The sequence below is a fragment of the Argopecten irradians genome, chromosome 1 (genome assembly GCF_041381155.1).
Source record: "Argopecten irradians isolate NY chromosome 1, Ai_NY, whole genome shotgun sequence".
In the NCBI taxonomy this organism is placed as follows: domain Eukaryota; kingdom Metazoa; phylum Mollusca; class Bivalvia; order Pectinida; family Pectinidae; genus Argopecten; species Argopecten irradians.
The window spans coordinates 46,868,099-47,132,042 of NC_091134.1; the positions used below are offsets into that span (position 1 = coordinate 46,868,099).

General features: G+C 35.0%; 11 protein-coding genes and 1 long non-coding RNA gene across 18 annotated transcripts; 5 read left to right on the top strand and 7 right to left on the bottom strand.

Moving 5' to 3' along the window:
• Positions 1 to 34,770: 34,770 nt before the first annotated feature.
• On the bottom strand, positions 34,771 to 38,812 carry LOC138330190 (E3 ubiquitin-protein ligase TRIM71-like). The gene is made up of 2 exons (XM_069277640.1): positions 38,711 to 38,812; positions 34,771 to 37,438 (listed from the first exon to the last, which is right to left on the bottom strand). The coding sequence occupies exon 2, from the start codon at positions 37,289 to 37,291 to the stop codon at positions 35,765 to 35,767; it is 1,527 nt and encodes a 508-aa protein (XP_069133741.1). The 5' UTR covers positions 37,292 to 37,438; positions 38,711 to 38,812; the 3' UTR covers positions 34,771 to 35,764.
• A 16,580-nt stretch (positions 38,813 to 55,392) lies between these two features.
• LOC138328866 (uncharacterized) lies at positions 55,393 to 56,935 on the top strand. Its single transcript, XM_069275612.1, has 2 exons — positions 55,393 to 56,031; positions 56,324 to 56,935. Exons 1-2 carry the CDS (start codon positions 55,393 to 55,395, stop codon positions 56,933 to 56,935), a joined length of 1,251 nt encoding a protein of 416 aa, XP_069131713.1.
• A 2,775-nt stretch (positions 56,936 to 59,710) lies between these two features.
• Positions 59,711 to 60,580, top strand: LOC138328966 (secreted effector protein PipB2-like). Its single transcript, XM_069275698.1, has one exon. The coding sequence runs from the start codon at positions 59,711 to 59,713 to the stop codon at positions 60,578 to 60,580; it is 870 nt and encodes a 289-aa protein (XP_069131799.1).
• On the bottom strand, positions 60,454 to 108,019 carry LOC138330201 (inositol polyphosphate 5-phosphatase OCRL-like). Of its 2 annotated transcripts, XM_069277650.1 has the most exons (26): positions 107,307 to 108,019; positions 106,929 to 107,014; positions 105,964 to 106,064; positions 105,668 to 105,691; positions 104,140 to 104,247; positions 101,782 to 101,961; positions 96,560 to 96,746; positions 95,910 to 96,074; positions 94,319 to 94,426; positions 94,043 to 94,157; positions 93,230 to 93,346; positions 92,914 to 93,021; positions 92,357 to 92,427; positions 91,921 to 92,032; positions 91,451 to 91,560; positions 91,007 to 91,142; positions 90,592 to 90,702; positions 90,193 to 90,261; positions 89,823 to 89,919; positions 89,353 to 89,482; positions 87,932 to 88,037; positions 87,353 to 87,469; positions 86,801 to 86,885; positions 86,080 to 86,207; positions 79,373 to 79,484; positions 60,455 to 62,427 (listed from the first exon to the last, which is right to left on the bottom strand). In XM_069277650.1, exons 1-26 carry the CDS (start codon positions 107,370 to 107,372, stop codon positions 62,267 to 62,269), a joined length of 2,910 nt encoding a protein of 969 aa, XP_069133751.1. In that variant the 5' UTR covers positions 107,373 to 108,019; the 3' UTR covers positions 60,455 to 62,266. The 2 variants fall into 2 exon arrangements, with proteins under 2 accessions (XP_069133759.1, XP_069133751.1); XM_069277658.1 differs by lacking the exon at positions 101,782 to 101,961 and having other exon boundaries at positions 60,454 to 62,427.
• Positions 108,020 to 108,233: 214 nt separating this feature from the next.
• LOC138330213 (uncharacterized) lies at positions 108,234 to 113,195 on the top strand. The gene is made up of 2 exons (XR_011209540.1): positions 108,234 to 108,332; positions 109,665 to 113,195. It is a non-coding gene; the product is annotated as an uncharacterized lncRNA (long non-coding RNA).
• Positions 113,196 to 118,870: 5,675 nt separating this feature from the next.
• Positions 118,871 to 144,529, bottom strand: LOC138330241 (EF-hand calcium-binding domain-containing protein 6-like). 2 transcript variants are annotated; one of them, XM_069277713.1, is made up of 30 exons: positions 144,400 to 144,518; positions 142,654 to 142,782; positions 141,970 to 142,088; positions 139,714 to 139,833; positions 136,935 to 137,044; positions 136,624 to 136,690; positions 136,366 to 136,502; positions 135,855 to 135,976; positions 134,075 to 134,202; positions 133,489 to 133,637; positions 132,998 to 133,108; positions 132,532 to 132,652; positions 131,988 to 132,158; positions 131,663 to 131,740; positions 131,304 to 131,464; positions 130,798 to 130,965; positions 130,430 to 130,601; positions 129,308 to 129,562; positions 128,837 to 129,072; positions 128,267 to 128,363; positions 127,724 to 127,842; positions 126,990 to 127,223; positions 125,908 to 126,063; positions 125,479 to 125,671; positions 124,855 to 125,043; positions 124,035 to 124,262; positions 123,480 to 123,677; positions 122,837 to 123,026; positions 122,186 to 122,376; positions 118,871 to 121,930 (listed from the first exon to the last, which is right to left on the bottom strand). In XM_069277713.1, the coding sequence occupies exons 2-30, from the start codon at positions 142,772 to 142,774 to the stop codon at positions 121,652 to 121,654; spliced, it is 4,620 nt and encodes a 1,539-aa protein (XP_069133814.1). In that variant the 5' UTR covers positions 142,775 to 142,782; positions 144,400 to 144,518; the 3' UTR covers positions 118,871 to 121,651. The 2 variants fall into 2 exon arrangements, with proteins under 2 accessions (XP_069133814.1, XP_069133822.1); XM_069277721.1 differs by lacking the exon at positions 139,714 to 139,833 and having other exon boundaries at positions 142,654 to 142,780; positions 144,400 to 144,529.
• A 27-nt stretch (positions 144,530 to 144,556) lies between these two features.
• On the top strand, positions 144,557 to 156,822 carry LOC138330251 (5'-nucleotidase domain-containing protein 1-like). The gene is made up of 12 exons (XM_069277735.1): positions 144,557 to 144,708; positions 147,713 to 147,804; positions 148,084 to 148,155; positions 148,689 to 148,801; positions 149,495 to 149,583; positions 150,006 to 150,090; positions 150,466 to 150,640; positions 151,157 to 151,245; positions 151,493 to 151,611; positions 152,077 to 152,247; positions 152,660 to 152,834; positions 153,448 to 156,822. Exons 1-12 carry the CDS (start codon positions 144,616 to 144,618, stop codon positions 153,564 to 153,566), a joined length of 1,392 nt encoding a protein of 463 aa, XP_069133836.1. The 5' UTR covers positions 144,557 to 144,615; the 3' UTR covers positions 153,567 to 156,822.
• A 618-nt stretch (positions 156,823 to 157,440) lies between these two features.
• LOC138330218 (golgin subfamily B member 1-like) lies at positions 157,441 to 202,407 on the bottom strand. 4 transcript variants are annotated; one of them, XM_069277701.1, is made up of 18 exons: positions 202,332 to 202,407; positions 201,096 to 201,346; positions 200,155 to 200,268; positions 199,763 to 200,026; positions 198,820 to 198,972; positions 197,200 to 198,312; positions 196,746 to 196,812; positions 195,662 to 195,813; positions 194,855 to 195,121; positions 191,472 to 192,935; positions 173,128 to 177,777; positions 165,167 to 170,977; positions 164,782 to 164,928; positions 164,016 to 164,197; positions 163,370 to 163,523; positions 163,031 to 163,097; positions 162,731 to 162,785; positions 157,441 to 161,160 (listed from the first exon to the last, which is right to left on the bottom strand). In XM_069277701.1, exons 2-18 carry the CDS (start codon positions 201,210 to 201,212, stop codon positions 161,028 to 161,030), a joined length of 14,910 nt encoding a protein of 4,969 aa, XP_069133802.1. In that variant the 5' UTR covers positions 201,213 to 201,346; positions 202,332 to 202,407; the 3' UTR covers positions 157,441 to 161,027. The 4 variants fall into 4 exon arrangements, with proteins under 4 accessions (XP_069133802.1, XP_069133787.1, XP_069133778.1 ...); XM_069277686.1 differs by lacking the exons at positions 191,472 to 192,935; positions 194,855 to 195,121; positions 195,662 to 195,813; ... (5 more) ...; positions 201,096 to 201,346; positions 202,332 to 202,407 and adding an exon at positions 179,418 to 191,442 and having other exon boundaries at positions 157,441 to 161,139; XM_069277677.1 differs by lacking the exons at positions 191,472 to 192,935; positions 194,855 to 195,121; positions 195,662 to 195,813; ... (5 more) ...; positions 201,096 to 201,346; positions 202,332 to 202,407 and adding an exon at positions 179,418 to 191,442.
• Positions 202,408 to 204,342: 1,935 nt separating this feature from the next.
• LOC138330261 (cholinesterase-like) lies at positions 204,343 to 211,888 on the top strand. Of its 2 annotated transcripts, none has more exons than XM_069277753.1 (5): positions 204,343 to 204,491; positions 207,954 to 209,282; positions 209,670 to 209,943; positions 210,258 to 210,436; positions 210,681 to 211,888. In XM_069277753.1, exons 2-5 carry the CDS (start codon positions 207,959 to 207,961, stop codon positions 210,707 to 210,709), a joined length of 1,806 nt encoding a protein of 601 aa, XP_069133854.1. In that variant the 5' UTR covers positions 204,343 to 204,491; positions 207,954 to 207,958; the 3' UTR covers positions 210,710 to 211,888. The 2 variants fall into 2 exon arrangements, with proteins under 2 accessions (XP_069133854.1, XP_069133846.1); XM_069277745.1 differs by lacking the exon at positions 204,343 to 204,491 and adding an exon at positions 205,712 to 206,017.
• A 1,193-nt stretch (positions 211,889 to 213,081) lies between these two features.
• On the bottom strand, positions 213,082 to 221,727 carry LOC138329051 (uncharacterized). The gene is made up of 4 exons (XM_069275805.1): positions 220,709 to 221,727; positions 218,351 to 218,614; positions 216,884 to 216,997; positions 213,082 to 214,057 (listed from the first exon to the last, which is right to left on the bottom strand). Exons 1-4 carry the CDS (start codon positions 221,433 to 221,435, stop codon positions 213,192 to 213,194), a joined length of 1,971 nt encoding a protein of 656 aa, XP_069131906.1. The 5' UTR covers positions 221,436 to 221,727; the 3' UTR covers positions 213,082 to 213,191.
• A 17,872-nt stretch (positions 221,728 to 239,599) lies between these two features.
• Positions 239,600 to 251,808, bottom strand: LOC138330275 (uncharacterized). Its single transcript, XM_069277766.1, has 9 exons — positions 251,629 to 251,808; positions 251,094 to 251,146; positions 248,964 to 249,081; positions 248,378 to 248,546; positions 244,555 to 244,743; positions 243,430 to 243,677; positions 242,615 to 242,851; positions 242,056 to 242,314; positions 239,600 to 241,128 (listed from the first exon to the last, which is right to left on the bottom strand). The coding sequence occupies exons 2-9, from the start codon at positions 251,103 to 251,105 to the stop codon at positions 240,990 to 240,992; spliced, it is 1,371 nt and encodes a 456-aa protein (XP_069133867.1). The 5' UTR covers positions 251,106 to 251,146; positions 251,629 to 251,808; the 3' UTR covers positions 239,600 to 240,989.
• Positions 251,809 to 252,476: 668 nt separating this feature from the next.
• On the bottom strand, positions 252,477 to 260,837 carry LOC138330281 (uncharacterized). Its single transcript, XM_069277777.1, has 6 exons — positions 260,530 to 260,837; positions 259,745 to 259,792; positions 258,565 to 258,936; positions 257,802 to 257,981; positions 257,430 to 257,508; positions 252,477 to 255,325 (listed from the first exon to the last, which is right to left on the bottom strand). Exons 1-6 carry the CDS (start codon positions 260,609 to 260,611, stop codon positions 255,022 to 255,024), a joined length of 1,065 nt encoding a protein of 354 aa, XP_069133878.1. The 5' UTR covers positions 260,612 to 260,837; the 3' UTR covers positions 252,477 to 255,021.
• Positions 260,838 to 263,944: the final 3,107 nt, after the last annotated feature.

The window sequence follows — 263,944 nt, forward strand, 5'->3', positions numbered from 1 at the left end:
AGGTGTAGGGAGATGAAGACTATGAGGAGTAGGTGTAGGGAGATAAGACTATGAGAGTAGGTGTAGGAGATGAAGACTATGAGGAGTAGGTGTAGGGAGATGAAGACTATGAGGAGTAGGTGTAAGGAGATGAAGACTATGAGAGTAGGTGTAGGGAGATGAAGACTATAAGGAGTAGGTGGGTGTAGGGAGATGAAGACTATAAGGAGTAGGTGGGTGTAGGGAGATGAAGACTATGAGGAGTAGGTGTAGGGAGATGAAGACTATGAGGAGTAGGTGTAGGGAGATGAAGACTATGAGGAGTAGGTGTAGGGAGATGAAGACTATGGGAGTAGGTGTAGGGAGATGAAGACTATGAGGAGTAGGTGTAGGGAGATGAAGACTATGAGGAGTAGGTGTAGGGAGATGAAGACTATGAGGAGTAGGTGTAGGGAGATGAAGACTATGAGGAGTAGGTGTAGGGAGATGAAGACTATGGGAGTAGGTGTAGGGAGATGAAGACTATGAGGAGTAGGTGTAGGGAGATGAAGACTATGGGAGTAGGTGTAGGGAGATGAAGACTATGGAGGAGTAGGTGTAGGGAGATGAAGACTATGAGGAGTAGGTGTAGGGAGATGAAGACTATGGGAGTAGGTGTAGGGAGATGAAGACTATGAGGAGAGTAGGGAGATAAGACTATGAGGGTGTGTAGGGAGATGAAGACTATGGGAGTAGGTGTAGGTGTAGGGAGATGAAGACTATGAGGAGTAGGTGTAGGGAGATGAAGACTATGAGGAGTAGGTGTAGGGAGATGAAGACTATGAGGAGTAGGTGTAGGGAGATGAAGACTATGAGGAGTAGGTGTAGGGAGATGAAGACTATGGGAGTAGGTGTAGGGAGATGAAGACTATGGAGTAGGTGTAGGGAGATGAAGACTATGAGGAGTAGGTGTAGGGAGATGAAGACTATGGGAGTAGGTGTAGGGAGTGAGATGAAGATATGAGGGTAGGTGTAGGGAGATGAAGACTATGAGGAGAAGTAGTGTAGGGAGATGAAGACTATAGGAGTAGGTGTAGGGAGATGAAGACTATGGGAGTAGGTGTAGGGAGATGAAGACTATGAGGAGTAGGTGTAGGGAGATGAAGACTATTAGGAGTAGGTGTAGGGAGATGAAGACTATGAGGAGTAGGTGTAGGGAGATGAAGACTATGAGAGTATGGGGTAGGTGTAGGGAGATGAAGACTATGAGGAGTAGGTGTAGGGAGATGAAGACTATGAGGAGTAGGTGTAGGGAGATGAAGACTATGAGGAGTAGGTGTAGGGAGATGAAGACTATGAGGAGTAGGTGTAGGGAGATGAAGACTATGGGAGTAGGTGTAGGAGAGGTGTAGGGAGATGAAGACTATGAGGAGTAGGTGTAGGGAGATGAAGACTATGAGGAGTAGGTGTAGGGAGATGAAGACTATGGGAGTAGGTGTAGGGAGATGAAGACTATGGGAGTAGGTGTAGGGAGATGAAGACTATGAGAGTAGGTGTAGGGAGATGAAGACTATGAGGAGTAGGTGTAGGGAGATGAAGACTATGGGTAGTAGGTGTAGTGGGAGATGAAGACTATGAGGAGTAGGTGTAGGGAGATGAAGACTATGAGGAGTAGTAGGGAGATGAAGACTATGAGGAGTAGGTGTAGGGAGATGAAGACTATGAGGAGTAGGTGTAGGGAGATGAAGACTATGAGGAGTAGGTGTAGGGAGATGAAGACTATGAGGAGGTGTAGGTGTAGGGAGATGAAGACTATGAGGAGTAGGTGTAGGGAGATGAAGACTATAGGAGTAGGTGTGTAGGGAGATGAAGACTATGAGGAGTAGGTGTAGGGAGATGAAGACTATGAGGAGTAGGTGTGAGGGAGATGAAGACTAGAGATGAAGGAGTAGGTGTAGGGAGATGAAGACTATGAGGAGTAGGTGTAGGGAGATGAAGACTATGAGGGAGTAGGTGTAGGGAGATGAAGACTATGGGAGTAGGTGTAGGGAGATGAAGACTATGGGAGTAGGTGTAGGAGATAGACTATGGAGTAGGTGTAGGGAGATGAAGACTATGAGGAGTAGGTGTAGGGAGATGAAGACTATGAGGAGTAGGTGTAGGGAGATGAAGACTATGAGGAGTAGGTGTAGGGAGATGAAGAGTAGGTGTAGGGAGATGAAGACTATGAGGAGTAGGTGTAGGGAGATGAAGACTATGGGAGTAGGTGTAGGGAGATGAAGACTATGAGGAGTAGGTGTAGGGAGATGAAGACTATGAGGAGTAGGTGTAGGGAGATGAGACTATGGGAGTAGGTGTAGGGAGATTGAAGACTATGAGGAGTAGGTGTAGGGAGATGAAGACTATGAGGAGTAGGTGTAGGGAGATGAAGACTATGAGGAGTAGGTGTAGGGAGATGAAGACTATGAGGAGTAGGTGTAGGGAGATGAAGACTATGAGGAGTAGGTGTAGGGAGATGAAGACTATGAGGAGTAGGTGTAGGGAGATGAAGACTATGAGGAGTAGGTGTAGGGAGATGAAGACTATGAGGAGTAGGTGTAGGGAGATGAAGACTATGGGAGTAGGTGTAGGGAGATGAAGACTATGAGGAGTAGGTGTAGGGAGATGAAGACTATGAGGAGTAGGTGTAGGGAGATGAAGACTATGAGGAGTAGGTGTAGGGAGATGAAGACTATGAGGAGTAGGTGTAGGGAGATGAAGACTATAAGGAGTAGGTGTAGGGAGATGAAGACTATAAGGAGTAGGTGGGTGTAGGGAGATGAAGACTATGAGGAGTAGGTGTAGGGAGATGAAGACTAATGGGAGTAGGTGTAGGGAGATGAAGACTATGGGAGTAGGTGTAGGGAGATGAAGACTATGAGGAGTAGGTGTAGGGAGATGAAGACTATGGGAGTAGGTGTAGGGAGATGAAGACTATGAGGAGTAGGTGTAGGGAGATGAAGACTATGAGGAGTAGGTGTAGGGAGATGAAGACTATGGGAGTAGGTGTAGGGAGATGAAGACTATGAGGGGTAGGTGTAGGGAGATGAAGACTATGAGAGTAGGTGTAGGGAGATGAAGACTATGAGGAGTAGGTGTAGGGAGATGAAGACTATGAGGAGTAGGTGTAGGGAGATGAAGACTATGGGAGTAGGTGTAGGGAGATGAAGACTATGGGAGTAGGTGTAGGGAGATGAAGACTATGAGGAGTAGGTGTAGGGAGATGAAGACTATGAGAGTAGGTGTAGGGAGATGAAGACTATAAGGAGTAGGTGTAGGGAGATGAAGACTATGAGGAGTAGGTGTAGGGAGATGAAGACTATGAGGAGTAGGTGTAGGGAGATGAAGACTATGGGAGTAGGTGTAGGGAGATGAAGACTATGGGAGTAGGTGTAGGGAGATGAAGACTATGAGGAGTAGGTGTAGGGAGATGAAGACTATGGGAGTAGGTGTAGGGAGATGAAGACTATGAGGAGTAGGTGTAGGGAGATGAAGACTATGGGAGTAGGTGTAGGGAGATGAAGACTATGAGGAGTAGGTGTAGGGAGATGAAGACTATGGGAGTAGGTGTAGGGAGATGAAGACTATGGGAGTAGGTGTAGGGAGATGAAGACTATGGGAGTAGGTGTAGGGAGATGAAGACTATGAGGAGTAGGTGTAGGGAGATGAAGACTATGAGGGAGTAGGTGTAGGGAGATGAAGACTATGAGGAGTAGGTGTAGGGAGATGAAGACTATGGGAGTAGGTGTAGGGAGATGAAGACTATGAGGAGTAGGTGTAGGGAGATGAAGACTATGGGAGTAGGTGTAGGGAGATGAAGACTATGAGGAGTAGGTGTAGGAGAGATTAGACTATGGGAGTAGAGGTGTAGGGAGATGAAGACTATGAGGAGTAGGTGTAGGGAGATGAAGACTATGGGAGTAGGTGTAGGGAGATGAAGACTATGGGAGTAGGTGTAGGGAGATGAAGACTATGGGAGTAGGTGTAGGGAGATGAAGACTATGAGGAGTAGGTGTAGGGAGATGAAGACTATGAGGAGTAGGTGTAGGGAGATGAAGACTATGAGGAGTAGGTGTAGGGAGATGAAGACTATGAGGAGTAGGTGTAGGGAGATGAAGATAAGGAGTAGGTGTAGGAGATGAAGACTATGAGGAGTAGGTGTAGGGAGATGAAGACTATGAGGAGTAGGTGTAGGGAGATGAAGACTATGAGGAGTAGTGTAGAGATGAAGACTATGAAGTAGGGTAGGGAGATGAAGACTATGAGGAGTAGGTGTAGGGAGATGAAGACTATGAGGAGTAGGTGTAGGGAGATGAAGACTATGAGGAGTAGGTGTAGGGAGATGAAGACTATAGGAGTAGGTGTAGGGAGATGAAGACTATGAGGAGTAGGTGTAGGGAGATGAAGACTATGAGGAGTAGGTGTAGGGAGATGAAGACTATGAGGAGTAGGTGTAGGGAGATGAAGACTATGAGGAGTAGGTGTAGGGAGATGAAGACTATGGGAGTAGGTGTAGGGAGATGAAGACTATGGGAGTAGGTGTAGGGAGATGAAGACTATGAGGAGTAGGTGTAGGGAGATGAAGACTATGAGGAGTAGGTGTAGGGAGATGAAGACTATGAGGAGTAGGTGTAGGGAGATGAAGACTATGAGGAGTAGGTGTAGGGAGATGAAGACTATGAGGAGTAGGTGTAGGGAGATGAAGACTATGAGGAGTAGGTGTAGGGAGATGAAGACTATGAGGAGTAGGTGTAGGGAGATGAAGACTATGAGGAGTAGGTGTAGGGAGATGAAGACTATGAGGAGTAGGTGTAGGGAGATGAAGACTATGAGGAGAGTAGGTGTGAGTGGTTGTGGAGATGAAGACTATGAGGAGTAGGTGTAGGGAGATGAAGACTATGAGGAGTAGGTGTAGGGAGTGAGATGAAGACTATGAGGAGTAGGTGTAGGGAGATGAAGACTATGAGGAGTAGGTGTAGGGAGATGAAGACTATGGGAGTAGGTGTAGGGAGATGAAGACTATGAGGAGTAGGTGTAGGGAGATGAAGACTATGAGGAGTAGGTGTAGGGAGATGAAGACTATGAGGAGTAGGTGTAGGGAGATGAAGACTATGGAGTAGGTGTAGGGAGATGAAGACTATGAGGAGTAGGTGTAGGGAGATGAAGACTATGAGGAGTAGGTGTAGGGAGATGAAGACTATGAGGAGTAGGTGTGGAGAGTAGTGTAGGAGATGAAGACTATGAGGAGTAGGTGTAGGGAGATGAAGACTATGAGGAGTAGGTGTAGGGAGATGAAGACTATGAGAGTAGGTGTAGGAGATGAAGACTGTGGAGTAGGTGTAGGGAGATGAAGACTATGGGAGTAGGTGTAGGGAGATGAAGACTATGGGAGTAGGTGTAGGGAGATGAAGACTATGAGGAGTAGGTGTAGGGAGATGAAGACTATGAGGAGTAGGTGTAGGGAGATGAAGACTATGGGAGTAGGTGTAGGGAGATGAAGACTATGAGGAGAGTAGGTGTAGGGAGATGAAGACTATGAGGAGTAGGTATAGGGAGATGAAGACTATGAGGAGTAGGTGTAGGGAGATGAAGACTATGGGAGTAGGTGTAGGGAGATGAAGACTATGAGGAGTAGGTGTAGGGAGATGAAGACTATGATGGGAGTAGGTGTAGGGAGATGAAGACTATGAGGAGTAGGTGTAGGGAGATGAAGACTATGAGGAGTAGGTGTAGGGAGATGAAGACTATGGGAGTAGGTGTAGGGAGATGAAGACTATGAGGAGTAGGTGTAGGGAGATGAAGACTATGAGGAGTAGGTGTAGGGAGATGAAGACTATGGGAGTAGGTGTAGGGAGATGAAGACTATGGGAGTAGGTGTAGGGAGATGAAGACTATGGGAGTAGGAGTAGGGAGATGAAGGCTATGATACAAAGGCTTGTTTTGTTCAGCGTTTCCGTCATGACATGTTCCGAACTTGTCAATTAAACGCTACACATTTATTACATGGTCTGGTAAACAGCAAACCCAAGAGGTCACTTCATACTTCTGGGACCATCACATCAAATATGATTTACTCCTAACCAAGAAAGCAAATATCCGTCACACCTGCAAAACCAGACAAATTTGGATCTGACAACTCCCAATTGTCACACGGCGACTGATTTTTATCCCCATTTAGTATATTGAATGATCTTAACACCACGTTTTCGGCGGACCAAATGTTGATTGATTCAGAATGAAATAATACCGTGAAATGTTGTGTTTGGAATTTCAATTGCAATGTTGTTTGCAATTGTAATGGTATAGTGATCACTGTCTCTGGGTATCAATGTTATCATACATCTGTGGCGATGATATGGTAACTGGTACCGTGGAGTACATTACACTTTACAGACAGGCAAATCAGTAAAATATATAACGACATGCAATTTGTGTATGTGAAGGGAAGCTGGGGTAACCCAGAAATAAAATCGCCGCTGGTAAATGTCCCATGAGCTTGACCCTGATCTTGAGACCCGAAAGAGGAAATAATTAATACTTTTCTGGACACTTTTACAAGTAAGCTTCCGAGGCCACTGATCACCGACAAAGCATGACAACTCAATCAGAAGCCTTTCACCACTAGTTTACAAGGAAAGGATAACATCACTATCAAAGATAATCTTTTAGTGATATGTGATTTTAAAGGCCCACTACCTTTCCGAAACGGCTTTTAATTTTTAAAATGGGAAAGTAAAACGAGATCGATATTTTTGTAAAGTGATTAACTTACCGTTAATACTACACGTGTCATGACACTCTGAACAATTTGATTAAAATAAATAAAATGTTAATTTTCATAACGCGGGTCGTCTTATGTTTCCCGCCGTCGTTCTAAATACCGCGCGGTAGTTGACTATCACTGCGCCAGACGGCAAAACAGCGAAATAACTCTCCACTGTTATCAAACATTACGCAGGAAATCTAGCATATGTTTGGTGTTGTAACCTCATCTTAGGCCGTTGGTATATATTTTCTGATGTTATTAATGTTTTTAAGAAACCTTTTTTCTCCGGAAAGGTAGTGGGCCTTTAAAACACTTATAAAGGAAATATCTAATGCAGAGTTATATTGATGAGTGTACTCGTCACAAATAAAATCTAAAAAAAATATTTGAACATTACTATGGCTAAACTATATCATATTTGAGAAATTGTGTATGTGTTGTGTATGTGACATTTATAGATGATGTTCATTTGTTCATTTCACAACGACTAATCATTGAAATCGGTAAATTTCAAAACCAGAACTCCAAACTATTTGCCATTTCTTCACGTAATATTCTGCATCGGGCTAAAATTCTTTCCAAATAGTTAACAGTTCTTTCACAAGTCCTATCAAAGGTATCATGCTGTCTGCCCATAAGGAAGAATTGTACTCGATCTGAGAATTGGAGTCAAACAGAATTGCACATACACGTAATATCGTCGTTAAAGTGACTTTCGTTTGGTATTAGAACTTCATGAATCTTGCATCACCGTTTTTATTGAACTTTTGCCATCGCTTATATTATTTAGGAATAAAAAGAATTATGTTCACAGTTGAAATCCGCGCTTAAAGAATTAATGAAAACAGGACCGCCTGGAAGCAAATCTAACGAGAGTACCTGTACTTGATTCCAATTTGTGACCAATTAAACTGGAAACGATAGTCATTAAAATCTGATAGCAGTGGCCCAATTATGGCCTTCAGTCAGTCCTCGTATTTTCTTCATACGTCGTGAATTTTTAAAGCGACACCTGGTGGTTATGCACTGAAATGTTGAGACATCAAAGGGCATGCACTCTATCCTTTAGTGAACTCTTAATAATTGGTGCTAGTTTGTGCAATTGAAATGGATTTGCTGAATAATTTTGTTCAGATTAGAGTGCATAGGCGATATTAATTTATAACTCAAAAAATAATCCAACTGATCACTGGTTATACAAAATGAACAAAGTATTAAAGAGAATAAACCAATGACTTACAAATAAAGGTCAACCATGGCCGAGTCGAATGCGAATCGGAAGGTGATAGGATCAACTTCAATCTCAAATTAGATTCGAGACAACCGAAAACACTACACTTCTAAGTAAAACATTGCATACAAAGATTGGAGGCGTCTGAATATACCAAATTCTAGGCATGAAGTTAGATTTAACCACCATCTCATGTGCAATTGAAAGCCCCAACACTACAATCACAGACTAAAGCCGGAAGAACTGCAATCTGACATACTAATCGAATAGGCTTAAACATGACTACTAAGATCATATAAGAAAACGGAGTTTCTACCGACAATCACATGTATTCAATTATAATACTTTCTTGTAGTCTTCACCATCATAAAGTTGATTTGTGGTTTAGCTATATATAAGGCATTAGCAGTGTATACCTAGGCGATTAAAACTAAAGGTATTTCAGCGAACTAAAGTGATTCAGATTCAGAGTGTAATCGGTAACTATCATACCGAAAAAAAATATGAGAGATGCCTGCAGCATCTACATCAAACGAATTAAGGGATTGAACCCTGTCAAATGTTTTGAAGACGATCCATCGTGGAAAGCTTTGATATATGACAGTGTTATGATCAAGTCACCTATACTAAATCTTGTTTGATACTGTAAAACATTTACCATAAAATGAAGGTAAAGTGAAAAAAACATCTTACTGAATAATTGTCAAAAAAGACAGTAAGAGATAGCGGATTTTGCTTTTATCATTGATAACCATTGATTCCCTATGTGTATAGAACAAAAAAACGAAAATGTCCAAATTAATATCAACTTTTAGTGATATATCAACGAGAACGCAATCGCAGGGATTCATAAAATAATTTCATTTCTCCGTCTTTATTATGACGGATTCTTCATACTGTCACAAATGAAGAAAAAATATATATATCTAAGCTTACAAATACAATATATCCATTGTCTTTATCAATCGTCTCCTTCATATTTTACTACTAACCCCAAAAATCCAAATCTAATAATATTCTTATTTGTCTTTTGTAATCGATAAAATGATCTGACATCTGCGTGGATAAGAAATAAGGACATGGTGCGTGATGGTATGGATGACAAAGCGGAAGTCATCATGTCGTAAATGTGGATGTTTGAAGCCAGACAATATTTGTCAAACATCATCGTCAGAATGATAATATCAGTTGAGTTGCCGTCCCATTTTTACACACATGCCATATTTTGTCACCAACTTTCCATATAAATCAATCGCCAATCAAAACCAAGAGCACACAATTGCGTATGCAGTATTCAAATATATCCATGACAATGCTGTCTTTTTAATGGATTTTGTAAATATCACTCATAGGATATGATATCTCTTGTGCTTTTCCGGTTTTATTGAATTGGATTGTCATTGTTGATTTGATGTTATGTGATGTGGTCGAATAGATATTCAGACCATCTGTTGGACACAATAACCTTGATTCAGATATCCATGCCTTCTTTGTAATTGGAAAACAGCATTTCAGTTACACCAGAAAATATAAAGATATATCGTAATACTTTGTTTTGCTAGCAAAGTACATTCTAATTGACATCATGATATACCACCTACATTGTTATATTTACATGCGAGACACAAAGTTAACCTAATCAATCTTCTACAGTCTCTAATAAACATTTCATACAGTCAACAACTAACAGTCAAGTGTTGGTTTATACTTTATTTCATAATAATTAAATTTTATTTTATTTTCATACTAAATCCAACTCTCTGTTTGGCAGATGTTTTTCTTAATATACTATGAAGAAAAAATTCAAGAATGGCGCGAAAATCCCACGTAATCATGACGTAACAATAGAGACGTCAACGTTGCGTATTGATTTAGAAAAAAATTTCAGCTGGAAAATCAATGGAATCGTACGTTTAAACGTATTTTATGTTATCAAGTAGTCTGGAAAATTAATTATAAGCATTGATGTAACTATTTAAAAAAGGCAAGTTCGAGGGAAACCGGAAACTTACGGAAGCGTATTAGGCTCACGTACGACAATATTTTTCAGGATAACGAAAATGTTTTATTTGGCGGCCGCCAAATAATTATCTGGCGGCCGCCACTTAATTCATCTGGCGGCCGCCAGTTAATTTATCTGGCGGCCGCCAGTTAATTTATCTGGCGGCCGCCACTTAATTTATCTGGCGGCCGCCAGATAATTATTTGGCGGCCGCCAGATAATTATTTAGCGGCCGCCAGATAATTAAGTGGCGGCCGCCATATAATTATATGGCGACCATATAATTATATGGCGACCGCCAGAAAAGTATATGCCAGAAATTTAAGTGGCGGCCGCCATATAATTATCTGGCGGCCGCCATATAATTATCTGGCGGCCGCCACTTAATTTATCTGGCGGCCGCCAGATGAATTAAGTGGCGGCCGCCAGATAATTAAGTGGCGGCCGCCAGATCAATTAAGTGGCGGCCGCCAGATAATTATTTGGCGGCCGCCAAATAAAACATTTTCGCTATCCTAAAAAATATTTTCGTACGTGAGCCTAATACGCTTCCGTAGAAACTTGATATATAACTCAATCCAATACTTTAACTGTTTTAATATACAGATACACACAAAAGCTATTATTAGACTAAAAATATATTTCTCTCTGTTTGAATACGCTATTTTCCTGTCGCGTACGGCAATGGTCATTAGATATTGATAGAATTTTACATGATAATCTATCTACGTTATCTTATCTTCAAACATACAAATTATTCCGAGATAATAATTGTGATTCCATGTCCGTTTTGTTTTGCTTCTATTTACACCGCAGGTTAAAAATTTGGATTCCGCTATGATTTCTCAATATTTCAACATTTATACCACTAGGCATAATACTAAATTTATATAAAAGTATTGTTCAAATTCCGAGACGTTAACCACTTACAGGTACATGTAGCCTACATATATACATAACAACTGTACGTACATGTACATATTAAAGGTATTGTCCTCTGACTCCATTGCATTTTTCACAAGCCTCTCACTTACAAGATAAACATGACGACGTGTTCGGTAACGGTTTCCGTTCGATACTAACGTCGTCTGAGTACGTCAACGGAGATGGCGTGATCGGAAACTAGCTCCTCCAAATTATTAGTCACCTAGCAACTGATGGCGTGATCGGAAACAAGTCCCGCCCACCTCGAATCTGATTGGTTAAACGGAAATAGCCGAGTCCAGGTGTGTGCTAGCTTCCAGGGGTGTGCTAGTTCGAAAGACTAACAAACAGCTGAGCGAGTGTTTTGAGAAAAAGTAGGGAGCTAGTCAATTTAACCAAGTAACTTGTATATAGCGTAAATAAAGTAGAGGTATATTAATTTTTTTAAACGTCACAGCAAAATATACAATATATATACACAGCCTGTACCGATCCGGTCAAGTTTATTAACCAAGTGAGACCCTAAACATTTGATTAACTTTCTGAAGGCAAAGTAGGTATTGTTCTAACGTACAAAATATTGTAAAACGTCCCAACAAAATCATTTGTCATTTCATGACGATCTTAATATTCGTGACATGCATGAGATTTTTGTGGCACGTTACTATCAACTACTTTATAGGGCTAATTAACTGAAGCATGCGGACAAAGACAACAGCAACCTACATCAAGCTGTCATATTGCACAGCCCTTAGTAGATGTCAAAAGCCAGAATAAGAACAATGCCATATTACATACATGAAGTACCCATTGTTAAAGTATCTGATATGCCTTCGTCAACGGAAAGAACCAAAATTCTTCTGTGATGCAATGAACTCTCCTGATAGCGTGGTTAAACTAAATGTCCATCAGGCGTCATGACAACCGATTTTCTATCCCCTTAGAAGGTTGACGACCCCAACATCAGCAGACTCTGGACATCGCTGACAGACACGTTTACATGGTGTACGGTGGATAGTTCATTGGACCAACGTAACACGGTATACACAACCGTTTTGACTGGTCGGAAGACGGAGCTTCGTTAAGGTCCCAACTGGTCGATTGGAACTCCCGGAAATTTCATTATCCTACTTTCTAATGGCAGACTAGTCCATCGGAAGTCCACAAAATGGTGTAGATTACGTTGTGTTTCCGGGGAATTTCGACAAGCGTGTACGCGGACGTTTATCGGAATCAATGAAACCTCGAAACAGTTTCAATATGTCTACAAATACAAACGGACTTCAAGATTGTAAATTAGTGGCTGTTGAAAAAAGACACTCTCGGTGTCGTTTGTTTTACTTTAAAAAGTGATACAACAAAATATTAAATGAAACAGAAGTACCGCTCAAGCTGAAACCTGATTCTGAAACACTTCATCTGTTGCTAAGCACAATAATTCGAAGTTTCTCCATCAAACCTTGATTGAGCAATGCCTCAATCTTGGTCAAAAGACAAAATATCCATCGCTTAATAAAACAAGATTACTCATTTTATTGCTCTATGTAAACTTTAACAAACCAACATATCCAATTGTCAGATTGTGAATATTTCCTCTGTTTCTTATCAAATATCAAAGTTTATTTAGTTAGTTTGATATCGTTAAAGAAAAAAATGGTCATATTTCCCTTTTGACAATGAAGGGACAGACTGATGTAAATATGAACTTTCAGAATGAAATCTTGCATTAGAAAAATGTAATGATGATGTTAGAGCTAATTAAAAAATGATCACATAATGTTTAATTAAGCAGTGTTTGTATGTAGATTGCAGCTTCTGATTAACTGATTTTATACCTCTACGTAAACACGTTAATGGCGCTGAAATGAGTCGATTGAGAGTCCGTATCAACATGGTAAGGTGTTTTATTTTACAAATAAAGCTCAGAATAATGTGTTTTCCATAGACTAGGGAGCTTTAAATTGAATGAAAAGCAAAAAGGTGTTAATGCTGGCCTAGTTAAGTTTTAATTATTCCCCAACTCATTATGAATATAACATTTTGCTCTTCTAGATAAGTATGACAAGAACACTTATTTATCATTACGTATGGACCTCATGTGTGGTTGATATCATGTTATACTAACCTAGTGCAAAATGTTGAAATTTAGATGCTTTAACAACTCCATATATACTTTTTAAAATACAGACATCGAGGTTAGTTTAATTCTTATTCTATAAGGCTAGTATGATACTAACTTAACGCATCCAAAGATTCACAATTTTAATAAAATATCTGGATTATCACAAACGCATCAATATTTGTCCATGTGCATTTACCTATCTGAAGCATCATGTGTTAAGATTTATTTATTAACCATATTCGCTGAATTAACGTCAGAAAAAAAATAATAACAAATATATCGTCCGTTCGTGAATTCAAAAATAATTATCCAAAAATCATTAAAACCATCCTTCTGTATAATCCTTCATATTTCTTTTACCTTTGTACATAGTTACAGCCCTGTAACCAATCCCCAATAGATGCCAATAGTAGTTACGTAACCAGCTAATGTATTTCAAAGACACATTACAGCTAGACTTAATGATCACGAATTGTTTGTGCAATAAACTGTTTCCTGAGCGCATTTACTTCATGGACATATTTTCATAGAAATTTCACAAACATTATCATCGTAATATGTAAACAAAAATTCCATCGATCACGTCACCTTTTTATGCGTAGTTCGAAATATTTTTTTCAACGTGGAGGAGCTACCTATCACGTAAGCTGGGCAGTACGTAATAAAATAAACGTAAATACATCAATAAAAAAAATTTTGTCCAAATGATGAAAAACAGATTCTGAATATAAATATAGAAGTCCATCGTGACCATCACCTTGTGATCGGCCGCGCTAAGAAATAACAATCGTTTATTCTTAAATTTGAAAACAAAGAGGATGGAGACATGTAATTTATGCTCACGTATAATGTAGATTACATTGTATAATTCAATTTAGTCTAGAAAAAAGGAAACATTTAATTGTTTTCGTCGCAAAAATTTAAGATAGACCCGTTTTGTAAAATAACGTCGTTACAAAATGTCTTAACCGAAATCTTGTCAAACGACTGTTGCCTCTAAATAAATAGACTTACGACGAATCACTTTCCTCATTTTACTTAATATCAGCACCCATACTATTAGCGAGTCGTTACCCGAATTTCAGAAAGGTAAATTTTTTTTATCTTCTTGCGAGAGCGTAAACATCTTTCATTAATGAAATTTCGACTTTGACTCGACGTCTTTGCACCATAACATAACATATATTCTCCTGATTTTGAACAAACAGCTATTTTAAAGCCGAGTTTACGTCAGCAAGTGTCGCATACTTCGTATTTAAGACTCGAAGATGGATATAATTCGACACAATCTCAGGTTCTGCAAGATATAAAACTGGATTAGTGAGGTATAGCTGTTTCTTCTTCCTCTTCCAATATACAGTGTTCTTTACGTAAAATACACAACATGATTTTACATCATTAAATTTTATTTTCTTGTAATCCGCTTTGAATATCTCTTTAGGAAACTAAGTATTGGTATTCCATGTCTCTGAGTAAGAAGTTTGTTTTATTGTTTAACGACCTCGCAGTTGCATCATTAACTACACTTAGCCGTTTATATGGAAGGTAAAGTTCAGCGTAACAGATTTACATTAGCAGGATGATGCACTTAAAAAACTGTTATTTTGCTAAAATATCAGCAGTTTGTATATAAACTAGAAATAAAACGGCATACTATAAAAAACGGGAAGTAAACATTTACAGGAGCGTAATTTTATTTTAATCGGTAATAAAGATTCATGCCCGTGTATTCTTTTTTATTATACAGTATATCTGACGTTTTGACGGTATGTTACATCTGCGTTGTCCGACTAATGAAACGTAATATTTTCTGGATGACATGATCTTTTTTCTGTAGTGTCGAATATTATGTCTTAAGCTAATTACCATCCTAATTAGCGTCATTTGAGAACAATGTATTGATCCGACGAAATTGTGTTATCATACTCTAAGTCTTACATCGTCTCGGCCCATCTCCAAACTTATGTAGAATCCATGCTTTATGAATAGAATACTTGCCTTTGTCACTGTCGCCTTCATCAGACAACAGACAGACAAAAATGATTGACAATGTAATCAAGGATAATGGATTAATGCTTTTAGTAGTTACCGAATAAAACGACGCGAGATGTCCCGATTAACGTGACAACAGCACAAAGTCAAATATCTCTAAATCCCTTTGGAATGGGGATTAAATTCGGACAAGACTAATATTTTCCCTGATATTCTTGCAACCCGTCGTAAGATCCTGACACTGACCGCCGTTGTTGACGACCTCAGGAATAAGATAATCATTTTCTGGATGATGTTTTGAATGACAAAGACAACACCTCCGTGACGTCATTTCCTGCCAAGCAGGGGTTGTTGCAATCCCGCTCCGGACGGCTCAAACCATAACCTGTCGGACCCATCAGTGCATTTTAAGGCGTACAAGAATACGCATATACTCCCTAACGTCAATAAAGTCGGATAAAGTCGACGTGTAACGCTGTAAATACACGGGCATTGTTCACATGTAAGCGATAATGGATTCGCTAAGCCTACTCATCGCCAGCACAAACAGTGTACCCCAAGGGTACACTAAGAAAAATGTTCCAACTTGGCGAATGTTGGCTTGATCAATTGCGAATAGTTACCTGATATACATAGTATTTCTTTGTAAAATACAATTTCAGAACACGACCTTTTCTCGAATGAGAACAGACGTACTCATGTAATTACTTTTATTGTGAATAACCAAATGTATTAATTAAATATTGGTGATGCATTTGGGCATTTGTCATTACATGAATAATTATCAGTAATAGAGGTTTTAGATACATGTATATAAGCTACCGTAGATCAACGAAAATATCCACTTAATTTAGATTTAATACCAAGGTCCATATGTTCCATAGGAATAAGCTGAATGTAGGCTGGGTGTTCGTTTACATACGCCTACAAAAGTTACTTACCAGTTGGGTTGTTCTGAACCTTTTCTATTGCCTTTATGTAAATATTGCCAATACAATTCTAATGATAAAAGGTATGCTACAATTAATGGCACTTTCATTTATTTAATACATCTGCATACGGATTGAAATGGTGGATAAGTTAATTACAGTACTAGGTGAGGAATTGGTCAATGAAGAATGTTTGGCCATAATTTGTTAGTTTGCTTTAAACAAGCTAAAAATAACTTCTGTTTCCTAAAGTACTTCAATGCCATTATTCCCCGTGGAATTGCAAACGAGACAACTGACAAAATACCAGACCGTAAAAACTGCCAGCATTTCGCCCTTATTACATGTACTCTAAAAGTTCTTTACGTTTAAATGACACTCACATTGATTTGCGTTTACAAATATTGAAACAGCAATATCGATACTGGAACAAACACGTGAGTTTACGACACCCCAACCTCCACTTAAATCGGGATTTGTAAACCGTTAATCCTAACATTGGAAGACCTAGATGTCCCCGTGCTGAGAGAAAGAAACAAACACGCACACTTAAGTTGATTTTTCAAACTTCAAAACGAACAAAATCGAGATGACAACAAAAACTAGTATATTTGAGACATGACGTGGTATTTGAGACATCAAAACATGATTCTCCATTTTTCCTTTCTGTATTTTTATTAATCAATTTATTTTTTTTTTTTGAATTAATTTTTAAGTTGTCAGGTCCCCTTTCCAATAATCGACCGTGACATCCAGTAAAATGAAGAAAACTCAAATGTACAATTTCATTCTATAGTGACTAGCAAAGGTCTAGACCTAAATCAATCTAAATGAAATCAAGTCCTTGGGAATAAAACTATCAGCTTCCGATAAGGACATTTTTAGGAGTCCCATGCAATATCGCCAATTAGAAAAGTTTGCATGGAAAATTCAATTAGTTGGGCGTTCTGGTTCTTTTAATATTTATTGTCTTTTTAAATATTTTTTTTTTAAATTCTATTACACATCCGTTGTTAGTCATTAGATGGCCTTCTGTATTCATTCTAGTTATATTGTCTGTCTACGATAATTCCAACGTTTAAATATTTTGTGAAAAGTACATAAGTAGTAATAAGTAATACATCTACGTAAATGATAAGTACCTGCAGGTCTTTCTGAATTTACTGTTTTAGCGAATAATAATAAACCTTATGACAAGCATTGTGTTTGATATCGCTGTCCAGCAATGATAACATTTATATTGAAACAAAACCTTTTTGAGACGCACGTTATATGATATAATTATAGCTTCGAGGTTTCTCTAGAAATTCCATTACAATATTCAGCGTACCTACTTTTCCCTTTCTTTTTCATTGCTCAATGTTAGTTATTTATTTCACCTTTTGAATCCATAGTTGTGGTGGTGTGACTGTTGTAGATTTTTCAGTGGTTTGGTATCTCATTCATACTTTTGTTCCTGTTGTTTTGCCGTTTGTTGGTGTAATCATACATTTCACTTTTTTCATTTGATAGTGCTGTAGTTCCTACTTTCACCATTCTACTAAACTTAGGCTTTATAGACAAATACTTCCCTCTATTACAAGTCACAACATGAGGATACCACAGTCTCCCAAAATCAACACATGTTCACAACACATATGCCCAGCGGACGCAAGAGAGCGCGCCGTGAAAGGACCTCTGCTGTTCAAAAGACGTTACATGTAATTTACCTAAAGAGAGCTTTTGCTCCTATAGCAAAAGTGTTTTCTCGGTTTTGTTTTTTCTTTAAATTTATCAAATTTCATTTCAACAATCTAAATCAGTTTTTTTCGGATTCGTTACGGGAGTTCAATAATATGATCATATGATAAGGCTATGTGACTGGTAACATTATAAACGCTACTGATGTCTCCGAGCGAGCTCTTCTACTAAACAGCACATTTTATTAACTTAATCAGTCTTAATTAATTCTCTCTTAGGATTAATATTCCAGAACAACACGATGGCGCTTTTTATACGTCACTTAATTGATGTGATTAATCGGTTTTTAAATCAATTTTAGAAATCATGTCATCAATGTTTATCCATTTTTCAGTAGAATGTCCTGTGGGACATGTTTAATCACACGAGGCTATGTTCTACAACAGATAACAATATGATTGATTTACTGAATGGTTTTACTGTGTCAGATTGCAGGTTTCTGAATATAAAAACACAAACAAATTGCTGCATATAACCAATATGTTATAAAAGACAAAATAGCAAATGTAATTGGTATCATAATTAGACGTAAAATTTGTATTTCAAGTGATGGCCAGCTGCGTTCCCTGTGTGACAATAACCGTCCGCTAGTCCGTAGGCACAATTGACTATCACTTCTATGTCTGTAATGATACTAGACTCGTTCTCGCGTGCTACCGTAATTCATATATGCACATTTTAACAATGGCTCAACAACATACAGATAACAAAAACTCTCCTTTTCTACAAAGATTCGCTCGGTGATCGCCATCGATACACTAGGCAACGGTCACTCCGCCTGGTGGCAACCAAACAGTGGTCAAATTTATGCACTTTAAGCAATCCCCTAGAATTGTACAACAGAGAAAATGATGGTTCTGCTTTAGAACTGGAGGGAGGGGGGAAGGGACGGAGGAAGGGACGGAGGAAGGAAGGAAGGTACGGAGGAAGGAAGGAAGGAAGGAACAAAACGATTGTCCTATTTGTGTCCTATTTGTCAACGCTTTACACAGGCAAAAAGATTTCTGATCAGAATAATCATGTTAATCTACTGCTCTAATGTTCCAGGAGGGTGGACACTTGGCCACAGATCAGCGGAGTTACGTACAGATTAAGGACCCACTTGTTGTAATTGTACAGGCAATTTGTCATTGAGGCGCACTGTTAGCAATGTTTCTCTCTATAGATGGTTAACATGAACACGACTGCTGCTGCTACTGCCAATGATGATCACACTAGCAGACAAACAGATGATTTTCAACAGGTATATATAGTCGATAACATTTCCTAGTTTTTGTTTACCAGCTATTGTGTTGTTCTTTTATGCCTTCGTAACTTCCGGTACCCGCATGTGATTTTATATCAACAGCAACAAATTTTGAAGGCCATTAAAATATGGAAATATAGCGATAATAGTGGTTCTGCGTGTTTTTTGATATGCAGAACATCAGACATAAAGTCAGAATCACATCAGACATTTGCATACTTTACAATGGCTTTTTGAGGGCATAAAACGACACTTTCCCTCGTGATCCTTAGTGCAGTGACACTAATATTACATTGTCAAGTATATTCACGTCACTTGGTGCAAGATTCAAGGTTCAGCAGGCATCAAATATAACTGCACAGGGGAAATGCACAGCCGAACCAGGGTACGAACACAAGCCGGACTTTTCATCAATTGCGCAATATTGAATAAGATATCCCGTTATATTACCTTAGCACGATCTGAGACTTCTTGACGCATATCTGTCAAAAACCTTATTCTCCATACCTTTAAGAACTTTTGGTTTCGGCGTCCATATCATACACCATTAACCTCGTATGATCTGGGACTTACCGGGCAAAACGCACTCCCTTACATATGTGACATGGACAATGCGAAGCACATCCTACCCGTTATTCTTGTGATGCGGGACTCCCTCCGCTATCGTATGGTGTTGGACTTTGTGAGCCTAAGCAATACCACATTCTATGGTAGACGTTTGAAGAAGTGGATGTTAACGGTAACATTATTTTTGCCCCGAAAAAAGATTCCATTGGAAAGCGAAGATAAAAACCAAATTTACATTACATTTATTCCAAGGCAATGCTATTGCAATCTGTTGGTTTTTACGGTATAGCTTGTTGTGCTTGTTATATTTCAATTACCTTTTGTGCAAAAATAGAACTCCGAAAACCGGACAATGTTAGGATTAAGTATCGTGTATCCGGAGTTGAGTGAGATTTTTTGTTATCGAGGCATCAGTTTGATTGAGTTATAAGCAGGAATTCACAAAGTTGCTATAACACCATCGCCCAGTATAGGACGCTCAGCATTATCTGTTCACGTGTATTAGTATGGGAAGGCTTCAGGGAAGCAGCGAGGCTCCTCAGTCGAATATCCATATGCACTTGGACAATTTTATATGTAAAATTTATTAACATTGATTCCCGGCTTTCAATTACAAGCCATTATCATGTGAGGTACATCAATAATTCTGGAGACAAAATAAAATACCGCCGCTTCGTGTTCACATAATTCCATCAGGGCTTGGGCAAAACCCCAAAAATAGATTTTAGCACGTGTACTTTTGTACATTTGTGAGTGTAGAATATACTTTTGATAGTTACCTTCTTTATCATTTTGTTCTTTATGCATGGCGCAGAAACGGACATGGAAGAAGTTACAAATGAGGGGGAGGTGAAGATAAGTTTTATTCTCAGAAGAATCGACAATAATCAAAACTATAATCAAAGATATTTCATGTCGTTAAAGGAATAGAAGTCTAAGTAGACTAAAACCTCATCCGTGTTTTTAAACCAAAGGATAATAGATAGTTTTAAATGCTTCCATGCAGAATTGTTGTTAACCAGGCATATACTACTGGACAGAAATAGAATAAATACTGGTAATAATTAGTAGAAAACTTCTCGCACGATCTTAATTAACTTTTATTTATTTGTTTCTTTTTGTCAAATGATATTGTCATGGGATATTTGACGGAATACAAGAGTCCGACCGGGTGACAGTCCTAAATATATTACTCTTGATATACACTGTACTAAGCTAATTATTGGTGAGTAATTTCCACTAATTATCAATTAATCGTTTATTACGGACGTCTATACCCCAGAGAGCATGTTAATCCAAGACCTTCAAACCCACGAACAAGCATTAGCGACACACTGGTGCAGAAAGTGCTCAAGGACGAAGGCTGTTAAATGACGAATCCACATCAATGTGTGCGAAATTATATTAGTGACAAACATGCAACCGATGTTGATCCAAGCTTTTCAGTCACGGTGATCCATACCAACTGCAAATTGATACATTTATGATTACGAACCGCTTTACACAAACGCTTGATAGATCAAGATTATTAGATCTAACTCTCGACAGAAAATTTGTAAGGTCGCAGTAATTCAATCGTAAACAATAAAATTTCCACTCTCTGCCCCATTATGATTTTCCCGATTGTATGGGAATGAGAAATAATTTCAAGTAAATACCGTGAAAACATTCACACGGTTCACATATAAGTCATGTTAAAATGTTATATAACCGCAGTAAATATGAATTGAACCCCGCAAGTGTAACAGATTATTTAAAACTCCCTCAATTATTACCCAGTTGAGAAGATACAAATCTAGTTTTCTGCGTGAGAAGAAAGTTAAGTGCTTTCTTTAATATAAGTCCGGCACGAGACTTGGATACGTGTATGCCAGAAAACTCTGCCACGGAAAACAAAGCAGTATTTCTTGAACTCACTCCAGGGACCTGTAGTTTCAATTTCTAAAAGACATTTGTGCGTTTAGCGCTAATTAAATCACAGCTCCGGCGCCAATGGAAATCTTAAACTAGACAATTATAAGAAATTTTAACAAAATCGATAATAAATGTGTGTGACTTACCTTTTGTTTGGTAGGAACAAATTAATCCCATAAACTGTCTAGAATTACAACAAAATACTGTCGAATACAGAATTCCCAACAGAATCCAAAGCACTCAATGTAGATTCCTTATTTAGAATCAAAGCGAAAGTAGACTGTCACACATATACAATCTGATGCGTTCCTTTCAATGATAAACAAAACTCGTATTTCCTAAGACACCCCGCGAACACGTGGACAGACGTGCTCTATATTAAAGACCTGTTTTCCTTTAAATGACTCCTGTATGCATTCCAACGAAATAACAAACGCGACGAGGAAATGTTACGCTCATAACACGGTACAGTATTATGAATTGACCCGATCGAGCCAACCATTCGATATAGGGAAGATCTTAACCAATGATACTAAAGCTACAGTTTCAGCAGCCAACGGCGGGAAAACGCTCGTGATAGCAAGTTAGTGAGCACAGCAGACGTAGAGCATGGGAAGCCTTTCACTGCCATGCAACAGGGATGGAGAGAAGGTTAAGCAGACGACACTGTCGTCACAGAAACTCTCGTGGTTAGTCTTAGGAATCAATGGAGTGAGTTATCCTATTGGTATGTTTCATTGGAGCTAAAATACTCTTGGATTGTCCACCAAATTTACCAACAATTCTTATAGACACAGCAGACGACGCCACACATCTCGCCATATACATCAAAAGTTGATGAGAGATAGCCAATGTAAGTAAAACAAAAACGTTCCATGGGATTTGGACGATTTTGAAGAAAGGCATTCTTTTCTAGAACGTTATAAGGTTCAACAATTCTTGAGATTGTTGTGGGACTTTTGGATATGGAACATAATATGGGTAAATACTCCCTAAGGACATATTGAATATGCCTACGAAGCAATGAACCCCGCTTCGTCTGACAGTTGTAAATCACACGGTAGCAAGCCTTCATATCCAACTTCCATATACGCAGCATCTAAATAACTACTATTCAGAACAAATCTATAAGCAGAAAGAAATAAAGAATGCGTATTATGACTGTTTCAGTCTCTTCTTTTTGTTTTTACTAGCTCTATTTTTATGTTTTTACTGCACTTTAAAAAAGATTGGACTGTGCTCATGAGTAAACTTTGACTAAACTGGAAGTTTCACCTGCGTGACATGCTTTTATCCATAAATTAGGAAGTTTTCTGCGTCTCAGTCCGCCAGGCCGTCCATACGGTGTAGCGTTTATGTCTGGATAATAATTTCCCTTTCACACGCCACAAACGCTCGGCAATTTGAAGGTCAATGGAAACTCACATTTGACTGTATTTTTCAAACTAGGTATGTATTGAATTAGATATGATATATTGATGAATAAATTTCATAAGATTGTTCAATTATTGGAGAGTTCAATATTTTCATACAATATGTATTATAGTAATATTGATTTAAAATCGTATGACTTCAGGAGTCCAGTCTCCAACACAACAAATGTAAATACAAAATGTTTCTTTTTATTTCTATTTAATTGAATAAACATGATTTTCTGCAATATCGATTTGATGCACTCCATGGTGAACAGGATGTAAACACAAAAATGTATTATGATTTCATACACTTTACATGTGGTCGAAGTTATTACATTTTTATTTTGAATTTACGTTCTCAATTGGCCATTTGTGTTTAATAGTCTGTACCTTTACTTGTCTATAGGTCTAGAACAAAATGTATCGAACCATAGTTCATAGTTAGAGAAAGCAGGTCTATGTTTATGTTGATTTGTGTTAGAGAGTCGCTTAAGTGCATGAAAATACCGGTGAATCATGTTAAACACAGACATTCACAGCAACGAGAAACTACCGAATTGGAAAATGACTAAATCCTAACGAGCGACAATGAAATTCGCCTAGACACGCAGAGAGACCATGCTTTTTTATTTACTTTTATCGACAACTTTCTTAAAACCCATCAGTTATCTTTTCTGTAATTTCTGTAACGTCTGTTTGAAGTTAAAAGTAAAAGTACTCCCTTCTTTAATGAATTTCTTTTTAACGTTACATGTGCCATACTTTGCACACTGACTAATCAAAAAGAGCTCTTGATATGCTATTCAGCACCAAAGCACCAAAAGCTACCAGTCTTTTGATGATTACAATAATTTCAATGCATACGGTCAGACGTCAAGAATTTCATTTCACATTTTTACTGTGTTATTTGTAATATACAGGTATGTTTCCATCTAAAGGTATATAAGACATAAAAAGTGGATAATGTCTGTTTTGTAACTAACGTTTATAAGGCATCACATATGTTTGTTTGTATATTTGAATGATTTTCAAAACTTAATCAATTAGATATGACGTTTTTTTCAATAGACTACTGACGAAACAATAACATGTCAGAAATTTATTTTACAGTTACGGCACATAAAACTTAAAAAGAACAACAAAAACAAACTTTCTCATAAGCATAATGTGAAAACTTAAAGAACTCTATTAACAATTGATACAATTATTTTGAAAGATATAAGATATCTTATTAATTTTGCTTAACCATGCCATAAATGATTTTACAGATTTAAAAGAAAATTGCGGAAAATAAGGCTCATGTTTACAATTTATTTCACATAAGAACCGTTTTGGTACGAGTATATGTAATGCATATGTGGTGATCATGAGGGTATCTTTGTTTTGGAGGGATGCGGTATGTTTGTCTTTCTATTAACTACTTTGCAGAGCTAACTCACTGAGACATACGGGTAAAGACAGTGGATTCCTCATCCCAACCGGTCACATTATACTAAAACAGGTAAATCGACCGCAATCTATGGTATTAATGATCATTTAGAAAGGGTAGATTTTTTTTTGTGGAATTGGGTATGACTTTATCATGGCACAACTGACAAGGACGAAAAAACTGTCGCCGTTAATAATCATGCAAAAGATGCAGCAGGTAAACTTTTCGCTACTTTCTACAGCGTCGAAACCGAGATTAGGTAAGAGCGCGCATTACAGTCGTAGTTTATTAGAAGGAAATGTCGTTAGAAAAGATAAAGTCTTGCCACACAGTAATACGCGCTCCCATATCAGTCCTGAAGTGGCGGAAAGACGTGATTTAATTTCTTTAAACGCATTCCCTTTTTATAGTTTATATAGCTTATGTTCCGAAGAAAGCCGTTCGGGGTAACCTTGAAAGTATTATGTCGTAAGTGAAGAAGTTAACTGTAGATGCATACCGTGAGACAGTACGTGGAAAGCTGACAGACATTTCCTAATGCTTTATGGTACATATAGGACGGTATGGAAGGGATAAGCCTTTACCACAGAGACTGATTCTACATAACGAAGGAGTGGCATTTTTGTTGCAGTGTTTTACATGTACCTTAGAACCAAAGGGTTGCGTGACAAAGAAATAGAAAAATAAGCACGAACAAAACTCCGCAGAAAAATATCATGAACTGTTCTTTATAGAGAACATGAAAGTTATGAATTATCTCTATTTATCCGTACTACAAATCACTCTACTTTTCACGCACACAATGTTTCGCGTCAATGTTATTTTCAACATGTTCGCAAATAAGTAAATTAGCGATCAATGGATCTTAATGACAAACGTGCTCTTATACCATAGATCTTACTGACAAACGTGCACTCTTATACAACGGATCTTACTGACAAACGTGCTCTTATACAATAGATCTTACTGACAAACATGCACTTTTATACAATGGATCTTACTGACAAACGTGCACTCTTATACAATTAATTTTACTAACAAATGTTCACTCTTATACAATGGATCTTACTGACAAATGTTCACTCTTATACAATTGATGTTACTGACAAACGTGCACGCTTATACAACGGATCTTACTGACAAACGTGCTCTTATACAATAGATCTTACTGACAAACGTGCTCTCTTATACAATGGATCTTACTGACAAACGTGCACTCTTATACAATAGATCTTACTGACAAACGTGCACTCTTATACAATAGATCTTACTGACAAACGTGCTCTCTTATACAACGGATCTTACTGACAAACGTGCACTCTTATACAATTGATCTTACTGACAAACGTGCACTCTTATACAATGAATCTTACTGATAAATGTGCACTCTTATACAATGGATCTTACTGACAAACGTGCTTTCTTATACAATGGATCTTACTGATAAACGTGCACTCGTATACAATTGGTCTTATTGACAAACGTGCACTCTTATACAATATATCTTACCGACAAACGTGCACCCTTATACAATTGATCTTATTGACAAACGTGCACTCTTATACAATTGATCTTATTGACAAACGTGCACTTTTATACAATATATCTTACCGACAAACGTGCACCCTTATACAATTGATCTTATTGACAAACGTGCACCCTTATACAATTGATCTTATTGACAAACGTGCACTCTTATACAATTGATCTTATTGACAAATGTGCACTCTTATACAAGGGATCTTACTGACAAACGTGCACTCTTATACAATGGATCTTACTGACAAACGTGCGCTTCTATATACGATTTAATAGTTATTCTAAAATATTTGAATTCACGTTCGAGCTCGCTCACAAAAGGACGCGAAAATTTAATTCTCGCGAAAGTTCAGTAGTGTGCAGCTTTGAGAAAAGAATCCATCAGATAAATTCTAAGATGAATTCTAAGATCATTCTCAAATATGTTTAAGACTAATTAGCCCAGATAATCCAATGACTGTATGTTTCATTAATAGATTTAGCATGAAACTAGGACGGCTTGATCCCAATTCCATTTCAAATTTGGGATTTGTTTGGAGATTTTGTTCAGTACTGATTATGAGGGTATGCATATTAAACAACACACGGTACCTTTTTCCTTTGACCGAACTAGAAAGTCGGAACCAATGTAGTTCCTCGATGCATCAGATAACAGTGTACAAGCTTTCAATATGACAATAAAAATGCAATAACGAGTTAATGACCCATGCTTCTAGCATTTTAAAAACGAAAACAAAAGAAAATTAAATCAATTATTGTGTCATTATCCTCATATCTAGGGACGATCGATGAGTAGGATATTGGGTTTGAAAGAAACATTCTTTCTGAATTCACGAGAAGCAAGTAAAAAAAATCAAAATGGACACTGATTGATAACTTTGATATTAATATTATCTCAGAAACTTGTGATCAAATCTTAGATTGTACGACTGTTTTCATACATTGACAGTGTTTTAATGTCAAATACATGATGGTCGACGACCTAGTATTCCTTGTAGTTCAGTTTACCCTGAACTTGAGTCGTAAGCTGAATATGTTGAAACAAGGACTTAGAGATAACTTTCTTGCTTATGATTTTTGTCCTTCATTTATATTTCAAATTTTAAAGATAGACAACGAATCAAAAGAGAATGACAATGTTCAAAGAGCAAATGTGTGATTATAAAGGAAAGAAAGTCAATGATATATAAGATAGGGGAGATATATTGCAAGTTAAGTTTTATCATTTGGAAATATTTCAGCTATGTGCCAGTGTTAAATTTGTCCATTTCTTTTAAAAATAGCACAAAAAGTGTGAAGGATATCTCCGAGTCCCCGTGCAGTTGCAGTGTCTGTCTGTGACTGGACTTTGGGACCGTGCCAGACGAGGAACAGGAACCGGCGGTCGATCATTCTACGCTGATAATGAGCAGACGACATATCGGCGAGCTGTTTTGTCGAGTTTGTAATGTTCCAATTTACCATTCTAACATGTGTCCGTCCGTCCATTAGTCCGTCTATAATGCCGACAGTCACTACATCTACACAATTTTTATTTACAGGTTTATCAACAATTTATTATCAAAGCACCTAGTGTAAGTCTTAACGCGGGGTAACCTCCCAAAAATTAAACGGGCTTAAAAATCAATTTTACTGCTGATTAAATTTTTTACTGACACCTTGTAAAATGAATACCAAGGTTATAACATATATTTGATAAAATCGAGTTATGCTTTCACAATGACAGAAATACTCTTGTAAATCAAAACTAGATTTTAATAATAACACCAGGTCCTCCGGAAGAGCAAGTGTTTTCTACACCAATTAAATGAATGCAATGAAATTCACTGTATTACGGAGGTAGAGTGAGTATGGTATTTAGTATTAAATATGAAATATCTTTTGTCGATACAGTAATTATGGGAAATAGAGAGTCTGTCTAGCATTTGCCCAAAAATGTATAAAAACTTAAAATAATTGTCTATCGTTACTCCTACATTCTGGTTTGATTTGTGATATGATGTTTGGAGGGCTAGTCTTTTGATCGATAGGCTTCATAAACATATATATAATCGAATTATTTGATAACGGATATATTGTTGACCATACATTATACGGCCGATTATCAAGTAAAAGAAATCATACGACTGGCCAATGGCATATACATGTCTCAAGGACCCATAGTGGATCGTATTCCTTTGTCAACTAATTACAGAAACCCTGGGATTCTTTACGGACAAATTTGGTTAGCATTGCTGTTGAGAAAACGTCCAACAGACCTTCGTCTATCCCTCTTTCCGCTAGACCTTATCCTTCATCACTACACTGTGCTGGGCCCTTTGTGTTTCTCGTCGATACAAAGGGAATAATATGTCGATATCTAGGCATGTTGTTGAGCTTAATTTAGTTTCTGGATTTTTTCTGTCTTAAAATATAATCTGTGTAGTCTGCCACACGTCCGATGAGAGATAGCGGGTTTCTGGTACTCTTGTAATGGCTGTACTACTGTGATAGCGTTAGGCTTTATTCCGAGCATCCGCTATCTGGATTTTGATGGTCATACACAAGTTCGGACAAACCCAGGGATGACTATCGTAGAGCTGGCACCAACATTTTTATCAGAACTTTGAATAAGAGCCAGAATTTTAAAATTACAATAGAATTATTAACATACTTTACAACTATGTTTTATCTTTCTTAGGAGTGGCCAAGTTATCCACGTGCTGGGGTTGGAATTTAGTCATTGAATTAAAATTAACTACAAACATCAGTTCATTTTATCACTTATAATTTCTTTGTCCAGGAGTGGTCCAACCATCCCATTGTCAAATGATTTGTCAGGGTAATTATGAGGGTTACATGATGTGATGTCGTTCTGTCAAAGTGTGTATATAGATTATTCGTCTCCTGTTATCTTATCTCTCTGTTTGTAATGTTCGACAGACACGAACAATCTTTCTTAGCTTTGGTCACAAGAACATAACACGTACGGGACTTGCAGATACACGTGTAGTTTCGAACACGTCGCATGCTAACTAACAAAATGGCAAACACAAATGTCAACAAAACAAGAAGAAAACAGTAGCAGGAGTAAGGACAGACTAATGATTATCATTTGGTAAGAAAAAAGATGCTGATTGAATCACTCAATGTATCCCTGTCAATCTCATTAGCCAAATTTGTATTTAGATTGAAATGGCCGTGGTCAAGATAAACAAGCAATAGCAGTTACAATTGAATATTCGTTGAGCTGATGAACAACACATTCTAGGAATGGTACACAGTTCCTATAGAGAAACAGACCACGAAGTATTGCTGGTATAAAACATCACTTTATGATCATTCCATTCAATACTAAGATTAACGATTGTTTATGGCCTAATTTTTACCCCGGCATTATGATCTTTCTGATATTTCATATCACAAATAATTGTTTACGAGGGTATTAGTACTGCAGCAAGCTATCGAACATCCTAAAGAATCGCTTCGACAACAGCCAATGAACAACACAGCAACAGTTGCAAAGAGAACTCTGAATCTACCGGAAGTATTGATGGATATTCTAACGACTTCTCCGGGCCCGAACACGGAACCGTCATCTGATATTACATTGTAATCTTATGCTAACTATTCCCTTTATTTTTTTGGCGGAAAGGCGACTACGAATTGCTTAATTAGAACTTGGGCCTATTTCGGTTTTCCGAGTTTTTAACGAACTCGGATACCATTAATTATGATAACAAATAGCATGATTCAAGATAATAAATTATTAGAAAGCTAAGGTTCTTCAGCTGAAACGTCATACACAAACTATTGATCATTCTATAGCACGCGAGTTAACATATAGCTTATGTTTATGTTATAGTACATACAATGCAAACTCTAGGTGTTAAAATTCATGAGACTAGACTTTATAAATAATTGACAAGTATAACGGAATGAAATTGCATTTATAGTCAGTGTCAAAAGAGAAAGAAAAAGGAAGTGCATTATGTATTACAGGTTAGTAAATAGTACAAATAACGCGTCTATAACACAATCTCTAAAATTTGCGCTCGCCAATTTCTGAAAGTATTTCAGTATTATCAAGAATCTTTTACGTATTAATGAATCAATGAACCGATCCCTTACAGACTAAACTCACCGAAGTAAATTTAGAATCATCGATAATTTCAAGACGCACCATACCCGATCAATTTATCAACTCCTATTGTTAACCTCGCTAAAAGGAGTAGGGATGAAGAAGTTCCTCTTTCATGATTATTAAAGAACAATGTCTTGACAGACAAAATTATAGATGCACAACTACGTCATTAGGAAATTTTGACGTCACCAAAAGGGATTCTGGTGCGAACATGTGGGAAATGTTTGAATATATAGATTGCTTTGTACGTTTATAGATCTGTATTTGACAGATAAAAACTTTTTATTTCCGGGTCAATAACCAACAATATATATATATTTATATAAAGTCATTGGATGTATGTATACTGCTGCCTTTGATAAACGGGTCACAATCGCTTAAATACATTTATGGGAAATTAAAAAAACAGCCGCTGATATTTGTCAGGGCACACAGGGGAGGCACGCCATACATAAAGCTCATAAAAATATTACCCCAGCCTCACCAGTGGAAATGTAAAAAGTTTTTATTTCCGATCATCAAACGATGAATGGCTGGAAGAAACATATATTTCTTAATGTAGATAGCACTAAGTTTTGTTTCCCGCGAGCTCCTTGGCTAATGTCTATAGGGACGCGGCTGTGAAGGCCATTAACACGTTTTATCTACCATATATGTACTGTTTATAATGTCAAAAGGACTTCACATTTTGGAAATATCATAAATTACGGTAAAGCACGACATGTATGACGATTTCTGATATGGCCAGGGAGCAGGACTTGGTTTGAAATGTCTGTCTTTTTATGTCCCATTAATAGCTATGGGTCTATCGGGTTTTGAGACGCGTCAGGGTTTTTCTTTCAGAGGGCTAGTCGGAGTTCTCGCTGAAAACTAAGTTCGACCCCATTTACCGGTATTTCACGATGTATAGATGGATTGGAGGACCGACTTGTTGTGAAGTCTTCACACAATTAGTCTCTGAAAACAGAGGCATACACATCATCTATAACATAAAATGACAAGAGTAACAAAAGAATGTAAGAATTACATACCAGGAATACAGCGAGGTGAGTATTGATAGGCTAAAATCACCAATACACCACTAGAGAGACTACTTAGGGGTATTTAGAGGATATGGGAAGGTTTATGATGGTGGAGAAAAAAAAGAAAATGAGAAGTTTGTAGGTAAGTAAATGTCTTGTCCAACACTATTATGGGATATAAAATAATATTCCGTTCCCCTCGTTGGTTCCGTATGTGAATTGATCTCTAAGCACATGGATTATCTTAATAGCCCGCAGACATAGGCATGTTTTAATGCAAACTGTATTCACAATCAATGTGTAAGACAATTTGTTTACGACATTATAAAATAATGTTTGACATTATCTAAGTCGCTGGAAGGAGTCCCAATACAGAGTCTGACTACAATGGTACATATGTTACACAATGCTATGTACCTTGTGTTCAGGTTCAGTGCCCTCTTTGTTAAAAGATACTTTAATGGAAAATGTCACGAGACATATTTACAAAATACTTTGATCCAACTATCGGGAACAGCTACCTTTTCAAAAAGGTCAATCCCTGCTTTCAACAAAGTCTGCAATGGCCAACGATTTTGGTATTCTGTCGATAGCTCTGTAAATTGTAAATTCGAAACCAACATGGGGCAGTCGTCATGTACTGGGCAGTCGTCATGTGCTGACCAAAGAACATCAGGGTACGCCAGTTGTCAACCACCAAGGATTGTGTAAACCCTACATACCTATGATTGACTGACTGATAAGGATACAAATCTAAACAAACACTAAACAAATTCTTATCAATGAACCACCGTCGTAGACAGAATATAACATAGAACTTAAAAAACGTGCGAACGACTGAAAATAAGGAGCGATAATGCGTTTTGATTTGTTGACCAGCTTTGTATAGCAGTCTTTTCCTTGACATTCTTGCATACTTGGTCTCTTTACAAATCCGTAGAGTGTTCTGTACTCACCTCCATATATAGTATGACAGTTCTACGCACACGTGGGTTGCCAGTACCATTTAAAGTTTGGTTTACTTTTGTCTAAGGCAACCGGGTTGTCTTAACCAACCAAAAAAACTTATCATTAGAAGATAATGACTATTTAAAAAAAGAAAATACCAACCAAATTCTACTTTGAACATAAGATATTAATATTCAAAAAAAAAATTTAAAAATAAATAATTTGAAAATGGTGATAAAAAAGTGAGGTCACTAAGATCGACGTATTACGCAAAAGTTACTGTTTATGTAGAACTAATGCTCACTACTACTTGAAAACATACTCTCAATACGCAAAAATCGAGCATTTATTTCACGACACATTAAATGTTATTCAACATATTTATGTTTTGAATATGGAGAGCAATAAAGTGTGTCAAAAATAAAATTTCTATCAAAACAGTCTCAGATTTTTATTACGTTAACAAAAACCATTCGTAGTTTACGTTTAATCTAATATGGATTTTTTGTGGTATCATCTGACTACAGTAGTACCACTGTAGTATCTTGTGATCTTTGTTGTGTATTACACGTGCTTGGCTTTGTATGTTCGTCAAGCTATAAACACGGAACTGGACAAGGGAGGTCGTAATATGGCAGCATTACAACCCAGCCTTCAACTGTCAGTCAAAAGAACATTCTAGACGCGTCAGTTCAAGGGCATGGGGCCGTAAAATAGACAAAGTTTACAAAAATGAAGTCTTGATATACATGTATTTTCCTATTTGAAGGTATGCCAATTTAACAAAAAATGTGGTCGATTTTTTTCTTCAAAAGTGACCTTCACCATTACAGTATTCTTTCATACATACCGATGGTACATCTTGAAACTCTCCGACAAAAAAGGCGCGAGTTTAAGATCCTTTTTACCAGATATGGTAAAAAAGAAGGCTTGAAAGTATTGGTGACTGACAAGAGCCGGAACCCACAAAGGTCAAACTAGCTGAACGTGAAATTGGAAGGTTTGGCGAAGGACAGATGGAAATAAAGAATGACCTGATTCAAGGGGGGAATGTTAGGTTTCAAAAAGTAAGTAGTCATTGAATAGAATTCCAGGATTTGATGACGGAGAATATTTCCTGTGGTCTCTTCATAGTAAATGTTATACCTATTATATCGCCTTAAACAAACAATGCATGCTTTCATTGATATTGGTACTTTTGATTTAATCAACTGTACAAATAAAATGTAGATCTTTCTACATGAATATAATATATTACAAACTTCCAATTTTTATACTGTTCAAATGTATGTGTTTCCATGGAACCATCGGTCTTATGATAATTGTTGTTTTCATTATGTTGGTTGTATTGATCTAATTGTCCATAACAATGATCTTCTTCGTAATGAGACTTTCACATAATTAACGCATTATATTGATTAAACAACTAGTTAATCAGTATGTATGACACTCAATTTGCGAGTAAAATTCAGCAAGTAACATCAACTATGTAATAAATCATTACATAAATGACCTGCATTTATTTAGTTTTGGTTGTTGCTATTTTTAGATTTTTTTTTCAATTGTTCATTCGATAAAGGAATTTTAAACAAAACAGCAAATTGATCAATGTTAAATATGACCACAGGGGTTTGTAATTATAAGAAGGATGATGGCAATTATCAAAAATGAGTCAAGATCATTTTTTTACATTGGTCTTATTACCAGATATTTGTTATTTTCATCCTTATTCGTTACAAACCCATGTGATATGACAGTTGCAATGTCAGCCTGGTGAAAAGGAAATTATGTTACATTTTGGTTTGACTATATGGATGTATCCCTAATGATATAATAAACTCTATTTTACGTTAAAATTATGAAGATAAACGAGTCTGGCAATATAATTTAGCTGTATAAATCATATAATATACACTGTAATCAATTAAATACTAGATCATCACAGATGCTATTCTCCACGACGAACGAAGAAGCTATGGGGTGAGGCTGAAAGTAAGGCTTTGGGTATGGACAAGACGCAAACAATGGATACCTTGGCCCTTGTCCCCTGGGCCCAAAATTGACCTAGATTTGGTATCGTTTGAAAGAACTCTTACTGCACTACTGGCACGTAGGTCTATTATATAGTATGTATTGTCCTTCTTTGGGGTCCTGTAAAATGTGTTCTTGCTTTTTAAACAAATTTTACTTCGGATCATGTTTTACTTGACATTTTGTGTCTCTATCACATGGTGATAACGACTGTTCGGAGTCTCATCGACAGTCGCGCCTTGAAGAGTTCCCGAGGTGTCCCGAATAACACGATATCTGAAGTAGAGCAAGACTACTACAAAGCGCCATGTTATTGCATTCTAATGACGCCTTTTGTGGCATCCCATTTACAACCATGAACCCGTATGGGACTGGAACGTTCTTTAAACATTTAAATTTCATTCTGATGTATTTTAATCGTGGCCAACACGATAACTTCCCGATGCGGACTCTCAACGGGCCTAGCTGCTGGACCCTTGGTATCTCGAGATCAACATTCCTGAAAAATCTTTCTAAGATACCTCAGTCATGCGTGTCTATTGAAGTAATAAATCGTTTAGAAGTTCTCTTTTTGTCACTCACCTGATAACACAACCAATCTTTCAAGTACACGAGGACTCTTATCCACCAATGCAGTTAATCACTGAATGAATTCTTTCGAGAAAGGACCGCATTAATTGTTGATTATAGCAAATTAGCATTTAGTCCAATAAAAATAGTTTGAGTAATGAAATGGGTCATTGGACGTAAGACAACTTGTTAGAAAATAGGATTTTCTAAAGAGAAAAGGGGCGTAAAGTGGAATGACGGGAAAAGTAATGAACCAAGACAGGTTTAATTTGAAACATATTGTTTTATTGTCATACACTATTGACAACAGGGATCAGCTGTTGGGTACCATTGAATCGACCAACTTCTTCAGTCAGGTACAAAATTGATACAATAAATATAAATATTTAACAACAAAATAAACTCAATCAACATTGATCCTACCGCCAGAACATCTCTATTATGAAATCATGTTACAGCACCGAAAAACGTTTTCATGTGTAAAAACTATGTAAACCTACTGCGTACAATTTGTCAGAAACTACGGGAATTAGTATTTTAAAAATATACATATTTTTTTAATATTTAAGATTATCAGGGCGGTATTACAGTAAGAATATGACTTTTTGGACTCATTCAAAATTTTGCACATTTAACAAAGAAAACATGCTATCACGTACAAAAACGTTAAATCGTGAAATGCTATAAACACACAGAGAATACACATTCTGACCATTTTAATACTAAGCTTTTTGACATTTTCGATAAGTTTGTAAACTTTTTTGTTTTTAAAGTGTTACCAAAGAGACAAGTCATTCAACACTAGATCCACTAAAGATGTCTCTACCACACAGACAAACCATTGTGAGTGTGAATAATTCCCTTTCTTTACTCCCATTTTTCAGTAGATCTTGTTTATTTTGTGAATTCCTCAATATATTGTCTCGTCTCTGTAAATGAACCAGCAGAAATGCTCCCTGCACTGATACTGGTAGTAAATCTAATAACGCTCTACATCTACGCGACAATGTCACAGTCTGTGCGTCAGCAAAAAAAAACCGAGCTGCTAGATTTTATTTGAATCAAATGACAGTAACATGTCCCCAGTCTGTACAAGTTCAATGCATTACGACTCCTATGAGACCGGTAAACAGGTAGGGATTAGTACATGCTTTCAAGAGCATTTGACTTATCCATACCAGCACTTAACTATTTTAACACGATCGCCGAATACCGCCCACAGTTCCTCCTCTCGTCGACCTACCCCCACAGCCCAGGCTATAGAGCTGTGTCAGTATGTAACACACGAAGGTACGCTCCGTTGCCACCCAAAAGATGTAGACAGCAATTTCCGCCATCCGCAACCACTAGGTTCCCCATCCGGTCGTAAGCTACATCCCACGGATTGAAATGTTTCGAAGTACGCGCACCTTTGTACTGAGATTGTCCATACCTGAAGAGTTCTTCGAGGTCAACGTTCAAGACTACAATCTTCGGCTTGTCCTGTCCGCCTTCGCCTGATCTATCCCTATCGACCACTGCGATATTCTCCGTGACTGGACACTGCGAGATCTTTTGTGGAGAATAAACAGTTGATTTCTTTAACAATGGCGCTTTAGAAGACGAAACCCACTTTCCTTTGGTCGTGTATTTAGTGATTCTGTGCTTCGTGCCGATCAGTACCAAGTCTTCCACGGTAATACACAAGGCTTTTGGCTCATCTTTTGTTCGGAATCTGTGTGTCAGTGTAGTGGAGGTAAGCTCCAGCACCGAGTTGTCTTTGTCTGAGCAAACCCACAGGTTGTTGGTACAAGGCGACACAGAGATGTCCTTCACAACTACTGGAATCTGCATACTCTGAACTACCTCCCCTTGACTGGTCAGTCGTGTCAGGTTGTCACTTTTCCAGTAACTCGTCCACGCGTCACCAGTTTTGGTAGGAGAGATGGACGAAATATTCACCATTGATCTAAGTTCTGGTAAGACGTTTGTATGTTGGAAGTCTTCGTAACGTGGTGGTGACGACTGGTAGGGTACCGTTGGATAATCTTGTGGCGCTGTGGAACCTGTATCCGGTAAAGACCTTTGTTGTGGTTCACTACTTCCTGACAAAGGAGGATATACAATTCCCCTGTTGGTCTGTTGTGGCAGAGAATTCTGACCATCAGAACTTACTTCTAACCATGTGGGTCGAGTCAGCGTTACTTTGCCGAATATCTGTCCAAGGCTTCCTCCAACGGGGCTGAATATGGCCGTACCAAGAACGGGTTTCCTTGGTAATATGATGGCTTTGTCGACCCCATTCATAGTAAAGAAAACCTGCAAATCAGTTCCGGTCTGTATAGTTTCTTTACATTGCTCTACATTTTCCTTTAATTGGTCGAGTTTTCTTTCAAGCTCCATTTTGTAGCCTCGACGAATTTTACCATTTTCATCTTTTAATTGTTTCAATTCAGAAATAATTTGCTGTATGTAAGTATCCAGTCCACGTCTGAGCTCTTGACCTCTGTTTTCTACTTCTTGGATAACATTCTCGAACTGCTCTCCACTGATACTATCTTCGGACGAATTGAGTTCATTTTGAATTCGAGTAAGACTATTTTCTTCCACTTCGTTGATAAATGCTTTAATCTTGACTTTGTTTAGAGGGGTCCTCTCACTCAGCCGAGTAGTGTTATGGCCTCTGTGATTATACGAAGAACATTTGAGACAAATCAAGACCGAACACGTGTCACAGAACCAGTCCAACTGATTCTCTTCGTGGCGGAAGCAGGTAGTATTGAGAGGGTTACTGACAGCGGCCATGTTGATCACGATACTGTCTTTTCTTCTGAGTTGATGCTGTGGTTGTTTAGTTGTGACCTGCCTTTTCCGAATGCACCCTTCTCGCTAGTCTGGCAATTTCCAAAGAATATTAGCAGCAGGACACCTTCGCACGTAATGGCAATCTGTCTGGAAATCAAAACACACAAATTCCAATCACAAAGAACGGTAGTAAAAAGTAAATACTAATTGAATAAAACCAATTTTTAGCATAACATTCATATCAATGACCTTTCGATAAAATCATGATTTCTTCAAAGGTTATAGATATTAGGAATGGTTTCGGTAAAACCATATTACATAATACTGTTCTGTTGGGTTTTATTAGTGTAACGTCCTATAAACAGCCAGGGTCATTTAAGGACATGTCAGGTTTGTTGGTGGCGGAAAGCCGGACCCAGAGGTGGAGGGCTTGTGGTAATATGTCGAGACATCATAACCACTCGACCACCGCGGCCGCCGTATCATACTTTCTATAGATTAAATAAATATATCGATGTATTAAGAGTGTAAGCAATGATAAGCAATTTGTATTTACTTGTTTTGATGGTATTTATTCTATTTTAGTACAGTATGTTATCAAGTAGTCTGAAACATTAATGATAAGCATTGATTTCACAATTTTTTTAACTTCATTGGGTTATGAAATGAAACTTTGTTTGCAAACTTTTCTGAGAATCCGCGTAGCAGTTTGCAAACAAAATTTCTTTCATACCCCGAGGAAGTTACAGAAAAATACGGAGTGTAGTGACATCAATGTTTTAATGTAAGATAAAGCCGAACTTATCGTAGACAACTGGTATGTATTAAGATGCAATATCATTATGTGTACTACGCGGTTCTAGGCTATGCTTGATTACGTACAGTTTGTTATAGAAGATAAAATAAGCTATATTTTATCGAAGTGTAACACATTTTATATGTATACATACAACACAAAAATTGACGACTTCTATTCCAATGTTATCATTATTGCAGTATGACATTATCATTGTTGTCATGGACTTCAGTAATTACATAGGTCATAGGTCATCATTATCGTCTTACCATAACAAACAGGTATTAGATGATCATGGCTGTATTAATGTATTAATTGTAATTATCAATTACTTAAATAGGTAATTGACAAGAGCATCAAATTATCTAAATATCATTATTTTGATATTTGTATTGATGTAAACAGACAGTCTACTTTATATAAATGGGATTTTAGGTTAAAACCAAATAGTACCCGTATATACAGTCTCGGGAAGGTTCAGTGACGTGACATTCCATTCAAATCAAGATGCACCATTCACTAGTCCCAGAGGATTTTTTTTTATAAGAGTGAAATGCAAATATAGGAGCGACAAATCTAAGGAACTTGAAGCATAAATATTTGAAGAAAAAAAAATACCTTACCTTTCTGTTCTTGGTGGGCCGTTGGGAGTTCAGGAATAAATTCTAACTAATATGATAACATGGTATATATATACACAACATATTGACACTATGACACATCATTGACTGATGTTGACTACAATGATAACGGGCCCCGTGCCTGTTGTCGCCTTACCGACCGCGTAACTGTTATCATAGATAAATAAAACGATTACAGCAATACATTTCACCGTATACCCAGCTATATAAGTAGATTACTTAATTAAAAAATACCAAGGTAAAAAGATGTTTTATTTTTCTTTTTATTTCACTTTTTTTCTGTACCCACATCGCGAGCATTTATGCTAATGTTTTGAACTGTTTTGCGAGATAATGTTTCTTTATAGTCAAATAGCGATCCAAAAAGCATGAAATATGTATGAATAGCTCTATTCTAATTCTTATCAATTCTAATCAATTCTAACATTCATAAATATTATGTTTTACTTATTTCTACACATTCTGTACACATTTTTATATATTCAATATTAGCACTTTAAAAATTATATTTCAGATCAACCTTACAGATACTTCTGGGAAAGAAATTAACCTTCACTACTGGATACTGATCAGGCGGTTAAGAATACATATATTTTGATCGAGAAACGGTCGCAATAAAAGAGATATTGACAATATTGAGGGTTTCTTTATTATACCGAAGTTTGGGGTTTAGCAAATGAGCTGGTGGGTATTGAAACACGAAATATATATTCGAATCTTAAAATTTATTTCAATGAACTTGTCCCTAGTTTGTTAAATCCTTTCAAATTTCCACTTGTTTTGTTGAGCTAATTGTCTTTCAATTTTGTTGTGTCGTCTGCTACAATGTCCCCATTTATTCGAGTGTGATCAGTAGTGATTTTCCTTCTATTTTGTTTTTGTCATCTGCTGCTTTAAGATATTATTTTCTCTCTGATGACGTTGTTCCTATTTTAATTCAATGAACACATCATACATGTACCTTTCACTAGTTTCCCAACTTTTAGGGTTCTTTCAAGTTGTCCCTCCTTTCGAATTGTCTGATTTTTTTTTTACTTTTCTATATTGCATGTACTTAGTTAAGTTATCGTTAGTACTCCTTTGAAATTGTCTGTGATTGGATGCCGAGGTTACCTCTCACTTTATTGTCAGACCATGTTTACATCTGGTGATTTTCTTCCAATTCCGTTGTGTCATCTGCTCAGACCACTCTAGATTAATCGCCGATCTAGCTCACAGTTGTATTTCCCTTGTTTGCTATGTACTATCGTCCTTTACTTCTTTATACATGTACTCACTTTGCATCCATGGATTGCCTTTTTCAGCGAATAACGATTTTGTCGTGCATGCATGCATTAACGTAACTATTTCCGTGATAAACATAACTGACATTTTCAAACAAGTGAAGATATCTTCCGCTCTAAAAGAGCCTTGGAAATCAATAAATGAACTTGTCATTACTTTGCCCGTTCTTTTCAGTAAATCAAATATACAACTGACATTTATAAGTACCGGGACATTGGGATCATTGGAAGACGAACAAATTACGTGTACTTTTACAAATTGCTATCGATTCCTGGTGTTGATGTTTACGAAACACTCATTATGAGGTTAACGTTATTTACAATCCAAACAAAAACTGCACACGTTTTTTTCATTCAGTTCAAAATAACGAAACTGTGCAGCATTTGAGTCAGTGCTGGTGATTCGATGATCTTTCGATTCCCTTTTTACTGGATACGTAAAAGTCACACTAAGTATTTCACAAGCATTCAGAGAAATCGAAGTATTTTCGTATTAGTGTTGTAATTGTTTCGCTACGTGACTATCATTGCAAAGACGGACACACTCACTTAACCGGTATGGCATAACAACATACTTGCTTTTCGCACTATTGTACAAATACATAACGTTACCCACGTAATCAGTCTATATACGTAACGTAACGAGGTTAAGATGTCCCGACATATTACCTTAAATCTTCATCTATGATTTCCGAGGTTGAATCGATTGTAACTGACCGCAGTTTTTTTTCTTTTTCCTGCCACGACGTTTATTGTCATGACTGTCAAAAGGACATTTAATTAAACGAACAAACTTTATGAACAATAATCGCAGTAAGGCCCCAGTCAAATGGCATCGATCATTGAACCAATGTCCTGTGAACGTCTATTCGTTGAATGTAGGATTAATTCGCAGACGCTTAAAACAATACTTTTATTTCTCGCATGTATTGCCATTTAAGATTAAACAAATGTTGGTAAAAACAACGAAAAATAAATACCGAATCTTATAGTTGAATGTGTACCATTTATGATCCATTCGTTCGTGTCGGAGTAATTGATTGGCGCGTGCAGTGCACGCGACACGAAGCTATGGAGTCCTTAGAGGGCGCTACATAATCTACTCACATGAAAATGAAATAAAATTCAAGTGATTTGTGAACTCATCTTGATTTCTCAAATTGTTTGTAGGTCTGTAGGAATAGTTAGCTTTTCTTCTGAAATATGTTCATGGTGAAAAACAGAGATACATATCAATTTGTACGACAAAAAGTAGTGAAACGACGACAATTTAAAATAATTTCATTTTTCACCCACAACAACTGAAAATGTCATATTTTCTATGTACCAGTAGTATTTGAAAAGCATGATAAATCCTTAATAAGCTATTTAAGCTTTTTCACAGTGTTAGAACATTGACGAAATATTGTAACAAGGAGAACTAGTGGTGTTCTCGCGAGAGTTGAAACTTCATGTCGCTCAATTTAAACGAGAGCGTCTACTTCAGGCAATTATAATTTGTATTGTAATCGATACATTGCTCATTAGGCCACGATTGTGATACGTTATCGAACATTTAATTTTATGGCTATCCATTTAAGTGTTAAAAAATAATTTGTATATAGTAACGTTTACCGATTGCGCAAGGTATCGGGCAAACAGATCTTCGTAGATCGATTATTCTTTTCTTCGATGACTCTGATTTTTATATGAATCATCCCCTGTCATAACTTTGTAAACTCTAAAATAATAAAAAGACATAAAATACTGACAAAATCCAAACTTTATATCATACGTAAGTGTGCACATTTTACAGTATATTTAGTGAGATTGTCTTGCATTGGAGTCAAAAGTTTCCTGCTCAGGCTTTTGAAAATTTGGACGTTGTACAGGCTTTGAAAAATCCATATCACAAGTACTAAATATTATTTATGGCCTTGTCTTTTAAAAGTTAATTTATTATGTTACCAACACTGAACGAATTGTTTCACCCATTCAAAGTATATACATATATATTCGCTCTGTAACAGAAGGAGACTTACATTTTACTACTCAAATAGATCAATCAAGGAAATCGAAACTTTAAAATGTTCGCCGAAACAAATTAAAAAGAAAGCGTTAAAATTGACAAAAAACAACAGGAAGTTTGTCGCAGATTCAGTGATTAATTGAAACCTAGGTTGAGATGGGGGGAAGATTTTCCTGACATTATTTAATTACATGTTACTTATGTAGTAACTAGCAGTCAGGGACCTTGGATATTCAATCTCAAACACATGAACAGTAGATACATGTTGTTTTAATTGAAAATTGAAAAAAAAATAGTTCAAACCGTTTCTTCGTATTTCAGTCACAAATGGAATTACACTGTTCCTTGTGCAATGGCATGATTTGCCCATGGAGCTATTTATCAACATTAGGGAGAAATTAAGAGATACTTTTAAAATTTCCAAATGGTCCTAGGGGTCTGAACTATCAATAGTCAAGTGCTGACTTGTGTTTAAACGTTCTAATATTTCTAACATAACAGCAAACTGGCCTACATTAAATGCGTACATACAGTGCATAGTTTTAGCGCTCTTGAATACAAAGTGATATTCATTAGTGAACCAACTTTACTGAGATCTGACCAAATTTCGATTTGGTGGACTTTATCGACCTGGTATGATTGGCTTGATTTGATTTCTTTAATGTCCTATTAGCAGCAAGGGTAATTTAAGGACATGCAAGGAAGTGTAGGAAAGCTGGGGTATCCAGATAAAAACCACAGCCGACTATCAATGCCAGAATGAACATTATAAAAGAGTTTTGATTGACCTTTTACCTGTTCTCAAGTTCGGTACATAATGTAATTATTTTGACATCAATGACTATAATGAGTATGAATTACTCTACGTTGTCGCCATTGAAATACTAGTCCGGTAGCAGCTCGGACAATTCGGATGATCTCCGAACTTTTGACTGATTAACAAGATTTCGCAGACATTTATATGACCATGGAGGAATTTGAGGGGCTTGTTACTACCCAATAGAAACATTGAGAGTGTCCAACAATTTATTCTCGTATCTTGTTTGTAAGAACATACCCCGTATGGCCGTGCACTCTTGTGTGTATCCATGGTGCCGGTTACGTTATAAAGTTCAGACTATCTGTACATCATAAAACAACTGTAAAAACTAACAAATGGAGGTCATAAAACAGATATATGATATATCAAACTTGTAAATACATAAAAACGAGAGTTAATTTTCCTTTATTTTCCTTTTTGTTTTAGTTTTTTCCCCACTTTTTCATAATAAGGCCATAATTTCAAAGCCGTCCGCCGATCTTCCAATCACTTCAATTCTGGACATTAAATTTAATTAGGTACTCCAAGCCTGAGGTCGATGGTCTTCTCCAAAATCATCGTCACCATCGTCAGGTTATTGAGGACAATTCGGCTCAGTATTGCTGTACCTTCTTCGAAAGGGAATGATAACTTCATATGGCAAATGAAACATTTGATTATTTATTTAATTCATATCATTTATTTCTCTTCTAAAAAGAGGATTGAACAACAATGATTAAGACATTATGAGCAATTAAACTGAACTCATTATAGACTATGTACAGATGTAGGAGACCTTCAGACGAAATCTATCAAACGTAAATTATTAATGTGCTTATGACACGGCATCTTTAAAACTTCCCTATCTAACCTTACAATGAAAGATAAAAGGCTGTCGTCTTTCAATTTGATTTCTTTATTTCATAACAAACTTGTAAAGCTTATTTCAGTAGATGTTTGGTTGTGTCAAGGAGGTGAACCTACATCAGCCGTATGGACCACCTACAGAAGGACAAATAATGCTTCAGACTGAGGCGTCGACCGTCCGTGTCCGATGAGGAGACCGACAGTGTATTTTGTATTGTATGAACTCCTGATGAGCGAATGGCCCAAAGTTGGAATGAAACTTAAAACAATGGCACACCAACCATCATGATCGGATAAAGAGGGCGTTATATGAAAACGAAGATTGGACAGGGACGAATGACAGACATGAAAGGGAGACAAAAATATATAAATGTTATATGAATAGTAAGAGCTAGGCTAGGGTCAAGAGGATGGGAATTGGGAAAACGCCAAAAGCTTTCGACAGAGGTCAAAGAGACAAGAATAGTCATTGGAATCATACAAACAACACAAACTTATCCTATCGAAATCTTTCCATCAGAAAACATGTCCCGATTAAAAACTTTTATAGCTTCTTCATGAAAAATTATAATTTCGTGAAATAAGACATTACGGAAAGCCAACAATACCGCCATTTGTTGTAATATTCATTAATGACATAAAAAAAAAACCCAACAAAAACACAATTTTTTGATATACTGGTTTTTACCATGGTAAATTCGATCACATTTGTATAGTAAAATTCCTTTTTTCGACGATGAAACTGCATTAAAGGTGGGTTTTTTAGAAGATAAAGGTAAATATTACATCTATTACAAATCGTCGATATTTACAGTTTGAACCTTTTGTGATTTCCGAAAATTTTGAAATTATAGAAGTTTGTTATATGAAGCATTTGAACTGAATGTGTTAATCTGTTCCTATACATTTGTAGATACATACCAATCGAATTGTATGGATATCTAAGTCTGACTTGCATACAATTTAGGCCTTTCTGGGTTTGGGTTTTATTAACCACTAAAGTAAGGTTGTGTACACCCTGTATTACTTCAGCATTTTCTAACAAAAACAGCTTACACCTGAAAGGTTGTTGGGTGTTTTTGCCGTATGGTTAAACCTTTACATGATTTACAGCAACAATAAAAGGAGTCCTACTTCTATGAAAACGGGTTTTGTGATATAATTAGCAATACACTGTTGGAAACTTTGTACTTGTGTTGCATTAATGGACAAAAAACTTCTAAAAACCAGATTATACTGCTGTTTTGTCGACAGTAAAACTCGAGTTAGAACTACTTTATATAGATAAAACAGTTAGGCCTACCTCAACGAGAAATTCAATAAACAATGCACAGTAATGGTACCTCTAATAACGTAGAGACATCTGGTAGACAGAGCGTTATAATTTTAACAGCAGCCCAATTGCATCTTTTCTCTTTTTCATTATTGACTTTCCCTATCCTAACGTCTTCTTTGACATCGCCTCATTTTGGCTTTAGACTTAGAGTTGACCGTTTGCTCCTATGAGGAAGGCACTGGTTCTGTAGTCTGGTCGTGACCAACCGTGGTTATCTCGGTCAGCTCATGCTTTGCGTTCAGCAAAGGGAGTGGAACGACTGACTTGGCTGTTCTCAATATGTTGTGGTTGGGTTCAACGTGTTCTTATGTGGTTTTGTTAAATTATTTCAATGAAATAACACCAAAACAAATATGCCTCCATGTATAAGTCTTCAACACATCACTTCGGCATTGACTTTCGAGAGCCCTCGCACATGTGAGAAAGGCTGTCTGTTCTGTTCCCTTGCCTAGCCACATATATAAGAGTAGCTTCTACTCCTGCTTGGCGCTCGTCATAAAGGGAATGGAGCGACTTGTTTTGACCGCTGTCAGTACGTATGATATATTATTCAGTGTTTAGACGGCTTGTGTTAGTGAGATGTCACTATAAAAAGAGCAAGAGTCCCACTATCACAAGGAGATACAACACGAATATACCATAGCCTTCCAAAGCACAGACATTCAACGTGCAATGCATTGCATACAGGGCAGATCGTCCTTAAATTACCTTATCTGTTAAATAGACAAAAGTGATTGACAGAAGGGCCCATAGCTCTCTTCAGATAACGAGACATTATTTCTGTACGTGGTGGATCTTTTGTCTATGACTATCAAAAAGATCGACTACGAATAAAGCAACCACCTTTTTGATAAGAGCCATTTCTTTAGGTTGTATTATAGCAAAGTTCAATACAATTTAATCTGTGTATATATACCTCTGTTTGCTTGACATGGTCTTTATAGACAGGTTGGCAGAAAAATAATCAACCAAGAAATGAACAGCATTAAATTGAAAGAATTTGAGGTGTGAGCATTTTACTGTAGCATGTCCAGCGTAACTTTAGATTTCCTTACTCCTTAAACTTTAAACTTGTCTCCTTAAACTTTAAACTTGTAGTAACCACATACCATAGATCGCGTCATCCAATGTATCTCCGTCTCCGACCACATCTATCCTTTGATTCTCTTGTTCGTGGATCTGAACAGAAAGCTATGGGTATTACTTCATTTTGAATTAAAAAAACAAACAAGTGTCCCGTTTACTTCTTCAGCGCAAATGAACAATGTTCCGATATGAGAATCATAATCAAACAAGAAAGATTAATACTAAACTGAAACATATTATGTAATTAAGACAGACCATCGTTCTAATTAGATAATCATTACCATACACATTCTTGTCAAACATAATGGAACATCGTTCAGATTGTACAATACTTACCAACCACTGTCCTTGTTGGCAGATCGTTTCTTTGACTAGACAATTAGTTATTACGAAAAATATGGAGCTTCATGTGCAACCGTGAAGAATGTTATGATAGGACGATCTGACCAGCACAATGGAGAATTGCTGTGCTTGACCAGCACAATGGAGAATTGCTGTGCTTGACCAGCACAATGGAGAATCGCTGTGATCTGATCAGCACAATTGAAAATTGCTGTGCTTGACCAGCACAATGGAGAATTGCTGTGCTTGACCAGCACAATGGAGAATCGCTGTGATCTGATCAGCACAATTGAAAATTGCTGTGACCTGTCAATTAGTTTTTGAACACACATGAGATTTGCGTCTTGTTCTGATATTCATTTGTAGGTAACGCACACCATCATTAAACATGATGACGATATGTTCGCATGCTACTAGGTGCGTGTGGGGCTGTTGTACTCCCATTACCATTGTTCAGCATAAATGACATTGGACATGACAGATTTCTGCAGGTCTAGCCAAAGTATCAGAGAAACTGGGACCGGCCCTGGCGCCGAGTATCGCCAAAACTGAAACTCTCCAACGTAAACACAGCGACAAACAATAAATTATCAAAAGGGTTACGTAGGTACGCCTAATAAGTATCGTAGATAGTGAGATAAATACCCCGGTACAGGCATCCTTAAGGGACGCGTTCATACAAAACAATCTCTTAAAGATTCTTTGTTATTTCACGGAGAATTTAATCAATGGATTTGGTCGCCGTGTCCTTGTCACTTCACGATACAAAAACTGTTTTGGGAGTTTATCGCCAGAGAGCAAGTGTAGATCTGGCTGGCAAAGAGACTGGTGTAGAGTTCTGGTCAACATAATCTCAAATCGATCAGACTTGTTTCACAGAGGTGCTGTGAAAATGTATCTAGACTGTATTAAATTTTAGATTTGTTCGACGTGCTTTTGTCTAAACGCAATAACAAAATGAATACATGTTCTATGTAGGTTGAGAACAAACATACAATTATATGTCAACACTGAGTGGAATCTAGTAAAAGGAAAGCACTTGTTTATAAATACTGACCGTAAACGCCAATACACGTGGCATCAGTAACTCTAACACTTACCTAACAATATCATAATATAACTTTGAGTTTTCTCATTCCTTTTATCTGAATTCCTATCAAAATATTCACTCATTGAACCCAGCAGCATTACTAGGAACCCATTAACTCTTTCACGACTCAGTCTTATTTCTCTTTCGCTACTTAAGTGAATGCGCGGTTAGCCCTTTGTGTATTTGAGCTATATGATTTATGTCGCTGAGATACTTGTAACATTGATTTTTTTTATCCTATGTAAACTGAAATTACCATGTATAATGTTTAGAAACGATTTGGTAGAATATTTACTTGATTATATAGTGACCAACTAGATGTTATCTCCTTTTTGCGGAAGACATTCAAAACGACTAATCATTTCGGTCAACCAACCAAGACTTTTGAAAGTATAAATAAACTTGTTTGTGGCGTTTTGAAAAATATTTATTTGCATTAATTCTTGTACCGTGGCGGTTTGTTTTCGAAATAAATGGTAGCTTGCCAACATACTTCACTTACCGATATGTGTCAACTGTTAAATGACATGTCTTCAATTTGATTCCAAGTCTTTGATATGTTGGGTAAATTGACACAATGACTTACCAGCATGGTGGCCTGATGACGACTGAGTACGTGTTGCGTGGTGTCAGGAAAGCTTCACGGGTGACATATTTTACGATGTGTAAACTAAAGAATAAGTTGACATATATAAGGCGAATAGCAAAAAGATAGAGTAGAGACAACAGCTTTGTTAAGACGAATGGTATTGCGTGAAGCCAGCCAAGGTTAACGACCGACTTTAACCTTTAATGGTTAGCTTTAACCTTTGTGTACTGGAAATATAGGGTAGTTGGCACGTGTGGATGGCGTGTGAGTAATTTTTGACGGCTCGGACACTCAAGGGTCGGACTGACTTAAGTCACATATCACAGCTAGATACATCCACTAGATATCTAGCTATCTGGATAGTGGTCAGTGGTCACTCTACTAATCCTCTTCGACTACAGTAGCAAACATTACAAAGAGAACTGACCAGAACCTATGACGTCACACTGCTGCTCGTCGAAATATATATGTATCTAATAAATGAAAGTACCTAAAATATCAAAATGCTACAGTTATTGGTGATATGTCATTTGTTACTTTACCAGTTTCAACGTATTGTCGAAAAGATGCCCAGTTCAGATAACAATCTTGAGATATACATTGTATTTGAAGAAACCATAGCATTTTAAGACATATATATGGCTGCATATGTTGTTCCTCTTTCTAAGCGTTTAATAACAAAACTGCCGGTCTTATTTCAATATCATTATGCTAAATTATCTGAGGACACACCCCTACTTATGAAACTTTGTAAAACAAAACCATCCATGCTTTCGACTCAAGGCAATGCTTGCAACATTAAACATAGAGCTCAGCAGGTCTTTCCAACAAGCTCGACATTACCCTTGACATTTTCTATACCATGGGGATTGTTGGCAAGGACTCCTAATTGAAGAATCGCCATTCCGATTAAGATTAGAGCTCTCCTGGGAATGGAGAGGGACAAGGGTGTATCAAGAGTGTTCTGTCTCCTGTCACTTCGTTACCATAGTGACCAGTGCTACCATGGGTTATACTCAAGTGACTATGCTGATCGAGAATGCATTATGATATGTCCTGTACATTTTATAATAGAAGAATGCAGCGCAAATTACAGCCAATGTCAGGCGTGATCAAACCAGATAATAAAATCAATAACAATATCAATTTGTATTGGATAACAAGCAAAGTAGAAATTAAGGAAATGTTCAGCGTCATTTTTGTAAAGAAGCTATCTTGCATGAGTATTCACGAATCTGTTCTACTAACCTACAAATTAGTATCCAATCCTCTGAAGCTTTTACTTTCTACCTTTTTATTTACGTAGTCCTCTTCATCTTTCTCAAGATGACAAGGCTTATGTACGTGCTCCGTACTGATTACCCCATCGTGTTTTAGGTGCATCTGGTCACTTTCATTTCTGTACCACTCTCCTCCAAGTGCCCACTTCGCAGATATTCCCCTTATCCAAATTTCTTCATTCTCAGATCAGCCAGATTCATCTCCACGTTTTGAGCTTTATCTCCATGTTGATATCACTTCTTACCAGTTCTCTACGAAACTCTCCTTCTATTTAGAATCGTCGTTCGAAACCTTTCAGTATGTTCTCTCCATTTTCTTGTTTGTACTCCATTATGTTCTGCTGAGCATAGATAGGACTGACCTCACGTTAAACTTGTATGGCTTCATCTTGGTCTTTGCTTGATGCTGTTGTTTTTTATCCTGATGTTCGCTTTATTCATCACCTTGGTTTTCATTGATATTTCTACTTTCATTGTGTAGTTTGTATGTTGTATTTGTTGTTTCGCCACGTATGGTTCAGAATACTGGTGAGTGTACGTTTTACACATTCGAGAAAGAGTCTAACGGCACAGTCACCTCTACCATCCCGCTGTCGGGCTCGGATCTGCTATCATCTACCATGGCACAACTAGCTATGTTTTACGATGTGCTGCTATTTCCATAAAGGCTAGCTTCTTTCTTGTATTTGTTCAATTTAAGATTAATCAACAATAAGGTAGTTTTCTAAAACGACTTTCGTAATTGGCCAAGTACGAATCTAAGACAGTTTCATCATCTTGTAAATGAGTTTTTGGACTTTTCCCCAGGTACGCTGTCAAATTCAAATCTAAAATATTTTGATATCACAGCTGATGGCTGGAAAGATGTCTTCCCACTGTACCTTCAAATTGAAATGTTTGTAGAGACTTTTCGCATACTTGTACAAGAGATCCCAGAGGGAACTTGGCACCCACCAAAGAATGATCTATATATGAAGGTGGATCTTTTCTCTACTTTCTAAACTTTTTCAAACATACTACATATAAAATTTGAGACAGATCGCCTGGCAACAATTTTGTTGGCCGATCGGTCCCAAATCACAATATGCACAACTAGGGCCCTAGGGGAACCTACATATGAATTTTGAGACAATACCTTCAGCACTTTCTGAGAAATAGCGATAACAAACTTTGAATAACAAAATCCAAGATGGCTGCCTGGCGGACATCTTGTTGACCGATCGGTCCCAAAATGCAATATGCACAACTAGGATCCTAGGGGAACCTACATATGAAATTTGAGACAGATCCCTTCAGTACTATCTGAGAAATAGCCATAACAAACTTTAACTATCAAAATCCAAGATGGCGGCCTGGCGGCCATCTTGTTCACCGATTGGTCCAAAAATGCAATATTCACAACAAGGATCCTGGCGGCCATCTTGTTTTTCCTATCAGCCTCAAAATCTGTATGGCACAAATAGGGACCAAGGGTAACCTCCATGTGAAGTTTGAACAAAATTTCTTCAGTAGTTCTCAAGAAATATCGATAACAAACTTCAACTGCCAAAATCAAAGATGGCTGCCTGGCGGCCATCTTTTTTCCCGATCAGCTTAAAAATCTGTATGGCACAAATAGGGACCAAGGGTAACCTCCATGTGAAGTTTGAACAAAATCCCTTCAGTAGTTCTCAAGAAATATCGATAACAAACTTCAACTGCCAAAATCAAAGATGGCTGCCTGGCGGCCATCTTGTTTTTCCGATCAGCCTCAAAATCTGTATGTCACAAATAGGGACCAAGGGTAACCTTCATGTGAAGTGTGAACAAAATCCCTTCAGTAGTTCTCAAGAAATATCGATAACAAACTTCAACTGCCAAAATCAAAGATGGCTGCCTGGCGGCCATCTTGTTTTTCCGATCAGCCTCAAAATCTGTATGTCACATCTTGTTTTTCCGATCAGCCTCAAAATCTGTATGGCACAAATATGGACCAAGGGGACCCTCCATGTGAAGTTTGAACAAAATCCCTGCAGCAGTTCTTAAGAAATAGTGATAACAAGCATTGTTTAAGGACGGACGACGGACGACGGACCACGGACGCAGGGCGATTTGAATAGCCCACCATCTGATTATGGTGGGCTAAAAATGTACTTGATCAATCACTTTTTGAACAAACAATTTGAGACTTTATTTTTGTGCCCTTCTTTGTTGACATGAAATAATTGAAGGATTATTTCAGCCTTCTCAGTACCTGCACAATCAAGGCAATTTACACAGGTGCGTTGATTATATGAGTTTTTAGGTCAAAGGTCGTATACATGTAAATATAATCAATTATTAACTTTTAGAACCAGCATTTTGAGACTTGAATAGCAACAGTTTATGCCCTTTTTGTTGACATAAAATGATTAAAGAATTCTTTCAGCATTTTCGGAACCTGCACTCTTTCCTCTAGTGCGTAAATTACATGAGTTTTTATGTTTTGCATCAAAAGTCCTAAAAGAATGAACAATATGAAAAACAGAAAAGCAATTTAATTTCTCATCATTTAATAACTAATAGCATTAATTGATTCACACATAATAAATCATAATAAATTCATAAATAAATCATATTTAGATTATTACTAAAGTTTAAATTATTACTATAAATACAAAAAAAGATAATAAAAAAAAAGAAAAGAAAAGATAGCACTGTTACTTCTAATGTATAACACCTTGGTGAATACAGTAGTTTATAATCAATTTCCCATTTTTAATTGTACATAAGAATGTGTACTAATCCTACACATGGATATGGAATAGAACATTTCTGACAGTATGTCAAAGACAAAAATATCTGTTGTATTAAGCTCTGAGAAATCCTATTGCACTGACAGGAAATTTCAAGAATTCCAAAATGTATTTAATTGGATTTAACTTAAGATTGTCATATTCACAACTTGCTCAAAATCTTAGTATACTGTGTAAAGTATGGTAATCAGATTTCAATATGACAGATTATTTGTCTATATAGCATACTAATTACATACAACTGCTGAAAGGTTTTTTGTTTTGTTATACCGACATATAAAAATCAGTTTTTTCCATTGGTCAATCACATGCCATTTAGTATGACTATAACTAGTACAATATGCTGATATGACTAATGCTTGAATTACTTTTTACCTAATGAGCTGTACTAAGTGATTTCTGTGTACATTATGAAGGTTTTACTACCTGAAGTCTTGCAAATGCTTTATTCCTATATATTTTGTGTTCTATAGGTTCACAAATGTTACAATCAGTGGTGATGAGGACCAAAAATATTTACAGTCGTACCATTTTACTCTGAGGTGCTGATACATTTGTTGAATAAATAAATGTATGGAGCTGATATATAGATATTGATAACTTAATATAATTGTAAATAATGATTACTTTACAATGCTAATAAATATGTACCATCAATCGGTAATTAATATAAAGGCTTATAATTACATTATGACTTATGTGTTTTAACAATGCAATCAGAATTGAAAAAAGATAGCTATTAAAACCAAACAAACAACTAAATGAAATGAAGAACGCATTTGTATAAGCACCTTTAACTTTTACCCTTCACCATACCAAAATATTAAGTGGACGTAATTGAATGAGTCTGTATCTTCACAATCCTGTTATAACAGACTACCAAATTGCAACCTATCACCAGCGAGGGTATAAGAAAAGTAAAATCATTGTACATAGAGAGTAAAATGTCATTTGCCAGTTATCATAATTTCATTTTTTATTTGTCAAATGACATTTTATTGCAACAGGGTTTTATAGTCTTTATTTCATCTAATTTTTATCATCATAATGATAAATGTAGAGAAAATTCATTTTTTGGTGATTAAATGAATAAACATTTTGCAATACAAAAATGTTAAATACCAGCAATGATTACAATTTTAATTTGTGACGACAACATGACAACAATAAATGGTTCAAGCGTTTTAGTATGGAGACCACATACATGTATTAAGCCTGTATATACTTGAAAGCTGTTAAAAGACTTACATGGTAACATGAATTTACTCACAAAATTGAAAGCCCCAGGTGTACGTTTTACATCATTAAACAACAGATACATCTGTACATTTATTAAAATTGATAAAAAAAAACCAAGTATGAAAAATAAAATGGCTTTCAAGCTGAAATTTGTGAATTTTTTCCCTAAAAAGCTTGGCTTATTCAACAAGAGGCCCAAGGGCCTTAACGGTCATCTGACTTCCTTGGCAATAGTCTATAGGAAATTAATTAGATATGGTGTCATGGTAGCCATCTTGGATTTATATGGGACCAACCAGAGATGTAACAACACTTTGTCAAGATCATATTAAGATCATTCCAGGCAAGTTTCAGGCAAATCATACCATTAGTAACATCGTCAGAGAAGTTCAAAATGTGTCATCCAACGATGAAGGAGTAGGATTTTAAAGCTAAAATTAACCCTTTTGGGGCCCCACCCCTCAGCCCCTAGGGGTCGGACCAGGCTCAGCCCCTAGGGGTCGGACCAGGCTCATTTATATAAAATATGACTGTCCTTCCCCAATGATGTTTCACACCAAATATGGATGAAATCAACCCAAGGATGAAGGAGGAGTAGGATTTTAAAGCTTAAAATAAGAAAATTTGCCCTTTTGGGGCCCCACCCCTCAGCCCCTAGGGGTCGGACCAGGCTCATTTATATAAAATATGATTGTCCTTCCCCAATGATGTTTCAAACCAAATATGGATGAAATCAACCCAAGGATGAAGGAGGAGTAGGATTTTAAAGCTTAAAATAAGAAAATTTGCCCTTTTGGGGCCCCACCCCTCAGCCCCTAGGGGTCGGACCAAGCTCATTTATATAAAATATGATTGTCCTTCCCCAATGATGTTTCAAACCAAATATGGATGAAATCAACCCAAGGATGAAGGAGGAGTAGGATTTTAAAGCTTAAAATAAGAAAATTTGCCCTTTTGGGGCCCCACCCCTCAGCCCCTAGGGGTCGGACCAAGCTCATTTATATAAAATATGATTGTCCTTCCCCAATGATGTTTCACACCAAATATGAATGAAATCCGCGTAGTGGTTAAGGGGGAGTAGCGTTTTAAAGGAAAAAGTTTACGCACGACGGACGGCGGACGGCGGACGACGACGGACGAATCACGATGACTATAGGTCATCCTGACCCTTTGGGTCAGATGACCTAAAAAACGTTCATAAACTACTGTTCTTACATATATTTATAAAGCATCAGGAATGTTTTTGAACAATTTCTGTCCAAAGTTAGAGTCTAGTTTTAAATAGCATTTGTCAAGTTTTTCTGATTTTAAATTGTATGTATACAATATCCTCACTCTGGGATTGAAAAGGATTGTCAACAGTCAGAAGAAAGGAAATATTGAATTTAATCAAGACATCTTTCATATACCAGTATCTGCCTTAAATTGACTTAATATAAGTCGTTTAGTTTGAAGCGATCACAGTATACCTTAACAAATTCTTTTTGTGGAGATTATATTTTTCATGATTTTCCATGGCATTGATCATAATAATACCTTGAAAGTTTGAATGATGAAATAAACAGAAATAGGTAATCAGACATTTTGCACTGATATGTGATTACACAAATTGCAATTTCTGCATGCCATCAATATAAAAATTATTGTGACATTATGCAAATTCATCATTGTACTTATCTGATTAAAATCCATTGGTATTAAATTCCATTGAGCTTAAATATGTATAGATACAATGTACATACATGTATTATATCATTGCTCCAGTGTGAATTTTCCATTCATCAAAATCAGTTTTTCTTGTCTGACATAAAAATTGATTTTATTGTTACATATCCTATCAATAAGTGCTTTGGACTTATCAGGTTTTGGTGGTGACACCAAGTACGAGACACTGGGAAAAACCTTTGGTTACTGGTCAGCACTCTTTAACTGGACCATGTAGACCTCAGGCTTACATGTATGACCCAGTGGATGAATACAGTAAGACATATTAACCACTCTGCCATCACTTCTAGTGCAAGACCCAGTACTTACCACTCTGCCATCACTTCTAGTGCAAGACCCAGTACTTACCACTCTGCCATCACTTCTAGTGCAAGACCCAGTACTTACCACTCTGCTTTCACTTCTAGTGCAAGACCCAGTACTTACCACTCTGCCATCACTTCTAGTGCAAGACCCAGTACTTACCACTCTGCCTTCACTTCTAGTGCAAGACCCAGTAGTTACCACTCTGCCTTCACTTCTAGTGCAAGACCCAGTAGTTACCACTCTGCCTTCACTTCTAGTGCAAGACCCAGTAGTTACCACTCTGCCTTCACTTCTAGTGCAAGACCCAGTACTTACCACTCTGCCTTCACTTCTAGTGCAAGACCCAGTAGTTACCACTCTGCCTTCACTTCTAGTGCAAGACCCAGTACTTACCACTCTGCCTTCACTTCTAGTGCAAGACCCAGTACTTACCACTCTGCCTTCACTTCTAGTGCAAGACCCAGTACTTACCACTCTGCCTCACTTCTAGTGCAAGACCCAGTACTTACCACTCTGCCTTCACTTCTAGTGCAAGACCCAGTACTTACCACTCTGCCTTCACTTCTAGTGCAAGACCCAGTACTTACAACTCTGCCTTCACTTCTAGTGCAAGACCAGTAGATCTGCTTCACTTCTAGTGCAAGACCAGTACTTACCACTCTGCCTTCACTTCTAGTGCAAGACCCAGTACTTACCACTCTGCCTTCACTTCTAGTGCAAGACCCAGTACTTACCACTCTGCCTTCACTTCTAGTGCAAGACCCAGTACTTACCACTCTGCCTTCACTTCTAGTGCAAGACCCAGTACTTACCACTCTGCCATCACTTCTAGTGCAAGACCCAGTACCTACCACTCTGCTTTCACTTCTAGTGTGCAAGACCCAGAACTTACACTTGCTTCACTTCTGCTCACCTTACTACTCTGCCACTTCTAGTGCAAGACCCAGTACTTACCACTCTGCTTTCACTTCTAGTGCAAGACCCAGTATTACACTCTGCTTCACTTCTAGTGCAAGACCCAGACTTACCACTCTGCTTCACTTCTAGTGCAAGACCCAGTGCTTCACTTCTAGTGCAAGACCCAGAACTTACCACTCTGCTTTCACTTCTAGTGCAAGACCGTACTTACCACTCTGCTTTCACTTCTAGTGCATCACCCAGTACTTACAACTCTGCTTTCACTTCTAGTGCAAGACCCAGTACTTACCACTCTGCTTTCACTTCTAGTGCAAGACCCAGTACTTACCACTCTGCTTTCACTTCTAGTGCAAGACCCAGTACTTACCACTCTGCCTTCACTTCTAGTGCAAGACCCAGTAGTTACCACTCTGCCTTCACTTCTAGTGCAAGACCCAGTACTTACAACTCTGCCTTCACTTCTAGTGCAAGACCCAGTAGTTACCACTCTGCCTTCACTTCTAGTGTAAGACCCAGTACTAACCACTCTGCCATCACTTCTAGTGTAAGACCCAATACTATGTAACCACTCTGCCATCACTTATACATTAACACCACACTCTTTATCTAAAATTTAAAGGAATATATAGACACTTCTCACTTTATATTTCATAAAATTATGATCACATCATGGCTCAAAGAAAATAACTGTCTTGAAAAAACACTTAACTATATGACATACAGACAGGAAATACTAATATGTAAGATTGTAAAACACAAAGTAGAAAGATAATCCTGAGAATGTAACCTTGAGAACACAGTAAGTTCTGACTTGGTAAGAAGTGTATATATACAGGTATGGAATTCATTAGCATGCATTTAACAATGTTGTGTGTACTTCATATTTGAATGACTGGGTTGGATATCTCATTGAGAAACTCATGCATATTCATGATCATTCTTCTAGTAATACAGTGTATATCATTGACGACTACAGCGAGTGTGCATTGATGGTGTTATAAACAGATTATAGAGTTGGTGTGGTGCCTCATAGTTAACTAGTGATAACATGGTAACTTTGAGGAAATCTCTTTCATGATTGTCTTCATCAAATTCATAACTCATATTTATTTGTACTCAACACGATTCTGGATAGAGTAGCAGATGTCTAATCACTACAATAAATGTTCACTTATGTGGGAAAAATCGTCGGGAATCATCTTTTGAGATCTATCCATGTTCTATCAAAAAACACCTGAAGAAATAAAATATATCATTATTTTTCTAACTTAGGAATATAAAAGTCAGGCTTAATATCTTTTTATATACATATACCCTTCAGTGAGAATCACCAGATAATCATCTTGTGCATTAATTAAATGTGATACATGTATATGTACAATAAAAAATAATCATAATTAGAATTTCATCATCAAACCCCGATTTCTCAAAGAAAACTGAAGTCAAGTGTAGACCTAGAAGATGAACCACAACACATGTATGAACTTATAGCATGACATTGGCTTGTTTGAATTTCTCCTTCTGAAGATTTTTTTTGTTTTGTAAACTGAAATCAAAGTTTTGACATCAGTTACAAATTTAAAGTAAGTGGTAACTTAACTTCAGTAGTTGTTTTTAGTTTTTAGAAATCGGGGCCAAATCATTTAAGGTAAAACAAATGCCCCAGTCTCAGAAACTCTAAAATCAAATAATTGTATGCTTTATGAGTGTGAGTTTATCACAAGAAAACAAAGTGAAAGCTATCCTGGCACCATCCCTAGTATGCACTGATATGTACATGCTACCAATTTTTCTCTTAAAGTAAAAATTAATAAAGAATACACCATCAATACACAAATTAAATAGTATTAAATGTCATGTTTTATCGCCGAGACATTTGAATACAAAATTGAAGCAGTAAGTGCCATTTAATGATTCCCTCAAGCATGTTCCTTATTGTGGCATTCATAATCTGATAACAGCAATTTGTCCTGATATTCATACATCCATATATAATCTTTACAAGGATCATACAATGAAAACAGTATTTTATTTACAGCGAATATAAAAAGTTTGGAAGAGAGAGCAACTGCACTTATATTTCATTTGCCATTGTGTGCTCCTTGTTCGGGGATGAATTTCAGAACTTCAGAAGCAGCTATTAATGGTTGTTTGGAAGACAGAAATTACCTTATAGGAGAGATATATAGAGCAGTCACAGGTAATATTATTGCTGTTCATGTATACTATGTAGGTATTCCATGAAAATATTCATTACTCCAAAATTAAAAAGTTATTTAGAAATTCATCAAAAAAAAAAAAAAGTCTGCTAAAGTAAATATGAAATATCATAGGTATGTGATCAGATTATGGTCAATAAAAACTGAACAAAACTTTTAAGAGTAATTTACTATACACAGAAAAACAAGTCTTTCAATTCTTACATTATCTTAAGACTTGTTCAAAATCCATCTGGCAATTACCAATATATGTTAATAAATTAAAGGTAATGTCATTCTGCATTATAAACAAACTGCTTTGCAACAAACTGCAAGTATAATGAATTGGCCCCAGTATTTTAAGGATAATTACTACATTTTCTATTCAGTATTATCTGGAAAATAAATATACATATGTCAACACTTGGACATTTCTTGATAATAATGAACAATTTAACACACAAATCACATAACATATACTCATAAAATTATTTGCCTTAGTTATTTTTCTCTCTTTTTTCAATAATTTTACTTAATAAGGTAAACTTTGTTTAAAATATAAGGAATATTATGCTTTTTTTTATTGTGGAAGAGCACTTAATACAAAAGTACTATAAACAAAAGACTATATATAATGGGCCTGAATTGGCAATAATACCATCAAGGAGTTTTATCGATTTTTCAAAATTAATCGAGTATTCAATTAATATCATTTCTATTTTAATTTAATTCGAAAGCTAATGAAATCTTGAATTTTCAATGTACAACATTTGTGAAATTTTAAATTGAATAAAATTTACATGATTTTTTTCTGTTAGATAGAATTGGCAATGGAAATCAATTGTTACATCAAGTGAGATTTTGAGCATTCATATCCTCTACGTGTATTAATCTCTTTAACATATACTTCAGGTTAATTAAAGAGCCAGGAAAGAGTCTATAGATCAAGGTATTCTTGTTTTATGTACATCTTGGTACAGAGTTATTCACCATAAGGAGTCAATCAGGGTAGGGGAAGAAAGCTTAAATCTAAAGAAATAAACTACAACCAGACTTAAATCTGGCAAATGTCACTAGTGGGTTTCAAATTGGTCAACCAAAGATAGTGGTCTAGAGGTCATATATCTGGACATCTTACAGCCATGACCATCACAGGTATGACCATTAAAGGTGTGACCATCACAGGTATGACCATTAAAGGTGTGACCATCACAGGTATGACCATTAAAGGTGTGACCATCACAGGTATGACCATTAAAGGTGTGACCATCACAGGTATGACCATTAAAGGTGTGACCATCACAGGTATGACCATTAAAGGTGTGACCATCACAGGTATGACCATTAAAGGTGTGACCATCACAGGTATGACCATTAAAGGTGTGACCATCACAGGTATGACCATTAAAGGTGTGACCATCACAGGTATGACCATTAAAGGTGTGACCATCACAGGTATGACCATTAAAGGTGTGACCATCACAGGTATGACCATTAAAGGTGTGACCATCACAGGTATGACCATTAAAGGTGTGACCATCACAGGTATGACCATTAAAGGTGTGACCATCACAGGTATGACCATTAAAGGTGTGACCATCACAGGTATGACCATTAAAGGTGTGACCATCACAGGTATGACCATTAAAGGTGTGACCATCACAGGTATGACCATTAAAGGTGTGACCATCACAGGTATGACCATTAAAGGTGTGACCATCACAGGTATGACCATTAAAGGTGTGACCATCACAGGTATGACCATTAAAGGTGTGACCATCACAGGTATGACCATTAAAGGTGTGACCATCACAGGTATGACCATTAAAGGTGTGACCATCACAGGTATGACCATTAAAGGTGTGACCATCACAGGTATGACCATTAAAGGTGTGACCATCACAGGTATGACCATTGAAGGTGTGACCATCACAGGTATGACCATTAAAGGTGTGACCATCACAGGTATGACCATTAAAGGTGTGACCATCATAGGCGTAACAGCACTTTGATGACCGATATAGTCGACATCATTTTTATAGATATGATTCAGGTTGACTATGTTATCATGCAGTGTTTGATAGTGTGGACGGACACTAGAGTATTTAACCCTTATTATAGTTGGCTACTGTACTACTTAATTCAGTTTAGTGTTTAATATGACTAGATAAAAATTTGATCTCTAAACACATTTCATTTCATCATTAGCAAGGCTCTGACTCAATACAATAGGCAGTTTCTAGAAAAAAATATAAGAACAGTTTAAAAATTAAAAAACTAAATATTTTTCAATCTAAATCCCCCTATATATCTACCAATCTATGTGTCTAGTATGTTTTTCCCAGCACACCACAGTGTTTTTTAGATATTGTAAAATTGGACATATCTTGACATTACAGATATAAGCATAAATTAATCATATTACCCTACATCCTAATTCACTGAAAGTCACCTTACAATCAAGAAAGAAGCAAATTTCAGCTACCTGAAAACACCAAAAGCAGAAAAAAAGTCATTTTGAATGTTTAATTCACTAACTATCTAATTGTATATGCATCTTAATTTCCTGAAAAAAAAAGAATGAAGATATTATTTTACTACAACATCACACTGTTATTCTAATGTTTATCTATCACAGACAAACTATTATCACACAGAAAGGAATGATATTCTACTGATCGTTCCCCTTAATTATTCTACGAGTGACCATCCACCTTGATTAGGTCATTTATCTTCTGAAAAAACACCCCCTCAATCTTCCTGAATATGGACCAGACTGACTCCTGAGTATTAGAATCTGTCCAAATTCAAAATATTAACATATATTTCATGTGTATCATGTGACCAATCCCATTGCCCATAAGGAATTTTGAAAAAAGTGAACTTCAATTTGTTTATCAACTTAATTAGGACTAATTAATTTTAGCCTTGATTAAAATAGGTGATATAGATGTTGACTTTATAACACATCAGGCAGGACTGTAGATGGTCATAAACTTTTCCTTTACATCTTGTATGCCTATATAACAAAGCCAAATTAGTGAAAGTCTAAATGTAAGGTTTTTTTTTGTAATATGTGAACTGTGCCAGTTGATCACTAAAACATTAATGATTGAAGAACTTCCTAAATCTATGGATTGGTCATCTAAACATAAGATGATCCAAATTTATAATCACATCAACATTTGACCTTTATTTCCCTTGTAATATATTGAAGGTCGTTTCTGGTATTCACTTATGGTAGCTGGTTATGTTATAAAAAGGATAGTGACAAATCATCATGAAATGATATGGTAAGTTCAGACGGTCATCTAAAGATAGGATCTGAAAACCAGCAACTGATGCCCAGTTAGAGCATCCTTTTGATACAATATTAGAAGTTTGACCTACATATCAGGTCACCCAATGAGATCAGACTATACTATATGGGTCTGTATTAGCTGACAACTTGTAGTAAATTCCTCAGTATAAACTGAGATCAACTCACACAAGTACCACTTGTTGAGATTGGTATTACAGTGGTCACTTCTTATGGTCAGTCTTGGGTAATTTATTGTATTTACTTTCACCATATTCGCTGGAAAGGAAGAGGTAGTGGTCACTTCCTTTATAAAGTCAGCCTAAGATCACATATCACATTTGTTGGATTAGAAGTAGTAGTGGTCACTCAGTGGCCACTTCCTATGGTCAGTCTTGAATCACTCATCATACTCGTTGGTGAGGAAGTGGTAGACGAAAGCTGCTCTCATCATATCTTCTTCTCCTTTACCAACAGGGGACTCTTCTCTAACAGACCGCAGTCTCTTTGACGGCACAGGTGAAGGGGGTGGTCGCAGGAATATCTTCCCAAATGTTGTCGCTACAAAACATGAAAATGAAATAAGATCAAAATTGATTGAAATAAGCAATATTGATAAACATTCTGAAAGTGAAACAATTATGTGTTTCACTGATGCATAAAACAAAGGAAAATGTCATCTTCTGACCAAGTTTTCATACAATTAGATGTGATTAACTTTGTGAAAAGTAAAAGCAAATGTTGACCTAATTACTGCAGCCACTACATAAAAGTCTCACTTTCCTGGATGGTGAGACAATTAAATAACTTCACAAGTGCCTCAATTTTATGCTTTGCTGGATTTCTATAAGAAATTCAGGTCAATCAGACCAGTGTTAATCACCCATGAGGTTTACCAAATTTTCATTTTGAAATTGATTTTCATTCTTTTGACAAAAAACAATAAGACTTGAAAAGACTATAAAAACCTATCCTGAGTTTCTTGAAAAAATTATCTTTTAATAATAAGAACAACCGTAGAAAAAAAAAGTACATGCATCAATTTTCAATAAAATATTCAACTTGAAGGAGAGTTTAATATAAGATTTCAGACATCTTATTCTCACTAATCCTTATGGAATGTATACAATAATGGTTCTTATGAGTGTAAATTAGCTTTCATTAAAAAAAAAACAAAAAAAAAACATCATTGTTATACAAGAGAATTTGAGTACATGTGTCTCCAGGTAAGAATTTTCTGAACATACAGCTTATACGACAACTTATTCTTTATATCTCAAAGCAACAATTACATGATCAAAAATCAAAACAAAGAATCATGCCTAGTTTTACAGTTAATTTGCCTGTATAATAAACATTCTTTTCTATTTACACCATCAAAACCTTCAAAAGCTGAAAGGGTTTGCTGCTCACAGGGGTGTAATTAACATTTATTACACAATTGTGATTCAACGTTAAATTTCCTTCTCTTTGTAAATAAGGTAAACTGCACTCACACTCTGCTGTGGTGCAAATGATGTAATTATCATTCCTGAAATACGGCTCGATCTGTCTCAGAGAGTACAGAAAAATTAACACCATATAATGCGTTAATACCAGAGAAACCCAAGACCCATTTGCTCAATTGTCAGCAGGTAAGAAGGTATTATCAGCACAAGTTGGGGAAATATAAAAAAGAAATCCGGACAATTATCATGGATCCTAGGGAATAATGCTAACAGTATATGGGCTAATATAATCCTGTACTTTCTTCTAGCTTTTACACAATTCAGATATTCTTTGTATGGTGATAATTTTCATCCTGACTGCATGCACCAACATTTATCTAGTACATGAACAGTATGAATATTGGATTAGGCGAGGCTGAAGTCTTTTCACGAGCATTCTACAGGTACAAATGCCATAGATCTATGGAAAGTCTAGTGTGAGAAGGTTATATATACACATGTACTCTAAGATACACAGCTGTGTACATAACCCAATTACATCTTTTAAAAATTCTCATTTTTAAAGATTAAGGTAATGACTCCGAGTTGAAGACTTTATGGAGCAAGGTTTGACACTCATACACAGCACTCATTCAGTTTAGTCGAACTCATAGACTTTATACAACAAGTGTGTAAAGGAGTAGAGATCTGATAGAATCAGGGAGTCCTGTGGAAACCTGTGTAGTTAGTCACACAATGAGATGACCTTATGATTTATTTAATATTGTCTGCAGACTAGATCTTTTGCAAAGGAATGGATATATATATATAATTATATATTATTCATTAATACTATGTGCGATATACCTATAAACTGATTGCGTACAATGTACATGTACATAGAAATGATTTAATGGTAGCTCGAGGACAATGTGATCACAACAGTTTATTATGCTAATGAGTCTTTGTGCGAAGTCTTTGAATTTATTTCATCATAATCTCAAAAATCAAGTATTCTACCATGGTTTCAAACAATTTAGTGTCATTAGTTTCAACAATTTGAGTCTCATTGCTACACAGCTTACATGTTGTCATTGCCATGATACAGTAATGTGATTATAAAGTCACATAATTGGATCAGTTTCAAGGTTGAAAGTTTTTTAACATTTAAATCTTATTAGATAACAAGGGTTCTGTTTGTAGGGCATGCTAGCTATCCGTTTCCCTTAAAAACAAACCAGAATCACAATCGTAAAAATCAAACTGAACTTCGAACAACTTTGACATCCTTGCTATTCTCTCAAGTGGCCCATTAGACCATAAATGACAACTGAACAAGATTTTAAGCAGATGACAAATACTAAAAGATTGATGATGAATATATCAAACAAAGCATTATGCATTGCCTAAATGAACATTATTTTTTATCCCCCCCCCTCCCCCCACTCTCTCTTCACAAAACATTTTTTTCCAAGATCAGATCACGTTTAAAAATAAGATGACAATTCAGGTAGGTTTTCCTTTTTTTTTACCCACCAAAGTTCTGTTTTGTGATGTCCACTTTAATATACAACTTGCTAGGAAGACAGAGATTAACAGACACCAATACTTATCCCTTCATCACCCACTGTTGTGACCATGCAATGCCCAGACATTTGCCATGGTAACACAGACAGTTACCATGGTGATAGAGTCACGCACTAGCTGTGCCATGGTGAAATTTCCTTCATCACTAAAACTTTAATCATACTTATATGACACTGGCTAATAGCAGGAAGTGAAACATAAGTACAAAACATGAAATAAAAGGCTATGTGTAACAAGTGTTTCCATATTGATATACAACATGATGATGGTCGAGATATTGGGATTGGAGTTATGTCCCCTGATACACACAATAATGTTAGTTTTTCACCTTGATTCATTAATGTTGTTAATTGTTATTAGGATCACTTTGATGACTAATTTTCTATACCATGTGGTCAAAGATATGAATCACCCTGGACGTGTAATCTCTAAAAAAGAATAATTGAATTTAATTCATTTTAGGTCTTCTTGAAAACTGAACATTTTCCAAATATGGTAGGTCTGTTGACAAGTTTGAGCTCCATCTAAGATAATATGAACAATATATGTCCCTGGAGACAGAGCTGAGCAGCTCCTCAGCAATGGAAGTATTCCATATGTCTGAGAGCATTTACCATCACCGACTTTTAAAACCTAGTGATGCATGTGGATTGATCACCAAACAGAGACGACTGTGTCAACTATGATCTACATCAAATACTTTTATATATGGTATGACGTTTTGTAAGATGGCTGTGTATAGGCTCAAGGTATATACTTACAATGGTGACGTCCGTGGGCATATATAGTCTACAATCACACAAATACCCTTATTTCAAGCAAAACAAAGTGTGTGGACTCAAACTAGCACACATCATGTCTGCAACAATATGACAGCTAGATACTTTAATCAGCAGAACACAAACTCACCCCATGTGACTACTACAGCAACACTCCAAATGCTTTTATATTTATCTATAGTCAGAAATTTTCATTGAAGGAAAGTTGCTGTGTGTAAGACCTAAATGTGCCTGCCTCCATATAAAAACAGCACTATATGTGATGGGATAAAAAGGACAATAGGTAGTATGCCTCCTCATTTAATTTCATGGAGGGCCTTATTCATTGATTCATTGAGATATATCAGTTAAAAATCTTTCAGAGTTAAAATAAATATCATTTTAAATGTAAAATATAATGCCAGATTGAACATCTTTCTATTAGGATATCTCACCATTAAATTTCCTACTGGCTAGCCAGAAGGAGATTGATATCAAACTTCTACTGTGTCTTAGTGATTTCACTAAACTTACCTGGTATTCCTTTTAATGAGGAAATCTATTTCAATGTCAAAACGTAAACTTGTTGAAAATCCTCACACAAGTAACTTTATGTTTTGCAGTTAAAACATTGGGAGCAAATTTTCTATTGTGAAGTCCACCCAAGTATCCCTGAAGAACAATTTAATTTAACTTGAGATTCAGCCCTATCAATCACAATATTACTACTACATTTGATCTTTCAATAGAAGCAAATTGATCATTTCATTTGGGGATTTGATGCGTGTAGCATTTACCAAATCCTCTTGGCCGCCATTAAATCTACAATGCCTTGATTAAACCACTGCCTCCGACACTGATTGCAATTCACGTTTTAGAGACATTTCAGAGTCAAATTTAACAAGAAATATCTGTGAAAGAGAAAAAAAATCTTGCAAATTAGATTCTTAAAAAGTTTTTTTCCCACCAAGACGGCATTTCTTCATCAGAATGTGATCCATTTGGTTCTATTTTTACAGCAAAATTCTGCAATAAAATTGAACAAAACTGAAGGCAACAATAAATTACAACCCTGTGATGAATAAATTCTTTTGGCAGAGGAAAAACAAAACAAAAGGTGAATATATAACAATGCATTACGAAAACTTTTGCATTTCGGGCACAAATAGAAAATTTGGAAGACTTTGGTGGCTGATTTAACAGTAAATCAATGTGATAACCTGTTTATAGGAGAAACAGCTACCTGACAACAACTCAACAAATTTGGTTAAATCAATTTAGTGGGGAGGAAATTACACTGAAGATATTTGTGCTTCCGATCATGCGATGCATTCAGAATTATTTTAAGAAACTTGCTGATGGTTTAAATTGCTCCTAGTCCATATTTATCATTCATTTATGCCATCTTGACGTTGATTATACTTCTGATTTTTTTCTTTCAAGATTTTTTTCTCTGATTCCCAGATTCCCCATATTGTCATTCTGTCTGTCCGAGTGTCATAAAGCAGCGTCGCTGGTTGATGCAGATTGTCAATATACCCTTTTCCTTAGAATTGCCCTATTGTTTGTTGTTCTCAGTATTCAGTCCCAATTTGTTCATGTCTTTTTTATACCAATTGAAGCCCAAAGGTCAAAAGTATTTCAGGATAAAAGTTTTTATTACCTCAAATATATATAGCAGATATCATACTTGTAAATATGTAATAGTAGCGGGATTGGAATGGGTCGATCATCGGTGATCAGGTAACTCAGTCAGTAGAGCACTTGGCTAGTGTTCGGAGGGCCCTGGGTTTGAATCTCGGTCTGGCCTCTACATTTTCTCCATTCCTATTACAGAATTGGCGCCCAACTAAATAACTCACAGTGGTGGTGTTTGGAAGGGTCTCGTATATCTTGGAGGACAAAGACTTAAAGAAAGGACGAAGGAGTGTAGTGGGATTGGACTGGGTCGAGCATCGGTGACCAGGTAGTTAGTCAGTAGAGCGCTTGCTAGTGTTCGGAGGGTCCAGGGTTCGAATCCCGGTCTGGCCGCTACATTTTCTTCTCTCCTATTACAGAATTAACAAATTTTACAAAAATATTAACTCCTTTAACCAATAGTACTCCAAGTGGAAATAACACAACTGACAAATGCCTGAAAAGTTTTACCTTGGAAATAACATTCCATCACTGTTAAACTTTGTTGATTTATGATTATTAACAACTGGCACAAATGTTCTGTACTAGACTACGGTTCAGGTAGCTCCTTTCTAACATGGTGTCATCATCATGGTGAATATTATAAATGGAAAAGTTTGAGATTTCTCCATGCTTTACCAAGTCATTTTTCAATGAAGGTCAAGGTCCTTCATTTGAAAAAAACTTGGAGTCCCTTCATTCCAGCATGCCACAGGCCCAATATCACCTCTTAGTTACTGACAAGAAACCATCCACTGCATTCTTGAATGAAAGTCAAGGTAATTCATTTGAACATAAAAATACTTGTACTTGGTAGCCCTTCATCTCATGCTAAACCTGAAACAGGCCCAATATCAGTTCTCTAGACCTCTTTGTTATTTACAAAAATTTGTTCAAAGATTTTAGCATACTGGTATATGACCCATGGGATCTTGAATGACGGTAAAGGTAATTCATTTCAGCAAACAGTAATTAGAAGTTCTCTACCTCAGTATACCACAGGCCTTTTATCAAGTCTCCTTTTGTTATTGATAAGAAACCATTGAACGATTTTAGCCTATTTTGACCAATGTGACCTTGAATGAAGATCAAGGTCTTCATTTGAACAAACTGGTAGTCCTTCATCCAAGTAGCCTAGGCCTTCCAGTTATTTAGAAGAAGTCATTTGAATGAAAAAATTATAGGCAGCAGATGACCTATGCAGACATCTTGACCCTTCAGAGGTCAGATGACCTAAAAAATAATGTAAAACTGTCAGTACCTGGTAACTGCTATTTTGTCTTTGCATATTACAGAGTTAGCTCCCTTGCATGTAGGTATGGATAGTTATGTCATTATTGTGTAAGTGCAATATGTGGTTTTTGAGATCTAAAAACAATGTAAGTAATGTACTATTTACCATCGATTAGTCCCACCTTCCGATGATTATGACGTCACAAAAATCACGTAAAATGACAATGTCATAATCACCGGAAGGTGGGACTAATCGATGGTAAATTGTACTTTACCCACTTCATTTTGAGATCTCGAAACCCCTGTATTCACATTGTTTTTCTCTGAAACGAATGACGTAATATGCTCGCAAACACATGACATCGCAATCAATACCTACCTGCTAGGGCAGATAAATCTGTAATATGCAAATATGGAATACAATAGTTTCAAACTCCCTAACCAGAGTAGAGAGCTGATGACAATGTGTCGGGCCACCACAACCTATAGAAATTCATGTTAACAAGGATCAAATATATTTACATGTATCTGTGCAGTGGAGGGATGATTACTGTGTCCTGTTAGAAACAAAAATTATATAAAATGTGTGGCTGTAGGACATCTGTACCTATAAATCTCTGTGATACTGATCATATCACTGGTGTCTGTGTACATTGTAAGCAATGAAATGAGCTCCAATGTAAAAATATGAAAGTGAACTATCACCCCTTTTTAATTGGGAGCCTTTTCCGGAAAATCTAATGCATCTTGGTAATATTTTGTGATTTGTGGAGACTTTAGCGCTGATTTATAACGGGTAATTTCGACACGGCATGACAGAGAATTGCTTCTCAAATTCAATTTGTTTCATGTTCTGTTGATGCATAAATCAATGATTCCGCTGGATATGTTTAGTGATGTGTGTATGGACGGTCCAGACTCGACACTATATATACTGGCAAGTAAATTAATGGCCACCTACCAACTACCTAACACAACCACCACCATCCCACACAGTTATATATATATATACACTGGCCAGCAGAAATTGGAGAAAATTCCAATTAGCATATACATTGTCACATTTAGCTTGACGTCTGTGGTCAAATTGTGGACGGCTTTGGATGACAAGTGTGACAGCAAATATTACTTCACAAAGCGTGAACATTAGATGTTTCTGTAGTCTTATGTTAAGTAGTAATGAAAAGAAAAAATCTTTCCTATAACTTTGCTAGATAGGCTATTCCTCCTTTTTAAGACTGACCTTTGATCATTGCGTTTAGCCATTGAGTCATGCAGACCATGTAATGAATCAAATGACCAACCACAATTGAGTTTTGGTGCTGACTTTGCAAATCCACTGGGTAAGAGAGAAAGATTCTCATTTTTTAGTTCTGGTTTCTGCACAGCAATCAACTTAAATTAAGTGTAACCATGCAGGAACTTACATAATGCAAGACAATGGAGAAAAAAGTCATGGTTATTTTCCCCCCAAATTAGAAGTGGTTTTATATATAGTTGTACTATCAGTGGTTAACATTTGATAACAAGATTCAAAGCCTAGTTACTGTTAGGTTTCAAATCTCAGTCTACACATTCAATACAAAATGAAAATATCATAGCTCAGTTTGCCCACAACACCTTTTAGTAAATTGTGATGGTTAATGAGAATTTGAGTTATCTTCCCTGATTTTTGCACACCTGTAATTTGACATATACCCTGATGATTTTTTTTAAACATTGAATAATAATGTACATTTATGATGTGTAACTTCAAAAGCTAATCACAAATTCAAAACTATGAATTACTTTTCAGAAAATCATTGTGAAGATTTCCTAGTCAGCAATTTTTTCATCAATGATTGTTTTAATAAATGTAAGATATTTTTAATGCCATACAGAACAGCTGAAAATGATAATTCAGGTTTATAATCCACCTTCTTTCTACTCCCAAGCGAGACAAATTGAAGCTACAATGGACAAATGGTTGCCATAAAGATGTTATGTGGAATCAGAAACAGAACTCCCTGGAGTGGTAGTATCTAGACATTTATTAATAAGCAAAGAAAGAACTTAACAAACTGCAGCTTTATGTATTTTCATAATTTACATTCATGCCAACTCCATAAGAAATCAATCTCTGTTGGAACTTGCTAAAAACTGAAGAAATTATGAAAACTTTTAACTCAGTTGATTTTGAATGTAAAAGATTAAATTGAATCCAATGAAAACAAAATCTTTAAATTCTAATCTGTATACTCCAAATATATGATTCAAGAATATAGCTAGATAAGCAGAATTCCCCCCTTCATTTTGATTTAAGGACTTGTGACAGGTTTAGATGATAAAGAAAAGTCAAAGTACCCAGAGAAAATCCACCTACCAGCTGTCAGTACCTTTGGCAACTAGCTACCCCCATGGAATTCAAACTAACCACCTACATGAGCAGATACGCTACTATGCATTATGCAAAGAGACAATATGTTCTCTTGATCATAATTATTAAATCTATTATTTTCATTTACCAGAATAAGCTTCTTTTAACAGCCACAGTCACTACTGATATTTCAGTAATGGAGGAAAGCCATAGTACTTGGAGAAAACCCACCAGCATACAGTAAATACACGGTAACTGCTCAATGAAGGCTTCAAACTCATAACTCAAAGGTGGAGGGCCAGTGGTAATATGGTCATGGTGAAATATCTAAACTACTTTACAATCACAGCTTCCAAAATATTTCAATGAAATATTTAATGATTTCAAAGAAACATATTTGTCATTAAAAGTAATATTAAGAAGTAAAATATCTTTTACTGTATCAGTTTATTTCATAATAATTGTTCAAAGTTTATCTAATGCTTCCATTAATAAACCATTTCGCTAATATGTGTCTTTCTTTTATCAAAATAGACAATAAACTATTTATTTTATATTGATTAAAAACAAGTGATATAACTTAAGTACAAATCACTTATGATGGCCTTGCTAGATGCTAGTGATTGCGCAAGGGATACCATCTTAGAATTTCTTTAAATTAACATTACGTGTCTTTTCTAATGTATGCCAAACATGATTAAATGGCCATCTAATTTCATAGAACTTTTAAAATTTGACAAAAAAGGTAAAAACTAATTATAATGAGTGTGTATTGAAAAATTTACAAATCCTGAATGGATTTCTTGTAAATCAGAGATCCAACCAAATCTGGAGACACAGTTTGTGTCTGGAGGCAGAGTAAAGTCAACATGACACCTTGTGTGTTAACATATTGATCTCTGGCGAGCTGTTAAGACAGAAGTGACTGCTGTAGTGACCAGTGGTCAGTTGATGGTCACCAGTGGGAGGCCTGACGATGCCTCCCTTGATTGATCAGCAGGATTAAGTGAGATCGTATGGAAATTCTAATGGACAGTCCAGCATGGCGTCTCTCAGCGTCATTATGATGGGAGCAAATACACACAACACTTGATTAGTTCTTAATCAACAAAAATTCACCCCTTATTCTCTGGCATGCATGTCCGTCAAAATGGCATCACCGCTACAAATACCATCGGGTCATAACAATCATTGTCTATTGGGGGAAACAATAATTACTCCGTATAATTTAGCATCAATTTCCGCTTCACCAACAGAACAATATAGTATGAACACTATATATTCTGTTCTATCTGATGTCAAATATTTATCATATGGTACAAAGAAGACATAAGGAGGTCATGCAATGAAACAAAAATTTGTACTTTGTTTAACCTCTGAAAACCTCATCCTGGGACATCACTAGATTTAAGCTGCATTATCTTGTACTAGAATTTCTAGAGTATCACATTTCTTCAGCTGGAAAAAATGCAATTAAAAGAGAGAGATTAGCAAGATCTATAAATGTGGATGGAAGGATGAACAAAGGGAAGGACAAAGAGATGGATGGACAACAAATGACCATTTTATATAGCCTGCCATCAGATATGATATAAGAATTCAAATTGTGAACCACTGGCTACCTGTACATTTTGGCTCCAATAATACACTCCAGAAGTTCAACACAAAAACGTTTTGTTTTTAACATAAGACTTAGCTTAACAACATAAGAAACAAAACAGAACCCACATGACTGCACATTCATATCATAAAAAGAAATAAAATGAGAGAAAGTTAGCCTCCCATGGCGGCCGTACGAGGCGATCAATTGGATATCGCCACAACTACTTTCATAACATCAACAAGTTTATGAACACAGTCGACAGCTACTAATAAACTGCCTTAGTGCTGTCTATGATTAAGTAAACCAAAACGGATGTACGTCAGTATTAATTGTGGGTAGGGTGATGGCTGTCAACACCTCAGGTATTTACCCACAACCTTGGTTGTTAGAGGGCGTGAGTAACCAGAGGGGTGTATGTCAGTATTAATTGTGAGAAGGGTAATGGCTGACAACACCTCAGGTATTTACCCACAACCTCTGTTGTTAGAGGGCATGGGTAACCAGAGGGGTATATGTCAGTATTAATTTGTAGGTATTTACCCACAACCTTAGTTGTTAGAGGGTGTGGGTAACCAGAGGGGTGTATGTCAGTGTATTAATTGTGGGTAGGGTGATGGCTGTCAACTTCTCAGGTATTTACCCACAACCTTGGTTGTTAGAGGGTGTGGGTAACCAGAGGGGTGTATGTCAGTATTAATTGTGGGTAGGGTGATGGCTGACAACACCTCAGGTATTTACCCACAACCTTGGTTGTTAGAGGGCGTGAGTAACCAGAGGGGTGTATGTCTGTATTAATTGTGGGTAGGGTGATGGCTGACAACACCTCAGGCATTTACCCACAACCACGATTGTTAGAGGGCGTGAGTAACCAGAGGGGTGTATGTCTGTATTAATTGTGAGTAGGGTGATGGCTGTCAACACCTCAGGTATTTACCCACAACCTTGGTTGTAAGAGGGTGTGGATGACCAGAGTTGTATGTCTGTTTTAATTGTGGGTAGGGTGATGGCTGACAACACCTCAGGTATTTACCCACAACCTTGGTTGTTAGAGGGCGTGAATAACCAGAGGGGTGTATGTCAGTATTAATTGTGAGTAGGGTGATGGCTGACAAAACCTCAGGTATTTACCCACAACCTTGGTTGTTAGATGGCGTGAATAACCAGAGGGATATATATCAGTATTAATTGTGGGTAGGGTGATGGCTGTCGACAAATTCGAGTATTTACCCACAACCTCGGTTTTTAGAGGGCATGGGTAACCAGAGGGGTGTGTGTCAGTATTAATTGTGAGAAGGGTAATGGCTGACAACACCTCAGGTATTTACCTACAACCTTGGTTGTTAGAGGGAGTGGGTAACCAGAGGGGTGTATATCACTATTAATTGTGGGTAGAATAATGGCTATCAACACCTCAGGATTTAACTATAACCTCAGTTGTTAGAGGGCGTGGGTAACCAGAGGGTTGTATATCAGTATTAATTGTGAGAAGGGTAATGGCTGACAACACCTCAGGTATTTACCCACAACCTTGGTTGTTAGAGGGTGTGGATAACCAGAGGGGTGTATGTCAGTATTAATTGTGGGTAGGGTGATGGCTGACAACACCTCAGGTATTTACCCACAACCTTGGTTGTTAGAGGGCGTGGGTAACCAGAGGGGTGTATGTCAGTATTAATTGTGGGTAGGGTGATGGCTGACAACACCTCAGGTATTTACCCACAACCTCTGTTGTTAGAGGGCATGGGTAACCAGAGGGGTATATGTCATAGGTATTTACCCACAACCTCTGTTGTTAGAGGGCTGGGTAACCAGTATTAATTGTGGATGGCTTCAACACTCGGTATTTATCAGTATTAATTTGAGGGTAATAAATAAATCAACACCTCAGGTATTTACTACAACCTTGGTTGTAAGAGGGTGTGGATGACCAGAGGTGTATGTCTGTTTTAATTGTGGGTAGGGTGATGGCTGACAACACCTCAGGTATTTACCCACAACCTTGGTTGTTAGAGGGCGTGAGTAACCAGAGGGATGTATATCAGTATTAATTGTGAGTAGGGTGATGGCTGTCAACACCTCAGGTATTTACCCACAACCTTGGTTGTTAGAGGGCGTGAGTAACCAGAGGGGTGTATATCAGTATTAATTGTGGGTAGGGTGATGGCTGACAACACCTCAGGTATTTACCCACAACCTTGGTTGTAAGAGGGTGTGGATGACCAGAGTTGTATGTCTGTTTTAATTGTGGGTAGGGTGACGGCTGTCAACACCTCAGGTATTTACTACAACCTTGGTTGTTAGATGGCGTGAATAACCAGAGGGATGTATATCAGTATTAATTGTGAGTATGCAGATGGCTGTCAACACCTCAGGTATTTACCCACAACCTTGGTTGTTAGAGGGCGTGGGTAACCAGAGGGGTGTATGTCAGTATTAATTGTGAGTAGGGTGATGGCTGACAACACCTCAGGTATTTACCCACAACCTTGGTTGTTAGATGGCGTGAATAACCAGAGGGATGTATATCAGTATTAATTGTGAGTATGCAGATGGCTGTCGACAAATCAAGTATTTACCCACAACCTCGGTTTTTAGAGGGCATGGGTAACCAGAGGGGTGTATGTCAGTATTAATTGTGAGAAGGGTAATGGCTGACAACACCTCAGGTATTTACCCATAACCTTGGTTGTTAGAGGGCATGGGTAACCAGAGGGGTGTATGTCAGTATTAATTGTCGGTAGGGTGATGGCTGACAACACCTCAGGTATTTACCCACAACCTCTGTTGTTAGAGGGCATGGGTAACCAGAGGGGTATATGTCATAGGTATTTACCCACAACCTCTGTTGTTAGAGGGCATGGGTAACCAGAGGGGTGTATATCAGTATTAATTGTGGGTAGAATAATGGCTATCAACACCTCAGGATTTAACTATAACCTCAGTTGTTAGAGGGCATGGGTAACCAGAGGGGTGGATATCAGTATTAATTGTGAGAAGGGTAATGGCTGACAACACCTCAGGTATTTACTCACAACCTTGGTTGTTAGAGGGTGTACGCAACCAGTGGGGTGTATGTCAGTATTAATTGCGGGTAGGGTGATGGCTGTCAACTTCTCAGGTATTTACCCACAACCTTGGTTGTTAGAGGGCGTGGGTAACCAGAGGGATGAATATCAGTATTAATTGTGAGAAGGGTGATGGCTGACAACACCTCAGGTATTTACCCACAACCTTGGTTATTAGAGGGCGTGGGTAACCAGAGGGATATATATCAGTATTAATTGTGGGTAGGGTGATGGCTGTCAACTTCTCAGGTATTTACCCACAACCTTGGTTGTTAGAGGGCGTGGGTAACCAGAGGGGTGTATATCAGTATTAATTGTGAGTAGGGTGATGGCTGACAACACCTCAGGTATTTACCCACAACCTTGGTTGTTAGAGGGAGTGGGTAACCAGAGGGGTGTATATCACTATTAATTGTGGGTAGAATAATGGCTACCAACACCTCAGGATTTAATTATAACCTCAGATGTTAGAGGGCGTGGGTAACCAGAGGGTTGTATATCAGTATTAATTGTGAGAAGGGTAATGGCTGACAACACTTCAGGTATTAACTCACAACCTTCGTTGTTAGAGGGCGTTGGCAACCAGTGCGGTGTACGTCAGTATTAATTGTGAGAAGGGTAATGGCTGACAACACCTCAGGTATTTACCCACAACCACGGTTGTTAGAGGGCGTGAGTAACCAGAGGGGTGTATGTCAGTATTAATTGTGAGTAGGATGATGGCTGTCAACACCTCAGGTATTTACCCACAACCATGGTTGTTAGAGGGCGTGAGTAACCAGAGGGGTGTATATCAGTATTAATTGTGGGTAGGGTGATGGCTGACAACACCTCAGGTATTTACCCACAACCACGGTTGTTAGAGAGTATTAGTAACCAGAGGGATGTATGTCAGTATTAATTGTGGGAAGGGTGATGGCTGACAACACCTCAGGTATTTACCCACAACCTCTGTTGTTAGAGGGCATGGGTAACCAGAGGGGTGTATATCAGTATTCATGGTTCGTACAGATTTTCAAACCAAAATTCCAGCACTTTTTCTAGATTTCCAAGCACTACTTTTTTCTTCTACATTGGAATCGAAATCAGAATTTTCAGAAAACATGCCTACAATTTTGCAAGCAATTTGTTAGTACAATTTTGTCAGAGTAATTAGATTCAATTACACATTCTTATCAAACAACAAAGTCATCCTAAGTAATGTCTGATTACTGAAATTATGATAAATTGATTGACAACAGAGCTTTTGTCAGTGTTCTGGGAGCATGAAGTTTCAATTCCAGCACTTTTCAATGATTTAAAGAAAAATTCCAGCACTTTTCCAGCACTGACCCAAAATTCAAGCACTTTTCCAGCACTGACCCCAAATTCCAGCACTTTTCATCTTCTGTACGAACCATGGTATTAATTGTGAGTAGGGTGATGGCTGTCAACTTCTCAGGTATTTACCCACAACCTTGGTTGTTAGAGGGCGTGGGTAACCAGAGGGGTATATGTCAGTATTAATTGTGGGTATGGTGATGGCTGTCGACTTCTCAGGTATTTACCCACAACCTTGGTTGTTAGAGGGCATGGGTAACCAGCGGGATGAATATCAGTATTAATTTTGAGTAGGGTGATGGCTGACAACACCTCAGGTATTTACCCACAACCTTGGTTGTTAGAGGGCGTGAGTAACCAGAGGGGTGTATGTCAGTATTGATTGTGAGTAGGGTGATGGCTGTCAACACCTCAGGTATTTACCCACAACATCTGTTTTTAGAGGGCATGAGTAACCAGAGGGGTGTATATCAGTATTAATTGTGGGTAGGGTGATGGCTGTCAACACCTCAGGTATTTACCCATAACCTTGGTTGTTAGAGGGCATGGGTAACCAGAGGGGTGCATATCAGTATTAATTGTGAGTAGGGTGATGGCTGTCAACCCCTCAGGTATTTACCCACAACCTTGGTTGTTAGAGGGCGTGGGTAACCAGAGGGATATATATCAGTATTAATTGTGAGTATGATGATGGCTGTCGACAAATCAAGTATTTATCCACAACCTCGGTTGTTAGAGGGCATGGGTAACCAGAGGGATATATATCAGTATTAATTGTGAGTATGATGATGGCTGTCGACAAATCAAGTATTTACCCACAACCTTGGTTGTTAGAGGGCATGGGTAACCAGAGAGGTGTATGTCAGTATTAATTGTGGGTAGGGTGATGGCTGACAACACCTCAGGTATTTACTACAACCTTGGTTGTTAAAAAGCGTTGGTAACCAGAAAAGTGGCTATACACAGCTGATCTTGAACTAAAGTCAATGTCATTTATTTGAACAAAATTATATTTTTCACTCAAGGTAGCCCTCTATCAATTTACATGCTACATGACTATAACTACAGGTTACATGAACAAAGCATTTTAAGAAAGTTCTCTTATGATGATGTTTATATGCTTATAATGACAAGCATATTGGTATGTATTTCTTTGTACAGCTTCCTTAAATGTTCTCATTTCTAGAGTACGCATGTTCTCACATTTTGGTGTATCACTGAATCCATATACATTAAGTACAGTGTTAACACACAAACAATGTTTGCAAGCTGCAATTATCACAGCCATAATTCTTACATAGAGCCAGATCAGCTGATGTAAGGTTTATATTGATCACATAAACAAACTGCACTTCCGACAGTCATCTGACACTTCAGTAGGATTACAGATGATATCAAACATACTGCAAACCAACTTTCTATCGTGTCTACTAAATTTTGTGATTTCCGTTTCAAAGCATTTCCGCGGAATTAAATTTAGCTGATTGAAAATTGAATAGAAATATTCTTGAATATAATCGTGCAAGAATGGTGAAAGATATTAATTCGTGGAGATAAACTTTTGCGAATATATCTGGACAGCGGAATTTGTGAAAATAAATCTTGTGCGAAAGAAAGCAGTTAATCAATTCCTGTTATACGTTATTGTTCTTTTAAGTATTGTTCTTAGGTACGTCAATGAATTTCTGAATATTTTGTGGATATTTAGAATTTCAGTGACAATGTGAAGATAAACGACTTGGGAAAGTTAAATGCTATACATTAAATAAACATTTCAAAGTATCCAAAATCAATGAAGTCAAAAGAGTGTAAAATCAATGTCCTAGACACCATGCACATAAGATGTAAAAGAAAGTAAATAAAAACAATCTTTTACTATGAAAACATCTATAAAGTTGGGGCATATACGTCACAGATTTATCAGAGATTTCCTGTGGAACTCTAATATCCAAATCTTCAAGACCAACTCTAATATCCAAATCTTCAAGACCAATTGATGTATTTCACATATGTTTCAAAGAACTGTCAACTGATCATCAACATCTTTGAGTTAAAGTGTTCTGGAATCACCCTAAAATCCTACAAAACTACTGAATATATATAGTAGCATATATGTAAAGGTGATAATATATCTGTTTACTTGTTTTCCAAGGGTAGCAAAATCTCATTCACGTAATAGATTGAGATTTGAATTGGTTTCAAAATCAATTGTTTTACATATTTTACACCTCCCAAATGTCTTAGTATTTTTACTTTCCAAATCTGGTAATATATAGATCTTACTTTATACACACCACAATAAATAAATCTGAATACCAAAATTGGAAATTCTTTGTATAAATTTATCTCCCGTCGGAATTCTGTGCAATACATTCTGGTCTCTCTTGACGATTTCCTCGTCAAATTCTGTCCCATTTTTCCTGACTATGAAATGGAAGCTACATCTATAAGCCAGTTGGGAATAAATCATGTATACCAACCTAGGAGCTTCACGTCCAAGTTGTTATCACTTGTGTGGGTAAGCAGTTCTCGTAGAAACGCACATAAATACCGGAACACGTTTCTGTGGCACTCTGGGATTTGTGCTATCACCTACAACATGAAAGAAGAGATAGGGACATTTTAACATATCAGATATGATAATCCTCATTTGTAATTGACATGGACGTGTGTGTTTAAGGGTCGCAGCCAAATGGCACCACCAGTACTATAGGTGTTTAATAAAACATTCCCATGTCTCCAACATCTTCACCAAGCATTTGACCATTGGTTAACTGTGAATATATATTTTATAATGTTAGAAGGATTATTCACAAGTATTATCACTGATAAACAAAAACACTTGTCCGAAATGACCATATGTTTTTGAAGACAATTAAAACCTGTCTGTGAATTAAACTCCTCTGTTCAATACACATGTATAGATATTGCCGTAGACACATCTTAAATAATGTTGGCAAAATTTAAAACATTTACAAAATAAAACAATTTAGCAAATTAGTTTCCTACTAGTAGCAGTCTAGAAAGTGTAGGTCAAATGTTGGAAGAAATTTGACACAATCTGTTGCAATGCCTAGAATTAACCTATGAATTGAAGTGACAAGAAGAGTTTCAGATATTGTTTAAACAAACCTAATGCGTGGAAGGATGGGGCTAAAGCACAGAAAATGTTTTCCTCTAGGTCAAATTAAAGATCAGAATGTAGGGTACAGCAAACTTATCTTTATACACAATACATAGTCTTGTTTATGTTAACTTGTCTACCTCAAGTAAGAAATTCCTGCCAAAATAGTGTAATAGATAAAGTGTGGACAAAGAATGTGTGAAGATGGACTGATATTTCAATAAAATGTAAACCATAGGCCTTCCGAACAACTTCTCTTGTTAGCTAGAGGACTTACTAGTCTGTACTGTATACATTAAGATACATATACATGATCTGTATCTATAAACATGCATGTTAAAATGTCTCAAGATGAGCCAACAACAGTGCATTTCTACATATAAGTAAGCATTGAAGGTTTAAAACTTGAATAACAAAATCAATAGATTTAGATGTAACTATGCTCATGCTCTAAAATTAGCTCAATTTTTCCCTGCTTAATATGAAAAATGTGTTTTCCACACTTCCAATACTTCTAGATATTTTCCAGACTAATTTTTCTTGATCAATACATGGTGATGTATTTCTCATAAATCATTCAGCCAAAGCTCACAAGCACCAAATATGCAGCGAGAGAAACATAAGGATCAAGTTTGTACACAGCTGTGTTTCTGTTTGTAATTTTTCACTGTCAAGACTTCCTCCTCCCAATAACTTAGGTTAAAAGGTCAATACATAATTACATGAATGATACTTTTTACACTTCTCTTTATTTCCAAAAAAAAACCCAACCTATTCATCAAATACTTATTCATCTTTTTGAAAAGTAACTCAAGAATGTTTCAAGATGAAGGTGATTATCTTTACAACATCAATTGTAAAATTAGGACATATATATTTTTTACTAACGGTACTCAGATGTCATTTCTGTATCATAATATATACTTTGTTAATTAAGATTTTTTTTCTTCATTTTTTATGATCGGATTTAAATGTGATTTTTATGAGAAATTGAGAAAAAATAAGAGATTGGTTTTTGATCAGTCAATGTTATTTTAAAATTATAAAGAAATTCCTTGACTTTGGCCGTCATTTTGTCTTCAATTTTGCAGGCAAGATGTGGAAGTCTAAGAGTCTATCAAGATACCTTATCCACTCAGTTATATCAGTCCAATAGTGAATTAGTACAGATAACTTATCCTTTTTGCCAATGAAACTGGGAGGGGTACAAGGGGTTACTAATGAAATTTCTGACAGTCACATGGCCACTGTGCAGTGACTATATAAGTAGAGGAAGCCTCTGGTACCTAGTTGCACACATTTACTAGATCACTGCATCCCAAAAAGCAAAATTGGCAAACCAGGTCACATTTGAAAGATAAAATATCAAGACACCTTTTCCACTTGACTACTGCATTGCAGAGGCTATTGGTAAAACATATCATGGACTTGTAAATTCACTTAGTCACTGCAGCACAGGGGTGGGTTACCAATCATTGGTAAAACATATCATGGACTTGTAAATTCACTTTGTCACTGCAGCACAGGGGTGGGTTACCAATCATTGGTAAAACATATCATGGACTTGTAAATTCACTTAGTCACTGCAGCACAGGGTGGGTTACCAATCAATGGTAAAACATATCATGGACTTGTAAATTCACTTAGTCACTGCAGCACAGGGGTGGGTTACCAATCATTGGTAAAACATATCATGGACTTGTAAATTCACTTAGTCACTGCAGCACAGGGGTGGGTTACCAATCATTGGTAAAACATATCATGGACTTGTAAATTCACTTAGTCACTGCAGCACAGGGGTGGGTTACCAATCATTGGTAAAACATATCATGGACTTGTAAATTCACTTAGTCACTGCAGCACAGGGGTGGGTTACCAATCAATGCAATGGTTCTATTTATTCATTATTAAGAAAAAATCATTTAAAAATGAAATATTTTGGTAGTAAGTGTACCTTACCTTTATTTCCTAAAAAAAAAACCCACCCAAGCAAAATTGAAAGAACTTATAGCCTTCACTTCGCCTCACTAAGTAAAGGTAAACAAATATAGCCTCTACTATCCCTTAACATATCCATCGACCATATCTCATTGAAATTGGTGATCATTCACAGGTTTTAGGGAGTGGAAACAAATTGGCCAATCAAAATGGACTGTTCCTATTTAATATGCACAATGAAACAAGGATGACAGTAGTAAGTGTACTTGGTCTCAGAGGTCCTTTAACAACATCTACTGACAGCATTTCATTGGATTTGGTTGACATTTACAGTCTTTTGAGAGTTGAACCAAAAGTGTAACAGACGTACACAGACTTGTAAATTCCCACAGGGGTCACAGCAGCACAGGGTGTGGTACCAATCAATTGGTAAAACATATCATGGACTTGTAAATTCACTTAGTCACTGCACACAGGGGTGGGTTACCCCAAAACATTGGTAACCAATCATGGGACTGGGTAAATTCACTTATCACGTGCAGCAACAGGGGTGTTAATTAAAACAATATCATGGACTTGTAAATTCAGTCACTGCAGCACAGGGGTGGGTTACCAATCATTGGTAAAACATATCATGGACTTGTAAATTCACTTAGTCACTGCAGCACAGGGGTGGGTTACAATCATTGGTAAAAACATATCATGGACTTATAAATTCACTTTAGTCACTGCAGCACAGGGGTGGGTATACACTGTAAAACATATCATGGACTTGTAAATTCACTTAGTCACTGCAGCACAGGGTGGGTTACCAATCATTGGTAAAACATATCATGGACTTGTAAATTCACTTTGTCAACTGCAGCACAGGGGTAGTTACCATTTTGTAATCAAATATCACTTTAATGGAAGTAAATCGATCGATTTTAAAAATAAGAACGCACAGCTTATCCAAAGTTTGGTTTTATATCGAAAATATACAAGAAATCTTAGGTAAAAACGGTTTGAAATGCAAATTAACCCAAATTGGTATATCCCCTGTTTCAATAGAAGAAAAACGCAGGGAAATAAAAAGTTTCATTGTTTTTTTATTGTATATGATGACCTATATGACTCTTTCATATGTACATATGTAGGATAGAACTATTCCACCCGAGGGTACAGAATTTTGGGTCAGAACCGAGGCTTGCCAAGGTTTTTGACCCAAAATTCTGCACCCGAGGGTGAAATAGTTCTATTCTACATAATTTACATATGAAATAGTTATTTTCTCACATTGCTTGTCGAATTACTTGCACGAAAGGTTAGGCAACCATTTTGTAATAAAACCTTAACTTCTTAAATAATCGATCGATTTTAAAAATAAGAACGCCATTCGAAAGAGCTTATCAAAGTTTGGTTTATATTGAAAATATAAACAAGAAATCTTAGGTAAAACGGTTTGAAATGCAAATTAAACAAATGAAATGGTAAATAAATCCGGCAAATCAATCGAAATAGAAGAAAAATGACGTCAACTGTGGCTGATATGACGTCATCTGATTGTTCGGCAATTGTGACGTCACAGCTATGTAAGATAGATTTATCTTACATAGCTGTCTTTCATGGGACAACTCTATCTTACATGGCTAGCAATGTAAGATAGATTTATCTTAAATAGCTGTCTTTCATGGGACAACTCTATCTTACATGGCTAGCTATGTGAGAAAATAAAGTACTTCTTCCCCCACGGACATTTCAGAAGAAAAAATCACAAGGTTTAGGAAGACTTATAAGTGAAATTAGTGTGCAAGATTATCCGTATTTTATGTGGTTTGATAGTGTGAGATTAGGATAAGCCCCACACCGTTAAGGAATGTGTGGCGAATTAGCATAATAATTTGTCTGCCCACAGTATTTAGAGGTCAACAGAGTTAGCAATGAGGCAACAGATTTGATACTTCACTTTTAATTTTATGTATACAGAGTACTGATATCCTTAAAGAACTCGTATAAGTTCTCCAACATCCTCCTTCAGACAGTTAGAAAGTATGATATAAACAATTATTAAGGGTTATCTTTCTTACATCTAGGATCTTTCTTAACAAACAACTAAGAAAATTTAATTTCACTTTACCTATTCATGTTTAAGCTTTTATAAGGAACATAACTGACTTGGACTGTTTGTGTGTTTTTTACAGTTTATATAATCAACATTTATTTGCCAATGCGGAGGGGGCATTTTCAATTTCAACAAAATTTTATTGATATTTTATTCCTCAAACAGAGAGGACATCAGGTTACATCTATTTAAGTCCTTTATTGTAGATAGCTGTATATCATTGTGTGCGTCAAGATTACTAGTCTAAAATTAACCAACTGAACTAAAAAGTTCTCTGTAGCCATGATGTATATTGTGGCTAGTATTTGCTATATTACATTTTCACCCTCTAATTAGAAAGAATTTGAGTTTCCAAGGGTAACAACAACAACAGTCCCTATATGGGAGCCAATGTAACGGAGTTCATGATTTTCACTTAAACATATTCACTCCAATATAGGGGATCAAACTTAGGCCCTCTGGATTACTAGTCTGAAGCTCAACCTACCTGGGTATCAACGTAAAGAGAAGTTCTCTAGCTGAAAGAAGTATTCCCCCAGGTTACAAAGTAGATATTAGTGTATTTGAGTATCAAGTACATTGTATACAAAGCACAGACATGTGTTGTAAATATCTGTCAATCTCAAATTAATGGTACCTAGATCATACTAATGATACAAATTACCAGGTACCTGTTGTGCTAACTGTGTAATAATCCAAATACCTAATTTACATAGCCGAGTATGGCATTACTGTATAATCAGAGATGCTAGTGCTCTATATGGATACCTATATACTTTGTGGATACCTCTATTGTGGAATATTGGCCTGCATGTTGTAAACACATGATATTATGGTATTTGTGCACTAAAGACCCCCCTTGTATAGTGTTACCTGTGTATTGTAAACATTTGTATATAATGGTACCTATTGAATGAGGGTACCTGCACATTATAGACCCTTGTATCTTGTATGTCATACAATAATCGACCTATTTTCAGGTGTATAGGGTTGGTTATCAACCCGAGTAAGTGGTATATCCCGAGACCGGAGGCCAAGGGTTATATCATCTTCGAGGGTTGATAACTCGTCACATACACCTGAAACTGGATAACTGTTTCATTATATGACATTTACATGATATTACCCTGGCTGTTCAAAAGGACTTCACTACAATAAACAGGATGATATTTGCAAATTTTTGTTCTTACAAAGGTAGTTTATCCATTACATGTAGTATATGGTAATTTACGTGTATATTGTATAGACCTGTATATTGTACATACCTGTATATTGTCGATACCTTTACACTTTTTAGATATCTGTATATTGTATATACGTGTATATTATAGATACCTGTATATTGTATATACCTGTATATTGTAGATACCTTTACAATTTTTGTATATCTGTATATGGTATATACGTGTATATTGTATATACGTGTATAGTATAGATACCTGTATATTGTAGATACCTGTATATTGTAGATATACCTTTACAATTTTTATATATCTGTATATTGTATATACGTGTATATTGTAGATACCTGTATATTGTATATACCTGTATATTGTAGATACCTTTACAATTTTTATATATCTGTATATGGTATATACATGTATATTGTAAATACCTGTATATTGTATACATGTATACCGGTACATTGTAGATACCTTTACAATTTTTTTATATCTGTATATGGTATATACGTGTATATTGTAGATACCTGTATATTGTATATATCTGTATATTGTAGATACCTGTATATTGTAGATACCTGTATATTGTATATACCTGTATATTGTAGATACCTTTACAATTTTTATATATCTGTATATGGTATATACGTGTATATTGTAGATACCTGTATATTGTAGATACCTGTATATTGTAGATATCTTTACAATTTTTATATATTAGTATATGGTATATACATGTATGTGTATATTATAGATACCTGTATATTGTAGATACCTGTATATTGTAGATATACCTTTACTATTTTTAGATATCTGTATATTTTAACACCTGTAGGTACCTACCTGTTTACATAACATGTAGTTGCGTGAACACTCCAGACATCGCTGATATACACTACAAGGAATTACTGGATCAGGCAGGCACTTTAAGAACAGTAATAAGGTCGCTGCAACGGAATGGATACTTCCCGCTGATATATAGGTCAGGGTCACAATGACAAAGCTATATCCAGGTCCAGATTATTGTTACATGATTAACCAAAGATACATTGACAAAAGCAAAATCAATGCTACTAATATAATAACAGAATCTTAACCTTCCTTTGGGACCTGACAAAGAAATCACAACTGGAAGAGAAATTCATGAATGTCAAAAACAACTGTTGTTGTCATGGTCAAGAATGTATTGTTTTCACTTGCTGAATTCAAAGCTATGTGTTGAAGGGTTTCTTCTTGTAGATAAGTAGCTACCTTATAAAAAGTTTGTTACATGATGTTAACGCAATGAGGATAAAGCATCCACAACAATGTGGTATCCATTGTCAAATATTGTTGTGTAAGAAAGACAACCTCTAAGAAATTGAATGCAGAACTTCACACTTTTCTGGTATATCGCCACCTCTCATTACAAAGCCATTAACCTAACCAACTACACTATATTGATAGTCACAAATAATGAGAGGCATAGACATTTATTGAAAAATCATGGCTCAGTCTAAAATATGCGAGTTAAAAAGGAAATATCAGACTACACAAAGTACTATTACTCAGAGTGAAAGGATACGTATGGTGTCAGGAACTCCTGTGTCTAGACAATCTCGGATCTTGGCAACATCGGTCTGTAGTCCAGATCTCTCAAACAATCCAGGCTGTTACAAACAGAAGTTAACAGACTTTATAGGTGTAAATATTGATAACATATCAATATAATACAAAGGATTTTTATTGAATTGATAGAAGATGAATTCAACTAAATCAAAAAATATTTAGAGAATATTAAGCTACTGTATTCACAGAGTCCATATTTTACAGTCCCCTAAACCAAACCTATTCAGGAGGGCTTAATTTCGCAGAACAGCAATTCATGTACATGCAATATTCATAGATCAATAAAAAATTTATTTTGTCAATGTTTTTAAAATATTTTTAATGCAATAAATTTTGAGTTGAGAGTGGTGCAATTTTGGATAGGGTACACAGTAAACAATTATGTTGGTACGATAATGTAACAATTATTTCTTGTTTTGAATGTTTTGATTTCGAAAAAACCGGAAATATTTGTTTGCTATACAGTATAAAAGAAGTATGATTACCATACATTATACAGGATACCAACCTCTTGTTTACCGGCTTTCCATATATGATCTACCAGTCTCCAGATTTCTTTAGGAATGGCATACAATCTCCCTCCTGATGCTGTTAGGTCCCGCTTCTCTAGACTTCCTGGCTGCTCCTAAGGAAACAAAGAAAGAGAAAAAAATAATCTTTACCTAAACATTTCCATCTTTTTATAAACAGTATATTTTATAATTTATTGTTGAAAGTGTTTTATCAGTAAGGCAGATAATTGGACAGAATGGTTTGTTCTGACCTTCAAATGCCTTTTATATAGAAGATTCTTTGGTTGGTTTTCCTTTAATCTTCCATAAACAGTCAAGGTCAACTGTGGATGTACATGATTGTGTATATGATTGTGTATATAAATGAAAAACAAACTAAATTGTGGTTAAGAATATGTTCTTATGTATATATGGACATCATAACCATTCTACCACTGTGACTCAATGTTGGAGAGCTAATTGTAGAACATCATGTCTGACACTTTAACCAGCTAGGCAAACAGTAAACATCACAACATAATCATGTCCAGACCAACATCAATTCATATTTTGATTCTCCAATAATAATCACTTACAATTTCAATCAGTTGAGCGACAGGAACTTCCTTGATAGGCCCATGCATCTGTATAAGTGCCTGTATGGACGAGCCAAAGGAACTAGGAATGTAGCCTCCTCCAACGGTTATGTAATCAGTGTTAAGGATAGTTTTTGCATATTAATTATTCTATTGAAACACAAGAGCTGTTGGAGAACAGCAAAGCTCGCCTATTCAGAAGGAGTTGATGTTCAAGTATTTACTATTTACAAATATCAAGCAGTGCCCTCAGTCTATATTATTTTGCCTCTAACAGAAGTTGAAATGTCTTCTTTTGCAGTATAAATTTTTTTATGGTAAACACAGACAATGTTATGAGTCTATGTGAAAAATAATGGCATCTTTTTTGCAATCAAGTGAAGATGAAATACATGAAATAGCACTTAAAAATAAACTACCACAAGTTTAAATAGGAATTGCCAGACACTTTATGCAACTAATTTACTGAAAAATTATACTGTGGAAAATGTTCACTTATTTCCCAATTATGAAAATTGAAATTGTACAGAAAGAAATGTAAATCTACTAAGTTTTGCTAATGAATTTTTCAGGTATCTTATTAGAGAGTTCAAAATTAGAAATACACTACATGTACTGGTGTGAGAGAATGAAGGCCTGTGTTAAAATATTTGTATTGACTTAAGCTTAAACAATATTAATTGACAAAATAGAAACTTGCTCAAAAACTTAAACATGGAAATATGAGAAATTAACAGACTCAAAAACACCCTAAAGGGCCACAAATTGGTTGTATTATCACGTTCAGCATCCATACACATTAGCAAAATAAAATCATAAACATTTATGATGACTTATGCTTAAACAATTGACAAAATAGAAACTTGCTCAAAAACTTTAACATGGAAATATGAGAAATTAACAGACTCAAAAACACCCTAAAGGGCCACAAATTGGTTGTATTATCACGTTCAGCATCCACACACATTAGGAAAATAAAATCATAAATATTTATGATGACTTAAGCTTGAACAATTGACGAAACAGAAACTTGCTCAAAAACTTTAACGTGAAATGGGACGCCAACGCTGACGCCGACGCCGGGGTGACAACATTAGCTCCCCCTATTCTTCCAATAGGCGAGCTAATAAATTTAAACTTCCTTTTGTTTGCCAATCTGAACAAGCTTTACCATTTGGAAAAATGTTGTTGAAGTATTAGTTACATTGATCAGTAAAAACAAAAGGAAAGGAAAGAAAACAGCCATTGCAAAAATGATTGCCTTTAAATGTATAGACTAGCTACTACCCAGAACAATTACTGACATGATTTCTGTTTTTCTGTTTCCAATAGGCACATCATGTAATAGGAAATATAGTAAGAAATTCTCAGAATGTATCCTTCTTAAGAAATATGAAGGACAATTTGTTTAGCCAGTAAAGGATATGAAGAAGTCCTTGCCCCCGTGGAGATGTAGGACTAAGATGTCCTCGATTTTGTCCTCACCACTACTCAGCTTTCCTACAGAGTTTTCATCTACATAGGCCTTTAACTGGATCTCACAGCCCTCACCTGTAGAAAAGTCAGAGGATGGTGGTCAAACAACAATTCCTCTAATATCTTCAAAAGCTAATCTTACACTTCAGATATTTAGGCAAAATATTTCTAGTGTCTTCAAAATGTTATAGTCATAGTTTATCTTACAGTTCAAATATTTAGGAGTGTGTGTGTGATTCAATTAACATCCCATTAACAGCTAGGGTCATGTAATATTAAGTTAAAATCATATTTAAATGGAAGGTATCAAAATTGCTCAAAGACTCTGAAGCAGAGTTCATAATATGATTTTCTTATAACATATAGGCAATAAGTTTAATATTGATCTGGTATACTTATTAAATCTCATATTTACCTGGAACTACAACAGACTGTGTGGGCGTGACTTCCATCCATGGTCGACAGTGACTTGTCTCGTCAAGTTTCTTAATGAACTCGAAAGTCACAGGTACCTACAAAAGTTCAAATTATTAAATCAATCAGCTGTGAAGTAAACAAATGCCACCTTCCTGAAAAAAGTACAGCACCATCATATACCACTGAAATATAGTTGAATCGTGTAAACCACAGCTTGTACAGTAGTTCAAAGTTTCCTACTTTTACATCAAAACTTGACACTTCATCTGAAAGTAAACTGATTTAACTCAAACACTTTGATAACTTTGATCACAATCCCTCTTGGCCTTGATATAATGAGGTTTCTGCATTTAATGTAACACCCATACCTGTCCTGTGTTCTCCACTATCAAACTCTGTACTTGAGCTTCCATAAACTTCAAATCTTGAAAAACAAACTGAAAAGTAGAAGTTCAGCCATTAATCTCAACAAAAGCTATGACAATAAATCACTTCTGAATCATATAAATACAAAATATTAAGAAAACTGTAATAGCAAAAATTTGAATTTTTTACACATCAAAAAAAGGATAAAAAGTAGTAAATTAAACCATATCAGCAATTTAAAATCAATGAAGTACTTTAGAAATTAAATTTCAACAGATATTTTCCCTATACACATATTTGATTAATCAAATAGGAAAATACGTTCAATTGTATTTCCCACTGCATGTGATTTTTGGAACATTTCAATTGATTGTTTTAATACATCATTACACTAGACTTACATCTGTTTTACTGAGTTTTACTTGGGGCAGGTATTCATTTTCCAGTCGGTCTAACTGTTTCATAATGTCCTCATACACCCTTTTGGATTTCTCTTCATCAATAACTTTAATCTGCAACAGAGAAAATAATGAAGCATCTTGCTGATCACATTTACCCTGCCTCCTTCAAGCATGTGGTTTTAGAAGGAAAAATCTGTCAGTCCTAAATTTTATGAAAAAAGTCTTCCTTTGATTTTACCAGATTAAAGATAATTTAGGTATCTAAAAAGTTATGTCTTCATACAACAGTCTAGCTTATTTCCCCTTGTGTTGGAACTAGTTTGACCAACTGTTTACCTCAACCTGTGGTCTCTGGATATATTACATATACAATATTACACCAATATACTTATCATTAAATTATGATTGTACTTACATCTACATCAAAGAGAGCCGACACAGGTTTGTGGTCGCTGACTTTCAAGTCCTGGTGACTACGGTAGGCCTTCAGTCTGATGTCTGGGCCTTTGAACAGTACTCTATCACACCAGGCTGGAGCTCGACATTTCTCACTGATAACCAAATCAAAAGATCAGCCACTAGGCCATATTTCAATATCAATTTTATAACTACGTATAAATACATGTACAGCTATGCATAACATGTTATCGCTTAAGAAAAATGTCCTAACCCCTGTGCATCACTTCTTTAATGGTGTACTGTTCAACAAATCATGAATTTTTGGAGTACAATAGACATCTTGGTAAAATATCCGAAACAAGTTTAGAAAAGGCACTGCTGATAGATAGTTCTGAACATTTAAGGTTTCCTTAAATACTTTTTTTAATCAAGACGTCACGCTTCCTTTGACCAAGCATACCTGGTGTCCCAGTTGTCTGTACCGGTATCATATTTATAGGTCGGTTGGAATTCTAATTCTCCTTCTTGGTACCCCTCAAAAACATCTGTCCTCCCTAGCTGTCGGTGAAGCTACAGCAAGAATCAAAACAAGTGATAAATGATCTCGTTAATCTTTTACCTTTTTATTATCTTTAACTTGTGAACATAGACTGTGGGAAACATTACGCTTTGTGATGTTGCTACCCAATTCTTACATGAGTCAGTCAAGTAGAAAGGGACATCTCAAATTGAAATCTTGAGATAACCATATCAACCTCATTATTTTTCTCCTATTCTTTAAAGAAAAGGATAAGATTTCAGTTATCAGAAGCATTTACTAGAAAGATCCCATCTACAATGTGAACAGAAGAATCATTAAGTACTGTAAAAGGTAGATCCAAACTTCCTGTTACGCATATCGGTACTATTTAAGTTTTATATTGTTTTTACCTGGTCATAGCTGCGAAGGTCCTTATAGTGTTTCCTCTCAATGAGTTCCTTTACTGTAGTGATGTCCAGATCTGTTATTCTGTAGTTTAAATCTCCAATCCAAAACAGGACACTAAAAGGATAAATACATCCAGATTACACAATGCTAGGATAAGGTAGACTCTTTTCAAAAAGACATTTCTATAAGGATATAATTTTTCAGACATTGTGTATAAAAATCAGTTTTAGTAAAAAAAAAAGATTATTGAATACTAAGTTGAAATGTGACTAGCAAAAATGTAGGAGTCATTATTCTAAACAAAAATACTGACAAATGCAAGGTCTTATATAAGTACTAATGACAACTCCCCCATTAATAAGAATGTAAATTGTTTATCTACTTAAGTGTCATTCAACTTTATTCATTGTATGATGATTACAGCATGTATGTACTTACTCATGTTCTCGTAACTGAAGGGGTGGAACAAACTGTTTGAATCTCATCTTGGAATTTATGTCACGGTAGTCCTTTGAAAAAACACAAGGTGAAATGAAAACTGAAACAATACATTTTCAGTAACAGGTACAAAGTAATGTCTTTAGAGATACTCATTATGCTTGGTACTGTACTGTCTAGTAAAAATACATAAAGGTATGGATAAGCGGATCAGAAACACATAAAGACAGATACACGAACAGTAATATAGGCAGAAGAGCACTGGTCTTTGTTCATATAATTGCTTAAATTAAATTCTGCAAAACATTTGCATCAGAAACAATCTAAAACTCTGGTTTGCTTTGTTTTACATTCTACCCATATCCATGGTAACTAATAAATAAGAATGAGTATATTTAGGTGGCAAAGGCAAAATCTTCAACCAAAAACCAGCACATGGTAACCGTTCAATCCATGTTTCAAACTTGCAGAAAAGGAAAGTGTTAGTGTAGAGCCCTCTGAGTCACTCAGTAACTACAGCTCTGTACATTTCATTTGTCTTTTTATATATCATTTACCTGGTTTCTCCTCTCAAACTCCTCTTGATGCGCTGCTAAATGTGAATTGATGAAACATATAGATGTACCTTGGATGGAGAACCTTACGCCCACTCCTCCTTTGTTTCCCTGGAACAATCCAGACAATGAAAGAAAACACTTCTTACTATGTTTGTATAATTGGTCCTCATTCACCCAAAGATACTGCTGTATTCGTATATACATAATGTATAGCTAAACCATGTCATTCTTATAGGATTAGGATTAGTATATACATATATCAGACCCATGGTTCGTCAATGGAGGCTTTTAACAAAATAAAAGAGTTTGTACTCACCATGATACCCATAATCCCTGTTGCCACGTAGTCCGAGTCTACAAAGTGAACCTTGTGGGCATATTTTTCTTTAATGTACACGATCATCATTACACCAACTAAACGAATCAATTTCACCTGGAAGCAGAAAGCATTTTATTTATAGCAAGACACTATTTCAAATCACTAAAGCAAGCAATCACTAAAGCAAGATATAATTTCAAACAGCAGTGATCATGAGTTTTGGTTTGTGTTTAAAGATACTCCGTCGCCGAAAGAGTATAAACGATATTCATCATTTGAGCAATAATTATAAAATATCAAATAATTTATTTTTTTTGGCGCATGCGCTATCAGAACTTCATTCCATATAGGACATAGTGGCATGGAATTTTTGTAGGATGCAAGTTTTTGTTGTTGATATTTTTGTCTTGAAGTAAAATTAGAAGCTCAAACTTTTCAACGGTGGTAATGGTGTGAAGTAAGTAGCTTTTGTAACTGAAGAAAAATACTTAATCATCGGCTACTGTTTTTGATTCGAGAATAAATACTATTTGTCAGCGGTGGAGCATCTTTAATTGAGAATGTGCGAGGTTTAAGCAATGGAAAAAAGGCAAAAATTCCTGGATAAAAGCCATTGACCTAGACATAAGTTGACTTGAACAAGTAGAAATATTAAAAGTAAATGATCATGATTAAGCACACAACACCTGGCAAATGATGTGGTGCAAAGTAGAGACGCCTTGATCATTAGTCACTACAATGGTTTGAAACAAGGTTTCCAAAGAATAAATTCTCCAAAGACTTCTCTAATCTTCCAGAAGGTGAACTTACCTTTTTATAAAGTGATTTTGCAGGCAAACTTTTCCGTACCGCAGTTAACCATTCCGTCTCCTTTGCTGAATCACTAAAGATGTACGCTTGATTACTCAGATCTAGTTCTTGAAACCTATAGAAGCAAAAATATTTCATTAGTTTGAATTTTTATACAACATACACTATGGCAACTGTAAAAGTGATTTCACTTTCATTAAATGAACATTGGAAAAAGTTATAATAGTCTCATGAATTCTAAAATATTTTTTTTTTTTTTTTACAAGTATATATTACCCAATAGCAAATATATCTGGACAGTCCTGGTCGACATCCAGCCATTTCTTCAGTGATGACCCTGGTAGAGGTGACTGACCATTCACGTTCCACGTCCCACAAAACACCCTGTAGACACACCACATCTCATAAAATAGTAGACTGAGTCAATAATCTTCAACTTTTGAAAATTCTTGTACCGGTAAGTTTTTTATTTTCAATCTTACTTCAGCTGGAAAATGTCAAATTTCCCATATTCAAGTGATATTCTATAACTTAAAATCAATCTAAGATCACAAAATAATTAAATGATCCTTAATTCAATGATACATTGAAACATTTGTAACGCTGGTGAATACTAGCCGCAATATACTGCTCTGCTAGGAAGGAATTCTCTTAAGCGCGATAGGTTGAGCCTCAGACTAGTAACCCAGAGGTCCCGAAATCGATCCCTGGCAGAGGAAGTGATTATGTTTATCTCAGATCATGCACTCTGTTACAAATTCATCACTAAAATTTTATAACAAACTGTTCCTAAAAATATTTAGACAAGACGGCTAGAGAGCCTGAATCGCTTACCTGGTTTGTAATGCTGAGTCAATGAAGTCATGTTCTTAATACAGCTTCATTGTTTCTTTTCTGAAGGAATTGGAATAATTACTTCTAATTCCCCTATTGGACCCCACTCTTTCTGCTCCAGAGGGGTCAAAGCGAAAAATCACAAATTCTGTTACCCTTCCCCAGAGGATGTTTCTGGCCAAATTTGGTGACAGTCAATGCAGAAATCTATGACTAGTAGCGATTTAAAGAATTTACCTCTAATTCCCCTATTGGGCCCCGCCCCTCCTGCCCCCTGGGGGTCAGAACAAAAAGTTATACAAACTCTGTTCCTCTTCCCCCAAGGATCTTTCTGGCCAAATATGGTTACATTCCATGCAGAACTCTAGGACAAGTAGCGATTTAAAGGATTTACCTCTATCTCCTCTATTAGGCCCAGCCCATCCTGCCCCTGGGGGATCAAAGCCAATATTTATTTAAACTCTGTTCCCCTTCCCCCAATTATATTTCTGGCCAAATTTGGTTACAATCCACACAGAACTCCATGACTAGTAGCGATTTAAAGAATTTGCCTCTATTTCCCCTATTGGGCCCTGCCCCTCCTGCTACTGAGAGGTTACAGCCAAAGTTAATACAAACTCAATTCCCCCCCCCCCCCCCCCAAGGATATTTTTGTCCAAATTTGTTGTCAATCCATGCAGAACTCTAGGATTAGTAGCGATTTATTGGATTTACCACCATTTCCCCTTTTGGGAACAGCCCCTACTGCTCCCATGAGATTAAATCCAATATTTAATGAAACTCTGTTCCCCTTCTCCTAAGGATGTTTCTGGCCAAATTTGGTTACAATCCATGCAGAACTCTATGACTAGTAGTGATTTTTAAAAAATGTTGACGGACGCTGAGCCATGACATAAGCTCACCGGCCCTTTGGGCCAGGTCAGCTAAATATCTTAAAATGTGTTGGATCAATAATTGAGTAATAATCTCATTAATCACAAAATATGCCTGAAATTTTTGTTTAAATTCTTGGAAAAATAGTTGCTGTTCATACTTGAGAGTTTCTTTGTGTGTGAATTCTTCTTCCCTCTGATTCATTAAATGCCGTACAATATTCTCTCGTCCCGTGGCTGGTTTAATTCCCTCCACCAGCTCCACGCCCGACCCCCCCAGACCAAGCTGGTTGGTGATCCGTGATAAAGAGTCAGTCATGTCGGATCTGTAACACAGACATAGTAACTCACACAACCAAAGTCCTATATTAGCATTTCCTGCTGAAGTGAGGATTATAAATAACAGCTAATTTTAATCCTTGTAATATGCAAGTCTGAATATAACTTGGAGATATTTTTAAAGGTAACATATTGATATGTTGACTACAAACTATCATCTTTAGATCATAAGCTTATTGTTTGATACATTTATGTACATGGAGTGCATACATTACTTTTAATATTCATTGTGAACAGCTATCGAAATGAGGACTTTAACATTTTGGTAACATTATAATGTAATCCTTGTTATGTTAAACTAGAGTAGATCAGCTAGTAACCATTTCTTACATTCCTTACAGAAGGACTTTGGCTATAAAGCCATTGTATTTGACTATGACAAAACTTTTGTGCTATATATAAGCAAATGTTACCAAAGTCAAGTGTAGCAATAACTCTTGAATTATAAGTGAAACATTAAAAGTTTACTTACCCATCCAAATTGTCCAGAGAATCCTTGCTAAGACTCTTCCTAAGATTGCCTGGTGTATCATCCACTATAAGAGAATCTGTGAAATTATTTTCAAACCCAAAAGGAGTTGTCTCCCCTGAAGTAGTACCCTCGCCTGAACTGCCAGAATCTCTGTCTGCACAAAAAGCAGGGGCCTCAATTTTCTTAGCTGTAATATAAAAGTGAAAGTATTTCTAACAGGAAAACAGAAATAAAAGAAAATATCGTTTTAACATTAACTGTAACATTAATCATATAGCACCCTCTCTATAATGTATCTAGAAAATTTCCCATGCCATGATAAACATAAAATAGGGTAATGTTTAATTCATCATGCTTACATAAAATAAAACTTTTTTTCTGTTCTGATATACATGTTCTATCTATTTCAGAAAAGTTTCCTTGTACAAACACATTTTCCTGTTTGATTGGTGTTATTTTTTGAAGATATGAAGATTAACAAAGATAAACTGATATAAGGAAATAATTAACAAGTCCTATTTTGTTTGTCTTTTATTGTCTCCTTACTAGTAATACTGTATAGACTGGTGATCTATTGTCAGACTCAACACCTGTTGTTGTTTTACTTAAATCTCTTCTGAAATAAAATTCTTTCAGCAACATGCCGAAACAGGGAAACAAACTAAAAACAAGAGGCCCAGAGGGCCTGTATCGCTCACCTGGTTTGTAATGCCAAGTAATGTTCTAAATACAGGTTCATTGCTTCTTTTCTGAAGGAATTCGAATATTAACCTCTAAATCCCCTATTGGGCCCCACCCCTCCTGCCCCCTGGGGGTCAGAGCCAAAATTTATACAAGTTCTGTTCCCCTTCCACAAAGGATGTTTCTGGCCAAATTTGGTTACAATCCATGCAGAACTCTATGAGAAGTAGCGATTTAAAGGATTGACCTCTATTTCCCCTATTGGGGCCCACCTCTCCTACCCCCAGGGGATCAGAGCCAAAATTTATACAAGTTCTGTTCCCCTTCCACAAAGGATGTTTCTGGCCAAATTTGGTTACAATCCATGCAGAACTCTATGAGAAGTAGCGATTTAAAGGATTGACCTCTATTTCCCCTATTGGGGCCCACCTCTCCTACCCCCAGGGGATCAGAGCCAAAATTTATACAAGTTCTGTTCCTCTTTCCCCAAGGATGTTTGTGGCCAAATTTGGTTACAATCCATGCAGAACTCTAGGACAAGTAGCGATTGATAGAATTTACCTCTATTTCCCCTATTGGGCCCCGCCCCTCCTGCCCCCTGAGGGTCAGAGCCAAAATTTATACAAGTTCTGTTCTCCTACCCCCAAGGATGTTTGTGGCCAAATTTAGTTACAATCCATACAAAACTCTAGGACAATTAAGTAGCAATTTATAGAATTTACCTATAATTCCCCTATTGGGCCCCGCCCCTCCTGCCCCGGGGACCAGAGCCAAAATTTATACAAACTCAGTTCTTATTCTCCCAAGGATATTTCTGGCCAAATTTGGTTACATTCCATGCAGAACTCTATGACTAGTAGCGAATTAAAGGATTTACCTCTATTTCCCCTATTGGGCCCCACCCCTCCAGCCCCGAGGGGGGCCAGAGCCAAAATTTATACAAGTTCTGTTCCCCTTCCCCCAAGGATGTTTCTGGCCAAATTTGGTTACAATCCATGCAGAACTCTACGACTAGTAGCAATTTATAGGATTTACCTCTATTTCCCCTATTGGGCCCCGCCCCTCCTGCCGGGGGGGTGGGGGGGGGGGGGGGGGGGGGGGGGGGGGGGTCAGAGCCAAAATTTATACAAGTTCTGTTCCCCTTCCCCCAAGGATGTTTGTGGCCAAATTTAGTTACAATCCATGTAGAACTCTATGACTAGTAGCGATTTAAAGGATTTACCTCTATTTCCACTATTGGGCCCCGCCCCTCCTGCCCCCGGGGGGTCAGAGCCAAAATTTATACAAGTTCTGTTCCCCTTCCCCCAAGGATGTTTGTGGCCAAATTTTGTTACATTCCATTCAGAACTCTATGACTAGTAGCGATTTAAAGGATTTACCTATATTTCCCCTATTGGGCCCCGCCCCTCCTGCCCCCGGGGGGTCAGAGCAAATATTTATACAAGTTCTGTTCCCCTTCCCCCAAGGATGTTTGTGGCCAAATTTGGTTACAATCCATGTAGAACTCTATGACAAGTAGCGATTTAAAGAATTTACCTCTATTTCCCCTATTGGGCCCCGCCCCTCCTGCCCCCGGGGGGTCTGAGCCAAAATTTATGCAAGTTCTGTTCCCCTTCCCCCAAGGGTGTTTGTTGCAAAATTTAGTTATAATCCATGTAGAACTCTATGACTAGTAGCGATTTAAAGGATTTACCTCTATTTCCCCTATTGGGCCCCGCCCCTCCTGCCCCCGGGGGGTCAGAGCCAAAATTTATACAAGTTCTGTTCCCCTTCCCCCAAGGATGTTTGTGGCCAAATTTGGTTACAATCAATGTAGAACTCTATGACTAGTAGCGATTTAAAGGATTTACCTCTATTTCCCCTATTGGGCCCCGCCCCTCCTGCCCCCGGGGGGTCAGAGCCAAAATTTATACAAGTTCTGTTCCCCTTCCCCCAAGGATGTTTGTGGCCAAATTTTGTTACATTCCATTCAGAACTCTATGACAAGTAGCGATTTAAAGGATTTACCTATATTTCCCCTATTGGGCCCCGCCCCTCCTGCCCCCGGGGTGTCAGAGCCAAAATTTATACAAGTTCTGTTCCCCTTCCCCCAAGGATGTTTGTGGCCAAATTTGGTTACAATCCATGCAGAACTCTATGACAAGTAGCGATTTAAAGGATTTACCTCTATTTCCCCTATTGGGCCCCGCCCCTCCTGCCCCCGGGGGGTCAGAGCCAAAATTTATACAAGTTCTGTTCCCCTTCCCCCAAGGATGTTTGTGGCCAAATTTGGTTACAATCCATGCAGAACTCTATGACTAGTAGCGATTTAAAGGAAATGTTGACGGACAGACGGACGGACGGACGACGGACGGACGACGGACGGACGACGGACGACGGACGCCGCGCCATGACATAAGCTCACCGGCCCTTCAGGCCAGGTGAGCTAAAAATATGACAAAACAGAAAGCTGAATTCAATGAATGCATTGTACTAAATAATCCTGCAATAAAAAGGGCAACAAAATTATGATGATTATCTATTAATACTGCTTAAATAGCAATATTATGATAAGTGCTTGTTATCCCTGATTATATAATGTCTGTTTATATTCTGTTCTGTTAATACCAGTATATAATCATACATTAACTAGCAGTCAATCTGTGTAAATAGGCTAAATGTTTATATCACGCTAATAAATCTTGTTAACATCAACATATATGGGTTTTTATTATTTTAAGGCATGCACAAACGAAAGAGGACAAATTTATAAAAGTTTAAGATGCATGTTCTTCATATCAATGAAATGCATATTCTAAATATGGTGAACTTTAAACTGACTAGCCAAACTCTTTAAACAAAACAGATTAATAGAATTTCTTTTCAATATATAACTCCAGCAGATTCTTTCTACATCATTTCGAGATGAAAATTAAAAAGATTATGAAAAAAGTTTCCAGGTGTTAATTAATGTATATCTGGTACATTCCAAATATTTTCACTAAGAAACGGGTTTATATTCTGCCCCTAATAACCCCTTGAAAAAAAACCCTGAGATTGGTAAGACAGTCATTCTCTTAGCCTCCACCTGTTAGGATATCTTAATTAATCTATTACTTTATATTATCATTTGCTTTTTCATTCTGAAACCAAACCACCATCTCTTTTTCCACATTGGTCTGTAATCTATACACAATGTACCACTGGACAGTGCATGGACACTCAATCAGCACATCAGGCAAAATTCCTCGACTACACTAAAAAGAACCTGCTTACATCTGCCTACATTGGAAGGCAATAAAGTGTGTATGCAAGATATACAAAATACCACGCAAGAACTCAAACTACTGAAACATTTTGATCACCTTTCCAAATCCTTTCAAATAGATTCCTATATTGTACGTGCTTCCTTAATGGCAAATTATAAAAATTACTTGATAATACTACAAAAGCATCATTATATTGTACAATGAGATCATGTAAAATTTGCACTTTTATTACTTATTTATAGTCTGTGGTCATACTGTATATATGCATATAGATTTTGCAAGTAAATAATAGTTTGAACTTTTCTTATTAACGCTTATTTGAATTTTAATTTTAGTTTTCTCATTAGTTTTTGTCCAAAACATTTACAAGCAGCTTCCATAATGTTACAATAATCTTACATCAGAATTGTTTTAATACTGGTAAATCAATTAATCGTACCTACGTTTGTTTAATTGGAACATGAATTAATGAATAGATCATTAGACTTATTATACTTGATTTTGCATGGTATAGTACAAGGTTTTTCTAAAAGTGTGCTTAAATCAAACTAGCTTTGTGTCTAAATCTATAATATGCTGTTATGGAATAAGTAAGCCTGGGTTGCTTATGAAAAGGAAAATTGTCCCCACTTCAAGCTACATACATTTATATGTTATCAATACAGCATATTATGGAAAGTAAAGTAATTCACCTAAAAACATAGTTGGAGTTAGAACGTTCTCTAAATGTAATAAAACAGCAATACAAAACCGATATATTTCAAACTGGAAAACAAAGACATGCATAACACAAATTATATCAAAAAGAAAAACTCACAATATAAATAATATTAAAAACAAAAAGGAGCATAGTTTTTATTTGATTCAAATATGAAGATAAATAAAATTACAGTGAAACTTGCCATAACAAAGGGACTTGATACATTTCAGTCAACAATATATCATGTATTACTATTCATATTTGGTCTTAATGTCAAGTCAAAACCCAGTGAATCAGGCTTGACAAGATATCAGTATGTAGTTTACATCAAACAGAAATGAATTAGTTTGATTTGTTTTATTGTGTGTTTTCTTCATTTCCCTAGAAGTGTAGATTTTAAACCACATTCACATGGTATTGTTTAGCACTTATTAATATTTATGAGCTTATTATGGTCATTTACACACAGGAAATAAAGAAATCGGTGAAGAAAGGATGATTACAAAAAGGGTAGAAATAGAAAGAGTTATACATGCAGCACTACAGGAATATATAAACAAAGCCACGCCATGACAGTCTGTGTGTCCACCAACCTGGCACGGCTTCAGGGGGAGCCGGGTCTACATTCATGTATCTTAGGGGGTCAAACACATCATTAGCAAAGGGGTTATCATTTGGTTGTGGGGATGGAGAAGACCCTGGTATAAGGGCCTGGTATTTCTCTAGCCAGCTGAAGGAAGATGGTAGTCCCATAGATGATGTCACGGAATATGCTGAAAGTAAGTTTTATACCACATATATATATGTCAATCTACACAACCATCTTTACATTGTGTTATAAGAACCTTTAACTTACTGTATATACTGTATATAACATAATTCATTGTCTATATTTTTGTTGTTTTTGTGTTAGAATATAGTGCCAAATATGCCCACAATTATCAAATACATGTATAAGAAATATTGTGGTATCTTATTCTTTTCATGCAAAGAAATAAGCATTGTTTCCTTTACTAACCACTAATTTTAATACACAGAAATAATTGGAAAGCTCAAAACCACAAGAAACTACACAGGTAGATTGTTTTATGTTGTATACAGTACATGCCACAGGGACCTGTCACGACTTTTTTTAAACTAACAGTATACATATATATATATTATAGTATCAAGGGTATGAACTCGGCGGTCGAGAAAAACGGACCTATTTTTTTTAAAACCGTGATTATTTTAATAAATGGGTTCTATACAGCATTGACGGATATATTACCTTAAAGAGAAATAATTTATCTTTCCATTGAGTGCTTGATGAACAAAATTGGCCAAGTATTGACGAAGTTATGGCTTGATGAATAGGGAAATTTACGAAAAATATGCTAGGTAGACATTTCCCTGTCCGGTCGAAATGTCGTCTCAGCTCTAATGGGCACCTCAAAAACCAAGCCAAAAGTTTCTACAAAGTACGTGTCATGACACCTCCAAAGGAGATTGTGGATGAACACGGTTAGGGGTACTGTTTACTACCACAAGTGTAGATTTTGTGATTTTGGCTTGGTTTTTGAGGTGCCCATTAGAGCCGAGACGACATTTCGACCGGACAGGGAAATGTCTACCTAGCATATTTTTCGTAAAATTTCCAATTCATCAAGCCATAACTTCGTCAATACTTGGCCAATTTTGTTCATCAAGCACTCAATGGAAAGATAAATTATTTCTCCTTAAGGTAAGATCTGTCAATGCTGTATAGAACCCATTTATTAAAATAATCACGGTTTTAAAAAAAATAGGTCCGTTTTTCTTGACCGCCGAGTTCATACCCTTAATACTATAATATATATATGTATACTATTGGTTAAAAATTTTCGTGCCAGGTCCCTGTGGTACATGCCATATTCAATGTGGTATACAAATGTAGATTGCAGCCCATTCGATATAATGCTTTATCATTTCTTGTACAATGTAGAATTTGTGACTTAACACTTGAACAAGATTCATATAGAAAGAATTCTATCTACTGTGGAGGATATATATATATACCATGTTTATGAAGCAAAAAAGATGGTTTACACCAAAAGCAATTTACAGCAGGTCTAGTCTGTCTTTATCTAAAAACAATATGTCAAGAACACTTCATGTAAAATGAAACTAAAAATTCTTTTAAATAAATACCAGTGTATGCATTAATCGAGACACATTTGTAATTAATTCAAATTGCTAAGATATTGTGAAATCCATTTTTTGCTCCAATATTCTTAAAACCTTATAAATACCAGCATGCAAATTGGGGTATAGAGAAATTCCTAGGAGTGGGATATAGACACAGGTCTGCTCATATCTCTTAAGCATAATTTTATCATCGTTACAGCAAAAGTAGTTTGCCATCATTCAAATTAATATCCCTGGAATCACTTCATTGTACTTCTGAATCATAACTATCTCAAAATGGAGCATGTACAGCTCATGTACTTCCAATATAATAAGAATGTCAAGCCAATGCTTCTCTACATTTCCTATGTCAGAAATACACAGTTCACAGTTATCTCCCTTACCATGTTTCTTACAGTGATCATGACACGATAAAGAAAGTGATCACAGACAGCCACGACATATTCACTGATTTATCTCCCTTCCAATATTCCAGCTCATACTAAATTTTAATTCAGCTAAGGATCTGGCCCTGATTTTTCGAAACAAAAGTGCAAACTTAAGTCAAAACTTAAGTTTTTCTCCTTATGTAACTTATATGAAGATTTATGACTTAAGTCAGTTTTTGACTTAAGTTTGCTTCGAGAAATCGGGTCCAGGGGTATAAAACCTCCCTTTCAATAATATGTAATGATAAACTACTGTTACTTTCCTATATGTTGTATCAGACTCAACTGTTCAGTTGTTTTATTGATTGCAGATAAACTGGACTTTTAAATAATTGTTTACTATATATCCATTCTTACCACTTGATGTTCTTTTGATCTCCAAGAAAAATTTCTGGCTTGATCCATCATTATTCAATTCTATATTGACGTTTTTGTCCATAGTACGCAAACCCAGTAAACATTTAACTGAAAATATACAATAAACATAAATAGACTACATGTACATATTATTGAATGTATTTATTTTCGTTTAATCATCAACTGTGGTTAAGGTGATTGTGACGTAACAATCATGATCACCAGAACATGGAACTATAATCGGCAGTAAATTGAAAATTATACTTTATCCACACTGTTTTGTTATCTCGGAACCCTTGTATTGGAATAGTTTTGTATTTTGATAGCTATGACGTTAACTTATTCTTGTGCACAGGGACCTGGCACGAAAAATTTTATCCAATAGTATACATATATATATTATAGTATCAAGGATATGAACTCCGCGGTCGAGAAAAACGGACCTATTTTTTTTTAAAACCGTGATTATTTTAATAAATGGGTTCTATACAACATTGATGGATATCTTATCTTAAAGAGAAATAGTTTATCTTTCCATTGAGTGCTTGATGAACAAAATTGGCCAAGTATTGACGAAGTTGTGGTTTGATGAATCGGGAAATTTATGAAAAATATGCCAGGTAGACATTTCCCTGTCCGGTCGAAATGTCGTCTCGGCTCTAACGGGCACCTCAAAAACCAAGCCAAAATCACAAAATCTACGCTTGTGGTGGTAAACAGTACCCATAACTGTGTTCATCCACAATCTCCTTTGGAGGTGTCATGACACGTACTTTGTAGAAACTCAATTAAACATCGTGTAGCTCACTTACTTTAACCGTCACCGCCATGTTCATTTGTTCTTCGGAACGCTTCTAGAGTTTACCCACAAGCACAACATTACATAATTTGCATAATGTAGTCACGATATGTAAAGTCGAGAAGCGTTCCGAGAGAAAAATGAACATTGCAGTGACGGTTAAAGTAAGTGAGCTACACGATGTTTAAATGGAGTTTCTACAAAGTACGGGTCATGACACCTCCAAAGGAGATTGTGGATGAACACAGTTATGGGTACTGTTTACCGCCACAAGCGTAGATTTTGTGATTTTGGCTTTATTTTTGAGGTACCCATTAGAGCTGAAACGACATTTCGACCGGACAGGGAAATGTCTACCTAGCATATTTTTTGTAAATTTCTCGATTCATCAAGTCATAACTTCGTCAATACTTGGCCAATTTTGTTCATCAAGCACTCAATGGAAAGATAAATTATTTCTCTTTAAGGTAATATATCCGTCAATGTGTTGATGAACCCATTTATTAAAATAATCACGGTTTTAAAAAAATAGGTCCGTTTTTCTTGACCACTGAGTTCATACCCTTGATACTATAATATATATAAGCTTATATGTATACTCTTAGTTTAAAAAAATCGTGCCAGGTCCCTGTGTTCTTGTGTGGTTTGTGAAGTTCATAAAATCTACAGTAATCAAGTGTATATACAAGTATAGGTATTCGCTTTAAAAAGTTACACAAAACCACTTACCACCTGGACCTTTCTTCGGAACATCTGTAAGTGAAAAAAAAATCACGGAATAATGGAAATGATGAGAAAAAGATGTGCATTTTCTTCAGATTAATTACCTATATAATTGCACATTTGAAATTTTCATTACATTTTCTATTTGTTCTTCTGAAATTAATCCAACCATATATTTCGTTATAAAATTCTGGTGATCACTACAACACAAAGTGCAGTACAATTAGTACCTTTCCAATTCTGCTTTACATATTCATATGTATTGGGTATTTATTAATTAAATAAAATCATTTGGATTTTACCTGTTGTATACTGTAAGTTACTGTCAACTGGGAACATAACCTCCAAGCATAGATCATCTGCTATTACACAAGGAACTCGTGTTGAAGAATATAAAAAGATACTGAAATTTAGACAAATTTCATTTTGTTAAAGATACTTTCATTTAAATTTCTCACATGCAACAGCCAATTGCACACTTTAATTGTAGGATAAGTTGGAAGCCTGCAGCTAGAGGAAAGACAATATGACCAATTTAAAATTTGTTTTGATTTATGTTGTAAAACAAGATTAGAATACTCTAAAATGCATTTATGATTACTTATGTATTTACCGTACAATGTATTAATATATTGTAAACAGACATTACATATGATAAATATGACTGAAGGCAAGGCCTTAAAGGGCCCAGCCAGATGTTTCAGTAGCCATTTAATATGCACTGTTAAAAAGTAAAACTTATGGAAATAACGGAGCAGAATTTTCTGTTTATTTCTTTATTATTATATTTACATTCTATCCTTGTCCCAAAACCCCCATTTGAGAAGGAAACCCTCCTTAGAGAAGGAAGAAATTTCATTTCCGTAGCAGATGTTCTGTTTATGGTCAGCTTATTATATTGGAAGTTGGTCTAAATCACTTAAACGCTTGCATATAAAGAGCTATAGCACTGAGCTTCTGCTGGATGAATATTACATTTGTTAGGTCATAAGAGCGTTTGAAACGCTCGACAATATAATGCGCTTACTTCGAAGCATCATATCCATAGTGATTATCCATGATTCCCCTCCCCATATGTATATAAATATGGTGGCCGCAAACTGAAGTTGTCAATGTGTAGGATTGGATTTTGAAAATTGTGGTTTTTCTTCAATGTATTTTCATTTATGTGTTACCTTAAAGTGCTTCGCACATAACATAAGGGCTGTGCCCTTATTATGTTATTTAGTATAGTCTGACACTATACATGTGCATCGTAAATACTCACGCATGATCTCCTTTTCGTGAAATCAAACAAATATAACGGTCCAATTTGCCTTCTGAATTCCCCAATAGCATCTTTCCTCTTAGACAGTGAGCTTGTTAAGGAATTCTTTGGATGTTTAAGCTTTATCAGAAAACACAACACATGTACATGTCAATTATATAATTATATTAGAATCACCAGGTGTTTTCTAATTAAACTAATGAAGAGCTAAATGCTAATTTTCCATTTGCCAAGTGCAAAAACGTACAAACAACTAAATTTTCACATTGACTATATTTAGTTCATAAGCATTCAAAATATAACAATACATTAGATGGTATTGTATGCTCAGAGCAATTTAAATAATCAAAATAATATTGTAAATGTTCAAAAGGATATAATAACACATTTTTCATTTGGTTCTAGCTTCTTCTGAACTAGAGATATTGCTGCATCTGATGACATGGTTGCTGATGTTGTAAAATCCTACGCTTCCTAAGTATCTCAATATGTTAAACGGGATACAGCATGGTACATTTAAGCAGTCAACTGCAAAATTATTTCTTCTCTGTTCAACATACACCTGTTTATGTATCTCCACAATGCATATATGCTAATTCAACATTAGAGAGAGTCTACATGTTTAAAGAGTCAAATTGTGTCCAAGAAACGAAAGTTTTGAAAATTCCATATATGACATTACAGGTACATATATATATTAGACATGTCAAATAGAATCTATTTGCATTGGTGACTAACACACACAGATTATGAGTCACTGTGTTATAGTGAGAAACATTCCCTTTAAATATATTTTATTACTCGTGAATAAAAACACAGATAGGTATATATCGATCCCTATCGATCGTAAGATTTAAGACGTGTTGATTTTTACATTACAAACTTCATCACTTTAGAACTGTCCTTGGCTATGTGATGGCTATTAAGAGTTTGCAGACACAAAAACTATTACAGATAGCATAAATGTGGTTTATACTTCTACAATAGCAAGGTCGAAATAAATTATTTAGTGCCAAACCCGTGGATTGTCACTAATTCGCTTTGAAAAACAGCTTTTTTCCCTCCTCTGCAACTATGAAAACCGTCTGCACCAAAACGGAAACAGGAAGTGGATTTTCATTTTACATCATTCAGCAGTTGTTTTCGAATTAATTTTTATTTATTTTGTCAATTCTAATAAATCATTCTTCAAATTGGTTTTAGTATAATACAAATATTCAAAACATGAACAAAAAACTACTAAAATATTTTTTTTATCTATATTAATCTGGTGAAATATTAAAAGATGCGAAACTAAAAAAATAGCTCTGTCGTTATTGTCTAACGCGTCCAAGGCGACGAGTTTGGCGGATTTTGACATGTGCCGGGATTTGTGTTCTCCTACATGACAATATAAATAAGACGGTAAGAAAAAAATGGTTTGGTGATGGTTCAACGATTTATCAACTTATGTCCGTATGATTTGATATGAAAGTACGAAAGCTGTAAAAAAAAGTTCTTGCTTCATTGGACAGAAGGACAAAGGCCTGTGTCCCATGTTCTAGTTATTGGCTACTATCCAAACGTTATGTTATCCTAAGCCCACTTAGCATAGCGATACAATACTTCGCTTGGGTACAAGAGGGGACAAAGGAAAATGCTAATATCTTTATACTAATCAGGAAACATGGACCTCTTTAGTTTAGTAAATGATATATTGTACTTAACTCCATGCCAATGGTCTGATTGTGGTAATGGCAGGACCCAGCTGATTACCATTGTCATACAATGTACAGTTACTAGTACTGACAGTGACAATCTCTGCATTACAAGTTGTTCAGAATCAGTTCAGAGAGGTATTAACCAGATGATGAGTTCAGTATTATACTTTAAACTTCATTAATTTTACAACAATTGCGAAACAATTTAAGATAAATACAACTTGTGTATTATTAGTTATAGTTTTACAAATCACTTTCAATGGCCCAAAGAGCACAATGGATATTAGAGTAGGAGGAAACCAGAGAACACAGAGAAAATCCTTCTCAGAAAACGTTGTTGGCTTATTGAGTTAAAAACCATATATTATCTTGCTTTATTTTTTTTAGATTTTTTAATGATTCACACTCCTGACATGTCATTATAATTACTGTGATATGGACATTAATAGGCAGAAAAAAAATAACCCACATGATAGAACAGGTGATCCCTGAGCTTATCACATCCGTGTCATGAATCAAACCGTGGCCAGCTATTTGAAAGATGAATGACTAATTTACCTCTACACCAACCGATCACCCATTTAAATATTATATACAAAGTCTATTGTTAATGTCCTATCGGTCAAGATGAAGCAATTTATGGTAGAGTTGGGAGTGTCACATGTAGTAAAATACAGTCTAAATGCCTTAGTTGACTTTAAGAAGACTGGGTTTGGCCAATAATTGTCTGATCAAACATGAATATGATATAGGTAAGGGGTTACATATCCCAGATCTTGTGGTTTTTCTTCGGCTACCAGATCCAAACCCCAAACATCTGAAAATTTGATGTCACCACAAGGCCCAAGGATATGACAAATAACTTGACAAATTCAAACCATAATATTTTCCTTGATGAGAAAAATGTCCAACTATAAATACATGCAAAAGAAAACATTACCAAGATATTAATGATTTAGAAAGTAGAAATGATGTCATTTCCAAAATAAGTTGGCTAGGCTAAAAATGATAATTGTTATGTCATCTTATTTTTCAGAAAGAAATCAACCCAAAATTTCCGGCTGATCCCCAGCACAAGTGGTGCCTGCTTCCTGGCTGTGTTTATGTGCCATTAATTAGTAAAAAAAATCAACTTAAAAATGGCTACAGAAACAGCAAGCTCCCGAGAACAGGCTAAACATTATTTGTCTGCACATAAAATCCCACAAATGTTTGAAAGTCTTCTGAGCTGTTTAATGTTAGAAAGGCCTGATGATCCGGTCATGTATATTGAGAAAAAGATGGCTGAGATTAAGGAAGTAGGACTAGACAACGTCAATTGGGAAACTTTTGTATACCATCTCCATCCCTACAGGGACATTGTCCGGAGAAAACATGTCCATGATGGAAGTAAATTTGATAAAGAGCGTGAGCTTGAAGAGGAATCAAAACTGGAATTGGAAAGATCAAAAGCTGTTAGTCGAGGAAGTGATTACAAACCAGAGGTTTTCCAATTAACAGAAGCTGCTCAATAACAAAATGCAAACTTAATGTGCTTTTAACTGTGTATCAATGAGAACATGAATTGATCTTTTATGTTAAAGATGTCCATTTGAGTTAGTTTTCATCCAGGCTTCAGGTTATTCTTCCAGTTAAAGGTAAATAACTGTAAATTAAATACTGTGTATGATTTACAGATTTAACATTTGTGATCTAATGCATTTACCGGGTAGTACAAATTCAGGATACGGTAAAGGTTGGAATCAGGAGATGATCTGTTATCTTTACTTGTCTATATTAGATATGATTTATTTATAGATCTGAACTTCTTTTGTTAACCACTGGTCGGAAACTTATTTTCACATATTTTTTCTTGTGTTTCTAACATTATAATTCCCAGATTTTAGAAGCTGGCTAGTGACTGGCAATTGTGATGCTTAAAATTACTTATATATTTCATTTTAATATTTTATATACATGTTAAAGATGGTAAATTCTTCTTGTTAAAGAGTGTGCATATTTCTGTCATGCTTTTAATTTAAATGTGAAAATATAGAAGAGTCAAAATTGGTTTTTTGCAGTGTGTGTTGTCAATTTCAATATAAGCATATGGTTTGTAATACTTTATGAATGAACTGGCTTATGCAATATATTCACACTTTTTCTCAATCAGTGCAGACTTCTGTTTAAAAAAAGGATGACTCATCTTTGTGCTACACATTTTTCCTTTTATTTTGTATGCATAATGTAACAGTGAAGTTTAAGAGTACTATGTCAATATACATTGCACTTGCAAATTTTTGCTCTAAATTCTCTGTAACACATTGCAATATAAGCAACAAAACTGGCAGTTGATAAAATTGTCTCTGCCTGTTACATTTTTTTAGAGCATTCCAATAATATTTTTGAAATTTAATTAGTATTTTTACTATTTGTGGGATTGATTAATTGTGGATGCATGTATTGTAGCATAGTTATATAGATTAGAAATTTGAAACAAAACTATTGGTGTTCAGTCTCAAGAGGAAGGCTTTTTTTATATAATTTATATACACTGTATATACATTAGTATCTAATCAGTTTTCAGATAAACAAAATATTAGTATCAGTCATCTGTTTCTGTAAAATATGTATTATCTATGGATAACTATCAAATCAATTTTTGAACAGGTCAATAATTATATCTAACAGTTTATTAAAAATAGTTACTTTATTAATTTATACCGATTTCAAGCCAAAAGTCTAATGTTGTTTTCAGGATTCCTATTTTTTTAACAGTTATGAAGAGCAACTAAAATTGAATGTGATGATTTTTAAATGAAGGATACTATAATGAAATAGCATAAGGTACTATTGTAAGTGTTAGCGTAGTGTAGTTTGGTAGAATACATATAGTTTTTAGGTACATATTAAATTTTTAAAGTTAAGTATATGAATGAAAGAGCTGAACATTAAATGATCAGGAAAATATAATATGAATTTGATGATGAAGAGAGATGAAGGCTATATATAATGTCAAACATTTTTTGACAATCTTAATATGTGCATGTACATGTTATTCTAAAGAAACAAACTAGTCTTTCATGATTGATTTATTTTTTAATGATATCAATTTAAAGTAAATATACAGTGTTGTTTCTTGCCAAGATTACATGAGCGTGTTTTTGATGAGGATTTGAGGGTAACTGATTTAAAGGTCACAGGGGTCACCTCTTTGTCAGGATATTTAGTAACTAACTTTGGGTCTATATAAATTGACAAATAAATGAGTGAATATTTGATTACCATAATTAAAAGCATTGTGGATCTTGAAATTTGAATTAGGATTTGTTGAACTACAATAGTTTGATAGATATATCTGACTTCACTTTTTATTATTGAGGCATAATTTAAACTAGAAAAAATCTTTTATTACCAAACATGAACATGTCAAAGTCATTAAATCATGATCACTTTTTTACTGAGTTAATAACTAGGTCTCTGTGTATTTAAATGCAGACATCTTTGAGTGGATTAGTTGAGAGATAGAATGACATATCGAGTATACTGAAATTCTGAATTATCATAATCTAAAAGCAGTTGCTAGTCAAATGAAATATGATAATAAGAAAATGATAGATAATGCCAAAACTTGATACTGGCTGAAAAATGTACTGTGATATTCATGTGTTTAAGAAACTTTTGAGGGAGTTTATGCATTTAAATATGTAAATAGGTATTTTATATACTGCTGAAAGCTGAGATATGAAGTACACCAATAAAACTGTATCATGCTTTCTCTTGTACACTGTACAATCCTTTGTATTATGTTAAATGTCAGAAAGAATTAAAAAAAACACAAATTAGATTTGTAGATGATTTGTTTGGCCAATTTTGTAAGACTTGAAAATAATATCAAGTGCATAGTGCATTCAATATATCTTCATTTTGAAGACAATTGAACAGTTTGATTACCTATATATGCAGGTACATTGTAGATTGACAGATTTTATCATCCCTAATAATATGACCACTGTTTATTGATATGTTTAGAGTGGCCATCGCTTGTTGCTTTTATTAATATATTTTATCTGTTTGTTATTGTAAATTTTGATAAAATTGTGATGATTTAATCAAACAAGGGGAGATAATTTTGTGAAGGGGAAATTACTTTATATAGCCATAAATCAACTGACAAGAATTTATAACAAATCAGGGGAGATAAATCACTATTTCTTTATTTTTGAGATCATTGAAATAAGTTTCTTGCTTTTTACACATTGCCACTAAGTTTGAATAATACAAAGTGTGCAATAAATTACATGAGTCATGCACTTCATAAAACATACTTCTTTTCACTTTTAAGAAGATTTTTGAAATTTTCATTTGATTCTTTTACTTCTTTTATCAGTAACTTTTCTAGAGCAGTCATAATGAAGAGATGTCTTTATAACTTTATTTTTCATATGTTTCTTTTCTTCTGCAATAATTATGTCAATTATGTTTAAGTCTGTATACTGTGATTATATATAAATGTATGTTTACTTCATATATTTTCTTAAACCAGTGATCATGTTTTGTGATTTATAAAATAAATATGAAAAAGGGATTATTGTTTGGTTGTTTCTCTATTGATGTAACAATTTAGCTTTATAAATTAACAATTGTTTTAATAGAAATGTAATGCTGATACAATTTGGTTTGACCTGTACATGTACGGGTATTTATTTTCGTGGAGGAGAATTTTGGAACACTCACCACCATCCAAACAAAATACCAAATAAACATGTATGCTGTTTGGCTTCAAACTTATAAGTAAATAGGAAAACCAGCAATTGAATACCAAAATGGTGTGGGTTAAGTATATTATACCGTTGATAAGTCAAACTTTTTGGTGATTATATTATCACAAAAATCATGTCAAAATATGATGTTTTGGCCACCATGAAAGACACATTGGGAAAGAATGTCTGATACAGATGCATGAACCTTAACCATTTATTCATGATGACTCAGAAGTGGTAGAATGTTTTATTTTGGCTACTGAATCACTCGGATATCATGACTAAAAGATGGAGAGCTACATAAAAGTGGTAGAATATTTGACACCACTCAGCCACCATGACTGAAAGGTGGAGAGCTACATATTTAGTGGTAGAATTCTTGACACCACTCAGCCACCATGACTTAAGGTAGAGAGCTACATAATAATGGTAGAATATTTGACACCACTCAGCCACCATGACTAAAAGGTGGAGAGCTACATAATAATGGTAGAACATTTGACACCACTCAGCCACCACGACTAAAAGGTGGAGAGCTACATAATAATGGTAGAATATTTGACACCACTCAGCCACCATGACTAAAAGGTGGAGAGCTACCATAATAGTGGTAGAATATTTGACACCACTCAGCCACCATGACTTAAGGTAGAGAGCTACATAATAATGGTAGAATATTTGACACCACTCAGCCACCATGACTAAAAGGTGGAGAGCTACCATAATAGTGGTAGAATATTTGACACCACTCAGCCACCATGACTTAAGGTGGAGAGCTACCATAATAGTGGTAGAACATTTGACACCACTCAGCCACCACGACTAAAAGGTGGAGAGCTACATAATAATGGTAGAATATTTGACACCACTCAGCCACCATGACTTAAGGTAGAGAGCTACCATAATAGTGGTAGAATATTTGACACCACTCAGCCACCATGACTTAAGGTGGAGAGCTACATATTATTGGTAGAACATTTGACACCACTCAGCCACCACGACTAAAAGGTGGAGAGCTACATAATAGTGGTAGAATATTTGACACCACTCAGCCACCATGACTAAAAGGTGGAAGGCTACATAATAATGGTAGAATATTTGACACCACTTAGCCACCATGACTAAAAGGTGGAGAGCTACCATAATAGTGGTAGAATATTTGACACCACTCAGCCACCATGACTTAAGGTGGAGAGCTACCATAATAGTGGTAGAACATTTGACACCACTCAGCCACCACGACTAAAAGGTGGAGAGCTACATAATAATGGTAGAATATTTGACACCACTCAGCCACCATGACTAAAAGGTGGAGAGCTACATAATAATGGTAGAATATTTGACACCACTCAGCCACCACGACTAAAAGGTAGAGAGCTACCATAATAGTGGTAGAATATTTGATACCACTCAGCCACCATGACTTAAGGTAGAGAGCTACATAATAGTTGTAGAATATTTGACACCACTCAGCCACCATGACTAAAAGGTGGAGAGCTACCATAATAGTGGTAGAATATTTGACACCACTCAGCCACCATGACTTAAGGTAGAGAGCTACATAATAGTGGTAGAATATTTGACACCACTCAGCCACCATGACTTAAGGTAGAGAGCTACATAATAGTTGTAGAATATTTGACACCACTCAGCCACCATGACTAAAAGGTGGAGAGCTACATATTAGTGGTAGAATATTTGACACCACTCAGCCACCATGACTAAAAGGTAGAGAGCTACATAATAGTGGTAGAATATTTGACACCACTCAGCCACCATGACTAAAAGGTGGAGAGCTACCATAATAGTGGTAGAATATTTGACACCACTCAGCCACCATGACTTAAGGTAGAGAGCTACATAATAATTGTAGAATATTTGACACCACTCAGCCACCACGACTAAAAGGTGGAGAGCTACCATAATAGTGGTAGAATATTTGACACCACTCAGCCACCATGACTTAAGGTGGAGAGCTACCATAATAGTGGTAGAACATTTGACACCACTCAGCCACCACGACTAAAAGGTGGAGAGCTACATAATAATGGTAGAATATTTGACACCACTCAGCCACCATGACTTAAGGTAGAGAGCTACATAATAATGGTAGAATATTTGACACCACTCAGCCACCATGACTAAAAGGTGGAGAGCTACATAATAATGGTAGAATATTTGACACCACTCAGCCACCATGACTAAAAGGTGGAGAGCTACATAATAATGGTAGAATATTTGACACCACTCAGCCACCATGACTAAAAGGTGGAGAGCTACATATTAGTGGTAGAATATTTGACACCACTCAGCCACCATGACTAAAAGGTGGAGAGCTACATAATAGTGGTAGAATATTTGACACCACTCAGCCACCATGACTAAAAGGTGGAGAGCTACATAATAGTGGTAGAATATTTGACACTACTCAGCCACCACGACTAAAAGGTGGAGAGCTACATAATAATGGTAGAATATTTGACACCACTCAGCCACCATAACTAAAAGGTGGAGAGCTACATATTAGTGGTAGAATATTTGACACCACTCAGCCACCATGACTAAAAGGTGGAGAGCTACCATAATAGTGGTAGAATATTTGACACTACTCAGCCACCACGACTAAAAGGTAGAGAGCTACATAATAATGGTAGAATATTTGACACTACTCAGCCACCACGACTAAAAGGTGGAGAGCTACATAATAATGGTAGAATATTTGACACCACTCAGCCACCATAACTAAAAGGTGGAGAGCTACATATTAGTGGTAGAATATTTGACACCACTCAGCCACCATAACTAAAAGGTGGAGAGCTACATATTAGTGGTAGAATATTTGACACCACTCAGCCACCATGACTTAAGGTGGAGAGCTACATATTAGTGGTAGAATATTTGACACCACTCAGCCACCATGACTAAAAGGTGGAGAGCTACATATTAGTTGTAGAATATTTGACACCACTCAGCCACCATGACTAAAAGATAACTGAATTATTTGATCTTCATGGCTCAGATGTAGGCGGCTACTAGTAGAATGTTTGATGTACTTAAAGCTCAGTTTCCATATGACCTAGAGATTGAGGGCAAGTAGTATAATGATTCAAACCTTAACCACTGTCCTATATTTAAAGATCTAATGGTAGAATATGTTAAACCTTTTACCCACTCAGCCACTATGAATTGGTAGGGCTAGTGGTAAAATGTTTGACACCTTAACTGGTGGAGGGCTAGTGGTAGAATGTTTGACACCTTAACCACTCACTCACCATTACCCACAGGTGGAGAGCTAGTGCTAGAATGTTTGTAATCTTGGCCACTCAACCACCATGACTCTGGAGATGGAGGGCTAGTGGAAGAATATTTAATGCGGATATGATGAAATGACTCAAAAGAGAAGGGCTAAAGTTAAACTATTTGAAACCCTACCCAATCACTCATATAACCCAGAGGTAAAGGGCTAATAATAGAATGTTTGAAACCTTAACCATTCAGTCACCATGGCCTAGAGGTGGAGGGCTAGTGGTAGAATGTTTGAAACCTTAACCATTCAGTCACCATGGCCAAGAGGTGGAGAGCTAGTGGTATAATGTTTGAAACCTTAACCATTTAGTCACCATGGCCAAGAGGTGGAGGGCTAGTGGTAGAATGTTTGAAACCTTAACCATTCAGTCACCATGGCCTAGAGGTGGAGGGCTAGTGGTAGAATGTCTGAAACCTTAACCATTCAGTCACCATGGCCTAGAGGTGGAGGGCTAGTGGTAGAATATTTGAAACCTTAACCATTCAGTCACCATGGCCAAGAGGTGGAGAGCTAGTGGTAGAATGTCTGAAACCTTAACCATTTAGTCACCATGGCCAAGAGGTGGAGGGCTAGTGGTAGAATGTTTGAAACATTAACTAGTAACTCGGTCACAATGGCCTAGAGGTGGAGAGCTAGTGGTAGAATGTTTGAAACATTAACTAGTAACTCGGTCACAATGGCCTAGAGGTGGAGGGCTAGTGGTAGAATGTCTGAAACCTTAACCATTCAGTCACCATGGCCTAGAGGTGGAGGGCTAGTGGTAGAATATTTGAAACCTTATTCATTTAGTCACCATGGCCAAGAGGTGGAGGGCTAAGTGCTAGTGGTATAATGTTTGAAACCTTAACCATTTAGTCACCATGGCCAAGAGGTGGAGGGCTAGTGGTAGAATGTTTGAAACCTTAACCATTCAGTCACCATGGCATAGAGGTGGAGGGCTAGTGGTATAATGTTTGAAACCTTAACCATTTAGTCACCATGGCCAAGAGGTGGAGGGCTAGTGGTAGAATGTTTGAAACCTTAACCATTTAGTCACCATGGCCAAGAGGTGGAGGGCTAGTGGTAGAATGTTTGAAACCTTAACCATTCAGTCACCATGGCCTAGAGGTGGAGGGCTAGTGGTAGAATATTTGAAACCTTAACCATTCAGTCACCATAGCCTAGAGGTGGAGAGCTAGTGGTAGAATGTTTGAAACCTTAATCATTCAGTCACCATAGCTTAGAGGTGGAGAGCTAGTGGTAGAATGTTTGAAACCTTAATCATTCAGTCACCATAGCTTAGAGGTGGAGAGCTAGTGGTAGAATGTTTGAAACCTAAACCATTCAGTCACCATGGCCTAGAGGCTGAGGGCTAGTAATAGAATGTTTGAAACCTTAACCATTCAGTCACCATAGCCTAGAGGCGGAGGCTAGTAATAGAATGTTTGAAACCTTAACCATTTAGTCACCATGGCCTAGGGATGGAGAGCTAGTGGTAAAATGTTTGAAACCTTAACTATTCAGCCACTATGGCCTAGAGGTGGAGGGCTAGTGGTAGAATGTTTGAAACCTTAACCACTCAGCCACCATGACCTAGAGGTGGAGGGCTAGTGGTAGAATGTTTGAAACATTAACTAGTAACTCGGTCACAATGGCCTAGAGGTGGAGGGCTAGTGGTAGAATGTTTGAAACCTTAACCATTCAGTCACCATGGCCTACAGGTTGAGAGCTAGTGGTAGAATGTTTGAAACCTTAATCATTCAGTCACCATGGCCTAGAGGTGGAGGGCTAGTGGTAGAATGTTTGAAACCTTAACCACTCAGCCACCATGGCCTAGAGGTGGAGGGCTAGTGGTAGAATGTTTGAAACCTTAACCATTCAGTCACCATGGCCTACAGGTGGAGGGCTAGTAATAGAATGTTTGTAACCTTAACCATTCAGTCACCATGGCCTTGAGGAGGAGGGCTACTGGTAGAATGTTTGAAACCTTAACCACTCATGCAGTCACCATGACTCAAAGAAGGAGAGCAAGTCGTAGCCATTATCTATGCCATCCTGGCTGAAATATACCAAATATAAGAATTATTTTCAATATGCTCTTCCCATGAATTTACATACCAACACCTTTAATGTATTAAAATTTATCACTTTGGTATTTTTCACTCTGTATGTAAATCTTTATAGACTCGTATAGAAAAAACAATAGAAATGTGGTTTAGATTTTTCAAAAATTTATTATCATCATCATCTCCATACTGTTACATCTGTAATAATTCTGTACATGTTCAGCAGTAAATTCCGACTAAAACATAATCTGACGATTCTTTCAAAATTACTATACATGTATTGGCAAATAAATTCCCAAATTCTAAAGCTAGCTTAAGCTTAGAGAACTTTAACTAGTTGTCTTTATAAATAGCATATATACAAAATTCAAAAGACTGGTAATTTGGTGTATAATACATATGCTCAAAGCAATTACTCTCGCCATAGAAATTAAAGAATTTCTTTGATAACCAGTTTTTAATCATCAGCTCAGATCATTTTAAATTAATGAAATGTCAACAAAATGAATATATATTTTTTGTCAAAAAATCCTGTTGAAATTATGATAATTCAATTAAACAAAGGTATATGAAAATATGTACTCATGATTTCCTTTGTCTGTATGTCCCTAGTCTTATTAAGAATCGATCATCATCAGTAGGTCGCTGTGTCAATTTCCAAATCTGACATCAGGACATTTTAATTGGTATACAATGTATATATATCTTAAAGCTTCGCAAATATGCAAGATCAGTTAAATATATTTACACATCTAAAATTACATAACTGCTAGAAAATCTTAAAACATGAAGTACATGTCAGACATATGGATCATATTGCTGAATTGTAATATCACAAGTCAAATTTATTTTTCAATGAAATTGATATCTCCTCACTTTTTCAATTGAGTTTGTGTCTGATATTACTGAACAATACCTTATGATAGAAAATGAAAACAAATCACTCCAAACAATTAAAGCAAATCCTATTAAAACAATTATCACACATATCATGTCATTGCTTTTAAATTATCAAATGCTTGAGTGACGAGATTTTAAAACATGATTATGAATCTATCAATTTCAGATTTCAGCTTTAGTCTCATGATTTTTATTTTAAAAAACACAACAGACGTGTCTTTTACTCATTTCTCTTCTCCATAAAATTGCATGTGAACTACATTTTTTCTCAAAAATGAAAAAAAGTAATTATTAAAAAAATGCAATATTGGAAAATGTCTAATATAAAAATAAACCATCCCTGTTTTTAAGCACTCCATTTACAATTATACCTTGGTGGTAATCATCATTATATTGCAAAACTTTGTATAAAAAACTTTATTGCTTGTTTACCTGTGGGAGTCATTAGTTGTGTACATGTCTCAAAATATGAGTTGGTGATTTCATGCTTGATAATTTTCAAAACTGCATGTACTTATTGTAATGAATTTAGTATAAATCATTATTCTGGTATGGTAGTTAAGTAAACTAAACATATTCATCAATTTCATGCAGGATTGAGAAAAAATTACATTTATTCAACTTCAACTTTGAAATTGAAAGGCCACACAGATTTTGATTTCTTTTTTAAATCACTACAGAATTTATTTTCACAGACTTATAAACAAATCATATTACATGAACTTTGATTCAAAAAGTAATGTTTAATGATATTAAGATTTTCTCATATCATATAAAGATCATTTAACATTCTTATACAGAAACCAATTTTCAGAACAGACAACATGTGAGGACTTAGACAGACCATTTTGTAAGAAAGCAGTCAGTGAAAAACAGAGACAGAAGTGTGAATAGATAATAACAGCACTAAAACAAATACATTAGAATGTTTGTATTCGTAACATTACTGGAGTTGTGGAAAAAATAAAATTCAGCAAAAATATCACAGTATAAAATCTTGTTTGCCTTGTATATATACTTATAAAGCATGCAGGACAAAATATATCACAGATATCATAACATCTTTAGAGATTGACATTTTTCACAACGTAAATACAATAAAGTACAAATTTTGTATTTGTAAAATTAAAACTCTGAAAACATTTAACTTCTTGTAAAATAACATCACTACATATATATATTTTAAACATTATCAACATTTTTGACAATAACAATCACACAAATTTAATATGAAATAAAAAAGATAATGTATATAGGTGATAAAAGATGCAGATAACAAAGAAAAAATTGCTGTTAATTTCACAATCAGACCTACAACAAAAGAAACACAAAAGGCAATGTTTCTTAAAAAAACTCTCTTCATAGAGAAAAAACTGATCTCTATTTTCAGATATGCCAAATATTTCACAATCAATGTCAACGATTTTTTTTTTTTTGTGAAATTATAGATTGGAATAATTACATTACAATGTATATGTCATTAACATATATTTTTCCATATTTCTTCAACCAAAATTTGACACAATATTCTTCAACGATGCATTTGGTTGAATAAGATACACTAGAAATAATTACAGCACAATTTTTTTTTGCCAACAAGTATTTTTTCACTGATAATTAGTAAGTGAATGCTACATCTCCTTTGGTGTAATAAAATAATTTAAACTATATAATTGTCTATACAAATTATAATGAAAAAAATAATTTCACAAATGATTTTGCCTTTGATTCAAAATTTCCCTTTGATTCATATCATTTTCTTTTGAAAATAAATTACAACTTGAAAATACAGAAAAGAGCACAATTGTAGACTACATCTCCTTATTGTGAAAAAAAGAGAATCCTGTCATTGACATAACATTTTCTTTTGATGTTTATGACTAGCAGGTGTATAGCAAAAGTCCTACATAATCTCAGGAGTCAGAGACAAGAAATTCATAGAACACTCATTAACAAGCAAATGAAGAATGCCACTTTCAAGCAAATTATTCTAAATTTGTCTTCCTATCAAACATTTCAGTGAACTTGATCAGGAGTATTTTAGATAAGCTCTGATGAAGTCATTGTAATTGATCATTCCTTCCATATTCTTGTCGTAATATGACACCAGATGATAGAATTCTTCCTCTGAGAGATTCATGTTAAATTGTCGTAAGACTCTGCGGAATTCCAAAGCTTCTACATTTCCTGAATTTGCAGGATCTAGAGAACGGAAATTCCTTCGCATTTCTTTCCAATTCTGCATCACACAATCCCGAACTCTGACCATTGCTTCGTAAAACTGATTTGTTGTTGGACCATTATCAGTCTGGAATTACACAATACAAATATATAATGATTATTTTTGAAGCAATATTTTTTTATGTTAATAATAAAATGCAAATAAATTTTTATAGTGTCATGATGCATGCTGTTCAATGATTTCTAGGCTGCAGTAAAATGCTTTAGAATTATAATCAGTAAAGCAATACTATTCTGGACTTATATTTGTATGAAACTTCACACAGAATTTTAATTCCTACTGTTACTTTACTTTGTGGTTATACAGATTTTTAGTTCCTACCGTTACTTTGGTTTGTGGTATCTGTTTCCGTGACAATGAAGGTCCAGGTGTGTCACCAGGTTTGAGGTTAATGATAAAATGTCGTAGGAAGTCAACATAGGAGAATGTCCCATCTTCCTGGAGATCATACTTGGTCAACAAATCATTGAGGTCATGTTGAGGAATCTGGACTCCAAACTTATCAAAGATTTCTGAAAGATAAAAAAAAAACGACATGATAATTACAATGTATCAACTACAACTCAGAATGGATGACTAATATCCCCGCTGCACAAATTTAGTTATAACTCCATTGCAGAACCATGTATAATCTACTCAACTCCCCTTCATGTCAGGGTTCTGTGTACCAAATTTTATCAAAATCTGTCAAGAAGTTTAGGAGGTGTTTTTGCAGAACAAAATTGTGTCTGCAGACAGACAGACAGATGGACAGGCAGACGGACAACCCAATTCCAGAATACTCTCCCTTAACTTTGTTGCAAGCATATTTATTTGAATAATTTTATAACAGTTTGTATTTTTGTTTTTAATTTAAAAGATAGCAATAAATTTTCTGAATGCGACATAGAATCTTTGCTATAAAATTTCTTCAGGAGATAAATTTTAGTAAAATTCACACCAACTATAGAATATATAAATATCGCTGTTTACCTAAGATATCATTGACGGCGATGGTTCCTGTGTTGTTACGATCTTGGTTTCGACACAAACGCTGGACATCCTTCCAGTGACGGAAGATGACGTCTTTGAGCTGCTGTTCAGCTGACTCAGCATTAATCATGGGTGTGGCCATACGGGACGGACCTCTCGACATCCTGGAGCCTGTCTTCCTCATATCCAACTATCAAAAACATGTTCAATTTTTATAGGTTATATCTTTTTATGATATTGCCTACAACATTTTGTCATGTTTAACAAAGCCATGAAATTCTTCCTGTGACTACATTTTTTTTTTAAAAGATACAAACACAGAACTGAATGAATCTAATAATCTCTGCTAGGTATTTTAGCCACTATTTGTGAGAATTAAGTCATTTTATAGTTAAATATCAATAAAATATTATTCTGGATTTGATAACCACTTAATAAATAAATGGATAATACAACAGAAGATGTATACTGTTTTTAAGACATTTTGGACAGATTTCAGTCATTTTATTTTCGAGAAAAATAGTAAACTTATGCTGCCGTGTTGGCTGAGCCATGCAGAATCATACATGAACTGAAAAACTTTTAACATCCATGTAACAACCATTAAACAATACGAAATAGCAACATTTAAATAATTCCTCACCTGAGTCATGGAGCGCGACATTGCCCTTGACACAGCTCTGGATTGTGGGCGTCGTCCCATCATGGTAGAGGCTGGGCGCTGAGGAAGGGGTTCTAGTTTATCCAGTTCCTCCGGACCAGTAGAAAATTGCTTCATGAATAGTTTGTAATCAACATTTCCAAACTCATTGGTGGGAATATAGGCCATGAGGTTGTCAAACTGCAATTAAAAGAGAATTTATGCATATCTATTGACAGTTGAGAAGTAAATTGTTCATCTTAAAATCTATTAGTTATTAAAAGTTATTATTAAAACTGAATTATGAAAAAAGCTATTATTATTTCATAATGATATTTATCTAGATGTATTGGCTTTTGCATTAATGGTTTAACACTGAATTGCATGGTCAAGGTAATTTCTTTGAAGTAAATGTGTGTAACACATCATCCAAGGATGTTACTGGTCAAATGCCAAGAATACCCTATATCTAGCTAGGTTATTGAGAATATTTGAGTTAGAAACCAGGCTGGCTGCTACTAGATATTCATTTTTCATTTCCTGACATTCATTAGGTACCTGTTCCTCTGTAATCCTGAATGCTGTCTTATTGATGACCTCCCTGAAGTCCTCCTTGGAGACGACCCCTATTCCAGCATAGTCAAGGTCATTGAAGGCTCGAGCTAAAGTGTAAAAGTGGGCAACCACTGTTTCCCTCAGGCGACTTTGAATATCCTCCATAGAGTTTAGACTAGGTGTCTGAGCGTTGATATTCCTTGTCAGATTCGCCAACCATCTCTCAGCATCCTGGGGACATAGCATTTTAATTTTTTTTATCAAGTCAGTCAGGGCAACCATGGCAAAACTGAGGATTCAAGTTCAGTAAACTTAGAAAAATAACAAAAGTCTATTAAGTTTGGTTGGGACCAAGAAAATATTTGGAATTATATAAAAATTTTGAGTTCATTAAAACAACCAGTAAATGAGGTAAAATTATATGATCACCTAATTGTATATTTCCTTTTCAATTATTATGACACAGTGTAAATTATGTAGATAATTAAATGCATGTGACTGTCTTAAAGCGATCTTTGAATCATTTAGTTGCTGCTTGAAGTTTACCATTTCATATTTCAAGGTTCTATACGGTATACCATTTAACCTGAGTAAACACTTACAAAGGTGCACTTCCTATAGATTCAAGTTTTTTGAAATTATATCTTTTAAGTAACTTAAAAGTATTAATGTATAAACTAGAAGGACTGTATACAAAAAAGGAATCAGACTGTAAAATATATACTGGTACGTTAAGTCATTTCAACCATGTTGATCATATTATGTTCTGTTTAATTTTATTAACTTAGGATGGTAAATAAAGAGAAGGGAGACAACTCTGTACCTCTGATCCACTGAGAGTGTTATTATCCAGGAACATTAGGTAGTTGACCTGGTTTTCTGTGATCTGTAGACGACTCTTTAGATATTTCCACTGAGGTTCCGTCAGTTTAAACATGAAGATGTCCAGTGTTCTCCGGAAATCAGCAAGTGGCATCAAATTTGTTCTATCTTTATCAAACGCTGCAAATGCCTGAAAATTTGAGTGACAAAATTTAATGTTAATGTAAGATTCACAATAATTGTCAACAATTGATGTAGGTGCATTTGCATTTAAAATGTTCAACTTTCAAAAAACTTGAAAAAGAATTAAATATTCAATGAAATATACAGTGCTTGTCTGAATTTTTTCAACAGAGCTTTGATTGATACAATTGATTGAGATTATTTATATCCATGTTTCAGATATAACTGATTCTAGGATATTTACCTTGACATTTGAACTGTAAAACTTCTATCTAAAGAGATAAGATTCCTAAATGCATATAGAATAATGTTGGATAAGACAGATAAGAATTAACTTATGAGAAAATCATTCTGCAGGTAACCTCTTACATTATATTTAAAGAATATCAAAATATCCTGCATCAGAATTTCTTTAACAACAGGAAAATCTATATGTTTATACCTTGCTTAAAAGGTCGTAACTCTTGGCAACCATTTCGCGAAGACGTCCTTCAGCCTCCTGTGGTGTTAGCCCTACGTACTGAGAGATCTGTAGTTCTGGTGTTCTATGACCGTAGGCTGATTTCCTCCCATCCTCAAACGCCATCAGGAACGCTTCATAGTTCAGACGACTTTTGTTTGTGGGTAGACCAATTCTTTACAAAAACAAAAAATACAAAATGAACTCTGCTAAAAATTGTAATTTTTTATCACTATCAATATTGCTTTATGATTAATGTTGGCAAAATTTGTTTGGAATGAAGATTTTATTTCTCAAACAAACATATGAACCATAATTTGGATACATGTACACAATATTATCCCTACCCCTATTTGATGGCAATTAGGAAATTAATTAAGATCTACATCATGAATTAATATTGTTTTTTACCTGTCCAGGAGGAGGAAGAATTCATCATCGTTCATAAACAGACTGAAATCTGTGAGAACTTTCTGGATATCTCTGACAGACAGTGAACCCTTCTTTTCTGTGTCATACTTTCTAAATGCGCCATAGAAATCCTTGTAATTATCTCGGATCTTGTCTCTGTGGAAACCCAATCACCAATTAGTCACAAAACATAGATCTGTTAGAAAATTCTCTTTAAAAATTTAAAAATTTGTCCATTTTAAAATGTTTTTATTTCAAATACATTAGTTGCAATTTATTTTACTGCTAAAAGTGTAGAGAATTAGTCAATGTTATATCATTAACTTGAAAGTTAACCCTCTATTTAGTATTTAACAGATCCACTTTCTTTCTGAGAGCCAGTTTCAAAAACATTTGTTCTTTCTTTTTTTTATCAAAGGGGAAATAACTCATACAGCTATAGGTTTTCTAACCAATAACTATAATTTAAAGTTGTATTTCTCTTAATTTTCACCATCACAAACTGTCATAAAACATACAATTTGTGAGTATTGATGCTTATATAAGATGGTTCTGATCCATAAAAGCACCAATATTATTGACATAGTGGTAAATTTCACATAAAACATCACATGGTTTGAAAGAACGTACTACTACAGTCAACACCATGTTTCAAGCTTTCGGGTAATATCGAAAAACCGAGTTGCATCATGTGACCGACATCGGTGATACCCGTATAGATTGGAACCTCCCGAGTCATCTCACATGGCCAACATCGGCAATACCCGTACAGATCAGAGTAGATCGGAACAGGTCGGAGACTTCCGAGCAGCTTAACAAAAGTCAATAAATATGGAAAGTTTAAAACTTAAAGAGTCAGAGAAACACTTTAAAAACTTTTTCTATGTCAAAAATACAGCAAGTTACAGACCATACAACTTTAACACACATTATTTCAAATCCTTTAATATGTCAAACCATCATGATTCCATTAACTCTTTCCAACGCAATGTACAACAGAAAGCATGTTCTAGGTACAAAACTTATCACTGAATAATTTTAAAACATTTTTCATGGTGTATGATGTACTATAAATTCTGTACCTGAGTTGTCGTTCGACCTCCTCTGCCGACATAAACAACACACGCTCTGCCTGATGCTGTGTGATTTTCTGGTGTTTTCCTAGCTGTTGTTTGTTATGGTCTATGACATATTGTTTACTGTCGTTGATGATCTTACTACTTGTACCGATGATATCCGTAGGGGTGAACTCGGACGTACCCAACTTGGCAAGGAAGTCCTTGTGTGATATGAAACCTTTCCCAGTAGTGTCATACCTGATGGAAGACGAGTCACAAAATGTTCATCATTTGTTCACAAAATTGGTGTGATTTCAGCTTTAAATTCAATTTCTGTAAAAATATCTGTTTTGGGTTTAACTACATCAAACTGAGAGCTTCAACAGAATATTAACATGTTGAATAAAGTTGTAATAAATTTGATTAAATTAAGATGTCACACTAAATAATCTACCCTTTAATTCATGAATATAATTATGTAAGTTTTGTCTCTTCAGATTCAGGTATTTCCAATTCAGCAGCAGTTTGCACCTTATTTTTCCTGATTAAATGTTCCATAGTTGACTCATCAAAGAACTGATCAAATAACAAGAAAAATTATAGTTATCTTTAAAAACAAGATTGTGAAACTGGTTTTATTAGAACTGAAGAAAGATAAATGTAAAGAAGAAAGCATTTCCAAATCAATGAATTTGGTATCCTTATTTTGCTGCTTCAAGTTTACATAAATGTCTTAACCTAGAGGTATTGATACCTACATTTGCCACAAAGCTTTGAATTCCTCAGGAGACATGGGCAGGACAAACCTAAACAATAAATCTCTCAAGTCTCGCTTTGTGACAATTCCCTTCCCTCGAGAGTCAATACTGATGAATGCCTGGACAAAAGTAAAAACATTGTCAGGAAATAACTTAATTAGATAATTATTGCTTCTCATCAATATTTAGCTGGGAAAGTGTGATTTTATCAAGGTTTCAATTAAAGCACTATTTCTTGATAAAAGAGGTAATAAAACATAAAAATTTAAATTATTCAAACAGTTATTAATGTCTCATATTCGTTGTCCTCAATTGCCTAAAAGTATAATCCAAGGATGAAAAATTTGAAATGTGGCTAAAAGTTTAATGGAATATTTCATTCTTTACTGCAATTAATATTGGAAATTAAGTTTAAAATGTAAGTTAAGCAAAGAGAAGTTCTCTGATTTTTTTTTAATCACTGCACCCTCTCATTACCAGTATCTACCGTACTCAACATTTGAATTAGCACTATAACATGTAAGAGGAGACAATCATACTGACCCCTGCTATATCCTTCCATTGTTGATGGACCTTCCGTTTCAGTTCTCCGTGGACTTCCATCGCCGTTAACTCTGCTGCCGGCTGTGTATCATTATACCTGTAATAAGGGTCATATTTTTCATCAATAACATTGAGATTCAATAAGAGGTGCATATGTTCGCCCCAAATATATAATATCTTACAAATTGAATCCAATATATGATTCAAGGCTATTTCTTCACTCAGACACAGATACTTTCAAAGTTTAAACACATTTTTAATTGACAACTATAAAATAATTAAACACAAAAAAAATGAATAAAAAAAGTTAATTAATTTATTAATTGCACTTATTATTTTGATAAACGAAAATTCAGAAAATGTTGATACATCCAAAATAATTTTGAACAACATATTTTGTTACTTTCAATTTAAATGAAATAGATTACTTTGGATAATTCACTATATTTTGAATATCAAATTCATTATATTTTCAAATTCTTAATTTTATAAACTATATTTGTTGAAAAGCACTTTATCAAAAAAAATATTTCAGAAGTTAATATTTTGTTCAAATTTCCATATACTAACCGATGAACTGAGTTGAGCCATTTGTGACCATCTGCAGTGTCCCTGATTTCGAATCTCCGTAAGAAGTCTTCATATGTTATCCGAGACTTTGAGTCTATACCCATTCGTTTACACAAAACTTCATATTCATCGTCTGACATTATACACATGAACGAATCCAAAAGTCTTCGGAAATTACTTTTTGTTAGAATTCCATTGTGGTCATCATCAAATTTATAAAAAGCAGCACGTAAATTCTGAAAATTGAAAAAAAAAAATTGTGATGCCAACTAATATACTGATATGAAATGAATTTTGAATACAAATAATGCTGGTTTTTTCCCTATTTAGCACTTTCGTATGAAAAACTGTAGATCAAACCAAGATTACTTATAAGATATCAAGTTTTGAGTGGCTAACTTCTTTTTTGATGATTTGAAAAAGAAAAAGGAAGCGTTTTTTGTTTTAATTTTTTTCTAAATCAAAACTTACAGCAAAATTTTCTCTAAGCTTGCTAAGTAGTTTTCTTTCCACTTCATCAGCGCTCATTCCAAACTCATCTCCCCTGATTGGATTGACATGGTGATTTCCAGATCGCTGTACATCATCCCCAGGACCAAAGATCCGGGGGTCCTCAAATGCCAGCACAAAGTCGCTGTACAACATGGAGCCATTATGGAACCCGATCTTTGAAACCAGATCCTGGAAATGCTCATCAGCCATTGGCATTCCCATACTGACTAGTACCTACAGCAGAATAGCATTAAAATAAGCTTTTAGATTATAAAACAATTTTGGTAAATCTGTAAATCATTGAGGATAAAAAGTATAAATATCTTCTACTGTAAAAAGTATAAATATCTTCTACTGTAAAAAGTATAAATATCTTCTACTGTAAAAAGTATAAATATCTTCTACTGTAAAAAGTATAAATATCTTCTACTGTAAAAAGTATAAATATCTTCTACTGTAAAAAGTATAAATATCTTCTACTGAAGAGATGGCACTGGTTTTTTTTTTATACCTAGAGACAACCTTCATCATTAAAAGCTATGTCAACTATTCAATATTTACTATCAGACACTTAGTTTTGGTAGAAAATATCTATATTTGTATCCTGTATTAAGTAAAAGACCATTTAAGATGATAGGATGTACCCCCTGTGTTAATAAACCTACTCTTCTGACATTTATAACCCGGGGCCCCTATTGGCCCCTCCCCTTTTTATCAAGCCTTTTTAAGTAAGGCCATATTCAGCAATACACTCACCTCTCCCTCCTTAAAAGTCCATCATTTCTTTCAAGGGTAGGGGATTATTGCTTGACAAATACCCAATCAGTAAGAAAACACATGTATTAAAAGACCGTTTGCAATGATAGACCATCAGTAATTATGATTACCTATACGCTTAAAAACACCATCTACGTCAAAAGACTGTCTATGTCTATATTTCTAAGTTGAGAGACCACTTGTAACTAGTAGTAAGAAACCAAAATAGCTTGTTGCGATTAAATATTAACTTTTAGTAAGAGACCAGTAATAATATTGTAGCACTTTCCGAAGATAATTAATTCATTAATTTCCTTAAAACTACTAAAGGATCAAGCAACTTACCTCTCTGAAATTGCGTTTGTTCACTTTTCCTTTGCCACTCTTATCAAAGGAGAGGAAGGCTTGCCGTATCTGCATTTTGTGTTGTGACATGCGATCCTTCAGGCGAGCGATTACCTCATCTGCTGTCATGTTGTCTGTTTTATGCTTTGCTCTCCGAACATTTCGAATTTGTCTATGTGAAAAAAATCAAATGATTAAAATCTAATCAGAAATTTATTTCAAAATCAAAGATTTTTTTTTTTTTTTCAAACATAAAAAACAAGCTGTTTTCATAAATTGGTATCTATTTCATACTCAGTGATGCTGTCTTCAAAATTTAACCATGGTTAACCTGACTAAGGGACCATATACACGTGTGGACAACTCACCTTTCAATTTGATCTCGACATCGGAAGTCTTCACGGACGTGACTCTCTTCATGAATTTGTGTGCTGAGTCCAAGGAGATCCCCTGGTGTTACGTCCACGTTAAGTTTCTCCAGGAACTCTACATAGTTCACCCTGCCGTTCCCACAGTCGGAACACCTCTGTAGCATGCTGGAAATTATTCATGTCATAAGATTTCAGGACAAAATTAAGGTCATTTTGTTCGATGTACTCCATTATTAAACAAGTATCATAGCAAACTTTTTATTGTTTTCTCAGCCAAGGAAAACAAATTTTAAATTAGATGGAGTATTTTGATTATAGAGTGTATGCTGTTTGATGTGGTGAATATCCCTAATAATTCATCACTATCCATCATTCTTCTAGATTTTGTAATTGTTTTGAAACAATTTGGATCGGTTGCAAAGTTGAGTCAATGAACGGATTGGAAATGTTACACGCTATACATGTTCTCTCAGTTTCTCAATAAGCAACTCTCTGTTACTTACTGGCTGAAGTGTTCATCAGAGATAGTTAATACATAATTATCGATGACCCTTTTCATCTGTTCCTGTGTAATATATCCCTGATCTTTATGGTCACAGTCCACAATAGCGCCCGACACGGATTTCCAGTTCTCTGTGATTTTCTCCCGTAGGATGTCCTCAATCTGGAAAGGAACACCAAATCATATACACTGTAATTACTATCCAGTAAAAATTAATGTAAGTTATTGATACAAGTAAGTAATGCAGTGGGTTTAACATTACATATCAGCAGAATTTAGTGTAAAAAGCAGTAATTACTGATGTGTCAGTCTAACCAGGAATACTTTTTTTGTATCACACATTCAGCATGTCCAACCTACCGTTTCCCATGCCATTATAGCAGGTTTGGGGTTTTCATTGAATCTGTGCACAGAGTTCAGCCACTTGTGTCCTTGTGCCTGTGAAAAAAAAATATCATTGATAATAGCAATGTGTAGAAAACAAGAAATTTTGCAAAATCAAAAGTTATAAATAGTTTAATCCTATGATACAAATAAAATAATGGTAAAGATATTTTGGCAATTATAAAATTTCAAAATTTATCACTAAAAAGATACAGCCCCTATAAAAAATACAACCCCTAGAAAAATCCTGACCATAGGCACTTCACTGGTAAAAGCAAAGTTCAACAAAACAACTGCTTACCAATGATTCTGTTTCCTCAAACAAGGCCAGGAACTGGTGATAGGAAATATTGTTGGTGTGTTGTGGGTCCAGCTTCAGCATCAGCTGCTTAAACTGTTGATCATCCAATCGGAATGTAAACTTTTCTATGATGTTTCTTAGTTCTCTTCTTGTCACTCTGCCTTTACGAGTCTGAAAATAAAGATAATTATTTATAAACTGTTTTGGACAAACAAATATTGAAGCTTAATATTACATAATAAAGGTAAAATATAGATAAATGGAGGAGGATTTTATAACAAAATCTAAAAAAAAATTGTACCATTTCTTCATATTTATCTCCATTTCTTCATATTTATCTTGGGATTAGAAAAATGAATGATTTATGTTATTTTTTTTTTTATGTTTACATATCAAGACAACAATAAACTGAATAAACCTGGCCAGTATAATCTTCTAATTAATTGATTAATTTTTGCTCTGTTTATTCAAAATATTTTGCTTTTTAGCATCTTTATTTTAATAAAATTAAATCAAGAGAGAAACCTGAGGTATCCCGACTTACTATATCAAACTGTAGGAAGGCTTGTTTGATAGAATGGTAGTGATTGTGGACATGTTTGTAGAGTAGTCTCCAGATATCATCTACCTCAAACGACTGCATCTCCTCACGGATCGGGAAAAATCTGCAATGTTAGAAAAATGTTTTTACGTCAATTGTAGGAATACAATAGCTCAATTATAAAAAGTCATATTCTTTAATATTAAATGTCAAGACTTCGTCTACAATAGCTGACCTAAAAAGTCATATTCTTTAATATTAAATATAAAATACAATTAATGCAGAACTCAAGTCTAAATGATAAATAAAATAATTCAAATTATGGTTACATTTTTTTTAACAGATTTCTTTTGCAAAGATGCAACACAGAAAAAGGAAATGTGAGGAAATGTTAAAGTCAAATTGCTTTTTTTCTCTCAATTTGTTGCTATTATGACTTAACAAATTATATCAATTTTTCTACACTTACTTGTGGCCTGGTTTGATGGGAAGCGTCTGTCCATTTCCGGGGGCCTGAGCATCCTGGAATTTTTCCAAAAACGCCTCCCAGGATATCTTTCCTGTTCCCTTGACATTACATCTGAAAAACATCAATATATCAGCAAAATTAAAATAAGATGAAATACATTTTCTTTATTTTATATTTTTTCAAATTTTAATATCATTGATATCTTATGTACATCTTTATATTCTGAATTATTTAAGATTTTCAGATGCATAGCTTGGAAAACTGTAACTTAATTATAAAGAAAAATACTTTGCTAAATGAGACTCTATGGAAGTTACCATCCAATTTATATTGGACTTATATTTACATGTAAAGAGACTTTTTAGAAATAGAAAACAAAAAACATCTTTAACAAAAAAAAAGAAAAAAAATTTTACTTGGAAAATGTGTTATTTTATATTTTACTTTAATTTTCCTATATATTTAATTTATTTTTGGATAAAATACCACACCTTTCCATGAGCTGTTTGAACAATGGGTCTGACATTGGGATGGTGAACTGTGTAAGTATAGACTTCAGATCCTCCAGATTGATAAATCCATCCAGGTTACGGTCAAATGAAATAAAAATCTTCTTCAAATTTAGGTAATTTCGTCTCATCTATAAAAAAATGAAAATTTTCCATTACAACCTTATAACCTGGTATTATTGTACACATAAAGAGATATATGATAATTCTTATCTCTCCATAAATTTTTGGTTTAATTGGTTTGTTAGTTTAACGTCCTATTAACAGCCAGGGTCATCTAAGGACATGCCAGGTTTGTTGATGGAGGAAAGCTGGAGTACCCAGAGAAAAACCACCAACCAGTGGTCAGTACTTGGCAACTGCCTCACATGGGATTCGAACCTGCATCCCAGAGGTGGAGGGCTTGTGGTAATATGTCGGGACATCTTAACCATTCGGCCACCGGGGCCCCCTCTCCATAACTCTGAACATCAATGAAAGGTGATTCAAGTATATAATCTGTAGTTACAAAGGCTGTCATATCAGATGATATAAGAAAGTTAAATTTTGACATGACTGTAGCACATACCCTCATTCTGAACTCTGACTCAATCTGGTCAAAACTCATTTTCTGCATTGCCTGCTCATCGTCCTTCCTCTGTTTAGCGACCATACTTCCCATTGCTGGAGAAGGAGGCTTCTGGGGCCACAACAAGGCTGTTGGGAGGAACCACACATACTATCTAAATCACACACTTTCTTTGGATTACATATATACAAACAATGAAGATATAAAAACAATCTTAATATGCAAATTAGTTTGAAAAAAAAATTGCAATTAAAATATCTTTTAAGTGGTCTTATGATATGTGGAAAATTGCATATTAGTGAAACCAAATTTATAGAATGAAAATTAAAAAGACTTCTATTTAGAAGGTTTAAATCACAATTCAACTTCCTTTAGGTAGTTGCTCATGGCAATGAGAAAAGACAGAGCTACTATAGAGTATGTAATTTATACTTCAATTCAAAAATTAAAAAAAAAAAACATAAAGTTTTTTGTTTGCACCAACTCTAAGTACCAGGTAACAGGGTCTTTAGTTAAAGAGGTCAAATGTTGTGTTTGTTTTTGCATGATTTGCACAGGTACCATAACTTAGTCAAAATCTAGCTTTTATATCCCAGGTAACAAATGTTATATTCCATTTAAAAACAATATAATGATGAAAGTTAACTGTAATTATGTAATAACAATGTATGATTTTTATAATCTTTATACTGGTAATATTTTTAAACATACAATAATTGGACATAAAAAAGATCACAAGCAATTGAAATAGAAGAGAAAAAATACATAAAAAAAATAAAATGAAAAAAAAATTATAGGAAGAACTACATCTTAATCCTGATATGACTTGAAAATTTTACTAATATTAAAGAAAAATAATAAAACTGCAAATTTCTTTACCATAACATGAATGTTAATCACAATAATAAATATTTGACATGCAAAGCTCATAATAATAAACAGACATACAAAGCAAATAACAATGTGTTGTTATGTGTTGACTAAGCCATGCATAAACATTTACAAACATAGGACATACATTGCAATTTGTTAATCAAAGATGAAACAATCTGTAAAAATTACATCATTTAATCAATAAATCATTGGATTAGTTTAGAATTCATTTCTTTCTTGTGACAAGGCCTAAGCTGGGTGTATGATATAAAATACCAATTTTTTAATGTAATCTAAAAGTAACTTGATAATATAGACATACTTTTTAACTTATGAAAAGTGCCTTGAATTCTTTCATTTCCCTTCAATTGTCTTTTATTATTGTTTCTCAAAGGGGCTTTTTGGGTTCTTATTTAATAAGAACAAAATATCAAACACAGAAAAATCACATCAATACAAATACACAATGTGTGTTCAGCCATCAATTACGATCCATGTGAAATACTTGTATTCTTCTAAATTGAAAATGCTTGGTATTTTGCATGCATGTGCATAAGATAAAATTTCTGAATGTATAACTCACAACTGAATAAAAAGGTTTGTCCCAGTTAAAACGCTATTTTCATCTGAAACTAAATTGTTAGTTACAACTCCAGTTATTTAAAATATTTTATTAATTGTTATAGAATGAGAAGGTATATTGGTAAAAAAAAAGTATAACCGAGTTAGCTATGTTGAGAAAAGTAAAAACTAGCAGAAGCATCAAAATTGTTACATCAACTATTTCGCAATTATTAATATCAGGGCATATTAAAAAAAGAATGATCATACTAAGGGAACAGGTTCTAGTATTTCAAAGAAATATGATCTCTTTAAATATTTAAAAAAACCGTTTGAAGTGGATTACCTCCCTTGGCTCCGTCCTGTGGTGGCGGTTTAGAGTGGTGTGATACACTTACTCCCATGCGCTCGAGGAACTGTTTGTAGTTACACATACCAGTGTGGTGAAAATCATAGCGCATCCAAAGCCTACAGAATAAATGGTAAAAGAAATGGTCAATGGTTGGAATTATTAATTAATTCATTGAGTTGACTTATAACCTCTTGGAAAATATGGTTTACATCTGAAATATCTTAAAGATGATGACATGAATTCACATTTTGTTTTGTCCGTTTAAAAAAAAAGGTCTGCTTCCTTGACAATCAGTTATCACTATTCTGGATGTAACTCGACACCTGGTACTAGTGGTTTACAATTAATTAAAAATCTTGTATGATAATATAAAGTTATCCCCCCTGAATTATTATGAAGACTTCTTATAAAAAATCAAAAAACACTTTTAAACAAAGGGTTTATGTATGCTCTGATTTCTTTCCTTTTATTTTGAACACAGGTAGTCATTAATCTTCAGACTCACTTTTCAAATTGTGCATCTGAGAGCTTGAAGCAGTAGTTATCTAACACCCTGCGTAGTTCATGTCTCTGGACTTTACCATCGCGGTTGTAATCAAACAGCTGCAGAGCCTTGATAACAGCCTTCATGTTGTTAGAAATCTGCAAGAAAACATTGATATTACAGTTATCAATCTTATCCAATTGTTTCATTTATTCAATTGGTCAAATTCAAGCCATTGAAGTACATAGGTCAAGCTCATGCCCAAGTTGACAAACTTACGCGGTCCTTCAGCATCTTCTCAATCATGTCGATGTTTATTTCCCGGGCAGTGGTTGGAGGCATGAATCTGAAAACATAAAAACATGTAACTTGTATAACTTTTATAGTACTTCTAATGTTTTTTCTAAGCTCTCGTCATTATCATTTTATTTAAATTTTTCCCAGCATTGGAACAACTATAGGAACGTGTGCAACTATCTCATATTGAAATACCCGGTAGTGTACTTCATATTAACTAGATTTCAAAGTAACGAAAGAATTAGTGGGTCTTTTCTGATACATGTTTTCCTAATATTAATTCTTTCACATACCTCATAGGACCATTAACACGTTTATCGGGGCTGGCAATTCTCGTGTCCTGGCCATAAAACTTGTCCAAGAAGTCCAGATACTTTACTGTGCCATTCGGATTTTTGTCAACCTAAAAATGTTTATATTAAAACATAAGTATAACAATTTAATTAAATGACTTTAATCTATTCAATGGTGAATAGTAACTTATCATTTTCTACTTAATAATCATTTATAGAATATGTTTGATGTTATCAAAACAGTGAAAAGCTTTTAGAAAGAATTATAATACCAGTAATAATCCTGTGTATATCCTTACACATTTTATTAATTTTATGAGATTTTTTGTTATAATTTTCAATGTTTACCTATCATAACGGGAAAAACAGGTGATATTTTTTTCATCTTCTACTCATATGGTTTCTGTCTTATTTTTAAATTACCTGGTAGCTATAATTATCATTTATTCAATCAAAGATAAAAAAAAAACTACTTGTGACAAATTATCTTGTGCACTATGTATTCTGTATTTGCATATAACAGAGTTATCTGCTCTTGCGGGAAGGTATTGATTATGACGTCATGTGTTTGCAAGCGTAACATTATATTTTTGGAGAAAACAGCATGAATCGTGCCCCTAAAATAATGACGTCAAAATGGATACCTACCTGCAAGGGAGCTAACTCTGTAATTGCAAAGATGGAATAGTGATTTAAGCTAAAGATAAGAAACTGAACCAAAATCATAATTTATCAGATTGAAAGTGAATTAATGTTTATGTGGTGTGTAATGATATACATTTAGTTTGCTCTACTCATAGATAAAGAAGAAAATAACAGGTGTTTTTTCTACAAAGTATTTACCTATGACGATGGATTGACAAAAAATCCCAAATAATTATAACAAAATCATAACATGCATTATTCTATTTTTTTTTAGGTTTAACATTTATAGTATTTAAAAGCCACTTTACTTTAATGTACACAATTAAATACTATAAATTTTTAACATTTGTAGTATTTAAAACCCACTTTAATTTACAATGTATTCACCCTACATTTAAGCTGCAAAATACTGATTCAATTAATATTTTAATTTTTGAGATTTTTAAAATATATATTTTAAATAGAAATTATTTAGATGACTTATTTCAACAATATAATACATGTACATGTACTAAAGTATTTCAAGTACTGTGAAATTTTAAATGTTTTGAAGCTCTAACACAAATTTTTTTTTTAATTTTAAAACTTTATATACATTTTTTAATGTTTAATGTTCACAATCAAATCTATTTCAAAGATATAAAAAAAAAATTGTTTAAAATACTACGGAAAATATATAACTTATTTTATGTATAATGTATATTTGGTATTATTTGAATCAGATATTTTATTTTTTTTAAAGTTATCAAATAAATGAAAACACAAACCAGTAAATCAACACTGTTTAACATACAAAACATGGGATAATGCAGCGGGATTCATTCACCAAATCAGGGAGAATTCAATTACCACAGAGAAATAAGGGAGAGCTCAATACAGTCAGGGTGTGTGCTTCGGATATTGGAAAATCAGATTGCAGAGAGAACTCAGAAAATTGAATAGATGATGGTAAGAAATCTAAGAAAGGCAGGTCGAGAACTTTGAGGGATTTTCAAAAGTTTATACACTGAACAATATCTCCATGAAATGGATGCAAATGCTGACTTAACTTTTATATAGAATATGACGTAAAAGTGTTTACTATCAAATCTCTTATTCTGTTATTTTATGGATACATCATGTAAATTTAAGCTACAGTAAAAAGAATACACTCTTAAATCAAAATTTCAAAAAGCATTTATATTAAATCAAATAAAAATAAATGCAATACAAAAGAAAGCAATTTATGAAAAATAAATCAAAGCCAGATCAAAATATACCGGTATATTGTATAGTTACAGGTGACTTCAAAACAAAATAATTTATGAACAGATTAGAAGCGATATATTTGTAATGCATAGTTATATGTGACTTCATGACAAAATCAAAGTAATTATATAGAAATTATATACAGTTATGCCAAACAAAGCTACAGGATTTTCACCAATGCATATAAGATATGTTGGATTTAGGGTGCAATGATATTAAGTAAGCTGTACACACAGTACAGACCCAGGCAACAGACAATACAATGACAGAATTTAAACCCCAAAAAACAAAACTCTGAGTTTTGTTAACACCAGGTAACTGTAAGTTCCCATTAATTATTTCCCTTTATAAGTTTCATTTCAATGCACAGGTACGTCCTGTTAAATTTTATAATCACTATATATACTATATATATGTAATTTTGCTTCAAAGATTATGTTGTTGTTTTTTTTATTTCATCTTAAAATTCTCTAAATACAGTTATTGCAAACAAAGAAAGCTTTAAAATTGGCACAAAGTAAGAATCTGTCATTGATGTAACACTCTCTCCGTGATACTAAAATTTAGTAGCTAATAGTTTAGAGATTCTCGTATATTCTTGCTATTAAATATCAATGGCTTTTATTAGAAAAACAAATCAGTTCACATAAAGTCCTACTTCTGTCAATAATTGATAAAAAATTGCAAAAATTCAGTTCATTACATAAAAATATCCTAATTTTATCTGATAAACGAACTACAAAGTTTGGTAGAAACAGAAGGGTGAGTTATTTTTAGACAGACACTACAAGATGCCACCATAGCATGGGATAGTACTGCACGCCACCACAAACCATGACGACATGTACACCAACACACAGTGAAAGCGTCATGTCCTCCATGATACCTTTGCTAATACTGCCTCGAACTGCTCTGTGGTGAGATGACAACAAAATGACTCGAGAACGCGGCGAAACTCGCCCTTAGTAACGCTCTGATTTTGTTCAATATCGTAAGTATGAAAGCCCTGGAATCAAACAATGAGTGAAAAGGATTAGTACCACAACCCTATTAGCAGCTACCATAGTCTATCTGAATGCATGCTTGTCCAGTCTTACCTTCAGATTAACCACTGTATAGTTTTTTCAGTTACACTAGTGAAGAAGATCCAACAACTTTGTATGCTGTCTAGCTTAATACTTTTTCTAATGGAACAGCTATAGGAAAGTTATCTTCTAAATAAGGCTTAAATATTGAATATTTAAAGAATAATCTACAGTCTTGTAGTCACCATTTTTCAAATAGTTTTAGCAGAAATGTTTGTGGTCAATACTAATTCAAGGTTTATAAATATTGTATATAAAAAGCAAAATTTTAAAATGCAATACAGTATAAGTATAAACTTGATTACATGTATTAAGATGTGAATTTATTTCAACTATCTTGTTTGTAGTTCTGGTTCTAGTATATAATTCAATGATCGGAGATGTTTACAGACAAAGTAATGTATTTTCTTATTCAAATTGAAAGCTACAGCGTTTTTTGTTTTTTTTTCCTCTTTTTTTTTGTTTTTAGCTTCATGCATTTATCAAAAGAAAATATCTAGCTAACAATTACAACTACATTCGACTAGACACTAAAAAGCAGTGATTTTTTTTTTTTAATTCATCACTATTTCTGATGAAACATGGATTGAATACAAAAATGCTATATCGTACATTTTTGTATCATGCTGAATTATAATATTCTGAAATAAAATTGTGCACTATTTTCTGCTAACACTATAGTTACTACTAACTAATTATCCTACTTCAATTCTTTCTATCCATTTTCTTTTCTTTCTTTTTTCATTTCTGTAATTCTTCCTTCAATCTATCATTTTGCTTTTCTCTTATTATTTCTGTAATTTCAATATCCATTTGTTCATTTCATGGTATTTAAAATGTATACAATATTTTGTTGTCATAGTGTTAAATATACTGATTTAATTCAAAACTCAAGAATTTAAATTTTATCAGAAAAATGAACCAAACATTTTTCTTTTTTTTTTTCTTTTAAATTATAAATACAATGTTACTAGGAATAAATGATGGATAAATTCTAGTATAACTATACTATACAATTATCTAGGAAAAATGTTTCTAATGTGTCATATCTGATTAACAAGAATAATTTCTATTTGTTTATCCTTTCTACTGTTCAAGTGAATGTAAAATGAATCATTTACATAATATGTATATATCAGTTTGTACTTACAAATATATCAAAGAGATGAGAAACTAGCTACTACAATAGATAGCCTAAGACTACATATCATTTATGCTTTGTTGCAATATATTTGTGGGTATAATAATATATACAGTAGTAATACATAATTTCTATATATAGCATGTAGCATACAATATATTGTACATATTACAGGTTAGCTTTTGAATGTACCACAGGGACTTGATACTTTCCCATGACCCTTGGTCACTAACTATTTTGAACTTTATGTTACTGTATGCACTTTTCAATAATAAATGATCTAGGGTTCAACTAATTGGAATGCATCAAATCCCTGGGATGGTACATCATAGAAGATAGAATATGTAATACACAGAAGAAAGTTTTTTTTAAATTAAAGACATTATTATACAGATAGATATTACTTTAGATTCAATTTTGTTTTGCACCTTAATTATATGTTCAATGTTAAAGGAAAAATATGTAATATTTCAATATTACGAAAGAAAATGTTATCAAATTCCCATGAACTATTTCTAATGGTAACCATTCACTAAGATATCACTGGTCCATCCAGTTGCATTACTCAATCAAAGCATCATATGTTTTAGAACCAATCGTTAAACATGCATAGAGTTATAAATTTCACTTCATTTCAAAATAATAAACCAATAAAATTTTGCAGATCAACAAAAAGCCATATAAAAAAATCTACAAAACTATATTCTATTCAGTCAAAAATCTACCACAAAACCAGTAATGGTAAAGTTTTTCCACTGATACCCACAAAAATCTACTTATATAACTACTATACATGCATTTCCGAATGCAACCATCATGCATATACATTTTAAAGATTTTGAAGGAAAGCTTTGAGATATCAGATATTATCATGCAGATTTGAAAGTGATTAATTAAGGTTACTGTAACAACATACCTGTATTATATTCTGGTGATTGGCCCTCACCTTCTCCCTTAACAAAGCCTCAACTTCAATACTAGACATGCTGCCGTTAGGGGAGGCAACTCCCATCTCCGAGGCTATTGGGGTCCCTGCTGTAGAACATTATATTTTTTCATTATATAGAGGAAAATGCAAACATGGGGGAAATCTTCATTAAAAAGATTGGCACTTTGTTGATCCACTTAATTGTGTCAATCTTAATGAATATAAGCTTTATATAACAATAAAATGTGTTAGATGCATAACTGCTAATTGCTTCATTATCTTATATAACAATTCATATAAAACATTTTTGAGAAACTGGTGTAGTAGAAAAGCATTTGCTGTTTTAAGTTTCATTCAGTTTTAACTTTTTTGTCTGATGCATGTAATATCTAATTCTAAGGCTTAAAAATTTGTAAAAACCTGGCATCATCAGATCTTTAGACATTCTAGAAACTCTGGTAGTGGTAAATTAAAATGTCGATAAGTCATTCGCTTTTTCATTCAGCTAGTTGTTGAAAGTTGAGGGAAACCAGACTACCTGGAGATAAATAACCAAACTATGACCAATATGTATCTTAGAACTAATGTTATGTGGGTTTCAAACTTAAAACCCTCAGGTAAAAAGCCAGTAGACTATTGGTACACCTGACCATCACAGCCATCTAGACTTACCATGAGAAGATGAAGAGCCAATGTGTTTTAGTCTGGATTGGTTGCTCAATCTTGTCTGTGGTCTGGCAGTGAACTGCACGCCTGTGCTTGCTGGGAGCAGACTTGGCATTGCGGTTGCCATGTTGACCTATACATATAGCAAAAGAAATTAATTTTCAAACTGCTTCATATATAATAATCAAACATCCACATTGAATTCACTTAGATTTCAAAGTCAAACTTTAAACAGGCGTACTGTGATCATGTTTTTATATGGTCATTTTCAGGAAAGTAAATCTAATACCCAGAATTCAAGTCAATAGTCAATACACTTACACTATGGCCTTTTGATAATTTTAAAGAATTCAATTGCTGAACAAAATACACAATTTATCACTCCTTTAAAAACAGCCTCACTTTTTTTTCATCAAGTTTCATTTTATGAAAAAAAAACCTTAAGCTATAAATCTTCTGTATACTTCATTGTTTCTTGATGTTCTACATGTCTAATAGAAGGATGTATTTTTTCAAATTTTTATTGGAGTTGATCAGCAGAGAAACGAATGAGAAAAATAGTTAAAGACATATTTCTCTGATCAACTTATGATTACAATACTGATGGAATCCAGTTAAATGGAAATTCTGTATAAATTTACAGAATATAAAATTGCTGATAAACTTTTAACAAAATACCGGTAATATTTTTACCACTTTTAATATCAATACAGAAGCCTGAGATTGAAAGAAGCCTACAATAACATGTGACAGAGTTTAATGTATTAATCATTTTACATATGTAAATGGTTGTCAAGCTGTTTGACTGACAGCTGTACTCTCTACAGTGAACACCATTTCCCTGTATTTACTTTTCAAGTGTTGATTTAGCTTGAAGTAATTACAAGTTTAATTTTCTAAGCTCATAGTCATAATCTGATGCTATTGAAATTTCTAACTGAATACAATAAAGGACCAAATCCAAAAAGCAAATAAAGTTGTTGACATAAAATGGGTCATTCAAATATTCAAAAGCGACATTTGGCACTCTTCACTTGGCAATCTTTGTCAGTGTGAAATGTTTATGTAGTCATATATATACACATACATCCCCTGTACTTGTATGTCTAAACTGTATATATATATAATGACAGTACATGTATACAGTGTTAATTCAAAGAAAAAAGATTCTATAAAGTTGTCAAAGTTATTATTTTGATAACGCTCATAAGCATCATCCATTTTGATATCATAGAACTGTACTACTACTCCTAGCATAGGCTGCTATAGTAATATTCATTATAGTATTCGCAATTATTCAATTTGTTTTTTTTATAACTGCTCATGTTTAAGAAATTTGTAAATTCATATTTGTCATTATTCATAAACATTCCTAAAGTTCATATTTTTGTTACTGTTAATAGCTGTGTTATGAATTTCATTTCAGATATATTGAAATATAACAGACATCTTTTGTGTAAACGACATTGTTTATGTTAAAAAAAAAACCCACACTGCCACAGCAATGCATAATCATATATTTTGTATCATTGTGTGTCGAAATTAAAGGACCACAAGCAAAACTAAATTTACTTCAGACAGAAGGTCTTTTAATACATATGTGTTTTGCCAGCAACAAATTAATTTACCAGTAATCAACTGATCAATTAAAATCTATGATTCAGACTGCACATTAACAAAACAATTTTAACGTTCTTTGAATCGTCAAGGAAATCAGTCTATTCGTGCCCCTTGACATAATGCATTAATTACCTTGACTGTAATCCTGGACACTTATTGTGTTAGCCCTACATAGGTGTCATAAACATCACTTTTCTCCCCACCACCTGTCGTTGTCACCACCGCGGCTTCCGTTGTCAGGAAGTTCCGTGGCGCCTCCTATCGGCGAGTCTGGGGACGAAATTCATTCGGAATTTTCTTATTGGTACCTTACTCATAAGTCTAGAGAATCTTACCGGCAACGTAAACATGGCTGAGACTTTCTGTTTGTCCGATTTTGATGCATATGGGTTTGATATGGATCATACGCTTGCTAAATACAAGCTTGTCAATTTAATGCAGGTAAATATAGTTAAAGTATTCTATGATTGTAAATACAAGTGCCAGTCCAACTCAGATTACTGAAAGCAAATGACTAATGTCAACACGTGGGCTAAAATTTCATCAGACACTGCATACTGGATTACACTTCTTTCGTATGTTTGCATGCATGCGTCGTTCCTGCACACGTGACAACTTGTAGTAATGTAGTCAGAATATCATTAAAGCTGTAAGGACCACGAAAAAATTAAATGTGTATAATAAAAGTGTTTATGCATATATGTACAGATGTATTCATTATTGTGCTCTGTTTGGTGTCTTTGTTCACAGGCGTCTGCATCTGGTTTTGGAAAAATAAAATATCCTACCCCTACTATATGTTCATATAGTAAGGGTAGGTTATTATATTTTTATCAACCAGAAGCAGACGCCTGTGCTTTGTTAAAGGCCAAAGGGACTACTCGGTCAGGGTTCTCACTAAGTTTTTTAATAGATGGTTGAAAATTAATAATACAAATGTAGGTGGTTGGGGGTCACAGGTCCCCATGGTTGCCAATACTTATTTCTGACAAAAATAGCCGGTTGTAAACAAGGCTGTTTTTGCCGGCAACCGGCTTTTAACGAGAACCCTGTCAGTGAGGCTAATATTCTTACAATGTACATTACGACAAATTGAAATATGACATAAAAGTAATTTGAATTTAAGGCAAAGCCTCAGAAGTACTTAGCTACATGTACATGTAAAAAATGTAGATAGGGTTTAAAAGGCAATTTTGGATGACTATGAGAAATAGAACGGCAAGCTGAAGGCCTTCTAACCCTTAGTTAGGATTATAACCTCAGAACGAGATTGTTTGAATTTGTAGTCCGATCATTGATTTTTATTAAATGCAATTCTTCAAAACTCCAAATCTATATGATTGAGCAAGTGCAAAATGTATGCTATACCCATACCCGAGCTGGTGTTACATAAGTTAAACAAATGCAATAAATAGCCCTGGAAGAGTTCATAATATTGATTTTCAGACAAGATAATGGTGCTATTAAGGTAAATTCATGTACGCTACTGTAAGAGGAATTTGAGTAGTCTTGACAAAAGTTTCTTTGCTCCACTTGGATGGGCCAGGGTTCGCGGCTACCATGTGTAATGGCGAAAAGTGAGCAAGTTTGAACATTTCGCACACTGTGACTGTGCATTGGCCATTGCAAATTACAGTGATGCCAACTACTCTGACTTTCATTAGAACTGGTTTGTTTCCGATATATATGCTAATTTCAGTGCACTCTTAAACTGAATTGTCCCTTTAAAAGAAACATTACTTCAGATTGATCACTAGCATATACATTTAGTAGAGTGAGTAGAAACACAGGGACCTGGCACGAAAATTTTAACCCAACGGTGATGGTTAAAGTAAGTAAGCTACACAATGTTTAAATGGAGTTTCTACAAAGTACGGGTCATGACACCTCCAAAGGAGATTGTGGATGAACACAGTTATGGGTACTGTTTACCACCACAAGCGTAGATTTTGTGATTTTGACTTGGTTTTTGAGCTACCCATTAGAGGCGAGACGACATTTCGACTGGACAGGGAAATGTCTACCTAACATATTTTTCGTAAATTTCCTGATTCATCAAGCCATAACTTAGTCAATACTTGGCCAATTTTGTTCATCAAACACTCACTGGAAAGATAAATTATTTCTCTTTAAGGTAAGATAGGCGTCAATGGTGCATAGAGCCCATTTATTAAAATAATCCCGGTTTTAAAAAAAAATAGGTCCGTTTTTCTCGACCGCCGAGTTCATACCCTTGATACTATAATATATATATATATGTATACTTTTGGTTAAAAAATTTTGTGCCAGGTCCCTGTGAGTAGAAAAGTGAAGTAGTAGAAAAACAGTCTGCATGTTGTTTCCTCTGTGTATCTTTTTTACATATTACATATACATTACTGGTATTGGTAATTTTCATTATTAAAGTAAAAGATGCTCCACTGCCGACAGACCATAAATGATATTCATCATTTGAACAATAATTGGTGTTTAATCATGTATATATATGTCTAATTAACACAAAAAATAATATAAAATAATTTATTTCGCCTTTGGTGCATGCGCAATCAGTACTTCATTCCATATAGGATACTGTGACACAGAATTTTTTCAAGATGCAATTAATTATTTTTCATATTTTTAACTTGATGTAAATTTAGAAGCTCAAACTTTTCAATGGTGGTAACAGTGTAAAGTAAGTAACTTTTTTAACTGAAGAAAAACACTAAATCGTCTGCTCCTGTTTTTAATAGTGAAAAAATACCATTTGTCAGCGGGGGAGCATCTTTAAGTCAAGTCAGTCGCATTGTAATTTATAGATCTGTTTAAAATATATTTGAAGGACGTGAAAGTCTTTATTTCACTAATTTTTCTTTTTAATTTTAAAAATCATTGCATAAACATAGGGCTAGCATCGATCATATAGTATTTTAACAGTTCTGGACCGCCAGCTATGTAATGATAGCACTCCGTCTAGAGTTACCAGGTAAATCATAGTATCAAATGAGATAGAGGCTGTAAGTATATATTGTGTATGAACACTGGGAATGAATATTCCTAGTATTCTTAATGATTTGATTAATGTTTTATTATTATTCCAAAATCTGGATTTTGTTGTTGTACATTTTCCCAAATTCAAAGCAACTCACTGTCTCAGCCTCCATGATATTCCTCTGGCTTGCATAAATGAAAACAATTCTAAATCTGTAAAAATGAAAATATATTATTTGTTACATATTAGTTCTACATTAATTTTACTGAAATGTCTTATGTGTTTTAACCAGAGATAAGGAGAGAACTAGTATGTCTGCTAAAAGAAACAAGTTCAGCAGCTTCAGCAAAGTGTATAATTTGTAAAATGAAATAGCAAACATTGTGTGTTAATAAGTTGTTTTTCTTTTTTTACTTATGATATTACATGTATTCATGATTTAAATGTGTAATTAATTTAACACTTTATTTTCAGCTGAGCTATGAGGCAACATGTGATTGTTTGATTGCGAAATATGGCTACAATCCAAAACTGAAAGATGACATACACCTACACAAGGATTTCATGTACGTAAAATGTAGCACTAGGGAAATGACAGATGCAATGAGAAATTTACTGGCTTTAACAGTGCTAATTTGACACTAATAAAGCATTGAAAATGTTTAGCACTGCATTGAATTCTACTCAATCATTTTTTTCAAGATGGAACATATCCATTTCAGTTAGAAATTTCACTTAGAAGTTTCTTCTTTAAATATTTAGTCTATGAAATATGTACAACTGTACTGATACATGTTTTTTTTACTCTTTAGTTGTTAAAATATGTTGTTTAAATATTCTTTCAGATGCAAGGGTTTATTTCTGGATGCAGAAAGAGGGAATATCCTTAAGCTCTCACATGATGGCAAGATTCTCAGGTAGCTTAGAATGTTCTGGCTTTATTTGTTTCTGTGTTACCTCCTATTGATGGCCAGGGTCATAATAATGAAAAGATGTGCTTGGTTAAGGTGGAAAAGCCAGAGTATCCTGGGAAAATCCACTGATATATACATGTTCTTTCATTACTTGTCAATAACTGCCCCACATGGGATTCAAACTAGAAACCAAGGTAGAGGGCTAGTGGTAATATGTTAGAACACTTTAAGTACTGGGGCACATGTTAAGTCGATGCTTGAAAAAATTCCAAGATATAACTACCATACAATATTTTGTCTGATGTAATGGGAGTGATATTATAGTAAAATAATGTAGAAACATTTTTAAGATTTTTTTTTTTAATTTTGACTCAGTTTTGGATACAACTTTTTTGACAAGGAAGTATACTTTTAAAGGGTTATAGGCGCTGGTCGTATACCCTTCACTTATCGATGAGCACCAGCCGGTAATTTTGGCAATCACTGATTGCACTAGAATTTATCTGTAGGAAAAAATACTTTTGCTTTTATTGTAGAGCAAGTCATGGCACACGGATGATGTCGGAAGAAGAGATGGTGTCGGTGTATGGACAGGATCTCCATTGGGAACACTTCCATGAAGCCAAGAGAGATGTGAAATGTACAGGAGGTCTGTACAAAATGTTCGTGGTTAATCTGATTTCTAATTTATTTTTCTGTCTTTCGGTAGACTCAGAGGCACTTGTCTATCTTTATCAAAGCTTTGATTTGTTCTATATAGCTTTGTATTTATCATTTCAATCAATACTGTTTCATACAAAGAAGGTACAGTAAATATGTTTATATGTACTAGGTAATTATAAACAAAGGTTGTCTGTCTGCTAATTGTGCTAAAATTGTAGAAATTCCTTAACTGACAAAGATGGAGTGCCCTGGAGATTTATTTTATGATATTACGATATCAATCCAAGAAAAGTACAAAATATTAAAGTAAATCAACCAATTTTTAGAGTGGTCACCAGTTTGTGGTCACTGTACCTTGGTTATGTATACTGTTAATCAAGGGAGATAACCTGTTCCATGTTAGGATCATCATTGGTTACCCACGTTATCAACCTTATAAACAGAGCGTAATGTGGTTTCCAAGGGTGTATTTAGGACAGACAATGTATTGTTATATTACTCCACAATCCAGTAAATTTAGAATTGCTGAATAATAACATCTGATTCAGCAGCTTTATAAACAAAAGGTTTAGATATATTTAGAAGTAGGGGTTACTAAAGGAGAGGATACGGTGTTATGTTATGTATTTATGTTGTTTCAGCTGATATTAAAAGTTATTTTTGTTTCCTTTATAAACAGCTGGGTTTAAGTTCCGATTCTTTGAGAATTATTTTGATATACCTGGAGCAGTGATCTGTGCCCATATAGTTGACACACTAGATGAGGAGGTACGTATAATAAATCTGTAATTAATCTCTATTTTCTTTATTATATGTGAGGCCAGACACTGAATAGATGTAGTCTTTATTTTTCTGAAACATGAACTGTTATTATTAAATGGTTGATTTGTTTGTGATAACCAGTATGTTGAATGATTTGCTAGTTGGTATGTTTTTCAACTTTTAAATTCAACCAATCTTATTCACTTGCTAGTATGGTCAATGGATTACATAATTCATATCGTGCTAACCTTCATAAAATGATATTGTTTCCTTTCAACATTAAAATGATATTAAAAAATATATATTTACAAATCTTGTACTGATACTTGCTTCATTTATTAAGTCTAGAACCATTGAAAGTTGCCCTTTTTTAACTGTTTAAAAATGTTTGTGCTTTAGTGTTTACCTGATTATTTTGTTGCTTTAAGGCAGGCAAACCTTTAGAGAAGTACAGTTTTTGGGAAGATGTTGTTGGTGCTTTTACTACAAACTTCATACCAAGTGCTTTCAATGGTAATTCAGTCATATACGGTACACATGACCTGAATATAGAAATTTATTTTATTTGTTTTCTTTTTCAGGACAAACGTTTTTGTTTTTCAATACAGTAGTAAAACATTTCATGGAAAATGAAATTCCTGAATGAACTGATGAAAAAACTCTGATATTTAAACATATACATATAAAAACTCTTTACATATAAAAAGTTTACACATACCCTAGCATTACAAGAAGATTCATTAGCTAGTGAAACGATAACCGTCATATTATAAAATACCTATTTTTCTTCATGTGTATAATAGCTTCTATCATGATTGGTCAATTAGAGTGAAGTTTTAACAGTGAGACTTTTTAAACAGGTAAATGATTTTTTTGCTCTCTTTTCAGATAATACTGGTTGGTTTTACCCAAAATTAAAATCAGAAACCAAGCACTATTTTCAGGAGTGTAGCCAGGGAGTAAGACAATGGCTGAAAGATCTCCATCAGAAAAACAAAATTGTGTTTTTGATGACATCTTCTGGATTCCATTTTGCAAGTTTGGTCATGGAGCAAATACTTGGGTAATTATGTGTTATTTACTAAAATAACCATGATTTAATCACCATTCACAGGCCATTGGTAACTAGCCATGCACCTTTTCAGACAAATGATTTTGATGAGTCTGTGTCTATACTCTTTACTTTTTTGGTCATTTGACCTGAAAGGTCAAGATGACCTATAGTCATCATGCCTTAATTGTTAAGAATTAAGGGACTATAAAATCGTCGAAACAGATAAATCTATGGTTTCCGCTTGATAACTTTAGTATTTATTGTCCAATTTCAACCAAATTTGGTATATTGCTTTTATATTAATGAGATCTCAGAGTGGTTTTATACTGTTCAAAATCCATCAATATTTGCAAGAGTTATAGTGCTTGAGAACTTCACCTAATTATTAACAATATTTTCAACTTTAAATAACTTTTTTTGATATGCTGTGCAGGTGACACACCCACTACCGTGGAATTCTTGTTGGTTAATTATGTTCATGCAATTTTTGTTTGTTTTGTTATTAAGTTGGTTTTTTTCTTTCAGGGAAAAATGGCAGTCTTATTTTGATCTCTGTCTTTTTAATGCAAGAAAGCCTGCATTCTTTGTAAACAAAACCTCATTTTTGAATATAGGTAAGATTAAACCTTAAAATAAAGGTAAGATAAAACCTTAAAATATGTTAAGATAAAAGAAAAGTAAGTGTAATGTATATCAAAAGTATATACAAAATGTTACCATGTTTTATGTAAAAGGGTTAAAACATTGTATAGCAAAGTGTAACCATCCCCACAAAATATCCTTTATAAGTGCTTTCCAACCCATCAATATAAATGAGTCGATGTAACATTAATTTTGTTATGAATACTTTCCTTGTTTCAGAGGAAGGTGAAGAGGGTAAACCAACAAAGACAATCAAAAGGAATGGTTGTTTTTCTCAGGGTAACTTGGATGACCTCACAACATTTATATCTACAGAGACTGGTAAAGAACAACCTAAGGTAGCTATTCCTAAAATATGTTTTATTATATTAAGGCTATGCCAAGCCAGATACATGTAGTATGCTAAGGATCATCAAGTCCTCTATCCATATATAGAGGACCAGTGCATGAGGATCTAGATGCCTCTCGTCTAGAAAACTCATCATCCAGATAGAACTGTCTGGAAAAGGATTTGATTATTAATTAAGTAAAGAGAACATAGTAGTCTGGAAAATTTACAACCAAATAGTTTTGGCTGAGGAATTTACAACCGAATAGTTTAGGCTGAGGAATTTACAACCAAATAGTTTAGGCTGAGGAATTTACAACCGAATAGTTTAGGCTGAGGAATTTACAACCGAATAGTTTAGGCTGAGGAACTTACAACCAAATAGTTAAGGCTGAGGACGCAAGTGTTTAGATTATTGAGGTTCTGTTGTACATCTGTATTTATAAACATATCGCACTATCCTTACCTTTGCCAGGTTGTGTACTTCGGAGACAGCCTTTGTTCCGACAGCTTCCCTGCGAGGACGTACGCGGGCTGGAGTGTGGTCCTGGTGTTGGAGGAGATGGAGGCGGAAGGATACCACCTGACGGATCACGACCTGGACTGTGACGACCAACAACCAGCCAGTAAACTACGACGGAAACAGGTACAGGGCTATCTAGGTTATCTGACTCTCAGCATTCCATGAACAATAACATACAGCATGGTGGAGACTTCACTAAGATTGATTGTATGTGTAACATGGACCTTATGTGCTAGGTATAGAAATTGACATGGTTGAAATTTGATTCCTTCCTTCCACTAATTAAAACTTATTACAAGAAAAACTCATCACTATTTAATTAATTTAGCAAACAATATCACTCACTGCATGTTCAGTAAATTTATCCTTAAGTACTTTTTGTATTTTACGTTCATTTTGTTTTGTCGTTTGTGATGTAGGATCACACTGCACTACACTGTACATGAAAAACTTCAGAAAGAAAATATTGTATTTCTTTTAATATATCAATGTATATAAAATGTGTTATGTGTGAGCTTGAAGTTTTATATTGTAGGTCAACATAGAAATTGATCCAGTAGAAGAATCATTCCTATTGTCAAAAATGTGGGGTTCGTTTTTTTACCACAAGTCTGAGGATATAAAGCATGACCGCAGTATGAACACATTCTGGGGTAGACTAGTGAGCCAATACAATGCTATAGCTATACCAATCATGGAATACATTGCAGGTAACTTTGCTTTATATGATATTACCAGCTTACAAAAGATATATATGTATAAAGTGTGTGTAGGTATTTGTGACCTATTTACCCTTAGTTAAACTTTGATCTGTTCATAATCATAGAACTAGAAGAAATCAATTGTGTGTTCAGGTGTGAAGGAGTTACATATTACCTTTACTAAAAGTGAATCATAGAAAAGATCTTAGATTGAATCTATCACCAGTCAATTTCATCTAGATCACAGTAGCCAAATGTTAATATATCTAAGTCTGATTATTCTACTAATAGCACTAATTTAAGATATCTAACATATGATCATTAATCTGCCTCTATGACATAAGGTTGGTTAAGGTGTCACACATTATCTACCACTATCCCTCATCTGCCCCTGAAACTTAAAAACCTATATTGGAAAGATGTCAGATTACTTGTTGGTTATTGGTTATTCTCATGGCACTCTTTCTTTTGTCACTCAAATCAAGTACAACCTTAAATGAAGAACATCAAACAAAGTCAAAAGTTGATTCCTGTTTTCTTTACATAAAAACAAACTGTCAAAAGTTGGTCTATGTTTTCTTTATATAAAAAACTGATGACTTTTATTGTTTTCTATTTGTAGGTATGCCTATTGACCACGTCTACACAAGGTTTGGTACAGATGTTGGGAGTACGTCTGGGTTCCACCCAGCTAAACCAAAGCCACTGATACCAAACAAACCAACAAGTTCTTCCTCCTAGCCAGTCCATCTAGGGAAATAATGGATACGTTGTGTGCCAGTTGATATTACATCTCTTCAATTTTGTCTATAGTTTTAACAATGTTCAATATATATACATAATAAAGGGAGATAATTTGATAAGGATAATGATATAGTTAAATAGTTCAATTAATAATATTCATTAATATAGGTAAACTATTTCCATCTATTTCAAGTAATTTCATATAATATAAATATGTTTTACATTTCACCCCTCTAATTTCATAATGAACTGTTCCAGCTTTAGAGTAAGACATTATTTTGGTGTACCATACAAGTTTTTAGGGATATAGGAGTTCAGTTCCTGTTCTATAGGGCATATTTCATGAGTTACCAGACTTAAATGGAATTGTTTGATTTCTATATATATTATATATATATTAGTGTCTTTATACAGTTTTTATTGCTTTGAGCCAACATATGAAACATCTAAAAGAGAAATCAAAATTATTGAATTTTTTTTTATAAAATTGGGTACTCAATCATTCAAACTATCTCAATCATCTAGAAGATATTATGTATTTTGATGAAAACTATATTTGACATGACTTCATGTGGAATCTAAACTTGATTGGTTTGGTGGCACATTAGAAATCTAGTTTCTAGTTTCAGATAAAACTTGGTGCTATAAGTGACAAATGCATATATAACTTTATAGATTATAAAAATGTCATTTTTGTATATATAATGGTTACATGTTTGCCACAAGTATTGTGTATCTTATACAAATAATATGTTTGAAATCCAAGTTTTGTATTGTAATTGTGACAGTGTAAAATGTAACATTTAGTAGAGCTTTTTCTTTGAAAGTCAGTTCCTAAGGAATTTTAAATCATAGGAACAATTACTTTATTTTGTGTAGATTTGATCTTGTAGAGGTTACTCGGATGCAAAAACACAATCATTCAACCTCATACGGGAGTTTCAAGATACCAAAATGACATGGGTAAAGTATGATTTACTGTCAATTAGTCTCACATACTGGTGATAGTGATGTTATAAAATCACATCAAAATTTTATCCATGTAATATTGGTATCTCCAAACTGTTGTATTGTGTTATTTGATAAGTACATTATTGTAATAAGAAACAAATTAACTATCAATATCCTGTTTTTAAATGCTTTATATTATACTTATTTTGATCACATGATATAGATTTGTGAATAATGGTTGTGTGATTCAGCAAAAGCTTCTCACCTGAAGGTCAGGTATTAGAGGTACATGTAGGTGATTACATGGCCTCATGATACTGAGTATACGTAGGTATATTTTCTTTTTGTGCTCCATCATTTAAGCCTAAGCATCTCCTTTCAATAAAATTGATCTTTGTTTTAAAATGACCTGAAATACAAACAGGCCTTGCCATGAACAATATTTCATCAGATGTAGGTGAGATTAATTTTGAAAATTTAAATTATATCTCAATCCATTTCTATAACAAAAGTGTGTACAACATATCACATGCTTTTGAATTTCTAAATGACCATATACATTATAAATGTAACTTCGTAAAAACATATTGTTTGAGACATATTTCATAATAATATTTCTTCAGGTACTATTTAATTAAAGGGACAATTCAGTCTAAGAGAACATTAAAATTTGTACATATACCGGAAAAACCAGTTCTAATGAAAATTAGATCAGTCGGTTTTACTGTAATATGCCTGAAAAGCCCATGGTTGTGACATGTGTGAAGATGTTCAGACTCGCTCGCTGTCCGCCATTACACATTGTGGTCGAACTTCTTGTATGTCGAACCCTGTCCCTTGCTCGTAGAGGAATGCAACTTTTGTCTAGAACTGCTCAAATCGCTCTGACAGTAGTGTGTTTACCTTATTAGGTGAATTGTCTTGCCTAAAAATCATTTTATCACCTTCTCAGTGGTTATGTAGTTTATTTGTTTAACGTGCGTGACTTTGGCTTGGGTATGGGTACAGCGTCCATATTGTACTTGCTTAATCGTATTGATCAACGATATTAATTAAAATACTTAACAATGTCGTGGAATTTGTCAATATTTTATGTTATATGTTTCATAAGAAATGTAGAACAATACATTTATGCCATATTTTGCTTTTAGTTATGTAAAAGAATTAGCCTGAGTGAATTGTCCCTTTAATGTATTGTTATGTTTCTGATTTAAAAAAAAATTGAAACCAGTTAATTTATCAATATGTGTGTGTATTATATTAATATGCATTACGGTAAGTTTACTGCCACTTGTAAGCATGACATGCTTTCATTTTATTGTTACAATATCTATATACTGCCACCAATTTGTTAGTGAAAACGTAAGTCTCATTTTGTTCAAGATACATATTCCATTTTTGCATATTACAGAGTTATCTATCCTTGCAGGTATGTATTGATTGATATAAAGTATAATGTCATGATTAAAAAAAAAAAGATGTAAGTTTGGAACAAGAACAAATGATTACTTATTGCTAAGTAGCAGAAATGACTACAATTACAGCAAAAGTAGTACTCAGGTAGATCTCTTTTTAACAGATTATTTAAATTCTATTAAAATTCTATTAATATTGTTAGACCATCTTTGATTCTATTCCTGTTCAATGTTGTTTTTCCAGAAATCTGTTTTTGATCATATTTTTTAATTGGGACTTTTCCATGTGGCATTTGATTACTTTTGTTCAGTGTTTAATATGTCTTTTAACCTTATAAAAAACCTTTAAATTACTTATTGTATGGTTATATTTATAACTTGATTTTTTTACACAAGATTTAGGTCATATATAGGACATGTGCTATGTCCCATTCACTCTCAGTGTAACACGGTCCTCAATATTAATGATTACTACATAGACTATGTAGTGAGGGAAGGGTTGCTGGTTTAAATCCTGATATTGTTGATTGTCTTAGATGAAGTAATTTACTTGTTGTTGTTGTAGATTCAGCTGTAAACAAGTACCTGATGACATTTTAAGAAATATCAAATGTCGTTATCGACTGTTGTTCTGCAATGCCAGCTCCATTTATATGATCTCGGGTGTTGTTACATCTAGTATCCTATTTCATAGGTGGATAATATTCATAGTACATCTCAAATGAAAAAGTGAGTCATTATACACTTCAATGATGGTTCTTTGATTTGGAATCAGTCTACTGCCATTTGTATAATATTAAGAAAATTAAATCAATATGCTTCTTTTTTCAGTAATGATTTCTGATCAAGTCGTTATTTTGTATGGATAATTGAATATTAAATTTGATCCAACCAAAGATTAAGCTTTGCATCTTCTGTTTTAATATCTTTTCTTTGATATTCTTTGAAATTGCAAGGAATTCAGGTCAAATATTCAAAATCTTGATTACAAGGATACAAAAATGAAACCTGCTCTAGCGAAGAACTGCATACATGTACTAGAGACAATAGAGGGATCGATCTATCTTCATGGCACCCACTATTGAATGATCTATAGATCAGGGAGAAATGATATATGGTCCTTTTCTCTCATTCTACTTTTCTGACATTGATTTCTGGTTGGTCCCCAAATGAATATGCATAACTATGGACCTACTCTATTATCTTTCTGGTGACGCGGTAATAAATTTCTGTTGTCAAAATCAAAGATGACTGCCTGTCACCCAAATTGCGTTCTCATTCTCAGCAAAATGGAATATGCACATCAACAACTAGGGACCAATTAAGGGAAGCCTAAATTTGGAATTGAAGAAAAGATCGAGGAACAGTTAAAAAATAGATTTTTACAGATGGATGGACCACAAATGAAAGGCATTTTGAACAGCAAGGTTAATTATTTGTTCATACTCAATGATAGCTTTTGACATTAATGGTCTTTTTACAAACAGATAACTCAAATAGGTACATGTTTCAATCACTTGTATGCCATTTATTTTACAAACAGTTCAGTGTTTTAACACTCGCATACATAACCTACATCACACACATGTTCATCCAAACTATCACAACCATTATAATACCTACACACACCTGACAGATACCATCTTCATTATTGCCAGATTCCATCTTTTCAATACCAGTTGTGTAAAGATCACATTTAAGGATATATATATATATGTATCTCCTTCATCTGTGTTAAAAGTTATATCCCTTTAATTATGTGTTATAATTATCTCCCCCTAATATCTCTCTCAAAAAAAAAATCGATTTATAAATAGCAAATAAAGTTTTTTTTAAGTATTAAAGCTCATGTCTCTAATGAAATTCAGCTAAATTGATTGCTAAATTTAAAATGATCTCTCTTGTGCACTAAAATACATTTTCATTGAATTTGATTATAAATGCCTGTTATATTCCATCAAGATGGTCCCTAGCTTACACTTGTACATAAGCTAATGAAACGAATGATGGGGTTAGATGAAATAAGAATCTAAGAACAAAATTTGGAAGCTTGTAATATGTTGCATTCAAAAAGCTCATAAATGTAGACCAAATGTTGTGAAATATTTCAACTAAGTACATTTAAGTACAGTAAAAGCTTGTATAGTAATAAACATTACTAAAATTCAAGTAAATCGTATTTATCACGATGTAAATATTATGGATATGTCATCAAACAATAGTTCAATAAAAATATTACTTGTAAGCTATTAATCTATTTATCAAATAAATAACCACAAATGTCTCTTTATAATAATCTTCCATCTGATTATCTTCTCACAGGCATATATACTGTGTTCATAATCATTAAGTTTCACTGAAAATAAATAAATACTTCATATTTAACTGTCAGATAGTTCTATCATAGGATATTATTGTTTTATGTCACATTTTATCTGTGACATAATTGTACCTAAGTGGCATTAAAGGACTGCATTGTACATTTATCATAAAATGTACATAGTAAAACATTTTTTGTCAGATCCAAAACTATGGGCCAGGAATGTGCAAGAAAAGTTGCAGGGAATGTACATGTGGAACTACACTTCAAATTCAAATAAAAAATGCACCTTTTAAATGAAATAATTGGACAATGCTCCATCTTATTCTTGCTAGTACCACTTTCACAACCCCCGATATTTTGCATAGATAACAAGAAAGCTACATATTGCATTATGATTATGACTGTTTAAGAAATGAAGTACAATGTATTGGCCATAAGAGCAATGTTGTATGTTTCAACATTAGGCACAATAGAATTTATCATCAATGACATATTCTTTTTTACACAAACAGTTATACACTTATTCACATCTCTTTCTTCTACAAACAAAAAAAGGTTAGATTGGCCCTCAAAAATAATTGACACCTTTTGGACGATATATCAAAAACATAAAAGCCCATTTCCCTGTTTGCCTTTCGCCACTGTGTAACACAACAAGTTCCAAAGTTAATCAAGGTTTTCTATCAAAAGAGAAGTGCTCTTACAGGCTGTAAGTGCCAAGAAAACCTCTAATTTATAGACAAACCAAACATGTTACAGCAGCATTCAGTTAATTTTACCCCACACTTGAGGTATTTTCTTTATCACAGAGACTGGTGTATATCCATGGAAGGCAGAGAGATGTACACATCTATAGCAGATAACATGTTTTCTTGCAATCTCAACAGCTAGATCACAGGAACTGAGCTTTGAAAATTATTCATGATTTAACAAAGATCATGGCAGAGTTTATATTTTAGCATTTTTGTATACACCTAAATGTTTTTAAGTATAACAATACAATATCAGTTTTATCATAAGCTCAATGAATATGGTTGACAATCAATAAAATGCAATTTGATTATCATAAATATCTGGGAATTGTCTAATTTTTATTTTAGTTAGACAGTACTTAGAAAGATACTTACTAATTATAAATTATACATAATTTAGTAAAAATGATATGTTAATCCTTTCTATGAAATTTGCATTTTAAATACTAATTCACAGAATTTCAAAAAAATTCAGGATTGACAAAATACATGCAAAACAATGTCATGAAACAAATAGTTGTGTAATTTTACATTAGACAAATAGCTTGGAAGGGTCAGCACTGAAGCCATGTTTAGGCTTAGACCCAGCTGATGCTTGTTTAAATCATTAATTGATGATTTTTACAAAATAGTATTTTTTAATATACTAGTTAAGCACCAACTTAGTCATCATTTGCTTCAGACAATTCTACCACTACACTTAACAATTAATCATGGTGTTCTATTCTCATAAATGATATGATAAAAAAAGAAATAAAATTATAAATTACAGTGATCAAGATTTTTAACAAGTGTTCTAAATAAAACCATTTCAGTAAATAAAGAACAAGAAAAAAAGCGAGCTATTTTTACATTCTAATATTTTAATTAATTTTTCTCTACTCTCTATAACTTTCAGGTTTAATTCAACCAAATTTAAATCTATCAACTATATTTACAATAAATATTTTACTCTCTTTATTTCAACAAAATCAATTATAATACATAATATTCAATTTCTCTTTTGAAAATGCAGAGTTATCTTTGCTTTCAGTGTTCATTAAAAAGTCCTGGTAACACCCCAAGTTTGCATGATACAACTATGTCTTTATGTCTTTATCATACATAATTATAAAGTCACTCCAATTTACAAACAATATTATAGGAAAACAAAATGACAAAAATATGCTGAACAGGGAATGAGAGGTTTTTATCTTTAAATAATAAATTATATAATACTTTGTGGGTCTGTCACATGCTTGTATATAATCAATGTTTTAAAGAAATGTAACAAAACAGAAACAGCTGATGCTGATCAAATGAAATTCAGATTTAAGTACCGTATATACATATGTACACAACAGAATGAATCCATATGATATATTATTTATAGACTTTAAAACAAACAACAATTAAAATTAAGTATGGAATGTATAAAGTACTGAACACGTTTTTATGACAGAGTGCTTGTTTCACTCATATTGCTTGTGATTTAAACACACATCTAAATGGAATCATGACATTTGGTATAAAACAAAAATATTGATGGCAATTTTGGCTGATACTGCAACATGAAGACCAAAGTTATTACATTTATATGATTAAATACTTAAACTTCATCTAAATATGGCTGGTCTCCTAGATTCATCATGGACATCAATGATGATAATAACGACCTAAAATCAAAACTGTGTCCATGACCACAGAGATTCTTGTTATTCACAAATACATTAGGGTGAATAAATTCAGGATAGTTTGCTTTGTTAGCATTTTACAGTAAGTCACACATTACAGAAAACATAAGTAACAAAAATCTTACACAATACAATTACACAATTTAAAATGTTCTACCACATCATATTTCCTTGTCATTAAGGATTTTTAACAATAATTTCAAAAGGGATTACATTTATATTGTATATGTGAACTGATGCCTATTAATTCTTCTCTTTTATCATGGCTCCGTTTCAACTTTCCCACGTAGTTAACAGGCGTTATTAGACTATTAATCTTGGGAGTTGACGACAGCGTCAGACTTTTAGAAAAATCCGAAGAAGCAGGCTAACATGAGGGCATGGATGATGATGAAGTAGGTCCACATCATGGTACGGATCCCCGGTCGTATCCTCATGGCGCGGTTCAGCTGGCGGCTGGAAAGGCAGAAGTATTCCCTGAAGTAAGAGTAAATACAGCCGAGGGTATATAGGTGCACCATGCAGCAAGGGTTCAGGTTAGCTCTACACAAGCAAACATCTTATATACTACTGTCACTCAATTCATTTTCTATTCATTTTCCTTCTTTTCCATTTTTTAAACAAAATGTCTATGTCAAAACTAATTTTTCAAGAAAATTCCTGTTCATTAAAATCAATTTTCTTTTGATAACAATTTAAAAGTTATTCTGGTCCTTTTTAACTCAAAACTTAGAATTGGCAAATATTGACCGTATAATGATGTTTACTACAAATTCCATTCTATCATAGTGGTAACAAGCAAATCAAAGACGAGCACTAGATTGTGCCTTGACAAGACATTCACCAATTGAGTAGTACATTGGATACTCAGTGGTCACATAGCTAAGGGTTAGAGATGAAAAACATAAATGCTATCATGACTAAGTTATTCATCTAAAAGACATCAATTTCATTTAAATAATTGCTATGAAAATGTCTAGCAGCAGTTTTAAAATAATTTTTCTCTCTTTTCACAAAATAGCAAACCTACATAATAGACTATTGGTATCACCCTATCCTATACCCGTACAATGCACTTCACATTGTCTTTGGGTAATTCAGATAAACTTTATATTAAATCACCATATCTTTATGAGAAATCAATAATTTGAAATAAGAAGAAGGTGATGCAAAACCTTGAGTTCAAAACCAGAGTGACCTGAAGACAATGAACAGTATACATTGTCTTTAGGTGATGCTCATTTTGTCATAATTATTCAGTAGATCAGAAGATAACGCCCAGTACGAAGAGGCAGAACAATTACAGGGTGGTCCAGGAAAGAAAAAAATGTGATAAGTATAGTATTGACAGAGAGATCTAAGTGATAGGTGGCTGGGAAACTTTACATTCAGATTCATTCAAACGTTTCTGATATTTCACCAACATTTTAGAACATAAACTATGAGATATAAATCTGCTGCTTATTCATCAATATGATTTATCTAAGACAAAATATCAGACACATTAGAATTGGTCATCAAACAAGATTCAAAATCCCCAAGACATCAGCAGCATGTGAAACAATACAATAGGTTGACTGAAGCAATCACCATCTAGACTTTTAGCTGCTTTTACACCAAAATTCAACCCATGAAGCCTATTAGCATGCTTGACCCTAGTAGCAGATCAGCAAACATTAAACCTTTTACCTTCTACGCATCCAATGAAAAGCAATGCCATAGACAGAGAACTTAATTTGTATACAGTTATTCAGAGGGTGCAAATAATTATGCATTACAACATAAACATTACTAAAACTTGTCGTCAGTTTTTTTTAATTATTTTTCAAAATTTCTAGAAATTGAAAAGATATTATATGTACTTTGATTACAATAATAGATAAAATACAGAATTGTTTGACAGTTAAAGTTATAACTATTCATAACTGATATAAATAGCTGAGTTTATTATTCCAAAATTCAGTTGACTAAGGCAAAATTACAGTTGACAAAGATAAATTTTTGTTAAAATACTATTTTTATGGACAATATTTCCCGTATAACTTACCGTTGGACACGTAACCACCTCTGTACCCTGTTGAAGTAGCCAGATCCATGTCGCACTGAAACATTGTCACAAGACATGTAAAATCATCAGAATATCATCAATGTAATCCACTTTAAATTATCAAAACAATTACATTTCTCTAATGGAGAGAAATATCTAAATCAATTTTTAGACATTTAGCAGCTAAAATGGAGATTGTCCTTCATCTTTATATAATGATGAAACCTAGTAGTTTTGATCACACTGTTTTGAGAAATCAGGACCAGATCAGATCATTATGAACATTAGAGAAAAACTTACTCAGCATAGGACTGTGTTCTCTAATCCTAGCCAAGTCTTCATCATCTTCACCAATGTCCAGCTGGAACTACAAACAAACACCAATTGTTTTAATGTTGTAGAAGCACATCATTGAAATTCATCCTTAAAGTTAAGCAAGCCTGTTAACAGTGTTCTTAAAGGTTTATTAAATGAGACTCGGAAGTGGAGGGCTAATGGTGAAAAAGATAATCTTAATTATTCAGCATAGTGACACTTATACAAATATCATTTTCATCCAATTTATTAAAGATGGGGTTTGGAAAATGCAACTTTACATTCTCATTTCTGTAGATTTCTAATGTTATAAACTGTTAGTACCTCCTGAGGGTTGCCAGCCTTCCGTAGCATCTCCTGACCAGCAGCCAAAGCCTCCTCCATCTGTATCCTGGTGTCACGCTCCTCGGTCAGTGTCCTCTCCAGCCGACCAGTCAGCTCCTGGTACTGAACACAAGCCAGCTCTACCTCACCAAGTCTGTATAATAGATTAGTCAGTGTCAGCTTGTTAATCAAAAAGGTTGTCATTTCTGTTACCAATTACAAATCAAATAGAATCTATATTCTTCACTTAAATCACTAGAACTCATCTACATCATTTAAAAGTGATATTTTACATTAATACTTCAATGATTTCAAGAATAAAAAAAATGAAAACAAACATTTGAGAGCATCAACTAATTTCCATATTAACAAACTTAATTCATTCGTAGAACACATGTTAAGTGAGTTTCTGTTGTAAAATAATGTTTCATTCATTAGTAATTCTTCCATTTTCTCTTTCACATATTTTTCACAATTGCATGTCAATGCATTTTGGTTTGCCATATCTGTAGGTCATCAATTGCAAGTACCTTCAGTTTTCTTTAAAGGGTATCAATTCAATACAATTTTCCATATTCCTCAAACATAATGATAATATTGTATAATTATTGCTGTAAACAAGGAAGGCCCTGAGCAAAGCTTTTACCTGTTCTTTATCCTTGCCAATTCACTTGCTTCAATAGTGACAGTTGGTTTTTCATCTTCAGTGATCTTGACCTCTACAGTGTCCTTGGTCTCTACAATGTCCTTGACCTCGACCTCCTGAGGTTGAGGGGTTGAAGCTTTTTGAATAGCTTCTGAAACATTCTTCTTTTCCATCTCCATTAACTAAGACAAAAAGTATAAAAAAAATTCTGTTTACCACAAATTCATCATGGTGAAAAATCACAATCATTTGTCAAGATACATAATTATTTTCTACGTTTGTAAAGGTCATCTTGATATCCCACATATTGACCTTTGAATAATGTACTCAGTATCTCTCTTTAAGATGCTCCACCGCTGACAGATCATAAACGATAATTGATAATTGTTTAATCATGTATATATATTGTCTAATTAACACAAAAATGATATAAAATAATTTGTTTTTCCTTTGGTGCATGCGCAATCAGTACCAGTACTTCATTACATATAGGACATAGTGCCACAGAATTTTTCGGGATGCAATTAATTATTTTTAGTATTTTTATCTTGAAATAAAATAATAAGCTCAAACTTTTCAATAGTGGTAAATGTGTAAAGTAAGTAACTTTTGTAACTGACTAAAAATACTAATTCGCCTGCTCCTGTATTTGTAGAGAAAAAATACTGTTTGTCAGCGATGGAGCATCTTTAAAAAACAAAGTACAATGGTCTATTATGGAGTTTTGTTTTATTCTCCACTCCCTTCACTAATAAAACCTGCTAACCTTTGCCTGTGTCGCCATGTGAGTTTGATACAAGACACGATGGTCCTCCTGAAGTCCCTGTAGTTGTGTCTCACGCTCCCTCAGACTCTTGGACAAGTGACCAAGCTGTTTGTTCAGGTAACCGCGATCCTCTGCTAACTGGCTCACCTGGAAAACAGAATCATAATTACATTTACATTACAGTTTTGATAGTTATTTTTGAACTGATAAACAGATAATCAAATAGTTCTAATGAGATGAACAATTACCTTTTGCTTAAATTTAGCTGAAAAAGTTATCTCCTGTGATATTATAAAACAAAACAAAATAAGATAATTTTGCGCTTACACTAATGCAAAACAAAAGTATCTTCAAACATGCATGATCCTCATAATTTACTACCTACCTGCATAGCGAGTTGTTGACAGCGACTATCTCTCTGCTGCAGACGATGAGAAAACTGGTTGACCTCTTTCTGAGCCTGGTTTTTCTGCGTGATAGCAATATTGAACTGCTCCTGTAGCTTCTTGTACTCATTCTGGAACTTGATGTTCTCGCTTCCTCCCTTAGAAATTCCAAGTTGTGCTCTGAGGGTGTTGTTGTCAAACACCAACTGTTGGTTATCACCTTCCAGTTTGAGGACCTCCTGGTTTAGTCCGGCGCTCTCATCAGACATGGCTTGACACTGGCCCTCCAGTTGCTGGATACGTTTGGTGAGATTTTCCCGTTCACGTCCATAATGGTCACGTTCCTCTCGGACATAACTCAGGTCTTTGTCAGCCTCTGTGGATGTTTGTAGTCGCTGATGAAGCTCCTCAATCTGTCGGGCCATGATACTATTGTCAGACAAGACCTTGTTGTATTTGTCAACATTACTTTGGTATTCTGCCTCTAATTTTTCAAACATCTGTACTTTGGGTGTCATCAGTAACACTTTCTCCTGGAGAGTGTCATTTTCAGCAGAAACCTCATTCAGGTCTTCTTGTAAGGACTCTTCTCTCTCCTCAAGTTCTTTATATGCCTCCTTCAGTTTTTCCAATTCCTCTGAACTACCTTGTGATTGGGCAGACATGGTAGTTGGTGCATTTTCTGCTTGCACCATAACCTCCTGGACCATCATTGGTTCTGTGATAGCTCTTGGAACCTCTTTCACTATGTTACCTGAATGTTTCATGCCATACAATTCCTCTTCTAGCTTCTGTTTCTCATCCAGAAGCTTGGAGTATTTATCTTTCATTGACTTGTAATCACCTTCAACAGCATCATACAATTCTGCTTTGAGTCTTGAAGCCATCATCTGTTGAGTAACGTTATCATTTTCTGTCATGGCTTCATTTAATTCCTCCATCACAGAGTCATATTTCTCCTCCATTTCCTCCAGCCTCTGCCTCAGGTCCTCCCCGTCCACATCATCATGACCGACGGATGCCAGTTCTCGTACCTGCTGCTCCAGCCTACTACACTTCTCCTCTAAGGCCTTATTATCCTGTGACTGATTGGCACCAGATGGAGACCCAGTCGGTTTCTCTGACAGTAACTTGTTATACTTTTCTTTCATGACCTTGTATTCCTCCTCCATTGCATCATACAAATCTATTTTCATTTTCCACTGTGCACACTTGAGCTTCAGTTCATCATTTTCTGAATTGGACTCATTGAGGTCCTCCATTAGGGATTCATACCTCTCTTCCAGGTCCTGACATTCCTCAATCTTCTTTTTCAGCTTGTTGTCATAGTCCTCATCCTTAATGCGCCACTCACTAGAAGCATTATTCTGGTTCTCTCCCATTGATTGGGCATGAAGGGTCATTCGATTGGCCTGCTCCGACAGAGTCTCTTTCTCTCTCATCACTTTTGTCAGTTCAGACTTTGTCAAGTCAAGTTCAGTCTGAACAGTTTCCAATTCTTCCTCTACTGCTGTTAGTTCCTCTATTTTCCAACTCAAACCATCATTTTTATCATTCAGAAGTTTGATCTGTTCTTTCAACTTTGTCACCTCTTCCTCAGACACCCCAGAAGGTTGGACCTGTTTTTGTTTTGCCGATTCGAGCTCTTCTTTCAGTATTTTCTTCTCCTTCCTCTCTACAATCAAATCCTCCTGAAGGCCATCCATTTCTTCAGTTATCTGATCCCTTTCTTCTTCCAATTCATTTATTCTTTCTTTCAGACTCTTCATCCCCTCTACTTCCTTTTCCAACAGTTGAATTTTCTCTTTCAGACCCTCATGTACTGAATAATCAGTATTTTGAGCAGGTGTCTGATGACTTTTCTCCTCAGACTGTCTCAATGCAATGGCAGCCATTTCCTTCTCCCGAGCTAGCTTCTGATTGGCGGTTTTCATATTCTCCAGGATTTCCTGATATGTCTTATTTTCACTCTCCAATGAATCACACAGCGCCACACTGTCCTGTAACTGCCTCTCCGCATCACTAGCCTTCTGCCGAGAGGATTCCAAGTCAGTTTCCATTGTTGACACAGTCGACTGCAAAGAATCACTCTTTTTCTGTAAGGCATTCAATTCTGTCTGTTGCTTTTTGTTGACATTTTCTAGTATCATTAGTTCTGCCAGATATTGTTCCTTCTCCTTCTCTGATATAGAACCCATTTCATCATTCTGTGATTGAACTGATGCCATCTGTGTTCTAAGGGCATCTAATTCTTGCACCACAGATGCCTTTCCCTTTGTCATAGATTCAATCATTACACTTGTGTCCTGACTTTTGGTTCGCTCATGTGTTAAGGCCATTTGAAGATCCATCAGGGCCTTCTCCATGTTTTCCTTATCCAATTGATTTGTCTGGTTCTTTTCAACTTCGACATCCAAGCGTTTAGACAAACTGGCCAAATCCTGCTGAAGCTTCTGTACATCTTCCTCTTTCTCTGACGACAATTTCTTTTGTGATATTTCTTCCTTTAAGTTATTAACTTCAGTCTGTAATGTTTCGTTTTTAGTTTTAAAAGCTTTAAGTTTTAGCAACATCTTCTCACTCTTTGATTCCATAGCTTTGAGACTACTTGTAATACTATCATGGTCTTTCTGAAGTTCAGAATATTTCTTCTTCAACTCTTCTAGTTCCTTAAGACTTCCATCTGCTGCAGCAGGAGTTGTTTCCAGAGGAGCTGATTGTTTTAGAGGTTGTACTTGTTCTTTTTCAATCATGTCTCCCCAATCGCCCCATCCTTCATTGTCAGTAACTTGCACTTCAGTATCTGGAGTTTTCTGAGCAGCTGTTAAGGTGGACACTTCCACACGTAGCTGACTGTTTTCATCACTGACAGATTCAAGTTTTGTCAAAAGTTGTGTAAATCTGCTCTGAATTTCCTCCATTTCTTCAGATTTTTCTGACAATTCTACCTGAAGGTGGTCATTTGTTTTCTTTTCCTGTAATGCTTCCTCTTTAGCTTGATGGAATTCTAGCTCTAACTGCTCATAACTTTCTTTCTGCTTCTCCAAATTGTCACTGACAGTCTGGAGCTCTGATGAAAGCTGAGATTTTTGAAGTTCTAGGTCTTGCACCGATGATCTTAAATGATCTGCTTCCTTTCCCAGATCAACTGAAAGAGACTGCTCTTTCATCAGCGATTCCTTGTCACTTTCAAGATCTTCAATTTGTTTGCTTAGTCTTTCTCTTTCGACTTCTGCAGATTTCATTTGATTCTCTAGTTGTGATTTTTCTTCCTCTACAGATCTGAGATTTCCTAACTGAGTTTCGATTTCTGCATATGTTCCTTGCAATGATGTAAGCTGATTAGTCAGTTGTGCATTTTCATCTTGAAGTTGAGAAATCTGATTTGCCGATTGTAAATGATCCTGATCCAATGAAGTAATTCTGTTTGCCAGTTCATTTCGCTCAATTTCAAATTGCTTAGATTGTTGGTCTAATTCTGATTTTAGTTGGTCCTGGATGGATGTACTCTGCTGTTCCACAGTGTTCTGTTGAGCAGCCATTTGTTCTGCTAACATTTGTTGTTGAGCCTGTAGTTGAACAACTTCTGCAGTTTTTGTATCTATCACTGCCCTAACACAGGCCAAGGCATCCTCAATTGATGTAGCACTGGCTGCCTTTTCTGTGACAGTCGGATGGATGTTTTTAATGCTAGAACACACAGACGATAAAGACTCATCCTTCTTTTCCAAATCAGTTGTTAACTGTAAAATTTTCTGATGTGATTCTTCAAGCTCCTGAGAGATTTGGTCCAGTTCCTCTTTTGTCTGTTCAGCCTCCTTGCCAAATGTCTGCTTTTGCTCCTCCAACTGAGCTTTCTCCTGAGTAAGGTCACCAACATTGGTCTCCAAGGTTTTCACAAGTTCACATTTCTCTCGAATTTCACCCTGTAATGACTGAAGCAATGATTCCAGATTTGCGACATGAGAATTGTATTCGTTTAGTTTGGTATCTCGCTCTTGTATTAATTCTTCGCTTTGTTGAAGCCTCTGTGATATATCTTCAATAGTCCTTTTCTGATTTGTTACCACCTCCTGAAGGTTTTGAACTATTGTTGCAGACTGAGTTTCGTTGTCATGGGTGATCTCCTCCATCTTGGAGGAGAGTTCTAGCACCTGAGTTTGAAGCATTTGGCACAAGCTTTCCTTTTCCTCCAGAACATTGCTGTTGGTTTTTGCGATGTCTTGTAAAGCAGCAAGCTCTGCCTCTATGCTGGCTTGCTTAGTCTCTGCCTCGGTACACTGTTCAACAGCAACAGAAAGCTTCTCTTTAAGTTCTGAACACATATTTTCCTTTTCCTCACAAGAAACTAAATATTCACTGATTATCCTTTGCTGGTCCATCAATCCATCCTGTAAATCGTTATTCTTCAAGACATATTTTGAAAGCTCCTCTTGCAAAGTAGCGTATTCTGTTTGCATGTCGGCTAATTGGCTGTCCTTAGTTTTCAATTCTTTCTCAAATATAGAATTTGACTCTGTAAGGTTTTGAATCTTCTCTTGCATTTGTTGTGAGAACTTTGTATGAGTCTGAAGCTGAGTTTCAAGTTCATTGATACGATCTCTATCACCTTCATTTGTAGAACCCAGTTGTTCACTTGTGCTTTGCTGAACAGCACCTTCATCCATCCCAGAATCTTCCTCACTTGAACTTTGAACAGGTTTATTTGCAGCCTCTAACTTTGCAACCAATTCCTCCTTGGCTTGGTTTGCTTGTGTGAGCTGGTATTTGAGTTTTTTGGCTGTTGCTAGAGCTTTCTTGAATTGTAGTTCCTTGTCTCCTGCTGTTTTCCTCATGTTCTCTAACTCACTTTCATTGGAAACAATTTGAGCTTGAAGACTTTCACATTTTTCTTCCATGCTTGCCATTTGAGCTAATTTTTCTTCCATAGTCTCCATCTGAGTCATCCTCTCTTCCATTTCCTGTAAATTACTAAGAAGTGATTCAATTTTCACTTGCTTTTCTTGCCACTGCTGATTTGCATTTTCAAGTTGGTGTTCCAGACTCTGCCGGTCCTTTGCCCCCTCTTCATGTAGCCTTTCCAAATCTTGTTTGGAATTTTGCAGTTCTAGTCCAGTCTGCTGCAATTGTTCTTGCAATAATCTTTTGATTTGAGATTCACTTTCCGTTTGCTGTTGAAGAATCTCTAAATCTGCTCTCAATTCTTTCTCAATCTCTTTGGCTCTAACAAGCTCCTGGCCTTGTGATGTTGCGTTGTTGTTTAGCTTTTCAATTCTCTTGACCAACTCTGTCTCAGTATCAGAAGCTCCACTTTTTAGACTTTCCATAGTTGCAGTGACATTCTCCAGTGAACCTTTCAGACGTTCTGCCTCTGTGTTCCAATAGCGACTTTCCTCTTGTACTTGTGTAAGTATTGTCTGTTGCTCTGTATTGACCTTCTCTAGCTCTTTAACAGCTGAAATACTGTTTTCCAAATCATTTTGACATCTTTCAAGTTTGGACTGTATTTTTTCTAGTTCAACACTTGAATTTTCCCTCGCTGACCTTGATTCCTCTACATCTTTGTGTGACCTTACCAGTTCTGACCTTGACTCCTCTAGTTCTCTCTTTGACCTATCCAAGTCTGACCTTAACTCATCTAACTCCTGTTGTGATTCTGACTTTAACTTTTCAAGTTCTGAGTTTGATTTTTCCAAATCTGACCTTAACTTGTCTCGATCTTCCTCCATATTTTCTAAGTCTGCCTGTAACCTGCTGGCTGCTTCTGCATACGTCTGGACCTGGGCATTCAACTCCCCAACATGTGAACTCTGAAAAAAATTCAAAGACCAGAATGAATACTAAGTATTTATCATTTATAAACACATCTATATTAAGATAACATTTTATCTTATAAAGACTATGAACATATTGATAATTTTTTTTTTTTTTAAATAATTCATTAATCAACAATATGCTTTTTCAGAAACTTTTCACAATAAGTTAATATTCATCATAAGATAGTAAAATAGCTATTTACTTTAATTTTATGAAAAACCAAAACAATTATGCAAAAAAATAATTAAATTTGTAGTATGAAATCAAGTTTTGCAATATTCAATCACATTCAAGAACAAAATACAGTCTTCAACACAGAATAAGCCCATGCATAATGATGTATTAGCAGACATGATACAGTATTATTTTCATAACTGGTTAAAATTGAAACTTGATGCACAAAGTATGTTTAGTCTATAATCATTCCGTTCTTGCAGACATGTTCCCACATATACTTCCAGAGCCAACCCATACATATATAAATAATATGAGTATACATTGTATATATGCATACATATTTCCAGTTATACTGATAAATAGGTATATAAATTAAAATATATTTAATAGAGGTTACATAGAACTAGCATTACATTATAAAGTCATGCAGACTACTAATTATTACCTATTTGTATTTGTGAATTAAAATGTATCAAGCCTGTTAACATTATGTAAGTATTTACTCTACAGTACACTACTCTGGGGCTATAACACCTTTAGTTTGTATCTTTAACAGGGGACATACAACTATACCTCCTACAATTTTAAAGTTTATCTAATAAATGACTGTTAAAATGTCTACAGCAATTACTAATTTCTAAAGATTAATGAATGGGGTATTATATCTATAAGTTTAAATACTGTACTAAGTAATGTTGATAAAGTCTAGCAAACAAAATACTAGATACAATTGGTAGGAAAATTTCTATATTATAGATAATAAAACATTTCTACAGCAGTATTACACTATAAACTGACCACAGTTTGAATTAAAAAAAATAAAACATTCATCACAAAGGAACACTTCCATCTCACATTGCTACCTTTTACAGCCCTTCATTTTAAAATTATGCTAAATCTATCCGCATCAAAATCCCACTGTAGATTGAGCATATCATATATATAAGTTTCCGTGTACATGCATTTCAGTTATGCATGCAGTATGTATCAATATCTATTAGTAAATAAGCTACATTTAACATAAGGTATACATGTGTACCTTCTTAGCTTCAACTGAATAATTATCTTTAGGTAATGCATTAATTTTATTTTTACTTTTAATGAAGCTTAGTATTAGTAAATATCCTGTCAGTGTTATTTCGTTTCAATGATAATTTTATTATCTAAATAATTTCAAAATATATCTCAACTTTATCCATCTTTGGCCTCTTAATTTAATGTAAAGACCACAAAAACACAAACATTATGACGTGTACACAACTATTATGGATTTTCAAATGGTGTGTATAATGTTAAATGATTAAGGTGCCCTTTTCTGTTGTTAGTATTAGTATAACATGTGATACAGTTCCAAGATGTGACAATTCACCCAGATGTTTTTCTAAGTCTTGTACATACTGTACCCACATACCTTTCTATATAATTAAACCATGTAATGATTGATCTTAATAAATAATAATTATCATTCAATGTAACTTAGTATGTTATATCAAATTCAAATCGAAGGGAAAGAAACAGCTTTTATCATAATTTTTATAATCTCAAAAACTGGTTTTGACAAATTCCAAACTTTTTTTAAGCAATAAAAATGAGATTGGGTCCAGAATTTAAAATAAAGATTTTAGTTTTTTTAACTTCTCAATATAAAACACATCTAAAGATCAAAAGAATCTATATTTCATACTAACTACTGACTAGCAAAGTAAAAGGAACTAAATTACACACAGAAATAAGAAGTAGCTTGTAATCAATCTAGCTTAAACTAACCATAACAAGCTTGTAGAGAATTGTCATACAGCATGTGTATAATGTACAGAGCAGTGGATTTGAGTGAGTATTAGTGAACTACATTAGCCGCACCACAAGACACCTCAATAGCCAGAGTAAGCATGCATTAGAGACAGGGATACACTAGATTACAGGAGTGATATAATGTTCCTCTTAATAAGCAACAGAGTAAGCTTACTTCTTGGGGAACTGATCCCAAGGAGAGAGATGCGTCTTTGGTAATTTCCTCCACAACTTCGTTAGTGATGTCATCAGTTTGAGGGGGAGATGACCTCAGAGGTTGCGCCCTTTCAACTTGAATTAGACCTTCCATAGATGTTTGGTGCGCTTTCCAAGTGTTTTGTTCGGACAGCAGATTTTGATACCTTTCCCCTAAAGCCAGAAGTTCTTGACTTTGATTTCGGATTTTGTCCTCAGACTGGTGAAAAGTGCTTTCAACGGATTTGAGTTGATGTTGTAAGTCAATTATCTTCTGGTTTAAATTTTGTAAATTTTCATTTTGATTGGAACATATTTGTAGTTGTTTCTGTAAAGCATCTTCTTTTTCTACGAGAGCTTCCTTAAGTAGGTCTGATGTTCCCTGTGACGTTTTCAGATCTTGTGATAAGGATTCCACTCTGTTTTCCATTTCCACAACAGTGGCTGCTTGACTTCGTACCAATCCTTCTGATTTGGCCAAATTTCCCTGAAGTTCTGCAATTACTGCATCACGTTCATTCAAATATTTCAGATTTGTTTCTGAAGACTCTTCAACCTGACCGATTCTTTGTTTTAATCCTACAATCTCTGTTTCCTTGCTCTCTAACTCATTCTTTAACTGTACATTAACATTTTCTAGGTCCACTTGTGCTGCCTGCGCTTGACTCAACGACTTCATTGAATCCAAAAGGGAAACCTCTTTCTCTTGCAGCCTTTTGGCACTTGCTTCATTGAATTCTTCAATATCTCGTATCATTTGGTTTTGCTTGTCCATTTGGTCGTTGTACTGATGCTGAAGATCGCGTGTTGAACTTATCTGTTTTTCTAGTTGATTCTCCATGTTGGCCATTTTCATTTCATAATTCCTTATCAATGAATCTTTATCCTCTACATCCACACGAAGCTTACCATAATCTTCCTCAAAGTTTTGAATGATGTTTTGGAGTTCAACAATAAGAGATTCCTTCTCTTCAACTTTCTGCAGTGTTTCCTTTGTAGCCTGCTGATGTTGCTTGGCCTCCTCGTTTAATTCTGAAATTGCCTTAATTTTTTCTTCAAGTCGCTGACCATACATCTGTGCTGCTTCCTCCATAGACTCCAAAGTCTCTTCCAGTTTCTCACACTGACGTGAGTACAGCTCCTGTAAATTCTGCATCTCACCTCCCTGATGAGATAGGTTGTCCTTCAGACGTTCAATCTGCATGTGCAGTTCATGCATTTCCAAATCCTTGTTCTGCAGAGACTGTTCACTACTCTGACCTGAAGACTGCATAATTCGGATACTTTCCTCCAGAGAAGAAATCTTTGAATCCTTCATCTCTACATCAAAATGAATTTCCCTATAAGACTGCTCTAAGTTATGAAGACTATGCTCCAAGTTTCTAGATCTGTCTGAATAGTTTTTGTTCTCATTATTAAGAATGGACAAACATTCATCCTTCTCCCGACATTTTTCTGTCAGCTCCTCAACTGATGTTTTCAAAGAAGTTATCAACTTCTGTGTGAGTGGAAGACATTTTTCAACATCATTCATCTCAGGATCACCAGCAAACTCTGCCTTTTGAGAGGATGCTTCAAAGTCATTAACTATTTGCATCAGCGATGTACTGATATGTTCAAGCTTGGCTTGGTTTCCCATCTGAGTGTCCTGTGAAAGTGCCAGTGCATGTTGTAAGTTTGATAATTCTGTATCCTTTTCCTGTATTTGTCTATGTAAGCCCTTCACCACATCAGACTGAGTCAACCTCAAGTTTTCCATGTCTTCCCTGATAGACATAATCTCCTGGTCTTTAGAAGCGAGGTCCTCCACTCGGGATTGGTCGAGGTTCTGAAGTTCCATGTGTTGCACTTCCAACTGACGGTACATTTCATCATTTCCTGAGCTTTTATTTAGTTCCACTTTCATGTCCTCAATCTCACTCTCCAATGATGCCATTTTATTCAAACTTTCCTGTTTAGCGGTTTCCATGTTCTCAATAGTTTCCTTTGCACCAGCTAATTCTGTCTGCATTTGTTGACACTGTGCCTCAAACTGCATGAGGTAGGCAATTTGGCTTTGTGTGTTGTCACCATATTGCTGCCACTGTGCCAGCAAAGCATCCTTTTCCTCGCATGTCTTTTGTAGATCACTCACTGATGTCTTTAACCCCAGTACTGCATTCTCATGCCAATCTCCATAGCCTTTGAGTTGTTCTTTCAGTTGTAGAATTTCTTCATCCTTAGCTTCTGCATTAGCTTCAGTAGTGATCAAACTTTGTTGCAAAGATGCTAGCTTATCTTGGTCCTCCCTGTAAGACTTTTCCAAGGATTCTACTTCACAAGATTTCAATGACACTTCCTCTTTACTCTTCTCTAACTCATACTGTAGTGCAGACACATCTGCAGCTGTACTAGCTGATTCTGCTTCTTTGACTTTGCCCTTCCCTGCTTTGGTCAATTTGGCTATCTTTGCATCCTTTGCCTTACAGAGAGTTTTCAGTTTGTTCAATGACGTTTCAAGTTCCTGTTTCTCTTGTTCAGCTTGCTGTTTTATCTTTTCTATTTCTTCCATGTGCTGTTGTTGTATTTGCTCCTCCGTTCCTCTTGATCGCTTTGGAGTACTTGTCATCAAGGACTGCATAGACTGAGCAGCAAAGACAGGTTCAATAATCTCTGCCTCAACTCTTTGAACTGATGAAGTAAATGATTCATTCATCTGATCGCTACTACTATATGCAGAGTTGTTGGCCTCAATGATTTTGTTTAGTTCCTTGTTTTTCATCTCCATTTCATTAAATCTATCTTCCCAGTATCTGGATCTCTCAGCCTCCACTTCCAACTCGTCTACAATTTGTGACTCATGTTGTAAACTTTCTGACAGTTCCTTGACACGTTCCTTGAGCATCAAGACATCAGTGTCCTTTTCAGCTAATATTTTTTCTTGTTTTGCTACAATCTCTTCAAACTTTTGCACCTTTGCAGCTTTCCCTTTCCCAACTTTCTTAAGTCGTTCAATTTCATTAGCTAGTTGTTCCCTTTCTCTTTTCCCAGAATCTGTCCCTCCATCCTGCAGTATATTTATTTCAGACATCAGGTGTTCCTTTTCTGCTTTAACTGAATCCAACTGAGAAACTATTTCTGATATAGTCTGTTCCTTATCCAGAACCTGTCGTTTTGTTTCCTGAATTTCATTCATCAGCTTTTCTTTTTCAAAACTCAAACTGGAAATATTCTCACGTAATGAAATGATCTCACACTCTTTTACTGATATATCGTTCTTTAGTTGGGCTAAATATGATTCATATTCCATACATTTATCCTCTAAGGATTTTGTTGCATGTTGACTGTCATTCAAGTGATAACGGACATCTTCGTTTTCTTCCTCAACTTCCTCCAGTTTTAGAGTTAGATCTTTAACTCTCTCTTGCAGTATCAGGACATCAGTATCTTTGCTAGCTAGCACTTTTTCTTGTGCCTCCACAACTTCCTCGAACTTTTGAGCCTTCTTTTGCCTGCCTTTTCCAACTCTCTGCAGTTTCTCATTTTCACTTGTTAGTTTTTCCAGTTCATCCATATTCTCTTCGTATTTCTCTTTCATCTCTTCACAGATTACTTGCAAGTGTTTCACAGCATCCTCTTTCACTTTCAGCAGTTCCTCTTTTTCAGTAACAACTTGATCCATTCTTCTCAATTTTGCTTCTTTCCCTTTGACAATCTTTTGCATCTTTTTCAAATCAAGTGTTATTCTGTCTTTCTCTTGTAGAGCACAGGTCAAATTTTCTTGCAGTTCATTGACATTGGATAATTTTTCGGCTAGTGACTGATCTAAAGCGTTCTTCTCGGACATCAATTTAGTTTTTGCATCATCTGATTCTACCTGGCTCTGTTCCAATTGAGACATCACACTAGATACGTGCATCTTCTCAATCTGGGACTCCCTGTTCATCACATCAATCTGGTTTTGCAGGCTTTTACACTTGTGTCTAAGCTCTTCCTGAACTTTGCTTTCATGTTCCAAATGGCTTCTGAGAGCATCCTCCTCATATTGTGCATCTTCAACTTTTTCTGAGAGCTCTTTAACCCTTTCCTGAATAATGAAAAGTTCAGTGGTTTTAGATGCAATTATTTTTTCCTGTTCAGCAGCAACTTCCTCAAACTTCTTGGTTTTTACACCTCTGCTTTTTGCGAGCTTCTGCAGTTTTTGCAGTTCTGCTTCAATGACTTCTTTCTCTTGCAACAAAGTTTGATACTTTTCATTGCCTTCATCTTTTAAGACCATCTTTTCTTCAAACTCTTTCGTGACCAAAGCAAGCTTCTGCTCTTGTTCTTTCATTAGTTTGTTGATCTTTGCATCTTTCCCTTTACATAATTTCTTCCATTTCTTCAGCTCGTTTGCTAAATCTGAAGACTCGTCCTTTGTGTTTGTCTCCATCTTCTGTGTCTTAAGATCCTCTTTTTCGGTCCTTTCTGCTTGGAGGATGCCTTCCATTTCTTGGAATTTTTGTTCTGTTTCTTGTAATTTCATTGACAGATTTAGAATTTCGGCATCTTTTGTAGAAATCATGCTGTCAAAGTCCTCATCTGTGTGGCTATCTCCACTCTTTTCTGTGGTTTGGCGAAGTCTGTCTATTTCTATTGACATCTGTTCGTGCTGTAATTCGGTAACATAATCCCAATAATAATAACATTTCATAGAGACCAAAAACCTATCTAAAATCCTAAAGTACCAGTACGCTACTTATTCTATAATAGATCAATAACCATATGGAATTGGTATCATATTGTTTCAATGCAATTACAAATAAAATGTATTTGAAAGGCTTCGAAAAAGAACAATCTTAATTACTGAATCATTATTGCACAGTCAGTAAAAAAGGAGGATATAAGTAAGTATAATACATTTTGTAGAAAAAACTCTTAATTAACAAGACTTCACTGCTCCTTTTATCATATCAAAATAAATATGAGTTCCTATAATCATCATCATTAAATTTGTAACTCATATTTAAACTTAATTTACAAAGTTAACTTTACAGTTAAAGTAAAAAAAGTTGGAATCGTTATCTTAGCATATTGATGTTGTATCTTTTAGTAAGACAAAATTTTAAACACTAGAAAAAAAAAAAGGGTAATGAGTGCTTAATCCATGTATCAAGAGTCAAAATTATTTATTACTTTTTAAGTATTAGCACATCGATTTTTAACATTATTTTAAGCATTTCATATGATATAATGCAATTTTCTCATTACCATCAATCAGTAAGGATTATCGTAGAGCAGAATAGCTAGATAATACACAACTGTGTAGTGAACATGTTATATAATTATGCAGTTATTAAATATGGTTCACCTAGAAAGAATTAGATATCATACATGAATATATCTTAAATTGTTAAACAAATTCATGTATATTGGTTGTGCTGCTCTATAAGTATTTCTGTTAACTGTTTTAAATGTCTAACTTTTATAATTGCTGTGTATCATTACATAACGTTAACTTTAACATAGTTTCATACAAACACATGCTGGACTTGCACACATACATGCTTATTCTGTATTTGCACATTAGAGTTATCTACCCTCGCCCATAGGTATTGATTGCGATGTCATGTATTTGTGAGCGTAGAGTCATATTTTTCAGACAAATTGACGTTGATTGCGCCCACAAAATAATGACGTCACAATGAATATCTACCAGCAAGGGAGCTAACTCTGTAATATGCAAAGACAGAATAGTTTTACTTAATAAACGAATATCTCTGGGAAATAAGTAGAAGTGTTACGTTTGTCTGTCAATTGTAAATCTCACAAATTAATCCCTTGATTTGCTTCATACAGAAAGAATATGCTTTAAGTCAATAGTACTAATTGAGTAATTTTCTAATTATGATCACTTTTCTTTTACGCTACTAGATGACATTTTATATTTTTGTTGATCTTTTCAAAAATATACATCATATATTATTCTTTGAAATTGCAATATGAATTTGGAACACACAATTAAACCATGATTTAAATAACACTCAAAAATTATCCTCCTATTGTTAGGTTGTCAATTAAGGTTTTTATATGCAATTTTCATTTTATTAAAGTATTGTAACTTAATGTTGTGGTGTTGATTATTAAAATAGCAGTAACTGTGATGTTGAACCTACATTTTTCAGCACTGAAGGAGCATGTGAAGTCTTCATATTTCTGTGTAATCTGAGAGAATTAATTTTACACCTTTCATTTTTTGAAAGAAAAATCAAATTTAAAGTCTCTCAAACTATACAGGAAATGTATATTTACCTGTGTTTTAAGCTGTTCATTATCAAGTATAGCTTCCTGTAGACGTACTTGAAGAGTGTCCTTGTCGTCATTAACGACCTTGATCTCATCTGTAGCAGATCTCACCTGGCCTTCCAAGTCCTCTACCTGGTCAAACAGTTGGTTTTCTTGCTCCGAAGAATTCACCTTCTCCAACATTTCCTCTAGTGTTTTGGTAATCATCCTTTTCTCAGTTTCAATTTCTTTCAGCTGCAAATTGTCATCTTTTAGCGATTCAATCTCCTTCTGTAGCTGATTTCTTGCATCTATTACACTCTCCAACTGTTGAGATGATTCTTGCATTTGTAGTCGGATATTTTCAACTTCTCTTTCAGAATCGCTGCAAGTAGACTTCAAACAAGTAATTTCTTCCTCTTTTCCGTCAAGAACATCTTGAAGCTCATCCATTCTTTTGCCTTGCTCTGAATGCATTGTTTGTAGTGAACTTAACTCATCTTCAACTTTCTGGTTGATATTCACTAAATTGTCTTTTTGGTTTAGAAGAAGATCATGATCCAACTCTTTTTGTTGAAAATCCTTTGTGAGTCCATCACATTTCACAGACAACATTTCAACTTCAGTTTGTAGGCTCTCCTTGTCCTTTTCAGAACTATCCTTCATTAGCTCCAGTTCTGTCAGTCTGTCCTGTAGTATGTGGTTATGTTCTGTTGTAGATGCTAGTTCCATAGTGGCAATATCCATTTCCTTTTTGCAGTTCGCCGTTTCCTGCACCAGTGTTTTTATCATTGAAGAAGATGAGATTTCCAAGGAGTATTTTGCATTCTGTAATTCCAATGTCTCTTGAACAAGAATACTATTTTGACTTTTCTGTTCCATTAACTCCTGTTGGCATTCTTTAAGCTTTCTATTTAAATCCTCATTTTTCATGTTCATTTCATGTATATCCATAAGTGCAGTATCTTTCTCTGTCAACCTCTGTTTAAGGGTGGAAACTTCTTTCTCTTTAATTGAAATTTCTTCCTTGAGTTCAGTCATTTTTTGTTCCATGATAACAGATTCATTGAACTGTGCTAGACGTGTCTCTTCCTCTTTGCTTCTTTCTTCCTGAACTCGTGATTCAAAATCTCTCAACTGTTCTCGGACATCAACAAACTGGTTTTGAAGTTTTTCATTTTCTCCTTCCAAAACTTTCAAGCTCTGATTGAACTCCTCTCTCAATTGTCCCATTTTATCTTGCAGATTCTCCTTTTCCTTTTGTAGACTATCCAAACTTTGTTGAGAATCCTCCTTTACTTTCTCCAGCTGAGTTTCCATCAAATGCAGTTCCTTTGATTTCTCAGCAGCAATATTTTTGGCCGAGTTCAAATCTTTTTCTAATGCCTGATTTGCAGAATGAGTTTTCTTGAATACACTCTGTAGTGTATTGCGATTTTCCTGTAGTGAGTTTGTTTCTGCTTGAAGAACACTTATCTGAGAGTGCAGTTCTGTATCTGTTGCTTGCTTTTCTCTTACATTTTCCTCTAATTCTAACGAAAGTTCTACTAACTGTGATTTAACACTTTCTAATTGATGACTTAAATTGATTTTCTCTTCCTTTGCAGAATTTTGTTGGTCAGAATAATCTTTCACCAAGTCATCAGATATCTTCTTATCTGTCTCCAGCGTTGCTAGTAGCACACAAGTATTTGCCAACTTCTGAGACAATTCATCCCTTTCTTCTGTGACAGACTTAAGCTGAACAGCATAATCATCAAGCATAGAGTCACTCCTTTGCTTTTCCTGTTCCAGTGAAGTGAGGTTTGTCTGAACATCTGTTAACTTTTCTGACAATTGTTCTCTTTTTTGCTTCAAAGACTCCATCTGAGAGCAGGTTTCATCAAACGAAGATTGCAACTGTGTCCTTTCTCTCTCTGTTACAGCTAGAGATGCCTCCTTTCTAATACATTCCTGTTCAAGTTCCTCATTTTTTGCCATCAGTAGCTTGTTTGAAGTACTGACATCAGATATATGTCTTTCTTTCTCTTTCAATTGCTCCTTGAAGCCTTTACTTTCCTGATGACTAGAAGAATCCAAGTCCTCACACTGAGAAACTAGTATAGCAATTTGTGCTTGCTGATCCAATTGAACTTCCTTTAGTTTGATAATATCATTAGTCAGCTCATCTTTGTCTCTCCTAACTATTAACAAATCTGATTGTTCCTTTCCAAGGTTTTCCTGGAGACTAGACAGTTGACTGGAAATATCCTCCTTGACCGACTCTAATTCTTTCATTTCCGATTCCAGTGTTGCAATGTTATCCTGTGATGTTGCTAGTTGTTCAGACAATGTTTCAGCTTCTTCCTTGAGTGTCTTTATTTCAGCAGACGATTCAGTTTCCAATTTTGTAAGTTGAAGTCGAGAATCTGCTAGTTCTTGAGATATTTGTGTTTTCTCATCCTCAATAGAACTTTTGGCATTGAATGACTTTTCAAGCAAACTTGTAGAATTCCTCTGTTCAGTTTCCAGTGCTAAAACTTGATTTTGAGAAGCTGCTAATTGTTGTGACAAGGCATCTCTTTCCTTCTCTATGTTGATCTTGTCTTTTTCATTTTCTTCAAGTAACAGCTTAAGCTTCTTCTTTTCAGTTTCCATCTCAGTTAGATCACTTTTACACTCAATGACTTGACACTCAGTTTCGTCTAATTTGGTTTTAATCACATTATATGATGCCCAAACGTCAGCCATCTCTTGTTCTTTTCTCCTCAATTGATACATGAAAGATTTCCTTTCTTTGTATATAGATGAATCCAAGTCCTTACATTGAGAAGCTAGAATATCAATTTGTCCTTGTTGCTCTGATTGCATGTCCTTTAGTCTAATGACCTCTGCATCAAGCTCATCCTTTTCTTTCCTTACTAACATAACATCAGATTGTTTCTTAGAAAGGTTTTCCTGGAGACAACCAAGTTTTTGAGAAATTTCCTCCTGTATCAAATCCGAATTTGTTTTCTCTAATTCTAATTTTGCTAAGTGATCTTGTGATGATGCAAGCCATTCTGACAATGTTTCAACTTCTTGTTTCAATGTCTTTATTTGAGCAGATGATTCTGTTTCAAGGTTACAGAGATGAAATTGAGAATCAGCCAGTTCTTCAGTTATCTTTGCTTTCTCATCCTCGATAGAAGTTCTAGCCCTAAACGACTCTTCGAGCAAATTTGAATAATTCCTCTGTTCATTTTCTAGTTCTAAGACTTGGTTTTGAGCAGCTTCTAATTGCTTAGACAATGCATCTTTCTCTATCTCAACAGAGCTCTTTTCAGTTCTATTTTCATCAAGTAATGACATCAGCTCTTTGTTTTCTGTTTCCATGGCAACGAGATCCTTCTTACATTCAGAGACAAGACGCTCAGTTTCCTCCAATTCGGTTTTCAAAGAATTGTTTAATCCAACAACCTCAGCTATAACCTTTTCCTTCTCCTTCATTTGATTCACCAAGGCTTTTGTTTCATTATGTTTAGCAGAATCCAGGTCTTCACACTGAGAAATTAATATAGCGATTTGTCCCTGCTGTTCGGACTGAATTTCCTTCAATTTGCTAATCTCTGCATTTAGCTCATTATTTTCGCTTCTTAAAGAATCTGTATCAGCTTGTTCCTTTGACAGTTGTTCTTGATGATGAGACAGTCGTTCTGAGAGATCATCCATGACCAGTTTTAGGTCTCCTCTCTCTGATTCCAATGTTTCAATGGTATCCTGTGATGTTGCTAGTTGTCTAGATAATTTTTCAGCTTCTTCCTTGAGTGTTTTTATTTGAGCAGATGACTCAGTTTCCAATTTTGCCAATTGAAGTTGAGAATCAGCCAGTTCTACAGATATCTTTGCTTTCTCATCCTCTATAGAAGTTTTGGCATTGAACAACTCTTCGCGTAAATTTGTTGAATTCCTCAGTTCATTTTCCAATTCTAAGACTTGGTTTTGAGCAGCTTCTAATTGCTTAGACAATGCATCTCTCTGTAATATAACAGAGCTCTTTTCAGTTCTATTTTCATCAAGTAATGACATAAGCTCTTTGTTTTCTGTTTCCATGGCAACGAGATCCTTCTTACATTCAGAGAGAAGACGCTCAGTTTCCTCCAATTCGGTTTTCAATGAATTGTTTGATCCAACAACCTCAGCTATAACCTTTTCCTTCTCCTTCATTTGATTCACCAAGGCTTTCGTCTCATTATGCTTAGCAGAATCCAGGTCTTCACACTGAGAAATTAATATAGCAATTTGTCCCTGCTGTTCGGACTGAATTTCCTTCAATTTGCTAATCTCTGCATTTAGCTCAATTTTTTCGCTCCTTAAAGAATCTGTATCAGCTTGTTCATTTGACAATTGTTCCTGAAGACTAGACAGTTTTTTAGAGAAATCCTGTTTGACAAGTTTCAGGTCTCCTCTCTCTGATTCCAATGTTGCTATGTTATCCTGTGATGTTGCTAGTTGTTCAGACAATGTTTCAGCTTCCTCCTTGAGTGTCTTTATTTGAGCAGACGATTCAGTCTCCAGTTTTGTAAGTTGAAGTTGAAAATCTGCCAGTTCTTGAGATATCTGTGTTTTCTCATCCTCAATAGAACTTTTAGCATGGAATGATTCTTCAAGCAAACTTGTAGAATTTCTCTGTTCATTTTCAAGTGCTAAGACTTGATTTTGTGAAGCTGCTAATTGTTGAATCAGGGCATCCCTCTCACTTTCAACAGAACTCTTTTCATTTTTACTTGCCTGAAGTAATGATGTCAGCTCAGCATTTTCTTTCTTTCCTGCAGTCAGATCTTTTTCACATTCAAGAACTTGTTGCTCAGTTTCCTCTACCTTTGCCTCCATCTGTTTGCATGAAGTACTAAGATCAGCAATCTGTTTCCCCTTTTCTCTTAGTTGATTCCTCAAATTTTCCTTTTCTTTGTACAGTGTAGACTCCAAATTCTCACACTGTGATGCAAGAATACTGATCTGTGCTTCTTGAGATGTTTTGACGTCTTTCAGTTCATTTATCTGAACAGTAAGATCATCATTTTCTTTCCTCAAGGACTCCATATTTGATTGTACCTCAAGAAGGGTGGTCTGAAGACCAGTAAGCTGCCCAGAAAGATCCTCTTGGCCCAATTTCAAGTCCATCTTTTCTGATTCTAGTATCGAAATTGTTTTCTGGTGTACTGCAAGTTTCTCTGACATTTCACAATTTTCCTTCTGTAGTGATCTTATTTTATCAGAAGAATCTCTATCCAGAGTTGTTAATTGACTTTGGAGTTCTTCCTTCTCCCTTTCAATAGAACACATTTGCTGTATGGAATCATCAAGCTTTATTGAGGAATTGATCTGTTCTGATTCAAGTGTGACCACCTGAGCTTGAGTGTCTGCAATTTTTTGTGTCAGTTGGTCATTTTCCATTTGAAGACAAGTAAGTTTAGTCTCAGTTTCATGTTTAGAATCCTTGATATTGTTGATTTCCTGCAACATTGTTGATATTTTGTCTGTCTGATCTGCCAGTTCTTGCTTCAAGGTCTGTTCCTTAGATTCATGCATTGCTTGAAGCTTTTGCTTTTCCTCAAGGTGACACCCTGCCTGATCTTTTGAATCCTGAATGGCTTTCTTGGTAACAATCTTTTCTGAATGAATTTCATTTTCTTTTTGTTTCATTTCTTTTAGAAGCATATCTACTTGCTCTGTAAGTTGGGATAAATCATCTGATTTCTTTGTATCATTTTCCATCATTACAGAAAGTTCAGTTTGTTTCTCAGATACCAATTTTTCCAGTTGGGTTATTTGCTCTTCATTCAATTTTAATGCTTCTTGTGCATGTTGAAACTTTTCACTTAAATTATCACAATTTTCTTCCAACTTTTTTAAAGTTCCCTCCATGGCTTCTTTGTTTTGCTTCATCTGGCGTAACTGTGCTTCAACATTCACTAATTCCATTTTCAAATTGTCGTGAGTTGATGAAAGTGTCAATTGTTCAGCTTCCATATCATGAATGCGTTTTTCAAGTTGATCCGAGCTTTCCAAACGTTCCCTCAAGACATTGTCACTTTCTTGTTTCTCAATCAATAAACATTCCTTCTCTTTCTGTACACTTGCCAGGGCAGTTTCAAGTTCTTTGTACTCGCTTGACAAAGCTGAAATGTCATGCTGCAACTTTGTGCAGATTTCTTCTTTCTTTTCAAACGAGGATGTTAGTGACTTTTTCTCCCTATTTGCCTTTGTCAACTCATCAATTAACTCATCTTTTTCTGTAAGCTGTTTTTTCAGCTCCTGTTCCAATTGGTCAAGTTTTTCAGTAAGCGATACAATATTGGTTTGGAGTTTATCAATGGTCAGTTTCTGTTCATCTCTGGTGCTTTCCAGTGTCTGAATAACATTTTTACTTTCCTCAAGATCCTTTAATAATCCTGTATTGGTTTCCTTCAATTGATTTAGGTCACTGTTAAGAGAATGTAAATCATCTTGTCTTTCCATGCATGTTTGTTTCAAATGATCCATGGAAGTATTGCTTTCAGCCAACTGCTGTTGTAGTTGTGTTGTTTCTTCTGCTGACCATTGCAAATCCTTTTTGAGGCTTTCAATAAGGCATTCTCGCTCTCTTAGTTCAGAATTTGTCTGTTCCAAAGTCTGACTAGTAGTTCTCAGCTCCTCTTCCAATGAGCTAAGGTCACCAATAATTTTAGCCTTTTCCATTCCCATGCTTTCAGACATGTTTTTCTGTGTGTCAAGTTGTTTGGCGTAATTTTCCTTCTCTGTTTTAGCACTTCCCAATTCGCTGATCAGTTCATCTTTTTCTTTGTTTGCTGCATCCAATATTGTTTCTGCTTTCACAAGCTTTTCTGATATGCCAACAAGCTCACCATTTAGATTTTTGAGTGTTTCTGCTAAATTTTGCTTGGCTTCAGAAACTGATTTTAAATTCTTTTCTATTGCTTCCAATTGTTGGGCTAGGTTATCTTTTTCTCTTTCAGTAGCTTCTAGATTATCTTGAATGTCCTGTTTTTCTTTGCCCAAGGTAACTGTAACATCGTCTAACTTCTTCCTCTTTTTGTTGAGTCGTGTCGTCATTTTCTCTAAGGCTTCAGCAAGCTCTTCCTTTGCATCAGTCATCGTTTTCAAATCATCCACTTTCTTGTGAACGATTTGAGAGAGATCATTTTTTTCTGATTTCAACAGTTCCATTACTGATAATGTATCGGCCAACTCTTTTTTAAGGGTAGATAACGAAGCCTTTGTGTTGGCAACTTCAATATTTGAAGTTTTTAGATCTTCTGTAACCACGCTATATTCAGCTTGGAGCTTCTGAAGCTCTTTCTGAAGTTCACAATTCTCTCCCTCTGCCAATTTTAAGTTTTCAGAAACCATCTGCATTTCTTTCCTTGTTTGTTCAATCCTTTGCACCGCTTCTTCGTGTTCATGTTTTGCCTGAAGACAAGCTGTCTCGGCCTGCATGTATTGCTCTGTCACCTGTTGGAACTCTGTCTTCAGTGTGCTGTGAGAAGCAGTAAGGTTGTTCAGCTCCATTTGTAGAACACTAACGGTATTTTCAAGATCTTTTGTGTTTTCATCAGAAGAAGTTAGCTTCTGTTTCAATATGGTTATTTCCTCATCCATTTTGGACACCAAACTGTCTTTCTGGGATTGAAGGTCTTCAGCTTTGGCTTCTAAATTATTTCTTTCTAGTGATTCAGAGGATAATGCACTATTTAATTCCTGAACTTTTGATTGAAGTGAGATGTTATCAGCAGTTAGGGATCTGATGCTTTGTTGCAGTTTTTCTTCGTTTTCGGCCATCTTTCTTTGTAATTCCTCCAGATTTTGAGACAAATTTAAGTTGTCCTCTTTCAATACTGTTAAGGTTTGAGACAGGTACTCCTTTTCTTGGCAACTATCATTTATTAGTTCAGTTTTGTGTTGCAGAGTTTGTAAAATATCATCTTTTTCTTTCTTAACTTCCATCAAGGTAGCAGACACATTTTCCAAACTTTGAGACAGAATTTCCATTTTTTCAGATTCGGCTTTTGCTGCTTTCGACATCTCTTCCACTTGCAGAAGTAAATTTTCTCGTTCTTCACAAACATCTTTACATTTTTTCTCAACTTCATCAAACTGGATTGTGGTCTTGTCCAAGTCATCTTTCAAAGTTTCAACCGTTTTAATCAATTCCTTGCATTCCTTTTGAGATTGTGATAGGTTGGTGACTGTTGATGCTAGTTCTGAATCTGTAGCCTCTTGCTTACATTGAGCTTTATCTAACTTGTCATTTAAAAGATCTTCAGCATCTCGTGATGATGCCAATTCCGACTCCACTTTGCTCAACTTGGTCTGATAGGCTTCAATGTCTCCTAATAATTCAGCCTCTGTCTCTTTTAACTTTGTTATTGTTTTTTTGTCTGTACTGTGGTTGTCTTCAAGCGAACATTTTTCTGACGTCAATGCGCTTATGTCTTCTTTCAAAGCATTGACTTCTTTTGTAACTTCTTCATGCTTTTGATGTTGTAATTGTAATTTCTCTTCCAGTTCTGAGGATTTCATTATTTCCAGTGATAAACTCTCTGCTACCTCCATTCCATTGTTTATTTCAGATGCAAGTGATGTTTTCAGTTCCTGAATCTCTTTCTCTTTGTCACTACTCAGTGAATCAAGCCGTTCAGATGATGACTGAATTATTTCTTGCTTTTCTTGTTCCAATGCATCAATGTTTTCTTGTAGCTTTTCAATGATTGATTCATTACTTGATTTCATATCTTCCATTTCACACTGGAGTTGCTTCGTGTTCTCTTTTTCATTTTCTGTTGCTTTTGTCAGTTTTGATAATTGCAGAACAAAACCTTCTTTTTCCTCCTCCAATAAACGAATCAAATTATTGGATTTACTTTCTATATCTTCTTTTTCTTTTGACATCTCATTCATTTTCCTCTCTAACTCTTCTGAAAGTTCTGCCTTCAGGTGTTCAAGTCTTTCAAATTTTTCTTTCCATTCTTGTTCCAGCTTATCTTTTTCATTTCTGAGTATATCCAACTCTGCACCTAAACTGTTTTGAATGGTGTTATTTTCTTCCTTAAGCATTTGTATTTCATTTGTCTTTTCAAGGTATATGCTCTCTTTCTCTTCTTTAAGTGTAGCCAAACTTTCATTGAGTGTTCTTACAGTGGCGTCCCTATCAGTAAGTGAAGCCGATGATTCAGATAGAATTTTTTCTTTCTCGATCTCCAACAGTTTTAGTTTCTCTTCCAGAGACACATTAGCCTTTTCCTTTTCCATCTGCAAAGATTCATATTCTGCTCTCATCTGCTCAACACTTTCTCGGTTCTCAAAAGATTGTTGTTCTTTTTCATTTTCCAAATTGAGCACATTTGCTTTCAGTCTATCAACATCAGCCTCTCTTTCTCTCAACTCAGTTGTGTACTTTTGAATGCTCTTCTCTTTCTCCAATTCGTACATTTGTATTTTATCTGCCATTTGAACTGAAAGTTCATTTCTGTCAAGTTCAAGTCTTCCAATATTTTCCTGGAAGTTCTTCATTATCGACTCTTTTTCTATCCTTAAATCCTCAATCTCTGCAAGTTGTCTTTTTGTACTTTCCTCGTTAACCGACACAGCATCTCTGTGACATTTTAGAAGCTGTTCCTTTTCCTCTTCCAATGATCTAACATGCTGTTGTAGAGTGGAAACAATGTCTTCCTTTTCTGCTCTTAATTTTTCTAAGTTGTCTAAAGTCTTTTGATTGCATTCATCTTTATCTAATAGTTCTTTCTGTAAGACCTGTACTTTAGTCTCCAGTTCTTCAGTAGCAAGTGTCATGCGCTGGATTTCCTTACTCAGACATTGCTTTGACGACTGATTTTCATCTAAAAGCTGCTTGATTTCATTAGCCTTTTGAATCATTTTTTCTTCATTCTGTTTTTCATTGGCCAAAAGTTTCTCCTCGACCAATTCTTTCTCCTTCAACATCTGATGCAATTCATTGTTGAGCTTGTCTATTTCTTTTGCTGTTTCCTGTGCTAACATTTTAGAATGTTCATTGGTTTCTTCCGCTGAAGTTGTCAAGTCTCCGATGTGATCTTTCATTGAGTGTATTGTTTGCGTATGAGCAGCCAGTGATGTTTCAAGGTCCTTATTGACCTGTGCCGATGTCTCTCTTTCCTTTGTTAGATTTTCGATCTGATCGGAGAACTGCTTGATGACAGCTTCTTTTTCTTGACGATAATCGTCTTGTTGTTGCCTTAACTTCTGTTCATTTTCCTGTACCAGTTCATCTAATTTCATCCCAAGGTTACACGATTTCTCTTGTTCTTGTTTAAATGCTTGAATCTGTGCATCACATTCCAGTCTTGATTGTTCAAGTTCTCTTTCCAAAGTGTCTATTTTATCCTCCATTGTTTTTGTTGTTTTTGCCTTTTCTTCTTTCAGTGCTTCCAACTCGGCGGATAACTTATTGCTTTGTTCTGTATTTGTAGATAAAATCTCTTCTTTTTCACATTTTAACTTCTCAAAATTTGATTCCATCATTTCTTTCTCAGCTGACCTTTTTTCCACTTCCTCTGCATATTTCTCCCTATCTGCCACCAATGCTTGAATTTGCTCAGAAAACTGTGTTGTAAGTTCCTTCTTTTCTTCCTCCAAGGTGGCAATCTTTCCCGATAGAGATTTCATCATCTCATCCTTCTGCAATGTTAAAGCCTGCATCTGTTCAGTCATCTCCTTATCATTGTCATCTTTCTCTGTCTGTAGATTATGAATTTGATCAGATAACTCTTTCTCACGTGCAAGTTTTTCATCAGTTACCAGTTTTAACTGATGGTTGAACTCATGGTTCTTTTCCTCCCCTTTTAAACATTGATCTTCAGTCTTTTTCTCCAACTCACAGACAGTCTCACTAAGGCGACTGACATTTTCCTCTAAATCCTTGATAATCTTCTTCTTGCCTACTACATCCTTTTGAAGAGCTGCAAATTTGGAATTAGTAGACTGCAGATTTTGGACGGATTGTTCAACCTGACTAGCTAATATTGATAATTGATTGTCTTTTTCTAAGCTTTGCGACAACAGATCATCTTCAGAGGTTCTTAATTTACGGATTTCATCACTGAATGTAGACAAGGTGTCCAAGATGAATGTTTTTTGTTTCTCTACATCAGAATCTTGAGGTGGCACGTTACAGTTTTCTACTCCAAGGTCTTGATTTTTTCCTGTAATACATACCAAAACCTCTTCTATTGTTCTAGTCCGTTCTTTAAGGAGTAAATCCAATTGTTCAATCATTTTGACACTTTCAACTTGTTTTTTATTAGAAACACCTATCTCCTTCTCAAGCTGATCTGCTGCCTCATGCAAAGAGCTGATCTTTTCATCCTTTGAATTATTAAGCTGCTCAATATTTGTGACTATAGTTTCCAGTGCAGAAATTCTATCGTCTTTTTTCTCCAAATCTCTGTCTTTTTCTAATACTGATTGATTTAAGGCACTCACACTTGTCCTTAAAGAGTCATTGTCAGTCATGACACTCTCCATTTTTGACTGCAATTCCCCACGCTCTGAAGTAGCTTCAGCCAAATGTTTGTTGGTTTTGGAAAGTTTGTCATCTTTCTCTAAACAAGACCTTTTCATTTCCTGTAGATGTTCTTGTAAATCAGAATAATTTTGTTCCATTATTTTCAATTTTTCTGACATTTCTTTAAGTTCATCTGATGTCTTTTGAGTTAGACTTTCTAGATTTTCATTTGATGACTTATTCTCCATTTCCAACTCTTTCAATGAAGACTCTTTCTCTTTCAATAGCTGCCTGACATTTTCGAGCTTTTCTTCATGCAGTTTAACATACGAATCATGCAACAGTTGTGAGTTGTTCAATTCAGAGTTTGCATGCTCAAGCTGACATTCAAGACTAGAACACTTGGACATGGCTGACTCTACGTCAGCTTCGAGGGACTTCACATGCTCATTCCATGCTGCCTTGTCATTAGATTTCTCATTTTGTAAGGATTCTATATGAGCGTTCAAGTTTGTAACAGAACTGGATATAGTACACACTTCTTTCTGTCTCTCATCACAATCATGCTTTAATTGACTAACCTGGCTCATCAGATCGTCCCTCTCCTGCTGAATGTCCTGTAATTTGTCCTGTAATACATCCCGTTCAGCATCTGAAGCAAGTAGTTTGTCCTGAGTGTTTTGGCACGCAATGGTAGATTCCTTCAAAGCACTTCCAACCTCTTCCATTTCATCACTTTGAGATTGCACTTTGGTTTGAAGAGTAGCAACTTCCTGTGAAAGCTGTTCCATTTTTTGTTGCAAAGTTTCATTTTCTTCCTCTAATTTTGAAGATTTTTCTTCAAGCAGACTCAAAGTTTGTTGTAAAGAGTCTTTGTCCTTGGATAGACTGTCTATGGTTTGTGAAGCACTTTTCTGAGCATTAGAAAATTCATTGGAAACAGAGGCTAGATTTTCCTCTAATTCCTTAGTTCTTTCAGTATATCTTTCTAAAGCACTTTCTTTTTCTTGTAACAACAAATTCCTTGATTCTAATTCAGATTTCACACCATTTAACTCTAAAGTACTGTCCCGTAATCTAGTTTCAGCATTGGAAATTTCCTCAAGTAGACTTTGCATCCGTTCATCCTTCTGCTGATTGAGGTTCTGCAGTTCACTTTTACTATCCTCCACATTGGAAGTCAGAAGCTGAAGTGTTTTATCCTTCTCTTGGCACGATATCACAGATTCTTCTAAACTACGCTCTAGAGAAGCATTTTGACTAGACAACTCTGCCACAGAGGTCGTGGCATGAAGTAAATCTCCTTTTAGAGTTTCTACATCTTTTTTCAAAGATTCACACTTTTCATCACTTTCTGAAAGACTGCTTTTCAGCCTCTCAGTTTCACTAGTCACTTTTGATAACTGCTTTTGCAGCGTTTCTTTTTCACTTTCTCCATTACGAACAGTTTCTGTGAGTGTGCTGATTTCTGATTCACTCTGCTGACATGCAGCTTCTTTTTCACAAAGCTTGGACGAAAGACTTTCTAATTCATTTGAAAATGACTGACTCCTCTCTGCTAAAATCCTCTGCTTTTCTTCAAGATCTGATTCTAACTGAGCACGAATTTCACTTTCATGACTTAATTGTTCAGATAATTCTCTAGATTTTTCCTCTAACAATTGTGACTGTTTTACTATTTGAGAATCCAAATCACTTATCTTTTCATCCTTTTCAGCAGCAGACACTTTCAGGTCCTTCACTTCACTTTGAAGCCTATCTATACTGTCCTGAAACTGGCTTTGCATGTCTTTACCGGATTTCTCTTCTGCCTCCAATTTGGTAGAATATTCCTGAGTCACTGAGTCCATTGCTGCCACTCTTTGCTCAAGTTGTTGTACCTGTTCATTTCTAGATTCCAGGTCCGCTGTCAGTGAGGCTACTGTGAGTTTCAAGGACCCAGCATCACCCATGGACTGTTGAAGATTTTCCTGCACAGCTTGCTGTTGTTGCTGAACAATGATAGCCTCCTGTTGCAGTTGTTGTACCAATACTTCTGCTTCTTCCTGAAATTTGATTCAGAGTAGTTCAATGAAAAATTCAAAACTCAATACAATCAATAACTATAAATTAAGAAGGAAAATGTCATACATATTGGTTTGATAAGTTTTAACGTCCTATTAACACACAGGGATACTGATTAGACAAGGACCAGTTTTGACAAATTATACGCTAACTTCTCAGTATATTTTAAGGATGTACTTCTCTGAGAAGTCAGAATTTTCTTATATTAAACTTTTTTTCTCATACAGATTTTTGGAAAAAGGAGTTCATACCTTAAAAGAAAATGGAAGAAAAAACATATGTTTGTGTGCTCGTTTTTGAGCTTTTGTCACTCAAAGATACCAAAATGACAAAATAGTGGATTTTATTGGAATTTAGCCGTTTTGACCACATACACTAGAATTTAAAGCCATAATTCCCTAATGAGGTGTTTGATATGTATGAATGTTTGTAGAATTTATTTTCAAGTAGTCTTCATTAAAGATATACCAGTTATCATTAATAAGAGTCATATTTTTTCTCAAAATAACAACATATGCTACCCCTACCCCTTAATTTTGAGCTCCAAAATGCACTATTTTCAGCCATTTTGTCAATAGTTTACATATCAATAGGGAAAGGGTTGTTCTTTCTAAATCAGGCAGAAAAATGGGGGTCCATGTGCTTACTTTTTTGCCCCATTTAAATATTTGTTATTTTCAATATTTATACTGAAAAATAACAGTGCTCAAATTACCATTAAATGTAGAAATAAAGTAACAAAAGTGTATCATTTCACACATTAATGTTCAATATTTTAATTAACACGAACCCAGTGAAGATTTACAGCAAAAATTAACTCGATACAGCTGAAAATGCTGACGCGGTGATAATTTAAGTAAAAACAATTTAAGTAAAAAATGGGAAAACGGTGGCTCTACTCAAAGCAAAAAAATCGCTGTGTAAAAAAATCTACTAAAAATAGAAATGTAATTTTTTGACAAAATTTGCTACAGACCACATGCTACAGATATTGATAAATCTCATATCGTTTTAGATCTATGTTGAAACGAGACTTCAACGGGACTGAAACCACAGAAGAATACCTCCTTAATGTTAGTTTTGCTTTGTTTCTGTGTGTTCTGCTTTCACATATACAGCTAAATAAATTCAGTATAACTTGTCAAAACGGGTCCGTGTCTAATCCAAATCCATCTATTCCGGGGCGTAATCGTGTGACATTTTCCTTCTTATTTATAGTAATTAAAACCTGTATAATTCATAAACCTAGCTATATTGTCCGAATATGCTGTTTAAAAAAGTATAATGTACTAACTTTGGTCATAATTGGAAGAATGCAATCTATGTATTGGCTTTATATGGTAATTGTGGACATAAGCCTTGAACTTGCCAACCACAAAATGAGGCTAGTGGTAGAATTTTGGACATTTAAGTTTATTATTTCAAATATTTTAAAATCATATTAAATTCAAATGGCTAGTCAGTCACAGCAGCAAAGAGGTAGAGGTTTAGTGGTACAATGTCAAGACATGTAACCACTTAACGACAATGTCGAACAAAAAGACACGGAGAGCTAGTGCCTAAATGTTGCACATCTCAACGTCTTAGTCATCTGACCCTTTTTGTCACTGTGGCCAACTAGGTATTCACATTTTAACTCATTCACCCCTGAAGACATATATGAACTTTTCTTATTCACAAGCTGGAACAGTCCATTGTGAATTTTCAGGGGTGAATGATTTAATGCAAAAAGTATAGTCATTTGGTTTGGTGTCTATATACATTGTAATGCAGATACTATACTATAACTATAGACATGGAGTTCTTGCCTTTGTAACCACACATTGTTACAGAAGAATTATTGTGGTCTTGTGGTTTACTGTCTATACACAATTGTAGCACAGACATTCTGCTAAAGTACCTTTTTCTGTGTTTCAGACTTCAGGCAATCTTGATTTCTTTGCAGTTGTTCTTCCAATGCTGCTAGTTTTTCTGTCCAATCTGATTCCTTCTGTTCCAGAACCTGCTTGGCAGTCTGTAGGTCAGTGGTCAAGCTCTGTGTCATCTGGTCAAGCTGATCAGCCTTGCTCTCTGCTTCTGAACAAAGCGCTCGCAGATTGTTAACCTCCTCCTTCAATTGTTTGTTTGTCCCTCTTTCAACTTCCAAAGCATGTTCTAATTCAGAAATCTGTTAAAGAAACAAGTTTATTCACTTCAGCCAAATGAAGAAAATAAAGATTTTAAACCCAAGCCAGAAATCAGACTTTAACTACAACCTCACCCATGCAAGCTTGCTTCACCAGTAAGTGGGCTTATCATTTGCTATGTTTTGCTTGCATATACAAGGTTTCATCTGGTTTTGTTGAAGCCTCACATGAAGACGTTTATTGCATGGGATACACAAATATAATTGGACGGAGATTTTTTTTTTTGAACTGTATTTTGTCACGTTGCGTACCTTTCAGTAGCCTTACCTTATGAAAAGCATTACACTGATTATTCCATTAATCCATAAAAACATATTAAGCCTCTTCTTATATTAAGACTGAAAAAATCTACTATGAGGTTTCAGGGGTAAATGGGTAAAACAACACTTCAGAATTAATATTGGGCATACTTTTGACTTTCAGTAAACATTTCCTTGGTAATAGAAGATTGCGCACCCAAGTAAGAAAGACTTGTCTATGTAGGAGGTGGTCTTTGCCATATAGCTGTATAAAATACCTACCTGTTGCAATGTACCCTGGAGATCCTTATTCACTGAGGCGAGGCTCTCTTTCTCCTCTGTTAAAGTGGACAGCTGATCAGACAGTTCAGACATCTCAGTTCTCAAGCCTTCAATCACCGTCTTGGTTTCTTGCAGTTCTTTTTCTATTGTTCCTTAAAATGCAAATAACAATCATGAATATTATACGGACATTAGTTCTTATGACAAAAAATATCTGCCTAATCACAAAATACACATCTACGTTCAATCTATATAATCATAATTTTAGCAAAACTCTTGAGGCTATCAAAGGACTAGATATGATAATGGCTCTTTTTGGCCCCTAAATCTATCAAATTTCAAATAAAGTATTTAGAAATTAATTTGCTGCGTTTGAAATATTGAATATGACCCTGATAAAAACTTAATGATATTTTTGTTGACAGAAAGTATGTTTTTGCTATATAACCATGGTAACTTTGCATAAATTATGCAAATTTGAAAATTTGGTCAATTTTGGCATATTTTTGATAGTTTTTCCTTTAAAATCAATAGAGCGCAACCTAGAACACACTTTATATTTTAAGTGAATTAGCAGACACGAAGAATACATCATTTTGAGAAATATAAAGTTTGTTCTAGAATGCGCTCTATGTTAACTAGATGAAAAACTGCACAAAAAGGGTCAATTTTGATGAAATTTTCACATTTTGCATAATTTATGTATAATAAAAATGGTTGCCATGGCAACTAGAACTGCTATATTACCTAATAGCACTATGAAATATGTCAAGTATGTAGTTAATATTTGAAATGCAAGATTAACATCTTAAAATAACAAGCTTTGAAAAATAGCGGATTTGGGGGCCAAAATATACCCTTACCATACCTAGTCCTTTTATGCAATTACAAATTTAGTTAATATCTATGTAACTAGACCAAAGACATTACACTATTGTATACACATATCAGCTAATTTTTATCATGTGACAAAGTTCAAAGTTTGGAGAAGAATCTTTTTATAAATTTGTCAAATGTTAAATATATAAGGAGTATAAGATATGTCATTGCATTATACAAGATGTTGTGATATTAATTATAATACCTTTCTCTTCTTCAAGTTCTTCTATTTTCTTCTTCAGGGAATCAACTTCTGCTGACGACACTCCACCCTGAAAAAAAGGTTTACAATTAAAAACAATAAAAGAAAAACAGCGAAAAAAAACCAACAAGATATAGTTGACATTTCTATTCTAAACTCAAACTAAACAAAATGACTGTTTACTCAAATTATTTTTCTATATCAATATTTATGCCTTAAGTCTTGTTTGTTATACATTTAACTGACTGATTTTTGGTATGCGAGTCTCCCTGAAATAGTATCATTTCCATACACAGAAGGCTTTTATCATTAACAATGTTAATTTGGTGTTTATGCAATTATCACAAAAAACATTCTTGGATATAAAACACAAAATTGAACCTCTGACATTAGATAAATATTGAAATGTGGAAAAGTAGTAATAAAAGTGAAGGACATCTATATTCTTGCATTATACCTTTTTCAGCTGCGCTATCTCCTTTTCTAGGGCCTTGACTTTGGCAGTGAGCTTAGCTTTGTCCTTGAGACCTTTGGCATCTGTCTTAGCACCACCTCCTTCTGCTGACTTCCTCACCTCTTTCAACTCCACCACCTTCTCCGCTAATTCCTTCTCCTTCTCTGCTAACAGACCTTTTATCTCTTCAAGTTGGCTCTGCGATGACATCAAGGTGGATAATTCTTTTTCCTTCTCTTGTAAGCTCTGCCTCAGCTCCTTCACTAGTGCCGCATTTGACTCAGCGACGGGATCTGTCAGTGGCTCTATGGGTGGCATGGCAGCTTGTGACACCGCCCCACCAGGCTTTATAGTATGTTGGTAGCGGTTCTGTAATGCATTATACTGAGACACAGCCTGGGTGTAAGCAGACTGATACTGGGACAAATGACTCTGCATTGTCTGCAAGTCCATTTCCTTTTCTGTCTTTTCCATCTCATGTTTCTCAAGTATGTCTCGGAATCTTTCATCCATTTTTTTCTTTTCATCCCGCCACTGTACTTCCATATCCAAGTTTTCTGCCTGTGCTAACATTAACTGTTCTGATGTCACTTGTAACTTTTCCTTGAAGCTCTTTTGGATATCATAGCTTTCAGCAATTTGTTTATCTTTTTCACTGATTTCCTGTTGCAGAGTTTCTATAACTTTGATTTTCCCATCAAGGACAGAGTTTGTATCTTTTAATTTCTGTTCAAGCATTTGTAGCACATGATCCTGTATGTTCACCTCATCCCTGGCCATTATTCGTTGCACATCCTTCTCATGTTTGGATATCAACTCCCTCAGGTCATTTTCTCTGGTTAAAATTTCCTCATCCTTTTTAGATGCATCTGCTCTTAGTTTCTGTATCTCTGCTTCTCTCTCCTGAACAGTTTCTTCAAAATATTTTTGTGACTCCTGAAGACGAAGATTGAATTTGTCTGACTCCAGTTTCAGGTTGTGATCAGCTTTGCTGACCTGCTCTTTAAAGTGAGCAAGGTTCTCTTCGCTGTCCTCAACTTTAGCCGAAAGTTTAGCGATAAGAAGAGCCTGGCTGGTGGCACGTTGTTCTGTTTCCTCAATTGTCGTCTGCAGGATCTGAAAACATTTAATAGAAATGTCAGAATAATGGAACAATTTGACTAAATTAAAACGCACTATAACCTTGTTAACTCAGTCAATGGGATCAAAGAAAGTCTTTGATTCTGTGTGCAAGTTACCGAAGTAATCAAGTTACGCTTAGTTTTATAAATTTATAGTCAGGATCAACAAATACTAAATATGTCACAATATATGTGAGCAGTATGCATTTCAAATATTAGATTAAATCTTCAACTCATTAGTCATAATTATTTAGACAGATAAGGTTTGTTATTAAACAACATCTGTTCACCATCTTATTTCTCAGAGACATATTTGTACTTCGTTCACAAATATTGTAATTTACATCAAATACTACAAAAGTATAAATATACTACCACAGAAAATACTGAAGTTCATAAAGAATACAGAATATTAATCATTAAACAACTATTACAGTATTTGACATTATAATGTGTTATTGTTGCTGAAGAAAACACAACTTGGGTTCATGTTCCTGAGTACCTTAACAACTTTGTCCCTTCCTCGTATGACCTCATCTTTTTCCGACACATACTCTTGGACATCCATCATTTTCTGTTCTTGCTCCAAGATCTTATTGTTGAGGTCCAGAATCTTTCTGTCCTTGTAGACAATCTGAGCATACATCTGTTGAATCTGGAATGATCAATCACAATAATACCAGTCAACTAATTACATAATCTGTACAATAAATCTTGGCTATTCAGTGAAGTTTTTTACAATATATGTTAATGGCTGCTCTTTCTATTGATTATGCATATTATGTATACAGGGTCCAAATGCTTAATTCAAGTTGATGTCCTGAAATTCGTGGAAACTGCTTTCAATTATACAAATCTATTACAATAATTCATGCTTTTGTTACCTTCTAGTATGAAAATACATTATAAAACATGTTTATAACGAACATGCTTACAACAAATCTATGGTTATAACATAGTATATTTTCATTCCCCGTCAAGGTTTCTATAAAATGTCTGTAATATGTGTATAAAAAAACTATGCTTATAACAAATTGATTTTGTTGGTCCCCAGAAGTTTATTACAACTATGTTTTACTGAATCTTGCAATTTAACTTAACAAATTAATAAAAAGTTAAAAGCAAATGGATATGTAAAAATTTCAAGTCAAACTTTATCAGTATAGTTTTGTTTTTGTATACATCTTCATTACAACAATGTATTCCTCTCTATAATGGTTTAATAGAAAAGAGTGGATGATATCACTATGACTAAATGTTAGCTTAAATCCTTAAAATTTTTAATATAAATAGCTTGCTATTGTCCTTTGACCCCCAGAAAAAAAATTAAAAGAAAAAGTAAAAGCAACAGAAGCATCATACCGTAAGTATTTAATGGACTAATAAGTATTAATTTCCTTATTCGAAGGAGAGACGTATTAGATCAAGTGAAAGTCCCGTCCTACCTCTGAGCTGGAATCATCTCCTGCAGTGGTTGCTGCACCAGACATCTTGGAGCATTCCTCCAACTGTTCTGTCAGCCTCTGTATCATCTGGTCCCGCTCATGTATTAGATTCACCTTAGACTCCAGCTGCTGATCTCGAAAGGAGATTACCTCTTCTTTTTCAAGTATTGTCTTCTCTCGTTCCTCTAGCTTCTTTGTCACCATCAACATCTTAGCTCTGTGGACTTTATCACTCGAATCAGATTCTTGTTTCCCAGCACCATCCTGGCATGACAATAAATTATATAATTAACATTTAATGCACACAAGTTTTCTTCAAAATGTTTCGCGAGTTTACATTCCAGTATATAAACATGGTGATTCTGAAAAGTGTACTAATGAAATGAATGTACCTTAGTTTCTGCAGCTGGATCTGATGATGATTTCTTTGAAGCTCCAGCTTTGCCTTCCTTTGCCACCCGAGCTTTCGCCTGTAGCTTCAATTTGGAGAGTTTGGCATTGGTCTCCTGTACATCATAAAATACACACAACATAATAACACTGAACATTAGACATTTTTTCTGTTTGTTGATAGCTCTTTTAGTTGCTATAACAAGATTGACTGTAACATACAAATAATATTTTATTCATGACATTTACTTACTATTATATAGCATAAACTGTTTTGAATCAAATGTTAAAGGATTCATTATGATAGCATATAACATATCTGAGGTTTAATAAACACTTTAGAGACATATCAAGATCTTCAGCTGTTTGTGCCAAGAGAAATGATGACATGTCAACCTCTAAAAATCTAACTAGCTTTGAATGAAATATTGAATGCTTATGCATGTTCAGTTCACTCAGATCAGCAATTGTCAACAATTCTGCAACTTCCATAATTTCAGATGTGTGTAACATGAATTAATAATTTGTTTTTGCAGAAAAAAATGATAAAAAGTATATCAAAATATTTGTAGGTTGACTTTAATCATTGGTCATGATGTGTAGCAATATGTATATCTTGACCTCAACAGTCCGAACTTCTGGCTCAACATATATACATGGTAAATTATGTATTTGCATAATACATAATTATCTCCCCTTGTTGGTAGGTATTGATTTGTGACATCATGTGTTTGCAAACATAACATCATACTTTTCCTAGAACATGACATGTATTTCACTCAAAAAATCATAGCATCACAATAGTCCAAGGGTGGTAAAGTTTTTATTCTTTTTAATATGCAGAATACCTATACCAACAAGGGAGGTAACCTTTTAATATGCAAATACATGCTACATCATGTAACCTTATACCATATACATGTGTAGTAAATATTCATCATACTTGTAATTCCTTGTCTTTGGTTTGCAGGGCTTCCTCTCGTTCCCGGATCATTGTCTTCAGCTGATCAATCATGACCTGCTGCTGTTCGTACTGCATACTCATATCAGTGTCCGCCATTGTAGTGTCTAGTGTGTGGTTCAGTATAAAGATAAAATATGGCTTACACACTATTATGTAGCTGGTTTAATTTTACTTCTTTGCATTTTAGGTTTTCATAAATTAAGATCCCATCTTCATGCCTTCACAGGGTCCTGTAATAGAATAAAGACACATGTTATTTTTTCCCCCTTCTTTTTTGCAAACTCTTTCAATTTAAATTGCAATGGGACAACTTCAAATACCTCGTGATACCGAATAAACTTTGTTTCTACTGGTGATGGAATGTACACTAAAAGATATCCCACGCGAACGTCATTTTGGTGAGAAGATTACAAAGAGTCTGGTTCCATCACTAGATATACTAATCCCGCACAAAGGTTATCGGTTAGTGGTACATGTACATGAATTAGTCCCATTCAGTCGAAGGCATTAAAGTCACCTTATAACATATACCTCATCACAAGATCATATTGACCAATAGTTTTATTTGTTACCTGTGACTACATAATAAGTCCTTTTATTTTGTTTACGACATTAGAATAGTGTACATGCAGTGTATGCCCATAATCTTGTAATATTGCAAATATTTGTATGATATTAGATTTGGGACCCTATAATTCATATTAATTATTCTTCATGTCCCCATTGAAGTTGATGGGTTGATGAGGTGGCTGGGTTTGAGTTGATGAGGTGGCTATTTGGTGTTGCTTGGGTGGGGGTGGGGGTTATGGGTAGTTGAATTTAATTTAATTTGGTAATAGAAATAGACACATTTATTTTCTAAACGGCCGGTATACCGTGTCACACAACGTCGACTCTCGAGTGTGACATGAAAAGCAGATGAAACAAGAAGACGTTTTGACAATTTGTATGCAAACCATAGAGGGACATTAATTATAACTAGGCCGATCATATGCCATGAAATTATAAACAACCGTATCAGGTAGTCTACGCTGGAAACGTCACCACAGCTATTGGTGACGTGTCTGCAAAACGAACGACAGTATTCTGCACAGAATTAATATGTGATGTTTTAGCAGCCGTGCAAATAAATCACAATGCAACACTTCACAATCAAAGAACCTCAAATGCAAATACTCAAGTAAAGTTCATACTTAACCCCTAAACAATACTAACGGGAAAACCAACACACTCCTCCGAAAGCACGCACTCCATCGCTATGTGGCCACCATCTTGGAATTTTACCTGTGGGAAGTCACGTGACTGTCATTACCTCCCTTGCCTCGGGGTACCACTAATGGCAGGAATGCAATCAACCAATGTCCATGACAGCTACAATGTATAAATTGGTCATTTGACGTGGACTGCAACTGTAAATGTGTCATGATCAGATGCATAATTCACATGTATATCCTCTATACATGTATGTACAGTTGCATTCAAACTTAACCATAATAAATCATAAATTATACAAACGGAGACAAATTAATTACAAATAATTCAATTTGATGAACTAATTATTTGATTAAATATACAATGTAGGTAGATCTAAAAATAATTTATATATCTATTTTAAATCAAAGATCAAGGCATTATCTTAATCTTTTGTGACTATCTGTGTATCTTGTTACTCTCTAAATATCTAGTTAATTACGATCTAAATATCTGGCTACGATCTAAATATCTGGTTACTATCTAAATATCCGGTTACTATCTAGTTTGCTGATCATGGAGATATATACATGTACATTACACAATTTGACGATGATGATGGTGGTGGTGGTGATGATGATGACTGGATGATGATGAGGTAGAGGAGGATTATATGTAACAGGAGACGAGAAAATGTGGCGGCCAGACTCGAACCCTAGAACACTAGCCGAATATATTTTACCGCTGAGCTACAGATGTACTGGTCACTGATGATCGGTTCAGTCCAATCCCGTTACATGTCTCTTTCTTTTTTTCATTTTTTTCCTCGAAGACATACGAAATCCTAATACCACCATTGTGGGTATTTTAGTTGGGCACCAATTTCGTATCTGGAGACGAGAAAATGTAGCGGCCAGACCGGGATTCGTACCCGAGACCTCCAAACACTAGCCGAACCCCGCTACATCATACATAATTAGAACATCGCCGTTACCGGTGACTTTGGTTTCGAGAATGCAGTGTTTCATTTTTCCTAATAACACCATTGTGGGTATTTTAGTTGGGCACCAATTTCGTAACTGGAGACGAGAAAATGTAGCGGCCAGACCGGGATTCGAACCCGAGACCTCCAAACACTAGCCGAATCCCGCTACATCATACAGAAAACCAGTCTAAATGCGTTCATTGGCCTTCCAAAAGTTCTCACATATTAATACGACGGTCAAGTTCTGCTTAGTTTCCCAGTTCTGACCATTAAAGTAAAGAAAAGTTGAAAGCATTGAAAGCGAGGCTGTGTGGAAATGTAACCACGGACATAGTGAGCCGGGAGGACGTTTTAGAATTCCCATACTTTAGATTAATTTCTTCGTACGCAGACAGATTTTGACGAGAGATTTTATTTTTCCATTTCATAAGAAAATATACTGGATACATTCACACCATTTTTACCAATTTGAGTCGTCCTTGCCCGACTGTTCACTTTAAAGACTATACCGACCTGTTTTGACTTCATTTTTATTTCATAAATATTACATTATCAGTACATTTACACGTACATAAAAAAAGAGACAAATTTAAGATTCTAATTTTAGATTTTAACTGACGCCTTACCAAACTGCGCAAACATATATCTACAGTATGTATCTACAATTAATACCTCGAGGTGAATATATCTTACCGCTGCTTCCATAGACTTGCATACCCCACTGTTATGTGACCAAACTGTGCTGAATCTCAGTCGTTTCCGTCACTTTTCAGATCTAATCGGGATGCTATCTGTAATCAAATGCAGGTTGTTTAATATTACGACACACACGTGCATATAGATGTATAGATGCGCATGCAGCCGGCGAATACGTATAGATTTCGCTATAATACATATATGTATGCATTGTACATGTACCAGGAATAGTAATTTTGAAATAACACATTTGATCGACAAAGGCCATGTTTCACTCTTCCCGTACACAAAGGGAGAATATATCTACATTTGATTGTTCAATTTAATTATGGGAACTTGACATATGATAACGGGCTGCGTCGACCTATTTTCTGTCGATGTAGACGCAAACAAGTTAATATGTGTTTTACACTGCAGCTGTCCCGATAAGGTTGAAGGCCACATCAGGTTGTTTAACAGTCGCTGGTATACGTTCGGATGCAGCTCGATCCACGGATAAAAAAGTAAGTACCGTATACAATGAATTTGATTACTACATTTTGAAAAAAATGTATTGATTATATAACCATGAAGTTGGGAGTTTTAATTATGACGAAGATTTTCAATTAGTCGTAACTGTCTCTGAAAGAGAACATTTCAAAGCAGAAGAAAAAACAAAAGTTTTTAATAAGAAGTGTCATTTAAGAACGTACTATGCCTTTAAAATTGGGGGAAACCGTAGTCCCAGGAGAAAAACACTGATATACGCGGTACGGTAAGTAACGTGCAACTGGCTCACGAAAGTGACGAAGTCGCAATCAAGAGATGGAGGATAGTGCAAACACGACTTTCATCATTTGATGAAAAGTGTTACCTCTATATGTTTATGATGTAAACAATAATAATAAGGCAGTTCACTTGTGATTAAATGTGTTGATAGACTTCGTTCCTAAAGCGTAGTACTAGGGGAGTAGACCTACATTTTACGAATCCAAGGTCCTAGTGCCGTGTCATATTACATCACAATAAGAAGGTAATTAGCATTGTAATCAGTGTGACCTAGTTATATAGGTTTATGGGCTATCGGTCTATTGCCACAGTATACAAAAACAAAAGCTTTGGGTTGGTCGTGCAAAAGTTCATGGTGCAGAGTTTGGCTTCTAAACGGAACTGTACAGAAATTGATATTAATCAATTTGAGGCATAATTAATGTACACTAATATATATATAGGCAATAGGCGTTTCTAATAATACAGAGAATTATATGTGTAATATTGTTTAAATACCACTGGTTAGCTAATATACCCAGTGATAGTTAGAATCAAACACCTGAGTTTAATTACAGGAACATAAGAAATAGTTCAAGTCCACCTGTGTATACATATTAAAAACCTACCCCTTAGAGACAATATAGAGAAAAAACGCAATATAGACAAAAAATGGTTTTACATAAGCTTGTTACCAAATTACTATTCACTGAACCTTTCGACGAATTAAAATATTGTTTAAAATAGAATACGGACAAGATGACCTTATTCTTTACCCACTACAAAACTTATATATTGTAGTACACATGCACTCTGACCCCTCCACCCAATACACAACCCAGCCACGAATTATAGTAGCAGGTGTGACTATGAATGAAAATATATCGATATCAAACGTGCAGAACGTTCTCAAACTCGAAGAGTGTATAAAGGATAGTTCACGCCTCGACAAACACAGCGATATAGCAAAGCCTCAGATTGTTGTTGTATATAATGGATATATAATACAATATTTAGTTAGTCAATTAAGGGCTCTGAACCATTTCACTTGACTACAATACATAGGTCAAAAGTTGAAGTCAACCGGGTGTGGAATAGTGTGGAGCCTATCTATTATACATACTGTACATGTATATAAAGCTTTAAAGAGCTATAACGTTAATGCAGAAGATGTATTAGTTTCATCCTTAGTTGGGAAATGATGGTGATAGATAAACATGTAGGACACCATTGTATCATCCACGTGTTGGTAATGCTGTTGACGACATGAGCGCTTTCACAGGTAAATGACCTTAAACTTTATTGTGTGCTATAAACTAGCAGAGCTAACAGAGATGGAGGTTTGGGGTTGATGGGTTACTTTAAACTAGTTTGGGATTAATTGGGTGGTTGTTGGTGTTGCTGGTGGGTTATGTGTTGATGAAGTGGCTGTTGGGGTAGGGGTTATGGGTCGATGAAGTGGCTGTTTGGGGTTATGGGTATGAGTGGGGTTATGGGTCGATGAGGTGGTTGTTGGGGTGGGGGGTTATGGGTTTGGGTAGGGGTTATTGATGGTGGCTGTTGTGTGTTGCTGGGGATGGGGTTTATGGGATTGATGAGGTGGTTGTTGGATGTTGCTGGGGGGGTGTGGGGTTATGGGTCGATGAAGTGGCTGTTGGGGTAGGGGTTATGGGTCGATGAAGTGGCTGTTGGGGTAGGGGTTATGGGTCGATGAGGTGGCTGTTGGGGTAGGGGTTATGGGTTATTGAGGTGGTTGTTGGGGTGGGGGTTATGGGTTATTGAGGTGGTTGTTGGGGTAGGGGTTATGGGTCGATGAGGTGGCTGTTGGGGTAGGGGTTATGGGTTATTGAGGTGGTTGTTGGGGTGGGGGTTATGGGTTATTGAGGTGGTTGTTGGGGTAGGGGTTATGGGTCGATGAGGTGGTTGTTGGGGTAGGGGTTATGGGTCGATGAGGTGGCTGTTGGGGTAGGGGTTATGGGTCGATGGGTGAGGTGGGGTGGAGTTGCTGTTGGGGTAGGGGTATGGGTCGATGAGGTGGCTATTGGGGTAGGGGTTATGGGTCGATGAGGTGGCTGTTGGGGTAGGGGTTATGGGTCGATGAAGTGGCTGTTGGGGTAGGGGTTATGGGTCGATGAGGTGGTTGTTGGGGTGGGGGTTATGGGTTATTGAGGTGGTTGTTGGGGTGGGGGTTATGGGTTATTGAGGTGGTTGTTGGGGTAGGGGTTATAGGTCGATGAGGTGGCTGTTGGGGTAGGGGTTATGGGTCGATGAAGTGGCTGTTGGGGTAGGGGTTATGGGTCGATGAGGTGGTTGTTGGGGTAGGGGTTATGGGTCGATGAAGTGGCTGTTGGGGTAGGGGTTATGGGTTATTGAGGTGGCTGTTGTGTGTTGCTGCATGGGGTAGGGGTTATGATGAGGTGGCTTTTGAGGTGAGGGTTATGGGTTATTGATGTGGCTATTGAGTATTGCTGGGGTTGGGCTTTTGGAGTTGATGGGTAGGTATTGGTTGATGGGGTTGGTGCTACGCCATTAGTGACTTAGATCAAAATATTACAAGATAATATTCCTTTGAAACATGACAAGGATAAGAGTATGCATGACTGACAAACAAATTCTGTTTCAGGCTAACAATCCTTACAACTAAAGTACTCATCACTTATGTATATCATTTGCCATGAATAAAGTTGATGGTTGTACAAATCTTGATATAGTGTGCATTAACAAGTATTTTAAAACGTATTGACTTGGACAGATACCACGGGTGTATGTTACAGCAGATGTTTGTTTGAATTTGTATTTTTTCTCTCTATGTAAAAAATGATTCAGATAACGTTTGGGTTTTTTTGTAGAAATTATACCTTTGGAGTATATATACACGTCTCGATGGTATCCATACGGACTCGGTATTTCCAAATACAAAGGATTCGAGCTCAAAAAACGACGCCGGGTAAAGTACAATTTACCGTCAATTAGTCCCACCTTCCGGTGATTATGACGTCTTAAAATGCACGCCAAAAGATTACGTCACAATCATCAGAAGGTGGGAATAAACGACGGTGAATTGTACTTTACCCACATCGTTTAGGGACCTCGAAACCGCCGTAATAAAGGCAATACATTCTAACCAAATTCCAAGGTTCTTGTAGGACTTGTGAATGGAATAAAACAAGTCACGTGTCCCTTAGCAATTCTATTGTCATTTTCAATTTTATTTCCAGACGCCATGGATATCTTAGTGTTGTTCTTTGGTCTCCTCGCATTCTCCTCAGTATCTTGGACGTCTGTCCTGATAGAACCGGAACAAGAGGAGATCAACAATGCAATCACAATACCAGAAGAGCAAGAAAGTATATCGGACGTTGAAGAAAACCTACCGGAAATAGAAACATTGAGCGGAAGGATCCGTGGAATAAGAGAGAATTTTGATGGCACAGATGTAAACGCGTTTCTTGGAATCCCATTTGCTGCGCCTCCAGTTGGCGATCTTCGCTTCAAACGACCGGTGGAGGCAACGCATTGGACTGAAACTCTTAATGTCAGAACTCTTTCCGCTTCCTGTCCACAAATAGCCTTCAACGTCTTTCCTGGAAACCCGGGAGAGGCGATGTGGAACTCCAAGACAGACGTCAGCGAGGATTGTTTGCATTTAAATATCTGGATGCCATCATCCGCAGAATCTCCCGGAGCAGACACACTAGCAACAATGATTTGGATCTATGGCGGCGGTTTCCATTCCGGTTCAATCTCGTTAGATGTCTATAATGGCAAATTTCTGGCAGCGAAACAGAATGTGATAGTGGTGTCAATGAATTACCGGATGGGGCCATTAGGATTCCTATATCTAGGCGAAGAAGAAGCTCCCGGAAATATGGGACTTTTGGACCAAGGTCTTGCAATCAAATGGGTGTACGATAATATCGAAAGGTTTGGCGGAGATCGACAAAAGATTACTATATTTGGAGAAAGTGCGGGCGCTGGAAGTGTACATTATCACACTTTATCAGAGAAAAGTGCGGGATATTTTTCTTCTGCCATTATGCAAAGTGGCTCAGCAATAGCACCATGGGCTTATAGTACCCAGGAAGAAGCCAATTCCACGTCTAGAGCATTTGCCAAAGTTATGAACTGTGAAAGCGATAATGTTACGTTGATTTTGGCATGCTTACGCGGTAAAAGTGCCCAAGAACTAGTTGAATCGCAATATAGTGTTTCTATCAGCCCAGCTTTTCTCAGCGTAGCATTTACACCAACTCTTGACAATTTCTTTTTGACGGCATCCCCATCCGTTTTACTTACCAAGAGCAAAACAAAAATTCCAATGATGATGGGTGTAAATAAAAACGAACTTTCCTACTTTTTGAACTATGGTCTTTCTGGATACAGTGGCTTTACTGCAGAAACTCTCAATGACGATCAGTTTGTCAGTTTATTGCCGGGCTCCATTGATGCTGCCATGCATAACCTATCTCGGGAATCAATCATACAACAATATGACATCAACTTCCGGTCTAAGAAGACCCCTTTTGTAGATATCTTGGATGAATTAGGTAAGAAATGTTCTAATGTGGGTATCGCATATAAATTGATGGCGTAGTTTTATTACCAGAAAGATCTATTTTAAAATACACGCGCTCTTCGAAATGCAAATATATAAACATTGCACATGTATATCTAATCGCTAATTGAAAATGATACTTGCTGTTTCCAATTAAGATAAAACAGCAAGGGGAATCGGATCAGTTATATTTCATTCGTTAACTCGTAGAAATAGAACAATTTGATCTGTTGATAGGCAATGAATTGACGTTTGAAATTGAAGATTACGGGGAAATGTCTGCACTTTCAAATTAAATTTTGTTTTTGAATCTGTAGAAAAACAGAATTTCGAGCTACACTCCAAATTTTCTAAGGGTCTGTACAACATACATTTGCAGGAGGAGATTATGTATTTAAGTGCCCAACATTAGACGTAGCTGTAGCGGTATCCCACATAGAGACCGACACGCCCAATGCCGCGGGAGTTTACGTGTACTCATTCGAACACAGAACCTCTTCGAACCCCTGGCCACGCTGGACTGGCGTGCTACACGGGGACGAGATTGAATATGTGTTTGGAATGCCACTAAACAAGTGTGGTAATTATACAGATGACGAAGTCGTCCTATCCGAACGCATGATGGCGTACTGGGCATCCTTCGCAAAAACTGGGTATTTACGAGCAAAATGTTTTTATATATTTTTTCGATTTAACAGATTATTGGGTTTTCATATTTTAAACCACTTGAAATACATGTGCAAGTTATAGATGTACGCAAATTAGATATTCTTGTACGGTCAATCTGATATATTTGAAGGTTATAAATTATTCACCGATGTAAAGGTCAAGAGAGGTGTCCATATGCAGGATTATGTTAATCTCGTATGTAAATCACATATCTAATTACTTACAACAGATCTAACATTCTATAAAAGTTTATTAATTATTCACCATGATAAGGTCACCAAAGGTTTCTTTGTTGTAGAAACCCCAACCCCGTGAACCCTGAACTCAGCGTGACTGTATCGGAGTGGCCGGAATATCTCCCTGGCGAGGAGAGACATATTGTTTTGGACTGTGGTCAGTACATTAAGACGGGTACCTACTACAGACGGCACCAGTGTAGATTCTGGAGCCATCTCTATCCGTGTCTACAGCGTTCAGGTGAGGGTTAGTCATGTAAAGTCAAGGTCATTTAAGGATGTGCCAAGTTTAGATGTTGGAGGAAAAACAGAATACCCGGAGAAAATACCGATATACGGTCAGATGTCCAGATGCATTTGTAATGAATAAGAACACCCATGTTTTTAAACTGTCCACAAAAGATACTGTAATATGTTATCTTCATTGTAATTTTGTTTTTCAATAATAATATTGCACTTATTCATATTCTACTTTTCACTTTCAGATCAACGATGCGACAAGAAAATAAGATGAAAATTTTTGGAACATTTGATAACTCAAAACTGCTAAAGATATCCTATGGAACAGGTCGTCTTGAACTATCCCGAAATATCATTTTGTAAAACAAAAAATCACCTTTCGAAAAGTTTTTGAAGACTGCTTGACCTGGATTTTTACATGTTAAGATAAGGACTGATTTTCTGGCATGGGATTCTGCGTTTTCTTACCTCAACACACTGTCGTATCATTAAGAGTAATTGGTTCTGAATAAGACGAACTGCTTTTATGAAAATGGCTTCTATTCCTGAGCTAGTTCATCACACACGAAAACATGTGCCAATATACATGTAAATAATGTATATAGCTTGCTAATTAGATACAAGATCAAGCATTAAAATGGACTTCCCAATGGATGCTCTACTCCTAAGTTTAAATTATGTATACATTGTCAGTCGTAACTGGCGACAATCCCATTGTACATTTATATGATTTCATATAAAGGTCGCCTAAATCCAGATATATATATGATATACAATGTAAATCATTTTCGTAAGTTGTCATTTTTCAACAACTTTTAGATAGTTCATACATGTAGAAAATTTACCTAATCAAATACATCACCTGCTTGCTTTCAACAGTCAACAGGGCCGTTTTCGATTATACGGTTTGACTGTTTGGACCTTGTTCGTTTATGAATAAAGAGGGATCTGGTGATTTTATATTCTTTTCAGACGGGTCTTGACTAAGCCCTCACATACCTGTATAAAATACTGTAGGTAAGTTAGGATTTATACATGAAATAATGACTAACAAACGGTCGAACCAGTTGTTCCGAACTTCAGAAAACGGCCCACATCTATCACGTGTTAATATACTACTGTAATAGGCTTAGCTATTTAATATCCGGTGTACTATTATACATGGACATGATCTTGTTATAATTACATATATATACATACATACATACTAGGCCAACCTTTTGAGAATAGGACACTTGTTAATATATAATGATTTCACTGATTTGTCTTGTGAGCCTAGACAGGTGTAAATAAAGTTTAATTCTTCAATTCACTAAAGAATAACACACTAGAAATGTTTTATAGTAAATTAGTCAAACCATTGCTTTGAAATATTTGCAAAAATATAACATTGTAAATTATGAAATAATTAATGTATTTTGTTTTGAAAAGAAGTCTATGAATAAATTTTTTAAAGCAAGAATATTTTTGTTATTTAAAATTTTTAAAGCAAGAATATTTTTGTTATTTGTGAACATTCACGCCAAGTACACAGTTTAACACTATCTAAGCCTAAGAGACTATCCGACTAGATCCTTTACATGTAATTTCCGTTTTATCTAACTCACAAACGAAAGTTGACCAGAGACCTTGAATAAAGGTCAAAGAAGCTTTCATTTAAATACATGGTATTGTTCATCTAACATGTTACCTGCTACAATGTAAATATATTTGACCTCTATAACCTTGAATGAAGGCCAAGGTCATTCATGTGATCATATTTGAAAGCCTTTCACCTCATCACCCTTCAAACAACAATTATAGGACTTTTGGCTTTAACAAGATGTTTTTAAAGGTGTTAGCCCATTTAACCAATGTGACCTTAATTAAGTTACATTGTCATTCACCTCAATCTTGATCTCAGACTCAATATTTAAATATTTAGGCTTATATTAACCATTTTACCTTGCATGAAAGGTCTTTCACTTAAGCTTGACAGTCCTTTATCCTGGCATGCTACTGATAGAATATTTAACTATTGCATTATTGGCTTAGCATGAATGTCAAGGTACATGTAATTTGTTTGAACAAAATATTTAACCTTTATCTTAGCATGCAACGGACACAATATCAAATCTTTAGACCTAATTTTTTTTTCAAATTCAATGTAAATTTATTCAAAATAAAGTGTGATACAATAAAATCTTATCACAATAGGTTGACTTATTATTTCTTATACTTTACCTAAAATGAACTATACAAATCCCAATTACTAAAGATACCAAAGAGAAGCACTTAGTTAAGAATGTGCAAGAAGTGGACAAAACACTGCTTATGAATACAGTTATAGCTATAGTCGTTCTTACGAGTGCATGATTTTATAAAATTTTTAACACTAAAGTCAAGCAAATTTGTTTGAACAAAAATTTCCTGGTTATACATACATGTATGTAAATCTGATTATGGATTTATAACAAAAGTAGCATGTGCGTGATTTTATATGATTTGCATCACTATCTCTTCGAACTGGGAAAAACTAGTACCTCTGGGTTATTAGTTGTCAAGATCCTCAAAGGATTGATCCGAAGAGAAGATTTAGTCAAGTATTACTGGAACATATTGGTGCTAGAAATCATTTAGGTTACACAAATATAAACACACTAAACAGAATATTTCGTGTTTTTATTTCACATTTTTATATTTTGTCAACAACAGAGTTACCGGTATCAGAAATTAATACAACATAAAAATACAAAAACAACAAAATGAATCAACAGTTATTTATCAATAGGCTCCGTTTTGATCTTGATATTGCCCGGTACATGTATTTTGTTTGTAAGCAGAGATCTGGTCTCCCCATGTCTCTGTAAAACAGGCACATTGGCCACCATGCGCATGGGGAGAAAGCCTGTTGTGGTCGCTACTCGGGACAAAGGCAAGCTGGCCGTTGCTGGACCGCCACTTGTGATAAAAAGTTTTTGGCTTGGTTGATTTTCATAATCTTCTCTAAAACCATCAGCATGTAGATCCGACAGGCTTCTTTTCTTCATTGGTTTGTATTTATCTTGAATTTTTGAACAGTTTTCGGACTTGTCAAATGTAGTTGAGGAATTTTGACCTCCTTTTTTAAGACTGTTCCGAGTTCCGAGAACGGCAGTGATAACAGCAATGTCCATTTCATGTTCCGAATAAAATATCCGTGAGTGTACCGACTCTGATGAGAGAGGTGCACCTTGTCTACTGTGGATAAGGATTTGATCACTGTCACGGAGACCGTTCAGCAAGACCGTGTCTGAACATGGAATGGTCACTTTGAGAGGGTAAATCTCTGGTGTGGAGATATACGTGTCCCTCACACATTCAAAGTCTAGTTGTTTGATAGCAATGCCCAAGTCCGCTGCTCCAGCTGGCTCAGATTTTCCATCCTTGGACGTTCGACAAACATCAAGTCTGCGGTTTGGGAGTGGTGCTGGAGACAGTTCTCTCTGTTTGTGGACGGGAGGCTGGCTTGAAGGAGACTCATTCAAGCTATTATTGCCATTTGATATTTTCGAGGAGTTACTTCCCTTTGAAGCACTGCTTCCTGTCTTTGAGTCGCTTCCTTGCACAGATTGGTCTACCGGACTACACAACACTACCAAACCTGGAAAACCAAATCGAAAAACTTTATTCATATATATTATAAATGTTGTGTACACAACGCAGATTGTCTTAAAACCATTATCAATAAATTTGATTGTCTATAACAAACTAACGATCTATCAATAATTGCAATGGAATTTCATCTTTATTACATCTAATCTATATAGATTATCCATGTGATTTACAATGCAATCCAGGAATTCAGATAATCTAATTGACAACCTCAACAGTCAGTGGGTTTTTTTGGTCGAATCTACAGCCGAACTTCGGCTGTTTCCCCTAGCCAAAAAATGCCTTATTTTCCCAATTTTGAAGTCATATTTCCCAATAAAAACTTATCAAAAATGACATTAATCATTTGTGTTGATAATTTGTACCAGATTTTCATTCCTTAAATTTGTAAATACATTATACATTACTTAAACAAATAATACAATTTGGGATTAGAAACAATTTTTATTTCACAAAATGAAAACGAAATCGAAATGAGCATAACTAGGTCGCTAGGTGCACCTCCAGTTCAGAGACGTTTTTACAGGCATTCAAGCTGATTAAAACAACAGTTAAATGCTTTTAAGTTATTTAACAATGTTTCCAGAGTTAACTTACATTATTAGTCGTCTAATTATTATTTTTTTTCGGCATAAGCAAGGAGTTTTTCTGTGTAAAAATACAGGTGCTGCATTTGGTTTTGGAAAATACATTGTCCTTACCCTACTATATGAACAAGGTGAGACACTCCATGAACCGGAAGTTTAGGTACGCTCCAATTCACTTTGAAATTAGACCAAATTTGACGAAAATATTGAGTGTCCGCTCGTTTAATCAACGTACCTTAATTAAGAATCCTCTTTTTGCAATGTATGCCAGGTTTTTGTCTCGAAGTTACGGTTTTTTAATATGAAACAGGACACAAAGTATCCAAGTAGCGGACGATGCATCAACTATGGAACGGAAGTTGATCTTTCAAGCAAGCAGTTTTGCAAGTTGCAATCTGATTGGTTAATCAAATTAATTGACCAATCAAATTGCTTCTTGCAACTGCTCGCTTGAAGAGTTCCAATTCCGTTCCACAGTTGAAGTATCGGAGTGTCTCACCTTGTTCATATAGTAGGGGTAGGTTATTATATATCAAACCAGAAGCAGACGCCTGTGGTAAAAACGATCTCTGTTCAAGGTAGGAAGTAGCACTTGGGATCTAATAATGGAGCCGGAATCCTGTTTCCGGAATTCAGGAATTTAGAAAAAAGATAATAGAGAAACAAACAAAAAAAGTTTTAAAAATGCAAAAAGTGTTGCAAATTAATTGTTTTATTTTTCTTCTAATAATAGAAGGAAAACATATTGTGAAATAGAATTAGAAATGTTTTTTAGATAATTCTAAAAAAAAAATATTTTTTAATTTTTAGTAAGTACAGTACAGCGATAAGAAAAAAAGATTTTTTGGGGGGCAAGTACAGGAATTTAATTTTGGGCAATTGCAAGTGAATTATTGGGCTCTACTTGCATGGGACAAGTGATTTTGAAAATTTTTTACACGCTGGAATTTTTTACCCAATTTCTTCCGAATTCCGAGTTATTTTCCCAATTGAAAAGGCATGGGCTGTTGAAAATAGTAAGTGAAAAAAACACTGACAGTGATCATGTCATCATATTGAATCAACTATCATTTCGTGTATCAAATTGTGTTTCTTTGATATGTCATAATTCATATAGATTATCAGTGCTCCAGATAACTTTTTTGACCTGGGAGTTTTGTACTCCCTCTGATGAAGGGCAAGGAGTTTTCAAGCAACTGTTAGGAGTCGAAGACATTGTTACCATACTGGAAATGGTTAAAAGGAACAACGAAATAAATACTTTTAAAACTTTGTTTATTCTTTTTATTCAATCATTTATCTTCGAGTTACTTTCTTACTTGAATCCAGTTACTTTCTTTTTTTGTAAGGTTGACATAGCCTACTTGCTCTCCTCTTTTTCCTGTGCCGTCGCCTTATTTGGTACAAGAAAAAGAGGACACAGTGGGGCCAAGCAAGCTGATTCTCATCAACATGTCTAGTTTTTCCTCCTTTAAAGAACATCTGTACCTGTTTTTCAAATGATTCTGTGTGCTGAAGCACATCTCACATTCTACACTGGTCAAACACACTGTTGTTGGATTGACTTTAACATGCTGTCTTTTAAATAATTTAGCAACAATGTCGTCTAATATCCCCTGAACGATTGAATGACTTTCGCTTACGCTAGTTTTGAAAAATGCCGTCAGTTTACTTTGTCTATCTTGCTAGTTCTGTCATTACAGACGACAGATCACGTCTCGCATTACGATCTGATCACAGTCACTGAAATGTTTTGCAGTAGTACTAAAAGCGGAAAGGATTGACAAATAGCGTCCGGAACCTAGCTGTAAATAGTCATTGACTTATGCTGGGCGCTGTATGCCGGTAAATTCGGTAAAGGGCTGTAATTAATAGGACATGTCACGGAAATGTAGTCAGGTAGCAGCGACTCCAGCGAGCTCGCATACAAATGTACGACTGGTACGCCCTGTGTCAAAGTCGTTAGCGTATTTCAATTTCCGTGGGAGTTTTGTGTACGCTCAATATTTTTTCAAGGGAGTAAAATGCTAATTTTAGGGCGTCAATTACGCTTGTACGCTGCTTATCTGGAGCACTTGATTATAACAGTTAAGTGTCTAGCAGACGTTAACTTGTACAGGGTACATCACATGAACAGTAGCCTTCTTAGGTATATTACACTATAGTGGTAATACACCTCGGGAACCCATGACAAGAGTTATAAGTCAACTTGGTAATCTTAGACTAACCTCCTCCATCCATCTCTGCACGGAATGTTTTCATCCAGTCAACAAATGATCTGATATCCTTCACTTCTAGTCCATTCACCATCTCCAGCACTTTCAATTTGGCTTGTTGTAAACCTAATGCACAAAAATTGATAATTAACTTCTATTTATGCTAAGTATCAATATAATTGATACTTCATTTGAATTTCATGTATTGCTTAAAGATGCTCCATCGCCGACAGAGCATAAATAATATTTATCAATTTAACAATAATTTGCGTTTAATGGTGTATATGTGTGTATAATTAACACAAAAAATAATGTGAAATAATTTAGTTTGCTTTTTGTGCATGTGCAATCAATACTTCATTCCATATAGGACATAGTGCCACAGGATTTTTTTTGGAATGCAATTAATTATTTTCAATATTTTTGTCTTGAAGTAAAATTATATTAGAAGCTCAAACTTTTCAATGGTGGTAATGGTGTAAGGTAAGTTAGTAACTTTTGTAACTGAAGAAATATACTAATTCGTCTGCTCCTGTTCTTGATAGAGAGAAAATGTCATTTGTCAGCGGTGGAGCATTTTAGTTTAAGCCTTAGAATAAGCTTTACTGGGTTCCATTATTTCAAAACTGTATTTTCAGAAAAGAGAAAGGTTTATGAAAATAACTAATAGTTATTTAAAGTGAATAGTCGGCCAAATGATGGCTATAAAATTGGTAAAAATGATGTTAATTATCTAGTATAATTTCTTATGAAATAGAAAAATTAATTTTCCTGTCAAAATCGCTCTGCATTATTTAATTTACAGGAATCCTAACTTGTCCTCGCAGCTGGCAATACGTGTTGACATTTCTATACAGCCTTGCTTTCAAAAATTTATATTTAGAAATGTGCTAAATTTACATGGGACTTTTCCATAATTTCAATGGTCAAAACTGGACAATGTAAGCAGAACTGGACCATCGTTTGCATGAATTGGATATGTAAGAACTTTTGGAAGGCCAATGGACTTGTTTTCTTTGCCTGACTATTCACTTTAACAAATGCAAAATATATTTTAATTATTATATAATCATAATTTCATAATTATCTTCTTCTATTATATTCTGCAACACTTGCCCTGTTTCCATGTGTGTGCACTGTCTTTTAAGAAATCACAATACTTCCATAATGAGGTTTTAAGAGTGAACAAGGGGAAACAACTCATACAGCTTACAACTTATTTCACAAAACATACATGTATGTATGTATTCAAAGTTAAATATCAACAATTATAATGGAAAACTAAATACGTATTTTTGGTCTGAAATAATGGTTTGGATGTATCCTGATTTTTTTCTCTGTTTTTTCTCTCTTTTTTTTTTTAACAAACTTGAAGTATGTCACCAGGAACAAGCTTAAGGAATTCAAAAATTATCATCAGTTATTAAAAGCATCTACATATTAAAGATTATAAATATGAATTAGTAAATAGATTAGTACCTAGTGTGTGTTCCTCTGGTTCAGCCTCCTTTGCATCAGAGCACACAGACCCGGAGTCTGTCATCCCATCATCCATTTCTCTCAGACCCTGACTGGAGGTTGCCATGGGAGATGCGACAAATCCAGAATCCTTATATTCTGGCTGCACCGTTTTCTTTGAAGCCATTTTGCATAAACTTTCAATAATTGGAATGTAGGAGCTTTTGATAGCATGGTTTGTGAAGTTTTCAAAGAGACCCGCAGATTGGCAGATACGCGTTTCGACTGAAGTTGTTCCAAAGAGACCCGCAGATAAACATAAAACTTCGCTTACGCGCTTCATCAGTGGAGGATGAGAAGAGATAGGCGAGGGTGCTGTTCCCAAGAGGGGGTGCTAGATAGACTTAACAAGAGGCCCACATGGGCCTTAATACCAAAACGTAGACATCGTCATAAACAAAACTTGCCCAATCGGCTTTGATGACGCTGTCCAGAATGCTTCTGTCATCTGGGATTAGGAGATGAGAAAGATCATTTTGACCCCGATTGGGAATGATGCCCATGGGGGGTGACAGGACAATCTGGATATGATGTTTATACTGTCTTAACCTTTAAAATCTTACATATACTGAAAATACAAAACATAGCCTTAATAAAAATCAAGTCAACAATGTGGATAACACCATACAATCTAATTTATGGTTACCAATTCAACATTGAATTGACACGTTTTGGCCCCCGCCCCTTTTGACAGTGATTTCAAAAATAGTATAATATTACCCCCCTCCCCAGGGCGGAAACTAGAGTACCCAAGATTAGCACCTTTAAGATTATACAGGACATATAGAATACCTAATATTAAAATGTTATCTCATGCCCTCCTCTGTATGGGTCAGATATTTCACATTTTTCATAAAACAACTATAACTAGCAATCTACAGGCTAATAATTTTATAAATTCGCTTGAGCAAAAAAATGCTCTTAACATGTGTCTTTTACCCGCTTCAGAAGACTTTTGGAGCCTTTTTGAGACCCCAACCACTAACGGCCCTGGGGGTCAGTTTATGGAAAATTGGTTAATAAGGATTCAATGGACCTTATCATACGGATTTATTCTGACAATAATGAATGATGAAATAATACAAAAAACTAATAGTAAACTTTAACACCCTCCCCAGGGGGAAACCTGAGGAACAAGGGTCATATAATTCACAATTTTTGGTCAAGACCTTTCCATCTACGAAGAGTATGTTGACTTCTACCATTTCTCAGGATTTCAGAAGAAGATTTTGAAGGTCATAGCCTATTTGGACACCCCGCCCACTAGCCCCAGTATATGGAAAATTGTTTATAGGATTCTAATGGGTGTCATTTAATTCAACGTCAGAAGACAGATTTTTGAAGTTATATCCTATTTTGAACCCCCTTTTAGAGCTTTAATTGGCCATCTACATTACGGATAATTTTCTGACACATATTTGAATGGTCATTTGCCAAAAATGTGTTTTCCCCTAAACCATTATAAAACGTTTGTTTACATTTTTTATTTTATCGTACTTGTTTGATATCGCTGACCTACAAGGCAATAAAACTTGAACCACATAAAATATATAATTCTCATCGAGGCATTATTTTTTTTTTATATAATACATATGAAGGTCATGCTGAAGGGAATTTATATGGCAAGTCCACAAATTGTGAATTTGACGTCTTGTGAGCGGTACGGTAGATATTAAGAATGGTAGTAATGTTTGTTTTGGACAAAAATAATATGTAAATGCATGTATACGCATAAAATAATTGGAAACCTACATAAAAGCATAGAAATCTGTGCCCGAGTGATTTTCAGAGGCAGTGCTCCACTATGACACATAGGGACAAATTTGTACCCGGCCGAAAGGTATAGTCGGCCGGGTACGTATATTCGTTTTATGTATACTACAAAATTATCTGCTCTTGAAGAAAGGTATGGATTGTTTGTTTGTGAACATTTTCTGATGTCGTTGTGTTCTCAAATGATGCAACAAATATCTACGTGCAAGAGCAGACAACTCTGTAATATGCAAATATACTTTGTATCAGAAACATGTATACATATGTATATATGTTTCTGTTTGTATGAAACTGTATTGATAACACCGAAATAATTTGTGGTTTCTTGATAAGTCTTAAGATTATGTTACAGAGAGATGTACACAGATGAAAATCAAGAAAAAAAGTGCAAACTGATTTTACAAAAAAAATGAAAACTTCAAAATTCCTATTCAAAATAAAAATTTATAACACACACACACACAAAAAATAATTAAGATTTTTCAAATGAAAAGCAATTTTCCTGCTTTTATCAATGTTATTGTTTATTTTTAATCTGTGATCAGTAATTAATGCAGATAAAACAATTATGTGAAGAGTTACCTTTCCTTTCATACATTTTGTCCCCTATCTGGGTACCATTGTTGCTAAGGTCCTGGTCAGTGACACCGCCCATAGCCATCAGCTCGCGGGCGCTGAATTTTGGGTGATACTTCAACCATACATAACGTCGACCGTCAGCATCATTTGATATGACAAAATCATCTTTCGCCATGACGCGGAGGAAATCCTTCCCTCTGTTACAAATGTAAAGGTTTATATCAAAGAATATCTTGTTCTGTAGTGTGTCAGGTTGGTCCAGATTCATTCCAGGTCCCATGTAGATTTTTCTCAAGTCCTCAAATTCAATCCTGAATTTATTACAGCGCCTTGGCGTCGCGCGAGAAGTGACATCAAACACTTTGTTTGCATGTTCAAAACAAACGTCTTTCAAAATATCAACATCGTAATGTTTTTGAAAATACCTGTGCAAACCGCTTCGGAGATATTTTAATGAAGCCACCGGGGTACTGACCAGATCCTTCACTTCTATACCCTTGAATTTCACTGTCGTGTAGAAGTCTTTCAGGTAATCTGCTAATTGTTCTGGCGGCATTTGGGAAATGCTATGTACACTTAGTCCTTTTGTAGCGGCATATTCCTTCAAATACAGTATGGCAGTGACCACTTCGGGCTCATTTTCTGTCCTCACACCACTGTCATCCTCGTCGGATTCTCCCCTGAATTGGTCCATGTTTTAAAATTGAAAACGACGTCAATTCAAGGCAAACGAGCACCTGCCTTCACCAAGTCAATTCGTGTTTCTATTTCCCTGTGACGTCACTGTTAGCGTGAGGTCAAACAAAGGGATCTACGCAACACTGACATATCCCGCTTCGTGTTACGAAAGTATTCTAAGTAAGTCCATTCTATACCAAATAATTGGTCTTCTATGCAGGTTTGGGAAATAGGAAGAAACATGCTGACCGATGTCAGTCATGAAGCTCTAAACCGAAAGTAAACAAACATATTTGACTCTGAGATTACCCATTTTCATATTGGACTCGTCCACAAGCTGTCGACATCCGGCCGCTATGTAGTCATCGGACCAAGTTAGGGGTGACGTCAGCCGAGTAGTTTGGACTTGCGTAATGGTAACATCGTCATGGAGTCGTTGATAACGTGTTTCTATTAATAGAACAGAATGACTAAACAATGATCAAGCGTTTTAATTTTAACAGATTATGAGTCATCATAGGAATGATGTTCCTTACCTGCCGCAAGCTTTACAGAATATGTCAAACGTTTTGTTGGTTCGATGCTCAACACGAACATTTTTTTTATTATTTTATTTTTTTATTTCACACCATATTATTTTATAAATGTAAGACGTGCAATTGTAACCATAGACTTAATATAAACATGAGAATATAAAAATTGAATATATTCATTGTTATTTTATGTTAATTAATTGTATTTACATTTTAAATGAGTGCATATAATTTATAATTCACTAATTAATATGACACATTTTGAAAAAAAAAAAACCAAAAAAGTGAATATCATACCAAAATTATGAATTGAATTGAAAGAGTAGACTCAACTATTATGTATTAGAATAAATATTTTGGTTAGAATCAGTTAACAACAACAAAAATGTATAAATGCATCTATAGATTGTATTACTGTAAAGGAAAATTAACACTTCGGAAATACTTTGGTCAAAAAGAATATGATACAGCTTGGAATACCATAAAATTACTAAGGACGAATGATGTATTAGCTCTTCATCCGATTATAATCTTATGGTTTGTTTTATTGTTTCATGGAATTTTGAATCTCGTATCAACAGTTAACCATGTGAAAGCAATTCCATAGCTGTTTGAAACGACTTTTGATTTTTAAAATGGGAATGTAACATTAATGATATTGATTAGTTTTAGTTTAAATTAATTTTATTGTAACAAAAGACAAATGGATTGGACAAAAATTATTACAACTTACTGTCGTCCTTTTCGAACAAATAAATATATAATTACAATGATATTTTTCACGTGATAGCTTAAAGGGACAATTCATTCTAAGAGAACATTAAAATTTGTACATATATCGGAAAAAAACCAGTTCTAATGGAATTTAGATCAGTCGGTTTTACTGTGATGTGCCTGAAAACCCATGGTGGTGACATATGTGTGAAATTTCCAAACTCCATTTTACCTATAGATGTGTTGATAAGTTTAAAATCTACCCTAAGGCATTGTGGTCTTATTTTTGTGGAGTGACCGACAATTACATATAGTATTCACATGTCAAAGTGTTTATAACCTTCCTTGAGGCAATGGTGTCATTGATAAGCTTAAGTAGATATTTTTCATATCAAACTGCCGATATACTTGTCAAGTCGTTTAATTGTGATAATATCTTTATGCTATTGATCTTGATTACATCCGGGTTTACCTATCGGACAATGGTCATTTTATTATAAAAACCCATGCCTGATTTATGAACATCAGTTGGATTTCCCAACCTTCAAGGCGGTCACTACGGATATTTCTTGGATTACCAGATAGTGAACTGTGTGTTGTGAACATTATTCAAATTCTGACTTTTATAAGGTGGATCGCCATCTACGGACAAATAATTCAGTATCTACGTTGGATTACCAATACGAGTGAACTTTCATTTTATTTCTATGTAATGTGCCACATATGTTTGATATATGAGAAAGAAATACAATACAAGAGAAAAGCAAATTCCACTTGAATTCTTCGTTTTGTGTCCTGTGATTTATATAATTACCAACGGTCCGAACCGAACCTGAAAATTAACACACATTTTTCTTTATTAAAATTGGTGAGAGAATTCGGAGTAACTTGCCACAGGTAAGCCAAGTTACGCACAAGATCCCCGGGAACCTCAGCGAGACCCCAACCTTGGAGCACCAAGACAAGTACTGTTGCCACAAATCTGCTCCGCATTCAACAATGGATACCACATACCGAAACGAAATGTCGTACCAAAGAGCATTCCCCTCAACGACACGAACAACGTTTCTACCAAATCTACCTTTCAACCGAAGATGGACACGTTCACCTGACGAAGCCTGTCAAACAACGGCTACAAGCATCAGGGACCCCCTATGTCATCTAACAGCCCAACATCGTCGCCTCGGAATCAGTGTTTTAGATGTGGTAAGTGGGTATTCAATTGTTTTCAAGAGCACATTAATATCTCTTGTCAGGCAAAATCAGCCTAATGTTTCAAATGTGGCAAATTCGGACATTTTTCACGGGCTTGTTTTTCAAAGCGCCCAATTTCGGACCAATCAAACCAAAATCATAAATCAAAAAGTAAATTTCACAAAAGCAGGGACGCAAAACGCATGTCAGAGTTCATCTTACGAAAGTCAATCGTATGTGCATTTCCATTTTCGGACCTTTCTGACTCAGAATTCACCAAAATAAACAAAAGAAATCAAATTCAAGTGCAAATTGTAACACCGATCAAAAGCAACAATGGCACAAATGAAAACGAACTGGAAATTAAAGAGCTCAAAATCATCAATGACAATCTTGAAGCTGAAAATGAACGCTTGAAATCAGAACTAAACGAGAATCAAACTTATACCAATGAGCTAAGAGTCAGCTTTGCAGAAAATTTTAATTTGTACCAGAGTGAACACGAGCGTTTAAAACGGGAGAATGCATTTTTGAAAAAAAGAAACGACGATAAATCTGGTCAAATAGATCGTCTCGAAAAAGATATAACAAAATACAAGGAAACAATCGCTAATCTTGAAAGCAAGATTCAGAATTTTGAAAGAGAAACTTCTCTTGTAAATTTTCAAGTCTCTCGACAAAATTGTCAAAATTACGCACCTCCCAAACATAACCAACCATTTCGGCCAAATCGAAGACGAGGAAATTTTGGAAATCAATTCGGCTATTATTAAATTTTTAGCGGTTTTTGATTAACCCATGCTTAAGCTAATTTTACTTCTAGATTTGAACAAGTAAATGAAATTCAATGACAGTCTCTTGAAAACAACAGTATCCACTTTTATTACATGTGTGTTAATTTGATGGACAATCTATTGAATGAACGTTATACAGTTGAGAAAGCCTAGGTGTATTTAGATTATCAACACTGACTTGTTTAACAAATAATTTAGACTCTGGGACAGAGTCTTCCTGAGCGAGAAGGAAGTTGTCATAGAGAAATTTGAGATGTTCTTTGTTGTTATATAATTGTATATTTTACCTATAGATGTGTTGATAAGTTTAAAATCTACCCTAAGGCATTGTGGTCTTATTTTTGTGGAGTGACCGACAATTACATATAGTATTCACATGTCAAAGTGTTTATAACCTTCCTTGAGGCAATGGTGTCATTGATAAGCTTAAGTAGATATATTTCATATCAAACTGTCGATATATTGTCAAGTCGTTTAATTGTGATAATATCTTTATGCTATTAATCTTGATTACATCCGGGTTTACCTATATTGGACAATGGTCATTTTATTATAAAAAAACCCATGCCTGATTTATGAACATCAGTTGGATTCCCAACCTTCAAGGCGGTCACTACGGATATTTCTTGGATTACCAGATAGTGAACTGTGTGTGAACATTATTCAAATTCGGAACTTTTATAAGGTGGAATCGCCATCTACGGACAAATAATTCAGTATCTACGTTGGATTACCAATACGAGTGAACTTTCATTTTATTTCTATGTAATGTGCCACACATATGTTTGATATATGAGAAAGAAATACAATACAAGAGAAAAGCAAATTCCACTTGAATTCTTCGTTTTGTGTCCTGCAATTTATATAATTACCAACGGTCCGAACTGAACTTGAAAATAACACACATTTTCTTTATTAAATAGTCATTATATGTCCATAATTCATCAAACTTTAAAAAAATATTTGTAAATATTGGTTTTGATTAGATACGCATGCATTAAAATATGGATATGATTAAGATTCTAATGGCCGACAAAACTAATTGATCAAATATAGTAATTTGCAAATTTATCTTAACCAAAATATATCAAACTGGTTTTTTTTCCCCACACGTACATGTACATACTCAGCATGTTATGTTTCTAATGCTTTTTTTTTTATATAAATGTGTAATGGATATGTCATGTCACGTTTATGCTTGATTGTCCCATGTATTGGTAGTAATGTGTTAATGCAAAGAAATAAAATAGATCAAACAAAAAAAGAAAAAAAATTATATACTCATATACTAGATAATATACTCTATTTTTAATATAATAATGTATATTGGTTTTCATTTTCCTCTAAAATGTCAATATTCTGGAAACCTAATATCTACTGTACACTATAATAAAGGTACCGCGTCAGTTAGGATAACAGGTATGCTTATCTGTTACTTGCATCAAGTCATTCGGATCATAGAAGAAACCTGGGTCCTCACCTTCCCGAGTATTAAGAGTCCACCTCGCTATCCTTAAGGACCACTTTTTTACTTCAGACCACTCGGGCGTGGTTTCTTATACTCAGATGTACGCTATTGTTATAAGGTATAATACATGTCTTATTATACATATTTTTGCTCAACACTATGTTATATTAATTGGTCTTTGGACTCGTCCCATTGCTCATACTTACCCAATTAATTTGTCATTTTTCGTGGCGAGTTCGAGAGCACAGGCGGCGTTAGGTAGAGCTGGGTTTTCGAGAAACATTTTTCAAAGATAAATAGGATAGATAACCACCCCTATATATACATCTCATATGTTTCATAACTGTAGACATAGTGGCGCAGCCAGAAGTCGTGAAGGGTGTGATATCATTGTTCTCTTGCAACCACATCAAAAACAATAATGCAGTCCGATGTCTAAGAGATGGCTGTTCTATTGTTTAATAGGAGGATCAAGTGTTATAATGTTTTTATTTAGTCTACAAATGGCATATCACGCGGTTTATCGGGAACAGAACAATTCTTATCATTATAATATTGACATACAATAGATATACAAAAGTATAAGATGGGCGGATGGTCCTATATTTCAGTTATATCAAATCATACTAATAATATTAAGCTTACTTATTGTATAAAAGGAAGTGATCACAACAGAACCTACGTTGATGCTGACGGCAAATACAAAGCAATTTTATCATTTAATTAATTGTGAGCAGAGTTTTTCTTTTCTCTGTTGCACGAAACAAAAAGTTACCCAACATATTCAAAATTTTAACATCTTTACTAGAGAATAATTCTATAAACTTATGCACGCTTGGTCTATGATAAAAATATCTGTTAATGTATTTTTCTCTTAATTCAGAATATGCCGGACAGAGAAGAACAAATGTACTTCATCTTCGACGTCATTTTTATCACATAATGAACAAGTCCTTTGATTTCTAGGAATATTATTATAACGTCCGGATTCGATATTAAGACTATGACATTGCATACGGAATTGGCTTAAAAACTTCTTGAATTTATGATTTACAGGCTTAATTAAATAGAAACCTGTGTACTCAGAAAATTATGAACGATATGTTTATACAAATAAACATTTTAGGTGTATACCTCAAAACGCCACTTATATGATTCTTGACACAAGAACCTTCATTAATACGTTTGGTGGCCCTATCATATTTGCTCGAAAATGAATTTTTCATTAAATACATCAATTGTATTTTTCGACACTCAAACATATCAAATCCCAAGACTACACAAAGTTCTGTCGCTCTACCATATAGGGATAGGACCAATTCGTATTTACAATTAGGTTTTCTGCTTTTATTCAATTCGGAGTGATAACTAGTTGCATCATAACATGATTGCAGAATGCGCATAATTGTTTGTATTTCAATAAGTTTTAAACCAATTATTGTGACTTGAGACAGCTCTGTCTGAGTCGTTGAAACCATGACATTGATTATTTACTATCCCAGTGTTCGAAAGTCTCAAACACCATAGGAGTATGACTGTTTGGTGTGTGTTTAAAATTAAGTATGTATAGTCTTAAGGGATAAAAGTGATGGAAAGGTGAATTTTGTCAACTTGGGGCGAAACATCCTAAGCCCCCCACACGTCACGACCATTATTTAATATGCATGGTAACATAATGTAACAAATAAGGATAAATTTGTGTTCTAGTGTTCAGGCTGTAAAGATTTTCATTTTAGTCTTTTTATTGAAAGTATGCTTTCCTGTCCTTGTGGACGCTAATGTAATCATGTGCTTACAGCAATGTTATATCGCATTTAAAAATTAAAAGCCGTAAAAACCTAGGTGAACAAAACCTTATCAACAATTTCTCTACGAAAATTTAATCATGAAAGTCCATTTGTTCACCAGGTATTATTCCACGTCGCACCTCTTTTCACTAAAATATACCAACTTTTTGTTATTATCCTCGTGTTTTTTTCTTTAAATTCCATTTAAACCGTTATAAGTACCTATAGCACAAGTCTGAGGAGTTTGCTAGCAGCAGTCCAGTAGAGGTCTTCGGGAATAATGAAGAAGACCTGCTGATTGTCATCTGCTTACAATTTAGCATAAAAAGGTTTTAAGTTATCTGTAAGGGGTAACTTTGGACAATCCGAAAGTTTTAGTAAATTACACTTTCCATATCATTTACAAATAAAGACTAACTATTTAGCAGGAGACAATAAGGATTCCCTTGTAAGTAAAACGACAGTCGCAACTCGAAACATGCAGGAGAGTTTACCATTTACGTTTCATACGCTATGAACGTTACATTATTCATATATTGGATGATATTACAATAAAGTAATAGGCCCTCTTACTACCACCTCTTTCCAAAGTTTATGCCATCAAAATAAAGATGATTGTATTACTATCAAAAGCCTTACTGTAATCAATAAAAGCACAATATTAGTCGTTTGTTTTGCTCTATATAGAATTAATTAATTAAACTTTGCAACGCAAAGATAGCATCACTAGTGTACCAAACCCAGGCTTAAAACACCAAATTGTGCATCGGTGACAATATCTTCACGAGCACTCCACTTTAACAAGCGCTTATTTAACAAGGACGCAAATAATTTAGCTAAATGACTAATTAACGTTATACCTCTATTAATTGTTAACATTATTAATATCCCCCTTTTTATGCAGAGGAATTATGACAACTTGGGCCCATGACTCTGGAAAATAACCAATTTGTAACATGGTATTAAATAATTTTAACAAAACTGGTAAAAACATATTTTTATATTCAATGAAGTATTCGTTAAGAACCATATCGATGCCAGCAGCTTTGCCCTTAGGCAGAGCCTTAATTACTTCAGCTATTTCCTCAATACTAAAATCTACATCTAACTCTGGATATACACACTCACAAGGTTAAGTGTCATTTTATAACGAAATCTTATCGTTTGGTTGTTTATGCAAATTAAATGAAAAAATTCGGAGGCGTTTAAAATATAAATGAAATTGTAATACATGTACGTACTATTCTGTACTAGGCAAATGTACTAATATAATTTGTAACACAATGTTTTTTTTTTCAGAGTAGATTATCATGTCAAAGTAAAATTGCTGAGTGAATCTGCTATAATATATATATTGAAACCACTGAAGCTTATAATTTTCGTTACTAATATAATTTGTAACACAATGTTTTACAATGAAATATCAACCCATTTCAAATGATTCGACTGAACTAATTAAGTCTTCCCATCTTCTCCTCCCGGTAGGAGTATGTTATTTTTTCATTACATTGTACAGATCAATATGAAATATTTATTGTAAGTAGGAAACAAATTTGACATATTTCAGAGTCAGTCGAATTCAGGTATTCTCTGATAGCAGATAATAAAACCGTGATATTCCACAAAATTAGTACTAATCTGATAGATTTGTATCAATTCATCAAAACAGTAAAAAGTAAGCGTGTCACTATCCTTCATTAAATCATATACTACAATTATGTTTTTCTTGAACCAAGCCTTATAAGAACTGTTTTTTCTACCAATATTCATATTTCAAAGTAAATTATCATGTTCAGGCCTTATGAAAACAGTTTTGGAACCAATAGTCAAATTTCAAAGTAAATTATCATGTCAAAGTAAAATTTCTGAGTGAATTTGCGATCCGAATGTTGGACCTATCCTTGCTCCAAATTTTGCTGAACAACTTTCCATAATGTTTAATAAGAAGATATTTACAAATTGTAGTTAGAAAAGGACACTGATGACAATATCTGTCATTTAGGTAACTCGTGCCGTTACCGTTTGATAGTATATTTGTTGTAATGTAATACAAACTTGATAGACATAGAGAAAAAAATATTAACATGTTTTGACAAAAAACATCCTTCCTGCCATTTACATGTCGTTTAGTTAACTCAGGTTATTTAGTTTTATAGTTAATATATATACATTGATGTACTTGAAACTTGATAAAGCATATACCGGTAAACAGCTGATAGCTGACAGAGATTTTTTTTCTCTCTTTCCCTCTCTTTCCCTCTTTCTCCCTGATATGTTGCCAAAGTAGTATTAGTGAAGTTATGAAGCATGAAAGTCATCCTTTATGACAATATACGTTAGTTATATATGTTACACGGTCTGACAACCATTAATTTTTGTAGTTATAGATAGTATGGTGTTCTTAAACTTGCTAGATACATTTTTGTTAAACAGGAAATCCTTGATGTCATTCATATTAGTCATTAAAGGTCAAATACGTGTATGGTATTGCTTAAACATTATATGAGATTTTATATAATATAACCAGTAAGTTTTTTCTTGATATCTGAAGAATGCCTGTTTAGTTTTTAACAAAAAAATCAATCAATTTAATTTGACATTACAAGTCACCATAATGCTGAAACTTTTCTTTATATAAACTTGACAACATAAATACTTCCTCTTTGATTGAAGGTTCTGCACTGAAATGCATTATGTGTATTTAGAATAACTTGACCTGTACAAAATGTGAGAAAATAAATCAATGTGATAAATTATTACGACCAAATAAAAAAAACAATTATTTGTATTTGTTTTTCAGCCTTAGTTTAAGTCCTGTTTTCTTGGATCGTTTTCCAATTTGCAGTTATACTGATGATATAACCATTGACTTATCAATCTTTAACACTCGAATCAACTCCTATCATCCAGAAGTTTTACCGCAGCAGTACTTTCAGTACTTTGATTTAATATCTGAACAATTATTTCGGTTTTAACTTCCTTTACATAGGTAGTACACTCTCTGTCCGAGAATTGACATTTACTAGCTCATATATATCAGTTGCACGGAAATAACACATGACCGGGCGATAGGCAAATAACAATTATAATTCAATTAATTGCTTCAATTTCGGACGTTTAAAAATGAATAGTTTTACTAATATCTGAACATTGAATTCCGGTTTTAACTTCCTTTACATGGGTAGTACACTCTCTGTCCGAGAATTGACATTTCCAAGATCATATATATCAGTTGCACGGAAATAACACACTAGTTTTTGTCAAAATGTTAATATGTTAAGTATTTACCTGTTAACTACACTTTTAATGGTATTTGAGTGTAAGGAAATGCCCGGGCGGTAGATATATGTTCCCCGGGCGGTCTTATATTTGCAAATAACAAGATTGCGACTCGGTTGCGAGATCGTGAATTTTGCAAAGCCTTAACTCTTTCATTTTTCAATATTTTCGCACTATGTTTTGTCAAAATGTTTATATGTTAAGTATTTTGATGTTAACTACATTTTAAATTGTATTTGAGTGCAAGTAAATGCCCTGGTGGTAGATATATGATGCCCGGGTGGTCTTGTATTGCAAATAACAAGATTACGAATGGGTTGCGAGATCGTGAATTTGGTAAAGCCGTAACTCTTTCATTTTTCAATATTTTCACACTATTTTTTGGCAAAATGTGTATATGTTAAGTATTTAGCGGTTAACTACACTTTTTAATGGTATTTGAGTGCAAGTAAATGCCCGGGCGGTATATATATGATCCCGGGCGGGCTTGTATTGCAAATAACAAGATTACGAATGGGTTGCGAGATCGTGAAATTTTGCAAATCCGTTACTCTTTCATTTTTCAATATTTTCACACTAGTTTTTGTCAAAATGTTGATATGTTAAGTATTTACCTGTTAACTACACTTTTAATGGTATTTGAGTGCAAGTAAATGCCCGGGCGGTAGATATGTGTTCCCCGGGCGGTCTTATATTTGCAAATAACAAGATTACGAACGTGTTGCGAGATCGTGAATTTTGTAAAGCCGTAACTCTTTCATTTTTCAATATTTTCACACTATTTTTGGCAAAATGTTTACATGTTAAATATTTACCTGTTAACTACACTTTTAATGGTATTTGAGTGCAAGTAAATGCCAGGGCGGTAAATATATGTTCCCCGGGCGGTCTTATATTTGCAAATAACAAGATTACGAATGGGTTGCGAGATCGTAAATTTTGTAAAGCCGTAACTCTTTCATTTTTCAATATTTTCACACTATTTTTTGTCAAAATGTTTATATGTTAAGTATTTAGCGGTTAACTACACTTTTAATGGTATTTGAGTGCAAGTAAATGCTCGGGCGGTAAATATATGTTCCCCGGGCGGTCTTATATTTGCAAATAACAAGATTACAACTCGGTTGCGAGATCGTGAATTTTGTAAAGCCGTGACTCCTTCGTTTATGAATATTTTCATGCTATTTTTTAGATTAAGTATTTATTCGTTATGTATCTATTTGTAGACTATACTTTCATCGGCGTTTGAATGAAAATAATAGCACACCGGATTTATACCTACAAATAACAAGATTACGCGCGCGTTTCGGTAGCGAGATCGCTAAATTTAACGAAGCCGTACCGATTTCTTTTTTTTTCTATAATTTCACACCTTTTTTTGGACAAAATTATCTATATGCTATGTATCTATATGTAAACTATACTTTTAATGGTATTTTGGTGCCAAGTAAGCCCGATCGGTAAATATATGTTCCCCGGACGGTCTTGTATTTTACAAATAAGATTGCGACTCGATTGCGAGATCACGAATTTTGCTAAGCCACTACTCTTTTGTTTTTTAATGCTTCCATACTATATTTAGGCTTATTATTTATACATTATGTATCTATCTGTAGACTATACTTTCATCGGCGTTTGAATGAAAATAAATGGTCTTATATCTACAAATAACAACAATCCGGATTGCTTGCGAGATCGCTAAATTAGCGAAGCCATACCGCTTTTTTTTTTAAATATTTTCACACTACTTTTTGGCCAAATTATTCATGTGTTAGGTAATTATATGTAAACTATATTTTGATTGGTGTTGGTATGCAAATTAAAGCCGGGCGGTCTTATATTTGCAAATAACAAGATTACGGCTCTTCACTGAGGTTAAGTTGCGAGATCGCGAATTTCGCGAACCCGTACTTCTTTCGTTTTTCAATGTTTTCATGCTATTTTTGGTCTAAATTATTAATACGTTAGTTATCTATCTGTATACTATACTTTTAATGGTGTTTGAATTAAAATGAAAGCCCGGGCGGTCAATATGGATTCCCCGGGCGGTACCGGGCTTTGCCGGGCGGTGCCGGGCTGTGCCGGGCGGTACCGGGCAGTACCGGGCTGTAATTAGTACGTTCCCGTTGAATGGGTTGTTTTTATCTTGTACATACGTTCCTTCCACATATTCATAATTCTAAATACAACTGTCGAAGACAGATATATCTGGATCAAATTATCGATGAAAAGTTACATAATACATATGTATAAGACCACGATCAAGTGTATTGTGGGTTAAGATAGGCCTAGGACGTCTCCTTGCAGGCGGTATATGGAATTTTCAAATTATTATTTGCCTAGATGAAATAAATGATTTGTTTTAATGTCCATGAGACAGGAGTCATCTCGTCTTTCCGTGTCAACACCAAAATAAAACTAACAGGCCTATTCAAGGACACGTCCTTGGCCTAGCTACTGTAAGATACTGACCATGTACATATCCGATGTAAATCCTCAGATATATAATTATTTATTCTGTAGTAATAGAGCTACATGTACATGTAGCCCTGGCCAGATATTGTGAATAGTTTGAATAGGCATGTTTGTATGATATATTAAAAAAAATTGAAAAAAATTGTCGCCGGTGGAGAATCGAAAGATCAGAAGATCTGCACGTTAACACTAAACCAGATATCTGCTTTTTTATATACATGTACAGTGATTTTTTTTATAAGAAGCAGATAACATTGTTGTATGATAGAGTATTTCCTTATAGGAAAAATAAAAAATTGTAAATGTAATGTGCATGTAGCTGTTGTTTCAGCATGAAGAAAAGTGAAAAAAGGATAATAACACATTGATAACAAATCACAAAGTTTTTTGTTGTTCTTTAACCTGGTATACGATAATCTTTGATATTTATTGATTTTTTCTGATATGCTCGAACGTCGTTGAAGACAACCCCCTGAGAGGAATGAGCTAGATTTCGCCGAGACGAAGCACAGGTCGTGTTACGTTGATACGGAGAAAACGACAGTTTTCATTTTATACCATGGAATATCAAAGTTATATTATGCATTGAGAAATTGTACAATACAATCTTTTTTAGATTATATCTTTCTACTGCGTATGCATCGTAAAATTCTACTAAGTTGCATGAAAAAAAATCACGATAACTGCAGGTCGATGTCGAGAACAGATCCGATTTGATGCATTCAACTCAAATATAAAGAAATGAATGCTATAGCCGAAACCTTTTGAACTCGGAGATAGGCCTAGTCAAAGATCGCTTTTTTTTAATGAATTAGAAGAAATAAACACGAAAAAATCACGATAGCTGCTCGCAACCCAGTGGTACCGCGGTTCATCGGTTTTCGACGGCGAAAGACCAAAATAGATTTTTTACACACAATGTCAAACATATTCAATTCAACTCATTAATTATATGTGTCAGAAGCATGTTAATGATGTTTTTTGTGCAATATATCATGAAAATTCATCTACTAAACGAAGCCTTGTATCCACAAACGCTGTAAGATTTACATTGTAGCCAACGTATGCCTACTGTTTCTTTTTGTCAAAGTGACGTTTAAATAATGAAATGTTCCAAGATAAAGTAACACTATTATTTTAAACTATGTTAAGCTGTATATGAGTGCAAATTGTCACCATAATACCGCAAATGAGTACTTATTCAATCCTTCAAAACGTCAGCTTGCAAGGTCGAATCATTCGGGCTCATATATAGAGGACTAAAAAGTGACGTCATTGGAATGTTCGGGATCAAATCGTCAAATTTAGAAATGGTAATCAGAATAAAGAAATTAATCATTTATTTACTCACATCGCAATATTTTCATATCGCAACTACGTTACAGGAAATTACTTATTACCTGGTATCGAGTTCTATGCCTGATTAATCTCGATATTTAGTGTTGAAAATATCTGGTTTATTGATATTATTCCGCTACTTTTGTTGAGTTTGAATTCGCAAATTCGAAGGGCGTCAGAACGCTTGTTTTCAACCGGAATCAACACCGTAGTGATAAAGACCTTCCAAGTGGATTTTTTCATCGACATAAAAAGTTGATTTTCTCAAAAAGTAAGAAAAATAAAATACATTAATTTTGCTGGAACACTAAAAAAATCATTCTGATTTCGGAACAGTTGGAATCATGAAGATAAATACCTCTAACAGTATTATTATTATTATTATTATATATTATGTAAGTAATAAGTAATTATAGAAGACACAAGATAGTCCTGAACCACAATAAATCTTTTCTTAAAGGACCAAATTACCTGTTTTGTTCTTTTGCCTCCAGTTTTTACTAAGAGATAGTCAAGGGTGGATAGTAACCCCTGGAGTATCAAGGATGTGATCAATGTGAACAAATTGGATTAGGCCTACTGTCGTATTGTTTTATTCTTATTTTCCCTTCTCCATACAGCAAATTATCAACAACAACAACAAAATCCGAAGCACGAGTAATAAATAAACCGTACCTAATAATCTCATAATGTAGTGCAGGCCTGCATATTTATTATCTAGAAAGGCCTAAATATGATCTACATGTTCGCAACATACGTGAAATCGTTGCAGACCGCCATCAAGTTTGTCTTCAAGTTTATAGTGATGACTTGAACATATGTATATATAGCTAGATATATCCACACGTATAGTTATATATATCTAAAACGTTACTGAATTTTACATGTACTTGTATCCACCTATCCGTCACGTACATGTTAGTGTATCTAAAACGTCACTGATAAGTTTACGTGTACAAAATATACTTATATCCACCCGTACAGTTGGAATGATATAAAATGTCACTGTATTTTACATGCATGCTAGCTATCTTAACCTGAGAATATTGAACGTTTATGTAACTATTTTAGCGATATTCATCATGGCGCATGAACTTCCATTTTTTTTGGGGGGGGGCGCAAAGGTCCTCAATACTTTGTAACAAACCCCCTCTGCCGCGCTCCCCGCATCCACAGGAGGAGATTGATTCAACACACAACAACATACACTTCATATTCTTTTTCCATATATCATTACATATTATCCTGTACACATCTATAGACAGTACGTCGCTAACAGGAAATCAATGAATACGCATATTGGCCAAATTGGCGTGAGACCGCCGAAGGCGCGAGATTTTGGTGTCTGGGCTCCGGGGGTCTCTCCCAGAAAAAATTACGATGTAGAATGGCTGAGGTTGAGGTTTACGATGTATTTTGATGATTTTAAAGCGTTCTTAAAAAGGTAATTTTTCGATTTAAAGTTACTTGCATTTAGAAATGATTATGTAAATGTCGTCATATCGCATATCATTATGCAACCCTGCTCGATCTAAACATACCGGCTTCACACCATCGGCACATTGTAGTGTAACTCAAAATAATAATGAATTAATGCAATCTTTTAGGAGACATTTTTATAATAGTAGAATCCTTTGATGGGCATTTTCAGTCTAGTTCTGCTTGAAAGTTTTAGGAAATGCGCTGCGGAGCTGAAAATTTTCTAAATGAAGTACGAAAAATGTGCAGGGGGACCTTTTTTTTACTTTTAAATGTGCTATTTTAGAACATTTCAGTCGGCGAAAATGGGGTTGGGTGGGGCAAAAATGCATGTTCCCCCCTCCCCCCCCCCCCCCCCCCCCCCCCCCCCCCACACACACAACCAACGCATGTTTGTCCCCCATCCCCCCAAGACATGAAATAATGATAATATTTAATTATAGATTTTATGTAAACATACATTTTTTGTGACGGCTAATTGTGTTTTATCTTTAAACGAAAAACTATGGTGTATTCAGCTTTCTAAAAGGTGATAATTGTGTTAAATTAACATAAACTGGCGGCAATTTAAATGCATAGAAAGCCGATCATGACCATATGTGATAATTATCTATATATATGTGAGTGTGAGTAAACAGAGAGAACACTGGGGTTTAAATGTTGAGCATGGACAAAAACAGTTTTCAAATTTAACGGAACACAATTTTCCATAATTTCCTAAACATAAGACTTCATATACACAAAATAGACATTATAGACATAAGACACTATAAGACTCCTTCAAAAGTGGTTATGAAGGATGGGAATATTCTAACCGAAGGTCACAAAATATAGTAAAATCCGAGGCTTTCAGAAGGTTATACAACATTTTGTGATCCCAAAGGTATCCAGATGTGAATTAAAAGTACATGTATTTTTCTCTAATATTTCGATATTTTACTACAGTTAAATATCCCGCCATTTTGGAAAGTCGTCAAGGTTTAAGTCATGTGAGGATTTCCCCCGAATGTAGAATGTAGTAAAACCCAAGACTTGCCGAGTATTTTTCTCTCATCCCTCGACGTTTTAGCAGAAATTTACAATGATGATAACTCAACATTTTGCGAAAAAGGTATTGTGCATGTCTGCCCGTTTCGAACTAAAGGAGGAAGAAGAGAAGAACGATAACGCGGTGTTTGTCCATTGTAAATATAAGATACTGTAGTTAGTTTTTTTGGCTAGATTTATTGTTCCTCAAAATCTACCTAAACTTATTTTGTTTAAGCATTGATGTTACTATTTTTTAAAGGCCCACTACCTTTCCGGCGCAAAATATAAAATTTCTTTAAAACATTAATTACCTCAGAAAATATATGCCGATGGCCTAAGATGAGGTTACAACACCAAACATATGCAAGATTTCCTGCGTAATGTGTGATCACAATGCAGAGTCATTTCGCTGTTTTACCGTCTGCCGCAGTGATAGTCAACTACCGCGCGGTATTTAGGACGACGGGGGAAAACATAAGACGACCCGCGTTATGAAAATTAACATTTCATTTATTTTGATTAAATTGTTTAGGAGGTGATAATAAGTGTAGTATTAACGTTAAGTTAATAACTTTTGCAACTCTACAAAATTATTAATCTCGTTTTACATTCCCATTTTAAAAATCAAAAACCGTTTCGGAAAGGTAGTGGGCCTTTAACTTCATCGGGGTATGAAAGAAATTTTGTTTTCAAACTGTGTGAATCCGCGTAGCGGATTCTCACAAAAGTTTGCAAACAAAATTTATTTCATAACCCGATGAAGTTAAAAAATAGTGACATCAATACTTATAATTAATTTTATACTCTATTTGATAAAATGACGTATGTTTAAATGTAACATTATAGTGGTTTTTCAAGGGATTATTTTTTCCGAATCAATACGCAACGTCAATGTCTCTATTGTGACGTCACGATAACGTCGGGGTTTCGCGCCATTCTTGCGATTTTTTTTTTCATAGTGGTATGCAAAAAAAAAAATATTGGCCAATCAGAAAGCCAGATTTGGTATGAAAACAAAGAAAAATTGATTATAGTGGTATGCAAAAAAAATACTGGCCAATCAGAAAGCCAGATTTGGTATGAAAATAAAGAAAAAATAATTATATATAATTTAAGAGACACTTTCTTACGTCATAAATCTGTGATACACAAAGACCCAAGACACAACGAGGAACTATGAAAACGTCGCGATCGTGATGATGATGTTGTTTTTGTTTTTCAAGGCATATCCTGTAATTGCCCGTCATCTGCGATAATGGCCCTATGGTTCGGTGATGAATGGTCGATAATGACATATTGTTATCGAATGGCTAGCCCTCGTTATTGTATAACCACACATTACGTGAACACATCATATCGATGCCCACTTGTTTAACAAAACAGTAAGAAAACAAATCGATGGGGTTTCTAAACACATGTATGTGTAGGTCATTCCAATGATGAATGTCCTGTATTCCGACCTGAGATGTTCATATTCTACAGTACAATTAAGATACATCAAAACGATACCATATATTTGGAAAGATAAGTCATTTTGTAAATTAACATCCTCTGATTAGGAATATAAATGACAACAGTTGGACTGTAAAACCATTCAACATCGCTACAAAAATGTTCAAATAGAACTATTCCTTCGTATCCTTTCAAAAAACGTTTCCTTTCAATCATTAAAAAAAACTTGCAATAACGTAGACCTTAATTCAAAATGACAGCAATACTAGTATAATTCAAATATTTATGAGATATCGAGCATGTAAAAACAGCAATATTTTATGCTTCAGATTTTCTTTTTGTTCAAAATCTATGGATGGCTTTTAATAAAGTTTTTATATATGTAGGCCAATATATTCTGAATGTGTGTCTCCTAGATAAAACAAATTATTGTCAAATAAAAGCAGATAAAAGTAGCAACTCAGATTTTTATTCATTTCTTTCTAAAAGAATGTTTCGGCAATATACAGGCTACATTGGAAACAAAATGATATGCGTTTTTCACAAATATATACAGTTCATATATAGTTCATCTTGATGAGGGGTACAACACCAACAAATCTTTACCAGCGTGTGATTGAGTGGTAATTACTAACAAAATACCTCCATTCGCTATATATATATATTAGTACTGAGCGACACCGACCAGTAAATAACTCATACCAAGTACAATGCATGGCATATAAATTCATATTTCAACACACGTTAACTTTATCAGTGTTAATTGAACATCAGTTATACAATGAGGAATCAATATAAACTGTAATACCGGATTCAATGCAGATTAAAAAAAACCTCAGGCATATGTTTCTATTGTATTAACAACAAAAATAGCTTACTTTATGGTAAGCAACCTACATAATGTTCTTCCTTGACGTAAAATGAAATAAACTGAACGTTATACATACTTTCATTAGTTTATATTAAGGCTGACGTGATAAAATGAAATAAAAAGAAAAGATTTCTATTGGAATACATTTATCATTTGGAAATGATCCATGGCGATGAATAATATTTACAAGCAAGAATTCCAGAAAACTTAACATAATTCATCTCTCATATTGTACACACACATGCTTATACCGCATATAACCATACACTATATCATCAGTTCTTACAATGCAATCACCATAACATGTAATCATGACAACAAAAAGAACATTATGAATCAAACTCATTACACACTTTAAAATTGTTTGTATAATATAAAGATAGATTATATGAATGGAAATTAAAAAAAAAAAAAAAAAAAAAAAAACATTGTCATTAGATTTTGAAAATAATATAAAATTGAATAATTTTACATTTGCACGACACTATGTTTAAGTAACATCGATAGCCTACAGACATTGAATTGCTAGAACTTAACCATTGGCGATTCACTCACATTTTGTGAAAAAGTATATGCTTTGAGAGTAAATGTAAATTTTAATGACGTCTTTGAAACATTCGAATTACTTAGTTAACATATCACAGACACAAATTACTACATACATATTCCCGCAATTCTACACATATGTACCACTATAATAAAAAATAATATAAAACTATTCATCACAGTTCCATAATTGATACCAAATCATTATGATACCAATCAATTAATAACTAAACAAATACTTTATAGGAAAAAAACCCTAAAAGAGCGTGCGTGTACTACCTATCCATGAAAAATATAAATGACATTTTCCGTGTAATATTTGAACGCACTCCTTATATTTAGCACTCGAAAGCATTTCCTTGTATAAAATATTTTTAACACCATTTAACTAATTTCTGTCATCCTTCATTCCTAATACGTACGCTATGGTGATAGTCTAGGTTCCTGAATAGTTATCTTTCCGATCTATCAGAGTTACTTCCCTTCGTTTCACTCCGCCAGTAAGTGAAATGAAGGGAAGTAACTCCGCCAGTAAGTGAAATGAAGGGTAGTAACTCTGCTAGATCAGAATTTGAATGTATAAAAATGCTCTGGTTGTTTCGTTTGCACTACTACCTTGCATAGCAAGGCACGGTGAAAGTGTCTGGTTGAACAATTCCAATCACAGCGGATACCGTGGACGCCACACCAGCAATCAGTCCAAGCGCTACTATTTCGTAATTCATCACTTTTTCCCAGAAAGGTATGATTCTGAAAAATATTGAAAAAAAGTTGTTATATAGATAAAAGGAGCGACAGTTATTGTTTTGATAAAAAGATAGAAACGATAATTAATTATAATTACATACAATGTTGCCGGACTTGATAAAAAATTGTCCATTATTGTCATCATTTCATTAAACAGTATCGTGGTGTAATTAGATTTAATTCAATTGTAACGAGCATTGTCATTGGCTTAATTTATCAACCCCCGAAGGATAAATACAATATCCGGATCGACTTCGGAAACTCAAATTACCAAGTTTTAGCTATAGAAGAGTAGGAGGACATTTGATCGAGCTGTTTAAAATAAGAAATAATAAATGTGATAACTGTGCAACAAAGTTTATTACTATGTGAAAAAAATCCCAGAGGATCTCTATTTAGATCCTGTAGCGGTAAAGAAACTTAACTTTTAAAATGACGTCACCGTTTATAAGGTCAATGCTAATTGGCTAATATGACGGCGTAATGATTTCATGAAAAAAGGGTCCCAGAATGAATTTATATACAGTAGATTGAATTATGAGGATTGATTCCATAACATAAAAGATATATTCAAGTTAACCCTCATATTATACATGTAAACATCATTTCAATGGCATGTTTTATTTGATTTAAGAATATTCGGGTATATCTATCTCAATCTAAAATCCTTATTATCAATTTCGACTTTTGGAGATGCTTTTTTTTAAATAAACTTATTTCAGACAGGCGCATTATTAACTTTGAAAAAAGATTAACCATTTCTATTGAGTGCCTTTTGGCATGCTATACCGTAAGATCTCTAATCCATTGAAAATAAATGAGTGTTATTGGACTTCAATCAACCAAAAGGAACTTCGACACGGTCGACGTACATAATTATATGTAATTCGCTAACTGGTGAGGTTAAACGTCAGGAAGTTACCAACTTACATTGTACCATCGGGTTCTGTTCCAGGAAGCCTGACAGGTCGTACATTTGTGCTTCCATCATCTGGAACCACCAGCTCTTCATCATGTGGAGTCCTACACAGCTTTAGATAGAACACTGAGGGACAAACGTAGGCCAGTAAGGTTGTCGTGGAACCACCGACCAACGATAAAATGGCACCAAAGTGTGGAATTGTCTCGGCGATAAACAGTACCAGAGCCACAAGACCCGTTCTCACCATCACTCGCTTAACGGAAAACTCTGCAAGGATACACAATCGTTAAGTTTAAATGGTTGTTTGATAGGCTGGATCAACGTCTTACTAACAACTAAGGTCATGAAGGTGGCCTCTCTTGAGTGTAATGTGTTATGTGTATGAATCTCTGTATGTATTGGGAGGTTGCAGTATATTCGTGATGTGTCTCGTTGCATATTTTCATTATTTCAATAGTTTGAGTAAGTAAAACAATGATTTACATATGCATTAATCAGCTACTATTTTTGGCATAATTAGTTTTTAATTGATCTAAATAAATAAAGAAACAAATGAACATCACTCACTTCTTGAATCCACTTTGAACACGCTATGTTCGACTTGCTGGCAGAATGGGTTCAAGACGATAACAAAACCAAACATGAGATGAAGAGTGATGAGGATCTGAATAGCGACGGTCATGCCTTTCTTACAGTGTGTGTGATTGGTAGAGTGACACACTGTGTTGAGGATGTTGTCGTCCAAAGTTTTACCATAAACAAAATATCCTGCTGAAGAAACTGGGAAGTACATCAGTAGCACGACTGTGGAATAAAAAAGTGAGATCAGGTGTTAGTACATGGGAAAAGCTACAAGGTAAGTGTTATACAGTCCAGTAAAATTTTGCAAAATCTGCGTTTCATGGGATATCTGGTAGTAAGACAGTTTGATTTAAGAAAATAGGTACCAGAGATATCTGCTATAAATACAGAGAATACATGGTAAGTGTCTTAAATTATTTTGGCGAAGTTTAAGAAAGACAAAAAAACGGCGAGCCACTTTTGTCATTCTATCTGGAGCCAAACATACATTTTATATTTCAACGCGCTTACCTTTTTTATCCTGCAACATTAATTATAAACATGTTTAAATTCTAAAACAATATGTCGATAATATTGTAAATATGACCGTCTAACAATGTTCCGCCTGAGAAGTAGGTCAACCGAATTGGCACACGTGCTCATGTTCTTTAATACAGCTTATTCCGTCAGTGCCGATTACAGTAATAATACATATGCTGTTGGTTACAGAATAAAAAGGTATCTTAAGCAAAAGGCTCACCATTTCAATGGTCATAAAATAATTTTCTTTGCAACATGGTGTGTATTAAACCAAAACGTACTTAGATATCCAAAAAGAACAGCCCATTTGAAATCTTTTTGCTTTTTCATATCGTTTTGGAAAGTTGGAAAAGCTGGATGTCCTCCAAATGCAAACACTATCGTCCCAAAGGCTGTGAAGAAATCCAAGAATTTTATTTTCTCGTGAACCAAAGGAACATCAGCGAGATCTTTAGCTTCCAAGCTGATATTTGCTATGAGGACCACACAAGCTATGGCGGTCGCTATGGTAGCTCCAACTGCAACTTGCCTGCAATGGAACCAATAAATTGATAAAACCTCAATACTGCAATGCGTTGAAATTTCGGAAAAGGAATAAGATTTTTCCCCTTAATAATAGAAAATTAATCAAGTGAATCGAAGTACAAATACTGTACATCTTAAAACATATATAAAACATTTATAATATCTTTGATTTATGAATTAGTAACCCATAAATAAACATTCTTCCAAGTCATGCATGTGTACTATAAGTGCCGACGATTCCTGTTCGGCATCGCAAACGGAGCTGTGTATAAACATCGTGCTTATATCGCGGAAAACGAGGAAAATATCAATGACTGATTCTCACCGGAAGCGTGTATTGACCGACGCAGGCAGAAAAATATTTTTAATTATCGAGAAGTACATACAGCTTGATAGCCTAATAGGCAACTAAATGACAGATTTTCTGCTAAAAACTGCTTTTACACCATTTGTTTCTTCAGATTGACAATAGCAACAATATATTTCTCCTGTCAAAATATTGTAACATTACCTCTTACCCTGTTAACCCTATTTCCTCTTATTAACCCCTGATTTGATTGCTATGGTAAAGTGACATTCGTACATTGTATATGTTTACTTATGGATATTAATGACGATTATTCTGTGAAAACGCTTCGAGATACGATTTACAAAATTAATAGTTTGTGAGGAAATTCTACGGTATTTTGTATAATTTTGTACTTTATAATTTATCTACAAATCATGACGTAAAATAATTTAACGTTAATTTTCGCATTTCGCAAAAATGCCTAATTATAAGAAGTCAGATGAACATACATTTGCTATTTTGGTATCAATATTCTAAAATGAATGACAATCAACATAAACGATGATTTAACACATTAAGTTTGAATACTTACCAGAAGTCAGCAGGTGTTCCCAGCCACGTGACCGGAGTTAAGATGGCGGCCAATATGATACACCACACACAGAAACTAAGATCCCATCCGACATCTTTGAAGAGGGATTCGATATTTTCCGACGCCAATAGGAGAAAGACAGTCCCTACTCCAAATAAGGTAACGTTTATCGATATGTTAACGATTTGTCTGAAATTGTACAATGGGGTAAAACACTTTACATAGATTTGACAGTACAATGTATTAGATTTGTATGGTTGAAAAATAAACACCATTTTCTTTTAGCCAATCCCTGCTATCCTTCCTTTTTCCTACCCCAGCACCTTAGCACTGATGACTAAGATTAAATGTTATCAGTACTGTTCAATTTGCTTATACATGTATTATATATTGTATATGGGGATGGATTAGTACATTGTACTTGTGACTGAATCCAACCACTCATGGCATGTATGTTGTACTGTATCCTTATTGAATAAAACATTGTTTGAATTAATGTATCAGATTAGTTCAATTTGCAGTTAGGTCTTGAAGCTAAATTGAAGACGAATTTATCAAATTTATCAAAGCTATTTCGTAAGCAATGAAGTCGACGAAAGAGTAATGTTTTGAAATTTCGTATTTTTTCCGAACCGAATTACTACTTTCGGCTTTATAAAAACACTTATGTTTGATTAATAGTTCTTTCCAAGCACATAATCTTCCATAACGAGTCGTACTAAGTAAGAAGATATATCTTCCCTAGGAACGTCATTTTCAGATTTTTTTTATTTAACTAGAATAAACAATAAACGACAGTATTTAACTGGAGTATCTGCCCCACTTTCCACTTACGTTTTACCCCAGGACATCTTTATCAAACTACTCACTGCCCACAGACCTTTATTTAATCAGTGTGATATGAATACCTGTTCCACTTTCTGTCACCTTTCTAGCTAAGTTATCGATTAAATCACATCTATTAATTGTAAACGCACACTATATTATGTTAATGTGTACACATATTAATACAAAATAAATGTAATTTCATAGTGCATCATTTGAAAAAGCCAATAGTATTGCAGTAATATTTAGTTTGAACGTGATAAGTTGATTTTACCCATTTCCGTTCTGAACCACCATATACTGATGAAAATATATCATGAAACATACGGAATCTATGTTGCCCGTATTGCACCGCTTACTTTGACTATCAAATATCTTCACCTGAGTTCACATAAACGCTATGATATGATAACTTACGAAGATAAAGAATCTTTGTGCTTGATAATAATTTGTTCGTAGTGTATATTATTAATCTTAACACCTTTAACAATTAGACTTCTATATTTGTATCGTTACTGTAAATAAAACCCAAAAGTACATTATTTTGTATTCAAAATCTATTTGACTTATTATTCGCCACATATCGATTTTGTTGACTACAAATGCATACTACCTAATCTAACAATCAAATAATACATATAACACTATATAGGATATTTCTAGAACCACATAGAATGCTAGTATTTCGATGAAGATAAATATACAATGCAATACAATATACATGTTTTAGATTAGTGAATACAAAGGGAAACTCTCAATCAATAGAATTACGTAATAGATCAAATTTGGATTCATTGAATAAAGAATTACTGTCATATAAGTCATAAAAAGGGTTAGCTCAATAATATTTCCTTTCCCACGTAAGAATTATTTCGGCCCCATGTAAACATTATTTCATGGGAACAAATAATAGTTCGTACGAACGAAATAATATCAGTTCGTTCACACTCAACAATTATTTCGTTCGGGCGAAATATCTTAATTTTTCATGTCCATTCCATAGTGTAGTTTTAAAGCATTCGGTTATGTTCTTGACTATTTTCAAACGCTTAAACGCGTAATGAGTCACTGTTTGCAAGAAATTCCACCTCGTATCACGTATTTTATTTTTCACATAGAAACACATCACCATGGGTAAACTATATTTATTGATGTGTATATGGTTATATGGGTGTAGCTAGTTTTCACACCGTACGGTCTAAGGGAGATAATCATAACCCTTACTGTATATGGGTTATTCCCCTTTGCTGAATCTTTACGTTTTGAGAGAATAAAGATAGACTTAGAACAAGAAAGACGTGTTATCGTTTATCTGGCGAAGATGTAGCGAGTTTCCCCAATACAGTATTTACCAACCTCTCAGTCACACAACATGGTGGAGAATCCTTATTCGGTGACTACAAGCAGCAGTATATATATGACTTTTTAATAGCGTTTCACCCGTGTGGCCGGCGAGTCTCGGTACTCGTCGGGTCTTGGCTTGCCGGCCAGACAGACATTGTTCCCGTGCCATGTGCTTTTTGGCGGCAAACTGTGTTGTTTATTGTGGACTTATATCATTGGACATTACATTCCTTGAATGATTACGTATTCATGGTGGCATTTAGAATGAATATAATTGCTGCATTTTTACTGTTATGCCTTTATTGACTTTGATTCTACTCTGATGTGTGGATTTTTCCTCGTCGATGACCTTACCGATGATCAACTTGTGATGACTTAGCTTTCCAAGGAAAGGAATTCCATCTTCGTATTTGTTCATTAATCTGTTATTGTCCGATCTTTGAACTGTCCAGCAAGCGAGCCCGGCCCGGATACTATCAGCCCATACAAGGATTTATAAGTGAGTTGATTCATAGATATATCTGAACTTTATTGTATTGAAAGTTATTCATAAATTTGCACTTTTTTATCTAGCTCATGATTTTTTTCCGTACGCGTATAATTGCCCTTCTGCCATTAATTGGTTATATTGCACAGCATAAATGTTTTCTAAATGCAAGTGTCTGTTTTCTCAGATAAATATATCAGAAATATACTATGTTAATTAAGAGCGAAATCTCTGCTGATATTACTGTGAATAACATGTCATATTTGGTAAACATTTCCAGAGATAAGCATATAATTCATACATACCAACTTCTGGAGTTGATGAATGGATGGGGTAGTAGTATTCTATAATTGTTAACATTGATTGTAATGGGTTTTTTTTAAGGTTTTGTGACTTTGTTATATATTATGGAATTGTATGATTTTTAATCATAACCCTTACTGTATATGGGTTATTCCTCTTTGCTGAATCTTTACGTTTTGAGAGAATAAAGATAGACTTGGAACAAGAAAGATGTGTTATCGTTTATCTGGCGAAGATGTAGCGAGTTTCCCCAATACAGTATTTACCAACCTCTCAATTACACAACATTATATATTAACAAATATGGCTATTCAACTACCGTGCGTACCATTTGCAGATTCGTACCAGTTGTGTCGATACGAATCTGCTGTATCTCAAATGGAACGCGCCGTACCAGCAGATTTTCAGAAGCGTACCACTTGGATCCAAGATGGCGGACTCGAGTTTTTTCATTTGTGATCGAAATGTTTTCTTTGTTGAAAACAAGATAGGGGATATTTATATTTGATAAAATTACATTAATTATTTATTTCAATGTATGCCGAAACTATTTAAGTATTACTTTTATATCCAATATATTGTTAACATCGAAAATACTTGGCTTTTATATTCGAAACGTATCTTTCATATTCGTGCCGCCATTATGGAAAAATCCAAACGCGTTCCATGTGGCTGTGCCGTATCAAGTTAGTACAGCTGGTACAAATCCGCAAACGAAACTCACGGCTAGTCACCTACTTGGTACCCCTGTTTATAAGGTGAATTCTACAGCTTATCTCTTACAAAATCATGGGACCGATCATAGCCCTTATCGTACCTACTTCATTCTGCCCAAGCTTCCAAATAATACTATACTCAAGTTACCTGCCCCACTTCCCGTAGGCCTTCTCTCCGATAAGGGGATACGGATCCGGAACATGACCACGACAGTCCTGGAACCTGTGGGAGGCGATGATCCAAGCCTTACCGAGGATGTGTCCGGTATAGGCTGATAGGAAACTACAGGCGGTGATTAGTACCAGGCCTATCCATCCTGTTTATAACAATATATGTAATGTCATTCGAGTACATCAACCTCCAGTCTGGTTCATATATACACTCAAAGGATCAAATAACTTTGGTAAAAGTAATTTACATTTTTATTTCGAACGAATTACTTGCATACACCAACACAGGTGGATATAATTAAAGGTTCAAGCTGTCTAAACGTTTGAGAACATATTTTTCTCTCATTATTTCAATAACGATTTTATAGGTTTATAATAGTTTACTTTGACCAGAATTTGTCGCAATAAATTCAATTATTTTTATTTTTCGAGCAATACATTCTAATGTATTTAAATTATTTGAAACATAAAAATAACATGAGGCAGATGAAGCCTGGTACAACATTATAATTATATTATATATCATAATGTAAGGGACAAAAAATACATAAAGATATTTTTACCTGTATCTTCTACCGCTTTGGGAAGAGCCAGGACCCCTGATCCAGCGATCTCCCCGACAATGAAGAAGGCAGCTTTCGGTATGGACAGACCGCCATTGTGGCCAGAAGCTACAGCAACCTGTTGGTCAAAAGTTATATCCCAGTCACACACTGATACCTAATTTCAATAAACATAACTGCCAGTGGAATATTCATATCATACTCTCCTTGATCCTAAAACTATCAAACTCATGAGATAAGTATACCGATATGATAACATAGTTAGTGTTAGAAGCACGTAAACGTAAACATAAGCAACAATAATAATCATATAAAATAAACATACAAAATAAGTAAACAAAACATAATACACGTATAATGTTGTGAAGAGACTATGGAGATATATATATAATAATAAGTCGAGTGTCAACGCCGATGATAAGTCATTCAACAATCACCAAACACTAGCATACAAGTAATTTGATAAATCTGCCTGGATTTATATTGTCAGTCGTACAATTTTCCTGCAAACTCCATCCACCTGCATCTCTAACACCCATGTGTCGCTTGCTTGTCTCTTTATAAACATCTGTTACTGATATAATATTAATAAAAATTTCTTGTATATCAAATTGAATTTGTAATTCAAATTTCCATCATAAAATGTTAACCTCCTCATGTTATGCTAATATTTCTTTTCACCATGCTTATTAACTGTACAACATGTGTGCATTGGTAAAATGTGCTAGTTTTGCTTTTTATCTATATCGGCTAATTTTCAACCAATAAGCGTAAATATGTTGACACTGTCAATGAAGTCATGCTATTATGCTGATTTACATTGGTATAATTTTATGTAGATTGACCATATATATCGACACCAAGTTGCTGATAGGATTTTCGCAGCATAATTCGAGTACTAGGTTATCTCCCCAGTTGGAAACTTAGGAATTAGATATGTCGCAGACACTAACATTATCAACCAAAATATAATGATGATTTTATTATTTTAAAGACTGGTGGTTAGATTATATATTCAAGGTTCGTGTAAGGTACGTAAAGCGTACTATGCATTTTCAGCTGGAATAAGTTCATACAGCTATGGATATTATAGGGTTTCGCTTTAGACAGGTTAGCATGCATATGCAGTAGGCATGTGTACTGCATAAAGCAAAGACGTTTCACTTGGAAAATATTTCGCATAGAAAAGGATAGGGAGTCAAGTTTATAATGATATGTATGGCTTAGATTTGACCCCAGAAAGCTTTCAATGGATACAACAGGTCTATTTGTCCAATCCATAATGTCATGTATTGTGGTAATATTTAATTTTGAAAAGTTAACAATTAGAACAACAGGTCTATATGTCCAGTTTATTCAGGCGTAAATGTGAAAATATATCGATTTCACTTAAGCCAGGTTGATATACAAATTGTAAGACCACCCACGATTTAGTATGCAACGCGAAAAGCAGGTTTCTATTAATAGATGTTTTAGTTTTAAATTGCATACATATTATACCGATCTTACGCCCGTTTTATACAGGAATTTATATTACACATTTTCTAAGTAAATCAAAAAGCATTAATTAAAAAATCAAGAATTCATAGAAGTTTTGACAATTAAGAACAATATGACCTGTTTTCTATAAGATAATACATTTAAAGAGTAAAAGTTCTCGTTTAACAGTTTACAATCAAGGTTTTAAAAAAAATGAACAACATTCAAACCCAGATTCAGTAATCAGCGCTTTAAGATAGCACATAATTGAAGGGAGGTAACTAAATATGCTTTACAAATAGAAAGCTATGTTTTTATAAATAATCCAAAATTGATATCCTTATTTTTATAGTCAGGTTACACATAGGTAAATTAAAAGAGTATATAAATCTCAATCATTAATTTTGTGATGTGATAAACTATTGAAGTAATATGATACATACTAAGATAAGTTGTGGTAGATATACATTGTCGGTGACCCCACCGATAGAGCATGATCTTGTTTATGTTCAACTATGTACAGTTGATGTATATAAAACACACCACATTCTTGATATGTAATCTTTAAATTTCCTTAACACATGCATTATTTCAAAAACTCCCTTCTATGATCAATTCAGTGATTTGCTTAAGTATAAATAAGTTCCGAACCTCATCAGTCATGTTGCTTGTGTTTTCTGTCGCTCGTGGAAACTTACATGGACCTGGAATTAATAGGAATATATTCAAAATAGTCATTTAAATGTTATAGAAAGGGAGTCTTTGTAGAGTTGTTATGTATCTGTATATACAATAAAACAATTCAAAGACATTTCCGGAAAAATCAACTTTCTTTTTCCTTGCTTTTATTACTGATACATTATATCAGATTGTATCATTAAGGGTTACATTTAAACATCACACCAACATGGTATTATAATTCAAATGGTTACATTAATAAATCTGGAAAACGCTTTATAAACCAGAAGTCTGCCTTAAACTTTGTGTAGATGGTATATATAGAGATACCGATCCTCTTGTTACTGAGACTTTACACCAGGTGTTATCAACATCTAAAGAGATCTAGGTAAAGTGTATACATTGTAGATTATACGTTTTTTAGGCAGATGGTCATTTAACAAAATCAACAGAAATGAGATGTACTACGAATGGACTACCGTTAAGTTACATCTCTGAGTTAACTTACCTCAGTCGTCAGCTTAAGGCAGTCACATGCACCTGCTGCGGTGACCTCTGACCCCGTGTGTGTAATGTGTATTACCGATATGAAATCTTGTGACCATCATCCTCCCACATATAAATGTTGACTTAACGTCATATCCGGACCACACTGCCCTATATATAGTTTTATTGTAAATTGTACATATGTGTAAACCTTACTTGGGTCATTACTTTATTGAGAATAACTCATGCATAAGTCACGAAATATTTTTGGGTGTTGTAAAACGAAACATTACACCCATTGTATTTGTGTTACTGCAGTATACATAATTCATACCTAGCTGGTCCAAATAGATATCACTGTGTTTATTCGTCCGTATCAAATCATACTAGGTGGAAATTGAATTACATTCAAGACTACAATTTTGAAAAAAGTAATGGAAGTCTATTTAGAAACATAGTTTTAAACATATTTTTTATTAGACATGTATCATTGAAAATGCAGGTGGCAAAACAACATTCGAAGCTCCTTAATACTCATTCGGTGAAAAAGGATAACCCACGGAAAAAATTGAAAATACAAGGGTTTTGTAGTAAAATTTGATCATTGATATCTCAATTATGCCTCAAAATTGTCATATTGAAGTAGAAGTCATGTTCACCTTTCTCCTCCATTAAAATGATGATTAATCAAACCACCAACATTGCATTAAGTTAACGAGGGGACGTTTTCATTCATTCACAATAAACAACATTCGTACATACATCGGAACAGAAAACATGCTAAGATCATTAGTCGACACAACCAAGCGGAATAAAGATACAAAATAGCTAGACATCACTGTGCAGAAAAACAAAACAACAACAAATATACATGATCCACAATACTTCAATTTTAATACAAAAGAAAAGAGACATGACTCACATTATTATATTTCTTTGAGGAGTGTATAGACGCATATGCTTAACTGTATCATTTCTTATTTAGATACGAAAAACCATACAGCTACATATGTAGCACATTCATAAACATTAATATCATATCACAGCTTTTAGCAAAACTGAAAACATATAATTTTAACATAAACACAATGTTGGACATACTTGAATATTTTCTATGTTTAAATCGTGTAAATACCTGTTTATACACACAGACAATCATGGCACGATACATACGGCTTTACGTAACAGGATGTACAGCAATATTGATTCAGTATCGATATGCATTCTTATCACATAACATCAAGGCAGTTTTACCTATGTTCAAACGAACATAGATATTTTCTGAATCAAAACACTTGTATCCAGAATAATGTAACAGACGTTTGTGACTGCAGAGATTTGAATAACGTTTACCTGTGTGAAAAAGAATGCTAAAAGTTAGGCTAATAGGACACTTCTTTTTCAATTGCAATCTTTTGAATTTGCTTTGTCTGTTTTAACGTATTTTTTCTCGAAAAATGAACGTTCACCGATATCCCAATAGATTAATGCATCTAATCGACTTTCTATTATAAAAGTTGATTAACATGTTAGTTGGCTCGACATTTTTGTAGATACACTGTATATCGCTTAGGTTCGCATAATGTAATAAAATATAGTTATTGAAGGATGACAATTACTTATAAATTCACATTTTAAGAGAAAATATACTATGTATTAAATGTATTAACATAATTGAATTAGGAAATTACTATCATTGTTTTACACATTTTACAGGAAGCGTGTTCTTTGGGTCCATTTGTTTTCAGCACTGTAACGGCACTTTGCCTCTTTGTTCCAAATACGACTCAAACAAGTGATATAATAAAATTAGCATTTTATTATGAAATAAAAGTTTAAAATGTTGAACACTAAAATGTAATTAATTATAGACTTTATATCAAAACCTTTATTAAACAATATGATTAAAAATAAATTAAAATAATAATAAAAAAATATAAGCGGGAAAAAATACATGAAATAATTTAACAAGATATAAAGCTTTTTATTCACGGTAGTGATTTAGCATATTTTTGACTGGTACTCCTTGGCTAAAAGCAGTATGTTTATATAAAATATGAAATTATTGGACAAACACTTTCTTAAATCAAGCAATATTCAATCAGGAGGAGCGAAATTAATGGGGAGTGGGTGGGGTTTAAAAACAATTTCGCTCTAGAACCTCAGGCAGAGCAGTATAATGGACACAAATCAGGGTTGTTTTCAGTGAATAAGTGTACAATACACAACAAAAAAAAAAAAAAAAAAAAAAAAAAAAAATTATTCCACTGAATATTGAGGTTCACCGACACGTGACTGTATCATGTTTATCAAACCCGAATTAGTTAATTTTCAAATTTTGGAAATACACGAGCTTTAGCTAGTGTCTTTTCAAAATTTAAGAATTGACAAAAAAGAGTTTAGATAAACATCATAATAACGTATACAGTCACATATCATATAATTGTAATTCTATTTTTCCACCAAACACTTCGTCATAATATCGGAACACCATAGAATATAGTGCTTAAATAGAGAGCCAATATTGTAATGCTATGAAAAATAGTCTGAAGGTGAAAGACAATCAAAATCAAGGGATATAGGAGTTGGCCAATGAGAGGGGCCGTACATGTTTACACACTGGTGTGTGTGTGTGTGAATATTAACGATAACCAACTGCTATGGAGTCTGTTTTTTCGTTTTGGAACATGAATAGTTATAGCTTTTTCACATTCAAAGATTCAAATCAGCTTTTATGATAGTAGTTTTCAATGAATTAGAATTATTTTATTGATTGGAATTTATGCATAAAATCATACAAAGGAACGTATTATTTAATTCCTTTAAATAAAAAAAAACCTACAAAGAGTAATATCAACCATGCAACTCATATAAGGAGGAGCCAATTTTATGTGTTTGTGAGTATTTTATTATTTAGAAACAATTTCACAAACCGGTTACACTGTGCTTATAGACTTAAAATAAAAAAGGAAGCCTGGCCTTGAGAGTGTTGGATAAAATCACTGACATCCTGTCACTATTAGGTACTGTAACTACCACACGTGAGACTCGAACATGGAACATGTCAATCAGAATACCTTCATTACCCATACAGCATGACCCCTATTTTAGTTTAGAAACAAATGATCACAGTTTCTCAGTATGGTGACTAGCGATTCTAATTCAATTGTAATATTCTTCGAAACTTCTCATTTATCCACTTTTGTTTTAAAGCTATTTGTCATGTTAACAGTACGTAATATTATAATATCACGAATTCCTATATTAGTTTACATATTGTATCATAATCATCAGTAACATAGCACCAATATTCTGTCACTAGAATAAAATGAGCAGTGACACAAATAACTATTTCCTATTTATTGGACGGTTAAGAAATCATTTCATAATTTCTTATCATTAAAAGAAATCGACATCACAAATGCACATCCTCTGTTGTCTTTTGAACTTCTGCATACACATCACCATTAGGTGCCGCAACATGTTGTATTTCCGGTTCCGGTTCATGAATGTGATCGTATAAATCCATATCTGTCTCCAGATTTAAATCTTTTTCGTCCTCAGAAGAATTCTTGTGAAGTTGATCATATGCATCGCTATCCGGATCTACTTCATGATTTAATCCCATATTTGGTAGATACATCCTTCTTGGAAATGTATTATTATTATGCACTACACTTGGCGTTTCTCTGGGTTCTTCTTTCTTTTTATCCTTTGATCTGAAAAAAATATCAATAAAAAATAATAAAAAAATAAGATAAAAAAAAAAGAAAAAAAAAGAATAATAATACAAGTGGGTTAGACATGTTGCCATGTAAATTTAAGATTGATATTATATATTTATATGTAAACGGAAGATTCATTAATTACAGGCATGGGGTAATTAAAAATGTAATGATAATTAATTGTAATGCATTACAGTTTTCAAGTAATTGAATATAATGTGTAATTGAAGCAAATTTCAATTACATGTAATGGTAATTTAATTAATTACATTACAAAAATGCATGTAATGCCCAATTACTTTTCAAATACATTTCAATTACATGTGATGTTTTTTAGATAGATTTGTCAGATTACATTTTTCATATTTCTGTTCTCACTGAAGTTTTTGTCTTTTCATTTTAGTTTTAATATTCTTATGATTAGTTACTATGAATGTCTACCATATAGTATGATAACAGTACTTTATTTAGCACTCTTGATCAATAGTGAGAATAATGCCCTTCCTACCTATGCCCTTAATTGTTTAAATCAGGTATAAAATAAAGTTTGATTTGAAGAACAGAGGGTCTAGACCAGCTACCTGGTAATTATAGATAATCATACCTTGGGGGCAAACATCGTGAGAACAATTGATCGTTACCTTCACTATTACTGAGCAGGTAGCTAGGTATAATGTTAGAATCACACCTAATGAGAAATTCAAAGTGACACTAGGTATATGGCTTAATAAAAGATTTAGTTTCCAGCACAAATTAGTAAAAGAATATACATTTATATTTATAGACAAAAAATGGGGTAAAATGCATTACAATGACTTTATCACATCTATAGAATTTCAAGATGGCAAAGTGATAATATATCGTGTACACACAATTATTAACTAATATTTTTTTTATTTCTGTTTAACTTCTACCAATGTAGACTATCTTAGTATCCGTACTATGTAATATTTCTAATCACACCAATTTTGAAAGTCTGATAATTATCAATGTAACCTCAAAAATTAAATGTACTTTGACATGATTGTATTGACCGATGAAATGTGAAATATGAATACATACTAATATGACTGTTCTTTTAAATGTAATATTTGGAAATTTAAAGAACCTTATTAATGAATGCATGCATATCTTAAATTAGTGTACAAATGTAAATGGATACGTATTTTAGGGATCAACCAACTAAATAAAAAAGACCTTCGAAATGGCCCCTGTGTATACAAGATTGAGCCCAGGATAGAATTTTTACCCGGCCGCTGATTGGCTGGCTAATTATGAATTTCAAAAGTAAAAGTGTTTTCTGACAGGTAATTATTCCTAGATAACCATGATATGAATTTGGAAATTCATATTGAGATTTAGGTTCAAAATATCAACTTTGATAATGAATAGGTAAAAGCATTAGAATTTCAGGATTTTTTAGTGCAAAATGCGCCTGATTTCAATAAAGCTACCCTGGTTGGAGTTTGAGCAGAAGGACCCAAACTTTTTTTTCTATTTAGTGTTATATGAGAACCTAGACTTTAATTATAGAACACAATAGCTAACTAATATTCCTTTGTTTTAACAATACAGTACAAAACTTTAACAAAGTTTAACACTGTGGTCTATGTAAAATTATTTAGTTGGTTGCTCTCTGTATGAAGATAGCCATATTTATTATAGTGCCCAGTCCGTGGGATAAAAGTTGTTCTTTTACTAAAAACTGAAAGTAATGTGTAATTTAATTAATTACACTGGTAAAGTAATGGTAATTTAATTAATTACATTGCAAATTGCATGTAATGGTAATGGTAATGGTAATGCCATTTTAAAATGTAATGTGTAATTTAATTAATTACATTGCTATGTAATTGAACCCATCCCTGATTAATTATGTGAAATTGGTATGATGCTACCAGGACTTGCGAACAATTTAACGGGCTTATGCCTAAATATCCATAAATGGCATGCGCGAAATACGATTAGGCCGTCCTTCCTGTGATAACAACGTCACAGATCTCACGTGAAATATGATCGATGGCTTTACCCACGTCGTTTTGGAGTCCCGTAATTGACGTGTTATAAAATCACAATTATGAATTACCGGAATACTGACCTTGACCACAAGACGGCTACAATTATACAGACAATGAGAAGAACTACTCCTCCCACAGTTATTCCGATAATTACTGGCACTGCAAAACAATAAAAACATTATAATTTAATACTATTGCAAATTCATGAAAACATCTACACTGCTTGTTGATACATTTCACGACTCAACGTATTTCGAAATTGCAACTTTTTCAATTTTATTTTTAAATCCATTTAAACAACAGACAAGTCGAAGCACAGAATTTATGTAAACATTTAGCATCGCTCCTTCTCATTCTTTCATGTGGGTCAATGATTTCTTTTTGTTTGGTGAAAAAAATAGTATAAAATAATGAAAATAATACAATTTAACGATATTCTAATTGATGCTCACTGTCTAACTCGTTTTCATTAGTTTTTGCAGATGTCGTTTCTTGACTAGGTGACGTAGTAGGTATTGTAAGAATGAACCTTGTTGTTGGCCTTGATGTCGTCATCACTGACGTCATCGCTGTTGGGACGGTTGTCTGTTCTTGTATCATTGAATTACATTTCAGTGATAAGGACCCGCTTCCTTAAAAGCAAAACATTTGATATCAGAATCAATTTGCTTTGTTCTTAACTTAACCAACTTATTTTCGCGCGCGATTCAATTTTGCTTATTTCGCAGGCGATCAGAATTTGCGAAAAGTTTTATCGCAAAAGAAGTCTTCAGCACGTGTACAGTAGAACCATGAGAGATTCAATCGCCATGTAGAAGTCGTCAGGCATGGAAACGCGAATTTTAGTCGCCGTAAAAAAATTGGTTTACAGTATGTGGAATATTTTATATGACACAGCTGTTGTTGAATATGACATGTTTAATATTGGAAAATGTAACAGTCTTAAAAATTACACATACCGAAAAACTTCATTGTATTGAACTTTCGATGAAATAATATTTTCCAGTTTACTATGTTTGTAAAAAAAGTGGTTTTGTTTTAGTGAATGGATCTTTGAATTCATATTTGATTCAAAATGACTTTTATAATGGCTTTTACACATATATAAGAAGTTGGATCTTTAAACTATGGCATTTTTGAAAACAAATAACCGTTAACGCTTTAATACGACATTTATTGAATAATTTATCTATCCGCTTGTAATACATTACTTACCCGTCTTTAATGAAAGACAATACTCTGACATACTTCCACTCGTTCCCGAATCCCAAACAACATTGAAAGTGTCGTTATTCTGAACAAGGTTGAATGTAATATTGGAAACACGGCATTCAAAAATATTCGGTTGAACTGGGAAAGCTTGTAATTGTGGATTCAGAGTAACAACACTTCTACACCCAGACTGGGGATATAATGACTGGACAGTTCCGAAATCAACAGTCGTCGTTGTCCCATCGGAGAGTCCTCCCAATGTGGCCGTGCACGAACAACTAATACTTCCACCATTACTTCTGTAGTCTGATGAATTGTACGTATCTATTACTACACTGTCACCATTAAAAATACCGTCCTCACACATATTCAGTACTGAAAAAGAAGATAAATGAATCAAATGATATTATACCTGTGCTTAAAAAGCCAGAGGTTTATATTTTATCATGACCAGACACTAAGGGTAGATTTAATTTTTATTCTGAAATCAATCTTCGTTAACTACAACGTGAATATGAAATATTTGAAAAGACGTAATTCTCAAATTTTATCGCAGATATGTATGGACTCCCATGACTGAATACAAGGTATTTAAAGGCTGTCATAACCTGAGCAGCCAGAAATTTTCATTAATATGCTCAAATCGTTGGCGTGTCTGAGGACGTATTCACAATGGTGGACAGATTTTGTTCTCGAAATTAAGGCCCAGAACATGTAGCTGTAGTTATGTTCTTGTCGCAGGCGAAACACTACATCAAAATCTTCTTTAATTCATATTATTATTATTCTGCCTTAGGAATGGAAAGCTTAATGGTAAACTTGATACAATTATTTAGCATTACATAATACCCGCCCATTTTATCAATGTATATTTTATTCTGTGGTTTAAAAAATTATCGAAAATAGGTGCTTTAATTGGGCCAAAATTACTTAATTCATAGATTTTTTGTGGAAGATGTGGTAGCTATATGTTGTACAATGTAATCAAATCTGGAGTGGTATATTTATCAAAGTGTGCCAGTTTATTCGTTTTCGATATATTTTCCAAATGGCCAGCCATAATATTGACATACATGTACAATGTATATAATACATATGTATATCTAAAACGTCGATTGATAATTGTGTAAAACAAATATATTTATTTATTTATACAAATCACCTATTGATATGGTATACTTACCTGTTGTGCCATCTGTAACGGCATCAGAACATATGGTCCCAGCTATTTCTGTCGGTAAACAGTAATAAGAATGTATTATGTACTGTTATGATAAGTCACTACATGTAAAGTTATGTACGTGAAATAGGACAAACGTTAACGTTATTTATAGTATGATAGGTTATTCTTCGGCGTGTCACATCATGATATTTAGATAGTGTCGAAGGGTATTGAAATAAACCGGTTCGTCAGTCAATAATTAGAACACGTACAGAACTTATATAGATTCCTGTCTCTCAACCAACAGCATGGTATATATTAATCTATCTTTAGTCACTTTAATCGATAAATCTAATTTTTTATTAACATCATTTGAATTACAATCGTTTTAGGGAGTTTGTTGGCGTTCTGTATATCAGTATTGATTTTCCATGTGGACGATCTAGGTTTATATAGGCTATATGTAGGATGTGGATGGAATGATACTTTAACTGCCACATCGGGTACTCTTTCACTTAGCTTACTACATGAGGTTGTCGTACGATACTTATTTTCTGATGAGATTCGTCATTGTAATTTTTCAGGATATAGGTGTACTATTTCCCCTATACACACTACCCTCTCTCCTCCCGTGTGATTGGCCGACAAACCACGTGGACCTTCTGGTAATCTCTGTTTCAACATCGCATTTACGCTGACGTAATTCGGCATAGTTATTTTTTTCTTTTTTTATACCATTTGTTATTTATATTTATTAAGTATTAGATCAATTAACACTACCCCCTTCCCTTCTCCATTACACTTACCTCTGTAAGAACTGAAAAATGTCCACAGAAATACAAGAAAATGTGATGCAGTCATCATGTTCACTGTCCATAGGACGAACATGTAAATGCTGTACAGCTGACGATCGGGGACCCTCCCGAGCGTGAAACTGAATCCTTTGTGTAGCTATCCTCAGTTAAATAGTTAAACTTATGATTAATTTCGTAAGGTATATTTAGATAAATGTTCACAACCAACCCATCCGGTTTTGCTAGTTTTACATGCGTGTGATTTCGAATCTGTCCTGAATAAACATGTGGGTTGTGAAACACAGCAGGCAGTGTACGCTATATATATGGAAATGGTCTTAAGAGCGCAGTGACGTTCTGTTCAATAGGCCAGGCTATTTCTATTGAATATACAATTCAATGCTCTGACTACCTGTAAGGGTCGAATGATGTTTAGATACAACTAGTAGAAGCTACGAAACAGACGCTTGTTCTTTGATGTTTATGTGTCTATTGAGTAATTTATTTTCCAAATTGGCTTATCAATCATACTAATTTTTTGATGCAGAGCAGATCAAACTTAAAGCATGCTTAGTTCAAAATTTAAATCCTTTACAATTCCTTTACAATTCCTTTAATTACATGAAGACGAATTCAGAGGTTTATTTACATATGTGTATATTACGATGCAACATAATTTTTGTTCAAAACGTATTTCGCAATTTTATAGCAGCATAGCCTGTCACTGTAGTTAGTAAAAGGATAAAAATGCTTCAGTATATTTATGGTAATTTGAACGTACTGGAATAATGATTCAAGTATTCTATTGATTGAATAGTGAAACCAGTCTACACCATAGGTGTACCGGGGTACTGTGTTTACACAAAGCCTATCGAGCGTTGAAAAGCACTTAACCGGTTTAAAGGTTAAATCTAATTAGAGGTCCATATTTAAAATGCAATACTTCTCTGTCTAATATTCTAATCTTATTTTTAGCTTAAATATGAAGAAGTAATTTGATATAGAAGACAATGGTTCTTCTACACCTCCGGTGGCAAAGTGGTTAAAGTGTTCAATATTTACACCCCCTCCTCTCCCCAACCCTCACTTGTTAGCGATTTTGATATTTCTTTGAGACGTTTGTAGGTCGTAAGTCGGTGTTGTTATCACTATGTCACCCTAACTTTCTTTGCCACCAAAACCTGGCACATCCTCATAAAGTCAAAAGATAAATGCATAGATTTCTTTATACGGTTAAATAGTATTATATATTGCTTTATGTGTTAGACCCATTATTGAGTATATTTATATTCGTGTCGATACTGTAACACAGTATTGCGGAAGGAAATACACTTCCCATAAAGTGACTGGATATTTTCCGATAACTCCATAAACGTCATTAACTAATAATGACAGTAGTAGGAGTGAGTAATGTATGGAAGTTATGTAACAATGTACTGGCATCATGTATAAAAGCTCATTGATTAGTCAGTATAGAGGAAAGTATATATACATGTATATACCTAAACAATACTTTGTTATAAGCTCATTCTAGAAACGAGTATCCAATGTAACATGGTAAATTATAAACAAATAAATAAATAAAACTTCTCAGGCGTGTCAGACGACGACATCTTTAACACAATGCTTTTAAAAAAGGTCACTGAAACAGCAGTGTTTCATGTCCATTCATGTTCAAAACAAGGATACAGCACCTTAAGAATCCAATACTAGCAACGACGTCCTTACCTATGCTACGTCTGATAATGAGCTGGAAAAACTTTTCAATGTTGAAATTTTGACTGAATATTAGCCATCAACACATCTCTGATAACTTTATCATCCAGTCTACAATCTCCATTCCAGAGATTATGTCCTACAATGATGGACGCAGACTGTAAGCTTCTATGTCCATATCATATAAGCATACAATAATTAATTAACAGTGACTTCTGGTGTACAATTTTCCTTTACAATGTCTGTAGTTAAATCAGTGTTCATATAAATAAGTATTTTTCCAGTAATTGTCTAATAGTATTTCAAAATGTTTCACATTCTTGCCATCCACAACATGTTGAGGTAGACTACACCATTTTTCAATCACTCCAAACATTTACATGGGTTCCACACACTCTAAGCATATTCTAAATGAGGTCTGACGTGTGACTTGAATAATAAATTAAACATTTTTTCGTCCAAGTATGTAAAAGTTATCCTGATAAGACCTAAAATGCTATTGGCTTTGGTGACTCCAAGTTAAATATGTGCCGTAAAGTTTAAGTCGGTATCTACAATTACACCGATATTCTAATGTTATATTTTCAAATTGTATTTGACTATCTTCTCCATTCATCATGTAGTATTTCATCCATTTGGTTTTATTGTAAGAACTTTACATTTATTTCGATGAAATTTTAATAATCATTTATCCGACCACTGTAGACTGATGAGATAATTTTGCAAGGTTTCTACATTACTGTGACTTTTTATTTCTCTGTAAAGTTTCGTATCGTCTGCAAATAATGGGGATTTGAGTATACAAAACAAAGAGAATGGGGCCGAGTACGCTACCCTGTGGAATACGCCGTTGATCACTGGGTATCTTTTCGAAGATTCCCCGTTCACTATTACTCTCTGACACCGGTTGCTGAAGAAATCCTGGATCCAAATCGTAATCTGTTTACTGATTCCTTATTTATCCTTCCAGTTCTTTTAACAATCGCCAATGTGGAACTTTATCAAAGGCTTCCATAAAATCCATATAGATGATATCATGCTCACCTCCTTTATCAGTTATTTCATTAGCATTACATTTAGCAGTTGGAATTGCGTTGATCGTCTCGAAATAAATCTAAATAGTTTGTTACTAAGGAGATTAATTTTGTCAATATGTATTTCTTTGCTGTCTCTAATGAGGTTTTTTTCCAAAAGTTTTCCCAATTAGTTTCCAGCTTCCGACTTAGAACCTTTTTTGAAAATCGCTGTAATATTGGCCTCTTTCCACTTACTTGGAAGTTTCCCGTCCATTACTGATTAATTGAAGATGTCAGATATAGGCTTGCTTATTTATTTCCTTAATTCTTTCAGAACTTTAGGGTACATCAGATCCGAAAATTTATTATTATTCAGTTTCGATAAGAGGTTCTCAACAGTATTTTCAGTACATTTAATTTCATTAAAAGGATGGGTTATTACCCTTTTATCAAAGTCTGGTACAGTTCCAGGGGGTTCTTGTGTGAACACGCTACTGAAGAAACTCGCTAAAACTTCAGCGTTGTCCTTATCATTTACAGCCTTTTTGTTGTCCTCTACGTCCAGGCCTTTCAAGTCAGATATCCCGGTTTTGACATCCCTTTTAGAATTAAAAATATTTCCAAAACATTTTCGGTTGTAGTTTAATATCTTCTGCAACTTTCTTTTCCAGTTTTCGTTTTGATTTCCTAATTTC

Bases quoted from the DNA above. Each gene is read 5' to 3' on its own strand.
- LOC138330190 (XM_069277640.1), bottom strand. From the start codon at position 37,291: ATGGCCGCTGTCAGTAACCCTCTCAATACTACCTGCTTCCGCCACGAA.
- LOC138328866 (XM_069275612.1), top strand. From the start codon at position 55,393: ATGAATACAGTAAGACATATTAACCACTCTGCCATCACTTCTAGTGCA. The intron at 56,032-56,323 runs GTACTTACAACT...TTTCACTTCTAG, and splicing joins CACTTCTAGTGCAAGACCCA to TGTGCAAGACCCAGAACTTA.
- LOC138328966 (XM_069275698.1), top strand. From the start codon at position 59,711: ATGACCATCACAGGTATGACCATTAAAGGTGTGACCATCACAGGTATG.
- LOC138330201 (XM_069277650.1), bottom strand. From the start codon at position 107,372: ATGTCATCAGATGCAGCAATATCTCTAGTTCAGAAGAAGCTAGAACCA. The intron at 91,143-91,450 runs GTATGCTTGGTC...TTTGGTTATCAG, and splicing joins ACAGACAACTGGGACACCAG to TGAGAAATGTCGAGCTCCAG. The intron at 62,428-79,372 runs GTTGGTATACAT...CATGTTTTGTAG, and splicing joins CTTGGACGTGAAGCTCCTAG to CGACAACATTTGGGAAGATA.
- LOC138330241 (XM_069277713.1), bottom strand. From the start codon at position 142,774: ATGGCAACCGCAATGCCAAGTCTGCTCCCAGCAAGCACAGGCGTGCAG. The intron at 129,073-129,307 runs GTAAGTTTTGAT...TTCAATTTTCAG, and splicing joins AGCTTAGAGAAAATTTTGCT to AATTTACGTGCTGCTTTTTA. The intron at 126,064-126,989 runs GTACAGAATTTA...GGGTTTCCACAG, and splicing joins GAGGTCGAACGACAACTCAG to AGACAAGATCCGAGATAATT.
- LOC138330251 (XM_069277735.1), top strand. From the start codon at position 144,616: ATGGCTGAGACTTTCTGTTTGTCCGATTTTGATGCATATGGGTTTGAT. The intron at 150,091-150,465 runs GTAATTCAGTCA...CTCTCTTTTCAG, and splicing joins CATACCAAGTGCTTTCAATG to ATAATACTGGTTGGTTTTAC. The intron at 150,641-151,156 runs GTAATTATGTGT...TTTTTCTTTCAG, and splicing joins GTCATGGAGCAAATACTTGG to GGAAAAATGGCAGTCTTATT.
- LOC138330218 (XM_069277677.1), bottom strand. From the start codon at position 191,300: ATGTCCAAGTGTTCTAGTCTTGAATGTCAGCTTGAGCATGCAAACTCT. The intron at 163,098-163,369 runs GTACTAACAGTT...GTTTGTTTGTAG, and splicing joins AGGCTGGCAACCCTCAGGAG to TTCCAGCTGGACATTGGTGA. The intron at 161,161-162,730 runs GTAAGTTATACG...CTCTTACTTCAG, and splicing joins AGGTGGTTACGTGTCCAACG to GGAATACTTCTGCCTTTCCA.
- LOC138330261 (XM_069277745.1), top strand. The intron at 209,944-210,257 runs GTATTTACGAGC...TCTTTGTTGTAG, and splicing joins GCATCCTTCGCAAAAACTGG to AAACCCCAACCCCGTGAACC. The intron at 210,437-210,680 runs GTGAGGGTTAGT...TTTCACTTTCAG, and splicing joins TCCGTGTCTACAGCGTTCAG to ATCAACGATGCGACAAGAAA.
- LOC138329051 (XM_069275805.1), bottom strand. From the start codon at position 221,435: ATGGACCAATTCAGGGGAGAATCCGACGAGGATGACAGTGGTGTGAGG. The intron at 218,615-220,708 runs ACTGATCACAGA...GAACAACTTCAG, and splicing joins TTGTTTTATCTGCATTAATT to TCGAAACGCGTATCTGCCAA. The intron at 214,058-216,883 runs GTTAGTCTAAGA...TTGGTTTTCCAG, and splicing joins TGCAGAGATGGATGGAGGAG to GTTTGGTAGTGTTGTGTAGT.
- LOC138330275 (XM_069277766.1), bottom strand. The intron at 244,744-248,377 runs GTAACTTGAGTA...GTACAATTTCAG, and splicing joins GCCTACGGGAAGTGGGGCAG to ACAAATCGTTAACATATCGA. The intron at 243,678-244,554 runs GTAAGTATTCAA...GTTCCATTGCAG, and splicing joins GGAACACCTGCTGACTTCTG to GCAAGTTGCAGTTGGAGCTA.
- LOC138330281 (XM_069277777.1), bottom strand. From the start codon at position 260,611: ATGTTCGTCCTATGGACAGTGAACATGATGACTGCATCACATTTTCTT. The intron at 258,937-259,744 runs GTAAGTATACCA...CTTCTTTTTCAG, and splicing joins CGTTACAGATGGCACAACAG to TACTGAATATGTGTGAGGAC. The intron at 257,982-258,564 runs GTAAGTAATGTA...TTTGCTTTTAAG, and splicing joins TTGTCTTTCATTAAAGACGG to GAAGCGGGTCCTTATCACTG.